The sequence below is a fragment of the Anomalospiza imberbis genome, chromosome 2 (assembly GCF_031753505.1).
Source record: "Anomalospiza imberbis isolate Cuckoo-Finch-1a 21T00152 chromosome 2, ASM3175350v1, whole genome shotgun sequence".
Taxonomy (NCBI): domain Eukaryota; kingdom Metazoa; phylum Chordata; class Aves; order Passeriformes; family Viduidae; genus Anomalospiza; species Anomalospiza imberbis.
This window is the reverse complement of record NC_089682.1, coordinates 59,407,676-59,671,273: the sequence shown is the minus strand read 5'-3', so window position 1 is coordinate 59,671,273 and position 263,598 is coordinate 59,407,676. Positions and strand designations below refer to the sequence as shown.

Here is a 263,598-nt window from a genome sequence, read left to right as displayed (position 1 = left end):
GTTCTGGCGGGAGAGGGGTGGCACTGCCTCCACTTGTTGAGGGAAAATGGGCCGGGGTAGAATCATGGAATAGCTTGGGTTGGAAGGGACCTTAAAAGGCCATCTAGTTTCAACCCTCTGCCCATGGAGGGCACCTTCCACTCAACCAGGTTGCTTACAGCCCCATCCAACCTGGCCTTGGACACTTCCAGGCATGAGGCATCCACAGCTTCTCTGGGAAACATAGGTGGCTTGGGAATGCTCTTCCACTCACCCCATGCTCCAAATTCATTTAGATTGAAAGGTCTGTGCTGATAACCATTATTTCTACCAGTATCCAATCCATGCTGGATGAACCAGGCACATAAAGTGGCAGCACTATCAATGCCTGCTTGGAGTTTCCTTTTGGTTTCTGGTTTGCTTTGGGATTTTTTGGGGGTTTTTTTTGTTTGCTTGTTTGTTTTTGTTGTTTTGTTTTTTTCTGATGAGTGGTTACTTGTTTTTCATGTTGTTTCATAATGGTGAGGAGACAAGGGAGCTATGAGGTATCAGAGGACAGACAGTGAATTCACATCTGGAACAAAAATGCAGAATGAAGCTGCAAAGGATATTTGGATGCAAAGTTCGTATTTGACCTTGCTATGGATGGAGGTACCTGGAACCAGATTCATAGACTCACTAAGACTGGAAAAGATCTCTGAGATCATCGAGTCCAACCATTAACCCGGCACCAATGTGTTCACCACTAAATCACATCCCCAAATGCCACATCCATGTACCTTTTGAACACTTCCAGGAGTTGTGACCTCCCCACTTCCCTGGACAGCCTGTTCCAATGCCCCAACCACCCTTTCAAAGAAGATCTTTTTCCTAAGATACAATCTAAACCTCCCCTGGCACTACTTAAGGCCATTTCCTCTTGTCCTGCTGCTTGTTACCTGGGAGAAGAGACAGACTCCCACCTCACTAAACTCCCTTTCAGGCAGTTTTAGAGAGTGATGATGTCCCCCTATGAACCTGTTTTTCATGAAAGCAGGAATAATATAATTTTAGATATCTCTCTGGTCTTTAATAAAGACAATTCACAATGAGAAATAATCCCCACACTCCCAAATACAGTAATGTTTGGATCTGGGAGGCTGGCTTTGACCCCCCAGCATGACAGATACGCATGCTAGTCATAACCAGGGGGTATTCATACAGAGTAAAAACCATAAGAAAATAAACTTTCTTATATATAGGCATATATCTTTAGATCATTAACATGGAAGAAGCCTGCAGTCCTGAAATTCTTCAAAATTCTTAAAATCCTGTTGCACAGCTGAGAGGTGCTCATTGTAGGGTTGCTCTGTTTGGCAGGGAAAATGTCAGACTTGCAGACTGTTAAGACATGTTTAATCATGCGACGAGCCCCAGTGTCTTCCACTGGACTGCAAGCACGTATAAAGAGAAGCCTGTGCATAACTCTCTTTCCAGGATGGGAGCTATATTTACAGCCTTTTCCAAGCCAGGGAGACTATTTTTGTAAGTAATATACTTATGGACAGTCCTATCTCAGGATATTTCTCTGAGCTTGTTTATCGTAATTTTTTTTTAATGCCTTCCATGCAAAACTGTCAATAGTGCCTATATGAATGAATAATGCTCATTAAAAAAATAATGCTTATAAAAGTGCTGGTTTAGGAGAAGAATAGAGTGCTGCATTTCATGAGAAAAATGCAGCCTGGTGCATAGAAATTGTTTAGCATCTCATCTGAAGGCAGTTACTGTATATAAATTGCTGTCGGAATTTCAATAGTGTCATTGACTGGAATATATTGTAGGGGAGGGTCAGGGCAGGGAAAGAGGAAGCCTCTCACTCTGGAAAGCTGGAAATCCATTAGGTTCAGACCAGATTCCAGTGTTGGCAGAATATTGCAGGAAAATGTGGGTCATTTTGCAATCTTCAAATACCTGCAAAACTGAAGTAAATTTTAAATGATATGACAGATGCAGCATGGCTTCATTTTCTGAATTACTGCTGTGCTTATCCGATGAAGCATAGCAACATGATTGCCCAAACCAGACATTGCTCAATGGCTTGAGACCTTTTCCCAACAAAGTTCAGGCTGGTTTAAAGGAACAGCATCAAGATAAAAATTGCTTACTCTGTGCTATAATACTTTTTTGTAAGATCTGCTTATTAACTGCTTTCTTAAATCTAAGTAAAACAGATCTTTGAATTTACTTTTCTCCTTTGGAATTGTTTGTTTTCCTATTGCATTCTGATCCATCTGGGAATGAGACTCAGCTGCACTATTTTGCTTCCTGGGTCCAGCCAGCTGCACTTTCTGAACTTAATGCATTTGCACAGAGTTGGGTATAGAATTCCCCACCAGGAGAGCAGCAAGTACAGGTGAGATGGGTTGCATCCATCCTCTAGAAGGTGACCATATTCAGCAGGTGCACCACAGATGTAAATACTCTGTAGACTGTTTCTGTTTTTACCCTTTTAGAAACCCAAACTAATGGAAATCACGTTCCTCAGAAATACCAGGGAAATTGAAGTCAGCTAGGTTGATACAACAACTTGGTTAAAACATGATTTGATCTTTGTAAGGTTTTTGGAGATTACCATGAAAGTAATCTCTTTGGAAATTACTGTCAAGTCTTTCTTTCCAGCTATCTTCTCCCCAGTAAGGCACCTCCAGAAGGAAAGACACTCCACAAAAAGAACAATACAACTTGGGCTGTGCAGAGCAGCAAGTCTGTTCCCAGACTAGAATATGAGATAATAATCGACCATGAGTAAGGGTCACTGTGTTTATTCATGGCTTTGCTTCAGGGAGTGATGCTGCTGGGTCTGTGGTGATTACAGCACTCACCTGCTGACTTGCATGAGCAGCTGTCTTGCCGTGTGGGCAAGTGGGAAGGACCACAGATCCACTATTTCACATTCTTTCTCCTTCCACCCACCTGCAACAACGAGGGTGGTGGGAGCTCTACGCAGCTGTGTGTTGCCTCATCCCCTCCTTGTACTCTTGTTTCACTGTTTGCTGGGCCACAGTGTCTCTTTCTAAACTATTGTATTTGGAACCAATTACCAAATCGTGCTGCTAAAAATACTCCTAACAACGAAGTAATTATGATGTGGGTGGATGAACTTTTTCTTTACACAGTACTAATCGCCAATAAAAGCTTGAACCCGTTCAGAAAACTTGAAAAAGTAAAGCAGGAATATTATCAGCAATGCCTAGTTCTCTGCTAGTTTTTTCCTAAAAGAGAAACACACACATGTGAAATAATAGTGAACATGTGAACACGTGTGAGCATACATACACAAGGAATTTGCTGACAGTGACATCCTGTTTAGAATAACCGTGACATATTTAGAAAAAACCAGTGTGACGTAACATGAATGATGTGCAAGGAAAAAAGACTTTACAATGTCACTGAAATGTTCTTGTTTCAACACATTGATTCTCTTTGCAGAGTGATACTGGGGAATCATTCTTCCCAAATCACCAATGCAAAACCAGTTTGAAACAGCAGTTCTGAGTTCTCCAGCACAGTACAGACTATACAACCTATATGTGAATATAATATACATGTTTAACCCTGATGCAAAATTGCATTTCTGGTGGTCAAAGTTAGGCTCATTGCTTCAATAATTGAGTAGGTGAAAAAAATAAACTGTAACCAAATTCTTAGTATGGTTTAGGTATGCTTTTTTTTCCCCCCTTAAGAGTATGCCTATGGGATCTATCACAGCACTCTTTTGGAGTGGCAAAGATGCAGTGAACGTGAGACCTGGTATTTCAGAAATTCATTTTATGTCAGCACAAAGTAGTGAAATAGGACAAATCTAACTGAGAAACTGTCTCAGCTTGCACACAGACTGGTTAACTGGGTAAGGCATTCTGGATGCTCAGACTGCCTTTCCAGCACTCATAGGTTCAAAAGGTTCAAAACTCTGAATTTCACAAGGACCCAATGTTCCTATGTACTCTGCTCCCAGCCCCAGACTTTGTATCAATTATTGACTGCAGCTGGAGCCCAGCAGAGCCCAAGAGGACTGTAAGAATGTCGGGACTTTGTGTGGAATTTCACCAGTGTGAGCCAGTTGTGCTCTCCATTTGGAACTGAATTGCTGAGCCAGTTGCGCCCTCCATTTGGAAATGAATTGCTGAAGTGTTCAAGTCCCTGCAATCAGCTTGATAGCATCACTTTGTTCAGATGTAACACAGATGGCTTTTGAGCAACACTGCCACCCAATCTGGAAATTTTAGAAGTTTTAGGCTGTGCCCTTCTGATCCTGGAGAAAAAGAGAAGGGTAATGCAGGACGTGAAGTCCTGGTGACAGGTCTGGGCATCCAGCAACCATCAATCTAGCCAGCAATTATCTTTTCATCAAAGGCCTGGCACAGCAGCATCTCCCAGAAAACAATACCCCCACCACAGCTTTGTCCTTCCTGCCACATGCTCTGAATGATTCACACTCCGGACAGAAGGAAAAGGTGTGGGAGGAACACATGCGTATTCAAAGCCCTTGGCTTGCTGCAGAAAATGAGGGACTGGTGAGGACAAGGGTAGTTTCCCAAAATGTCTGTGTGGAGGAAAAAATAATGAAGGAGTTGTGAGGAACCCCTATCCTGAGGGAACAAATGAGGCACTTTTGAATTCCCAGAGCAACTGGTACGAAGGTAAGGATTTGGGACTAGGATACTCCTAAAGGAGCACAGCATGCAAAGGCAGCACCAGAGCACATGGGGAGGAATGAGCCACATGTGTAGCCTGTGGAGTGCCCCACACATGCACACCCTCTCCCCCCCCCCTCCCCCCCAATGAAAGGGCATTTTGCAACTATAAGGGACCATCCAAAGCTTCAGAAGGCTGATACACCACCAAAATGTTTCATGGTGATCTGGGTGAGGAGGTGGTAACCAGGTCTGTAGAGCCAAAGATAACACAGATCAGTATTGCTGGCTGGGGGTCTATTTTAAAGATTCTAATTTTAAAGATTCCCACAATCAGCTTTTTTCCACTTCTTGTCCCTTTTGGGACTGACTGTAAGCTGTTTCACTTCTCCACCTGAATTTCCCTGCCTGTAAGGAGAGAGTAGTAATTCCAAAGTTTTGGAAAGGCTAAGAAATCTCTGGATAAATAGCTCTTTCTGTGACCTATCATTATGTTAAATTGATGTCTCAAAGCCCAGCGTTAGAATTCAGCATTAATGTAAAGGAAAGCTGTGTTCATTTCTCTGATCATTTACTGTATCTGTTTAGAAGGTCTCATACTAAAGCCCTGTGCAGCTCTATCCATGAGTAACTCATACACAGGGAAAGATCCAAGACTTGTTTAAAGATCTGATCCCATTAGATAAGACCCTGGAATTAGACAGAAATTACTCATGTGACAGACTGCAATTTAGTCATATGAAGCCAAAAATAGCATTTAACAAAACTTTACTGAAAATGGGTATTTTCAGTTAATTACTTGCTTGCAATTAATGCCTGATCACTAAAGCTAAATGTCACATTCCCCAAAAGCACCTTCTAGGAAGGCACCTTCTCGACATCTCACCAAAGGAATCTGATGGATAATTGTCAAGTGGGAGACAAAATGTAGTAGTCACAGCAGGGAATGCACACAGCTCACATTCTCAGGGTTAGTTAGGAACCCAATGTCCATTTGCTTGCCAACCAGACTAAGTCAACGGCATTTTACCACAATCACTCCTAACCCTTCCCAGAGCAAAAAACCAAAACCATCTCAGGAAGCCTTAAGGTGTATAATTCTTAGAAACTTATCAAGATCCTTCTTGTCCTAAGGAAGGACAAATGGCTAGAGAGAATAAATACGTTAACAAAGAGTTCAGCAGTGAGGGCTAGCAGTCCATGCCCTTGGAAGATAACACTAGATGGATTATAACCATCTCACCTTAGAAACACAGAAATGGTTCTCCCAGCTAAAGGCTTGAATGGAGTCACAAGTTAGCACATTTAATAGACTGCCTTATCAAAAGCTTTACAAGGAAAAGTAGTACTTCAGACAAGGACGAGGAAGTGCCAGATTAGATATCAATCAAACACCTTTTGGGTTCCCAGCGCAATGAGTGGTTTGGACTACATGTGGGTCTCGGAGGAAACCATTCCTCTTCTGAGATGTTGCTGGATCAGACAGAGTCAGAGGAAAAGGAAGGAAATATAACTGGAAGATTATAAAAAAAATAGTGACCATGGTAATGAGCCTTGGATCAGATGTTTGAACAAGACTTGGATCTTTCCCTGTAAGCCTTGTTATTATGACTAAGCCAGCTCTAAAGGGAAAAAAATAACAGCAATGAATTTCAGCTGATTAAATGCTGAGAGAAACTGGACATGGAACAGGGTAAAGGAAGGAATGGAATAGAAAAAGCGGCAGTGGCATATGTTAAGAAGCACTATTAATGTGCATTCAAAGACAATTAAAATAATAGTACAGATGGGTAAGGAAGTACATGGATAAGAAAGACACACTGCAGAAGAAGAGAACTAGACAGATTGCAGACTGATATCAGTAATGCACAAGGAAAAAGGAGTGAGTCGATATCAAACATGGAAGTTGAATTGTAAGAGATTGAACTATGTGCACTCAAATACTCCAGAAACACCGAATAAGACTTCAGTGGAAACAGAGGTAGAGGTAGATGTCAGCTATAGAAGTAGAAAACACTTATTTCTACCTCTATTTTTAAAAAATCTGCTTTTGCATCAAAGAGTGAGAGAAGTAACCATAAATTTGAAAAGAAACAGAAAGAAGACTGCTGATGCAAGGCAATCACATGTGTGGAACAGCTACTTAATGAGAATATTACAGAGAGCCATAGGGAAAATATCAGTTAGTCTTGCTATATGTGATGGTGCACCAGAAGACTGCAATTGCTACCAAAAACTCCAAACCCATAGTAAGGGACCACCTCTTCAGAGCAGAGATTACATCTCTGCAGATAAGATGGATAGAGGAGTTGAAGAGAGAAGCACGGCTAGGCTGCATGAACATTCACAAGGAACACAGCAATTCAGTGGCAAAGCCAGGACGAATCCTCATCTACCAAACAACGATCAACAACTACATCATACTGTCGCTAAAAAAGAAACAAAATTACAAAAAGATGCAAAATACAAAGAGTCAGAGGGAATGTCCAATTTCTCAGTTCCTTTGTATTGCCCAGATACAAAGCTCTAAGGCAAACCTGTAAGATTTAGGTCTTGCCCTAGTCACTCTGCAGAAATTCAGATCCTCATTGCTTAGCCTTTCTTTGACACAGTAATTTTCCAGTGGTGCTGTAAGCCTGTTGCTTCATCTCATTTTCCTAAGTAAACTGGCTTTTCACAGTGACTGTGCCAATGGAGCTGGCCTTACATCGGCATACCTGCCACATCTGCAGGACAGCATGGAGCTGCCCAGGGCTTGCCGCTGGCTCACGACATCTCCTGGGCTCGGCACAGCGGGGTTACAGAACTCTCCTGTTCAGGCTCTGCCCTCAGCAGTGGCAGGGTCCCAGATCTCCTGCTGAGCCCAGCACTGAGCCACCACGTTTCTTGTGCTTTAAGAGAGGGCCTGAGAGCTGAGCAGTTGTGTGATGCAGTTGTGAGGGGCAGGGCTCCTGTGGAAGCCTCCACTGTTTGGATTGCCTGCAGGAAGGAAGTGGGATAGCATACAATTTGGCAAGGCATCTCAAAGCAGCATAAGAAGCTCCAGTCAACAAACCTTGCATATTTTCTTGAGGGAGAAAGAATGATACTAAGTAGAGGGAAAAAATACAGTCACACCTCTGTGTACTCTGGGAGTCAAAATCCTGTGTGCTTTGCACTTGTTTACACAGCTTTATCAGCAAAGAAGGATACCAGAAAACTGAGAGAAGTATTTGCTATTGTCTGTGAGGTGAGTGACTTGCACAAATAATATAACTTGGCCTGACCCCTTGGAAATATGGGGATTAAGTATCACATGGCCTTGGCAATAGAAACCTAAAATTGTACATTGGGACTTGTCATCCATATGTGCTATACATCCATATAAAAGAGAAAGTTTTATTGAAATTGGGTTCAGGATTACAGTCCCTAAAAAGTTGTTGGGGAAAATTCTGAGCAGACCCCTGTGTAGGTCTATTGGGTTTGCACGGCAAGGCTTTGGTAGTAGGGGACTACAGGGGTGGCTTCTCTGAGAAGCTTCTAGAAGCTGCCCCCATGTTGACAGAGCCAATGCCAGATGGACTCGCCCACTGCTGGCTAAGGCTGAGCCCATCAGGGTTATCAGTAATGCCTCTGGGATAACAGACTTAAAACGAGGTGGAAAAAAGCTGCACAGCAGCAGCCAGAAAGAGTGAGAAAACATGAGAGCAACAACACTGCAGGCACACAGTTCAGTGAAGGAGGGGCAGGAGGTGCTCCAGGCACTGGAGCTGACATTCCCCTACAGCCTCTGGTGCAGACCTTGGGGAGGCAGCTATGCCCCTGGAGATTCAGAGAGAAGCAGACATCGACCTGCAGCCATGGAAGAACCCAGACTAGAACAGAGGGAATGCATGAAGAAGGCTGTGACCCCATGAGAAGCCCATGCTGGAGCAGGCTCCTGGCAGGACTGGTGAATCTGTGGAGAGAGGCGCTCATGCTGGAGTAGGTTTGCTGACAGGACTTGTGACACCGTGAGGAACCCATGTTGGAGAACCTAGTGCTAAGAACTGCAGCCTGTGGGAAGGACTGATGTTGAAGAAGTTCATGGAGAATTGTCTCCTGTGGGAGTGACCCCACACTGGAGCAGGGGAGCAGTGTGACAAGTCTCCTCCTGAGGAGGAAGAAGCAGCAGAGACACATGTGATCGACTGACTGCAGCCCCCATTCCATGTCCTCCTGCACCACTGTGGCAGAGGAGGTAGAGAATTCAGGAGTGAATTCAGGAAGGGAGGGGTGGGAGAAAGGTATTTTAAGAATTAGTTTTTATTTCTTATTATACTACTCTGATTTGATTGATAATAAATCAATTTTCCCCAAGTTGAGTCTGTTTTGCTCATGACTGTAATTGGTGAGTCCTTTGTCTCCCTGTCATTAACTCAACCTGTGAACTTTTTGTTTTGTTTTCTTTCCCCTGTCCAGCTGAGAAGGGCAGCAATAAAAGTGGTTTTGGTGGGCACCAGGCATCCAGTCAGGGTCAATCCACCATAGCAGGATACTGAAAAATCGTCAGCTCTCCATAATGCTTCACTAGAGTATCATCACAGAATAATAAACATGAAAACAGCACAGACACTGAAAGTTTCCCCTCCAAAAATGCTTCACCACGTGTTCCTGTTTGATGACTATCATTATCACCGTGTGTCTCCTAGTCTTCCGCACAGTCTCTCAGCCCACATCTATTTTGAATTAACTTCCCACACCAGTCACTGCTTTTAGCTCACTTCAGGAATACAAAGTTCCACGTTTAAAAAGCATCACAGCAATCCTAAACATGCTTTCAACTTTCTAGCTACTTTCTTCTTCTTTCTTTCTTCTAGCTACTTTCTTTCTTCATTCTTCTTCTCTATATTACATTTTCATACTCTGCTAGAGCTCATAAAAACTCCAGGATTAATGAAGAAAGGCTCTGAATGTTAGGGGGTAACTTTTATTCATCACCAGTAAGCAAACTGTAGGTTGGATAATATGTGATTTGCAAATAATTAAAATACAGATTTTGATTATAATGAATCTGTAACTTAAATGAGTAAAGTTTTATTTAAGTCTTGGAATGTGATGAACACATGAATAGGAATATTGTTATACTGTAAATCAAAGTGAATAGAGACTTCTTCACAACCAATTGTCTTAAAGCAGCATCTTATGACAGCATGCAAAACAACTTGAGTGGCCCATGCTTTTCTCTCCCCATGATTACAAATCATAGAATAATAGAATGGTTTGGGTTGCAAGGGACCTTAAAGATCATCTAGTTCCACCACCCTGCCATTGAGACAGGGACACCTTCCACTAGACCATGTTGCTCCAAGCCTCATCCAACCTGGCCTTTAACACTCCCAGGGATGGAGCATCCACAGCTTCTCTGAGCAACCTGTGGCAGTGCCTCACCACTATCACAGGGAAGAACTTCTTCCTTATATCTAAGCTAAACTTGACCTCTGTCAGTTGAAAGCTACTCCCCATTGTCCTGTCACTACATGCCTTCATAAAACTCTCTCCAGCTCTCATGTGGTCCCCTTCAGGTACTGGAAGCCTGCTCTAAGGTCTCTCCAGAGCCCTCTCTTCTCCAGGCTGAAAAATTCCAACTTTCACAAGCTGTCTTAACAGGAGAGGTGCTACAGCACTCTGATTATCTTCTTCATGGTCCTCCAATGGACCCACTCCATTGTTACATCGGGGACCCCAGTGCTGGATGCAGCACTGCAGGTGGGGTCTCAGAACAGCAGAACTGAGGGGCAGAATCCCATCCCTGCCACTGCTGCCCGCGCTGCTTTGGATGCAGCCCCGGATGCAGCTGGCTTTCTGGGATATGAGAGCACACTGCCAAAACACACCCAGGGGTGCTGCTTGTCAACCAGCACCCCTAAGTCCTGCTCAGTGCTGCTCTTAATCCATCCTGCATCCAGCCTGTATTTGGGCTTGGGATTGCCCTGACGCAGGTGCAGGGCAAGTGCAGGTACACTTGGCCTTTTTGAACCTCATGCGGTTCACATGGGCCCACCTCTCAAGCCTGTCAAGGTTTCTCTGGGTAACATCCCTTCTCTCCAGCATGTCAATCGCACTACACAACTTGATGTCACTGGCAAACTTGTTGAGGGTGCACTCTATGCCACATCACTGACAAAGCTGTTAAACAGCACCAGTCAACAATTCCTGAGGGATGCCACTTGTCATTTGTCTCCCCTTGGACATTAAGCTGTTGACCACAACTCTTTGAGTGTGATCATCCAGCCAATTCCCAATCTATTAAGTGGTCCACCCATCAAATCCATGTCTCTCCATTTTAGAAATGAGGATGTCATATGGGACAATGTCAAATGTCTTGCACAAATCCAGGTAGATTAGGTCTGTTGCTTTTCCTTTATCCACTACTGTTGTAAACCCTCTTGTAGAAGGCCACCAAATTTGTCAGGTATGATTTGCCCTTAGTGAAACCATGCTAGCTGCCACCAGTCACCTCATTTTCCATGTGCCTTAGCATAGTTCCCAGGAGGATCTGCTCTGTGATCTTGCTGGGCATAGAGATGAGACTGAGATGCATGTAGTTCTCTGGGTCTTCCTTTTTTTCCCTTTTTAAAAGTCTTCTCTGTGCTCTGGCCATTTTTTGCTTCAAGTACTGCAATTACTGCACAGTTTTTCACCATGCTCCCCTTAGCCTAACAAGAGCAGTCTAATTGCTCTTTTGTTTATTTTCCACTTCTCAAAGATTCACATATAAGTCCAGATACTCAAATGCTCTCTGACATGCCAAGCCCTTGGTGCGTATGGAGCAAGAGGGCAGGCTCTGGCTATGACAAGAATTTCAATGCACACCAGGTCTGCTTAGCCTTCTCTGTGTACACAGTGATATGGGTGTGCAAATTTGGAGATTACTTTTTAAGCCTTGTGCAATGTTGTGAAATGCAAGCAAAGACTGTTCGTACACAACAAGTGTTTTCTTGGCCACATGAAATTTCAGTCACTGCTGCTCCTCATGACCATTTGAAACATCAGGCTGAATCCTCATCTTGACAAACGAGGGGAGGTGTGTGCCCAGAGTGGGTGACACAAAATGTGTAGGTGGAGATTTTTGTCTGGTGGCCCCTGAAACATGGCACTGCTGATTGTTCCATGCTCCTCCCCTGATTGCACCTGATTATTTCTGCCTGCACCTTTCTAGAGGGTAAATTATTTTCTATTATGTTCATGACTATCCAGTTGTAGATCCCTGTGGCTTTTAAAATTTCTTCTCCTGAAGCTCTTGCTGCTATTACATCTTAATTCTTCTAATTGTTTTTGTTTGATATAAAAGTATCAGTTCTATCAAATCTGATTTCTGTAATTCCTCTATTATTTTTTTTTTCTGGGTTCAGAGAGGTTTTTTTTTAAACTTCATTCCTTCTATTTCACATTACTGGTCTCTCATGAAAGGCCTACTCTGAAGCATTTAGTTTCTGTCTCAGTACTTCTTCTTGAAGTGGTCCTTGCTTTTCTATCACCATGACTACAGTTCTTCTCTATGCTCTGGCCATTACCTGTTTTAGCTACTGTAATTCACTGAGAGCTTCTCTTTCAGGTTTTTGTACTCCCTTGAGCCTAACCAAAAATTTGTTAATCTACCTTCTCCTCCCCTACACTTGAAGGATCCCATCTCATTTCTTATTCTTGCCATTGGCTCCCTGCCTCCTCACCCTTCAAAGGTTTTCCTTTGCCCCTGTTCCCTCTCTTGCTTCCTGAGTGCCTTCTGATATTATCTTCCCTCAGTACCTCTTGTCTTCTCCCAGTCTCTGTTTCGTAGCCTGTCTTTATTTTGGAAACTGAATGAGTTGAAGCAATGCTAGTTTTACAGGGAAAACTCATGCACAGAACCCTTGACTCCTGAAGGTCAACTATGAGATCCATGGCAGATTAGGAAAGAAACCATGCAGTGTTTGTTTCTGAGTGACATCCAATCATTCAGCTCAGGAGTTTCCTTTTCCATTCAGACCGGCTGCCCTGGTGATTCTTCATCTCTGCAGGAACCATTTTTCCCTGGACAATTGCCTTGTGTTTTTTCTTGATCACATTCAGAGTTTGACTCTGAATTCTTTGGGAATGACTTTAATGTTTTTGTACTTGCAAAGCAGTTCACCTTTATAGTGCCACATAAATGTTTTCCCCATCCTAATTATAGTAGCCAGTGGCTCAGACATGCTGTACTGTACGTGGGGAGGAAGCAGAGAGATTTCTGTGCATTGCACAGAGGAAATTGACAGACTGTGTTTGCTCATTAATTGAATGAAACATTTCACTGACTTCAGCTTGAGCAATATAAAACTGTCTTGAATAGCCTAAATGTGCCTCTGTTAAATTTCAGATAAGATCTCCTGCCAGAACTGTGATGCTGCCTTGGTAACAGTGATGGTCAGGGTAAAGTGTTGGCTCCAAAGCATGGGAACATAAAGCATGACCCTATCTGTTCCCTCATCTTCTGGAATTTAAGGGACAAATATTCTTAGAAAACTCTTTGTCTTTTAAAGGATGAAAAATCTTCATTGTTTTTCTGGATTTATTGTTGTAACAGGTTCAGAGACCCTTGGTCCTCCTTCCACTATATTAGCACAGCACTGACTGGAGGAATGGCTGCTCCTGTCTTGAACTGGGAGAGTTCCCATGGGACCACAGTGTGTTAATCCCGTGTAGTACCCAACTGTCTCTTTGACTGTCTTTTTCCCAGAAATATGCAGCTGGGTTAAATATGGATCAGCCTTGGTCCACATAATTTTATACCCAGTCTCAGGAGAACCAGAGTCAGTGAGTGAATATCAAGTACATTTATTCAGGTTGTACTTTAATAATTTACCATAAAGGTGAAAAGTGTCAAAATTATCTGTACTGACATCAGGTCTTTGGTCATTGCCTGTCTGTTCAGCTGCCCAGAGATTCTGCAAAGCCTCCATAAGTGGAGATTTGTACAGTCTGACTGGACATGGTCCTGAGAAACCTGCTGTAGGTGATGCTGCTTGTGTAGAGGTTTGCACTAGATCACATCAACAGCCCCAGGTATTCTGTTACTCGGTGAGCTTCCAGGTTTGTATCATCAACAATCCATATGTTCCTTCCAGGCAGCAAAGAGAACTCCTGCACAGGATGCAAAGTCCTTTGTCTGAAATCAGACAAAGGGTGGGGGAGGAGGAGCCCTGTTCATCCTGTAAAGAAAGTTTAGCTGGAGAACTGCTCTTTTCCTAACCTTATTCTCCTTATTCACATATTTTATGAGGAACACTTGGGAACCCAGAGTACAACAGGCTGAATTTATTCATAGTCTGAGCATTATGAAAGCATCCTCTGAGGCAGTTTCCTCTCATGCTGCCACACCATTGAAGGCAGCCCTGACCTTTGGGGACCACCCTCTTCAGGAATGGAGGGTTATTCAGCCTGCATCCTGTTTAAGAACCACACGCCCCTCCTGAGTACCGGCTCACTGCTGAAGCACAGGCCTTGCCATCTGTTTCAGTGTTCCCACCATGAAGCAGCATTCCTGAGGTGACCAGCTGTGAGAGTGTGACCCACTCTTCCTGGTGCTGGGTCAGAACTGAGCTCCCTCTGGGTGTGCACAGCTAAAGCAAGACTGAGCCCACAAACCTGCAGGTAGAGGTGTCAGCAACTTGGATGGCATCAGCAGGAAAACACACCCTTGGGATATAGCCTTGCATATCATTTAACCTCAGCTGAATACATGTAGGAAACAGTGATCTGGTTCCCTCAATTCTTATTCAAGATAAGCCCTTTGAAGTCCTTGTATTCTGCAGGCAGGGCCAGCTTGGCATTTTTGCCAAGTTAGTGAAACATTTTGAATTCAACTACTTTCCTCTTCCCCAGAACAACAACTGGCTCTTGTTCTGCTTATTTTAATCCTGAAAAAAAAAACTTCATTGCATTTCCGTCTTGCTCTGCATTACTATGAGGGAACACCATTGCTGCCACAGTTTCTCTCATGCATGAATACACAGACTCACTGCATACAAATCTCCCTTTTCTCAGTGTCCAGCCCCAAGTTTCTGTACTGGGCTTCACACTGATTCCAGCAAGAGGCTGGAGAAGGAGAGAGCAGGTTGCAGAGCAGAGAACAGACTGTGCTTGCCATTCTTCATGCTGCAGAGAGTCAAACTAATAGTTTCTTACAGAAAATAAGGCAGTGAGGGATCTAGTTTAGGCTGACTTCACTATAGCAGATACGTGTCTAGTCTTAAAAACTCCAGTGCGAAGATTCCTCATATTTGTCTTTGGAAGCTTGGTCCAGTGTTTCAGGATGTGTTGGAGGCTCTGACTTGGGGCTATCCTCTGTCCAGATTTACTAGATATTCTCGTTTTCTGCCCAGAAAATTCACCTGCACAGATGTTTGAGGATTGTCTGTACTGCAGCTTGGATAGGAAGGCTACACATGTGGAAAACCTGAACATATCCCCAGGACCTGTACTGACCTATTGTACAATCTGTGAACAGGAAACCAAACCAGGAAGCACTGATCTTATTCTATGAATGGCATGTGGTTGCTTGGTGAATACACAGTACATTCAATGTCCCAAAAGTGTGGGATTTACTACATATAAGCAACATATCTGATTACAGAATCAGAGAGCAGTACTGGATTCACTGCATCCGCGCTGCAGAGCATGACAGAAACATACTGAAACGGGGATCCTGAAGACACACAACAATTGTGTGATGCTGAGATTATTAGACACCAACACTTCTGCAGTATCTTGGTTCCTGCTTTGAGTTGTAGTTATCCTTTGTGGCCTGGCCCAGCCCTCCTAGGCCTCTACCATCCCATTCTTACCCAACTATTATTTTCGCCCCATATTAGGTTTAGTAAGTACCAAGTACATTTTGGGAGGACACCCTAAACAGAAGCACAGCAGTCCTGTGCTGGTTGCAAGACATGACACAGTCACACTTAACCTTAATCATCTGGAGGTGCTGCAGCCCTGGCATGCACTGCAGGTGGGGGGTGGCAAAGCACTGGGGTGAAGAGCAGGGGGAAATCAAAAGGTACTGGGTAGCAGTGCTTCCCTTCTTGTCTTCCACCACTCCTCACTATCATGCTTTTATACTGACACAGCTGTTTGCATGACCACAAGATGATCTAGAAAAAGGGAAATTCCACACTAAATAATGTTTTGGGTTTTGCTTGGGCTGTTTTCACTTCAGCCAACAAGCAATTGTGCTGGTCTCATTGAAGCTGTCACTTGACTGTCTCTGAGCAGAAGAGTGCAGCAGGGCCAAAAGTCCCTTAGACCAGTGCTGTGTAGAAGATCAAAAATTAGGTGGTACAGTAGCAGTGCCTGTCCAGCTTCTTCTTTCCCCCTCTGCCATGTCCCCTTACTCTTGTCATCTCCTCCACTGACACTTGGGTATACTGTGCAGTGCCAAGGGTGGCTGCTTGGCAAACCAGCCCAGGCAACCAATCCAGCTGCAAAAGAGTCCATTAGAATAAAACTAAAAGGGACCATTTTCAGTGCCACCCCTTCCTCAGTGTGGTCCACTGCACAGGTGGAGAGGAGCAACGAGGGCATGGCTTGGTTCATCCTGTGCTCCTGCCTAAGAAGCCCCACCATGACCCTCAGCCTTTGCTGTGTGAAACAACAACCTGAACACAGGCACTTTCCTCGCACCTAAATGAACTGTATTCTCATATTTTGTTTCCCAGCACAATCTTCCATTCTGAAGGGAGGGTGGTAATTTTTCATGAAAATTCACATTGTTTTGTTAGCAAATAAACTCATGTTTGACACAACATCCACCATGTCGGCCAGATTGGCAGGGGTTTTCTTTCTCTGCTTTGGCTCTTTTCCTCCTTGTTTTATTTTTCCTTTCCAGTAATCTCTTAATTTAGACTGGACCCTCTTGTAACAGCAAGTCAGCGACTTGCTTTGGGCAAAACAATTTGTACACTAGATTTGTTGTCTTCCTGCTTGGATGTCCATCTTGTAACGTCTTCCACATCGAAGCCCATCCAAGTTTCTTTCTCTCTTTTTTTCTCTGTATTTTGAGCTTAGTGATTTGAAGGAAGTTGATCAAACTGAGCATTCTTGTGAATTTAAGCTTGGTTGCCAAGAATGTAAGTGATTCATCCCCCTGTAAGGAAAAGTGCTGGCAATAAAACATTCACCATTCCCCCCTTTTTACATGCAAAATACAGTTACTGCTCAAAACAGCAGATCTTTTTACTTAGAACAAAGTGTTACCCTATTAATTGCACAACAACTAGAATTCTTAAAATACCTTTAAGCTCTATTCTTAGAAGGAAATATTGCCAGCAAAGGCCTTGAAAGTGATGAGATGTAAATTACAAGCACTAGTAAAGCACAACAAAATGGTACCTTGCCTCATATCCTTCACGTTGTTATCTTACCCTCAGCAGGACCAAATTCTAGCAGTTTTTCCTTTATGCTTTGTGTCGTGGATATTTTAAGAACCCTTCAGGGAAATACAAAATAATTTCAGGGGAGAAATGTGTTATTTCCTTGCATGAGGACAGTGCAGGAGCTGAATCAGCTGTGCAGTGAGAGGAGTTTAACATCCTAGTTTGTTCCCGATGCGGTTCTGGTGTGGCTGGGCAGGTGCACACCGTGGCTCAAACTCCCCAGGGATCTGCCATAGCCACATTTCCTGTGCAAGGACACCCTGCCTGAGCCATGCCTGTCTCATTCCTCTTCTGCTACAGCACTGCAGCGAGTGAAGGTTTGCACATGTTCTCAAATATTGAGCCTGGTGCTCTGCACATTCCTTCCCCAGAAGACAGAGGGCTTTGTTTACAAATTGGCAGCAAAAGAAAAGGTATTGGTAATTGGGATTAGGTACTCATTGGTACAGTCAGGAAAGCAGGATTCATCTTTTCTGCAAGTCTTTTAAAAGCACAAAACATTATCAAAAGACTCCATTGCTATTTGTCATAGTTTTGGCTTTGCTCCTGGCTGGGCCAGGAAATGGTGTGCACAAAGTATAATTCCCACGTTTCAGCAATGCCCCTGCAGCCTTGCTCCAACAGTGACACACAGGTAGGGCCAATAACTGTTGCACCTGATGTTTTTCAATCTTGCCAAGGACCAGCTGCTTTCAACTGCATTTTCCCATCTATTATCTCTGCCAGCTAGCCAGTGATGAAGCCACTCGCAATCCTGGTGGCTGGAATCATAGGATTGCTGTCCCAGCAAGGAGCTAAGACTTATTCAGGCAGCCTGAAGAAACTGTAAACTCCCCTGCAGTTCAGCTGTCAGCATGTGTACAGAGCTAACGGAGTTGTATAGCTCAGAGCCTACAAGACAGCAGGAGGAAGATGAATTTTGGAGCTCCCAGGAGCAGGTGCACAGCCCATTTTTGGTGGCCTTCCATCACTAACACCACCAAAAATTACCAGCTTAAGACAAGAGGCTCAAAGAATGTGAGATAAAAAAGCATTCACCAAAATCCAGGCATCCCTGAGTGCAAATTCAGCAGGAACTACCCTGTGACTGACCAAAAATGTCATCTGCCATCTAAAAATAAAAAGAAAAACGTGTAATGCCTCCACCGGCCAAATCATTTGCATCAGCTGGCCACAGCTCAAAGAACAACTACAGCTATGCTAGCACAAATACAGAAATCTTCCCAATTCATTTGCAGCCCGAGATGGACAGACACTCATCAATCTCTCATTCTGACTGGTCTTCATGGTTTCTAATCAGAAACCAATTAATAACTTTGACAGTATATTACTTCATCTTTGGCCATGGCTAAAATCCTTTCTGAATTGCATTCATGTGACTGTTTGAAGCAGGTTTGAGCATCAGCTCTATATTTTTTTGGGTGAAGCCAGATTCAAGTCTGAGAGAAGCAGCCAGACTGCTGAACTTCATTTTAAGATCTAGCCCATACATCAGAATCTGTGTGCAATAATTTAGCAATAACTGTGCCCTGAATTCTTAATATTTCACTTTGAAATTTTCAAATCTGTATGCTTAGCAATTGCTCACCTCTAACAGGCAGGGGAATCTATCCATGTCTCTGGGAACAGAATTAGTGTACTTTTCGTATTCAAGAGTTTCAATTCCTTTCATATAATGGGGCTTTGTTTTTCCAGTATTTGTGTTTTTTGAATTTGAAAATTCAGAGATCTCTTTTTAAAGGTAACTCTGAGTTATTATCACTCTTTAAGAACTCTGAACACCTGCATTAAATTGGTGTATCAGCTGGTAATTATTATGCCTTTACATTCCTTAAGCCCAAATAAAACAGAGTTTTTTATCTTGCTTCACATTGAAGAAATCTAATCTAAGAAGTGCCATTTCTCCTGCTCTTCTATGCCCTGAAGTTTTATAGAAATGATTCTGAATTATTCTTAGATTTGTAACAGGCATAACAAAACATGAAGCTAACTGTAAAGAAGTGTTAACCCAAGATTTTTTTTCCTATCCACTTATTTTGAAATAGTTTCTTTCCTCCCCCTTTCTTAATTTGCAAGAATTTTCCCTTTAGCAAGTCTGTGAGGCACTTATTTATTTTTTTGAATGCTGTGCTTTCTTACACAACTTGTGAACACAAACAGAGCGCTGCTCACAGCAATCTGAAATGTCACAGTCTGTCATGCTGTCACATAACCTGTCACATTGTACAGCCTGTCATTGGAAAGCACCAGGTTATGGACAGATGTCATCTTCTGACTCCAACTGAACCACAGCAAGAAGGATGCCTTTTATCACCATCCCCTCTGGCCCACTGATGTGCCAGCACAGCTGCTTGTGTGAACCCTTTCTCACCCAGTCCAGGCAAGAGCAGCAGGATTTTTGTAAACTCTTTAAGTATGAAGCCTTTGCTAAGCTGCTTCATTGCAACAACTCTTTGGAGAGCTCATCATGACCAGCTCTGCCAAGAGAGCTGATAGGGAAGGAACAGCAAGAAATGTAAAAGCAGTGATTTCTTCTGCCAGCACCCTGCGCACTGTGTGTACTTCTTCCCATGCCCTTACGATCACTCATCTACAACCCCAGCCTTAATTGCTCTGCAGCAAGACTTCCTACATTTGCAATTTCACCAGCACCTCCTGTCACGTGCAAAATGGAATATAATACAGCTGATAACCATTGCTGTGAGAGGTTATTCTTTCTTGGTCTAAGGAATAGGTGTGCACAAATTTTCTAGGAACTTTTGAAGTTACTGTGTGCGGGCGCCAAAGCAATTCTGCCTTGCATCGTGCCTGCAGCACATTCTGTTTTACTGGTGCTATTCTGCCACTACCATTAGGATTATTTCAGTCTTTCCACTAAGTACTGTGTCTCTGAACAGCTTATGGTAACCAAGCTATCAGAATTCATTCTGGACTCAATCATCACATATTGTAAACTCCCAGTGACGGACAGTTCCTTTCTTTTAAAAAGATTGTTAGAGTTAATTGATATTGCATAGCATTCAGTAAAGAATTTGGCTTTTATTGAATTATTCAAAATGTTGTGGATAATTTATGGCAGCCAGAACATTTTCGTCATAAGTGGCCATTCAGAAAAAACAAAATAAACCAAAAAGAGAAAGAGAATTGTGTTTTCTGACCTTCTTGTTGAGCCACAAAAGATAATTCTGCAAGGCAGCTGAGCTGTCTTGGGGTGCTGAGGCTTTGCTTTGTGCTTGACAAGGCTGGCCACATGGAACTACTTATTTTGGAGAAAAGTTTTGCTTGACTCTTTATGACAATGCTTCTGGAGGCAGGACACACGTAATGGCTTGCACAATATTATCCTTTCTTATGAAGGATACACAGTGCTCTCATAAACCTTCCATGGGGCTCTGTGAGCCCCAGAAGGAAGCCAGAAAAAACATGCCTCCTACTGGGGCTGCCCAGAGAGGATTTACTTGTCAACCGTTCCCCCATCATTGCAGAATCAGTGTGAAATGCCACAGACACAGGAGGCTCTTTCTGATAGGATCCATCATACTGGGGTAGAAAACAGAGAGGGAAATACCTGTTGTCGGCATGTGGGATGCATCTTTATCCATTTACTATTTTCAAGAGGAACAGTGTGTGCCACAGACTGGAAACTTCTAGGAGTGTATGGCAAGATGAAGAGAAGCGTAGCCAGGGAGCTGCATATAAAATATGTGTATGTTGGTACACTCAATTGGAGTTTTCTTCTTCAGGAAAAAAAGCTTAAGTACTTTAATATGATTCTTCCATGGGAAGGGAAAATAACAAATATTTGGGGGAAGATACTTAAATAACTATCAACCTAATCTGTTAACACTTACCCATGGAAATGTTCCCACCAAACCATGAACAGGAATGTGTCTTTGATGGAGACTTTCAACCCCTTCTCAGACTTTTGTGTTGTGTTCAAGGATAGGATCACATTAATCCAGGAAGCAGGCAGGGAAGGGATTTGTCTGCACAGGAAATGTGGAAGACAATATAAAGAACATCTCTTCCAGCTGCTGATGTTGTGAGGGAACTCACTGGCTTTGCCATGCAGGGCATTTGGAAGACGGTGCTGTTATCTCAGAGCAGCCAGCACAGGAGCAGTGGGTCAGGCAGCCTCTGTGTCCCCAGGGAAAATCGATTCACTCAGTGGGCGGCAGCAGCATCTGCAACTGGGGAAAGCACCAGCAATGAAAGTAACCTTCACACTGCCTTGGTTTCTCACCACTGCTTCCAGTAGTGGAGCTGACCCAGTGAAGGCAAACCAGGAAACACAGCTCCCAGGAAGTGCAGGCAGGGATCTACACTGCTGACCTAACTATCTGCAGTGAATTACAAGCTGACCAACTTCCAGTGTTGATTGTCCTCTCTATAAAACACATTTCATACACAATTTAAAAAATTTCCACTGATTGAAATGACAACCCATTTGTTCCTCCCTCACAGGGTATGAACGTTTTTGTACTGAGGTAATTTCAGACAAACAGTAGGGGGGAAATCAGGAATCTATGGTAGAGTATTACCCAAGCTATAAAAGCAGTTTATTACTCTATTGTGTGTCTAAAATTTCTGGGATATTGTAGCAGATGTATTTTATAGAGAAATGACAACACGTTTTAATGAAATCCAGGTTTAGATTCTGGCAACATTTTTTCCTTAAATTTATATTTTGTAACCAAGTCCATAACTCCACCAGGAAAAACCAATAGAATATTTAGAACACCTCACCATCTCACCTTAATGGGTATTTGTATAGAGAAGAAAATATCTCTATGTGACAGACCAGGAGTTACTTTTTCTTTACTTGAAACTGAAGTCTGTTTTCCTCTGCTGACAACTACAAGCTCCAGTTTGTTCTGATCTGCTCCAGGTGTAACTCAAGCCGTCATTAGAATTTTTTGCTGGATCTCTCTTACATAAGCTGTACTCTGTAGCTGATTTAGATTGTGAGCAGTTTTGCACTCGATCAGCTGTGGCTCTCCAGCTCCCTCCTCACACAGATCAGGGGATGCAGGCAGGGTCACACCCTGCATCCTTTATCACTGCCCACTGTGGGGAGCAGCACCCTAAGGAAAACAAGATAGATCCCCACTATTCCCAGCTCCTGTGTTCAGGCCTGTGGCAGAGCTCAGGAGCAGTGTGGACATCCTTCTAAATCCCTCACATGCCCAGGTGTCCAATATTAGTCTCAGCAGACTTCAGATAAATTGCAGTGTTTTTTTGGTTTGTTTTTTTTTTTTTTAATATTACTGTTCAATCCAGTGAATTTGCTTTCTGAGAATATTTCTAACAGGAGTAAGCATAACTGACAAATTTTATTTCTTTCTCAAAAGTATGTGGATGCTGCAGGTTTCTGGCAAACTGGTATTGGTATCTAAAATGAAGAGAAGTAACAGAAATGTGAGTGATAATGCTTATCTGCCTAATACATTATTCTTTGAATATTTTTTTCTGAAACTGAAAAAAAGTATCCTGAAAATACTCTTTTAGGAAACACCTGATGTAGAATAGTTCCAGCAGAATGCCAGAATTATAACATTTGGCAACATCACAAACCACTTTCAACTTTAATCAAGGTCTTACACTGGCAGGTATGAGGCAGCTTGTTTACAAGGCACAGCAGTGGCTCTGCCCGCGTACGCTGCCTGTGTGCCTGGAGCAAGCACAAACCTGCACAGCCTGACTGGTGCTACTGTCACATTAGCAGTTAAACCATTTTGCAATATTGTAGAACAGTAAATCACCTTCTAAGTATTTTTATTAACTTTTGGTCCTTCTGGTGACTTTGCAGAAAAAAAAAAAAGATAAAAACAAATATGTAATTTATACACAAATACAGATTCCTCCCAGGTAGCTAAGTCTTGGTGCTCCTGAATCAGGATGCTGCCTCAGGGGTCTCTGTAGGCTTTACACATCCAGTGCCAGAGTCCTTTTCTACACCCGAGCCCCACCAGTCTGTCCTGCACCGACTCATTCACCTGCTGCCTCTCAGGCAGGTTGAATAGGACCACGGAAGCCCAAGAGTTATAGTGGATTTTCTGAGCCCAAACCATCTAAATTCAAAACAGGGAACAGAAACTGAAGCTTATATAAAACCAGTGTAATTGTCTAGCAGCACTACAGGCTTTTTCAAATTCACACTAACTTTGGTACAAAACACAGGAAATTAAAACACTGAAGTGAAATCTACTGCACATGGAGCATTCTGAACATAAAAATACACCCATGATATCACCATGACACAAAATGTAGGAAATACCAGTGATTACATTTGCAAAAAAGTTGTTCTTGTGTTCTTCCTCCACCAGTTAAAGCTGGTTTGCAGTAGAAGCTCTGTCAAATTTGAGACTTTGCTCTCTCAATTGATTGTAAAGATATTTGAAAGTTGACTGTGCTGTTGCCAGAATAGGGTAGTTGAAGTTTCCACAATCAAGTTAAAGACCAAGTCCTCTATCAAACAGACTTTATGAGATACACATACAACTAAGAAAAATTAAGGGGCTGTATGTAGTCCTGGTTAGAAAGAACTCAGAAACACAGCCAATAAGCCAGAAGTCCTGGGAGCCTTGGGAACCTGGAAGTAGTATGCTGCTGAGGCTAACTCAGCTTCCTTGAACTCATATTTGATACACTCACGGGTCTGAAATGTGTGGAGTTCTTTATTCTGGTCATGCTATAATTTTTCTAGTTTCTGGGAGGTTTGCCTCCACAGCTGATATCCCAGGTTCAGCTACACCTTTACTTCCTGTATCTTCCCAAGGACATTTGTTATTTGCTACAATCCTTCTGTTCTGCCTAGAAAGTTTTACTACACCATCCCAACTGCTCCTTTTGTTTTTCCCTCTCAGTCACAAGTTACAGTGTTTTGTAGGCCAATGGGCTCCTTGACCCACAGTGCTCCTCTCTAAATGGCTGTGGCAGCTTTGCCCAGTCCCAAATCCCAATGGCACCAACTCCTCATCTCATTAATGCCTGTCTCAGATGCCCCAACAAACAACTCACAGTTTGCTATTTAAATAACCACTTCCTTAAGAACACGTGTTAACAATAAATAAAGGGGCAATTCACGCTTCCAAACCACTTGTCTCCTGCTCTACAGGCATTCACAGCTGGAAAAGTTCTAGTCATATTTTGGGTCTTTCCACAACAAGGCTGTAGACTTGCTGCTATGCACAGTCTTACCCTGCCTCACTACCTCGGCGAGGATCTTTCCTTTTCCTTACAGCGTACCCTATATATATATATACGTGTTTGCATGTACAGACATTTTTTGCATAGCACACAGTGACCCTGGACAAGCAGAAGAGACCTCTCGGCCCCCAAAACCAAAGGAAATGTGAAGAGAGGGTGAAGCAATCCAGCATCCCGCTACCGCACACTCTCTCTCCAGGCCTATTCTCTCCCTCTGTCCCCCAGCTGCTCCTGGACATGCACTTCCCACCACTCGCCTTGCACCAGGTCTAGCAATCGTGGAATCACTTTAGAAAGTATCAAGTGAAATTAACTGACAGAGAACCAGCCCCCACTAGATAGTTTTCTCTTAAATTGGGGAACTTAACTTGTATTAGGAAGCATCTAGTGAGAGCCATGCCTGGCAGAAGGGAGGGGGAAATCCATCACGCGACTAAAAACAAGCAGCGGGAGCGAAATCCCCCTCTGATAAAAGCAAGGAGTTGGACCAACTCCAGTACACGTGAGACCTCAGCCTAGACCTGAGGGAATCCTGTTTATGGTGTTATGCCTTGTTGAACCACACAGCCCCATCCCGAGTAAAACCCACACCCTGCAGCCACACCACTGCATTTTCATTTCCAAATAAATTTCAACCTTTGCTTCCAAACACATGACATAAGAATCTAAGATTTTAGACTGAATATAAATTGTGTTCATGCATAAAAAATCTATGCTTTAATTTACTTAAAACTCAGGCCCACTAGGGTCATTTTTCACACAAATAATGTACTCCAAAAGTTCTAGCAAAAGGAACTACTCAGATTCATAACAGAATTGTGCTTTATTTGTTACAGCTGTTCCCCTACAATACTTGACATAAATACCTTTGTTTCAGAAATGGTAGTTCACACACTGAGCCCAAAGTGTGTATTATCATGGCAGAGATAATTAATTTTAGCAGAGTAATAGACTGAATTGTTGCCTGGGAAATCAAATTCCACAAATTGTGGCAAGGCTGACTCATTGCCTAAGATAACAAAATGATAATATGCTGTAACTTAATGTAGATCAAAACCTGTACAACTCTATCCAGACTACTACAAAAGGAAGTTAATAAAAATTAAGGGTGAACTGTAGAAGGTTGCTGGCTCTCTTATCTTGTATTTGGTGAGCCATAAATCAATATTTTAAACCAAGTACTGTTGATTATATTAGAGTGAAATGCAAGAGCTTTTTTTTTTTTGTAGTATGGACTCATAACCCTTTTTATTCTTTATGATATACACATAAAAATAATATGTGATTATATTTTTATAATATTTATCTCCCTTTATATTTTTATAATATTTTTCTCCTCTAAATATTTTTTCAATAAATAATACCATTGAAACGTGTTCAGAAGAGTGAAATCAAACCACATTACCCTCAGAGCACAGATACTTCAACACTTACAACACCTTAACAAGCACCTGTTTTTTGCATGGTGCAGAACTTACAATACTTCCTTCTGGTGCTAGATTTAACTTGGGACAGCAGCCCAAACACACCCTGAGCCTCCTGTGTCAGGGATGTGCACTGCACAACGGGGACCTGAGACACAGCTCCGGCGGCGCACGGGCTGTTCTCTGCTGTGAGCCCCAGCAGAGCATCGTGTGAGGAGCGCAGGCACACCGCAATAATATGGCATCAAATACGGCTTAACGGGGTGCTTAAGGGATGGGAGGATGTGCGGTATGAGGACAGGCTGAGGGAGCTGGGACTGCTCACAGAGACGGCTCACTGTGCGGGAATACCTGGCGGGCAGGAGCAAAGACTGACAGCCAGGCTTCTCAGCGATGTCCCGCCACACAACCAGAGGCGAAGGGCACAAACTGACATAACAAGAGAATTTATTTTTTTTTTTAACTGCAAAGGCCACTGAGCACTGGAGCAGGCTGCCCAGAGATCTCCATCCTCGGGCATACTCAGAACCCACGCAGCCCTTGCAGATCCTGCTTTGCGCAGGGCTTTGGAGTGGGCAGCCTCATCCAGAGCTCCCCTCCAGCCTCAGCAAACCTTTGAGTCCTTGATATGTGATTATTTTGCACCTGCAAGCGCGCTTCTGCTTAATTTTACAGAGAAACTTAACTTTGTTTTACTCTCAAAATGAGAAATAAATTCAGATGAAATAATCCAAGCGTAAACTCAGTGAAAACAACTGAGCCCCTCTGGCCCCACCGCTTTGAGTAACAAGCAACTCTCGACATTTTAAAAAAGCTATCACAAAACCACATCTTTTGTATTCTTTTATAGATATTATACGGTCCCGCTTATTTTGTAAGACACAACCACAGACACAAATTTAACCCAACAAAAGATTCCACTTGTGGGGGAAAAAAAAGAAAAAAAAGAACGTAACGGGAGGCGTATGCATTTGACCTTTCCCTGAATGCAAGGGAAATTAGATTCTAAGTAGACTTCCCGCCAGTTTATTTCACCCTGCTGCTACTTACAGCGGCGGAGCGCGCACCTTCCGCGCCCGGGAGACCCGCGGCTCCCGCGGCCCAGCGCGGCGCCTCACGCCTGGGGCGGCGCCTCACGCCTGGGGCGGCGCCTCCCGCCTGGGGCGGCGCCTCACGCCTGGGGCGGCGCCTCCCGCCTGGGGCGGCGCCTCACGCCTGGGGCGGCGCCTCACGCCTGGGGCGGCGCCTCACGCCTGGGGCGGCGCCTCACGCCTGGGGCGGCGCCTCACGCCTGGGGAGGAGCCCCGCCGGGGCCGCCCCGCCCCCGCCCCTGCTCTCGCGAGATGGGCGGTGCGCGGCGCGACATCCGGGAGCGGCGCGGCAAGATGGCGGTGGAGTCGCGGGTGACGCAGGAGGAGATCAAGAAGGAGCCAGAGAAGCCGATCGACCGCGAGAAGGTGTCCAGAGTGCGGGTGCTGGTGCTGCGCCGCTTCGCCGGCCACTCCAGGGCGGACAGCGGGGGTGGGGGGAGTGGTGAGCGTCTAGCGACGACGTGAGGCCTCCGGCGGAGGGGGGGAGGGCTCCTCATCCTAATCCCCACCCCTGCGGCTCCTCGCTCCCATCCCCATCCTCATTCTCACCCCCGCCTCGCCCCGCAGACGTGCCCGCTGCTGCTTCGCGTCTTCACCACCAACAATGGGCGGCACCACCGCATGGACGAGTTCTCCCGCGGGAACGTGCCCTCCAGCGAGCTGCAGATCTACACCTGGTGAGTGACACCGCCTGTAGCCTGGCCGTGGCGCGGGGCCTCGCCTGGGCCCCGGCAGCCAGATGGAGTTGTGCAGGCTCCGGTCGGAGCAGGGCACGCCGGGGAGGTTTCGCCGCCGCTGGTGTGGGGCGGTTCTGGCTGTGCCCTGGCAGCTGAGAGGGGGCATCTCCGGGAGAACAACTTTGCGCTGCGGTGAGCGCTCAGAGACTTAGTGCGGCTGAAGTGCCCAGTTACTGCTGCGTGTAATCGGTGGCTTCTGCTGTGGCCATGGTTATCGCAACGCATCTATCTACTCAATGCAGAGGTTTTCCTTTAATGTTTATATGTTGTTCCAACAGCCCCGTTTATCCAGTAGAAGCAGCTGTCCCAGAAGGCTTGAAATGCTATGTAAATGGTTTGTGGGTTTAACTCAGACCCTTCTGAGAGTGGAGTAATGAGTATGCTTTTTGCATCGATAGGTAGCAGTGCTTTAACAGAGATCTGCCTTTTATCACTGTCAGATTTATTCTGGAGATCTGCCTTAGTCTCCATTGCAAACATAATAGGTTTTGTTTGTATTATTTTGAAGAATGCCTTTGAAAAGGAATTACGCTGCTTTAAAAACCATTAATGATGTTTGCCAGAGTTGTAACTTGTATGTTATGTAGTTGAATAAATCCATTTTTGTGGCTACTAAAATAGGCAGTTCTAATGTACTTCTGTGTGGGATTTATGGACTCTGTCCAGGCTGTTGGTGGTGTCTGCATTGTTTCCCATCTGCAGAAGTCAGAATGGGCATTGTCTGTCAACACACTGCTCCTTGGTTGCCTAGAGCTCGGAGCGAGTGCACAGTCTGTATAATTGGAGACACTTCACTTGTGATGACTGAGTACTTTTGTTCTTGAAATTCTAGACATGAGCTTTAGCCCTGCTTTTGCTGAAGGCCAGGTAAAGGAGTGCGGCCTACTAGGGCAAAAACGGAAAGCTATTTTACTTTCCTGCTTTTCTTACATTTCCTCTAATAGTTAATAAACTTATTTTAATACAGATTAGGTCAGTTTAGGTGAGGAAACTTACACCGTGTCTTGTATGAATGTATTAAAAAAAAATGCTCCTGCTGTTTAAATGGTAACTCTTCAGAGAGACCTGGAAATGCAGGTGTTGAAATGTAGACAGAGATGAAGAGATTCATCTGAACATCGCAGTGAATCAGACACATTTGCACTAGAGCAAGTTGCCTCCAGTGTGCAGTAAGTGGTGAATTCTCCCAGGTGTTGCAGTCAATAACTGTAGACATAGGGTATGCTAAGTCAAAGAAATATGATTAGGTTGTAGCAATATATTGATTCCATCTTAAATGTTTTGGGAAGCTTTTTTTACTGTTCCTTTGAGAGTGTGAAGTGCTTTGGTTTGTTTGTTTAATCTAGGATGGATGCAACTCTCAAAGAGCTGACCAGCTTGGTGAAAGAAGTTTACCCAGAAGCACGGAAGAAGGGCACACATTTCAACTTTGCAATTGTTTTTACAGATCTCAAGAGGCCCGGCTATAGGTAAATGGCATTTCTTCTCTGAGTTAATAGAATACTTTGGACACCAGAACAGTAAATTACTCTTCACTAACACTGATTTGAAGTTTAGAACCCGCATATCAAACGTCTGAAGTTCTGTGTAATGACCTCTACAAACTTCTAAATTGTGCTTGGTGACCATCCCTGTCATTGTGTTCCCAAAACTATGAACCCGTGTGCTTGAAGGCTATGGTTTGTATTGGCAACTGGAACATGGCCCTCCAACCTGAGATAATGCTTTGTTCCTGGTAGGTCTTTCACCTGAGTTGCAGCAATGATCTTGTAGCAGGTGTTTCTCTTCCGAAATGGCATGAGCTGATCTTTGTCAGCATCCAGTGGATGTACCCTGCTTTGGAATCTGGTGGGGTGTCTTGTGCATTGTCTATATGGCAGGGGGTAAGGGGTTCTCACTAGTATTTAACATAATAGGGTAGAAGGCTTCTCTGTGCTGTCAGAAAGACCATTTGGCATAGCTTTTCTTGATGCACCCAGGATTGCAGAGAAAAACCCCAGTGTTTTGAGTACACAGCCACATGTGTGCAGTGGAGGGAATGGCGTGGGAAGGGAGTTATGAGCCACTGCAGTTCCTGTTTTGGACATCTGGAGAGATCGGCCACTGATAACTAACTTGCCTTTCCTCTGCTACTCACAGGGTGAAGGAGATTGGCAGCACCATGTCGGGCAGGAAGGGCACAGATGATTCCATGACATTGCAGTCTCAAAAATTCCAGATAGGAGACTACTTGGATATAGCAATTACTCCTCCGAATCGTGCACCACCCCCATCAAGCCGCATGAGACCGTACTAAAGTCTTGATTCTCTTTGTATGATTATGTATTCTGTTTACTCCTACTTGCTGTTCTAAAGCAGGCTTATTTTTTTGCTTTTGTTGCTAAGCACCTGAAGACAAAGCTGAGCATTGTAGAAGAAAGTTAACTCTTAAACATTTAGTTTGTTTAGATGAAACCCCTTCAGCAGTGCCATCATCCTATCCCTGATTGTTATAGTTTGAATAGTAAAGTTAGTGTTTCCAGTGTTCTAAAGACTTCCATGAATTATGACCAGGAGGATTACAGGTATTCCGTAGTTCTGTCTTGTTTGGAATAAAAATTGATGTTATTAATCCTTTGTTTAGTGGTGTATCAGTGCTCAAGGCTGCTCTGTGTTAGAAGTTACTAATGGTGCTGGGGCGTGTTGAGAGTGTTCAGCAGTCAGCTTCTAGAATCTGAAAATGGAGGAAGGGGTAGCTCAGGGATCTCAGTTGTCTGTGGGGCAATTGGAAGACTGGTGTGTGTGGTGTTGCCTGGTACCCTAAAGAGTGGGATGAAGGGGTGACCTGTGTCACAGCAAAGTGGTGCTCAGTGCTTGCCAGCTTGACTCCCTCTGTCACTGCAGGGGGAGATGCTGAGATGTGCAGGTGCCTCTGGTCTTCCACTAGGGTCCAGCTGTCCTTGGCTGACTGGGAGCATCCAGCTGGTCTGGGCAGGACCAGGTGCTTGGTCTGCACCTTGAGGCCCTGTGTGCTAAGAGCAAGGCAAGGGCAGGAGTAGAAGCAGTAACTCATTAGAATCTCCACCTCTGTTGCCTAAGGCCTGAGCAGAAGCTAGGACTGAAATAAATGTTCCTGTCTGCTGAGAACAAGGTGTCATGAACTGGGATCTATATAGGTTTGTTTTTTTCCCTCTCAGGAGTCCCTTGGTTCAGTATAGCCTGAGGGAGTTCTGCCCTTGGCTTAACCCTCTTCTGTCCCCCTTCTCTGGGTTCTAAATTAGGGAGTTGCAATTTCAGCCTTCATGAATGTGTCTCATTTGCAGAATCACCTACATCTGAGTCACTTCTCCCCTAAGAGTGAAAAGTGCTCCCCACCTTTTTTTAAAGAGAGCTCAAGAAAAGACACTTATAAATGCTGCTTATTAAGGACTGAGCCTGGAAGTGGCAGTGGAGCCGATTTATTGTTGCCAGAGTTGGCATGGGCGGGATGTCTTTTTGTGGTGCAGTCACCTCTGGTGTGAGGCAGTAGTGCTTCAAATACTGATGCTGTGAGAAACCCACATGTTGGAACCACTCAGGGACTTGTGTTACCAGGGACAGGCTTGTTCAGGTTGGGGACACGTGACAGACCTGGACAGACAGAAAAGCAAAGGCCACTGTGAAGTGGTCTCACTGATTGCCCCAGGGCATCATCGGTCCTGCAATGTGAGTACAGTGAGTAACCAGCATATAATTACAGACTTGCACCAAAGGGAAGGACAAACCTGCCATTAGAGGTACACAGGAATATGAACATTTCTTCAGATTTGTGTCCTCGTTTTTGCTTCAATTGCATTTAAGGATAATTCTTAAATGTAGTCACTATAAAAGGCAACAGTGGCAACTGAGCCTGTGTCTGTGACTCAGCTGCTCTGGGTGGCGACTTGACTTTGCTGCTGGAATGGGAGCCATGGCCAGGGAATGCTGGTGCCTGCCCAGCTGGCAGAGAAAAAGAACATCTACTGGCTTTATATGTGGTGGCCCATGAAGCAAAATTTTCAGGAAATAAAAGTGCAGAACTGCCTTCAGTAGCAAATACTTCATTCAGCTTGTTTGGTTGAGGAGTTTACCTTCCCTTGACTGCTATGAATGTATAAATGCCAGCTGATCTCTTCCCCAGCTGTTTCAGGATAAACATCTTTTGGGATCTCTTGCTGTTAAATCACACAGAAAGGTAATGTGGATGTGCAACGTGCAGAGCTTATTATTATGGGAAAAGACACTTGAGAGAAGAATGTAGTTCAGGTTAGGGGTTTCCTATATCAATATATATCAGCTGGCAGTCCAAGCTGATGACAGCAGCTGTGGAAGCAGACACAGCACCAGGCTACAACCATCCAGATACGGCAAGAGGTGAAAGGGAAGTGAAAGCTGTCACCAGCTGAGCTCCTAGTGCACAGGAGAGGATTCAGTCACAGTAACCTGGTTGTGTTTGTCTCTGAAAGCTGCTGTAAAAATTGAGGAGGGATGTCAGTCCCTAAAAAGAGCAAAATATGTAGAGCACTGTGGTTTGGGGGAAATTAAAACATGGGCACCAGCAGTGAACAATCCCATATGCTCAGGAAGTGGTGTAGACAGCACTGCATCCAAATCTGTCAATCCTCAGGATTTGCTTTGTAGGCAGCAATTTGATGACGAATTTTTGTCCCTCATCAAGGCAGCTGGATAAGGTGCTTTCCTTTTTTTTTTGGATCCTTAAAGGCCTAAGAAACACAGCTCTATTATATACCTACAGTGTCAATAGCACCACTCCTCCAAAGCTTTTTGTCTCCCAGCTGAGTAACGCAAAGAACTAGGATGACAGCTCTCCAGTAAAGGTTTCCTGACTTTGATACTTCTCAGAGGTAATCCCTTCTCTGCCCAGCAGTCCAGACAGCTCTCACTTCCTGCCAATGCGCTGCCAGGGATACCACACCTATCCCCACCTCCCTTGCAGGTGTCTCTCCAGGCCTCCTCTTCTTCCTGTCCTTTCTCAGAGGGCCATTTTTCTCTGCCTCTAAGCACTGACAAACATCCAGATCACTCCTGCAGGTCTCCAGCCTGTGTTCCCTGGCTTCTGGCTGCAGCAGCAAGCCTGGTGAGCTGTGCTCCCTGGCAGGGCCAGAAGCATTCCACATCCTGCCTGTGGGGTGCAGCACAGTCAAATAGACCCAGCTACAGAACCAGGGTAACTTCCCTGAATTTCTTTTTTACCCTCAGTAGCACATACTGAAGGCTGTCCTGCTCCCATAGATGGGACTTCTTCCTCTTTCTGTGTCCCTTCTGGTGTGTATTTCCTGCCTGCCTAGGTTTGGCTTGTCATGAAGGACTCTCTGCTGTGCTTCCCCAAACAAACTTGACTATTAGTTCTAATTTTCCCCCCTCATTTTGTGCACCTAAACCAATGGGGTTATTTTCAATCTAATAAACAGAAAAGAAAGTATATAAAAATAGTATTTTTTTTCCTCACCAAGAATACCCACACCATCACCTTGTTACACCTTACATAAATACTGATGTTACTGTTGATCATTAGCCAGGCTTTCAGTTAACACAGGGAGAAAAAAAGATTATTTTCCACATGCTTGGGCCTTAATTAAGTTTTCACAGTCACCTTCTGATTTCATCACCCCTCCAGAACAGGCACATACAAGTGTGTATACACACATATGTGTGCACATCCATGAACAGGGACTACAGCATCAGAAAGCCAGTTCCTTTCTCGTAGTGGCAGCACAACCCTGATATAAGTTCTGCAACATTTTTGGGAGAGGTCCTGGTTTGGAGGTTAATTCCCTCCTTAGTTTGAAGAGTGAGGACAGCTCACACACTTTTTCAATAACCTGGGCAGCACCAGACATAGTCCTCCCTCTGTGTTTGCTATCTGACTGGAGCAGATGTGGAAAATTAAATTTTACTTTAAAGCTCTAGTCAAAAGCAGGAACAGCTGCTATGCAGTAGGAACATATTAAGCATTATCAGTAAGTTCTCACTTTTGCAATGGAAAGCAGGAAAAATGAGGTCTCTGAAATCCTGTTGTGTCAGAGCAGGTGAATGGTGATGGCTAGGGTAGTATTCAAAGAACAGCACTATAAGTAAAGCAACAGCTAAGGTTCAACCTGCCAAAACCAAAACAATTATCTGCTGTTGCCTAAGCCCTCATGTCTGGACTTTGTGCAACTCAGATGGGTTAAAAACAGGAGTATCCATTCCCCCCGAGGAACGTGCCTTGCAAAACAACCATGTAGTGTTGTGCACCTGGCCACAAACACCTGTTTGTGGTGAGGAGGTCCCTGGCTCACACACTGGGGCAAGGTCCTAACTGCCTAAGGGCTGGGTTCAGAGGGGCTGCGGTGTTTGGGACCCTCCCTGGGATGTTTCCAGTTTCACAGACAGGCTTAAATAGAGACAACCTGACCCAAAAACTCATTTGACTTCCTCAACACTCAGCAAGAAAATCCAGTGCAAATGACAGCTTAAAGGGCTCCTCTGGGTGAGCTCTTCCAAGTGCTGGCTGAGCTGTCAATTCCCAAAGCCGTGCTTCAGGCAAACACAAGGTAGTGTTTTCAGACTTAAAAAGACTTGGGGGTCTTTAACAGGGGCCTGCACTTGGCCCAGGCTTTAGAGGACAGGAGGAAAAACCACAACAATGGTTTTAGGGTTTCAGGGAGGGCATTTGAGGAAGAGCACCAGGCACACAGCAGTCCCCGACCCCCAAGTGTCTGCTCAGCTGGGGCTGTGTAGTGTCCAGGTTGGGGTCTGCTGGCAAAACATGCCCCACTTCTGCTGTGTTTGCCTTAACAACTGCTCTGGAGAGCAGGAGGCTTCTGCTAGAAAAGGGAGAAGGGAAGCACGTGCTTATAGAAGTACTAAAGGTTTGAAATAGGTCCCACCAACCAGAGCAGCCTACACGGCCAGGAGCAAACCACACCACTCTGCACCTATGCATTGGGCCCTCTTCCAAGTGTCAGGTTGATCCCAGCAGCTCTGTTCTCTCCAGCCCGATTCATGCACAGCCACCAAAGCAGTTGTCCCAGGGAGGGGGAAGGGGATTTTGTGAGGAGTGCAGTGGTGAAGAGGAGGAGTTTCTTCAGCTGCCACTGAAGTGATTATGGAGGAACAGCCTCAGGCAACCTTCCCAAAGCAGCTGGACAGACAGGATAGGATTCACCCAGCCAGGGAAGGAGGACGTCCTGGCTCCCACGCCTGTCCTTTCCCTTCTCATGCCTCAACAACCATCAATGCCTTTGCAGGCAGGCAGTGATTTGGGTCAGTGCACAGTCCCTGAACAATTTAATCCTGGAAAACAGTAATTAGCTCCTGGTGGTTGGGCAAGCAGGAATGGATTTCCCTGCAGTCACAACTGCTGTGATGCAACCAACAATCTACTGCGTGGGACCTGCAGCTGGGGGAGGAAAGGTGGGAACGTGCAGAAGGCCCTAGATTGGCTTACAACAATTTCATAAGCAGTCATTAGAGAATGTAACCCCAGGGCTTTAAGCCAGGAATACAATATGCCAAAAATTATGGAAGCATCTGAACACCTTCCTGCTGGGTATTGTGCAAACTATGATTTCTTTGGCCCCTCCCCAGGATAAATGCCTGTGTGACAGAGCATCTTATTCCATGGATCGTTTCCCATGCAGACACGTTTGTGCTACTTTTTTAAAAACTCTTCAACTTGAGTAAGGCAAGATAAGTTCAAAGAAATTCCTGGATCTGGTCAGCTCCTACTATGATGCCAACTGCCTCTTTATAAAAGTAGGTGTTACTGTAAGAAAAGCATAAGGTTTTATATTTAAGTTGATATAGGCAGCATCAGCCAATGTCTTCCTGGCAGAAAATTGCGTTCCTTTGGACTAAGACACATGTGATTCCATAGTGTGGCCACTGGATATTGTCTTTGCTCCTTGTAAATGCCACAATATCTGTATTATTGTCCCATGGGGGAACAATAAGGTACTCCCAAAACAGAAGGCAGATCCAACACCAGCTACAGCTGTTGATGGAGCACGTGCAACCACCATGAGTGCTAGAACATTTGAATAGTGACAAGTGACAACAAAGCAAATATAACATTTTACAGGATATTTAAAGCAGCCATGGTGCTTTAAAAAAACAAGGAAGCCCAGACTCCAATTATTTGCTCCAGTGGTTAATAAAAACTTCAATAAAAGCACAATGGGAGTCACTAGAAGTAATCCTTGTCAATTATCCCTTTGACAACCATCTGGGAAGTTTCATTTCACTGAGACCTATAATTGTGTTCAACCTCAGGCAAAGTATTTCCCAGATAAGAAAGCACTGACCACCTTATAACGGGGCTTCCTGGGCAGAACAGTTGAGATGCTCCTTTGACAACAAATGGGATTAGGGGGAGAAGTTTCTGTTAGCTGACACATTTGATATAATTAAAAAAAATTAAGAACCACAGCAAATTAAGGAAAAGTAAAGGCTATGCTTTTTTGGTCACTTCCCAGATGTTTTTAAATACTGAAGAGCAATTTTGTGCTGGGTTCAATCTTTTCTGAGAACAGGCACTGCTACGAGAAGTGATCTCCCTTCTTACCCTTCCCTTACATCTGATCCAGCACTCACATAGGCAAAAGCTGAGCTTGAGATTACAGTTGGGAAGGACACACTAGATGAGAAAACAAAAATAATTAGCCTTTCAGTGTCTTGGCAAATGAAAAAATCTATTGTAAAACTGTACAACTCCTAAATTCTGTGCAAGGGAATTGGTGAAACAGCCTCTAGTGGAAGCAGCCCCCAGTTAAACTAAATAAAGCACAACACAAAACTGTACTCTGGCAGTTTTGCTTGTTTTCAGGTGATGACTATCTCTTACAGAACCACTGTATTTGCTACTTATGAAGCTACTGTTTATCCAAACTGCACTTCCCACAGGCCAGTGCTGTTAAAGAGATTTACCCCACAGCAAACCAACTTGAAAATTTAAGTTCCTTTGCATCATTCCCACTTTGACATGTTAATAACTTTAGAGTGCAGCTGGATGAGTCTTTCTGCAGCAACAACACTGGCTTAAGAGGCGCTTTACCCTCCTCCAGCCCCATGGCTGCACCCTTGGTTGTTCCAGTATATCAGACAGCCACACACCCACCTGTCCCACCTGCCATGCTATAGCAGATCGCACAGGATTGCATCCAGGTGGGTTTTGAATATTTCCAGAGGAGGAGACTCCACTGCCTCTCCAGGCAGCCAGTTCCAATGCTTACACTTCCACTGCTGTCATTCCTCCCCTGTCCCCACCCCCCACATTACTCAGACTACTGTTTAGGACATCCTGAAACCTAAAAGAATTTCAAAGGTGAAGTACAGCAAACTAAAACTAGTTTTTCTTTTGCTGTCATGATTTTATCTCAGAGCAATGATTTGCCTATAAAAAAGAATACAAATACAAACAACAATATTACGTGTATTAGAGTAATATTGAGGGCAAGAAAAACAAAACTGATGCATACAACTTCATTTCTTCATTCCAAAAAGTCTCATCCCTGTATGTCACAACAGCTTGAGTAGACCAGAAGATTTTAACATTTAAATTGTCATATTGAAGATAATTATTAGTTAATAATATGTAGCAGAAAATATTAATAGGCAGGCAAAATTATGCAAGTGCCTTGCAGTGAGAAACCCAGCACTGCAAGGTACAGCTCCACAGTTCCCTAATGGAGGAAAGCACAGTGGAGTGCTGTGTTGTTCTCAAGTTAAGGGAAAAGACTTCCCTAAGCCCTTTTGTGAATTTCATTAGTTGAAGGCAGGGGGAATACAGCAAGGTGTGTAGCAGTGCTGCTTGTTCCATTTCATGTTACAAGGGTATCTGGCTTGCTGCAGGGCAAGAAAGAGAATGCAGGCTGTGGAATTCCTCCTGTTTAGTGCTGGTAAATCTGTCTAGTTGAAACCTTCTTGCTCTGCAGCAAGAATACTTTGTACTTTTCCAAGGCCACAAAATGCCAGAACCAGCACTCACCCCACCAGGTTTTAATCTACAAAAAAGCTGAAAGCAGATGTGGACTTCACTCTTTGAAGAGGATGGGTAGAACAAATAAGTGCTCTTATAGCAGACACCACGCATTTGAGACAGATTTATTTAGTATCCAAAAATGTTAATTAAGCTCACAGACTGACACACTAATACATACATAATTTTAAAACTAGCATTTTCAACGACTTCAGGTCAGAGCCAGTAGAAAATTACCTTCTCCAATTAATTTGATGTACACTTATCCTAGAAAATGACTGTAATAACTAGTAAAGGTGCCTTTTTCCTGCTAAGTTTTAACCAGCACAAGTCTAAGCAAATGAAGAAATACTTGTGGGGTTCTCTAGTTTTTTGCATATCCTGAAGACTTAAAAAATGTGGAGCTGAGTTCAGAAAAACATCCACTTATCCCCATCTCCTGGCACAGTCTCTCCCTTCTCATGTGTTGCATGTCTGCCCTCACATAAATTACAGAATTTCAGTCATTGACTGGAAGACAAATACTAAGAACAGTCCTGGAGTCACTTAGAGGAATAGCTGACACTGGAAATAGCAAACTGGCTCTAAACAAGGATATGGAGCTGGGTTTTCTGGTGGAAAACAATAAAAGTGCTGGTAGAAAAAAAAAATCCTAATTACTATGACTACCAAAAGAGTGCCAAACAACTCTGGGAACTTCAGCTTGGTGAGCTACTACAGGGTTAGATGTGCACATTTAGAAGTGACACCAGCACTGAAGAGAATACACACAGCAGCAGCAGGAGAGGAAGCAATCATCTACAGGCCTGCCAGCAAGTTCTTCCAAGCAGCTGAAGATACATATAACCAGTAAAAATTGCACATTTTCAAATAATTTACAGTAGAGCTGGAGTCACCTTCTAGGGCCACAAAGAAACCAGATGCATAGCACCTGATATTATGTTGATGTATAAAGAAAGAAGCTGCACGGGAAATGCCTGTCTGCTAGAGAGGTAACAGTCAGCCTGATGCAAGAATGTGTCAGACAGATCTTAGCACTGTAGAAAGGACTAAAAGCACAGAACTGCTTTAAACAGTAAAGCAGGAGTTACTCTTCCAATACAAAAAAATTTACTTGTTTCTGTTGAAGATACCAAATACTGTTGAAGCACCAGTCTTCAGCCTCAAGCCCTGAAAGGATGTAGAATCAGCAGAATAGCCACAGATAGCCACTTTTTAAAGCAATATACTGGACTTCTTTTTATTACAACCTAACTGCACTCTACAGCCTACTGCAAATGCAGTCCTACACACAAACAACTGAAGTACCACCTTGTACATGGACCTTCATTCCTTTTTGAAATGCAATATATTTAAAACCCCTCAATACATTTTGCCAACAATGTCAATAGAAAATTAAGCACAAGATGTTAGTTCAAACAAGTTTGTCCACGTTATGGATAAAGAATTTTTCTCCATTAAAAAAGCCTTTTCTCAGTATGGCTCTTTCTTCCCACAAGTATTTCCTTTTGCTTTTTGAACTTGTGATGATTTGGTCATAAGATCCATGAATGTGAAAGTTTCAACATGGTCTTCAGTTTCATTTCAGATGTTTGTCTTGAAAACTCCATGACATCCTCTGAAAATATACCCAGATGTGTTCATGAGCTTATTTAAATAATATTTTGAATTAGCAGAAGACAGAAATATTGAAACTTTATCCTTTTTCTCTTGACAACAAAAAATAAAGGGTCAGCTAAAGTGAGATTACTCAAATGCATTCTAATTTCCAAGTATAGTAATTTTTTATCAGTCTCACTCTGGGTTGTTGTTCCTTACATGTTCCTTGTACCTCCTATTTAAATAATCTTTATAGACCCTAAATTTAACAGATAATCAACAAGCATATATTACATTGAATCAGGATTATGTATGCTTTGATAAAGTTGTCATAAAAACTTCTTTATATTCAAACTGATGGTGTTCTTTATAAAACTATAATTCAATTGTTCTAAGATTACTTATTATAGTTTTCATTTAAAGAATTTTGTCTTTACTAAAACAAGTGTGAAATCAATTCTCACTTAGATACTTATCACCAAATTCTTTCATTTTATTGCCTAAATTCACCCAGAAAGCATCCACTGGTGCTTTGATTGCCACAAAACAAAGTATACATACAAATAAACCTACAGTAAAATTCTGCCTTCTGTGGGGTTTTTTTTGTTTGGGTTTTTTTTTTTTTTTTTAATTTGGGAGGATCCAAACACACCATCAGCTATACTATTTGTTCTTTACAAACAGGTAGTCATATACCATGCCAAAACCCCAGTTATTTAGTCATAGAAACAAGAGCTGTTTGGCTAGTTGAAGAGCAAGCAACTATATGAATTTCTAAGTGTATTAAAGCTTCTTTGTACCTCCTACAAATTAAATTACTTAATCAAATTTGTAAAGTGTAATCATACCTGGTCTCTTTGCTGCTGTAATCAGTGGAACAACTTTCATATCTTGTAGTATTTCCTGTCTTGGGCTCCATTTTCATGGCTTTAGAAGAGTCTACCTTATGATTATATTGGGAAAGCATCTATAGGAAACATTAAACAGGAATAAAAAAGAATTACCCAAGAACTCAAAACAGATGTATTACAGATAGAACTAGACCCTTTTAATTCTAGTATTTTGATATTAAAATTAGGGAAAAAAGCGTATAAGCTAACCTTTAGAACATTTTCTGGTATCCTTGTTATTTCTGGAGGTGGAGGAGTATTGAGTAAATGGTCATAGTGTTCCAGTTTGGGAGGGGAAGGGTCCCCAGTATGTTTAAGATACTCATCAGAGCTCTCAGCAAAAAGAATTCTTTTTTCTTTGTATGGTGTATCTTTTGCATCATTCTTTGTCACTGACTCAAGCTTTCCCCCTGGTGTCACCTGCTGCTGCAAAAGAAGTATTAAACGCCTTCTGTTAATTTACTTATGTTAGGTAAAGTATTTAGTAAATGTTCTTACAGAATTACTATTAGAAAGAGCTTTTATATTGACATAAGAAAAAATAGTATTGGAAAAGAACCCCAAACTGACATTTTAAAATCTGCTTTTGGCAAAGTGTGTGAAAATGTACATAATTGCTATTTGCTACCTTAGCTTCTGCTTTTAGCCATCTTGTTTGAAAATCGGGACACTGTGGTGTTGCTGCATGACTGGGAAGAGGTAGTTCCTTTGTCTCTGGTGACCTTGATAATACTGTGTTATTTATTTTGGAAGATTCCTTCACACCAGGAGTACAGAACACAAATACCATAGGAGAAGCCATCCAGTCAGCTGCTGCTATCAAGCGTGAGCAAAATAAAATTAAAAATATATATGTACACACACACACACATACATAACTATTACCAGTTCTAGTTTCATTTTCTAAAACGTGTGTATCATTTTAGTTCATATTTTGCTTGATCCATCCAAATTACAGTACTCCTTAAAGGCAGCAAATGCAAAGTAGCCATTCTAGTCCCACTACTGAATATAACTGAAGAAGTCCAACTTAAATCAGCATTGCTTTACCTTCTCATTTACCCAATTGTCACTATGTTTGTCTCAAGATTTAAAAAATAACCTATTTCTCCTCTCAAAGAAGTTTTAGCATTACTCTTGAAAGTCTTAAATTACTGTCATGCTAGCCTCTTTCTTTCCTGTCTTTAAACAGATCCAATGGGTATTCTCAGGAAAAAAAAAGGCTAAGTTGGCAAAACAGTATTTTTATTTCAAATATGGATAAGCTGCAGTTACAAAAGTATTAATTCCTCTGCATAATTCCAATTGGATATGAGTACAAGAATGAGAAAAAAATTTATAGGGAGTAAAACTTTCCCATAGAAGCCATCAACATTTTTTAGACATGACTACTCATATGACGACTTGCCCTCAATTAACCATATTTAATCAGAAACACAATTTAAGTTAACCATGTGTTTACAATGCACTTGCACACGCATTCTGTAAAAATGCATATGTATATTAATTTCACAGATTTTTAACTTACCATCTTCAGCTCTCTTACTGGATTTTGATGCAGGAGTAACCATGATTTCCTTGACTGTCATTTCTGGCAAATTCCCTCCATTATCATCTCCTCTTTTAACCAACCTGAAAAAAAAATCTCCCCTTAGCTCTCAAGTATTGTGAAGAAGTCACAATTAAAGGAATACTGCCAACCTAGTCACTTTTCTAGTATTAACTTATGAATATGCAAGAAAAAAAAATTTTCTCAAATATGATTTTTTTAATAGATTTTTTAAGTCTGTGATTCTACTGCAATTTGTGGTATGCAAATGTTCAGTCCAGCCACAAATGATCAAATACACTGAGATTTCAGTCTAAGGCATTAAGAAAAAGCCAAACCCAAACCAGATGTCCAGGGTAGGACAGATGCCAGAGATGATCAATTCTGTGTTAGGGATTTCACTTTGCAACTGCCTGTAGCCTATGAAATTATATAGAACAAGAGGAACTCTTTTCTGCTTTTAAACTAATAAGGGTCTTGTTATTAGGAACAGGAAAAGATATTTTAATTGAATTTTTAAGTTTAAGTAAGATTGTTTATCTTAATCAAATACTATAGAGCTTTCAAGCAATTTTAGTAATTACATAACTATTTTAAAGGAGAGATCCCAAAATTATTTTAAAAGAAAATTTAGTGATTTCAAAGTGACAAGCTATTTAATATGATTTCCATAACACTGGAAAGAGAAATTTTAAAAATTATTTTTTCGTATTCAATATTTTCTAGTGAAAAAATGGCATATACAGTTAAGAGAATACTAAGCAAAAGGTGGAAACTTACCTAACCTACACACAAATCTGTGTCTTTAATGAAAATTATTTTAAATGTTTAAAAAGTAATCTTAACTATCATAACCAGATTTAAATTGTCTCTACAAAATGTCTAAGCTGAAAAAATCCCCCAATAAACAGTATAGGCAGTATATTTTACTTAGATGAACACATCTCAAACTTTGGGTTAAATAAAAAAGTAACTTTTCAAGTCAGTTTTGTCTTCGAAGTCTTATAGGTAGTTGAAACCATATGATTTTTAGTTTTTACAATGAGTAGAACCAGTAGAATTTTTAAAGTGGTTTTCATGCACGCGATCCTTGTTTTCAAAACAATTTCTCTAAATATCAAATATTTAGGTACTGTCAGCTTTTAAAATGGAACATACTGCTAATACTAACTAGAAAACATGATCTATTAACTACATGCATGACCTCACTGCTGCAATTACTTTAGTTTATAATTAGAACAGTGAAAATCTAGATGAGTCCTTTCAAGAGAAGACTGGAGCAAAAGGAATAAACTATAAGGTGGGGTTTATGTTAGAGACAATAGAGTGCTTCTACAAATTTACTGAATGCTTTACAAACTGTTTTCTGTTTATATTAATAAAGCTTCTGCAACCTTTACACTGACTGTGTAATAGCTATGGCAGACAAGCCCAGGCTCAAGCCTTTGGTTAAGGAAAACAACAGATCACATTGTGTTTTTCTCTTTGTAAATACATTGTATATAGATGATTCTTATGGTGCAGTCAAGGCAAGGAGCACAGCAGATGTATTTCAAGTCAGCATCTAGCACTGCAATGGGTATGTGAAAAGATGTGTAGGGAGTTAAATGACACAGGACCCAGCACCCGAGAGATAGCAATCACCCATCTCAAGACAAAGAGGAGGGCAATAGGAGCAAGAAATTAGTACAGCAAGAAGAAAATACAGAAAATTCAGTAGAGAAACAATCTGAACTCCAGTAACTTACTTTTTGATTGTCTGAGAAGTTTTATGAATAAGTGACATCGTATAATCTTCATTCATACACATGGTATGTTCACTAATGCCGAAGTGTTCAAGTTTTGGTGTTACACACTCATAGTCATCCATCTTTAGCTTACATTTCGGAGTTTTGGGCAGAGCCTGTGGCGTTCGCAATCTTAGTGGAGTCTCATTCTTTGCCTTCAGCTGACGCGCACTCGTTGTGTGCTGTGCTTCCAGTGCACTCCAAGGCTTGGAGAACGTGTATTGTGAAAGACCAAAATCAGAGAGCCGGGGGTTACACAGGGGGTCTTTGGGCAACGGTGGCTTCTCTGTAGAAGCAGATAGCTGAGGTACATCATTTGCTTTTGCTTTTTCTTCATCAGATTTATTCTGGACAGACATTGCTGATTCAATGTTAGCTTTATCCTCCTCTTCTTTTTAAGAAAAGAAATGAAAAAAATATTATGTCAGAAGTTTCTGTTTTAGGAATTTTTAAAATAAATTGTGACACTTCCCCAGTATTCAATTTTTTAACTTGTTGTTGTAAAAAATAGATTCCTTCTCTCACTTTAAGTACTGAACCTGAAGCTACAACAGGTATCAAAAGCTCATATGGCTAAGCTATATTTATAAGTCATACATTTGCTGAGTTTCACTCTATTGGTAAATATTATTTCTAGGGAAAATGAAATTCAAAGATTTTTACATAAGTGTATTTTTCTCCCTGCATGGAGATGAAAAGGTTTTTGGGGAAAGAGCAAAGGCTGCATACAGTACTAAAATGTTCATTCTTCAGAAAAACAATATTGAGGAAAGGTTATGAAACAGTAACTTAAAGCTTGTGAAAGGAGAGAGCTTTTTTGGTAACAACAGTTCACTGCAAAAATATGTAAATGTGTAATTTGTACATTTTTTGAGTTAGATAAAGCAAAACACCCCAAAATGTTTGTGAATTTCTGCATGATGTAGTAAGTAAAGGACGATGAATATGGTGAAGGATCTGGAGCACAAGTCCTGTGAGGAGCAGCTGAGGGAGCTGGGGGTATTTAGCCTGGAAAAAAGGAAGCTCAGGGGAGACCTCATCACTGTCTACAATTGCCTGACAGGAGGGTGTAGCCGGGTGGGGGTCAGGCTCTTCTCCCAGGTAACAAGTGATAGGACCAGAAGACACAGTCTTAAGCTGTACTAGGGAAGATTCAGGTTGGACATTAGCAAGAGTTTTTTCACAGAAAGGATAATTGGACATTGGAATGACTTCCCAGGGAGGTGGTGGAGTCCCTGTCCCTAGAGATGTTTAAGGAAAGACTGGACATGGCACTCAGTGCCGTGGTCTGGTTGACTTGTGGTGTTCATCCACAGGTTGGACTTGACTCAGAGGTCTTTTCCAACTTCATTGATTCTGTAAGGTGGGTAGGTGGAGGGAGGCTTTTTAAAGTAATATACCTTCTGGTGTGCAGTGATATGTCTTTAGATACACTTAGCTTAAAAATACAACGTAAAAAATAATTTAACCTTGTAGCTCTGTTTGGAGACTTCTTTAAAAGCAAAGACGGTGTAGGAAGAAAGGTACTATAAAAAAAATCAGTTTTCTGCTCTATCTGTGTAAAACAGCTATAGGAGCTTAACTTGGACATCAATATGGTTCACAACCATAATTTTGTTTTGTGTAATGACTGGATAATGATCAGAGAAAGTTAAGACCACATCAAAAGCTTTTTGAAGCCTGATTGGGCCCTTGATACCAAAAGGAGTATGTGTAGTATTGATAAGTGTAGTACTTTAAGTCATTTGGCACGTCTGGATTTTTCAGAGTTCTATGTACATTTTCTGACTGGATTAAGGACCTCCTTCCCCTCCAATGATCAAGGTGCTACTGCTTGTCACATGCCACCTAATACATGAGCATTCTTCTCTTGTCCCATTTGTGCTGTGAAACAGACATTTTAAGATTTTCTCTAGGGTGATTTAAGTTAATGAAACCATCACATGTGAATATGAACCAACTGAGATGCATCTACAATAGTTCCTCATGCATGAGAAGTTGAAGCAGTGTAATTCTCTGGGTTATGAAAACATGTTTGCTAACATGTTTTCTGAATACATTTATTACTGAAAAAAACCCCAAAACCCAACACACACTAACCTAAAGGCAAGCCAGATCTAATTTCAAGTGTTTGTGTTTTAGTTAATTCCTACAGCACTAATCACAACAAAATCTTTTACCCTCTGGATATTATTAAAAAGCAAATTACATGAATGTACTTGATCTCCTAATTAATAGAAATATACACATAGCTAAAGAGAAAGATTTTATAAAAATGATATTTTTCTGCACATAGTGTACTGACAAAAAATATTACCTGTAGAGTCTTTGACTTGTGGTTTGTAGCCATATTTCTGGAACAGCTCTCTTATTTTTCCAAAATCTGCTGCATTTCTTTGTATCAAGATTTCACTTGCCTTCATAAACTCATTAACTGCTTTTTTTTCAGAGCAAATCTTACCAAGACTGGTACTAATATCTTCCTTTGGGGACAGAGAAAGGAACATAGAAATACTGGTTTTCAAATAATCACATGGTAGTTGTTTCCACATGAAGCATTTTGGAACTAAGTATTTAATTGCAATTCAGATGAAGATAAGCAGCGATTTTAGGTCTTTTCTATACCTGAAAACTATCATGTACATATATACCTTTGGAATACCAGGAATATATAGAGCCTAAGTGTATGGAAACTTATAAAAGTAACCATAATGATAGTTCACAATATGATAACTACTTACTGGTAACCTTGCCAAGGAAACTATGTGCTTTTACTCCAGAAAAATATGAGGTAACAGCAATTAGCATAGACTCTTACTCCATATGTACAAAGAATTAGTGCAGAGAAGAAAATAAACCTCATTTTTATATCACTCAATTATTTCTATATTGCTCATTTCTATAACCCATTTTTTCTACTTATGTATAAGGAATAGACAACATTTTTCACAAATTTAACTGAATGGCTGAAGGTACTGAAACTTCTGTGAAGACTGATTTTATTCTAAAGGCTGGTCATTGAAAACAAGCAAGCTTGTCTCTTTTGTTGGGAACTGCTGTTCCTGAATCATTCTCCTCATACCTTGGCACCACTCCAACTTCCTTGTAACCTTTGTTCCCTGCTTACCTGAGTGACAGTAGTGACTGCAAACTAAGAAACATTGCTAAACCTACTTTGGGTCACCCACAAGTTTTTGGGCATTACCCCAGTATCCATGGCCATTATGAGGACTTAGATGTAAGTGAGTAAAAATAAGGGTTATAACTACTGACTAACAAAGTTGAATTGTGGCTTAATGATCAAAACAGAGCCATAAGTTTGTGGAACATGCACACACATGTAATTTTTCAAGAAGGAAGCAGGTTAAGATGTTACCTTCTGAGTCTTGATTTCGCAGTGGAGGTCATGCAAGACTGCTAGTGGAGATTCATCTTCACAGTCTTCAAGATGAACGTTCACATAAAAGAGTTTAGAAAGTAAAAGAGGTGTCTTAGTGTCTTAGCATGAAAATAACATTCTATATGGGAATGCAATCCCCTGTATTAGCAGAAGAGAGGCTGGCCATGAGCTATCAAGTGTGCTCGCACACCCACAGAAAGCAAAACGTGTCCTGGGCTGCATCCACTGGTGGGCAGCAGGGCCAGGGAGGGGATTCTGCCCCTCTGCTCTGCTCAGCCCCCACCTGCAGGGCTGCATCAGCTCTGGGGTCCCAGCACAGGGAGGACAGGGACCTGCTGGAGCGAGTCCAGAGGAGGGACACCAGGATGCTTAGAGGGATGGAGCTCCTCTCCTGCAAGGAAAAGCTGAGAGAATTGGGATTGTTCAGCCTGGAAGAGAGGCTGCTTCAGGATGAACTAATTGCAGCCTTCCAGTACCTGAAAGATGAAGAAGGACTTTTTTTACAAAGGCATGTAGTGACAGGGCAAGGGGGAATTGATTCACACAAAGAGAGAGAAGATTTAGATTAGATATTAGGAAAAAGTTCTTTGTGGTGAGAATGATGAGGCTCTGGAACAGGTTGCTCAGAGAAGTTGTTGATGCCCCATCTCTGGAACAGGTTGCTCAGAGGAGTTGTTGATGCCCCATCTCTGGAAGTGTCCAAGCTCAGGTTGGATGGGGCTCTGAGCAGCCTAGTCTAGTGGAAGGTGTCCCTGCTCATGGCAGGGGATTGGAACTAGGTGATCTTTAAGGTCTATTCCAATTCAAACCATTTTATGCTTCTATAATATTAGAGATGTTGGAAGCATACATTAGAGAAAGAGAGTCAATATAGACAAAACCAAAGAGAACTAGTTCCTGTCAGGTACTTCACACAGCAAAAAGCTGCTCTTTGTACAGTGTGTTAAACTCCACAGAGAAACTGCCTGGGCTTTCACTTTAACGTTGCAGCTAACACCGTATATGACAGATATGGATAAAACAAGTACGACTCTGGGCTGTCAAGAATTACTTGTGTTAAAATTTTATCCTTAAAGAGGTTGGATGAAATCAGAAAAAAGTGATATGGAGACCAGTGAAAAACAAATCTCAGCAGAAAATTAGATTCTTCCATTGTGTTTGTACGCGGGCAGATGCACTGCTCACTTACACAAGGCAGCAGACATTACATTTTTTCACTGGAAACCAAGGCTAATGCAAATAGTATAAGAGAGGGCACCTGCTAAGTGACAAGACATAGCATAGAGATAAACACAATTAGAAGCCAGAGCTATCTGCCCAGAGAGAGAACATGCCCGGCAAATGTTTTCCTATATCGATCGACGAAAAGAAGAAAAAGAAGCAAGAACGTGATTCCCATTTCATCCCAGTCATTCTGTTTTTCTCCGTGATAAAGAAACAGCCACACACCCACAAAGGAGCTCAGAAAGACAACGAGACGAGGAGGAGCCCAAACAATTCCCAGCCGAGCAATTCCCAGGCTGACCTCCCACCAAAGGCGCTCCCAGAGGAGCGCGGGGGACGGTGGCAGGCAGGAACGCAAATCGAGCAAGGAGCCCCGAGGAACAACTGCGAAGCCACCGGGCTCAGGCGTGCGGCCCACGGCCGCGGGCTGCTCTTACCCACGTCCTCGCGGTGCATGGCCCGCTCCAGCTGCTTCACCTCCGTCTCCACCGTGAGGGCCAGCTCCCGCAGCTTGCCGAAGAAGCTCCCGGCCGCGTCCATGGCTCCGAGCGGGGGACGCGGGGCGCGGAGGCGGCGGCACCACCGAGGCGGCCCGGAGCGAAACCGGGCCGGGCCGCGCGCGCCGCTGAGGGGCTTCAAACTGCCGCCGGCGCGAGCCCCATTGGCGCCGCCGGGCCCCGCCCGCCGCCGCCGCCTCTCGCGAGAGCCGCGCTCCCCGCCCGCCCGCAGCCGCCCGCCCGCCGCCATCTCGGCGCCTCCGCGGGGCCCGCCGCCGCCGCCGGAGCTTCCCGGTGAGTGAGGCCGGGAGGGGGACTGGCGTCTGGGGCAGCGGTGCCCCCGCGGATCCCCGCGGCTTCGCTTCTAAATCGGGCCAGAGTGTGGGACGCCGGCGTGCAGCCGCACCGTGGGAACGGGGTGGGTTGGCTTCTGTTAGCGGCAGTGCCGGTTTGTGCCGTGCCGGAAGTGCTTGGGTGACTTACTTGGTCACGGCAGCAAAGCTGACAGAGTTCATCAAGGGTTTGGACAGCTCTCTCAGGTACGTGGTGTGGTTCCTGACGATGTCGTGTGCAGGGCCAGGTGGACTCGATGATTCTTGTGGGTCCCTTCCAACTCCGCGTATTGTGTGATTCTCTAAAGCTGATGAAATTCCGTGTAATGTGAAACTTGGGCAGTAACGGGTGTGGGACTAATGAACAGGTTAACAAAGAGCATTTGTGTAAAGTTTAAACGTCATTCGGTCTGCCCCTTACCCTCAGCGTCTTGTGTCAGGGTCTGTTGGTGCTTTCCCCTCACGCCGCTTGGTCCAATTCAGGATATTGCTTCTCCCTACCAACCAGATTTCCCTCGGTCAGGATACAAGACTAGGTAATTACATACTAATAAGCTTACGGAGAGAATGTAGTCCAAAACCTCGTGCCGAGGAAAGGCCAGATTTGGATCGAGAAGACAGAGCTGGAAATACTCTGTTTTGACAACACAGCTATTGAAGAAGGCATGAGCGGAGTGAACCCTTCATTCTTGAATATCTGTGACTGAATTTTTCTTAAATAACTTATGGAGGATATGCTTTAATTGCAGTGTAAGGATAACTGAATAAATTCTTAAGTTACATAGATTTCAATTCCCTTTTTCTGATTGTTACGTTTCCAGTGTATCTGGCCTTGTGCTGCCTGCTGTGTGTGATGGTTTGTGAGTACCCGGCTCTGAGCTTAAACCTTCAAACCAGCCAGCTGAAAGGCAGTGGCATGAGTGCAGAGCTTTTCATCTTTCTTGTCAAAATTTTATTTTTGTCCCTAAGGTAATGAGTATTTTATATTTCTGTTTTATGTTTTAAGGCAAAATGTTTTTAACAACAGTATTACTGCGGAAGAGAATTCCTGGAAAACAATGGATTGGGAAGTACAGGCGACCAAGACAGGTTACCATTTCGATGAAGCAAGCAATGATCCGAAGGCTGGAAATTGAAGCAGAGAATGAATACTGGCTCAGCCAACCTTACCTGACACAGGAACAAGAATACAAACACAACACGGAAGAGAGACGTGCCAAGTGGGAAGCTTTCAAAAGCCTGAAACAAGCCAAGTTTCCTGAGCACAGATACATCAGCGATCATTTAAACCACTTAAATGTGACAAAGAAGTGGACATGTTGAATAATACAGCATATTTATATTTGGCACGTGTTGTGCACTACCCTGGAATCTGCTCTAATACCTGTTATGATATTTCACTGTAATTAGGGTGGGTGACAAATAAGATGTTGCTGTGGAGTACAAAATACTATATTAAAAGTAGTCCTCTGGAACAGCGTATGTTTTTTTATTATTGCTTTGTTAGAGAAGTTCTTTGTGTGCCTCTCTACTATCTGCCCACCCTCTGTTCTTCAGGGCTTAAACAGCAAGTTACCAGGTGCAGAGGTGGTGATTTATAGATAACCTAGTTTATAGCTCCAGTGATTTCCTTCTGAAAGCCTGGAGAACACTCCTGCTGTGTTGAAAGGGCTCATCTGCTGGTATTGGCCACATGGCTTGGGCTGGTCACTCTCCCTTCCTCAGGGATTGTTCTGTGTACACCAGGTACTTGAGACAGGACTATGACACTTGCCATCAGGCATGCAAGGACCAGGGGGAACTAGAACTGCAGAGACGGGGAGGATGAGGCTGGGATTCATGGAATGTTATAAAATGTTCACTTTTAAAAACTTTCTGGAAAGAATTGTTGATCTTAACTGCCAGTGTCATTGTCATGTCTCAACTTGGGTGTTACAGCTCTCTTACACAGATTGTTCCTGATCTAAAAGGAACACGGCTGATTCCTGTTTGAGCAGTTGACTTCTAAGTCAGGTTTGATGTCCTGGAGAAATAAGATTTAGCCACAAGTCAGGCTTTTTATTTCCTTACAAGACCCAGTGACCTGGAAGATGTGTCAAGAGTGAGTGTAATCTTAGGTTTAGGTGTAATCTTGCAGCTGGAGTGTAAAAACCAGAGCACTGGTGCAGTGTTTCCCAGGCAGGCAGTTTTCCTAGGTGATCTAATAACACAGATGCTACAGCTGAGCACTTTCCAGATTCTTTCACATACCTTTATTAAGTTGATGTTGCATTCACTGATGAATTCAAGTGTCAAGTCCATTCATATCACTTTGGAAAAGAGGCTTAAAATGGTACTTTTTTATTAAACATGAATTATACTTCAGAGAAGTATGAACAGGTCTGAACACTGATGTACAAAATCTTGAATGCACTTTCATTGGTTATAAATGGCTTAAGAGAACTTTATGGAAAAGTATACATATGGGGAAATTGCAAATACAATTAAAACATGAAGGAACTTACAGGCAAAGCAATGTGATTTTGTATTTAATTCATTTATAAAAGCCCATTTCAAAAAGTTACTTCAAGTATTAAACTATAAATGGCAACATTTTCTCTGTGCATAGGATGAGTCCTATCTGTAACATACAAAAAAATACAATAAGTGTGTCGTTATTACAGGTATCTTTTACAAGTCATCCCAAACTTAAATACAGTTCATTCCAAGTTTAGGCAGCACAATTAAAAATAACTTTGTGGGACACTGTGATTAGTGCAAATGTTGATGACCCTTGCTGGCAAATACAAAAGGAACTGCAGAGATAACCCAAGGATGTTTCATTCTTCTAAGTTAAAAGCGGAACAGACTTAACAGCAGGAATGCTGCCTCTCTCTGGGATAGCTTCATGATTGTAAATTATCATTTAGGAAGATTTAAGTTTCCCACAATAAAGCTGATAACAGGATAAGGGACAGGAGACATCACAGAGGACCATGCTAAGCATCTTTAAGTTGTCAGCTAAGCAGTGTAAACGGAAGGGAATCAGCATGTCACTACCAATGCTTTGGCGACAAAGTAATACAAATTCTTTATCTCTGACACATCTACTTGGCTGCTGAGCATGAGCTCTCTGTTTCTTAGGACAGGGGGTAGGAAGAAAGATGGGGAAAGCTCCCAAAACCAAAGAAAGCAATCTGTAAACATTATCAGACTTCACTACCTGATGGAAACAAATTCAAGTAATGGCTTCAGAAAACAAATGACCAAACACCTGTTTTAACCCACATTAAAACAAACTACTCGTAGCTTCATGACGTTTCACGACAGTTACGTAATTAAGAAAAATGTGTATAAAAAGCTCTATATACAAAATAAATTGATAGAAATGAGTGTAACAAATGTGTTCAGTACTAAATCACTTCATGTGCAGCTGCTCTCTTTGGTGCCATTTAGGGATAGAAGAGCCTCTGCAGTTGCATGCATCGCTGTTTTTAGGTACTGCAAAAAGACATGTTTGTGAGCTAAAAGTAACTGCTCTTTGGAGCCTCTCTAAATGCACACCCAAATCCCCCAGTCAGAACATACAATCTCCCCCTTGGAGAATATATGCTATGAAACTCAAAGCTGTTGTGGTTTTGCTGTTATTTAACTTTTAAATAAAAATCTGGTCAGTTGGCACTCCAGATCCAGGCAGATTTGGTCAATCTGTGTTGGAACCAGCGCATCTTGGTAAATCTACCAGACGTTAATACTGCTGCGACCGCTGCAGTTTTCGTCCTCTTGGGGCTCTGCTTAGCTACAACTGGACCATACTTCAGTTAGATCATGAAGTTTTTGTGTGCATACTCAATGGTACTGAAATTCATCCCAACCCAAAAGATGATTTATAATTAATAGAGAAGAACCACACAAGACTAGAGGAAAGAAACAGTACCTGAAAACCATGAGTATTCAGCACTCTGGAGAACAGGACCAGTTTGTACGAACAGCATACCAAAAGTAGCTTGGTACTTGCAAATTCCACACTTGAGAGGCAGCTTTAACAAAAATATTACCGTGATTTCTACTCAAATCACTAAAAATAGAAGTGCCCAAACTTCCTCTGAAGTAACCCTCTGATTATTTTAAATGGAGGTTTTTAGTCACATCTGACTTGTATCATACAGTCTTAAAATAATACCGTAAGAAGTCAATTAATGACAGAAACCTACTCCTCTTCTTGCCCTCCTCCCATAATACGCCTTTGGTAGGCACAGCAAAGATGTGTGTGTTGTACACTCTGTGAATAAAAAGAAAAAAACCAGTATTGTGTAGCTTTAATTTCTATTTGTGGATTTTACTGCCTCACATTCACAGGGACAGGTTTGTTTCAAGACATTTCAGAAAAATGAAATCCTCCCCTACATCAGGCTTCTGTTCTCACAAGGGGAATTTAAAGCCATTTTTTTTTTTGAGTGTATGTAGATTTTTTTTAAAGAGAAAAGCAGAAAGAAACAAGAAAGCAGTTTCTAATTGGAGCCAATGTCAACTATCCTACAATAACTACTACGTATGGCTTGTAGTAGTCATTAATGGATTTAAAAGTTTAAGGGCTGCTATTTTTAATGATAACCTAGGTATTTTCAATACTCCCTGATAAAGAGTAGGCTAAAGCACAAAACCAACATTTACAATACGGCCCAATACCCTAAACAGTTGTTTTCTCAGGATCCATCCCCATTCTGATCTCCTAACCATGGGGCAAAAGTACCCGCTTCCTGCAGCCCCTGCCTCTGCTGGCAGGGACACGTACGGCTGCTTGCAGCCCAGCAGCCAAAGAGCCATCCTGCTCCCTCATGGACCTGCTGGCACAGCACAGCCTAGGGAGCGCTCAGGACAGAATCCAAAGGCAGAGGATGTCATCCTGGCTGCCTTAGCCATACTTCCCCCAAAGTCCAGGCCTTGCCAGGAAAACCTAACCCATCCATCCAACTTGCTGGCATGCCCTTAGAGTTCAGCAGTACAATTCCCTCAGAGAACTTAATTCCTTTAAATCAGCCTGGGGTTTCTCTTAGTCCCCAGTTCCCCAGGGAGAAAAAACCAAAAGGGATTAGGGGTGGTGAATGTGGGAGAATCATCTTTCAATCATTTTACTATGTTTCGTGGTTGTCAAAGTGTCTTTCAGTAATGCCTGCTTTTACACCAACAGTAACTCTGGCCTCAGGATTATCCTAAAACCACTGCTCCTTTTCTCACCTCAAATATGAAGAAAAATCTAGGACAAAATATTCCTGTGATCTGTGTAAACATGTCAGAAATGTCAGTTCTTCATGAAAAGCCATAAAAATGTCCATCAGATATACAAATAAGTGGTTTCAGAAGAGCAGCACTTGTTAGAAAATGTACATGGAGATAGCACAGTCTGTTTACTTGCAGTTTTTCCTGTAGATTCACTATCCTGACTAAAGAAATCAAACAAGTTCTCCTGAAGTTGGCCTACAGGATACATACATTCATGGGGGGGTGGTATATGAAGCACTTTGGGGAGCAGGTGGGAGGAGCAGAGACCATATTGCTGAATTCAGTGATACTTAGGATTCTGACATACGTTTTGCTTATAGTTCCGCTAGATGATGTCTGTGCATGGATGTGTTATTTCAGCTATAATACATGGATGAAGTAAAAGCCAGATGATATTCCAGGCCCTCCATGACAGTTCCACCAGTGTTTGGGGCTGCACATTTTGGTATTCAGAACAAGTAATTTGAACATGCAGTCTTCCTTCTCTGTTACCTTCCTCAAGAAATTTTGCTGGTGCGATACTGCTGAGAGCTTATGTTAAGATGGGCACTTCTCACTTAACATTTAGAGAAGAAAAAGCTAAACCTTGCAGATCAATGTGTAGCAAATGCTTTTGTAAGTTTTGGAATTAGCAAATGCAAAATTTCTTGTACAAAGTTTGAAGAAACATTCTGCAACTTCTATAAAACATGCAAGTTTGGACCATTGCTTCTGTCTTAAGAATATCCAACAGTGAAATCATAAGTTCTCAAAGAGTTCTTGTTCCAGAAGATTAATATTTAAGAAAAATTTATTATATCCAAAGACAAAAAATATTTATAATAAACCTTACAGTATACTTGATACCTTAGTATTTCCATCATAAACATATTTAACTCAAGTAGCAATCAGTCTGGGAGACAAACCAAACAGGTTCTTTTGGATTAGATCATCAATTTGACTACTACCTTCAGTCTGTATCAAAAGGGCTCATGTCTATTCGTAATCAGCAGCAGCTGAACATCAGAAATCTTACAGACAGAAAAATAGTATTTGTCACTTTTTCCAGGTGCAAAATTCCAATACCGCCCAAGGATGAATTAGAAGTCTTCTCTGTAGAGAAGTGAGGAAAAAAAACCCGTGTTGTTTGCTGTAGGTCTTGAGCTAAGGATGGGATGGATTTGAATCCTCACACAGGAAACACATTTTGGCTTTTGTAAGCAGGTACATTGCTGCACAAAGCCATCAGTCTTTAGCAATTTCTGCATCACTTAAACTGGACTTGAAAGTGGGAGACTAAAGGATGCAATTTTTCAGTGTGCTAACACAGATCTATGATCTAACACTAATCTTCTTGTAAGTACCTGATATTTGTACTTTAGAACCAATAAAACCTTGTGCCTTTATTAAAAAAGATAAAACAAAAGTATAAAACAGTATTTATAAACCATCAAGAGTCCCATGGAAAAAGCAGTACTCTGCTGGTTCTGTTTTCCAGCAACACACAATTGCAATAGGATTTTTCTCAGGGGTACTTTACTATTTTGTTGCTGCCTTACACAGAACACGGCAAACAGTAACAGAAAATGTAAGAACTGTTAATTCCTTTTTGGACTGCCTTTTCCTTGTATGCTGACTGACAATTGTTGGAAAGTAATAATCCATGTTTCTTTCAACTAAAATACAAGTTTTCTTTTTTGAGGTCTGTCCTTGGTATGGTTAAATAAATCAAGTTAAAATGATGAGGAAGCTCAATCCTATAGCAAAAAAGCAACACCCAAGTTAAAGGTTTTTATGCTGTTGGCATTGCCTTGCTCTAAAGCACAGCTAGTAGAAGGAGCCCTCAGTCCCAAAAGACTTGGAGAGCTGTGATCATGGGGTAGACTGGTTAACAGGGAGAGAGAAGACATCATCCAGTCCCTTCCCCATCACCTGGCATCTGAACTATGTATATTCCCACTTCAGACTTGCTGACCATGCTCTAGGCTGACTTTTTTTTTCTTCCTTTTCTTCTGCACTCTGGAGACCTGCTATGGAAGTGACTTCTGCAGTGCCTAAAGTATGAAGTTTGCCCGTGAGGAGGTAAGAGTCTCTGCAATATACCCCCACCACTGCAGCATAAAAGAAATGCATAATTCCCACTCTGGACCTTGTGCATCCAAGCAGGGCACTTCTGGATCTGGCCCTTTGGTAGCAGTATATAATTCAGTGTTGCATAAATGCACATTAAGCATCTTAAGGCATCTGTCTTAACTTCCCTGCTCTGCAATAGTGCTTACAAGAATCCATTGTACTGTGCAGAAACTTGAATTTCTTGTCTCTTCCTAAAATGTTCATGTTCCATTTTTTCCTGCTCAACTTCTTCCAAACAAAATTAAGTAATATTCAAGCTCAAAATGTGTTGCAGAAACCTAGTGAAACAAAAAAAGGTAATTAATGGAATTATTCAATTGGCTTTGATGAAACACATCATAGTGCATTACACAAATGCACCTGGGTAATGTGATTTACAGACTTCTGATTAAGGTGAGTAGTTAAGGCAACTTCGACTCAGAAATAGCCTTCTGGGAGGTGTGAGTTTTTGTTTCACACTTCTTATGTTTTAGAAGCTTATCAGTGCTAAGAACATCAATCCATCACCACTGATCTGCATCTAAAGTATACTGGATCTCTGACTGGCAATTCAATTTTTGAATTAAATTGATAGATGTGAGGACACAAATGGTATTCACCTAGGTGAGGCTGGAAGACTGGCCTTCTTCTGCAAATCGAGCTCTGTACACTAGAATAAGCCATGACTTTGCTTCTGCTGTGTGTTATGGGCCCAAAATTCAAAAATACAACTACTGGCTTGTTACAGGGTTTTATGGAAGTGCATTGAACAGATCCTGGGTCTCACAGCTACCGTACAGTTTCTTAGAAATGTAGGATTGGAATTAACCATCTTGGCCTAAACCGTGATCAAATCCAACTGAACTCAGAATGGTTCAAACATTGTGTTAATGAGTTGATTTAAGGTAATGCATACCCAAATGCTTTTGCATTGGGTGCAATTATGCACTTTTATTTATACAACTTTTAAAACTAGTGTAGTTTGGGCAAGTGTTACACAAAGTACAAATTCTTCCTTTATTAAAACTGGTTTCATTTTAGGAAGAGAGGAAAGATAGAAAAGAAATTAATTTCAAACTATTACTAATTAACTGTCTAGCTTAAAACAGTCATCTATGCTCCCTCTCTAGGTCAGTGGAAAGAAAGATTAAGACCTTTCTATAATACCCTATCAAAAGCTGCTGGGATGAGCTGCTTACAGAAACTTCTATTCCGCTCCATGAAGAACAGAAAAGCCTTTGTAACCTATTTAGATCAGATTAGGTTTTATACAGCTGGAGGCTGAAAGGAAGCCCTTACTTAGGATATTCTTTTGCATATTTATACAGCATTAAGAAAAGTTGAAAAGGGGAAACCTACCATTGGTGAGTTCTCATAGTTGAGTAGGTTTTTCAGAAGTCATAACTAACTAGTCTAATCTTGGTCTTGTACGATTTTACACTGAGCAGTCTGACCAACATGAGCCCAAGCATCACACCATCACCCACAAAGACCTTTTAGAAAGATTTTTTTTTCCTTGAAAACAAACAAACCACCTCCCAAAACTATAATTTCAGGTCAGAAGGCTCCTTAAAAAAAATAAAAGGAAAGGAAATAAAAGTAATCCTAAAATTACTGAGCTTACCAAATTCAAATGTAGTGTTTTATTTCTGATAAAAATGTGAATTACTTGCAAAAACATCGCTCCCACCAAAAAACCCACAACAACTGAAAAAAAAGCAGAGGCTAATCATTCAGCTATAGCTTCTACAGCTGTTAGTTGACCAAATAAAATTTGTTTCTCTTCCAGACAGAAAAACTTAATGGTAACTTATAAGCTCACTACAGTAGAAAGTCAATATAAAAGAAGTCTAATTTAGTCACTGGAAATACACCAAGAGAACTTCCATATATGCATCAGAATGCACTGTATTTCCTAAATGCAAAGTGCACACAGGGCACTTTAATGCAAGAAGCATTCCAGAAGATGACTGTCAATTCCAAATGTGCCAGAGCAGTCTGTATGCAGAGACCCGTATTCACTTCCTGGCCTTCCTTCCTCATGTGCATGCACCTTCCTAAAGAGCAGAACATGGCCCACCAATATATGTTTAAGAAAAAGACATTTAAGGAGCTCTTCCTCAAGACAGTGTTTCATCTCAGAATTGCATTTAGCATCAGATTCTTTTCCCTGGTTAGGTAACAAATCCAGCACTTCCCACTTTAATCTAAATTACAGGATTAATCTGATTCATACCAGGCCTAGCCAACCCATGTTTCCTGCATTACAGCATTACTCCCATTCTTGTCTTCTCAACAGCCATTCTGAATTTTGTTTAGACTTTGCTATTACTCATCCAGCAGAGGACTCCTCTGCATTCTGTGACTAGTTGATTTTTGACTTTGAGATGTCAATTTTATTCATACATGTACAGAAACAGCAATCAATTATGTTAGTCTTACCTGTTTCTCATTGAGATGGTTGGTTAGTAATTAGCTGAGATCAGCTTTCCAATGAAACTATAATATGCTTTTTTGCACCTAGAATGTGAGAGAATCTCAATTATGTGTTTTTGTAGATTTGCATAACAAATAGCAAAGATTTCAAACCAGAAAGCACATTGACCGTGTTGTGCCTACTTTTACAAAAAATATTTTCCTCCCCCTTACCAAACATAAAATATCCCAAGTCTCAGAATTGAAGTGCAAAAGTGGAATTATCTATCCCTCTACCATCTACTCACTACCTTAACACAATAACAAATTTTGGAGCAGAACATGGGATGCAAGTTATCCTTGAGTTCTAAACATCCTGACTTGATTCCATGAAACACATTTTCGTCTATATCATTCCAGCCAATTCCTAAGGACTTTCTAGGTGCCAAAAATGAATAAAATAAAAAAAAAAAAAAAAAAAAAAGGAAAACTGAACCACAAACAAAACCACTACCTGATTTCACATTTTCCTCTTCAGGGCCAGTTTCCACCCACTGACAATCACCAGATAGCAACCGATTTTGTGATTCACTGAGTGGTCGAGTAGGAAAGGACTGATTGGCTACAGAGCTGAAACGTAAGCAAAGTCAACAGGAATTCTGTAATACCAGTAGCTGCTTCAGACATTTCTAGAATAGTGAAGTCACTTAAAAGCAAAGCTAATAACAAAAAACCCTACAGTGCCAACTGGAAATGGCCGCCTGCCCTGAACCCTAATTCCTCTAGAGGCTTGTTCCAGTCATCAGTCTAAAATAAACCCCGACCTGACACAGGCCATTCACATCTAATGGAAAAAACCCATGGACTGATACACAAGAAATGGCACCCTGACAATAACACTGCCACACAGCTAAAAAGAAAGCCTAGGCAGTTCCATCTGGAAGAGCAACCAAATGCCATCTTATCCCATGCAAATGCCAGGGCCTTCTTCCGAACAATCTTCTGAATGTAAAAAGATACTTTGCTGTTTGCACAACGGTCCTGTTGTGTAAATTTCACAGGTTATGTTGCACGGGAAGCAACTTCTTCTCTGTATTGCCTTTGAATCCTCTAATGTCTGGTAATTCAGGTGACTGCTGTTGGCAACAGCCTTCAGCTTGCAAATTCATTAAACTATGCAGAAAACTTCTAAAGTGGCAAATGTAAACACCCCCAGAAACTGCACACAGAGACTCTTGTTGCTTTGAAAGTACATTGAAAATACAAAACAAGCAAATTTGGGAGGGATAAAAAGTAATGAGCTAAAAATCCCAGCATGAGAGATCTACTTCTCTTGCAAACTGTCTCAGCATTACTTGTTTAAGCATGATTGAGGAGATGAAATACAAATAATACCTTGTCTTTCACAAAAAAAAAAAAAAACCCAAACCAAGCAAATAAAACATTTTTTTCCCCGTGGACAATTATTCAGTCTTCCCTATGGCTTTTTGATTGCTGTTAAGAGCCAGTAAGCTCCCTTACTTTCTATATTAGAGCCTTCCTTAGAGCCTTATCCTCTGTTACAACAAAACCAAGACACAGTCAAATTTTTAGTCTTAATCCATTCTGTCCTTCACTGAAGACTTACAAACTTACTCTCAAGATGATAAGAAGCCTAAAGAATTCAAAAACTAACTTTGAAACATTTTTTTTTCTCTAGGTAAGTACAAAACAGTGCAAAATCAGTATTTAAGTCCTATAGTTACCTTTTGGCAGGTTCATTTTGGCTTGAGACTGTAAGTTGCTCTGGATCCATAATCACCAAACGAGTTGGGAAATTACATCCATCACCCAAACTAAATGAAAAACAAAGACTCAAATCACTGTTGGTAGCTCACTTAAGTGAACTGAAACAAGGACCCATAGAAGAGGCAAAGGCTACAGGGTCAAATAAATTAGCTGAGCACAGTGCTGAAGTCCAGCAAGACAGTTCTACCACTAAATCAGATGATCAGTTAATTAAATCTTGGAGCTCAATTGATTCCCACTCTATCACTGAGTATTGATTGCTGTGCACAAGCACAGGTCTGTGGATTTCAGAAACACAGATGTATTTCAGTAGACTGTAGCCCTAACCTTCCCCCAAACCAGCATGCACACATGGTAAGACTCTCTGGTATTTACAACTTCAGAAGCTGTATAATAACATTCTGGTGGCCATGCTTTCCCCTGCACCCATAATTTTGACATCAGCTAAGCCTTCTTTTAAAGTTTATCAGGATAAAATATGGTAGCAAAACAGATTGAGCCATCTATAGTGGAGCTTCTGTCTTTAATCACATGGTAGTTGAGCAAACAGTTGAATCAGCTTAAGCTGCTGGTATTACCTCTGCTGTTTGATACCAGACCTCAGCTTCACAAACGGGTTCAGAAACATTTTTACCTGATACATAGTCCCACAGGAGCAGTGTTGAAACACAGTTTCATTCTGCTGAAATCTGGTAGTGGTGGGAGTGGGCAGCACATCAGTCTTGCTTCATCAGGCTTGTCTGCAACTCCCTAATGCTGGCTCAGCTGACATTTTAATTCCAGCATTTTTCATCATATCAGATTTTTTTTCCTCCTCTGTTTCTTATTTACATGCATTTTCTTAGATGGCTTTTGATTCCTAAAGTGTCATCTACAGCAAAAGGAAAGCGGTCAAGTTTTTCCAGGGGCAAAAGAGGGTGTTTTTAAGCTGATGTTGTGATGCAGCTGTTTGATCTCCTCTGAGTTGCTGATTTCTGCTCTATAACCACTGAGACTACCACCAAAAGGTGTACAATTTTTGCAATACACTTCTCAAAGCTTTTCAAATTTCTGCATTTAAAAGGCTCTTGTCAACAAGCTCCCTGTCTTTGAATGAAAACCCTGTGTGGAGTTTGATCATTTTCTCTTGCACATTTTCTCTGCACCAATATTTATTGTACTGGATATACAAGTTGGCTTTTCAGCTGTGCTTTATTTTTTAGTAGAAAGGGAAGCAAGGTGGAAGTCATAGAATCAATTAATTCCCTAATTAATTACTGTTCAGACTGAATACCTGGTAAAGATAGGAAGTAACCAATACTTCTTTTCATCTCCAAAAACCTCCCTTAGATTTTTGCTGCATCCAAGAGAAAAGCCATTTTTATCAGGACCATTTCGAAATGTGGGTGCACGGAATGTTTCTGTAAAATAAAAACATGCAATTCCTTAAAACCAGTAAGAAATCAGGGAACATGAAGAAACAAACACAAACTTCTCTGCTGTGGAGCCAGTTTTGGGCAAGGTGGGGTGATCTTGATGTATATATTATGGAGGGAAAAAAAATTAAAAATCTCAAGTAAACAGAGAAAAAAAATCACAGGGTTAGAAAAATAAGAAAATCCGGTAAGGAGAACTGTCACCTCATCAACTTTCTCTCTTTATATTTAACAAAGACTGAGATAAAGCTAAGTACCATCAGCATGCCAAAGATAACCACATACATCCCTTATTCCTTGGTGACCTGCTCTCTCTTCAGCCTTCTTTGAGCAGACGACTTTCTCTTTTAGGAGTAATTTACCATAAGCACTGCTGGACATAAGCTGATACAGAAGAGGTTTTTCCATATCTGCCAAGTTAGGAAGCTGAATTATGAGCATTCCATGCTATCAGAGGAAGATGAAATCTATTACATTAGAAACAGACACACCATGAACTATAGCAAACACCATAATTTTTCCATTCAGTCCAGTTACACCCTTGGCCAAGAACTGAGAGGACTCATTGCTCTCCCTCCATCCCAATATCTTGTCCTTTAAGATCATGATCCAGAAAGCAGATAAAGAACCGTGTTGCCAGTTATGACCACTGACTTTTGGGTAAGGAATATATTGAAGTTTTCTTCAAAGCTAAAAAGAAACTGTGACTATTCCTTACCTGTACATATGTCAAAAGAAAAATAATATAAAAAACTCTCCTATTAACAAATCAAAAAATTCTAGCAAAAAAAATAGCTGAAAATTATTTTACTTTTAATCAACCCACTTATTTTTGAGATTAGAAATTTAAATTCCAATGAAAGATATAAGATTTTGACTTACTCAGTTGTAGAAATACTCATCAGTCTTTGTCCCCCCACACACTGCAAAAACCACTCTCAAGTGTTTCCTAGCCAGAACTTCAAATACTTTAATTAAATGCACATAGCTTGTTTATGCTGATCAATACCATTTAAAATGTTTAGGCATAAAATTATGGGAATCTCTTATTATCTAGGAAATGCACTTCAGTGTTTTCATTTTTACAAGCCACTTTGTAATAATAAGGTCAGTTTTCTTTCACAGGATTTAAGAATACTCATTTGCATCTAGTTCAAAATGTAGTACATGTTCATGTACAGCAGATCCTCCGACTTGGTAGGGGATACCCAGCTATGCAAAGTGTTAGAACAATGGAGTGGCAAGTAGCAATTGGGTTATATCACACTTTAAAATCACAACAAAAACCCATGATGCCGCAGAGGTCTCAAAAATACAAACAAAAAAAATGAACAGTCATCATTAATCTGAATGCTTGGCTCCAGCAGAGGACCCCCCACAGGCTTCATGTTCCCATTTGTTTCACCTTTAATTACTTCCACCACATATGCTTTTTATTGCACAGTAATGAAAAAATCAATTTATATGTGATGACATATCATGTAGGCCTCACATTCTCACTGAATTGTCATTTTTCTGGACCAGGAAAAGTTTTATATCACAATGAACTGACCTATAGTTGATCTGTTTTTGCCAACTAGCCAGCAGTGGTAGCTGAAGAGTGACAGTATGCTGATGAAGAACATGGCTGCCACAAAGAAAAGGAATAGTACGTGGAACTTTGCATGAGTATCTGGCAATTCATTCTGGGGAGAAAGAGAGAAAGAGATTAATATGTTAACACTTCCCAGCAACTAAGGCACTATTGTTGCTGAACATTTCCTGCCACACCCAGACTACTATAGGTCATTCACCTCTGTTTTCACCAAGAAAGAAAAGCAGCAGCTATCCCTTTCACATTATGATAAACTGGAAAACTACAGCATTTAAATCTCATGGGTACCCCTTCTCCCATGTTTACTACTGTGAGTACACTTGTTCATTCGTGGTTTTCAAATGCACAGTAGGGGGCAAGGCAAAATATTTTCTATACCAGAAAATGTTAACTGTGCAGCCACAGCCAAAGAGACATGGGGAAAATATGTCCAAAGTCACTTCCTCTGAAGGGGAAAAAAGTGCAATTCCTGCCACAAGGTAGTAATACTGAACCTAATTCTTAACTGGTATAATGAACATAAAAGGTAAATGGCTGTCATGAACAAGTCCTAAACAAGAAGACATAGGATAGATCTTCAATTTTTGATCACCTCTAATGTTTAAGCAACAACAAGCATGTACCTAGCAAAACAAATTTGCCATGTCTGACCAGGTAGAAGTGAATCACTGGAAATCTATGTGGAAAACAACAATTTCAGTATAACCACCATAAAGAAACCAATTCCCACCCATATCAGATTGTCAATTTCACCCCAAACTATTTTTAGACTTTCAAAAGGCCAATGGGATTTGTAACAATACTATTCCAGCTCTATATCCTCAAAATCACAGCACTTTCAAGCAGTTGACCTTTAACAACATTATGAAAGCAGAGAGGCTATTTTTACTCAGCTATTTACTTAGCATTACTGCCATTACTTTTTCCATTAGCGTCTTCAGTACACCCATTTATCTACGGCTGACTTTCTTTTTAAAGCTAAAACACATTTCAATTAAGATCAAGTGCACATAGGTATATCCATTTCCCTGTACATGGCTTATATTTATAGGCAACAGATTAGTAGTCTCCTTCCTTCTGTGGTGATGTAAATACCTGCCATGAATGACTGGACTAGAAAAATTGTAGTAGGAACCACATTTAAATAATGACAGCAATATTGGATTTTACCTTTGGACAATTCTCTGCAGCTTTCCTGCGGCAAAGCTTTGCGCAAAGAAAGACAATTTATTAAACACTAGTATTATGTTAATACAGGGTGGTTGAAAACAGCACAGGCTTTGCTAAGAACAAAATGGCTGGTGTGCAAATGTGCTCTTGGATGTGCCAATTTCCAAAGCACATCAGCAGCTTTAGCCCGTTCTCCAAGAAAATGAAGACGTATGCAAGAGCACACTACTAACTTCCAAGGCATGAAATCTTCTACTGAAGCATAGATGTATTGGAATTCAGATTGTGACTGGATCACTTTCAAGTGGTTGCTCAGCTTGGTCAGCATGACTATACCAATTTCCTTCTTTGCTAGTTGTTTCTGTCACAAATAAGATTTATGTGAATAGTCTGTATGATGAAACCATTCACAAAGGTCTGAGAAGCTCAGAATACTCCTGAGGTATAAAGTAATGGTTTATTAATTAAAAATCTTTCTGACTTCAGAACATATCCATTACCATTAGATGTAGTTTCAGCCAAAACCATAAAAAATAAATTGCCATTCTTTGCACAATTTTCTTCATTTAAAAGAGATCCGATAACAAATCAGTACAGTTTTTCTTCTTCCTAATTTCCTTCATTACAGAGCAGTTTGTAGGGTGTATCTTTAGTATAACACCTGAAATTGAACCAGTGCTTGAGAAAAAAAAGGAAGAAACAGGAAAGCTGGGTTCAAATTAGCTTTTAAATTCTAAACTTTATACCTAAAGAGTGGTATCTTGGCTAAGATGCTAGCACTTAACTGATCTGTTGTAGGCAAGATGTATGGCTTTTAAATTCCATTAATATGTGCAAAAAGCTTAGGGACAGCCCAAGCATCTACATTAAAGTCAGGCAGATATACACAGCATTTTCAAAAGTGCTAGCTGCCATCAGATAATTCTACAGTAAGCAAGTGACAAGCAGAGTCCAGGTCTCTAAACTGCCATTTAAGTTCAGCTTCCTTTTTACTGTCCATTTTATTACTTATTTACTGACAATTCGTGCAACAGTCCCTCTTCCACCTGCAGTAGGGATATGTTGTGTTTTGTGATCCACTGAAATCCAGCCTAGCAAAATACTCCAGTTGCTGCTTATTCCTAAGCTTCATGTTGAAGCAATAGTCACTCTTTCTACCTCAGAGCACACTGCAGTGTTCCCCACCTGCCCAACTGATTTTTGTAACTTAAATTCCTATGACTTTCTTGAAATTACATATTTAAACAAAATAATTCTCTACAAGGAATTCACAGGAGCTTATTCTGATGCTAAAAGACCAGCAGCAGCTTAGTCCTCATGTGTTCTCTGGGTCAGAAAATCTATGTTTATTTCACTTGCATCTTCCTAAACCAGCACCTCTAAAACCTGGAGGATTTTTTGAATTATGCATGATTACTCTGCATGATCCCCAGGGAGCATTTACCTCTTCTGACTATCCCGTTTCAGCCACTGGTTGTAACTTCCTGAACGCCTGTTGCAGAACTGAAGCATCTTTCAAAAAAGGCCAATTCTTTACTGGAGAGAAGCATGCAGTCTTTGAGTGTGTATAACAAGCTTATTCACAGTGGTGTTCTAGCAGCAGTCCACATGCCCTCCACATGTGAAAAGAACTTCAGACACTGGTTATTTAAGATCATTATGCTCAGCAGCAGCACAGAAGCAGAGACTTGCAGGTGAGAGAGCTGCAGAGTTTACAAAAGGAAGCAATTTGCCCAACACAATCTGGACTAGTAGCACACAATAGGCTGAAGCCAGTCACTATTCATGAGTCCCCTACAAACTCTTTCACAAACAGAGTAATTTGATTGGTATCAGGTCATTAAACCCCTCAAACAAAAAAGTGCTGTCTGAGCTTGATTTGTTCCTCATTTTTCAGTATACAGGTCTAGCTTAATCTTTGAAAAAAACTCAGATCTGTTTTACATCCTTAGTATAGGCAAGAGGAATGAGTTCTAACTAATGATGTGGAATCACTCCTTTTTTTTACCCCCCTATTATTAATACAACCAAAGTTTTGCAGAAGCACATGCTATCCACCCAGGACATGTATCACATCCTTTATTTAGCTATACTCGGGATTGAAAATTAATCTGGAGGACAGTGAAAGACACTGAAAATGACTGGAAAATATAATGGTTTCAAGGAGGTGGCATTGCAGCAAAATAAGAGTAGACACAAATATAAGTTGGGAAGCATCACCATGCACTGTGTAAACAAGGCATCAAACACTGGGTGTCCGGCCAGTGCTGGTGTTTGTGTCAAAAACATTTGGTAAAACTGGCATTTTATCTTTAACAACCTCTGAGGTAGAAATAAAAATGACACGGATATAGAAAAAGCAGTTATAGGTATAAATAAAGAAATCAGTCACATTCCCTTGATCTACAAAACAGATTTTAACATCAGCATCAGGATGCAAGCCTGTGGTAAACATTTCCAGTCAGTGTAGTTGTTCCACTACTGTATGCACAAAACCAAGACCTTTCTTCAGCACTTCTGCATAGAGCATGAAATGTCCTGTGGAAAAGTCCTGCACGTGCAAGTGAGAAATACAAAGGCTTTCTTCAAAAGAACAATTTGGTAGGTGTGCAAGTCTCACAATGTTTCCAAGTATCTGCGTAGGAGCATCACATCTCTATGCAAGTTTTATCAACAACGCAAAACAATGGATCGCTACGTTTGTGTAGTTAGCACGTACACCTCCACAACCTCATTACAAGTTCTTCCCCCAGGCTACATTCCCCAAGAAGCAGTCCATACTTCTTTCAAACACTGGATATATCCAGCAGTTTGTTGAACAGTCTCTGTAAAACATCTGTGAGGAAGCAAAGGATAAGCACTATTTTCTGAAGCTATACTGTAACATTTCCTATAGTCAAGCTTTGTGGGGAAAAAACAACCTTGATTTGCTCAGTTTTAGAGCATGGTACTAATAACATCAAGCTTGTGGGTTTTTAATCCCCATATGGGCCGTTTGCTGAAGATTCGGACTCGATGATCCTTGAGGGTCCCTTCCAACTCAAAATATTCAGTGGTTCTGTGCATCTAGACAGCCTCAACAGAAAATGTCCAAACAGCAATCTGTCTGATGCTGTAGCAGACAAAGCTGAGGATTAGCAATATATTGAAGCAGTCTACAGACAGCATGTGTCAGCAGCATTCTGCTTTCGTTTGCATACAGATGTAGAGAGAACCTTCCAAGAGAACACTTGCCTAAAAGCTTATGCACAAGAGACATATAAAAATTTGCAAGCCTACATGATTATGGAGCTGCCACCTCTTTCTGGAAATGTACTTTAATAAGTCAGTTATAAGCTCAGAAGAGTCTTAGCTTTGTGAAGTGGGTGACTTAATATGAGTAAAGTGAGTCAGAGACCTATTCTACTGATAAGATCAGGGCATCACCAGATTCTGTCTTGGAAGTATCTGGAACTGAAAGCAAATACACAACTACATTGTCTATTGTTACATTTCAGAAGTAGCCCATTCTTGCAGGAAGGATTTTTAACAACTGAATCAATAATAAAAAAATAATCCCTCTTAAATTTACTTCCTCTGCTTGAGAGTCCACTTCAACATTGTGTCCAATGAGCTTTGGAAGAGTCCTGCTGCAAATGTTGGTATTAAATGTTTGTTCATTGTAGACAGTTGTCCTGTGGCCTTTTTCATTGCACTAACAATTATAAAGTAATACAACAAAGCAAATTCTTTTTTTCGCTCAAGCACTGACTGGTAAATACGTAAGAGCGTATCTACGGTTTAGAAATTGCGTACAAAGCACTGGAAAGCAGCCAGGCAGATGTTTGGAAAAGGCACATTCAGGGATTGAAAATTTAACTATTTACAGCCAAGCAAGACTGAACAGCAGAATCAGACCATTTAATTTGAAATATCTTTTAAGACCCAGCTGTGACTGATAAACACGTTTATGGCTTTCATCTCACAGTACTGACAGCTCAATTCCCACATGGCTCCTTGCTCTCCAGTGACAGGCTGCTATACAGAATTCACAGGTTAAGAGAAACACAGTACTTTGGCAGATCAGACCCACAAGTTTGAGTGAACACAAACTTTTTTGCACAGTTTATCTTACCTAATGCCAACTGTCTCAAAGTACAGCTATTTTGAATACACGATCAAGCTTCTCTTACTTGCTGACATGGCAGCAACCTTTTGCTCCAATAAAGCAAATATCAATATCTACTACTGCAGATAATTACTACTTTTCCCAGTTACTCTGACAGCAGCCAGCATTTAAGAAATATGTGGTGTTATTTACCCAAAGATGTGATTGAGACCCTTCCACTTGTGGTAACTTTTTGCGTGCTCATTAAGGGAAACAGATTAAGGGAATTCTGCCACTAACACTTCAGCCTAAAGATAGGAAGGCACACTACAAGTTTTTGTAGATGAAAGGGAACAACTACAGAAGGCACTGTGTTCAGGCTGGAATGTGATTGGAACAAAACTGATAGGAGCAATATAACACTGACATACAAGGATGGTTGCCTTCACATAAATGTTATTAAACATATGAAGATGCTATGGGTATTAACCATTTGACAGCCAATAACAGTTGCAAGGAAGATGTATAGCATTCATACTGTACATATTTTAGCATTCTATTCATACCAGATCATAAAAGCCACTAATATGAAGTTCAAACATGCCTATGTAGGGACTCCAAAACAGAGCTCAGACAGTTCCCAACAAATTAATCTGCCTTATCTGGCAGCAGATTATCCACAGACAAGTCTGGGAAGATACAAAATCATTATTTATATTTCACATTTGTCAGTATCTTTATATATACATATATATAATTGTTTGATATGGTCTATTCCTTCTTTATCTACATATCTGCATCCCATAGTCTCATAAAAACCTGAGCTGTGCCACTCAGTTTTGATGGAGCAGTGAAATTGCACAGTGTCCTCATCAAAACTCCTTCCCCCAGTTCCTCATCCTGGGCAGTGTAATGCATTTACTTCATCAAAATTCATAAGGTTCTCCTGCTTCAGTCACTTTGATTGATGTCACTAATGATAGTGAACCACAGAACAGAGTAAATGGTGAGTGACAACATGCTGATGCAGCCTCCAATAACACATGCAAGATTAAACAAATGAAAAACAACCAAAAAAAGCCTTAGAACTTACTGTCCAAAACTTTATGAAGTACTGCAAGACTGTAGCAGCAACAAACAAACAGTACAGTAAGGAATACATTAAAAACAGGAGGAAGAATTTGTAGTTAGAAAATCCCACACAATTATTCACCCTAGAAGGAGGGGAAAGAGAAAGAGGTTACTAAGGTATACAAAAAATAAAACAAACAAAAACCCACAATACATTGCAGAGCAAAATGTGTATGATGTCAGTGGTATGTCCAAAACATTCTGGCACCAGTGTTTCAGAAGCATTTTAAGCCACTATTTTGAAGGAAATTTCTCAGGCTGAATGATCTAGGCCTCTCACATGAATTTTGCCCCCCATGATTCTGTAGGACAGGACATGAGCTGGCAAAGCGTTACAATACAGACAGTCCATACAGGAAGCAATTCCCACTATGATCTAACTGCAGTCAACACAGAAACTAACAGGAACCTCACCATCAATTTCAGTGCATGCTGCTTTAGTTACAAAACCACCTCTAAGTCAACTACTGGTAGTATTGTTTTTCACAGTGACAGCAGATAATATGTTTACTGACTACCAGTGAATACAAACTGCAGAAGAGTCTGTCTGAGTGCATCACACATATCATCTAGAATCCAGAAATTACTCTCCCATTGCAGTGGGTATCTCCTCTCCTGCTAACACCAACAGAGTAAACAAAAGAAAGAAATGGATTTTCTCACAGCTCTTGTTAATGCCAAGGTTTCTCTGTACAAGGAGAAACGGCATTATTTGGACTACTGGGCTTACAACTTTACACAGCATCACATATTTATGCTCACATATTGAAGACCTTCTGTGGAAATAAAGGTTTACTCCAGAAGTGCATTTTTGAAGCAACATCTAATTCACCATTCTTATACTGATTTTTTTTTAAAATAAACTTACCATGGACAGTGGTGGTCCATTTTTAATACACATCTGAAAGAGAATTTTCAGCAAGTTAAGAAAAAAAAAAAAAACATTTTCTTTCCAAGATACGTAACTTTAGCTTCTACAGTTTCAGGTGTTGTTTTTTATTGATTGATTTTTTCCAAGTATTTTGCCTTAGTGTATCTTTTTCAAGCCCTTCTCAATTCATACCAATTCTCTTGATTAGAGCAGCTGTTCTTTCACCCAAAAGGACCAATTGAGATTCAGAAGACTTATGAGGAGAGCTTCTTAAATTAGCATGGGGAGCAATACTGAGCAACACCACGTAGCAGTTCATTAAGCTACACTAGTTTTATGTGCGCGCAGAGAAAACAAATCCAAATAATCTGTCAGGGTTGTGTGGATAAGGTATGTTAGCCTGGCATTCACTTCAACTAAGTCTACCTTAGAGCTATTTTTTCTACTATTTTGTTTGCTGCTTGTCTTTTTTTTTTTTTTTTTTTTTTAAGTTAATGGAGGAAAAGATCAGCACAAAGGGCAATTTGAGTAGTTCACATGCCACTTTAATCCCATTTTAAAGTAAAGACAGATACTGGACATTTCAGACACAGAGACATTCATTGTATTTGCTAACAAATTTGATTTTAGTCAAAAGATGAGTATTAGGTTCTCCAGTTAATGAGATTTCCTCAAGCTCAGCCTACTGAAGTCTCATGCATGGCCTCAGCCTTCAGTGCCTGTGCAGACCCCTCTGATGATTCACAATGAAAACAGGGAATAGCAGTGATGTTTTTGAAATGTTAAAGGCATATGATTTTACTGTCAATTTTTGAGATAAACATTTTTAGCAGAACACATCTGTTTCAAAGCTACAGAAACAAGATACAGTGAAAGAGTTCAATAATAAGCTTTTGCTGGTGCTGGTATCTCAGACCTACCTTTCTTTACTTTCAATCTATATGATCTGTTTAATTAATTAATTTTTTAATATAAGCTTTGTTTTACAAAGCTACAAGCAGGTTTCCTAAAAAGTTCTGCCACTTTAGACAATAGGGCTGTACCATAATATTGCACCAACAGAAGGAACTGACCCACTGAAGACATGAACACACTAAAGTGATGATTGCAGGAAAGAGAAAATCTGTAATTCCAGATTCAGACACTTACACGTCACATGCAGAACAGTGGTGGCAGCGGTCAGGTTTGATCAGCTGGCATCGATCACAGTATCTGATTGCTGTATTTAAGTGCAAGGGTCAGGTCAGTAGAACTCATTTGATTTTATGAAAGCTTTCCCCCTTAACGTGAACTGAATCTTAAAAGAGCTTCCTGCCCTCCCCTGCCACACCTGTTCTCACAGACTGTCACACACTTAATCTGATATGTAGTTTTGATTTTTTAAAGAAACGTAACATATGAAAGTATTCAAAAGTATCTATTACTACTCTACTGAATCCATTTTCATTTTTTCTTTGACTCCCAAGTCTTCCCATCCTTCATCCTCTGGCACTGCTCCCCCTTTCACCTCTGCACAAGGTACTAAGGCATCCCATTGTGAAAGTACATTCTTTCGGCAAGTCAACCTTCTGCACTAGCTTTCTCTATCCACTTCACCAAACAATGATCTAGCAAGACTGTCCAGTAAATCAGTTCTTCCTCATCTTTCCTGGATATTTTTAAACAGACCTTTAGGTTTTTCTCAATGGAAATAAGACACCAGCACAGGCAGTTTGAAAGCAGGAGGAAAGCCAACACCTACAGCTAAACAAAACTCATAAGAGCTGGCAACAGCTTCCCAGACCACTCTAGGAACTGAAGACTGGGATTCTCTTAAATGGAGGCTTGTATTCAAAAGAGCCAGGTGTCCTTAGACCTTCATTGGAAAAGTCACAGTAAACTTCAGCAATGGTTATTCTGAGAAGTTTTTACATTTTTGGAAACTCTACAGGGTTGCTAGTTTCAAGAAAGAGAAAAAAGATATATACCCGTATAAAAGCTACAGATTTTAAAAGAATATACATATGCATAAGACAGCACTTTCACAGATCATTCATCTATAAATTGGAATAAATTGCCTACATATATTAAAAGCAAATCCAGAAACAGTCCATAACTAGATTTGTACTGAATTGCAGATGGGAATGAAACAACACTTATTTGTTTTTAAATTGTAAAAGTATGTTAAGATCTTAAGTATGTTTCTCCTCATGCTGAACCAAAACAGCTCAAAAAAGAAAAAGAAAAGATGAAGTTTAAGTGGGGATAAAAGTGATTATAAAATAGAGCAACACATTTAATTTCCCTTTTTCAAGCTATCTTAGCTATATTTGTTTGCTATGTTTATTTTTAATTGCCACAAATGGAGATAACTGCTGTCATCTCTCTTCTTGCTAGAAGATAATTTTTTTTTTAAATTTCAAGTCGTGGCTTTATGTTGAGAACCCCAGAAAAAGGACTGCTCTTTCTCTCAGGGGGATTAAACACCAGGACAAACAAATAACAAAACATCATAGCATTTGCAATATGTGCTTAATATATTGTTCATTCAGTGGCAACAAATGAATAAACAGCAACTTCAGGAGCATACAATTATCTTTATATCTTACCTCTCGATGCTGTTGTCGTATAGATAGGCAAGTCTTTGGCAGCTCTTCTTAAAATCTCCTGCTGGGATTCTGGTCTCTCTTCTTTTTCATATTGCTCTTTATCAGCTTTTGACAAGCAGAACTAAGAGGGATGTAGAAAATGGACAGGAGGGGAAAGATTAATTATTACTTTGCTTTCCAAGGAAAAGACCCTTTGGGTGTTCCCATTCACTGACCCAAAAGCACCACATAAACAAAAAAAAGAATGCTACAGAAATTAGAGGAGATCCTTAGAACGCCTAAGTTTCTGGATGCATTTTGGATGTATTTAATCTCTGGATGTATTTTCAAGAAAATAATCTTTATCTCTGTTCCATTATCTATAATATTTTCTCTTCAACACAAGGGAACACAGAGACTCAGAGTGAATTTTAAGGTACAAACTTTCCTTTAATTAATGATAAGCATAATTTAAGTGAACTGTGAACAAGAGGAAGGTGCAACAGTCCTTTGCTGCTACAAGGCACTGAAGTTCCCTTATCCCACTTCCTCTCTAACAGAGAGGCATACAAACCAGATGGGGGAAAAAAAAGACAGGCGAGGGGTGTGGTGAGCTTCACAGCTCCAGCAGAGAAGCTGGAAGAGTTTAACTGGATTTTTAACTCAGGAGTAGTCAACACTAGTCTCAAAATTCTTAAACTGTATTGAAAGCAACTTCAGCAAAACCCGTACAGTTTGAGAGTGTGCTACAATTCTGAGTAAAGCCTGACTAGCATTCCTGTTGAAACCTCACTGAAATGTAAGCCTTTACCAGAAAATCCTGGAGAGCTTTTACTCATTTGTGAAACACTTAGTTTGGTATCCGCTGAAACAGTATTTCCCAGCAAGCCCCACAAAACCCAGTGTGCTGACAAGGCTCTGTGCAGCAGGGGCTGAAATGACGATTTTCTTTGGTATTTTTCTGTTCCGAAGCACTTCTAAACTCTGCGCTTCCTGCATGGACTACAAAAGCCCTCTTTATGAGCACACATAGACAAAGCATTCATGATGGAGAGTGGAAAATGCTATGTGTGCAGCTGGAACAAAAACTGACTTAGTGTGGTTTAGTATGATCGCATTTTCCTACCAAAAACATGTGCATGATTAGTTCACATAGATTTTCCTCACATCCTGTACTTTTTCCTCTTTTGGATTACAGTCAGTTGGCAAGCTACAAGGAAGACTCCACTTAGAGCAAGGAGGAAGCAGTAAGACATTGCTGCAATTTCTGCTGCTATTTCCTAACCCAGAATGCAAGCAAGATGCCTCACAGCTCACAGGATCTAGTTAAGCCTCCTGTCACACATAGTACCATCCCAGTTATTGCGCCTACACACCCTTCAAGTATGAAACATGAAACACCCTTTTAAATAACCAGACACTAGAATTAATCTATGCAAAGGGTGAAATTAAAGTTTAACATTTCAGCCATCACCAAGAGTTTGACCTAATTATTTAAATTTAACCACTCAGATCGATATTTATTCAAGCATGAAAACTGGAGACGCTCACATCAAAAGTTTAAGACAGATGTGAACCATCATTCCAGCAAACAGTAGTGCAATACACCTTAATCCCTACTACCCTTGTGAGTCTGCTAGGCGACCCAGGTCTCTGTGACCTGCAATCAAGCAAAGGTTGCAGGAAACATGAGTACTACCTCTACATGACATTTCAAGGCAAACTATTAGTGCACAGAAAAGGAACCCAACAAAAAGATTTAAAACTTTTAAAATTTGTCCATGTAACAACATGGTATTGCTCCAAAAATCCTGGATACGATTTTGGTTTTCCAAAAAGCTACATTTCTGTTCTAATTTCAGAACTTAATAGGGCTATGAGACGAGACCACAGTCTCTCAGTACAATAGCAGGATATGTTCAAAGGCATCAAAGGTTGTCTGTTACCACACAGCAAAGAGAATTCCCAATGAGGTTCCAGCAGTTCTTATTGAAAACAGAAAGAATCCCTTTGTTTCCTTCCTCTTTCTGGATCTTGTATAATGCTGATTGTTCTTTCTTAGACAAATGCACAGGGAATGCACAAATGCACTAAGACAACAGCAGCTGCAGAATCTTTTTTTTAGTTCAATAGTAAGATCACAGGATGCTATTTGTTTTGCAAGAATGGCCAATTTGAATGATTAAAAATATATACATTTACACTCTCACACAGTGGAGAGATACTGAAGTCAGGTATGTCTTTAAGTATAAACAACATAAATTACTCACTAGTACATGAAAAGAAGGGATTTGCCCAGAAACAGAAAAAGTGGTGCTGGGTTTTAAATTTGGTTGGTTTTTTGCTTTTTAAAATTTTTTTGAGTGCGTTTTTTTGTTGTCCTGATGGGAGAAGTTTTTTGTCCTTTTTCATTTAAAGCTAGCTGTAGAAGAAAATTTTATTAAATCTGATCTCTCTCCACAGTCAATATACAAAAAATTCATTACACGCCATATGCCTTTCACTTGCTGAATACAAAAAGCCTGCTACATCATCACTGTAACTACAGGAAAAGTACTGTCAGAATAAGCTTGCTATTAATGAAGAATTCAAGAAGACAGTAAAAGTTACTAGGCATTAGCATTAACAGCAGCTCTAGCTCATATAGCTTTATAAAACCTAGAATAACACCATTTTGACCACGTTTTAACTAGTTAACCTGCTTAACTCAACCATTTTCCTGCAAAAACATCCCAGAAAAAGCAAAACCAAATTACTCTGAAGACAAGCCCCTTTGAATTTTTAGGTTTAGCAATTCATAGAATCATTTAGGTTGGAAAACATCTAAGGTCATCAAGCCCTGCCATAAACCCAGCACTGCCAAGTCCACCACTAAAGCAGATTCCCAAATGCCACATCTATAAATGTTTTAAAACCTCCAGGGATGGGGATACAACCTGTCTGGTCAGCCTTTTCCAGTGCTTGTGACAACAAGCCTTTCAGTGAAGAAATTTTTCCTAATATCCAGTCTAGACCTCCCCTAGTGCAACTTGAGTCCATTTTCTCTTGTCCTATTGCTTGTTACCTGGGAGAAGAGACAGACCCCCACCTGGCTACACTCTCCTTTCAGACAGTTACAGAGAGCAGTAAGGTCTCCCTTGAGCCTCCTTTTCTCTAGGCTAAACACCCCCAGGTCTCTCAGCTGCTCCTCACAGGACTTGTGCTCCAGACCAACAGCTTGTGCTCCAGCTTCAACAACTGCATTTAGACTTTTTGCTTAGCTGAACAGCAGAACAGTGTTTCACTTTTTACACTTCATATTTTATAGCTTTAACATACAGATCTCTAAGTCATAATTAAGCATTACAGAGCAGCGTTTGCTTTTTCTTCAAAACATGGGAATAACTTGTCTCAAGAATGTTTAAGGTTGACATTAGCACTGGATGTCACTCTTGCTGAAACAGAATAAAAATTCAACCCCCACAGAGCAACCAACATCCCAAACAGTTTGGGCAGTTTAAAAGCTTTGTAAAAACAAGGAAGAGAAGTGCAATATTTTAAATTCAGTGCCTGTATTTAATCCTTACATACACACACATTAGAGAAAATGGAAAACAAGGTAATCCATCTCAGGCTTATTGGAATTAATATGGTTCTTTTTCAAAACAAAACTTCATCATGCATTCTTCCGCTACTATATAAAGCTTCTTTGTGTAGTCACATCTCAGTGTTCCTAAACCTTAACACTTGACTAATAAGTGAGTTCAGTCCTCCAGGTCATAAGTATACATTGCATTACTACCCTTTCTTAGTCAAACAATAATCAAACTGCCTAAAAAGGAAACATAAAAATGCTGTCACTGTATTTCATTTATCAGTTTTAAAAATTCCAGGTTTCAAGCAAGCTACTTCATAGCATAGCACTGTACAGGACTGCTAAGCTTGTGATGTTTTAAGCACACATTTCATATAAGGAAATGTCATTACACAAAGCATATGGTATTTTAAGATTAACTTGATCATTTTCATTCATGATACACTGTCATGCTGTTCTATTTTAGACAATGAGAAGGGAAAGGTGAATCATGCAGTACTGCAAACAAATTTCATCACCGAAAACAGTTCAGCTATTTATAAAAAAGGCATTCACATTTTCATAACATTATACTTACCTCATTAGAGGGGGTTGCAGGAGATGTGAAAATTGTCTTCCCATAGGACCATACAAACATGACAAATGACAGATGAAAAACTACAAGGTAGACAACTGCAATAAAATACAAATAAGAATTTGGTGAATATAGCTGAAAAGAACAAAAAATAAACCCCTTGACCTTTGAGGAGGGCTAAACAACTACATTTAGCACTCTAGGACTGTTCACTTAAAAACATTTAAATAAACACCCACCCTCACTCCCCAAATGTTATAGCTGCTCTTCCTCAAGGAAATAATGTTTTTATTATAGATTACAAAGTGACCTTGAATGCTTCCAGGGATGGAGCATCCATAACTTCTCTGGGCAACATTTGCTGCTGCCTCACCACTCCCACAATAAAGAATTTCTTTCTAATACCTAATTTATACCTGCCCTCTTTCAGTATGAAGTCATTCTCCCTTTGTCTTATCATTCCATGTCCCTGTAACATATCTTTCCCCAGGACTCCCATAGTCCCCCCTTCAGGTACTGGAAGGTGCTATTAGGTCTCCCTGGAGACTTTCCTTCTCCAGGATAATAAGCCTCAGCTCCCTTAGGCTGTCTTCAGTTGGAGAGGTGCTCCATTCCTCTGATCTTCTTTGTATCCTCCTCTGGACTTGCTCCAATAGGTCCATGCTCTTCCTGTGCTGGGACCCCAGAGCTGATGCAGCCCTGCAGGTGGGGTCTGAGCAGAGCAGAGGGGCAGAATCCCCTCCCTGGCCCTGCTGCCCACACTGCTTTGGATGCAGCCCAGGACACCACTTGCTTTCTGGGCTGCAAGCACACTCTGCTGAGCCACGTGGGCTTTCTCATCAACCAGCACCCCCATGTCTTTCTGCCCAGATTGGATTACTTCTCAATCCATTCTCTGCTCAGCCTGTACTCATGCTTGGGATTGTCCTGACACATGTGCAGTACCTTGCTGAACTTTCCAAAGCAGATTTTGCAGGAGAAAACAAATCTACAAAAGCCACCCCCCAAAAACCAACCAAACAAAATACACTGCCAAAAAAGGCCCCAGCAAAACAAAACCACACGCTCTCCCCCCAAACAAACCAACCAATCAAAAAATCCCCAAACACAAAAACTCCAAACCCCAGAACTGAACACAGCCTCACTTCTGGCATGTAAGTGACTAACCTTTTTGTATAAAGATGATGCTGTAATTCTGTTCTAGATTATCACAAAGTAATTGATTACTTACTGACCTACATAATTCAATTCAATTTCTACTTCTAACAGAAACAGCACAGTACTGTGCCATTACAAAAGGCACTGGTCATGAATAACAGTTAAAATCCTCAAATAGGGATTTGGAGAGTACTGCACTCCAGTCATGTCAGATGTGAGTTAAAGATTTTCTTACTATCTTCTTTCAGATCATCTGAGAAATACAAGATGTAAAAGTCCTATTACAGTCACAGTGGCAAAAAAATGTAGCTGGGTTTAGGCAGGAGCGCAATAAATTTTCTAATGAGTATGCATGATATTGCTGTCTTAAAGACCAGAAATGCAGACCTTATGACCCAGGAAGCTCCTTCCAATCTTGTTTCCTCTAATGGTTTATTTTATCACTTGTCAAGAGGAAACAGATCAGTTGTGCCAGAACAGCAAATCTTAGAAAAGTCACATTAAATATTTATATTATCTTCATTTATATTATCTTCAGTTGCAGTAAAGTAGGAAATTTGACCTACTTTTCTGTACAGATAGAGTACTTTCAGAAGCTGTATGAGGTACTTAATGGATGGCAAAAAAGGTTCAAAATTTTGGGAACCTCCAACAGCTCAGAAAATGCTTGTGCACCATGACAGAAGACATGGCTTAATTTATCATCTTTCAGGATTTTCACTGTTTATTGCAATGAAAACAAACAAATTTCATTTGAGCTTTTGTCAGAGAATTACTGTTTTTACCTTTGCCTCTGATTCCTCCAACCTCATAGGCAGACTTGGCAAATTTTCAGCTGTGGAGCTGACAGAAAATGCCAGAAACAAAACCCTTTTCTAAAGCCATCCTAAATCTGTTGTCTGATAGGAAAGAACTTGTGTATTACTGTAGTAGGCTCTGCATTATTAGAAGTTGTCCGTTATGAAAAACATATTCTACATTCAAACACTATGTGGTTAAGCAATTAAAGAATGAGAAAATGGTTTGGAAGTGAGGAGAAAAGGACATAAAACTGGAGTGGAATCAGTGGCACAGATCAGAACTTTGGTGGAGAAGAGGGCAAGAAAAATTGAATAGAAGGAAAGAGGAAATGAGATACAGGGCAGGGCAAGGTACAGCAAAACTAACTTACAGAGCAAACAGTTCTACTTTGTCCATAAAAATCACACCAGAATTCAGATGCTTTTGAAGGATTATTTTTAGTGTACATACAATGTGTCAAACAGCAGAACCTCAAAGCTTTGTTACAGACTGTAAATGCCCCTAAAACCCACAGAATAACAGGGACCACAGCCGGCTGCGTCAGGGTACAGATCTGTGCCAGTGCTACCAGTATTTATTAGACAGAGGAAGCCATTAAAGTGCTCTTCATGTAACTGAGCTCTTGCAATCTGTCACCATCACTAAAACCAAGGGCCAATAGTCAGTAGCCAGTGATGGGCACCACCTAGGGAAAGACCCTGCAACTGGCAGTCCATAGTGGCTTCACTTTGAATAAATTCTTGCTTCTTTTCCTACACCCATGCTGCCTTTCCTACTGTGATTACCCATAACTGTCCTGTCAGTGCTCCCCAGGAAATGAGAGGGAGGGAAGATACCATTTTTAACAGCTTTACTTTAGCAGTCCATCTACCCACCACTCTGGGTATCAATAGCTCCTCTGCAGACTATTCCCTGAAGCATCTTGCATCTGTTTCCAGAACAAACGTAAACCAGATTCATTCCTAGTCAGCTCATTTTTTTTTGTAATTACAAGCTAGATGGAAAATACAACAAAAACCTCAAACCCCAGTATCTGCCAGTTTAGCCAGATTCAGAGTCACAAGGAAGTCCTGGCTAAACTAAGGCAACCCAGGATTCTCGATGCCATGCAGCAATCTAGTGAAGTCAGTTCTCTTTAAAAGGCACTGATGCATACTATACCAAATTTATGGCCTCAAGAAGACAATGTCTTAAGACATGCTCTCAGAAGCCTCCTAAAATATGCTACACTCTCCTAAGATTTGCCCTTAACATTCTTTTCTGAATCATTCTTAATACTACTTTCAAGACAGAGTCAGATTACAGAGAGGCAATAATATATAACATTAGTATAATACACTGTTAACAGAGATTCAGAGCTGACTTTATTCCTCTGTCCTGATGGACATAAAAGTAGACAAGAATGTAAAATTACAAAATAAAAATGAGTCTTAATAGGGTGAAGAAATTGCCACTAATTTAATCAAAAGTTGCCAATACATTCAAATCATTTTACTGCAGTACTTATTACTCTGAAATATGGAGCAAAACACACTTGCTAAGATTCACATTATTGATTTACATAGTAATGTTTCTGGTACTTTGGTCTTTCAACTCTTCTGACGGTGATTCCTGGTTACCATGAGCTGGCTTATAAGAACTTTAGAAAACTTATGCCAGCTTTCTTTTCAAATGAAAAAAGACTTGACATGTCATTTTAAAATCAACTTTCATGGTTGATAAATTCATGCATACAGGATGCCTATGACATGATTCAGAATGGGAGGTGCAAGCAGCATGTAGGTGACAGCTAATAAGAGCCTAACAGGTTCCAGTGATACTGTCACTCTCATTAATTAATCTCACATTTTCCTTCTCTGGTAGATTTAGAAGAACCTGTTCCAGTCAGATAGGCACTGCATTTGAAATAGAGATCTGACTGTGTGACACAAACATTGCTCTGCCAGAGTTCCTTAACTGATACATGAATCTTGCCTTTCCAGAAGAAATTGGAAAGTAAAACTTATCTACAGGTCAACAGTAAGTAGAGCAGCCACCGGCAGAATTTTTTGAAGTCAAGGTAAAGACCGGCTGTAAAATGGGATGAAAAACTCCAGTGTAACACAAACTCGCATCTTGAATAGCTTACAGTTTATTTTGAAGAATTTCCTACTCTTTCAGCTCTCTAGTAGAAGTTAAAAACAACAAATTCCATCAAGATTCCTTCTTTTTACAGTGTTCTGGTAGCCATTCACCAGGAAGAAAACTGCTAGATTAGCTTCCAGTTCTGTGCTCTTTTGCAAAATATTTAAGAGACTAGAGCTTTTACCAGTCTGAAACAGCCCTCTGTGGATAACTGAAGTGCAAATCTGTGCTTAATCTACCACTCGTGTTCCCCCATAAACTGGAATGAACTCCCAAACAAATACCCCAGCAACAATATGCTAGAAATTTTTTTGTTAGTTTTTATCTCTATCACTGTTCCCACTGTGCTAAAACCAATATGAAGATTAAAATGTCTCAAAATAAGGCCTCAAACATTTGACCTGGAAATTTTAAATTATAATGTGTAGCCATTTTTGAAATGGTTGTGTTTTGCACAATTCTAACTACTCCTTAAGAATGGAGTTCTGAGGAATTTGGTGGGCTGTTTGGAAAATATTAAGCAGTACAACAACAATTCATCCTCTTCCAGAAATCTTTTAGGTCACAGGCCTAAACTGAAAATGGAATTGTGGATGAGCTGCAGTTCCTTCTCTCTTCTCCTTTTTCTGTTCTTAGTAGGTAGCCATTTAAAAATAAATGCAAACTTAAATCATAAGTTGCATTACTTGCATTAGTCACAGGTCTTGTCATCATCCCAGGTTTGTGGTATTAGAAACAAAACAGATTCAGCTTACAATATTTACCTTGTTTCTTAGTGCTAACCTACTCACCACACAGAGCTCACACATTAAGGAGTACATTTAAACTCTATGTCCCTTAGGATTTACATGCAAAGCAGCTATTCACATCTTCATAAAAACTTTAAAAAATTACCTTTTTCGGCAGTTGAAGAAATAGTAACTGGAAGAGAAAAAAAAAAAAGTTAGGTAAATTTGTACAGAATTAAATAATTGGCTAAAAGTGAGATATACAAGGATGTTGACTTGTTCCAAAGCATATTTCAGGTGTTAGCAGAGCCTCTCCACCCAATAATGGGGTAAAACAAGAATCAGTATTCCTCCTGCCAGCCCTTGATGCTTGGCGAGTTACTGGAAGAGCTGAAGGGATGCAGTTCCCCAGGCTAATGAAGCAAGCACATTCCACAGACAATAACTGGACAGAATTTATGTATATTCCCCTTCCTATATGCACCTAACTAATTTTTCTGAGTCAACAGCTAGGCCAACAGCTGTACCACTGGAAATCAGAAAAGGAAATTAAAAGTTCTTACAGAAATTCCTGTGAAACTGTTACATGTAACCTTCTTCCTTAAGCTTTCCTCCTCTCCCCACTTGTCTCTTCCTGTCACATACTAGTTTTTGCTTTCCTTCCACCATCACGTAAATTCTTCACGCATAGTTAAAATCTCTCCACCTCCTTATCTCCTTTTACGCCAACAGCAAATTCCATTGTTCAAATCTACCTTGTACACTGCCTGACTAGTACATCTTCCTGCCTTCAGGCTTCTCCAAAACCTTTACACTCAGTTTATCGGTTCAAGGATGATGCTGAAGAGAGAGCTGCTGTACTTGTTGGTTGCTGTGTTCATATCATTTTCCTTGCTGGATTTCTTCCTTGGACACTGAATTACTGAAACTCAGTGAGGAAGGGATCCTTCCTGACTCCATCTTACACAGTAAATTTAAGCTTCTGGTCACCAGCATGAGCAAAATCTTAACAGGGCACACCATACCTCCTGCAGTTTAGCTCACTACACACTGCTTCCCCTCTCCCAGCTCTGACATTTCTACTGTCATTAACCTGTGCAATAATTCAAAGGAGCTTTTTCCAAATGCACATTAGACTGTTAAATCTGCAGGGCTTGAGTGAGCATTGCAGATTTCCTTCTGAAGGGCAGCTTTGTTACAGAGGTGGAATTTGTCACTTATCTGTAGATATCTACAGGGAAAGGGTCTACAACGACATTATGCACCTGTGTCTCTTTTCATGGGCAACAAGAGGCATAATGAGATGATACCTCAATGTATAGATGACCTCTTTTTGTTCAGACATATATTAGGGTTTTTTCCTTCTTTCTTGCCCCAATTCCTTTCCATTAAATATCCACCCTCTGTCTGTACACAGAATCCTCTGCAAAGTTAATGGAAAAGGCTCCGATTCCTTCCACCTAAAGGAGGAAGAAATTACCATTTGGGATAGAATAATGTTGCCTTCACCTCAAGGAGGTCAGTCCTAAAGAACAGTTTCATTTCACATTAGTTATGCATACTTGCACAGCCTGCTCCCATGTTTCTGCCTGAAAATCCAATGCATGCTTCATAAGTCAAATTATTTTTAAAGCAAATCCTGTGAGTGTCTTTGCTTAAAATTTTACTAATGTGTTATTTCTCCAGTTAAGATCTTTTCAACAATGCAAGGAGAAGATAAAAATTATTTTAAAAGTGAGAAGTAAAATAAACTTGCAAAGTATGTTTGTTTAACTAAAAAAAAATACTAAAAGTACTTTAGATTTAGCTTTGCCTTTAGCTCCTTCATATCTTAAGTAAACACCTTTGCACACTTTCATTCATACACATATATTTCCTTGGACAAGAAATATAAAAAAGTTCTTACTTATCCTCTGTTGGGGGTGGGAGAACATAGTTATCTATAAAACTTCAGGATATCTGGATGTAATTGTTGTTAAAGTACTCCTTAATCTGTAGCCTAATTTCTGCTCTCAGCACAAAACAAAGCTGTGAGCCAAACCTGATGTTTGAAGACTCAAAACAATGAACAGGTTTTGCACCCAAAAACAAGGAAAAAAAAAGTATTTTATCACATGTGGGACTTGATAAAAAAGATCCCTAAATAACCTTCAAAATATTAATTAAGCTTCACAGCACCAGGAAGATAATTTATCTTTCATACATAGGTCCCTTAGGTTAGAATGCAGTTATTAGACTGTGTAGAACAATTTTAATTCGAGAAACTCCTGCAGTTTGAGGTAAAAGCCAACATAGAAATGCTTATGATTTTCATCCTGTCTTAACACCTTCAGATGAAATAAAAGATGTCCTCTCCTCTTCTGTCTCAGAGGCTCATGCAAGTTATGTTACTGTTTCTATCCTTTTCGCAGTTCTAATGCCCATTGTCAAGTGGATTAAAAGAACAGCAACCCTACTAGTCCAAATCCACTCAGCAAATGGCACATGAACAGTTTTACAGGATCTTTGTACTACAAAGCAAAGTCTTTCTTCACATAAGTTAATAGTCAATCTTTACGTAAAAAAGACTTTTAAGTATTTGCTAGGCCGGCCATCTAACAAGAAGCTTTGTACCATCAAGAAATCAATTGCTTTTGAACACTACATCAGGGGAAAAAAACCTCACAGAACATGACATTGCCATTGTGGGCCCCATCCCTGGCCTGTAGTTACAAGTTTGCTCCCTATCACTTTCCTCCTCTACTGCTCATGATGTTTAGATGGCTGCCAGCTTCTGCTAAATTAGTGCCATTTTCACTTCAAGCATTTTTGAAATATGGTTTCTTGTTCCGGGAAAAATCCCAAGGCAGCACTGCCTTTTTGCCTATTGATTTTTTTAAACAAAATAAACATTGCTTATGATTTAAATGTTAACCTCAGGATGCAACAGCACTATACACTAGATAGATGCATCAGCAAAAGTTAGTGCCTTAAGCACTGCAATCAACACAAACTGTCCATGATTCACAAACATAAGTGGTGTAAAACAGCTGCTCCTTTAAGAATTTTAAAATATATTGCAATATCAGTTTATTGATCAGCTACATAAGGAAAAATATTCTTTGGATTTGTTTCTTAATATTAAGTTCCTGGTTTTTAAGAAGACGTATGAAGCTCTAGAAAGATATTGCAAGGGAAGGATAAAATGTGACCAGATAGTGAAAGCTGCAGTTTACTTCAATGCAAAGAGCTCAGAAACAGGCACTTGCATGCTCAGGCACATGGAGTTTTTACTGTGGCCTCAGAATTTTCAGCCTCTCAGTGCTATAGCACCAGAGGAGTTGAACAAAGTGAACAAGTCCTGTCTGTCTGACTGCAGTGCAGAGCTTTATCTTGGCTACCTCAGGGCTTCCAAAATCAGTCCAAGGAAGGAGTGCAGCAAACCTTCCTGTAAAGAGAGGCAGACAGGCCTACACTGAACTTCACGCTGCAGCACCTTGCCCAGAAACATACAGGTGCAACACACTGTCAGCTGGTCCATTGAGCAGCTTACACACTGGACCTCCCAACATTTTGGGGTCCCTCCAAGATGAAGCACACAATCTGAAGTATGTGGAATCCCTTTCTACAGAATACTATCTCTAAAATACACCATACAGCCTATATTAAGCTAGATTCAAATGTACTTTATAACTCTGTCCACTTAGGGGACAAGCCCAAATTGCACATTTGACTTTCACAGAGGAAAAAGTTGTCCTAGTTTTGATTTAGACACCTAGCATCACCCCTGGCAACAAAGACACTCTTTCCTTTATGACCCCAGCTGTTGGTTACACTTTCCTAGATACTCTTCCTCACATTGTTGTCTGTTATCTTTCATCTCACCTATGTCACAAGAATGAAAGAGGCAGGAGCCCACAGCTTTATCACAGGAAACAATCCTGGAGACACAGGGACATCATTAGCTGTGTAACAAATGAAACTGGGGGAAAATGTCACTTGTTGGAAGCATTCCTCTTGGAGTGTGAAGTGATAGAAATGTCAACTTCAGAAAGCTTTGGAGCATTTTTAAGCTGTTTCAAGGAAACACTCTCAGAATATCTCATCTCTAAAAGAAAAATATGTTAGGGAGCTGGTTTGCTTTTAGTTTCAGACTTATTTTCAGGGTTGCTATGACGTGTTCAAGCATCTTCCAACTTACTGTGTAATAGGAAAAAACCAAGTCTCTCTATTCTGAGGCAAAGAGGTGCTATGATCTCCCAAGACCTTGCAAGAGGCATGCTAAAAGACATTTGTCTTCAAGCTTGGAATAAACTCCTCGCTCCCCAGTCACATCTTCCTACTCCCCTAAAAGGCATGTTCCAACCACAGCTAGATATGCTTCTTGCAGAGGAAGAAATTCAACTCCACCTAATATAGAAGTGTAGCAAAGGACAAGAACTGAACTTGTTACTGAAGTGCTATGCTTATTTCCCCATCCACGCCCACAATGGCTCTTAGCAGGAGTCATACTTTGGTTATTCCAGTCATTCCACAGATTTCAAAGTAACATTCACATTTTGGCTGACATTCCTTAAGGGTGGGAAGGAGTGATAAAAGTGCAATTGCATCCCTTCACCAGTTTCACAGCCTTAACTTCTCAGCTTTTCATTAAAAGGGTACAAATAAATAAATAAATAAACAAGTAAATAAACATAAAGACATACATACATGTATACATACCTATACATACACACACACTATCTCATATTTCCAGAAGTTACCAGTACTGAAATTCAACAGAAACCCCCTACAGGCACTGCCCTGTCTGCAAAGGCAAGCACCACTAACATAATCTCACTGTTAAATTTGTTCAGAAAATAGCATTTTATTAAAAGTGTAACTTAGATTTATGGTAACATAATTTCCATTTGAAAAAGCAGACCTTAATCAGTCACAAGAAGCTGATAGAAACACTATTTACTGATACAAGCAGGACAATGAGTAAACTTCCGTGAGCAGATACTCATTTCTATTACAGGGCAGCAACAGAACATGAAGACCTTAGCACTTCTCCACTGTTCTCTAAAAGCCTTAATTCTGTGACCTTCCCACACTGAGATATTTCTTATTTCTCAACTGGCAGGCACTCACTAGGTGCTCTCCTCCCCTAACAGCTGGGAGTTGTTTTAGAGAAATGATTCAAGATGACTAAGTTGACAGCATCATGTAGCCAAAAGCCAAAGCAGGAAGATCCTGCCAGGTCCCTGCTAAAAGGCTATGGGAGTCCAGGAATCACACACCTAATTACCACCATGAATGTTCTTTGCAGAATTTTGAGCCATATGAGCTTAGAATTGTATTACCTTCCTATGGTACTAGTCTGATGTATTTCAAGTTCAGATATTCAGGAATAGGACACAGGTTTCTCCACTCCCAGCGCACTGCCAGGGGATTCAGAAAGCAACATTTTATAGAATGGTGCTGCAGGAGATGTGGCTCCACAGACCTTTGTGCTGAGCCAGCATGAAGAGTCACATTGCCACACCATGTGCCTCAGCAGCAGCACTGCCTGGGGCTAGTGTGCAGCATGGCTGCACCATCAGCCAGGTCTGACATGATGCTCGTCTCAGAGGTGTGGCCTGTGGTGGACAACTCTTGCTGCAAGAGTTGCATGCTCTTCACCATGTATCCACTCTCCTATGGCAGACAAACAGAGCAAAAGTGAGAGCTCACACTTGAGCTACCAATGAAGTTGGTAGCTACTTCTCTCCAAGTTTGCATGATCACAAACAGCAAGGCATTGCAGGGGTGAAGGGGGGATGGCAGCGAGTGGCCTCTCACTGTCCCGGGTCATACACAGTCATGAGAGGGGAAAGAAATGCTCTCAGGGCCACGGATGCCTTAAACACCAGCCAGAGACCAAACTACTCACACATTCTGTGCTCAGCAGGAGCACTAGAGAGAGTTGCCTTGTGACTTCAAATAGTCACAAGATGATGCCTTCTAAGGCACTGCAGGTAGTGTGTATGTGTGAGAAATCTGGGGTGGGGGAAAAAGGAGGAAGAAAATCCAGCCAGGGAAGAGACACGGGTACAAAGGGGGATGCTCTGTTCTATGACCACATTTCCTATACTCATGATCGCCATGCCCATTGGTACAGGATTCAGAGAAGCATTATCACAGCGACAGGCAAAATGAATTAATATTTCAAACAAGACAGTTCAAGCTGCACTGCAGAGTGTTTCTGTTACTCGTTACCAGCTATCATTATGATTTGTTTCATGGTTTAAACAATATGAACATGATTCTTTCACTAGAACAAGTAATTGAGAGCAGCTGGAGGCTTGCTGCTTAGAAAATACTCTCTTATCACAATAATAAAGCAACTTTTTATTTAACCAAGGTCTTTTCAGCCTCAATACAGAGAGTACATGCATAAATACAACCAGTCTACAGCAGAAATTAGCATAAGCAATGTAAGCTACTTCTTGGGTACTGAGTTACATTTAGCAATGAATTTAGCTATGACAACTGGGAAGATTTCTGCCATGTATTGTGGGAAGAGTAAATTCTGTGCTATCACTTACACAGTTCAAAAACATAGCTACAAAGGCAGCTTCTGGAACCCACAAAATCCTACAGATGGCTCCTTACCTCTGCATCTAAAAAATATTCTTGAAAGTTATACCAAAGGTCTCCTAATGGTCTTCTCAACAAGAGTGCCGTCACTTTTTAAATGATTTCAAAACCAAGAGTTACACTTGGTCAGCATGCAGAAAGAAGTGTGGCTAGGTCTTAACCTCAGTCTCACACTTGCGTCCGCACCAACTACTGTGTATTAAGCGATGTATCAGCCCAAATAACTAAAGGATTTTTCTAAATATGAAGTTAGCATTCAGCTCCAGCAATGCACCCAGTCTGCTGTCCCTGAAAAGCCCCATTCCCCAAGAAGCACTACTCACTTTCAATTTACGATAATTGCTCAAAACGCCCCTAATGTAACTTGATTTTCTTTGGCTATTTAATCACTATTGACACTGCTCATTCTATTTGCATTTTGATGGGTTTTAAACCCTAGAATTATTTCTACACATTTTCTTCAGCTGGTTACTCCTATTACTGGACTTCATTTAATTTTTTTACCAAAAATTCTGCTTTATCATAACAGTAACAGCTTTATTGCTCAGTAGCATGGAAGTGCTGTGCATAAATTGCTTCCAATATTGTCTTTAAGCTATCAGACAGAGCCAAAAGAAAGCCTGATTTCTTCTTGAAAGACAAAGAGAGCTCTTACTTGCATCAGTCAGTGAGCCATGCTCTCTCTGGCACATCAGCAAATAGGAAAAAGCAGAATTGACAGAAAGGCATGGAAACTCAGAAGCATCTAAGTGCAGCTAGCTAATGTCCACACCACTAATTAATTACATTTGCATTTGAGGGAAGGTATTTATCCCCAGGCTGGCCAGATCAAGCTCATAGTAACACTGCACTCAAATACCTACACATGTGAAAATGCTTTTTGTGTTAGGAATAACTCCAGTAGTTCTGTAGCTGACACTACTAGGACATTTGCAAGAGAGTGGAGTGACAAACAGGATAATCAGCTGGTGTTGACAAACATTGTGCTGTACTGAGCTGTCTTACACATCCTGCACAAGATCAGGTGTTCTGCAGGTAATACCAGAAACTGTCAGCATATTTAAAGTAAAAACCAAAGCAAGCAAAAATTCCACCCAACCAACATACATTTTCATAACAGTATTTTTCAAGTAATTAACAATTTACCAATTCTTTTTGATTAAAAGAACACCAATTTGCAGTTTGTGACTGCCAGTCAATACCTGCCTTGAATATAAAGGTCACTTAAAGATGACTGTCTTATGGCTGAGGACCTTACTAGTAAACCCATTTACTTCTACACCAGACAGATGAAAATAAGCATTTCTTAATCCATTCCACACAGCTGGCAGGAGAGCAGAGGTGTCAGTTCATGGAGAACAAAAATTCCAGACACAGCTGCTGTGACCTGCAGACCTGAACTCTCACCCAGCAGTGAGAATGGTCAGCAGTTGGGAAGGACCTGCTTTGCTAATCATGCACCTTTTTCATGTTTGGCTTCAGACTCTTCCAAAATCAGTTTCCTTGCTTACTTACTGGCCCAGCTTGCAACAAGTGTTTCCTGAAATGTGAGGATAAAATCTCCTTGCAAAACTCTGTGGATAAAGATCTCCTTGTAAATCTCCTTACAAAGTATTAGGCACTCTGTTTTCTGAGAGGAGGATTTTGCTGTCACCAAGTTCACTGAGTAATGGAAGAAATCAAACTGCCTGTCAAGCCGACCTCCTCTCATGCATTATGTCACTGGATTCCCTAAGTGAAGTTTTAAGTTTGCAATGTTGGTCAGGTTTGACTGGTATTTGCCACCTGAGGTTAAATATGGAACTGCCTATGATAAGAACTAATTTTCAGCCAGCAGCACATTGACAGCAGAGCAGCCAGTAATGTAATCTACATGGATTCCCATCAAGATATTAATAAGCCAAGCTCCTGGATTCAGCCCTTTAAGGAAGCTTTGTATTGAAAAACATGTCATTTAAAAACAAGTATGTTAGTTGTGGGAGAGTACTGATGGGGAACTCCTGTCTTCAACAAACTGGACTTGTAGATACTAATAAATATTTAGTAATTTTTTAATTATAAAACTATTTATGGAATAAATAAAGGTTTAGAGACTTCTCATGGTGATTTAGGGAATTAGTTCATATATGACTTATCAAGTTGATTGATAACAAATGCTGCCATCTTTTGATGCTGGAGGCTTTGCTGCTTGTTCTTTTCATAAAACAAAATGTTATACATTAAACCTTACTTAGATTGAGACATCCTGAGACAAAGCTTGACTAGCTAAATCTAAACCCTCTAGTTTATTTGCAAAAAGGAAGAAATAACAGCAGCTCCCCAGGAACATAAAAAAATATCCAGGTGCTGCAGAGGGAAAAAACCACCGGTAATAAAAGGACAGAAGGTTTTGGATAGAAGGCAAGGTCAGAAGGACACCATTTTGTTGCACCAAGTCTCATTTAAGTACCAGATTGCTTAGGAATATGAAAAAGTGACAGCACAAAGATTGTATGAGCCACTGCAAAGGGATTTTTGGATACTCTAGAACATCTAGACTGAATCTTTGATGGTAGTCCAGAGCTAACAGAGAGAGGGAAGCATACAAAAGAGCAGAGTCTATCATCCAAGAGCTCTCATTCAGTAACTATTGCTTCCAGCAAATAAATAAACAAAAAAAAAAAAATCCTCAGAGCTCACCTGCCTGCTGACAGTTCACCACATATTCTTGGAAAGCATAAAGTCAGGACTCTAAGAATGTTAACTGAAATACTGTTAATCCTAATGGAATGTGTGCCAAGGGGAGAACAGTTCTGCCTACTGCTCCTCAGAGATGCATTATGGCTCCCAGGGAAAAGCACTGGATGTAACATAGCAGGGCTGGCAGGCTGCCTCACAAGAAACAAGCAGGGCTTGATGCATGCATGGCTCCTACCGAGAGAAATAACTTCTGTCACCTTTCTAGGCTACTGCCCACCGTAGTCACACAGCTGCAAGAACATCCTTGGTTGCAGGTGAAGTACTCGGAGTGGGGCACTCTGGTGGGAACTAGTGTTTGTGATGTCCAAGAAACGACTGCTGCTGGTTTAACACAAAAGTCAGTGACCACAGTGAGTTGGAGGAAGTTAGACCAGGAGAGTGGTTGCTTCTAAAGACCTACAACTGGGTGTGAGTTGGCCCAGATCCTTAAACCTGTTGTCTCCTGAGAGGGTACACAGACATCATTTGGGAGGGGGGCAGGGTGTGCATCTGCTTGCCTAAAGACTCCAGAGAAGGCGTGCAGCAAGAGGAGAGCACTGTCACCTGGTAGGAGACTACCACAAATCCTGAGGCATGGAAGTGCAGCTCCTGAGGCCCTGCATGTGCCTAAAAGCCCTCCCAGATCATTGTTTCTGCTCACAAACAGATTCCCACTTCCACTCTTAACTTGGCAATAAGGGAAGTAGTGAGAAACATAGGATATTTACAACTTTGAGCATGTTAACAGAAAATAGCCACACAAAAGAGAAAACAGAACTGAACCTAGTACTCAATGGTCTTTAAGCTTTCCATTGCCAAAATTTATGATTTGTCTAAATTATTAATTATTACAAAAGTTCAAGCTTACTCTCTGCACCGCTTGCTGCTTTAGCTTCATCTCAGCAGGTATATACCACAGAACACAGCCATAATATCTCTGTAGGCAGTTACAAAGCTGAAGTCAAACTTTTAAAAAATGCAATTAATTAAACCCCCCAACATGAAACTTAAGGAGCAGCAGATTAAATAGATAAAAATATACACACATAAAACATTCCCACAAAAATTCTATGCATACCTTGCATCCTTTTTCAGATACTGTAAAAAAACCCACTTGAGTATTAGTCACATAGGATTTTTCAAAACAGAACAGAAATCAAACTGCTCCAAGAGCTCTCCTCCAAGTTTTGGGCTCCTTTGCAATGTTCAGGGTAAATCTGCAGGTCGCAAAACAACAGATGTGAAATCCTTCTGTCAATCTCAAAGCAATATGTGGAAATACACTTCCTTTGTCTCTTTTTTTAAATCCAAACTTGACAAAGCTAAAAGCAATGACTACTTGTCATGAAGAATGATACAGTAACAGGTTCTCTGCATTCACACCCATGACACGGCAGTAGATCAGGCACTTGACATAAGTTTTAAGTCCATCACACGCAACTACAAACCAGCTTATACAATAACTATGTATTTAGGTCTCCTCAAACAAATAATGTCTGTTTCTTTCAAGGTTGTTTATATTTAATCTAAACCTTGTTTCATTGTTTCTGCATTGGCAGCTTGCCTAATTCTAGGTTAATTTCTTTAACCTCTAAATTTTTTTTTGTCACAAAAAAATTTTAAAAAGGAAAAAAAAAACCCAAACCCCAAACAGCTATCTCTGAGCTTAGTACTTCACAAGAGATGCTTAAAAATCCCCCACACTGGAGACAAACACACATTGAGATGCACAAGTGAAACACCACAACCAAAATAATTGTGTTCTGAAACTCTCTCTCTGTAGCTCATATGATTGAAATGGCTCCATGCTTCACATTTAAGACAATGCTGCACCATCTACAGCACCAGAGAGACTGCTGCAGAAACTGCAAAGGCAAAGCATGCTGCTCTTGTGATCTGCTTCCCTTTGACAATCTCACAAGACAATTTTAAGAGTCAGAAGAAAAGATGAAAAAGGAATGGATGAGCCATTTGGTCTTTTGAGAAAAAAGGAAAAGCAGGGGCTTGGAATGCTGCAGAGGGGGAACTTGACTTCTAGCACAGATAAGGGAAGTCAGTCAAAGATTAGGTATTCCACTGAAGATTGTGGGGAGGAAGGAAAGTAGAAGAGTCTGAAAAATCTGGCTTGCTTGTTTCGTGATGTGGGACAGAAGAAGTTAAGCACATCCCACAGAAAACAGGTTAGTGACAGCAGAAGGAGGTAATATTGGGGAAGTGGCTAAAAGAACAAATGAATTTGTTGCAATCTCATTATCTCTTTTATACCTGAATCACACCTGGAGATTCAGCTTACACAAAAAAAAGCGGTCTGTGCTTACTTCCCAAATGCTTGTGTTACATTTTATACATGCTAATGATACTTGTCCTATTACAGGAAGATTGTGCACCACCCGGAAGAAGTTAATGACTGAGATCAAAACTCCATAAAAGCTGTTTCAGGAACCTACAGTTTGTAACACTTGTACAAAAAGTACACGTTAAACCAGCATAAACTCTTACAGTTGTAGGAAACTGTTTAATGAAGTGATGCACTGAATGGGTGAAAAATGAATGGCACAAACTCTCAGCATTTACAGGCACAATTTTAGGCAGACAATTAGAATCTATCTTGCTCCTATTTTCCATCAGTCTCAAGTTCCAAGAGTAAAAGCAGGTCCAGTGCCATCCAAGCATTTCAACTATCACAGGTATACGAGAACTCAGCTCTGAAACCCATCTTTTAACACTGTAAAATCTTTGATTATGAAAAGCATATTACATTAACTCATACAAATATAAGTCAGTAGAGAACAAAGTTTTAATTATTGAAATTTCAACAGACAGAAGAACCTGAAATACACTGTATATAGAGGGTCAATGACCTCAAAGTAATGTCTACTGAAAATATATGCTTGAAATTCTGGTCCTTTTATCCATAGCATCTTGTAGGAAAACAGAGACTCATAAGTGATGAAGAAATATAAAACCCCTGATTAAAAATGAAAGTGACATTTAGATCACTTCTAACTCTAGAGGCATACAGAAATCTCCTACTGCTGTTACCAGAGAAAAATTTGAGAGAATTTATTTTCCATAATATTAAATACTCATGCTATCCACACCCTTTCAAAAGCAAGGAGAAAAGCTTTGTAGTCCACATCTAGAAGGCAATCAGGAAGCACTGCAGCAATGAGTGATCATGGCTACAAGAAAGTAAAACCACAGGAAGAGCCCCTGCTTTAGCTCAGCCACTTACTCAGCTCCTTGCTTTCCTTAAATCCCTTCTCTACCCTACTCCAAAACCATCCTGCCCACAGACCAGTTTCAGACAGGTGCTGAGGCTCAGGGTAGGTCTCACACAAAGTATGGACCACTAAGTTTCATCAAAGCTGTTGGACAGCAGAAGAGACAAGCCCAAATTCCCTGTTGGCAGAGAGCTGCTCTGAGCTCAGCTGCTCATTTTCTGCCTAGTCCCCTGAGAAAGCTAAGCAACACCAAACTGGTCACTGCACCACACTTCTTTTTGACCAAATGGTAATTAGGGATCAAGGAAAGATGCCAACTGCTGCAGAGCTGTCAAGAATGGTTAGCGGATGCAGGGGCTGGGGCAGGCACTGCAGATAGAGAGCTGTGAGGGAGAAGAGGGATGGAGTCCTTCTGATGACAGAAGAGAGAGCAGATACAAAATAACTCCTCAAGAAATCAGACTGTTGCACTTGGAACAACTTTTTCATTAGAGAACTGCCAAGAGAGCAGATTGCATTTTCATATAAAAGGCACATATCCACCTGTCCCTATAAACTAGTGCAAGGCACCATAGAAGATAATCTTTCTCCTCAGCTGAGCACTTAGTTTTCCAATAATCTGTATCCAGTCTGAGCACCTCAACAGGAATTCTAATTATTTATAGTAACAGAAAAGGTTCTCATTTAAGATGATAATATGCATGCTTATGCTGAGAGATTACAACAAAATTAAGTGTATGCAGAGTGGTTCAATTTCTGTATTTTTAAATTCACGAGAGGCACGTAAACATAGTTAACTAACTAATGATCTAACCTGTTTAATTTGCTTTCCTTTTCTTGACAGGTAACCCTCTTTTCCTACAGGAATGCCTTTTACATGTTTAACATGCAAATGTTGTACCTCAGTGCTGATACTTCAGCTTTTTCTGTAGTTTGAAATCAGAACTGCTGTTGGTATCACCTTGCCATTGCTTGAGAGATATTGCATTAGCATTTTCAGTAGACATTTCTTTTGGAGGAGGCAGATGGAATTACCTTCTCTCTGTTTATGCAACAGACTCTTGAGATAGAGAGTGTTACAAGGGATCACCTTGTGCTTCTCATACAGGCCATGCTTTGGGGAAATCAGAGCTAGCTCCCCACTGACAAGAGACATTGCAGTCTCCTGGAACAGCAAGGAGTATAATTTGTACTACTAACACAAAGTTATGCATTCTAAATTACAAACTGCTTCATTTGCCAGGATTTTAGACACCCTAGACATTACACTGTACCAAAAAAAAAGCAAACCTTCTGCAACCAGATGCTATGGAAAGAATACACGACTAGTTTCTCCCATAGCTTTCAAAATCAGAGTTTTCCATACCTTGCAGACCCTGAGGCATGAAAACACTCATTCATTCACAAGCCAACTAAATATTTTTAAAAGTCATTGTCCTGAAAACTCCTGGCTCAGAAAAGTCAGGACTGTGATTTTCAGAAAATGTAGTCTTCCATATAGAAATAAAAAGCTAACCTGATCACGATTTTTAGGTTTTTTTCCTTTTTTTTTTTCTTTCTTTTTAAAAACACCAGTCACAACACATTAGTTAGGGGTTGAAGACAACTCAAAGTTAACTTACTCCTCTTTTTCTCAGTGCAAGACTGCACTACAAAAGTCTTCAAGTGTTTCAGCAAAAGGGTTGACTGTAAGAAATGAGCTGACTTCACCCACAAACTACATGTGGAAAAACAGTGTCTTGTGACTACCCTCTAACCAGTCTGCACTACAGCCCACCACCTACAAAAATGTTTGTGATAGATAATAAGATCCAAGCCAGCCATAAATGAAAGCGAACCATGAGAGAAGTGCTTCACTCTTTCTGAGCATCTGAGGGATGTGGTAAGCAAACACAATCAGTCCAATTCAGCAGCGGCATAATATAGCCATTGTTTATAAAAGCAATGTTAAAAGCAAAACATGTTTTGATAACACAAAGGAACACATGAAATGGTTTCAAACTAGCAAAAAGCTATTTCACAACATCCTTTATGTATTGCTAGGTGTGTTTTCTTGCAAACAGAGCTCTGGGCAAGTTATGTGTGAACAGAAGAAATAATCTAGTAAGAAAGTGTTCAGTCAGATTTTTCTACTTCAAAACACTTAAAAAAGCCCTCTGAGACCTGCCTTGAGTCTTTTGTAGTTCCTTCAGTTACACATATTCACTGTATTTTTACACTATGCTGACATTCCCTCAACTTACATTTGGCTGTTTTCACCTTTCCAATTAGCTTAAAAGCCAATTTACTTGATGGATCACAACTACACAGCAATAGTGGTCTAAACAAGCCAGCGACAGAATGATCCTGGCAGTTCCCATGGGAGGAAAACAACAGACAAGCTCATGAGTCTCCTTTCATCTCATCCACACCAGTCTCCTTGGTGCTCACAGCCAGTGTGTAAGTAATATAATTTAGGGTTATAGAAGAGGCATAACCCAGTAAATACATACTAGGAGTGAATTACAGAGAAGCCTGAGTCCATCAGACACCCAAAGACATTGAGCAATATGTGAGCACCCCACCAGAAGACTGTGGGGCCACAAAGCACAGAGAAGCAAAACTGAAAGGAAAAGGGTGAGGCGACAAAAGCAGCAGCCCCAACTTTACCATCTTGTCCTTTATGATACTACACTAAGCCTGGCTTCCCACTTGTCTACTAACTGAATATATGTTCAACCTTGAATAAATGACCTAGGAATACAAGGAAAGAAAACCAAACCAGGAAAAAGTAATAATTGGAGGAATACAGGCTTTTCCTCTTCCTGTTTCCTTGATAGCATCACATCTGAACTGCTATTGATTTTTTTAAGAATAAACTTTGAAAAAACACTGATGCCTGTGGGGTTTCAGTTTCTCTTTTACCAAGTATTTACTCGAATTTTTCTATTGTGTCTCATCTTTTCTAAAGCTTCCCTTCCTCCATCTCTCTTTCCTTTACAAGGCACAGATCAGCCTCTCAGCAAAGCCATAAGCCCTGCTTCTGCACCTGCCCCATGTGAGCATCGGCAAAGGCCAGCGTGGCCCTCATTCATTAGCTGTGTGCTGGAGGCACATCCTTGCTCCTCTTCGTAGTACACAGTGCCGTCCTTCCCAAAACAAACAGAACACAGGGAGCACCAGCAGAAAGAAAACATACCTGCCAAGACAAACAGAAAATCCTGTATTTTGCTCTAAGTCCTCTCAATCCTGGTTGGAACTCAACCACAGAATTGAAAACAAGCAAAGGAAAAAAACCACAATGTCAAAAAGACCCAAACACAAAATCTCTTTCCTCTCCCTTGTTGAGATGACTTCTTCTCGAGAGTGTAAACAAAATTCAACAGATTAAAAATAAACAACAAAAGCCAAAAACCTCCAAACTCACAACAGAAAAAACTCACAAGACAAATAAAATCCTTGGTCATTGAGCATGATTTAGACAAGTAACAACTGAAAAATTCAGTGATAGCAACAGAAATCAGTAAATATTTTGCTTATTAAATGATGCTTTTTCTTAAAAGCCCGTATGCACAGACATTAATAGAGCTGATTCGTGAGCAAAAAGTGCCAGTCTTCTAGAAACCAGACTTAGAGATGCAGAAGCTTTTGCATCAACAGGAGCCAATCTTCTCAATAATTTTCACACAAAGAAAACCTTAATGAACTCAGAAGAGCTCTTTGCAGCTTCTCTATGATCATGATAGACAAATCATTCACCAGCACCTAGTCCTGACCCACTCTGTGATCAAGACACAAAGCTGGGACTCAGAGCTTGAGGCTCTGTTCCCAATTCAAGCAGAGACCACCTGTTCTACCCTAGGCAAGCCTCTTAATCCCTGAGTTTTTGTTCTTTGTTTAAAAATAGCCCTAATCTGCCTTTTGTCATACTAATTAGACTGTAGTGGATACAGAAAACTTGTAAAACGTGATTCTATAACCTCACACAGCCCCTTTCAGGACTACTGTTACAGCTACCCATGTCACAGACCTCCAGCAGAATGACCCAAATTTGTTTTCAAATGTTTCATTTTAAGCATGATTTCCCAGAAAACCTCTTTATTCACATAGACAACTGAACGATAGTAATTTGGCAAGTCTGGATACACGGATATATTTGCAATTATCTCATGTCAACATTTCACGTAGTACCTCAACAAGCATTATTTTACAGCTGTGTCTCTACTATTTAAAGTTTAAATAACATTTGTGCCAGTGGTTCATGTTCCGGTCTAGATCTCCAAATACAGAAGGCTGTGAAGCAACATCAGCAAACAGAAAAGTTATCCAAAATACTAAGTCACCACAGAAAAAAATGAACTGAATATTGCCAATAGAAGGCTGTCTATACCAGTTTACCCAGATACAAAGTACATGTAAACATTTATTTTCTAGCTAGGGATATCAAAGCATGTAGTTTACACAAATAAGAAGTAGTACCAGGACCTACAGATACTAGACAGACTTATATGTAGCTCAGAGTAGTTCTTAGTACTTTCGAGGTTCTTCCTCATTTCAGCTTCCTTACACGCCAAATGCTCAATAACCCATTCTTTAGTTTTCCTATGCTGCTTACAAGTTTCAGCAATTCTGACGAATACTGCACATCACAGTTCCCCTCCATTTACCCTGCCCAGGGAAAGCCAACATTCCTCGGAACGGAACTTTCCTCCTAAAGACAGCAAAGGGTAAATATCTGACCGACATCGGCTGCAAGTCAGATTTATAAAAAGACGAGTCCTCGTCCAGAAAGCCTGGATACGGCCTGACAAAACCCCGTAAGTCTTAAATCCTTTCCCCAGCCCGCTTAAGTTGGATGTTTCCAGCCTCATAATGCTTCAATGGCACCGGGCTTCTGAATGAAAAGGAGGAAAAGGAACCCCCTGTACACCCTTAAGGAGTTATTCGATACATCAGATGGATGAACAACAGTAAAACAGAGGGGAAACTCCTCACGAGGAGACACGAGGGGCTGAGCTCTCGACAAGTCCCTGTCCCCAGACGAAGCACCCAGGGCCTCCTTCTCTCCCCTGAATCCGTTCCTCGCGTCTCCACAGGCGGCCCCAGGCCGGGACCCCGCCACCATGAGGCACCTGAGGGCGGAGGACAACAGGTAAACCCGGCCCGGAGGGAGGGAGCCCGAGGCAGGGTCTCCTTCCACCGTCTGAGCGAAAGCCTGAGGCGGGCGCAGGGAGAAGCGAGCCCGCCGGGGCGCAGGGGAGGAGGCGGCCGGCGGAGGGTCCTGCCCGCCCGGCCGGCAGCTCCCGGCGCCCGCGACCCTCCCGGTCCACTCACACACACACAGCTCCACCACGTAGGCGTAGTAGGACCAGGCCACGACCAGGGCGATGAAGGCCACGGGCACCCAGGCCAGCACCTTCTGGCAGCACTTGAGGACGTGGGACGGCGCCATCTTCCCTAACGGGCACCGCGGCAGCGCCGGCGCTGCGACGGGCGGGCGGCGGCTGCAGCTCCGGCCGCCGCTGCGGAGCCGGCCCCGGGCGGGCCCTGGGCGGGCCGCAGTGGGCGGGAGAGGGGCGGCCCCAGCGCCCGCCACCGCCCCCTTCTCGGGGTGCCGGAACGCCTCACTGGGTCACAGAATGGTTAGGGGTGGAAGGGATCTCTGCAGATTATCCGGTCCAAGCCCCCTTGCCAAAGCACAGTCACCTAAAGCAGGTGACACAGGAACGCGTCCAGGTGGATTTGGAATATCTCCAGAGAGGAAGACTCTATGAACTGCCAGGGCAGCCTGTTCCTGTGCTCTGCCCACCCTCCAAGGAAAGGTCTTCCTCATGTTGAGGTGAAACTTGTGTTTTAGTTTATGGCTATTGCTCCTCGTCCTGTCACTGGGCACCTCTGAAAAGAGCCTGGCACCACCCCCTTGGCACCTGCCTTGGAGATATTTACATGCATTGAAGAGATTGCCACTCAGTCTTCTCTCCCCTAGACTAAACAGGCCCAGCTCTTGGAGTCTCTCCTCATAAGAGAGGTGCTCCAGATCCTTAATCATCCTTGTGGTCCTCCACTGGACCCTCTCCAGTAGCAACTTGTCTTTCTTGTACTGAGGAGCCCAGAACGGGACACAGCAGTCCAGATGTGGCCTCAAAGGGGCTGAGTCGTGGGGGAGGACCCTCTCCCTCGACCTGCTGGCCACATTCTTCCCGATGCATCCTTCGCCATTGCGCCTGGGGGCCCGCCGCACTCCGCCTCTGTCCGGCGAGATCCAGGGTTTGCTCTTTTCCGCCGTGCTGGCCGGGCGGGTCGGTGTCGGGCAGGAAGGCGGTGGGACAGCTCCGGTAGTCGTCCCCGGGCTCTGCCGGGCTGCTGCCTGCCCCTGCTGGCCGAGCACTTACACCGCTCACACAGCCTGTTGGGTGCCGCAAAGGGAACTTACAAATGTCTTGCTGCTCTTTGTTTCATCGCCTTTTCCTGAACGGCGGTGAGCGCCTGACAGCTGCGGCCACACCGCGGCCTCGGGCGGGCACCGCCGCCGGCGCTGCCTTGCGAGGCTCAGCCTCCGGAGCGCTTGAAATCTTTAGCCTTACTCCGGCATTGCTGTGGGTGGGATGCCGGGGTCGGAACAGCCCGCGCCACGGCAAAAATCCCCATCTCCCTGCCGAACCAGAGGGTGCTCGCGCCAGGAGCGCGTCCCCGGCCCCAGGCGGCTCCCGCGGCGCTCTGGAGCCACCTGGCGGCATCCATAGGGAACAGACAGCATCTCACCCATAGGGTACAGACAGCATCCCATCCGTAGGAAACAGACAGCATCCCATCCATAGGGAACAGACAGCATCCCACCCATAGGGTACAGACAGCATCCCATCCATAGGGTACAGACAGCATCCCACCCATAGGGTACAGACAGCATCCCATCCATAGGAAACAGACAGCATCCCATCCATAGGGAACAGACAGCATCCCACCCATAGGGTACAGACAGCATCCCATCCATAGGGAACAGACAGCATCCCATCCATAGTGAACAGACAGCATCCCACCCATAGGGTACAGACAGCATCCCATCCATAGTGAACAGACAGCATCCCACTCATAGGGAACAGACAGCATCTCACCCTTAGGGTACAGGCAGCATCCCATCCATAGTGAACAGACAGCATCCCACCCATAGGGAACAGACAGCATCTCACCCTTAGGGTACAGGCAGCATCCCATCCATAGGGAACAGGCAGCATCTCACCCATAGGGTACAGGCAGCATCCATGAGGGGTGAGGCTGGAACTGCTCAGAAGAGTGCCCTGAAAGAAGGCTTGGACAGAACAGGACTGGGGGGCTGGTACCACGTAGTGTCTGGGAGCCCCTGGAGCTGGTGTGGTAGGCAGCAGCAGTGAGATTGCCTTGGCAGGACAGGGGCAGTTGCTGTGGTCTTGCCTGTTCACCGAATCACAGAATCATCGAGGTTGCAAGAGACCTTCAACACAACAACTGTCAACCCAGCACCACCATAATCACCTGTAAACCATATCCCCAAGTGCCACATCCAGACTCCCACTGAACACTTCCAGAGACAGTGACCCCACCACCTCCCTGGGCAACTTATTCCAATGCCCGATTACTCTTTGAGTAAAAAAAAAAAAAAAAAAAAAAAATTGTTCTCATATCTAATCTGAACCTTCCCTGGTGCAACTTAAGGCCATTTCCTCTCACCTGCTGTTGAGATAACAAATACTCAGGAGAGTGATCAGGAATTCAGAAGCTTGTGAGCAATTTACAGCCCCATTCCTGGACAAGTTCAAGGCCAGACTGGGTGGGGCCATGAGCAGCCTGATCTAGTGGAAGGTATCCCTGCCCATGGCAGAGGGGTTGAAATGAAATTATCTTTAAGGTCCCTTCCAACCCAAACCACTCTGTGATCCTCTGGCTAACAGTGAGGGGACACCCTGGCCAAATGCCCAAGACACAGCCTCTGCATGTGTGGGTGTGTGGGTGTGTGTTCATGTGGGTATCTGAGCAGAGGAATGCAGCAGAGACTTGTGGCCCTCATGTACAGAGTAACTATGGAGCAGGGACATGTGCCCAGGGATCAGGGAAAGATGATCAGTCTGGGATCTGAACTCTGGGTATGGTTATACTTGTGCACGCTGTGTATGGGAGCACGTTCAGGAGTGTAGGGAAGTGGATTGCAAGACTGTATGCAATAATGTAATGTAAAGTAATGCAAGGGCTGCAAAAGAAAGGGACTGCAGGAGAGGGAGAGGTGTAAGAATTTGTTGTGGCCCATTCCTAACAGAGAGCTCTACAGCAAGGGAGGAGTGACTGGCTACATGGACAGCATGTTGGTTACGGCATCTAGTCACTCTGACAAGAAGTACTGAGAAGGATGGAACAGTTTGGATTTAAGGTAAACTAGGACAGTTTTGGTCTGATGTATGCTGGTTAACACATCAGGGATATAGCTAAAGTATTCCAGTTCCTCTAACCTTCACTAATTGTGGCACTTGGGGACAGGCTTGAGTGGTGAAGATGGCAGTGCTGGGTTAGCAATTGGATTTGGTGGACTTACAGGTCTTTTCCAACCCTAACGATTCCATGATTCTGTTTCTTAAGGCTGTCAAAACATGCCACAACTGCTGGCATGTGCTTTACCTCAAGATCTCATGGGACTTTTAACACTTGGCCTCAAGAAAATGTGAAAGGATTTAAATTCTTGGTGTCAAAATAATATTTGTTAATCATGCTTTTAGAAATGCCTGATTTTACCTTAGTTTGATACTTCTATGTGCTTTTAATAATTTAATTGCTGTGTTAGTTTCTTAGTAGTGTATTCAGTGAAGAGACATTTTACTTCCCAGCCTTCAGGAATCTAAGGAGAAGGGACTTGGACCTGGGAAGCAAAGTTACAAACAACTTTTACCAAGCATGTCCTGCGTGTAACTGTGGCTGTAACTGTCCCCTGGCTGTTACTGTGCATTGACCATCCTTTTGGCTGTGCTTCCACTAACTTTTCTGACAAAATCCCATTCACAATAAGCACAATTCCTAACATGAAGACTAAGGAGCACAGCCATGAACAAAAAGGCTTAGCCAGCAAACAGTTCACTATGCTAGGGAAGATGTGAGGGGATCCAACATGATCCTCCCTATCCCAGTCTTCCCTGCTAATGCTGACTGCAGTTTCACCCACAGAGGTATCAGTGGAGCCACGTGTGTGTTGACATTCCCCTCTTTTAGCAGGTCCATACTGAGCTGCAGGAACAGCCACTGCGTGTGGTCTGGATGGAGTCTGACACTGGCAAGGCTGGAAGCTGTGACACTGCCGGTATTTCAGTTCTGGGTCAGACAAATGCCTCAGGCAGGATGGAAGGTCAGTGGCTGCAGCATAAACCTTGGACAGGACAAACTATATCAGCTACAATCCAGCAGCATTTCTGTGCAGCATTTCCAGAATTACAGGAATTGAAGTGAGACTGAATTAAACAAGGACAACACCAAGGTTGTGAGGTGGCAAAGAGGGATTATTTATCCCCAGATAGTGTCCCCCACTGAGGAGTTTTGCTGCACAAGAAGCCCCTTGGCACAGCTGGCAGGAACTATCACCTTCCACTCCTGAAAGCCACCTGGGATGTCTCTACAAGGACCTCTTGAGAAGAAATCAGCTCCTTGAATAGAAGTCACACAGGATGGAAGGAAGCTCTGCTAGGAATCGCTGAACACCTGTTGGGCTTCAAATGGCTGCAGTGCAGCTTGTGCAAACATTGTTGCCTCATTTGTGGGGAAGGACAAGAACTAACACTTGGAGCAAACTCTGGGAAGGTGAAGAGCAACACAGAATGCCATGTTGTGGGAACAGCTGCATACCACACTCTCACTGGATCCCATGACTGTCAAATATTGAAAAACAAAAGGCATCTCCTGTCCATTTTCACATCACACCACTTCTGGCTGCCCACCTGCTTTAGCCACATTAAAAATGTGTAAGAGAAGTGAAACATTTCCCTTTGCAGCCTCAGCACCAGTGAGAGTCTGTTGCAGTCTTCCAGATATTTGTTGGTCCCAGAGCAAGGCCCTGCAAATACTCCTGTTACTCAGAATTTCTCTCTTTACTATTTAGAGGTTATAATCTACACCAATTTCATCTCCATTTTGCTTCTGTATTTTTTCCCTCTCAAAGTAGCTCATCTTAAATTCCAGGAGCATGCAATCCCCACACAGAAGCAACAAAACCTCTTTGATGAAGATTGATGCACAATCATAATTTGTCTCATTTATTCCTTGTAATATGAGACAAATCAAATTTTTGGAGGCTTTGAATTTCTGATGTACACATAAAACCAACAGAGATTATATAAAGTATTTGCTCTTCACATTCCAGTACAGATCCTGTAATCTTGTACTACCAGTGATTACTAGCCCTTTTTTGTATTGGATCAAATTTATAAATTGTGAGGATGCATTTTTGGTCAAACAGCATTTTAAAAAGGCTATTGATTCAGTTCTTGCTTACCTAGCATCATTTTGTTCAATGATATTCATGTTTGCTAAATTTGTAATTTATTCTAATAGCTCTTCTGTTTCTTCTTTTGACTTTAAGACATTTAATTAGTCTCATTTTCTAAAGATTAGTGGCAAAGCATTGTGTTTTGGTATCCTTTCTTTTCAATAGCAAATGTAATCTTCTACCCGGTGACTCATCTGCCATTGCTCTAGGAATTACCTTCTGTGCACTATTTAAGTGATGTACACAATGTTTTCAGTACTGTTTGCTCGTTCCAATAGTATCGATTTCAAAGTAGGTTAAAATATAGTAAGAGGCCACATAATTGAAGACAAAGAATCTGTATCCTGAAAAAAGAACACTTTAAAACACTTTATTGTAAAGTCTTAAAATAAAACAATTGGTTTTCTTTGGAGTGATTCAGAGCTACCAGTTGCTCCATGGTAATGCTGACATTAAAGCTGACAATTCCAACATAAACCCAGTCATAAACAGTGTTCTGCAAGGTGTTGTGTCCGTTCTCCCACAGCCCGTTGCCATCCATGTTACTTCCACCACTCGGTGGAAAAGTAATCTGGCAGGCCAGCCTTCTGACAGAGGCAGAAGAGAATCACAGAACCATTTAAGAAAGACTTCCAAGATCACCAACTCCAGCCATTTACCCAGCACTGCCATGTCTACCACCACTAAATCATGTCCCCAAGTGCCACATTTACACATCTTTTCACCCTCCATCCCCTCCAGGGATGGTGACACAACTGCCTCCCTGGGCAGCCTATTCCAGTGCTTTACAACCTTTTATCTGAAGTATTTTTCCCTAGCATCCAATCTAAACTCACAATGGGCACAAAGGTGAGGAAAATTGCTTTTTACTTCTCAGGGCACTAAGTGCTGTGGCTAAGCCCACGCAGGTGAGAGCAGTGCTGAGCAGGCTCCCTGCGGTGTCGGTGCGCAGGAGCAGCAGCCCAGGCCAGCAAGCAGAGCTCTGCACTAGGGCACTCCAGTTAATGAACTGGAAACATTATTAACTAAGCCAACATCAACCTAAAGGGAAATCTGTCTCCACATATGTTGTACGATTTTTTTTAAAATTACTGAATCAACTAGGAATTGTTTAATAAACAAAGCCTACGGGAAACATTCAAATAAATGAGTGAAGAGACACACTTGTTTGCTGATTAATTTTGTGCATATTCAAGTCTCTCAGGTTTTCTGTTCTGCAAAGAGCTTTTGACTTCTTGTTGGATGACATCTTCAGCTTCTGTAGGAGGAGCTTCTGTGGTCAGCTGGGCACTAGAAGAGTGTGTCTACATCTGCCATGTTCATCTTCATGCTTCCCTTTTGACCAACTACATTACAGGAGCTGTTTGTGGGGGCAACTTGGATCTCACTAATAATGACCAACATCATTTGGGCACGTATTTTCTGTTTAGAATGGATGAAGGTTTTTTCTGCATTGGAGTAGTTTCCTGACCCAGCTGTGACTATTTTAGAGGAAAAATTAAATCTGAAGGTATGAGGCATGCTTGCCCTCTCCTGTGAGAACTCCAGCATGAGAAGAAAGCTGTATTTTTAAATTTTGATGTACACTTACCAATCTATTTCTATGTTTTAGTCAAAGTATGGTCAATATACCTGAGTTTTATACTTCCTCTAAGCAACAGGGTTGTTCCCATTCTTGCCCTTTATTTGGCAGTGATCCTTTTTATGTTAGATGCACTGAACATGTGAAGTGCCATGAAACCACAGTCCATGGCCTGGCTGTTTGTCTGCTATGCAGAACATGAACTCCTCATTGTTGCCTGTTTTGTTAAAACCTGCCAACTTGGTTTGAATCCAGAGGGACCTTTGCTTTTAGAAAGAAGCTTGTACAAATTGAGACACCAGAATTAATTTCTAGAAACCACCAATGAGTTTCTAGTACTTCTAGTATATCACATTCCATTTTTGCCTTTGCTTCCTTTGGAAATGAAGAATAAATGGTTCTTAGGCATTATCTTGAAGTAAACAAACAAAGAAATGTAAGAAGTGTTATGGGGATACAACAATTAAAATTCTGTAAAGCAGTTATATGCTGTAGGTGACTGCACTTGTTTTTGTGTATCCTTTTATTTATGTTATATAAATTTTTGAGACTTTTGCAATGTGCAATGTGTCCATCTTTATTCCATGTAAAATTCAGATGCAATGTGGTAGATTTAAAAAAAAACAATTTTATTTAGCTTTTCTATACTTTTCTGTTCAGAGGAAGAGTTCCTCATGTTAAAACAAGTCACAATTGATATATTTAGATTGGTAGCTGGCATAAGCCTTAACTAAATTGTGCTCTCAGACAGGCTGCAAATACCATAGAGTGACTAAAAGGAACTAAAGCATCAAACACTTAAAATATAATGACTTTCTTAAAAAACAGTGTTTATCTAAATATATAAATATACCTTTTAATCTACATTATTAAAAATGAGAGATTATTTTAAGACTGTTTTATAAAGCATTTTAGTTGACAAATAACAATAAACTTACAAATTAAACACACAATCTGATTCTTCAAGCCTGGTGGACAAATCATCCCTGGCCTTTAAAGGAGCTCCTTCCTGGCTGCACTTTCAGGATAACTTCTGAAAATGATTCATAATTCTAGTTTAATTTCCAATTTTTTTTTTTAATGATAGACATAAAATTCATATAAAACACAAGCATATCCCTTTGCTTTTCCTCTGAACTTGAAATCAAAGCTTTTGCTGAAAAATAAAACTTGAAATCCCTGAAAGCAGATACTGCTGATTGCACAAACCCAGATAGAAATGAGCACTGAGGAATTAAACTTCTAGATACACTAAAGCTAAATGAGCTGATTTTTCCAAAAGAAAATCAAACAGCTTATAAGAAGGAAGTAATTAGTAAACAAAAAACCACAAAAGCAATAAAAACATCATAAACCTATTAACTTCACACTGAATAAAATACCAGGGAATAATTTCCACTCCAAAGTAAAAATGATTTGCCAAAATATTAACTGCAACAAATAAAAAGCAGCCTTGTGTTAAAGCCAGAGCTGGCACAAAGCACACTTTGGGTGAATACATACACACTTCTGTGCCATGGAAGCTCTTCTTCAATAGTATCATTTTTTGGATAATTCGGTGAAGTGCAGCTGGCTGTGGTATGGTGGTGCCAGTCCCACTGCCCCACCTTTGCTCCCACCACGAGAAGCAACAAACAATTTCCAAACACACAAAGTAAACCAGCCACCTGCTATCCTGTTGCCCACATGGCACTGCATCAGCTTAGTTTGAGGGGAGGAGGTTGAGGTGTTTACTGCATTTGGATTCTTTCCACATGGTTAATTTAATTCAGATTTTTTCCTGGGGGAAAAGGGATCCTTGATGGTCACTGGTGCCTGATCCTCCAGACAGTCTGGGGACATTGCCACAGGCATGGTCTTTTTCTGGATGCATGTCCATGACAGGACTACCAGCATTTTCTCTTTAACACTTTAGATTAAAGCTCCAAGCTAAGGCCATGAGGGAAGAGTTGCTTTGCTGGCCCCTCACTGTGTTCCCTAGGAGAGATCACTATGCCAAGGCTCAGGCACTAGGACTTGTCCTCAGCACAAACATGACAGCTACCAACACATCAAACACATTCTCAGTAATCTCAGTGTTCCTTAAGTGGGACCTTTAGGGTTTCCCAATGCATTCTCTCCTGTCCCTGCACCAAGTGAGAGCTGCCCCCATGTCTTACCTATCATGGAAATTGCCCCTCTTCTCACAAAACCCAAATAAATGACAACCAGGCTCCACATGTTGAGCTCATTTACAGCTTTGAGGCAAACATAGCTGATGCCACACAAAAAACAGATGGATATTACCTCACTGAGTGGTTTCTTAGTTATTTTTCTTGAGACATTTCCCTAGTCCATGTTTTGAGTCTATTATCTCTGTTACCACAAACCTGTCCTGAAAGGTTAAGCTTTCACCCCAGCCAAGACAAAGTCAGACAACCGAGAGGGGAAAAGAGGAAGAACCTTGACAGCTTTACAGGTAAGTCTATATCCTATATATAGTGGCCAACCAGGAAGAGTGATCTGGACCTAGCTATTGGCTCCTGGGATTGTAAGAAAGGCAAAACATGTAACGTGCACACCTACATACACAGAGATGCACCTTATGTTATTGCTAAAAAATGTTCATCTGTAATTTCTAAGTGTTAGTCTTGATTTGGTCCTCCTTTTAGTCTTTAAGATCTTAGGTCTAACTTTGCATTTGGAGTAAATAAACATTTGAATTTGTTTTTTTTTTTTAATTGGACATGTTATTTCAACAATGGCTTATTATAACTTTGAATTCCTGAGATACTTCAGGTTTTCCTGTCACAACCTTTAGTGAGATAAAACAACTACTTGTGATGCATTCACCTTCTGCAATACAACTAAAGCAAAATAGTCATGAGTCAAATTGTAGCTACCACTGTGTTTGATTGAATAAGGATTTTTTTCTTCTCATTTATACTACGTGGAAGAGGTCTGAGACACTCAATACACACTCATTGATCAGTGTACAACTTTTAAACCCTGCATCAAGCCTATCAGTCTTGTATTTCCAGTTTAATATTAACACCATGAAGGCAGACAAACCTGAAGGACATTCACACAGGAACTGGTGGAATCAAGCACCAGGAACCAGCACATGAGCAGATCATAACGAGGTGTGAATTTTCCTTTTTGATGTAGAATAATTTGGTTTAAAATGTGTTGTGCAAGTGATTTTGCCTTGTGGACCTCTGCCCTTGCTGGAGAAGGAGAGCTGCTGTGTTGGTGGCTGAGATGATGTCTATTTCTTCAAAGGGAGATGATACTGCTGTGATGTTCATGCCTGGGGCCATTATTCAATCCTATGCATCCTACAGTGCAGGGTCAGACTCCACAGAGCAGTAAACAACACTATTTCAGGACAAGAGTACTTCTGTATGGAGGTCAAAAGCGATACCAGTTTCTGTAAACCAAACTGATTGCACTGGAACAATTATAAAATTATTGCATTAGAGTCTGGGTCAATTAAACTTTAACTATAGCCAAAAAAAGAGAACAATTTTTGATTTAGTTATTATGTAAACAGGACAGACAAACTCCCCTAAAGAAAAAACACTTAAGCAAAAGAAAAATGGACTGCTTAAAAAGGACTTTTCCCAGTTTGCTTCCACATTTCTTTGACTTCTTTAATGCTTTCCTTTTTCACACACTTCCAGAAACCTTGAATGCCTTGCTGCTGTGGTACCTGTTAATAAAGATAAAGTATGTTTAGCATTTACACAAAAAAGACTCCTACTCCCAGACTGTGTAAATACAATATATAATGTTGTGCTGCTGCTTCCGTAGTTCACATGTGTAATAGCAAGTTCTTAGCGGCAGCACTCATCCCAGATTCATATGAAGTAAGGACTACCCAGTTTAAAATATATATCTTTTTCTATTCATTAACTCTACTTGTGTTTCTACAAGCATTTACACGAGAGTTGTAGCAATCTACAACGAGAGTTTACAACGAGAGTTGTAGCAATCATCTGTGGTATTTACAAACAATTGTGTCAGCTTGTTACCCTCAAACCTCGATGAATTCGGTTCCTCAGGACTCCAAGAAACTCGCTGTGGCTGAGGCAGTCATCTCCATCCAGATCAAAAATCTTGAAGATGGTATCCAAAACATTATCTGACAGATCCTGTCCTGTTGCCACCTTCACTGCTCTCTTGAATTCAGCTAATAAAGACATAATATTACATCACAGGTAACTGAATTTGCTAAGAAAATGGAAAGCTTATAAATAGCAGGATTCTGTCCAATTTACAATGGCTTGTGGGTGTCCTAACTGGAGAATTTGGGATGTGTAAACTAGTAAACTATTAGGAGGCCTCAGTTCATGTGTTCTTGAGCTTGCTTCTTCTTTTGTAACACTATTAATTTTATCATAAGCTTTAGCAATGCACTACTTCTCAAGAACAGTACAAGTGATAATTTTTGCTAGAAACAGATGAAAACTTACATACTTTTGGCTGTTTCCTGTTCATACGAATGGTGTTTGTCTCACTATCCTCATAAAAAACCTTACCATTTTATATCAAGCCAGCTTCATAACAATTCATTCTACAAGAAAACTCTTCTCCTCAGAGAACGGTAGGTTATGATATGCTCCACCTCAACTAAAATCCCCTCAGCAACTCTGCAGAAAAACAGACCATCAAATGGTCAATGCACTGCTTACAGCACATGGCTTTATATACCTGCACTTCTGGTTTTGAGAGAAGCTGGCTACCTCCTCTTAAATTATGTTGATGAGTTACTGAGGATTTGCAGCAGAAAAAGCTGCCATACCTCTCTGGAGATGTACTTTAATCTTCAGCTCTTTTTCCTTCTCTCTTTACACCACCATGTGCCGTATAGAAACACCCACCATCCCCTTTTTTGGTCCTGTGGTGCATAGAATTCAGAGTTTTGGCTCCAGGAAGATGAGGAAGTGTGTGGGGCTGCCACAAAACAGCAGCTCGTAAGAGTGGAAGGATTACTGTTTATTGTAGCAAGCACAATCACAACACATGAATTGGACGCATTTTTGAAGGCATCATAGAAGTGTGAATTTCAAAAAGGAACTGGAGGTTATTGAAGTACAGAAGTATTGTAGATTATTACAGCAAGTTGTCCAATGAAGTCATAAATGCAATATTAACATGGTTCTGCTTTCATAAACAAGTGCTGTTTATAAATAGTGCTATAAATATGAATAGTTCTGAAGCATACTAGAGGGAATAGCATTCCTGACATAGCTCTCATCTTTGCCTCTTTCAACAATTCCTGTATAAATGCAGTTGATTATTTCACAGTTGGTTTAAATAGAATTAAGTTAAAAGTTCTTCTGTAAAAGGATGTATTACAACTTTAAAAAGACATAAAACATGGGATGTTTATAGTAGTCTTAATTTTGTCTTTGAAAAGCTGTTAAATGTTTCATCTCTTGAAGCTGAATTTAAATCCAGACATGGCACTGTTGTTTCTTTGAATGCAACATGAATAAAAAAAGATCTTCTACAACAGTGGGCCATAACAATATTCAAGCAAAGAAGGGCCACCTTATCAGAGAGAAAGATGAGTTGTGAACTTAGAAGAAAAAAAAGTCTAGAATAAAAGGAAGGACTAAAAGACTGTCTTATATTTAGATAAATGTTCATATGTGTGTGAATACACACATGTACACACATGCAAACACCAAGACAAAGAACTCAGCCAGATTCAGGAGAGAATTAGACATATAGGCATGTAACATCTGTGAGTTACCTCAGCAGCTGACTGATTTTGATTACAGTGGGGTTCAGTGCATAAACAGACTAGTAATGAAAGTCACAAGCTGCAAATTCCCCAGTTTTCTTTGGTTCAAATCCCATCCAAACATTTATCTTTCAAGAATATGAATTTCTCTTTCCATCTTCTCACATCTCTCATCTTTTTTTCACTTGATCCCATCAAATATTAATTTCAATGAATGTTAATACCTCCTTACATTTCCTTAGGAACTTTTTAATAATGTTGCTATTTTGAAATACCTTATGAGACTTGTCCTTCAAGAGTAACAACTAAGTAACAACCTCAGGATTAAAACAAAAAGCATTTGTATGTCCATAAAACTCTTGATGCATTGCTCCTCTTTCTCCTATGTGGGAAGGAAGCAACTCCCCTCCTTGAAATCTTTATTTTAAACCCCACTGTATGACATTGTTTCTTTTTGGTAGACATAAATGCATAACACATCCTCGTCAGCACAGGAAGGACATGGAGTGAGTGCAGAGGAGGGCCACAAGAATTATGTGATAATTTTTGGGATGGAGCACCTCTTCAGTGAAGAAAGGCCAAGAGAGTTGTAGCTGTTCAGCCTGGAGAAGAGATACCTCAGGGCAGACTTTATTGTGGACTTTCACTATATCAAGGGGGCTTAAGAAAGAGAGTTTTTATCAAGGCCTGTAGTGACAGAAAAAGCAAAACACTTTCAAAGTGAAAAAGGGTAGATCTAGACTGGACAAAAGGAAGAAACTTACAAAGTTGTGGCTGTCCCATCATTGAAAGTGTTCAAGGTCTGGTTGGGTGGTGATTTCAGCAACCTAATCCAGTGACAGAGTTCCCTGCCTATGGCAGAAGGTTTGGAAAAACGACCTTTAAAGGTCCCTTCCAACTAAAACAATTTTATGATTTATTAGTCTGCTGTCATTAATCCACATATGACAGCACATTAGAACTTTGAAATGAAAAGATTTTGAAAAATTTATATTATTATTTTTTCATGAAACAGAACTAAGTCCAAATACAGAGCCGTATAATATTTTTGGACCTCACCGTGGTACTTTGGGATAACTCATTTACATTAATTCTATAACTAAAATGATTTTTTTTCCTTAAAAATCCCCACACAAAAGGTGTACAGCACTTACCCCGCTTAACAGGACGATTGGCTACAGTAAACATCTGCATGGCGATAGAAAAGTCTTCCAGATTATTTGTAAACTTGCAAAAAGTCTTGAATTCTTCCAAACTGATGTTCTAGAGTATCACAGAATTCAGATGATATATAATAAATATACATTCAAATCCCAATTATTCTATGTCATTAAATCTGGTGGACTTAGATGTGACTGCCTACTCATTGCGGATATTTGTATTTCTCAGTTGGACAATTATCATTGCTCTTACTTGTATACAATTCAAGGGCTGCAATACTTCATTCAGCAACTGGTTACTTCATTAGATACCCACATTCAAATGAAAACCTGTGCATATAAAGGAGGAAGCAAAACAAAGTATACTCTGGGTACCAACCTCTCCTGCTTCGATTCTGTCTTTCACATTCTGCCAGTAAATTTCATTGTTTTCCTCATCAGTGAAGTACAGCAACCATGCCGCAAAGTCTTCTTTTCTCATGAAGCTCAAACCCTTTGAAAACTTTATGAATTCCATTTCTTGGACTTCCGTTTGCAGATTTTCCATGAATCTAAGTGTAAACAGATATTATCCACCACTTCATACTTTCATCCCTGTATCTCCACTACTACCTTAGCCACCAAGTGCCGCAGACACCAGCTCTGAGCTACAGACACTTTCGGCATCGTTGTTTAAAATTCCCCCACTGTTTCTTTCATTTTCCCCGCGCTCGCAGATGCTCCAGGGCTGCATTTCCACAAGGACACCAGCAGGACGCGCTCTCGGCCTGCACAGGCGGCGGCTGCCGGCAGAACTTAGGGACGCATTGGACATCTCGGTTTTACTCGTGTTTAAAAACACGCAGAGAAGGAGATAAAAAAATCGGTAAGGCAGCAGCAGAATGAATGAATGAATGAATGAATGCATGAATGAATGAATGAACAAGGACCTGGTAACTGAAGGCCTGACACATGATTTATGAGGTTTCATATTAATAAGAGAGGAATGACAAGATTGCAAAGTGCCTAAAAGATGAGGCCATAGTAATCACAAAGGTGAAAGAGGAAACTTGAAATCATTGCTGCAGGAGACGATGGCTGAAAGTATCAGAGATTATAACTACATACAGAGCTTTGGTGAATCAGTTCTGTGCTCACAGGAGGATAGATCAGAAAGGATTACAATTGACTTGTATGGGGTTAAGAAGAGCACAGAAAATGTTGCAGGGGTTTGGGAAGGTAAGAGAGCTGTCTGAAAAAGGAAAGAGTCAACATCAAGGTTTTTAGGAGGCACCCATTATTTTGGGAAAGAAAGAAAGAAGTATTACAAGAAGCAAGTAATAACCAGTGGGCACAGAGATGTAAATGTGAGCTCATTTTTGTAGCTTCAAGTTTTTTCAGTTTGGCCTATATGGCTAGTATTAATTTTGAAAAAGTTAATGCAGACAATAAATATGGTGTGATACATTTGATACTTTCCAGTTCAGAAATGGGGCAATCCAAAAACAAGAGGTGATTTTTAAATAAAACCTAAAACCAGTGGTGCTTACCAGAATCCCCTCCATATTGCTAAAAAACCCTGCTTTGTTGAGTTGCAGAAATTATTGACAGCTGGGAATGAAATACTCCTATACTGGGACAAAGCAATTAATTGGAGAAGAGGATAGCTAAGGATCTGGTGTAGCCAACAGAAGAGGCTCATTTGCTCATCCATGTTTGCCTGGCCTCACTGGGTTTGAATTCTTTCCCTTGAAATTACAGCATTTGAGTCCACACAGCTATCTTTAGCTCTTTAATGAGATCACTTGGACAATTAGTAGCTTGAAGCTCTGTGAAATCTATAAGGGCTTAGCTAAAGACTGCTCTTGCAGCATAAGCTCTCTCTTGTATTTTTCCCTCTAACAGGTAGAGCTGCACATGCAAATAAAGGGACAACAAATGCTTCACAGCTCAGGACATGCAGGTAAATGAAAGCCTGATAGTGGAGGTGAATTTAAGTTTCAGGCTAGGGCTGAATTAGGGTAATAACGAGGAGGGGTACAAAATGTTGTCACATTTTATACGTGCCTTTTTCTGGTCTAGTAAAGGGGATTTTCAGTATAGCCAAACACTAAGATGTTCCTCCACAGTCCACCTTAAGACCTGACACACTTTCAATTCCCCTGGCTCTCCCTCTCAGAAGTGGATGAAACACCAAAGGACCAGGTAGTGCAACCAGTGTGACTGGGCAGCCCTTTGTCTTGCAGAGTAGAGAGAGCAGCCTTGCACAGCTTGCAGAGCACTCTTCTGTTTGCAGGCCCAGCTCCTGTCTTTGTAACCCACAAGGAGACTCCTGCCTCTGGCTAGCACCACAGCCAGCATGTGCCAGGGAAACCAGCTCCATGGGCTGGCACAAGCAGCCCTGCTGCACTCACAGCCCCCAACAGAGTCCCCACGTCTTGGGAAGGCAGGTCAAGGTGCAGAGGGAGAAAACAGCATGGATCTGGCATGTAGACCAGGCATGGAGACAGTCCAGCAGAGACTGAGTAGGGTCACCTGGCTGCATTTTGAGAGTGGCTATCACAGGCAATGAGGAGATGGTATCTGGTATATGTGGTTTGTGGCTGGCTCGAAGGCACAGCCAAGACCGTGCAGAACAATTTCTTTGACTGTAGTTTCTAACTCATGTAACGTCTGGTCCGGAGGAGGAGAAGTTGCTGAAAATGAGGTCACTTACAGAAATATGCCTAAAACTTGGATGCAAGAAAATGAGACAACATGTGTTTTGTTTTCTTGGATTTTTATCTATGAAAGGTGGACATATTTTGCAACAGACTTAAGGTCTTGAGAATTGAGCTATTTATCTTGGGAAGAAAGCTTTCAGTCATTTACTTTACTGGTTGCTAGCCACAGGCAACGGCACAGAAACAGATTCTTCCACCTTTTCTGAATATTGCATTTCCTTAAACAGACAAGCCTTGGTGACCTGCCCTCTAGCCACACCCAATAAAGGCAGGAAAGCTAAAAGATCAGTCATTCCTACATGATGAAGAAGGAGCCCACCAAGCTGCACACATAAGCCTGCTGAAAGGGGCAGCAAAGCTAGAGCACACAGTGAAGGGTTTGGCTGCGGCATTTTCAGTGTGCTCTTGCTTCTGCACCCTTTTCTAATTGAAGTTCATTTCAACTTGCAGGCTTGCTCCTGGCAAGCCAGAGTGGGAAGATTTCCTGCCATATCAAATCCTACTTGGAGCAGTAGCTGAAATGTGCAATTTAAAATTTATGTGATAGTTTCCCATATTACAAAAATTAAAATACTGTGAATCATCACAACAGCATTCTAGGTCACTCTTATTCCCAGATGTGAGAGTTAAAAATCCTAATGAGGTTTTTTTTTTTCAGTGAAAGTTATTAAAAATTATTAAAAATAACTTTCTGGTTAGGAAGTAAAACTTGATACATAAATGTCAAGACACCACTAGGGATACTTGCTTTTGTATCTTCTGGATCACAGTGCAATGAGTTTCAGCTGTGAAGTCCTCAAAATGTATCCAGATATTAGGAAAAACAAGCACAGGAATGAAATTTCTGCTCTCCCAAAGTCAGTGGGATCTGGGCTGTGGACTTTGTAGGGAGTCAGAATTCAAGTACAGGAACAGGATTCTGATTGTAGATATGCTCTACAATTAAGAAATGATTACACTGGGAATACTCTTATGCTATAGTAGGTTGAAAATAAAAGAAAACTCTAAACTTCCAAGTAACAAAAAGGAGAGGTAAACCATAAATTTATAAGATGGGGAACAGGCCAGGAACAGAGAGCACTTTCTTTAAGACAGCCCTCTTTATCCACACTCTCTAAAACACCCACGTTGAAGGCCAATGGCCAAATTTGTTATCGTGTTACAACAGCATCCAGAAACCTTATCAGGATTTATCCCTCATTTTGTAATGGGTTCTAGTATAGAAAGAGGGAGTCTCCCAAGGCTTTTGGCAACTCAGCTTTAATAGTGCTAATCCACCACAAATAGAAGTGAAAATGTAATAAAAGAGGGGAGACCTCAGGAGTGCAGCTTCTCCCCCTCCAGTGGAGAAGAGCTGGCATTGTATTCTTTATGGCACACAAAGAAGTAGATTGAAACACTAAAGGAAATGTTAGCAAAAGTTTTTTTTCTACCTCTTGACCTGAACTGTCTGTGCAGAGCTTCAACACTCTTTATACAGAACTGACCAGTTCATGTCACACTGATTTATAGGAAGGGAATCTAACAACAAAGATAGTGGTGGATATACCACCCCAGTATTTGCACCATGCTTTGGCTCCTCTTTGGACACCGAAGTCCTTTTGAAGAATTGATAACCCTCTCTGCACCAAAAGAGTGTGGCAAACCAGCTGCAGCTTGCCTTTTTGCAATCTGACTTTCAAACCAGAATATAGAAAATTTAATAAAGGCTTGACCAATTAATCTTTAGAGAACATTTAGATCTATGCTTGTAAATTGAAGCTTGCAAGCATTAAGACAATCAATCTTACAATTTTCAGAATTGCAAGAAAACCCTCTTTGATTTACTGTCCTTAGCATTTCCAAACAAAAAAAAACCTCACTCTCATTTTTAAGTGTTCTGTAGAAACTAACCAAGCTACTCTTTTGCTAAGCTCATGCAAAAGGAAGAATTTTTTTTTTTGAGAAATATTCAGATTGAGTTATGACAGGAATATCACAGGAAGCCAGATTTTGTTGCTGTTCTCCCCTTCCTCACTGCCTGATCTTGGCTGTAACTGATGTAATCTCTATGTATTATGGCTCTCTCTATATGCACACACATAGATAAAAGTGTAGGAACAGAGACAAGCAATCATACTCTATTTCTGCAAGGCAATTCCAAATCCCCAGATGAAAATCACTGAAAATGAACAAGCTGTCATCACAGCAAAAGCACAGCATGCTGGCTGATGATGACACCTGAAAGAGGTCCTGCATCCATGCACTGGCACACATATACACACCACAGCCCCCCCAAAAATGTCAGCATTAGCACTGGGGTCCAGCTTAGATCATTTTGGCTTCTTAAACGAAAGCTTCCAAATAAAATGTATCAAGGAATCCAAAATACTGAAGCAAAGAAAGAGAATAAGTAGGGAAAAGGCATGATCTCTGTATGGTTAGACAATTTGTCACCTTCAATCTAAAGCAGGAATTAAAAAAGAACCCAAAATACTGAAGCAAAGAAAGAGAATAAGTAGGGAAAAGGCATGATCTCTGTATGGTTAGACAATTTGTCACCTTCAATCTAAAGCAGGAATTAAAAAAGAACCATAACTAAAGAGTATTTCTGTCACAAAATTCTATTAACTGATGAAACAAGATGCAAGAAATCAGGTAAGAGAATGACATAAACTGGATTGAAACATTAATTTTGCTCATACTATTAAAAGATGCCCATTGTTTAACCATACTGGGAAGTATTTTTTTGTAAGACATTCCAGAAAAAAATACTACAATCAGAGTTTTTTGAATATCCTTTCCATACTCTCTGCACTTTCTTTTTTCCTTCAAGGAGAATGTAAGCGATTTAAGCTTGCTTGGGGACAGATTACAGAAAGAATCACAGCAGTCGTAAACTGTTTAGGGAGTGAAATACTGTCTCCTCTTTTATTTGGGATTAGACATACTTAAACAAGATCAGTAAGGGACTTTTTTCAGGGAAAAAAAAACACCCCAGTGTCTGTAAGGAAGAAATATTTCCTACACCTAGAAAACAAAATAGTATTCTACTCAGAAAAAAAAGACAGTACATTTGATATAGTTGGAGATTAAAGCACAAGTTAGATTTTTTTTTTTTGGAAGGAAAAGACCAAAAATTATTTCTGTATTAAAAACCAGGAGAAATCCATACAAAAGAATAAAAAAGCCTTTAATTCTGGGGAGATTCTCTAAGACAGGACACATTAGTAGAAGATGACACTATTGTTGAGGTGTAAAACTGAGTGGTGTCATCTGAAACAAAAACTTGTTTAGATCTTCTGAGAAGAAAGATGACTTCCTGTATTAAAACTACCCTTTTTGTTACATGATTTTAGGCTTACTGCATATTCTTCTATATTTTCTTAAAATGTTACAGGAGAATACTGTTCCTGCTGTATTTGACAAAGAGGCCACACCTTTAGTAGTGATATACATAAACATACTCCAGAAATTTTTATTTCCTAACATTTTCCAGGGAAACATTTGCTTTTGAAATTGTAAATTCTTATTAATAATTACTATAATGACCCTACGTTAAGGACAATACAACTAATAAGAACTTATCTAGCAGTCTGGAGCTGGACATATGTTCCCTGAGTCCTACCCTAAGAAGCCTGAAGATCTCTGAAAGTACCTTTACATTTGATGAAAACACTGCCTGAGGATTGTCTGTGTGTATATTAATACCTGGGATTTCCCAAGAAGCAAGCACCAGCTGGAGACAGATGCCTGACCATTTTTCCTCCCTATTCTCAGCATGCCTCCTGTGTTCAGGGCAGTAGGAAAAGAGGCACAAGAACTGGTTTACATCAGCCTCACAGTGGCCCAAGAGATGTGGAGAGTTTCCATTTGCTTTGTACCATCTGAATGCAAAGAAAGGAGAACAGGGTAAATTAATTGCCGTGGTATATCGACTGTGGCTGCCTGGCATTTTTAAAATGTTTGGACTGTGGGCTAAAAGGCTTGGACAATGCTGGTGTACATGTAGATACAGATGGTTGCACACTTACAAAAGGATTTTTTAATGCCAGACAAACTGAAAAGAGGGAGCTTGAGGAAAATATAAGTAAGTAATGAGATAAGAACAGTGGTCTCAGCTTTCAGAATTCCTATATATGTACAGTGAAATTTCAGAATTAAAGCATTCCTGTTTTTTGAAGTGAATTTTTTTTATATTTTTTGTGGTTTTTCTTTTTTTTTTCTTTTGGGTGGTTTGGGTTTATTATTTTTTTTTAGTTTTAAGGACTCTGCAGCACAGCAATATCTGTGTATTTAACTAATGTGACAAGTTTTAGTTCGTCCTAATCAAACATAATCACCTCTATTTTCTACTAGGTACTACACTGATCAATGGAAAAGCTTTCTAGGCAAGAACTTGGAAAATGATAAAAGCACTTACCATCATTATTTTTTGCTTTTGAGAATGATCTATGTCTGTACAGCTCATCAGTCATCTCTTGTAAAAACAATGTGGCACTTTGATCAAACAGCCAACAATAGCTTCCCGCAGAAGGTAAAGTGTTATGAGAGGCCATCAGATAGAAATCACATTTTCTCTGAACAATAGGAACCCAGAAATGATGTGCTTGATTTACTTGCAAATAAAATCATGTGAAAGGTGATATCCTCGCAGAGGTTAAAAAGACAGCGATCCTTTTATTCACCTTTCTGCGTGTTAAACAAACTCCCCTGTCACGTTGCAGCTGAGATGGAGTGTCTACGCAGTGATAAAGAGGCACATTCCAGCCCTACGAAACATAACTGCCACTGTTGAAAAATTACCTGCATTAAACCTTACACTTATCCCACAAATTTTAAGAGCAAGATGTGGGAGTTTGATTTTGATTACAGGCCTCTATCTGTGTGGCAGGCAAAGGTCTTTAACCTATGTGTTCAGAATGTACAAGGTACATAGTTTCATCAATGTCATGCCTCATTGGGTCAATGCAGGATTTTATCTAAAACCTGAGGCTTTTCAGTTTACACTGTATATGCAAACACAACCTTTTACTGGTGCTCTCTGCCTTTTGTTTCATTGAGAGGATCTATGGTATTTATAGAAAAGGGAGCTGGAGACATCTTAAACTTATTTTACTCACTTAGATTCCTATTGAGCTGAGGTCTTCAAAAGGGAAAGGTTGTTTATTTGAAGACTGGTATGTACCAGAGCCACTGGAGCCAAACACTTTTAAGTCTACTGATTGCAAAAACATTCATTTTTAAGAGGGCTGCCACACATTCTCCACTTCTGAATACAAACTGAAGCAAAACACATTGTTCTACTTTATTTTTGCAGTTTGTAAATGACTGACTATTTTCATAGAAAAGGTAACACTGATGCAAATAATCTTCTCTTGATGCCATGCTACAATATCCATGTAAAGATTCAAACAGGTATCTGCACAGTCTCGTTGCAAAAGTTGTTCAAATGGTAGAGGAAAAGGCACTGGGAAAGTTTCAACAGAAGCTAAAATTTGAAGCAAGTGGAGAAGTTGCCTGTAGCTTACCATGACAGCTGTAATGGGAAAGGAAGTATCTCAATGCAGAAAATAATTTTTAATTGATTAGAAGTCACTTTTTCTGTGATTTGGTCACCAAAAATACTCAGGAATCACATTGTTTTAAGGTATGCCACCACACAGCTGCCAAGAATGGGAGTCTCAACCCTCCTGGCCCACTGCTGCTAGGAGTTATCACAGTGCTCAGCTCCTGCAGACAGCAGACTCTAGGAGCTAAATGGGGAATTCAATCATGCAACATCTCAAATAATCTCCACTTCATTGCTTAATTTTCTGAATCAGCTCAGTGTGATGTCAGATAAATGCCTGAGTTGGGGTAAAGCACAGGGGGTAGGAACAAGACTGGCTCCTGTTAGGCTTTCCTAGGTGAAAAAATACCTGAAAAACTCGGAAAAGCGAAGTTTTTCCTTTCCCTGTTTTCCAAAGAAATGTACCAGCAAGACAGTATTAACACCACAGCTGTCCAGTTCTGTTTCCTATAAAACAAAAAAACTAATATGATTGTTATGCATTGCATGATCTCTAATATTCACCATTAATCTAAAAATATTTATTTGAACTAGAATTTCCCAAGAGATACTTGAAATTTAACTACTGTTCCCAAAGCTATCAAACAGGATCTCAGAATTGAACAACACTTCCACATTCACTGCTAACAGAGTATTACAAGTTCTGCTTCTAAAGACTCTGTATGAAAGGTAAGAACAATTTCCAACCACCATCAGTGCATTTTATTATAATATTTTATTATTTTTATTATTAAAACAGAGAAGGTTGCAAGTTAAATCTTTAAGAAACTTTATTCCTAGGTGAATAGAAGCCTTAAATAAAGTTAATATCTGTAAGGAACTTTCTAGTTAGGTATTTCTAACATGTTACAGCCATTTTAAAACATTCATGATAATCTAATAAATGAAGCTAGGAAAATACCAACACTGATAATGCTCTGTTATATTGTGGTATTACATGGCTTCTGGGAAATTTTCAGGGTTAGTGACTTTTCTATAAGTATTTTTAAAATCTGAAGAAGAAATTTCTGCAGAGAAGGGATACACACTATTTCAATTTAATCTTCAACAAGACTAAACCCACAAATAATGCTGGATTTCTGCTCTATGCTTCTTTCAGCACCAGCATACTGGCCTTTCTTTGAACACAACAAAACACTAAGCAACATGAAGAGAGAAAATTTTTTAAGCCTGTAGGGATTTCAGCATACTATTCTTATGACATCTAAATAGCCTCTGTGTCTTTTATCTGGTTGAAGAGGTAAGATGAAAGACAAGAGTCTATTCATAAGATTTAATACTAATGGTTATTTAGCTTTCAGCATCATCAATAACAAGTCCCATTAGTCCCCCATGTTTCATGCTTACTGCATACATGACACAGTTATTTTATAGCTAAAGCAGAAACATTCCTCATTTCTACTACAAGCTACAGTTCACCAAATGCCAGTGATATGAGTTATGTGTGAGTGAACCTAGAAAAAAATACTTTTCAAGCCCTATGCAAACTGTACTTACTGAACTTTTATCATTTAATTGCAGGCAAAAAACATTTAAATACCCACAGGACCCATCCTTCTTAAGTTTAAACACTTGAGATTATTGTGAAGACTGATGCATAAACATTGGTATATACTTTTTTGAAAGCCAAAAGACAAACATTCATGTATGCTTATTTGAAATTCAAACCCAAACTATTTATATCAGAATGCGAAGTTTTCTAAAAGAGAAACAGAGAAGAATCCACATATCCCTCACTGCAGCGAGAGTGTAATCTGCTTTCTGTGGGTTTTGCTTATATGTTTAAAGGAGACTTGAAAAATGCAAGGAATAAATTTGCTAATGTAATTTTAAAAACTGAACTCATGATTACATAAATTAATGCTTCTAATTTAATTACTCCATATTATAATCAGTGTTGTATGAAAACAAACTGAAAAATGAGGTTTAAAATAACCTTTTCAAAACTAAGTCTGTGACAGCGAAAGTTTTTTTCTTCTATAATGTTTCTCTAGTTACAAGCTAGAAGAAGTCATACAAACAATACCTACCTCATCTTATCTAAGATGACAAAGCCTATCCCAGGATTTATAACAAATATGCACCTACTTGTTGGCTACCTTCTTTATCAGTTGAAATTCCACAGTGAAACTGGCAGATGTCCAAACACTATGTTAGTGAGAGTTAAATATATTTTAAAACTACAAAACAGTACATTCCTTTAAAGCATAAAATGCAACAGGAGCCCACAGAGACTACACCTTAAGGGTGATATTTCAAAAAATTGCTTTTTCTAGAGTTAATGCTATTAAATTAAAGTACATGTTAGTACATAATTCCTTTTTGTCCACAGAATCATTAGGAGCTTTTGCTGCTGATCTGTATAAATTAGTACCGACATGACAAATCCTTGTTAGAAGATAATGAGAATTCTATTAATATTTCCAACACCTCGCCCTCGTGAGCTTGGGTGAAAGAATAACTTACACTTGCAATTCTCTCTTGGCAATAAGAATGAAATAGTAACCTAATCCCAGGCCGTAAAGCAGACCAGACTGGTAGATTTGAGTCACTATCTACACTGAGTGAAAGTTTGTATTCTGGTGTATAGGGCTGCTTCAGGCCCTGGGATGGCGCACCATAGGATTCTGTCAATCAGTGCATTTTACAGAAAGCTAAGGCACAGAGTGAAAAAGGATCCCAGTGGTCTGAGTTTCATCTTGATACAAGCACAGGATGGGGCAGAGACATGTATCACAACTGGGAAACTCAGACATGTTCCAGAATCCCAAAGACCACACAATCTGATGCCACACAAGTCTATGAACTAATGAATATATGTGTACATATTACATACATAGGATAATTTTCCTAGAGTAATGTTAACGCCGCCTACATTTTTCAAAAGTATCATGAATTGCTGAATTATGCAATTATTCCTTTTTAAGCAAGATCAGATAACACAAGTTATTTCCTTATTACATTACATAGTCTGTTAACACAAGAGGCCTGATGCTGCAAAAACTGAGTCCTGGGCAAAGACCTATCTAATCCTGTAGCTCCCCACTGAGCTTTTGACATTTAGGACCTGATACTGCAGCAAGTACCAACAAGTGTCACTGAGAAGAAACTTTATCGCACAGTGAGATGGGATTTTCAGAATAATGTACCTAACTGATTTTCAAAACTCATCTGAAATGTTAATAGACTTACTGTCTCTAGATTCTTACCACCTTTCCTTGCAGAATTTGCCTGAGGCATGACTGGAAAGCATTCATCATGATTAAAATCTGCAATTCGTTTCTTGTTCTCTTGCTTGCTTCCTGAGAGATGGTATTTGCTGTGCAATGTCTTACTTCACTAGAAATTGTAAAAATAATATGTATTTTGGATTGAATATTTTTTTTATTTAAGACAGGAGACTGAGTAGATGGAAGAATGGGCAGAGAAGTGAGGTTGGGCAAGGAGGACAATACCTTAGTTTTTGTCTGCTAGTGATGTCCCAAATCTTTCCAAAGGTAAGACTAAATCTTTGCAAATTTTTCTGAGTCCACTTCTCTGCAATCCTCTTTGTTTTTAAGCTGCTAGCTCAGTCAGTTCACCATGCCAGGCTTTTATCCCAGCCTAGTTTGACACACTGCTAAAGAGAATTCAAGCTTTCTGTGATTTTGAGAGTCTCCCAGATGCTGGGATATATCCTATGACTCAGTTCTGGTAAGGAGGTTTAAAAGATGTGTCCATTACGAAATTAACAGTTACAGTCAGTCAAAAGAACTGTAAGCAGGCCAGCTAGCGGGACTAGGAGATATAGATGTCCAAAAGCAGTCCTTTTTGGCAAAGCTCAGTCAGCCTCAAGTGGGCCCCAGAAGGAAACAATGTCTTTTATGGTAAATCAACTTTCATCTTAATGTGAATCCATACTGAAGTTTTTCACATTTTGCAATGCATTTTCTTACTAGGTAGGATTCAAGAATACCTCAGGTCTGATGCAGAAGGGCTGAATTGTTCACAGATGATTCTACAGAGGATATAACAGACAATATTTGAGAAGTCTGACAGAACATCTTCTAAACAATGAACAGCATCCAATAACCCCTGTAATTCCTATTACTGAGAGGATCAGTCCTTTTCTTAATGACAACTAATGCCATGGAATCACTCTGCTGTACACTTAGGGCCTTTAGTAACGAAGAACATGTAACTTCACAGACATCCTCAGGTTTCAGTGCATCACCCACAGTTCTGCATCAATTCATAAGCAGATACAGAATAAAAATGGTTTCCAGCCGATGGAGCTAAAACTAATCTGGGAGTACATGCTGCAGGAGATACTTTAAGCCCCAAACAGAAACAGGTTGAACCATGTCTTCTTCTGAGCAGGATGACTGCACCAAGCAGTCGGGGAATGGCACTGCTGCACTGCAAAGCTCTGCTGGCAGCCTGAGAAAGCAGCTCCTACACACAGCTGGGGACAGCTCCTCACAGGAACCCACGCCCTGCCTCTCTGTTGTGGCATACTTTAAAAATGTGACTTTGCACCAAACAAATAGGTTCCATTATGAGGACCCCACTCAGGAGGTGTGATGTGCTATGAAGCCCACTCTTTTGATCAAGGCAGACTTGGCCTCAAAGGCCGAGCACATCCATCCTCAGCGCGCACAAACCCTCTTGCTCTCGGTGCTGAAAATGGCTCAGGTGGCCTGCCACCAGCTCCCTAGCCAGCCCCTGCTCAAATATGTTTCCTTCTCTCTCGAGGTTACAATGTCATGAGACCATATGGAAAAATAAAATAATATCCTTGCCCATGAGGTAAAAAATGACCCAGCGCTTTTTCAATAATCTAATATTTTGATGTCAGACAGTTTGGTTCTTTAGGGGGTTTACCTGTCTGGAGAACTTTCTTTAAAGCACAACATCACACTGCTCCTTGGTTTAAAATATCTAAAAGCTTTTTAACAGAATTCAGTGTTAAATTGCTGACACAAAACATACATATTTATGTTGGAGAAGATAGGTCAAGAAAAAATGTGCATTTCATCTGAACTGAGAGGTTACAAGATTAATGACAGACTCTTCGGGGAGGGATATTAATTTTAGTCTTGGACTAGATTCTTGTAAAATTTGATGTGCTGCACCCCGGTACTGCTGCACTAGAAGAGCAGCCCTCCTCCCAGCCACCACCTTCCTTCAGTTTTAAGCAGTCTTTAGTTACACTGAGTTACGCAGACTTAGAAGCACTGAGTAGAAAACTTTAAACCAGGCTGAGATTCTAGGGAGCAGATGGGCAAGTTATGATGACTTGCACAGTTCCTGTGGTTGAGGAGATACATCACAATTCTGCAGTGTCCTAAGGTCCAAGTGTAAAACCTTATCTTGACCAGGTAAGCAGAGAGAAACGTGTGAATGACTAATGTAATTTACTTCTTTTAGAACCACAGGACCGAAAAAAAAAAAAAAAGAAAAAAAAAAAAAGAGAAGTAGACAGGCTAAAACAACTTAAATAATATGAAATTGTTCATGTGTGAGTCTAAAAGTACACTGCATATAGTCAGACAATTTCAGTTCCTAGTTCCTATGCTTAAAAGAGATGAGTAGCTGTGTCCCCAACTACTAGTTACATATAAAAAAAATGCCTAGTCATACTCTCACACTTTGTATGAAAATGTATTCACTAGGGAATCCAGAAGCGTATCTTTAATCATTTGGAAATGAGATAATTCATTTATTTCACAACACTAATTTCATTTCAAGAACAAATACAGAACACTCCGTATTGTCATTCCTTTTCTAACAGTAGCTAAAAGTAATTTATAAGTTTACTCATTACATAAAGCATATTAGATGACAGATATTGAAAGTACTTGATAACTCATTAATATAAATTGAAGGGCCTGAGAGCAAAGTTCCTGATCAAGACAACTGGTCTGTCCAGTGGATATTTGCCACCACTAGCATTGTTTTCATGGCCAGGACACTAAAGCACCTTACCCTGTTAGAGTATCCTTTTAAGGAACTCAGGGCAGGAACACAAAAGCAACTCGTGCTGCTTGCCGGCCAACAACTTTTCAAAACAAACCAAATCTTCTAGTTCATGCACTTTCCTACTGGAATCTAGATCACTTCCAGGCAGGGATTCAGGCTCTCCTTGTCCATGAACCATGGTCATGTGTTCAGCTGGATGTTCCATATGAAGAACAGTTCTGCCAGGAAGCCAGATGGACAATTTCTTCTGGCCTGTGGGGAGGGTGCTTGAGCTGAGGCAGTCACTGCCTCTGTTGACTTCTGCACCATTTTCTCCAGTCTGATTAGAAAGAAGCAGACTCCAGTGTTTTAAGTCTGCCTGCAGCTCTCCTTCACTGTGTGCACCTCTGCTACGAGACTGCTAGACTGCCTGCTCTGCATAATTCAGCATGGAACTTCCTAAAAGATGAAGCCAGATAAGGCAGGGCAGATTTTTTTTTTTTTGCTTTTCTTCAGGCATAAATTATAATATTGGAAAAAGAAAAGCCCTCAATTGAAATATATGTATCTGGATAATTAATTCCACTGTAATCCCATTCAAGGGCCAAAACTAAGTGGTGAAAATTTGAATTTAGGTGTGTAAGTCAAAGTGTCTGTAAAAAGGCAGAGATACAAGCACCCCAGGAGAAGAGCAAACTGATTGTTCTTTTTCTTATACAGTAACTCGATGAGTATAAATTGGTATCATCATAAAGTAAATAAATGACTGGGACCTTTGTCTACACAGGGAATACACCTGCATATACCTGCTAGTTAAACAAACATGCAGACTACCATTTAAACTGTATTCTCCTAGGTTGGTGACATTTGCCATCTGGTATCAGAGACTGGGTTCACTTTGAAAAAACAGCAAACTCATATGCAAATTGAGAAAGTGTTGTGGAAATAAAGAACCATTCCAAACACCAAAATTCTAATGCAGTATCTCAACTTTCAAAAAACATAGTCAACTTAAATGCCATATTTTTTTGCTTCATCTGTTTTGCTTAAAGGCAATACTATGACTTACCATAATTATAAAAAATAAAGGGTAAAACCATGTCCAATGACTACACTGTATAGTCAGATTCACTGCTTACAAAGATAATAAATTTCTTTGGTGAAAAGCCGAGACAGGAAGAAAATAAAAATTAAGAGAAATATGATAATTTGGATTTTGCCATGTAGAAATATAGAGACCATAATAATTTCAAGTTAGCTGTATTGCCCAAAGCTATTTAATTCTTCCATACTAGAATTCCATTTATAATCTTCTACGAAACTGTATTAAATAACATTTTCTGGGTACAATAACTTCAGATTTTTCTCAATGGAGAACTTTGAAGACAAATTTTGAAGCAAGACAAAACCAAAATAGAGACATTCCAGCTCAGGTATTTAATTAGCTCACAATAAGCTTATGTGTTTATAACTAATCTGTCCAACTGTATCAAAGTTTCTCTGGAAATTTTATACTATAGCTGTGCATTCATGCAGAATAAAGATCCTTTTTCTTTCACTGTCATGACATTTAAGTCTCAATTGAAATAGGTTTTGAGGAGCAGACAACCATATTAATCCTAGCTATTTTAATCTGGTGATTGATGAAAAGATTCAAGAAAGGAGATGGTTGTTTGTGGATCAAACAATTTTTAACTCAAGTTTGAATATACACTGAGGGAGGAAAAATTTTGTGAATCAGAAGACAGTTTATGCCTAATAAATTTTAAGGGTGTCAGCAACAGCCATTTCCGCTTTTTCCTCAGGCATGTGAAAAAGTAAAGAACATGAGCAACTCTTTGTAGGAACTGTTGATGCATGATTTACAAAGCAGAGCCCTCTATAAATTCCTTATTGAATGCTTCTAATATGAGCAGCTGCTGCCTCATGCCCAGTGTAAACCGAAAGTTTACAGCCAACAGCAAGTTGTTGATGTAAGCAGCGTCTTTTAGTAATGGAGACAATCCAGCTATACTCTCCCCTTCTTTAGAATCACAGAATAATTTAGATTGGAGAAGATCTCTAAGATTATTGAGTCCAGCTATTAACCCAGTACTGCCAAGTCCCTCACTAAACCATGTCTCTATGCACCACATCCACATGTATTTTGAATGCTTTCAGGGATGGTGATTCCACCATTTCCCTGGGCATCCTGTTACAGTGCTTGACCAATGTCAGTGAAAGTATTTTCCCAATATCCAATCTAAACCTCCCCTGGTGCAACTTGAGACCATTTTCACTTGTCCCATCAGTTGTAACATGGTTCACTAGCTTCTTCTGAGGTGTTTCAGTATGTTCAAGATTCCCCCTCTCTGTTTTCAGTCTCACTCAACCTACAGAATATCTTGTCTCTGTGCTGACTACAGACTCAAGAAGAGACTCTACCTGAGAAGAAGGGAGGCTGCAGGTGGCTGGATTCAGGGGAAAACAGAAGAGACCAGGAACTTACTTGTCCCTTTCACTGATGAGATATATTTACCATTTGCTAGTGGTCTCCAAAGCAGTGCAACTTCTTTCCCAGGTGGACAATCATACTCTAGGATTGCTTCTTCTGGTCTGCATCTATGCTGCCTTTTTCAGGAAATGGACTTAACTAAAATAATCCTTGCCTTTGTCACCTCAGTGACAATAACCACATTTCAAACCAACTCAGTATAAGCTGATATCACTGCAACAGCAACACTTAGGTAACCTGAAGCTACAGATTTCCGTTTGGAGAGCCTTCTATTCTCATACGACAATATGGAGCTCTTCCTGAGATTTTCATAAATAGAAGTGAGTTACTTTGAAAGAGAGGCTCACAGAAACCAACCAACCAAGTGAATACACAGTCATGAAATACTCTGCATCCATTTCATCATAAGGCTCAGAAATTACAAACATTTTTCTTCCCCAGATAGAAAGCAGTTGACAAATCATGGCCTTTCATTTAATTAAAGCACTAATACTTAGGCTTATATATGTATCTAAAAACTCTGAAAAAATAACAAAGTTCATGGGAAACACGACAATGTTTTTGTGAGGAACATGTATCTCTATTTCATACCCGAAGTACAGTTTCGTCTCCAGATGCTTTCAAGTCATCTTCCTTCCCAATGATTCTCTGGAGCTGTATTTGTTGAAATGGGAGAAAAGAACAGGAAAATTACAAATTTGATAAGAGCCTTCTTTTTCTGAACCTTGACTTAATTGCACCTTTTCTTAATTATATATTTCTGCAAGGTTCTCTAGTCATGACAAAATATTTGCATACGTGAATATTTTGCTATTCAGACACACTTCTTCCTAGGAATGTCTTATCTACTGTGGTTAATATAACCAAACATGAATATATCTCTTGCAGCCCAGTGCTTGCTCTATTTTTAGAGGGTAGATTTCCAGCACTAGAAGCTTAGTTTTCACTTCAGAAGATTTTGGAAGTCTGGGGTATAACATCAAGGATAATTCCAGAAATAAAAATTATCCTGACTTTCATGCTGTCCTTCTAGATAGTTTTACACAGTTCTGTAATAAACATGATCTTCTGGACATGAAAAACATACCTGTTCAAATGAGGTACTGTACAACTAATAATAAAGAATAATTTAATTCAATAAGAAAACATTTTTTTCAGAATTGGCATTAGGCAGAATGTGGTTTGAGTTTTCCCCTCCACCCTTGGAAAAAATTAATCTTGAATGTATTAGCTAAGAAGATTTTTAGAATTACTGAAATGACTCACATTTAAAAACATAACTTCCACTGTCCCAAATAAAGCTTTAAGGTAATATAAACAGTGCATTAATTTGCAGTACCTCAAGTATATCAGAGCTGCAAGGTTTCTTTGACTGTATTTCAGCTTCAGAGATGAACACTAACACAGGAATGAGTGATTTAATATAGCACAAAGTACACCTACCTTTCAGACATTTGCATGAATCCTCAGAAGGACAGCAGAAATGAAAGAACAAAAGACTTAATACATTTCAGGTAGAGATATGGAATTACACTGATCACTCTGGATTTGGAGATTTTAAAAGATGCTTTTAAAGCTCAAGGATTTAAAAACTGCTGGTTTGCTTCTCAAACATTTCTGAGTGATTCCTCAACCTGCTCATTAAAACTGGGAAAAAGTTCATTACCGAATTTCCACAGTCAGTATTCTGTGGAGTTTTTAAATCTCCCTTTTGTTGTTATTTTTGTTTTTCCTTTTTTTTTTTGTCTTCAGAGAAGCAGTATGGGCTTGTAAACAGTAAGAAAGAAAAGCTATCGATTTGTGCTGCCAAAGGTCATCCATTGACCTCAAATTTTGAGTAATTAACCTGTTCTGGGTTTGTTTGGGTTTTTTATCCTCATTTTTTTAGTTTCTCAGGATGCTTACTTTATATTATTAGTTTTAAATTGCATGTCTTGATAGTATTCACCAAAAGAAATGCTGTAAAACAAGGCAATTAAACACCACTTGTTCCTCCAAATTATCTTAATTTTTGATCATTTACAAAACAAGCTACTAGTACAGTAAAAGCATTATGAATTTCTTCACAGCAAAATAGCATTATAGAGATGTGGGTAAAACCACAACTGCTTGTCCATATTCTCAATGAGAAATCACATCTTTTCTTACCTGAAAAATCAATAATTTGACCACACATAAGGAATAAAACTGCAAATACTTTCCAAACAGGAGAAAAATTATATTTTTCTCTTTTGGATTTTATTTCTAAAGGACTCTTAAAAAAATCTGCAGAGTAGATTTCAGTAGCAGAGGCTACTGAAGAGCACAGACACACAGTATAATTATTTTCACAAGTATTCTAAAAGATTTCACTTATTGTTTTCTTACACTGTATGTAAATTCTTAGAGTGCTTTAAACTATTTCCAGAAGTCTGTTGATTTTTTTTCAGCATAGTGCAGCAACTATTCACAGAGGGAGAAGAATTCTGCCCTCAAGAAATGGACTCCTCCATGGAACATTTATTTGTATTTAATATTTATACCTGCTCACCACTCACTATAGTAATGGCTAATTGAAAGATAATGAGACCTATTATGCACAAGTGAAGCCTTTACTGAAGACAGAAGTAATCTGTTGTGAACAAGCCTTTCTGGCAGAAAGACTATGTCTGTCTCTAAAAAAAAATGTGTTTTTGCATCTTCCAGTTGCTTGAGAGAGATCAGTGCTTGTGGATGCTCTCAGATCACACAAGTGCTCTGTGCCACAGCTGCTGAGTGTTGGGTGCTGGCTCATTCAGCCCTAGATGAAGCTCTACAAGTATTTTGTGGTATCTGCTCTCCAGCAGAAGTGTATAAGACACTCTACTTAGAAAGTCTAAGTCATACAGCTCTTGCATGTGCCATCAGAGCTACTCTGCCTTTATTCCCAATAGTTTTGAACTGTCATTAATTTTACTTAGACATCTTTAATCAGGACAGATTTAGAGAGTCAGGGAAATTCCTTACTTGCTGGGGATTTTGGGAACTTTGGTAGCCTTATTCTTGGTGGGAGGTCTCAGATTAATGTGCATGGGTTATTATGTGTCTGGAAATCCCCCTCACCAAGTCTCAAGTAAATGTCTTGGAAGTGCAGAGTTCACAGAAGTATCTTACTGTCCTCACAGAGATGCAGATAACATGGCACTGAGAAATGATTCTGCATTCTGGCAGGGGCTGATTAAAGGGTGGCAACTAACATCGGTGAGCATGCCATTTCTACCTCATCTTCTTCACCCTGGAGTTCCAGGGCAAAGCAACAAAACCCTATTGGCCCTAATACTGAAATGTCTCTTGTACTGTGACTGTTTACCACTGAAATGTGGATTAAACAGAATTACACTGGCTTCAATACAAAGAAATAGGGAGGAGAGAGAGCAAGAGCATCCCTGTGAAGGGAGAGACTTTTACTGGAAATCAGGAAAATGTGCACTGAAATGGAAAGGCTGCAGAGGACAAGATAAACTCCCTTGTTGAAAACATGGGATTGCATTCAAGATCTCCTTTCCCAAACATCCAATTTTGTGAGCAGAGAACACTGGGAAATTCTGCATCTCCCACTCCTGAAGTGCCTGATCCATACAGGTTTGAACAGCCCATAGCCCATCACATAATGCAGGCACTGAGGACTGACTGGGGTTGGAGTTTCTCTTGTCAAGGTCTCCCTTTCCTGAATGACCCGCTTGACACATCTTATGCCTGTTCATCCAGGAACACATGAAAATTGAGATATACACAATCCAAAGAATTATGGACATTTTGCAAACCATAAGGGAAGTTCTTACCTCAAAGACTCTACAGTCTAGATCAGCAACTCTACAGTCAGACAACACAGACATTCATAGAAGTCTAATCAGTAGTTAACGGTGGGAAAAGGGGAGCACAAGAAGTGACAAAGCAAGAGAGTGAACCAGCAATGAAATTTCTTTTCCCACTGTGCCCTGCCTACAGACACTGCCTCCTGATTACTCCTTCTTAACTATTCTTTTCCACTGTGTTTTCCTTATATACATTTCCTGATGTTAATGTCAAATATAGTGTGGAAATCACAATAGAATAGTTCAGATATATTTTCCTAGGATGCCAACTGGGACAAGACAAATGACAGATCAGCCACATAATTTACTGATTTATTAGCTATCTAGAAACTTTCTATGATGCATATAGAACTAGAGGAGTATACAGATTAACATACACTTATTTCCACATTCTTACATTAAAAAAAAATTATTTTTAAACCTAATCTATAAAGTTTTGCTTGAAAATAGTCTCCTCTGTGAATATTAACAGAACAGTCATAAGAGAAAACTCATCCTCTGACTGACTTGCATCCTGTGGGACCTCTTTGAATTTAACGATTTTGTGAGTTGAAAAAGTAATTTATATGGGTTTTTTTTTACCACTCTACATTATTTTATCAATACAGCCCAAAAAGGAAATGCAAAGTAACAATTGTTACTAACTAGAATAATTTTAATTTAGCTTGATTGCCTCTACAGAAATCAAATTATTTTAATGATTTATGTAATGTTTTCACCTCTACATTTAATGACTTTCTGTTGTTTATACTGGTTGATTCAATTAGAATACCTGAATTGGGTGATGATATTAAATATATAACATATTTCACATCTCCCCAAAAGAGCAGTGTAAGAATCTCCTTATTTGCTTAACTGATAGTACCTTTTTAAAGAAAGCACTGCTAATGTGTTATTTTGGAGTAGAGGCACTACAAGCTGAACATGTTCACTCGTGTTCATGGAGTTACTTTCACTTGTAACATAATGTTTTGCAGCTGAATAATACAGCCATAACAGACTTATTTTGGTAATCAGGGCACTGCTAGTCTGATAACAATTCACTATGATTGCACCTGGTTTAGTAGGTTAAGAATACAGGCTTTACTAGAATTGGATTTCTTTTTAATCAGCAGAATAATTAACACTTTAACAGAACAAATTCTTCAAAATGAAAAGATCTTGTGTAGCAACAAATGGGTGTAGGGCTGTGCTGCTTTTGGCTGGGGTAGAGTTAATTTCCTTCACAGTGGCTGGTGTGGGAGTATGTTTTGGATTTGTGCTGAGCAGAGGGCTGATAACACAGAGATGTTTTTGTTATTGCTGAGCAGGGCTTACACAGAGTCAAGGCCTTTTCTGCTTTTGTACTGCCATGCTGGGGAGGGAGCTGGGCGTGCTTGTGAGGCTGGGAGGGGACACAGCCAGGACAGGTGACCTCAACTGACCAAAGGGACATTCCAGACCATCTGACATCATGCTCTGTGCATAAAGTGGGGGGAAGAAAGAGGAAGAGGTGGGGGGGTGTTTGTCTTCCCAAGTCGCCATCACATGTGATGGGTCCCTGCTCTGGTGGGGATGGCTGAACAGGGCCTGCCCATGGGAAGTAGTGAATTCCTTGTTTTGCTTTGCTTGTGCACATGGCTTTTGCTTTGCCTATTAAAATATCTTTATCTCAACCCATTGTCCTACCCTTCTGATTCTCTCCCTGATCTAGCTGGTGGGGAAAAGAACATGCAGCACAACAAAGGTATCTGCAGGTTCAGTTAGGGGCTTCTGGTAACACCGTCTTGGAAAATTATCTAATTTGAAGAATTATTTTCAAATAGTACTACTAAGTCTAGAAGTATTTTTGCAACATTTTAGAATAGATTTAAAGTATGACTCATCAATCATAACCTTGCTAAGAGACAATTCACTGAAAAAAAGGTGCTAAGTGCAAAACACGTGAACAGCTATTCTGTTATTAATCAACAGGTCCATCTTTAAAAGTTTTAGATTTTAAGGTTCTCTAGAGACATGAGTTCATGATCAGCTTTAATGTCACCCTAGTGACAGAAAGTAATTTGAATTATAGTAGCTATGTCAGCTTCTTATAAAATTGTGTTTCCACTTACCTCCAGTACGAATTAAGGATCTGAAATAAGTTGAGGGATTCTATTAAAAATTATGATTATTAATTCTGCATTCCACTTTTGACAAGAAGTTCATAGTTAGTCTCCTGTTAAATATTTAGAAGTTGAATAAGCTATAAAATCCAACCTATTCTTCTTAAAAACATCAGAAAAAGATTTTTTTAGTTTTTAAAGTATCTACCTTTCTCCCCCATAGTTTAGACATAATACGGGAAAAAAACCTGCTGTTTCTCTTCAAAGTGTGAATTGATAAAAACCTTTCTGCAACAGCAAGCAAACTTAATAAAGACCAAAAGAGGATGGAGAATAAAAGAAATTATTCAACATATTAAGAAAACAAGAAACTCTTCCAGATCATTATTTAAATTAGCTCATGGGATTAATGGATATACACTAATTCCTACCTTCCCAGTAGCAGATATTTACTTACAGTTCGAAGGTACCATTTATACATGTGTGTTCTATTATGGTAAGTACTTCTATCACAATACTTCAATATGTGCTCCTTTCATATAAAATATTTTAGTAAGCATGTGATCATAGACTGGACTAAAAATTAGCCTTGATTTTAATGAATCTTTATTGAGCAAATATAACCCATGGATCTATTTAAAATTAAAACGTATGTAAATACACCTACCTTAAAGAACTCTTTCTTTTCAACTTGTTCATTGCCATCTGCATCCAACATTTTAAAGGCAATCTGAAGTCCAGTCTGGGGTTCTGCAACAAATTGCAAAAGAACTTTATTGAAAATATCACACACGTACACTAGAACTCAAATACCAAATGTAAAATGAGTATTGGCTCTGGTTCAGTTCTCCATTGTTATGTACATACATGGTATTTCCAGTGAACCACACACACCTCTTCCAATACAAGCAAACTGTTTAAACACCTTTTTACTATCATGTCAAGGGATAATTAATGCAATGGCAAAGTAAGAACTGCCAGCAGTGCCTAAGTACAAGCCATGAACGTCCATCTGACTCCAACGAAAATACTGTATCTCTTACTGGCCAGGTCTTAAGATATTCCCAAAGGATGTCTCTATAATCCCATGTTGCTTCTGCAGTCTAGCTCTGCCTTGTTTATAAGAGCTCCTTTTTAGGTGAGAAGAGTGGAAAACTATTTCTGGCCATTTTTGACAAAAGCATGTTTTGTATGACTCCCACCAAGATTATTTTTTTCAGGAATTCTACACAATTTTACCCTGCATTTCCTTCACCGAGTGGATGTTTCTTTTCAAGACAAAATGTAATGAGTTCTGAATCTTGAAGACACTATAAAAGCATGGTGTGTTTCAAGCTTCTTCCTACAATTTCCTGATCTTAATTTGTTTACAGGAGGTGGCCTTGAACATTGGCAAGCCCACACAGGAGCAGCATGCTGCTGAAATGTAGCTACAGTAGCTACATTTAAGTAGCCCTTATCCCAGTAGCCTCTGGAGCAGGTGAATTAATGCCACAATCTAGTCATGGCATATGAAAGCCATGGACTTATTGTCTCTGGAATACATTGATGCTTCCAAGAACAATGCTGGGCTCACGAGGGCAGCAAAGTAGTATCTCTAAAAAACTCCAATGTCTTCAGAGATTTTCTTCTGGAAATATATTCTTCTAGCCACATTCTGTAAAGTTTTAAGCCTTGCTTTTGTTTAAAGAGAATCTTTCTGCAAGGGGAACAAGTTAAAGAAATATCCCATTTCTTTTAAGTCATAACAAGATGGTTAAAGAAAGTACTATTTTTACATTTTAAAAATAACTACATCTTCAGCAGTCAACTAATATTCTGTGTGAAGCAATCTTGTGATGCAGGGGTATTTTATAAATACCACTGCAATTTGCACAGCAGTGCTGTCCCCAGCAACTGGGTTGATTTAATACTCAAAACTGGTTTCCTTTCCATGGAAATGCCACATGCTAAATTTGTGTTACTAGTACAAAAGCAAGAAAAGGCTATCCAATAACATATTTAGAGAATAAAAGTAATTGATGCATTTAATAGCAATTCATACCATCTGTGTTCCAATTTTCAGATAAGAGAGCTGTTAGTGAAAATATAGACCTAAAGCTGCTTATACTGTTCAGAGATGACATACTTATCTGATATGATGTAACCCCAAAGGTATGTGTTTGTAAAATAAGCATAGTTCAAAGACTACCACAGATATATTTGTATTTAATTAGAATCAGGCAAAATTCCAAAATCTGAACAGAGAGCTTCATCCTGGCTGTGAGTGCAGGTTAGACCTAGGTGCTTCCTCTCCTAATATTCCTGCATTGACCAAGCTGTCAACTTGTGTGACTGGATAATTGAAACAAAGCTCTAAGTAAAGGTGACAACTTCAGTTCCTTGGCTTCTTCACCAGGCAGGGCTCCATTAACCTATTGCTAGAAATGAAATTCAATATAACACTGGAAGAAAAAAGACAGTGATGACACAAGGCACACAGGAAAGAGAAAAGAAGGTCATGGGGGAAAAAATAAAACCTTTGTCTATCACAAAATTATATTTTCAAGTTCAGTGTTTTTACAGACTCTGATTTTGTATGACAGACAGCATGGTCTCATCAGCAGTGTGGAACCAGGAGTCTGATGACTCTTTTTCCATTTCCCTATTGCTCAGTTGGTGACTTGGAAGCAATTTAAATATTGATGCCTGCTTTAAGAAATCTCACATTAATTCTCACTAGTGAGAGAGACAGGTTGTGTAACTCAGGGCTGACTGACAGGGGATCCTTGTTAGGCAAAGATAGAGGCACTAATGCTTGTTGACATTTGCTTTCAAACTGATCAGTATGATAACCCTCTGTGTAACCAAAGCAGCAACATTACCACTGCATTTTTATCCTGCATTAAAAGGTGCCTTTGTTTTTGAGGTTCAATACATTCTTATATAAATTCTGTGAAAAACAATGTTACCTGATTGTCTGGAGAAGTGTAACAACTTTCTCTGGTACTGCTTCAATTTTCTAAATGTTTCAGCCAATAAGTCAGCATGAATTCACTTTCAGCTGCCATAAATTTCTAAAGAAATAGAATCTTTGGCACTTATTCCTGCAACTTTAAGGTATTCTTCTGAAGTCACAATTTGGCTGTCATAGTTGTCCTTTTTTAACATAAATTTGTCTTTTTCGAGTTGCAACAAATACTTTGAAATCAGAATCCTACCTGGGCTAAACTCCTGTCTCTGATTTTAAAAGCCACTTGAACATAAGGTATAATTCATGTTCAAGCAGTGTGTAGCACGGGACAGTCAACACAGCTGAAGCAGTGTATTTGTATGTTAAAGCTTAATGCATATCTATAGATATGTAATTTAATACTGTGTACTAGCTAAAGTTGCCAAAGAGATTATCCACCCTTCATGCTGTGCAACAGGAACTAATGGAGTTCTGCTGAGAAATGAGGTAAGCTGCAGAAAGGCCACTTGAATTGTGCAAGAGATGCATAATAATGGAAGGCTGGACATACTCTCTCCACTCTGTGGAGACCAACATTACTTGTTCATACTACACCATGAGAGGGTGGATTTCCAGAGCAAGGAAAATTTATCAATTTATTTAAGGCCAGCCATGGACCTTGCAGCCATGGAAGTGATGGGGGTCACATGAGAGTGATGCCTCTACAGTCTGTCAGGAAAGAAGAGACTGCTTCTTTCTCTCCTTTCACCATGCACTGATACAATAAATCTATTATGCCTGGCTTTGTCCCTTGCTGAAAATGTTAGACTTGTACAAATCAGTCAAACAAGACAGCATGCGGACTGTTCTGTGAACTATTTCATGGACATGCATATGGACTACTTCACTACAGCTCTAGGGGTCTCGCCTTTAATGCTCATTGACACATTTCAAATCTCGGCGTTTTTAAGCATCACCTACACATCAGAACAAAACAGGGGGGTAGCAAGCATGACACAGAGAAAGTACCAGACAATCCCAGATCACTTCCATGCAAAAAACAAAAAAATGACTGTTGCTTGTAGATGAAGCAAGTACCAAACAAAAGTTGTTTTTAAAAAAAGTGCTTCACAGAAAAAGGAAGGAAGTAAAGGAGGGGGGCTGAAATACATGTACAATACTTGGAGGAAATAAAGTCAAAAGGAATAGAGGATAAAAAAAATGGACTTTAAAGTCAGACAAAAAGACACTGAAAAAATCTGCTGTTTATGTATTGCATCCATTGCAAATCTGAACACAATAAAAACAGGCAATTACCTCTAAGACACTACAACAGTTTTTCACACCCCTGCATAAGCTCAATGTCTCAATGTCCAAAATTACTACAACTACTAGCCAGAAGAAAAATTATCTTCCCATCCAGTTTTTCTCCTTATTATGTGATGGTGTATCCAATGTCTCCCCCCTCTCAAAGGATTTCAAAGACTTTTCTGATCCCACGGTGCAGGAAGTACCATAATTTTTAAAGTATTGCTATGAGCCAATGATGACACTGACATCCATTTATATTAATGCATTGTCACTCTATATACAGTAGTTTTTTATGTTTTACTATAATGCAGAAATTTAGAAGCTAAAAAATACTAGAAGAAAAGTTCCTGGTAAACTGTTAGTAGCTGAGTATTTGTGCCTATATATTTTAAATATATAATACTTACTTGTAAGAATTGTCAGCAAAAACAGATACTCTGCATAAGATATCAACCCTGAAAAAAAAAGTTTAAAAATTACTTGTGGAAAAACCCAAAAACTGACAGCAAAATTTGGAAGATTAAATCTTACAAATATAAAAATAATGTAATTTGACATTGTATTAAAGTAAGCCAAGTTACTATTTAATAAAATTTTCACTTTTGTTTTTAGTACTTTGAAGATAAAATTCCCTAACCCCAGACTCATCAATGTTCATGTCTAACCAAGAAAGTAAGGTTTATTTGATATTAACAAAAGGCCTACACTAAATCTTTGGATTCTCACTGAAAACATTCAATGTTTATATAAAAGACAAATAAATTAAATGTGCTTTGTCACATTTAGTACCTGGGAGGAGAACTACTCGAACATTACCCTGAAGGATCAAAGTCCTCCATCCTTTGGCAGGCTCGCAAAAGGCGGAGAATAGCTTCCCTCTAATTCTCAAGGGAACATGGCAACACGCAAAGCTGCCAAGCTGCTAGATTGTGCTGATAGTACTGCTGGGCCCTGTGCCAAGAGAAGGCTTTTTTTTTTTTTTTTTTTTTTAAATAGGAACATGTCCTTTCTACAAGGTGAAAGTATTTTCCCCCCTTTTGAAGGAAAATTCCAGTGTTTTCTTTTGAAATACCGCCTTAAGTGAAAAGCCTGAACAAACACAAAGATGTGATAGCGTCAAAATAGAGTGTGCAAGCTAAAGATAGAGAGTGCAGAATGAGGGTGGCTAAACAACAGAATCTGAACCATCTGCCCTGCAATAATGTTTGGGGAAAAAAATGTAAAGGGCTTTTTTATAAATCACTTTTCAAAATAACTGAGCTACTTTTAACTTGTGAGCTAAACATTGTATAATGCTGAAGCTGCTTAAAATAATGAAGTTCAAACATGCCTATCTGTGCAAAGATAAACTATTTTTGTAATTTATATTTAGTTAATTGATAGATAAGGAGCCCACTTAAGCTTCAGTGATAAACAATTAACTTTTGTTAAACTACTATGCAGAAGAAACAGCATTTGTATTTGACCTCAGATAGTAACTTAACACTTCTAAGTACCAGAGCTCAGAAATATTAAATTGCTAAATGCAAGAGTCTGAAAATACGAGAACAAGTCTTAGCTAAAGGGAAGTCTAATGCTGATCCTGTTGCCAACACACTCTGGTTCCATATCTCAGCTTTCCTCTCCATCAAAATAAGACGATTTACCCTATCATCCTACAAGAATCGTGTTAATCAGCACAATACCACAATCATACAATACACTGTGGAAATAAAAAATACTTGCATCTCAAAGACTTAGTCCTGCTTACAAGTTTTAGCATTTCTGTCATTGCAAGAATGCAAATTATTATTTTCATTGCTGTAAAACTTGGAATTGTATTCTTAGATGAAACATCTAGGTTTTCTACAAGTTCGAAATCAAATAAACAGAAAAAGAACTCCTGTCCCATTTTTTTAGCTTATATGCCTAAGACAAGATTAAAAAAAAAGATAGAAACAAATAGGTGGCAAAAAGAATCAAGCAAATAGTGTGAAAAGCAGTGATTAAGATTCCTAATTTTGTTTTGTTTGTGACATAGCAAAAGAACGTTTAAGGGAAGAATATCAAGGAAGACAAGGAGGCAACTTCTCAGGTCTGTATAGAAAACACCTCCCAGTCAAGGACTGCAGTGGTGTCAGCACAAAGACCCCTGACTGAAAATGTAACCACCAAGCAATGAAGGACAGCATTGCTGGGCAAGGAGAAGTGGGAGGCTGCCCCTCAGCTGTCTTGAGATGTTCTGCATGGCATAGTCTAAGGAAAACCTGGAAGCTGAAGACAAGTGGTTTATGCTAGGTAAAACAGAACACGGAGAGCCCAGTGTAGGGATGCAAGATAAGAGATGAGACACTCAAAGAAGTTGTGGAAAAAAAAAGTGTTTATCAAAGTTTTTGAAAGGATATTAACACAGCAGATTACGGTTGTAAAAGTCTGAGGAAAAAAAAGTTGTAATAATTGAGATACAAAATACTGAGCCCCTGGAGAGTTTTAGCTTTACAGGTAGACAGGGTTCATTGTACTATATAAAATTTTGCAGAAAGCATCTGCAAAATTTTTACGGAGATGGTGAGATGTGAAGAAAAGATCAATTTGAAGACAACACCCTGCTATCTGGCTCAAGGGAGAAGCACCTGAATTGAAGAGGACTGGAAAGAGCAGCTTTGCAAGAAATGGCAGGAGTTTTCATCATCTTACTGTAATCTAACTGAAAAGTTGCTATAGTGAAATTGGTAAATATAATAAGAATATGTAGAAATATTCTGGATTATTCTTTAAAACTTGACTCAATGCTTTACAGAAAATTCATGGCTTGCCTGATATTTTCTGGAAGACTGATTGTACTAAAATAATTTATCATAAGATTTTTAAATTTGTGGACTAATTTCCATTTAAAAACTTATTTTAATTTTATTGTCCTTTTGCTACATGCAGTGAGTGGCCAACTTACCTCATCCATAAAGTAAATGAAATATTTTGGTAATTTTCTTTTTTATTCTACAGTAATCATTACAAAGACGCTCAAATTAAAAGATGTAACATAGCAAATTAAAAAACCCAAAATAAGACAACCCACTGAAAATTAAATTCATATCCAAGCAAAATTTAAAAGATAAAAGCTTCACACACTGTTGAATGACTCAGCATACTTGCAGCCAAGAAAATGAAGTTTGCATTGGCAAAATACTGTCATTTTCTAAAGCTAAAGGAACCTTCCCCAACCCTCCCTAGAAATATCTGTCCTCAAACTTACTAACAACTGCTGACAGTACAATATTCTTATTACTGAATAAATCATAAGTGTACTTACAAAATATGACACAAATTTTAAAACTGCCCACTAGAAGGCAGAATCCTCTAGCATTACATTTTACAAACCAGACTGATGGCAGTTTTCTGTCTTCTTGACATTTAAAGAACAATTTGAAGGTAGTTAAATAACCTCAGCCAAACAGTTGGACAGGGGTAGATGCATTATTCTGGTACTTGCAAAAGCATAAATATTTTCATTTTTAAACTGTGATAATAATGCATCTCACATTTTTAAACTGTGATAATAATGCAAAGCAAAAGCATCAAAGTCACTAAACAGGCATCATGACCAAAAATTGTAAAAACTCTGAGTGTTGTGAGGACATATGGATGACAGCACTGAATGTTTCTGCATCATCTCAAACTCCTACCTGGCGTTTGAAGGACAGAGATTCAAACACACAGTGTTAAGCAAGGGCAGATCTTTGCCAGAATGCAGAAGACACCAACTCTGAGTGTATCACTGAGCCCACTTTGTGCCAAACACTCAGCTGGGAGAGGTGCAGTAAGAGAAAGCTGCATTGATTTGCTGTTTTCCATTTCTCTTTGTGGATTCCTGGTTTTCCCAGGCAGCATGCTCTGGGGATTTGCAGTGTCCATCACGAGAAAAAGAAAGGCTCTAAACATGCAGTTAAAGAGAGAGAATATCCAAAAATTCAAGACTGAGAATGCTTTAAGCTAAATCCTGGGAAAGCATGTGATGATTGGAAAAGGCAGGGAATGACTGTTTAGTACAAAATCCAGCTTCTCCCAGGATAGGAAAAAATTGTTAATTTGTTCAGAGATGTTTCAGGGCTTTTGGGGTATGCTGGGGCTTTCAGAAGCAGACTGACAAGCAAGGCACCCAGCTGAAGACCCTTGCAGGTCTGCACAAGAATGCAAGAAATGAACTGCAGACAGAAGAGGCTGTGAGACCAAAGGGTAGTGAAATGCTGAGATTGAGGACTGCTCTCTTGGCACAAGCTTCCAGCCGTGTCTGAGGATCTGCTGTGCATGGAGAGAGCATGGCTCATGCCTGCCAAGGAACTTCAGCAGTGCAACAGCAGCTTTATTTTCCAGAAACATCCACAGGATAAGGGATTCAGGCTGAACTGTATGATACACAAAGTTTGTGAATAGGCGCTGTCGGTCTTTCTCATTAGTTTGGGAATTTTGTTCTTTTGTTACTGTGAAATGGTTAATTGCTCATCTATTTGGTTTTCTTGATCCTCTTGTTTGTTTTCTCTCTTCAATTAATTTATGTTAATGAGATGTTTATTTGGTGTTCTTTAATCCCCTGCTGTTACACTAACAATATCCCCACTCTTAGTTTGCTCTTTATGTAGTCCAATATAAAGTGGAAATGCTGGGTGAAAAGAAAACAAAGCACATCGACACTGTGAAGGGTCACAGAGCTCCCAAAGAGGGAGAAATAAGTTCAACTGCTCTTGGAATCAGGGATGCCACTTAATGTAACTAGGTACAATTTTTACTTTTATTCATAGTTTCCATGCATTTAAGTTACATAGAGGAACAGTCAGGTCATTAACAAAAAGTCTTAAAAGTCCATTTTGTGTTCAAGCCATCCCTTTAGCTCTTTCCTCTTCCAAGTAGGCTTTTCAGTTTCTTTCATGTCTCCTCCTACACCTAAGAAGGCTTTCAATTCCCAGCCTCTTTACTCTCTCTTGTATAACTGAGAGATTTGCCAAGGAGGCAGCTACTGGCTAGATGAAGATGAAATAAAATCCATGAAAACCTCTTTAAAAATACATTCAGCTCACACCATATAATGAGATAAAAAGCAAGACGTATTTTTCAGTATCAAAAGTGCTCATTACCTTTATCACCAAGCTCTCTAAAAAAGGTTGGTCCTGGTTTAGCTTTGGCAACATACAGCAGTGCAGCATCTACCTCCTTTAAAGACATAAACAAGAAAATATAAAGCCAGTTTTGAAAGAGACTTAATCACTTCAGTAACAGAAAGAATGCAAGTTCTTTTGAAGAAGGAAAGGAACATTTTGCTTACCTTTTTTGTCAGTTTCTTGGCTGAAGCTTTGCCTATAATAAAAAAAATCATCATCATTCAATAACAAACTGACTTTGAACTTTGATCAGGTTTTGTGGCATTTCTTCTGATTTTTTTTGAGAAAATGCTAAGTAATATGAAACAGAATATTTCGCAACAGACAGTTTGTTTCTAATTCCCATAATGATCACGAGAGGACAAGATTTAAAAATAATATGAGCAGTCTGTTCAAATGTTCTCTCAGCCTAGATTAAAGCACAGCCTACTTTCATATCGATGACCAACTTACTAGTATGACTTTGCATACTGTGAGCTACAAATGTCGCACAGATTCCACGGCTACACTATACAGCAAGAAACAGCTGTAGTATTTACAAAGGGATTTCCATGCACACATGATAGTCCTTGAAGTGTGGGTTGAGTATGTGAAAGCTAAGAAATACCAAAAAAAAAAATTAAAATGTGATGTTTCTATTAAGCAGAAGTAAATTGAACAACTCTGCTTTCCGAAGGAGCATCAGATGAAACTCATGCAAACTCCTAAATGTTTCTCAGCAGGTTCAAGTGTATACACTCAAACAGGGGAGTCACTAGCAGTATAGGTTATGATCCTGTGTAAATCACATGTTTGGGGAGCTGCAATGTGTCTGTACATATGTATGTAGCTGCAATGTATCAAGAGTGGAACATTCCAGCTGGTTAGGCAGGGATCACAGAAACCCTATGGTCATGGACCTGCAGGAGCTGTGCATGTCCCTTCTCAGTCTACCTCCTCAGCGCTTCTCATACAGTTCTCCAAACCCTGTTGTCCTTCACTCTTACCTCTCTCAGCCCATCATGCTCTTCCTTCATCTCTGTTTCCTCTGGATTCCAGCCAGCCATTCCCTCCTATTTATTCACATTGAGTAAGCACAAACTGAGCCACTTGGATGTGCTCTGTGGACTGGTGCCCCTGTGTGCAGCAGCCTGCTTTGCTCCACGCTTGGTCTCCAAGGCTACTTTGCTGCTTCACAGGCATTTTGCATCCAAAGGGTCACCAGTGCAGCACCACTATCTGGAAATGGGCATGATGGAAGCAGCCTGGTGGGCAGCTGTCAAAAAACATCTACCAAGCATTTTCACAGGCCCATAATTTGGCCAGACAGCGGTGCTTTGTCAGTAAAATAGTGAATTTCCACAGTGCTGGCAAATGGCATGCCCAGCTGCAAGGGGTTTCCACTGGCAACTTTTGGCTTGGAACATCTCAACCAGCAATAGCTCATTTTTCAGCACAGGCAAAACAGTACCCTGGCCTCTGCTCCCTCAACTAGCAGTAACAGTTTTGCTGATAAATTCCACTCCTCACATCCCCTCCCCCAAATCAGCCTAAGGCAGACACCTGGCACATAACATTTCAACACAAATGTTTAAGTTTGACAAAAGTTATAAGCAACTAAAATTAGGGCTTTAATACTGGAGTGTTGAGTGACCCCAGCAACAGGTGTTGCCAGTACCACCTGTTACTGTGGATGAATACATTTTTGTGCAATGCCTATACATATATTTAAACCCATATACACACATATATATAAAGCTCCATAGGTAGATACCTTTTAAGTATAACAATGCATGAAATCCTCTACTTTGCCTCATTTGAGACAAAAGAAGTCAGACTGATAACAGACTGGGAGAAGCAGCAACAACAGCTACATCCACTAAGGCTGAGTCCTGAGCAGTGTGATGTAACACCACAGTTACATGTAACAGCAGTCCCTGCTGCAGAGCATTTTCATGAATGGCTGCTTAGGAAATTAAGTGATTTCGATCTCATCTTTGAAATGTCACTGCTTCGTACAGCATGTTTCAATGTGAAACTGAACTTAAGCTGGTTTTTTGGCCCTGGCAGACCCACCAATAGAGCAGCCTTACAGAAGGGAATGAGTCAGGCTGTAGGTCTGCAAAACACAGTATCTGAAAGAAAAACGGGAAAACCACCCTGCAGTTTCTCACTGTACATGCTCCTTGCACTTGCTGTCTGCACTGAAGCCAGCCATATATCCTTATTTGGTTAACAGCAACTCCATTCATTTGATTCTCCTGGTGATCCCAAGAACATCACATCTGGATCAGCACCTGCTACCACAGCAGTGTAGTGGGGAGTAACCTTTTGCCAGCATCCAGGAGGATGATGAAAGGAGACAGGCTGAACTCTGCAAGCTGGAACAGCCAAGGCATGGATAAGTGATGCAAGGTAAGAAGAAAACACTTGGAGCTACAGCTGAGACAACAGTTGGCCAAGTTTGTGAGGCTGTACACTTGAGTCTGTGTTTCTCTTTGTGTTGCATTCAGCACAATGCTGAAACTCTTCAGTTACATGGTTTTGGGAACAACATATCCTCACTGAGAATTACCAGATATTGATAAAAATTAAGAAAAGGAAGGGAAGTCTATTGTAGACGTACAGACTCTTCACCAGCCAGCACTTACAACTGCAACTGCCTAGAGCTCACAGAAATGGCTGTGGCAGCCATCAACATCTGCCCTCTTACATCCAGCCACTGTCACGCTCCAGAGGATATTTAAGATGCTGATATGTTGACCTCTTTCAGAGGTGAAAAGACAGTAACAACAATGATGCAGAGATGCTCATGCTACCCTCGCATGGGGGAAAGGACTGGTAGAGCAAAAGAAGAGCAAAAGAAGCCTTCACTGAGTGGCAGAAGAGGGAGAGAAGAGTCATAATCACCCCAGGACGTGGTGAGACGCAGCACCAGGTGGGTCAGAATCGGTCCTTGCAGCAACTGGACGAGAGGCAGCTGCCACAGTAAGACAGGAAAAAAGGCAGGAGAGAAAGGAACTGATTCAGAGAGAAACAAAGAGATTTCTACTTTTCAAAGCAGTAAACACAGCAAAGTACTAAATATGGAGTCTTTTAATGGTGCTCTTCTCACATGGGCAGATGTCACCAAGCACGTGTACTGGAGGGTAGGAATCTTTTGGAAAAAACACCCTGACACTAGGGAGAGTAGTGTTATCTTTCATACTGGGATTTGTGTAAGATATTAGACTACAGTCTTATAATAATATAATAATTTAAACTGTAGAATAAGTTTCCTCCAATAATTATTTTAATGTTTTCTAAGAATTACATCCAGTTATATTTTATTGGTATTGTCATTATATAAAATCATGTGTGAAGACTCAAATCTCTGTTTACACTAGGAAACATACTTCTTGAATGCTAATTTAGCTCTTGGTGCTTATTTTCTCAATTTATTTACTTCTTAACAGTGAGCACCCTTTAAATACCAACAAGGAAAGCTCTATTAATATAAAATGTACAGCCCTCCGAGGAATCAGATCTTTTAAGACCTTGTCTAAAATAATTAGGAGAAGGTTAACTCTTCTCTGCAGAAGATGCACTGCAAAGGTTTGAACAGTTTCTTACCCGGCTTGTACACTGAAGAAAAAAAGTGCCTCTTTTTTCCCATGAATTAAATATTGATGCTATCATTCCTCACACATGACTACAAATATATCAGGATCTAAGTCTCTCTCTGAGGACTACAGGCAATAGATGTAATTATTAGGGACTATTTAATCTATTAAGTAAAAGATCTGCATGATTCAATTTTCTTTAGTTTTACTCTTTTACTTTAATAGATTCTTACTACTTGGAAAATTAATGACACAGTACCAAACTTGTTTGTAGTAGTTAGAGTCTTTCATATGAAAAAAGAAACTTGTAATTTTAATTGTTTTTAACTTGATTAAATGAGAACAACTTTTTTTTTCCTACGGACCTGCCACAATTATGATGGAATACTGGTTTAAAGGACAGTATTTTCAAGGGTCTCTACATATTTTACATATGCAATCATCTAATTTTCACCACCTACAGCATATCCATGAAACAATGGCATACAGAGGCACTTTTCATGGACAAAAAGGCATTTTAGCTTTTTTAGTAGTATGAATACCAAGTCTACTTATTAACACACAAGTTCTGTGCTGTTAGCCAAGAAAGTTAGTTGATAACTATAATTAAGAAAACACTGCCAAGAGCAGCTCCATCAGTCTTTATTTGCCCTCGGCAAACCTGGGTATTTTGTCACCTACGTTTCTGGAAACAGAAGTGTTTCCATCATCTATCGTTTTTTTACACTAAGATGTAGAACGGACCTGACATCAATGTTAGGATTACTGTTAGGAAAGGGCTGAATTAAACAAGGCTGGACTTGCACACACAGTAACACCCTTTTATACCTGTAGAGCTAAGGAATGGCTTAGATCTGACAAAAGGTGTTTAGATTCAAAGAATTTGTAAAATCACGAATATAAGCAACTCTAACAACAATAATCGAAGGACAAAGTAAAAGTAGTTACTACTATGTATAAGAAAACATAATTTTACATGTCTTCAAGATTGCTTTATTTTTGTAATAAGGATATTTAATTTAAATTTTGAATCAATCTTTCTCCACAGCCTGAAATTCAAATGTGAACAGTATAAAATAGGTATCTTTTCCTAGAAGAACAAACTCCTGTCCTTTTCATCAGTGAAGTCACTAAGATGGTTTGACCCAAATCTCTTTTTAGCTCCATTTCAAACAGACAAAATTACAAAAATAAAATAAAAATTGACCTCCCAGCTTTTTAATTTCAGATGGCATTCATTGCTATCTTTGCTGAATATTGACCTTGCAGGTTCAAGGTCATACTGAGGTACTATAAAACCATTTGGTTTTTTATGAAAAATTAGGATGAGAATAGCATTAAGTACATTCACAATTGAAACAAACTCTCATTGTGCAAAATGATGAGTGAAACAAACCTTTTAAATGGGATGGGTTTTCAGCACAATCCTAATTTGAGGATCAGGGCATTTTAAAAGCCACACCCACTGTATGAAGCTCATGCTGTGGCCTTTAGAGCAGAGCCCACCCTGCAGCCTTGCCTGCCATGGGAACGAGGATTTGCATTTCTTATAACTGGCTGCCAGCTTTCACGCAAGCTGAACTCTGAGAATCCTGCACCAGCGAGCTGGGTTAGATAAGAATTGTGTATGTTGATTTCCTTGGGGAGATGCTGTTAAAATTTCTGTTTAAATTAGCCTGAAATAGAAGATCTTTGACATGCAATAGCTTGTATTTAATTCTCAGCCCTCTTAGATAATTTTAATGATACTGGACAAGTATGTTATATTAACAAAGTGTGCCTTTTTTAACTTACCAAAGTGTGCCTTATTTTTTGTTCTCATTCCTTAAAGCTCTTCTATGCATTTATAAAGTACTTACTGCTAATGAAACCAATAAAGGACAAAAATTCAAGCTAGTAATTATTTCTTTAAGGCCTTCTTTTGAAATACTGGTGATACTAGAGATAAATGAAGGATAGCAAAAAAACTTTAGGCTTTTTGAAAGCATGACAAACCAAGTGGTCAGATTTCTATGCTAGCTCCTGGCAAACCAATATCTGAATAATAAATGAGCATGCAATTTAAATGAATTAAGAATTTACTTCAGCCAGAAAGCTTTTACTGAACTACTGCATTGCTCCATTGAAAGATAATTGATAAAAGTAATTTCAATCACATGAATTAGTAAAATGAACCACCGGAATTGAATTCAAGTATGCCCAGTGGAAAAGGCAATTTGCAGTAATAAAAGCTTCTGCTATGCTTTACAAAACAAGCTTTGCATCTGTCCTTATTTATTTAAAGCAATCGTTCCTCTGAGGAAACAAGAAATACAGAGCGCTGGGATGGGGCCAGCACTGGCAAATCTCCATTTCAGAAGAGCACTTGCATCAGAGCAAGTCAATACCAGGAGGTTTCTCAGTGAGTCAGGCAGCCTGGGGTAAAAAGGGTGGGATGCTGATGCAGGGAGGAAACATCAAAGGATATTTAGGAAACTGAAAGAGACAGAAGAATTAAGATAAGCAAGTTTCCAAAACCTCTTAAAGAGACCATGGCACTGAGTCACCAGGAGTTCCAAAATAACCAAAGGCACCAGGGTAAAAGCAGATGCTGTGGTGCCCACTACAGTGCTTGCAAACAGCTTAGTCCTCACTGGGACTGCAGCAAGAGTCTGTGGGAAAGGCAAGGAGAGCAGGGGAACACCTTCTCCTTAGATCCAGGGAAAGTGACATACTCCCAGATCCCCTCTCTTTCTAATAATGTATCCGAGCTGCAGTTAAGGAAAAGATGAGAATATGTTCAAACTTCCAAGCTTATCCCAAGACTTGTACTGCAAGGACATACAGGATACAGTCACTTCTCCCAAACAACTGCAGCAGTCTCACAGGCCTGTACGGGCAGCCCTGCAAAGGGAGCACGTGAAGCCAGCTAAGACTTCATGTGAAACACACAAGCAGCAAGAAGCCAAGCAGAGAGCACAATTTCAGCTGAGCATTTCCCCAGCAGGAGAGGCTGCCAGTCCTCTGGACAGGCAGAGGTCAGCCCTGGAGGACCATCTGGGAAAAAAAAAGTGTCATGTGAAATGCAAGTTCTCAAACTCCCAAATAAGCACTTCATACTTGGCTCCTCTGGCCTCATTAAGATGTCTAAAAATTAGGTGCCTAAATCTGAGTTGGTGATCTCTGTGGTGCTTTGCTGTAACTATGATGGTGTGAGGACATACACAGAAAAAGGTTTATAATTAACTCTGAAATCAGCTGCTCCTATTTCAGATCTGAGGAAAAGCTCATATGCCCAAAAGCTTCTCTAATTTTTCCAACTTAGAGCAACTGGTCTAATAAAAGATATTATCTCTTTCTGCAAACTTCATCCTGACTAATGACTTTAGGCTGCCTTTATAGTCAAGGGAGAGAAACAGACAGAGAAAGGACAATTTATTCCAGGTTGAGACAGGTGTCCAATCCAGGTCTTGCACTTATCTGTTCCCTTCTTTTAAAGAAATGCTACAATTACTTCCTCTGACCTGACATTCAGCTTTTATATATGTGAGTTGAGCAAGTGGGTTCTTCTGCATGCAACCAGATAACTCACACTGTGACTGCTTTCTGTATTTGTTACATCTATAATCTGTTTTTTCCAACCTCCTATATAGTAGACTGATGTTAGCAGTGCTAAGGGCATGTATTCTCTGTTTTAATAAGAACTTAATCAGATGCAAGGATAAAGTTAACTACAGCTCAAGAGATGGAATGGCTGCATAATTGGAGCAATAAAGTCTTATAAAGGACAACTAAGATTACCTGGAAGGAGCTGTATCCATAATACATATTTCTGAGACCAGAAGGGTGGAGAACAATTCCTGCAACTTACAGAGAACACTATGGAGTTCAGACTTTTGGGATTGATGGCATTTCCTGACTCTGCACAAAACCATGGTCCTTCCCACAAAGAGCAGGCAAGCAGAGCCACAACCCCCAAAAATTCCTGTTACAATGTTTAAGATTGTAGTCAGTCTTATCTAGCAAAGAGAACAGTATAAGCTAGACTACGCCTTCAAGAAAACTCAATTAAGCAACTTTGATCCAACTCTGAAATAAAGAAGATATAATTTGTGAATCATCACTCTCCTTACGTCATCATCTCCTATTGTTAACAACACCTAACTTTTAAATACTACAGGGTCAGAGCACATTCTAGATTACTCAGATCAGACGAAGGTAAACTATTAAGACAGCCTCCTAGCACTAGAGGTTTAATTCTGTTCCTTTCCTAGGCAGTGTTAGAAGTCAGGATCTCTGGCCTTAGGGTTCTGCAATCTACTTTATGGCTAGAGAAGATTATTAGAGAAGAACAAATAAATAGGGGTATAGACAACAACAGTGAAATGACACTGTTAAAAATCTGCATACACAACGAGCAAATTGCATCTTAATTATAAGCAGACATTAATTTGGATTCAGAATGAAAAAGTGTGCAAATCATCCCACAATCAAAATGAAGGAAGAAAAGGTCAACATCTTAACAAAGCCAGAAACTGATTCTTATCTCACTATGCAAAACTTGATTTAAGCTTATGTGTTCAATATAAAGGCCCCATTACCACAATAGCAACCACTCCTTTTGTCTCATTCAGCTACTTCCTTTACAATATGTATTCTGAAGATTTTCCCTGTCATGTCAGAGAGGACCACCTTTTCCACCTATTTGCTCTGATGCAATTTATCCCCTAAGCACGAACTGCGAATCATTTCAAATTGTGTCAAATTATATGAAGTAACTGAATGGTTTATTACTCTTTGATATGTACTGAATACTCCAACAAGAAAGAATTACAGATAACAATGCCAGAAATAACCACGTGGGTCAACCACTTTGTTCTATTGCTCCCAACAGACTTTGGCTCATGCATTATCTCATCAGTTTAGGTGCACACAAATACATGTTCACACATTTGAAAGATAGTATAAATACAAAAATTAGGTTGGAATATGGCCTCAAGTTGCACAAGGGGAGGTTCAGACTGGAATTTTTTTTTTACTGAAAGGGTTGTCAAGCATTGGAACAGATTGCCCAGGAAAGTTGTGGAGACAGTATCCCTGGAAATACTTAAAAGACATGTGAATGTGTTGCTTAGGGACATGGTTTAGTGGTGGACTCCACTGGGTTAGGTTAATGGTTGGACTTGACGATTTTAAAAATTTTTAACCTTAGTGATTCTATAATTCCATTATTTGGCTTCAAAAGACAATAGAATCATTAAGGTTGGTAAAGATGTCTAAGATCATTGAATCCAGCCACTAATGCAGCACTGCCAGACCCACCAGTAAACTGTGTCCCCAAGTGCCACATTCACAAGTCTTGTGATCACTTTCAGGGTTGGTGATTTCACTGGTTTTCTGGGCAGCCTGTTCCAATGTTTGACCACCCATTCACTGAAGAATTTTTCCCTAGTACCCAGCCTAAACCTTCCTTGGTACAATTTGAGGCCATTTCCTCTTGTTCTGTCACTTGTTGCCTGGCAGAAGAGGCCCAGCCCCACCTGGCTGCGCCCTCCTTTCAGGCAGTTGTAGAGAGTAATGAGGTCCCCCCGAGCCTCCTTTTCTCCAGGCTGAACACCCCCAGCTCCCTTAGCTGCTCCTCAAAGGACTTGTGCTCCAGACCCTTCCCCAGCTCCGCTGCCCTTCTCTGGACACGCTCCAGTCCCTCAATGTCTTTCTTGCAGTGAGGGGCCCAGAACTGCACACAGGATTGGAGCTGTGGCCTCACCAGTGCTGAGTACAGGGGGACAGTCACTGCCCTGCTCCTGCTGGCCACACCAGTGCTGATCCAGGCCAGGATGCCATCGGCCTTCTTGGCCACCTGGGCACACACACTGGCTCACGTTCAGCTGCTGTTTGCCAGCACCCCCAGGTCCTTTTCCGCCAGGCAGCTTCCCAGCCACTGTCCCCAGCCTGCAGCGCTGCCTGGGGTTGTTGTGACCCCAGTGCAGGACCTGGCACTTGGCCTTGCTGAACCTCATACAATTGGTCCTGGCCCTTTGATCCAGCCTGTCCAGATCCCTCTGCAGGCCCTTCCTGCCACCCAGCAGATCAACACTCCCACCCAAATTGGTGTCATCTGTGAACTGACTGAGAGAGTACTCGATCCCCTCATCCAGATCATCAACAAAGATGTTAAACAGGACTGGCCCAAATACTGTTCCCAGGGAACACCACTTTGTGACCAGCCCCCAGTGGGATGTAACTCCATTCAGCATCACTCCCTGGGCTTGGCCATCCAGACAGCTTTTTACCCAGTGAACAGTGCACCCACCCAAGCCATGAGCAGCCAGCTTCTCCAGGATAATGCTGAGGGAAACAGTGTAAAGGCTTTTTCAAAGTCTAGGTAGACAACATCCATAGCATTTCCCTCATCCACTGGGCAGGTCAAAAACTGTGAAATGAATTCAACTCCTTTGTTTATGAAATAGTTTGCTTCTTAAACTTATTCATCCAAGCACAAACTTCAGGATACTGTTGATATTGCTTATTCCTAGTGGAACAGAAAGAAAAAATCTAATGATTTACTAATGAAGTAATTAAAATTTTTTAAATTAAAACTGGAAATATTAAGTGAAATATTTGTATTTATTAATTATATCAGCATGAAAAATGCACTGGTTACTGTAATTCTCTTCAGATATAGGACATCTATCGTGCTTGTGTCCAAGCAGTAAATAGCTAACATATCAGTGATCTAGGCAATTTAAATTACTGCAGTGGGTAAGCAACCAGGAGCATTGACATTTCACATAAATTACATGGGTTCTCAAGAGTACTGTAAATAGAAATATCTACTTAGATTCAGTTTATGTAGAAGCTCACTCTTTTTTAAATGGTTTTCCTGTTTCACCCTATCACATATCAAAATTATTTACATCACCATTAATGTTTTCTCTTTTGTTATGTTTTGTATTTTTAAAAAAAGATTTACTTCCACTACAGCAACATGCAGTAAAAGGTCTTAGAAATATTGCCAAAAATATTCAAAGAGGTGACAGCTGATTAGAAAAGTATAATGGAATTTTACTAGAAATATCAGTTTGGGAAACTGTAATTCATCATAATACAGTTCTCGCTAGTCAGATCTTTAGAAGAAAAAAAAAAAAAAAACAAAAACAGAGAAAGAGGTGGCTGATGTTTTTCTATACTGCTATTGCAAAATCTGGAAATCTCAACAGCAGGATGTCTGATTTCTATTGCTGCACTATTCTAATGATGGTGGTATTCGTGTTTCATTCTCCTAGTACCTTGTCCTTCCATCAAATGTCTAGAAATTGAGGCCTTCAGGGCTGCCTTACATCCCCCACAGAGCAAACACATCCTTTCAAACATCTTATTGTTCTTATTTCCTTCCCAATGGTAACATTCTAGGGAATACATTAAAAACAGCATCTTTTTGGTGACTGTGAAAGATGGTCACAGGACTTTCTGAGAAGCTTGTGGGAAAACCCATGAAGTGGGGCTCCCCCATGGGGTTCCACCTCTTTCACAGAATAGCTGAAATTGGAAGGGAGCTCTGAAGGTTATTGCAGTAACTAGAATGTCCTTATCTTCTCATGATGACAACAGGAAAAAGCTCAAAGTAAGGTCAGTCTGGATCTGTTGCCCAAGACCATGTTCAATTTGATCTAGCACATGCTTGCAGACATTTGTTTCTAGAAGGGTATGAATACAAGACATCTCTCTAATTTAATACAGTCACCTGACCAATCCTTCCAAAAAGAAAATATCTATTTATAGGCTTTTGTAACATACACTAACACCAAAAACATACAATAGTTGGTAGGTTTCATAGGCAGTTTTTGGCTTTTGCCCCCTTGCATATACTAAGGGCAGCAACATTCTCATGCAGTGAAGGCTGTAGCCTGGTTTCAATTCTCACTGACAACCGACAATATAGCATTTATGCCTTATTTGTTGAGGCATGAGAGTAGTAAGCACTGGATTTAACAGTGAATTGGGGCATTTTACTGAAAGGAAACAATTCTATATTGGTAATTTCATTAATGTGAAATGTATGTTTAAACTCAAGGCCTGGGACATTTAGTCTTACTGTCCAGAGCACAATAAACACCTAAAATTCAAACCCTTATTATGCTTCTCTTCCAGAACAAAAGCCCCTTTCATGAACATGCAATTCACAGTGACTAGCTGTCCGAGAGTGTTGCTTTTGAGTTTAGAGAACAATTACTTTGTAATTTATAATTGTAAATTATAATTTTATAGATTCTGTTTAGGAATGAAAGGATTAAGCAAACACCCACTAGATGGTGTTCAGTTACTGCATAGAGGGACTGGGCTAGTTACACCTCCTATTCACCTCTGCAGCAGACTCTTCTGGAAGAAACATCAAATACATTTGTATTAGAGGACAAAAAGAGGATGAAATAATTCTCTTAACTGAAAATTTGGAAAGGCTTTAGTAAATTATTTACCATCTGTGTTGAATGTCAATAAGAGGAATTTCAAAAAGATATGGCAAATATAAGCAAAAGAAAGCACACAAGGTTGTTTTGGGTCCACTTGCTACTAGTCAACAGTTTTACACCAAAAACCTTGTATTTTTGCAATTGATGATATTATCTGTGTGTTCTCCACCTTCCCAAATTCTGCTGACATCATCCATTGAAAGACAAGGGTTCATAAACACCAAAGAAACAAATCCATTTTGCAATTAGTATTAATTAAAAGGATGAACCGAATTATTGGATGCCTACTCTAGGATAACCTAATGCATCACTTTCCTTTTCAACAGAAGCTTAATAATTGCAACTAATCCCTATTAATGTTAGTGAATCAGCTTAAGGAAGGAAAGGGAAAAAAAAAAAAAGAAAATAATAAAACTGCTATTTTAAGGGAAGAGACTTTGGGCATAGGTCAGTATGGTAGCACTTCGGATGTTTTAGATTCCTGGGGATGAAAAGGATGATAGTGATAAAGGGAATTGCTATTCAGAACTGAATTAAGATTATACTGTCACTGCAGATTTTCCAGAAGAAACTTTTTCCTTTAGGGTTCCTTAGGGTTTCCTAAGGCTCTGAAGTGCAACCTTACATGAAAATTTTAGGAAGGCCATTTTAGTGTAGATGACACTATTTTTTCCAACAGATATTTTGGAAAGATAAGGACATTCTATTAACCATGTTTAGGAATTTTCATATAGAAGACACTGTCTACTGCTTTGAGCATTTACTGATCCTGCACAGACCTACTTCACTATTTCCATAGGTCTGCAGGTTCAAGCATTATTGCAATCTCTACTTTTTCTCGCCTTCTTCCTTCTCTTGTTAAATTGGAGTTCCTTTCAGTGGCTGACTTGCTTTCCTTCAGTTGATGGTCCACATCATTCTCACCTTTATCTTTAAATGAGCCTGGAGTTTCTTTCCACTTCTAAGATTAGCTCATTCTGTTATTAGCACACAGAAAATCTCCAAGCAAACCAGTAACAGCCCCTGCTGAGTCTGACTTGTTTATACACCATTAACATCTGCCACATAGCAATTAACAGATGTTTGGAAAGCTTTCCTACAGCAGGGGCTCAGAGGGTATGTAAATGATAACAGGATGCTCCTGTTTTTTAAGCTATGAAAGGTTTAACCTATTTTTGCCATGTAAAAAGCTCAGTGAAGAGATTCTGTTAGGTTTTATAAGTTTCTCAGAACAGTAGAGTGAAGACAGTTACATAAAACTAATTTGAAACATTGCCTTTATTCAATAGACAAGGTGGTAATGGAAAGAGGAGCAGGATCATGAAACGTCTGAGAACTCCCCTAAGACTGGAAAGAACTAAAGTTAAAAGAAATCATAGAAGAGCTTAAAAACAGGTGTTAATCATATCTTATTACACTGGTTTAAACAGCTTGGTAAATTTGCAACTTAGAAAAAAATTAATACTGCTAATAGTATGCTTAGAAATTATTGACATGATGTTCATTAGCCTTCTATAGCAGTAGAAACAAAAAGTCTTGTGCATCAACGAGAGTACCTCCAGTACACTAAAGAATGAACTTTTCAGACTGAATAAGAGAAGAAAAGATAAGGCACCACTTGACCCTTTGACTTCAAACTCCTCACAAAATAAAGAAAAAAAAATCTAGACAAAGAAGATCATGACTTTATTTCAAAAAATAAGTTGTTATTTTCTAGAATTGTCTTATTTCCTCAGAAAAAAACTTACCTCCCCCTGAATTCAAATAATCTGATGAAGTAAACCTCTGAAACACATTTGGCTTTACCCTGGCTTTTATTTTACAGTCAGATTTTCTGAAGAATTCTGACCATATTAAACACCAGAGGAAACATTGTAATAGATCGGGACAGAAATAGAACAGAAATATTTATTCAGTACATATAATTAAGAAGCCAAATCTAAATGCAGAAGTATACTTTATATCAAAATTCCCACTAATGTCTTATTTAACTTGCAGCAGCCCTCAGTATACTGGGCTTCTGTGTCCACCAATTCCAATTATCCTTGTGTTGTCTCTTTCCTGCCATTCTAAGTTTCTCTGACAACACTAATTTCTCCTCCAAGAGCAATTGTGGACTGAAAAAATGAACAATTTTTTCCTTTCCCTGAGCAAAATTGTACCTTACCTGGGGGCATTAAGCCCTTGACCGTACATGACTCCCTAAGAGGCTGTTCTTTGACAGATCTCTCTTTTTCTGTTTTAATCACTATACAATGATTATGTCAAAAAATTCCTCACCTAAGGATGCAGAAAATAATTTGCTCTACCCCAGTATACTCAGCTTGGCAGACACATGGAGGTACAAATGAGGACCAAAGCACCTTTGGTGTTGGAAGCTGTTCTGCACGTAATGACTGCAATTGGAGGACGGGCTACACGCATTTCAGCATCTTGCACAAGTGAGCATTGCTTTGAACCATTTTTCTCCTTAACTAAAGCTGCAATCTGACATTCAGAAGTTTCAGCAACAATCTTCATTTAATAAGTTCCTGACTTCCATCCTTGTTCCATCCCTTAGACCACAGTGATTGCCAGTGGATTGTGCTGTGAGCCAGGAAACGATGCTGGCTTTACACAGATAAATCAGACTCAGAAAAGCATGGAATAAAGATACCCACACGAAGGTGTGGAATGGATGGCCTCATCCAGACAAAGGAGATAAAAATAAACTCAGGTTTGCTAACCTAACAAGACCAGTGCTGAGTGGTAGCTTAATTATCCATAATGTATCACAGAGCTAAGGTTCAAAAGAAGAAAATTCACTATTTTAGGAAATGGGAAATGTGAGCATAAGAGCAAGATGGTTTATAGAGACAGTGACTACTTTTAGGGTAGGGATATCAGCACAGTTTTTAAGCAACAGAGATATTGTGTCACTGTTTTCCAATATAACCAGTGGTTAAAAATTATGTTAAATTGAGTATGAAAAAATGTATGAGGTCTATATTTAAAGTTTGTTTTATTTTAAACTGCTGAAATAGGAGCTGACTTATAGAATATATATGATAAATTTTGAAACGCTTAGCTATGAAATGTTAGACAAGTACTAAGCCATGAAGTATTCCACTAATAGAGGATATAAATCCATAAAAATACATTACAAGATATTACATGTTAACTTAGGTTAGCAGTGGCAATAAATATGGGTGTTCTAACAATGGTTTGGCTAAGCAGATATCCTTTCTCCCCTTTACAAAAATACTGGACATAAAGAATAGCAACTGTCCTCTTGAAACAAGCATTTATTTTAGCTGCAGAGGAGAGAGATTGAAATGACAAATGAATCAATTTTTAAATGGGCTTTTTATAATTCTCACAGTTGGTACAAATGAAAAGCAAACAATGGACAGCTTTCTTCTAGTGAAAGTGTAGAGTAATTTATGATGCTCAGTGTACTTTTAAAATGACCATACTGGTTTAAAAGACCCTCTCACTTTTTCAGCAGTAGAGACTACCTTTACCACCATACAGCTGGCAAAAAAATGTTTCTCCTTAGTGAATTCAAAGAAAGCCAGAGAAGCAGATGAAATTTTAGAGCATTAGATTTTACAGTTTCTCCCAGGAAACTGACAGTGAAACAGAAGGAAGCTCTCACATTCTATGTTACCAACAAAACCACAGAAAATAAATAAATGTTATTGTCAGGGTGTGAGTGACACACAAACACATGTACACCCCTTCCCCAGAAGAAACAAAAATGAAAAAAAAAACCCAACATTTCGAGTGGAACAGAAAAGGAGAAAAGTCCTCTGTGTACTGCAACTGGCAGTTTCCCTAGCAGGATATGTGACTTACTATGAGCTTGCCAATAGCAATGCAACAGCAAAATTTCACTGTCTCAGTAGTTCCAGAAGTATTGGCACAAAGAACATGCATTCAAGACTTGAAAAGAAGGCTGGCGCCTGGGAAAATGAGCTGCATCATTCTGAAGACTTCAAACATCAGTCCTGAAAGACAACTGGAATAAACTGAAAAACATCAAAAGGTAGCTGTCTTGGCCATGTCTTCTATTTAAATTCCATGCAAGGAGCCCATTTTAAAATTTTTATTAAGCCAAGTATGATTGCAGTTCTTGGTAAACAAAGTTGCTGGACACTGGCATTTTATGTATACTAATCAGCAGAAAAAAGCAGCTAGAAAAACCAAGAATGGCCAGGTAGGATGGATTTGGACCTACTAGTGATGCTGAACTACTTTTTGTCTGGGAACAACCAAGAGAGGATTTGTTACAAAATGTAGCATTTTTTTTTTGTTAGCTGTGTCTGTAAAATCCTTTCACTTTCAGGCTTTTCCAGGTCTGAGAGGAAACATATTTAAAAAAAGATGTAGCCAGCAGAATGACCAGGTGCTTGCCAGCAGTATGGATGATGGTGTGAGGACCTTAGCTCTCTGAGGGACTGGATGACAGTGGATGACTGATTTGATTACTAAGAATTGTCTCTTGTCTGCATTCTCCTTTGCAGTAACGAAGCTGGTAACCCAAGGGAGGCACTGCCATACAAGCAGGTGGCTCTAACAAGAGGAACCTGTGTGATTTACACACGGAAAAATGTCTTTGAACTCAGTATTTGCTTTTGGTTCACAGCAGATGAGGAAGGCTACTGAGCACAACTGGTGCTATAACCCACTGCAGGTGCAAGGCTGGGGAGTGAAAAACAGAGCATAACCTGGCCAGTTTCTCATTTAGGGAATCAGTGCCAGTGTTTTCCAAACAGGGAGCAATGGAACTCCTCAACGGTGCCTCTGGAGACGCCAGCTGTTTGGCAAGTAAGGACAGCTCCTCTCACCTATCAAAGCAGGTTGCACACCTTGTCTGCTGCTACTGCCTAGAAGCAAAGTGATTGATACTCTGTGGTTCTACCCTAGGCATTTTTAAAAAACTCATCATGTAACATTTCTTAGTAGAACAAGCAAAGGAAAAATAGTAGTCTGTATCAAGGTTACTCAAAAAAGAATAAATCATATGACTAATACAATAAAAATTCAGCATTGGCCTAAGGAAAAGCACGGAACCATCAGTACCAAAAGAGTTGCAAACAACTGAAAATATGAGGCTAGAACGTGTGCTAGATTTTGGCAGGAGTCTGACCTGCACTCCTGGCACCTGCTATCATCCATCAGTGGTCTGTAGATCCTCATCAGTTCTTAAATAACTGAATGCAAGCCAAGGAATTTTAAAACCAGACTGTACTTCTTAGGTATAAACCAATACCTGTCTGCGTTGAGGACATATGTTGCAAGAAATTAAAATACACTTAAAAGTGAAAAAATTCATTGAATCTGTTTTCACGCTACATCTGTTAAGACTTAATTGTCAGTTAAGCAGGATGTTTCAGAACTAATTAAGTTCCACTGAATTATTAAAAAAAAATACTGAAGTAATCTATCAAAAACTATTTAGAACCTGTGGGAGAACAAATCCCAAAGATATTTTCTGTGGTATGTTGACAGTATGTTATAAAAGTAGTTGAAACAGTGTGTGGTGTTCTAAAAAAATAAAAAAATCTTCAAAGATAGGAAAAATATTCAGAGACCAAGAATGATTGTATGAGCTCTTGAAATATGCCCATATGTATTAAAAAAAGTGACTTCTCTGTTAGGTACTTCAAATATCACATTAGCATGTCACAAAACTGGAATACTTGACTAAACAGAAACTGTTGCAAGACTCCTGAAATTCTAAGGCAGATGATGTTTATACAACAAGCAGACTCCTGTTATTAATAACCAGATCTTTCCATTACTTCCACTACAAGTATTCTGTACGCGCACAATATATTTTCATTCGTTTCAGGGAATCTGTTTCCCATTCAGATGCCATTAAATAACCAATAACTTTCACACTTTAAATAACCAAATCCTTCAAGATGTGCATTGAGACCACTTGCCTCTTTCTCACAACTCTGCTGAAGCCTGATTGCTTTTATTTACAGTACTATTTTTGTGCTGAGTTTTGTGCTGCGTTTCTATAACTTGCTGTCATTCATTGAGAAGCTGTAATTTATCTTCTCATTGAACTATTTTTCTGAAAGCTAAATAGCTATTAATGTATTTTCAAATCATCTTGCCCAAGTTTTTACCTAATCAGTAAGCATTGCAGTCAACTGAGGTAAGAACTCTCAATTTGCATCTCTCTTCAGCCAGTCATTAATGCCACAAAGGGAATCAATCACAACAGAGACATAAGCTCAGTATAACCTTACTGCCATTTCACACAGACATGCCTGAAACATACAAATGTGGTTAATACAATGTCAGTATAAATTTAAGGATCAAAAATATATTTTCCTACTTAACTGTACAAGGAATGTATCTCAGGTACTTTCAACATGGCTGAAGACAGGAAAATAGAACTGGAGGGAAAAAAAAGACCTATTTTCCCTGTGTAATGATATGCTAAAACATGCTTGTTTTTAAGTGATTTTGCTTCATTGTTCTCTTTCCTCCTGCTCTCCCATCTGACCGTGCACACTTCCTTGTTGCTGCAGCCACAGGGCTACAGTGCTGGAAGCCAGCATTCACCAAACACTTCTGCTCTTAGCACTGCTCCCCTTCAGCTCTTTTTCGGACTCTCAATCAAATAACTTTTCTGAAATATGGGAGCAAACAAACAAGTTGGTGCAGAGGCTAGTGGTTAATAGACCAAAAAAGAAGCCTGACCAGCAGAGCAGATTTGAATGCTGCAGGAGGGAACACTGCATTTCTCCTCAAGAATCCCATCTTTGATTCTGTTGTGTAGTAGCTTGTGATGCAACCATTATGAAAGTGGATTAGTGTTTATTTTGAGTTCACAACAAAACATATAGACATAATAGACATAAATACACATTATCAAGATCATAGGAATTTCTGCCATATTTCTAAACAAAGAACTGTTTACTGTCAAATTAGTTTTTAGAAAAACATACAGCCTATGTACATTAGTTATCAGAGTTAACATCTAATTGTTGAGGACAAAAGAAAAAACAAAAAAACTCTCTTATTTAGTTTAATTAATTGCCAATAATTGGCTGAGGCACAACATCAGATCTAAACCAATATAGTATTTTATGCACAACACCTATTTTAATGTTCTACTTGGACACTTAAGAGAAAGTGAAAGTAAGTTACTTTGAAGACTTTGACAGGGTTGTGGTAGGATTTCCTAATGCTTTTTGGGTGATGAAAGATAGCTGAGGATAAAAAATCCACAGTATGGAAGACATTTTCAACAATCAATGTTTATCTTTGTTTTTCTGTTCAGTTCCTTAACAGGAATAGTATTTTCATTTACTTACAATGCCACTTTAAGAAATGAGTAAGCAATGATGACTAAGAAACTTTGGCTAGAAATGGCTGATTTTGTTTCATTTTCTAAAATTCAGAAGAGATTGATGACCTTAAACCATCACGTTATTTCTTTGGATTTATCTTCACTTTAGCTTCCATCTACCACTGGGCAAGGGGTCATCTTTGCTGTGCATATTCAGCTTGCAGAGTTCTCTACTGTGTTTGGGGGATTTGAGCAATGACATATCTGTACTAAAAAACCACTAAATGCAGAGATAGAGCAAAAACAATTTCTTTGTTAACACATTAGAAATTTGAGAGAATTGAATTCAGTTCCCAGCTGTTTCAACGGCTCCCCATACAACATTTCAATCCCTACTTCTCATATAAAGCTTCTCCATTTAGACAAGCTTCAATCTTATTCTTTGACTCTGAATCCTAGATTTTAGATCTGACACTGATGCATGACTCACATCAGTCTGATTAGCTATCATGTATGAAATTCAGGTCAAAATGAAGACACTGAAGTACAGGCATCTGAACTCCCGCCAAAAGCAAAAAACTCAAGACCCAAAAATAAAAAGATTGACTCAGCTCATTCCGAAGTGCTCATCTACTGCCTGGTCCCTCTTAGCCCTCCTAACACCACTGACTGCATCAGCATTGACCTCAACTAAGGACAACAGAGAACTCAATTTTTTAGCCACCACAGCCTCGCAATGTGTCCTTTCCTCAGATTCCCTCAGAGCCATGACCATACTGATGCTGTGAAAGGAAGCCACACGTATCAAGCCTGCAAACACAAAACAACTTTGCAGCAACTATGTTCCCACAGAAAGCTTAACCAACTTGAACAGCTTCTCCAAGGGAACTTACAACACACTAGTCCTCACTGACAGATAGGACTCTGCCATGGAAATACTGCCTCTGGTACCTTGGTACTGTAGAACACAGGAAAATCTCTTATCATAGTTGAATGAATGAAGATGCTATAACACATTAAATCTGGACTGAGCAGATACAGGAGGATCAAGATCTTTATTTAGCAAGTGTCAATTGTTATCAGACAAGGTAACCTGAAGGTTTGTCTTCTACTTGGAAGAGGAATAGAATAATCTTCTCCAGAAAAAAATGAACATAAGCATAGTTCAGATTCAATGCATCGCAACATCTTCATTTCCTGAAGGACTCTTGCAGTCCTTTTCAAAAACTAATACAGATTTTCTTGTATGTTCTGCAACAGCACATCAGTGATGGTATTTCCATGGAGCTCTAACACAGTATTAGTTGTCTAATCTGGGATATGAGCCTAAGTATGCACAACTGTTTAAGACACAAATTTTACATGAAAGGTCTTTCAAATATGCTCCTGCACTGCAACGAAAATTCAGTGTCAATCAGCAGAATTTTATCCTTCCCATACCAGTGATCTTAAAAATGCTAGAATTTCTGATGCAACACAGCAAGTTTATATTATTTGCATTAGATATTACTAGACATTGTGAAGTAGTTTTACAACACAGTAAGAACAGTAACAGGGAACATTTTTTCACTAAACTATCATTGCATCAGATTTACATGAACATCCCACAGATTACCCAGAAGAACTTGGCTGGTTTTGCAATGGTTTGCCACACATCCCTCTGTTAACATAGCTTTAACACAAGATTACATGGCATATAGCCATGAATCCAAAATCCCCAATGGTGCATTTAGAATGCACTGAACTAACTGGTAGAAAAAAATGCTGTCATATTAGTTTTGCACTGGCACAAATGCTGTGCCACACTACTACATCTCATTTACTGTTTGTCACTGTTTATAAAGAGGTGGCTGCTTCCTTTTATAAAAGAACTAACAGCAATAGAACAAGGCACATATTTACAGAGTTACTTGGTGCTAGTAGCACTGCCTCTAAAAGTATGCAAAATGTTTTGGACGGTGTCTTTATTCCTTTATAGAACTCTTTGCTTTGTCAATATGCAGAACAAAAAGTCTGTCAGGAAATTCTGCATTCGTTATCAGCTCATTCTCCTTACATGGCAGTACCGTAAATATTTTTCTTCATTATCACCTGACAGTAAATAACTTTGAAGGTGTGATTTAATTAACAGGAATGCCAATATTTCACAACTTTTGCCTATTTTAAAGAAAATGAATAAGAGAGAAACCCATGCACCAGGAAACAAATGACCAGAGGTAGTGAACTAAGGTCTACCAGGCAGGGTTCAAGATCACTTAGGCTGGATGACAGTTGATATATTTGTAGTACAGTTCATCTGTCTTCTTATCTGGTAAAGTGTTCCATAATAAATCATAATTTATTGCATCTTTTGCAACCTTGTCAAAGGCCACACCTAAGATTTTTCTTCAGTAATAAATTACACCCAACTGTGAACAGGAATTCACTTGACAATCTGCACATAGCTAAAATATTTCGGTATTTTTCAATGCTAGCACCAACAATTCATCTGGTTTACACAACACCACATTTACTTTCTACTAAATTGACTATGTTTAAAAACTAACAGGAGATTTCAAAGTAATTTTCCAGTGACAACCACTCATGAGCAAAAAACCCTAAGGCTGGCTGGCCAACGTCTCCTATTCTCAATTCGTAACTGTTTCTCATCCCTCTTTTTGCTTGTCTTTTTCCCTTGTGGGAGTATTTATCTCTGAACAGGGACAGATCAACCCCAGCAGTATTTCTTGATGTACACAACCAAACTGCTCATGAGGCTGGTCATGTGTTTCTGCATATTGTCTGTAAAAAGTACAGCAGAAACAGAACTTTAGAATAGTCCTAAGTCTTCCATATTACTATAAACAGCATCCAATTGGAAAACTTCAAGCAAATATTTATGAAGATGAATGGTTACCACTAGGGTGCTTGAGATTTTGCTGAAAGGTTTGAGTTTTTTTACTTATTACCAATTAATCAAAAATTGGTAGAGAATAACCAAATCATTACAGCTTGAAGTTGTAAGCTAAGCATTCTAAGACTCACCATATGTATGCAGGATCTCATGTTAAAATTGCATCTAAGTATGCAGTAAGTGAAGGGCTTTCTAGAGTAAGTGGTGTCATACCATTCTCCTTTCTAAAGGCACTGCTCAGGGTGAAAGAGAATTATTTTATTATATAAGCAGAAAGCATCCAAAATAATTGCTGCTTTGCTATTAAGTTCACTACCTTGACCTACTCTGAATATACCATGAGAGACACTTGAGATAGGTCTGTTTATTTCCCTCATATGAAATTCTTTGAAACACAATGAATAAAACCACTGCTTTTAAAATACTTCAAGTGCTATATTTCTCTGCTATCAAATTCTGTGTCTGTTTGCAGTCACATAAAATGCAAAATTCCAAGCAAGAGAAATCAATAAAATTACTTACCACTCTGTTTATGCTACTGGCCAAAAAATCCATACCAATGATGGTTAAAAAATATTTAGGAACATTAGATTTGAGTGTCTACATTTTTCTATCAAGCATCTATGATGGTACCGCTGCAAGGCTGACCTCAATTTGAAATGATAAATATGCATTAGAGCAAAGGTTTTTTTCTTTTCATTATTTATTCACTTCTGTTTAATGGTATTTCTTACTCATATTAGCAAAGCAACTGAAATTAACTTGGCTGCATTACAAACAAATATCACCACATACCACTTCATTAAAAATCTGCATGTATACTATTATACTTGGAGTAACCAATTAATATGGACGAATGGCTAGAACTGAAAGACACTTATCTCTCTAACCTTGTCTTCAGACACAACTGTCTGAAAACGACACCTTCAAAACTAAAAGTTTCTGTACTCACTGTCTTTCAGCCTGGAAAACTCAAAGTAAGTTCCCTTTCACGTTTTTAACTTAATGACTCAAGTTTTGAGGGGGAATGAAGTCTAATACCCATACATTAAAAAACAGTATTTTAAAAATCTCCATGAGTCTCAAGGTCATAAAGTTCTTCTAAGGATTTATATTCAGCTTTGTGTAATATTAGAAGCTGTGTGTCAGCAGTGAATTCATGTATACTTATCACCTATAGATTTTTGACAGATACTGTAAAAGTTATTTTATTATCCCTAATTCCATCTAATAATAATTGTCCTATTCTTTGACCACTTGCAACTCTTTTAAACTGCTTTCTGCCCTAGGTTTTTGACAGGCTTCAATCAAAGTGCATTCTGGTCTCCTTCTTCCTCCCTGTCTCTCAAACCCTTCCACAGGGCCTTGAATTCCCTTCTGGATTTCCAGTTCAATACTCCCAAGTCACTACAGCATTTGCTGGTAGGTGGGCAGAGCATCCCAGGCTTTGAACAGCTTTTGCCAGACAACATGATCTTCTGGTCAGCATGTGCAGATTGCAGCAAACAACTGCTAAAGCTGGGATTTCTCCCTCTTTCCCTTAGCAGATGAACTAACAGAGTATTTGTCCTCTAAGTGACAATCCTCTCTGGAAACTGGAAAACTAAACCTTTCAAAAGCAAAAAAAAAAAAAAAAATCTTGAGAAAACTGCAAAACCCAATTTTTTGAGGAAAAAAGAATATATCATTAAAAACATAACTGTATCATGGAAATAACAGAAGAAGATACAAAGATGAAAGAAGCTTAAGGAATGAGACAGAATTAATGAAGCCAGAAAACCTGCAGAAAAGGACAACAACCTGTGCAGTTCTTATTTGTGTGCTGTTCCTATCTTCTCCTCAGAACATACACTTTTAAAAGTACTTCTTGAAAAGACACTTGTGATTTTGATTTGTTCTTAACTAGGTTATGCAAAAATCAAAGGAGATTTAAAACCAAAAATGTAGAACTGAACTCTAAGCTCTATTATTCTCATTCAACTCACTCCCATCACTGCCTCCTCTAAGAAAAAAGGTCACAGAACTACTTGCTGGTGAAGTGGATAGAAGATAACAGGACCAGGAATGGTATGAACACCATTATAATACACTCATTCTATTTTCTGTGGCATGTAAGCAATTGAGGAACTACATATTGATCAGTCATGTAAATTATGCAGAGATGTCATCAGCAAGTCACCAGATTTCTAAATCATCAGCCTCACTTCACTTGTGTAAAGGGTAGCGGTGTCTGTGAGAATCCATATGGGCAACATTTAAAAATCAGCTTCTGCTGATTTATGCAACATAAAGGATCTTATCCCAGTGATTTGCAAATGACATCTCTAAGGGGACCAGCAAGCTCCTTTTCCTTCACAAATACAATGACAAGAAAACAACTCACGTTCAACTTGATCAAACATTACTGAGAACAAGAAATCTCTTGGTGTCATGTAATGTTCTCCTTCATATTCCAACGATGCAAAATGCATGAATCGGTGCTTTCGAAGAGACAGTCTTTCATCCACATCTGCATGAATGACATCTTCCTTCTGAAAAAGAAAAAAAGTCCACCGAATTTGCAGACCAAAGATGTAATTAGAAAAAAAACCTATACCCAGTCTTGACCAACCTCAGTATTTTGTGGGTAGCCACAACAAAAAGGTACCAGCAATTAAAGCTTTTATAGCACAGTCTTAAACAATGACATGCTTATATGATAGTCAAAGTATTTTTTGGCTTCACTGAGCGCATGCTTTAACAACAGAGGTGAGCCAAATTAATGGCTGGATGTCACCAAAGGCTGATCCTGCTTCCCACTCTCCTCCTCTCAGCCATGTTGTCCTGCACCTCCTTGTTTGCCAGCTCTGCTACTTGGGCTCTTGGTGAGCCAAATTCAGCTTACTAACTCAACAAAAACCTAAACCCACCAAACAGTAAATAGTATTTTGCCAGGTTAGTGGTTGGCTCAGCAAAGGCTGAAATGTGCTGGGTATCCATGCAAATGAGCCATTCCTGAAGTTAATTTTTGAAGTCTGAAGCAACTCCTAATATAGAAGAATAATGATGTTCTAATTTAAATATGGGCCTGTCTTTCAGAGAAGTCAAAAAATGGGAAAAGCAATGAAAACATCACAAAAGAGTCAGAGATCATACCACCAAACTCAAAGATTCAACTAGTTAAGCAAATAAAAAAATCTCCAACTTCACCCTCTCCTCATTAATATTGAGAGACTCGGGATCAAAACCATACGAGTTGACAATACTCTGATGAATAACACCAGCACTTACTGGTAGCAAAAGAGGACACAGACCCAGTGAAACAGAGATATTTACACTTTAGGATTTCAGAGATGGTAAGTGACAATAGGAAAACAAGAAACTCTAAGATTCAGAACACACACTGTGTGTATTTGAACATTAATCATGTAACAATTACCATCACATATTATATTATACATTATTGTATTTCTAAATGGAAGGCTTCAACTTGCCATTTAATCCCATGCCTCGCAGCTCTGTGTTAGCATTAAGGACTTGTTAAAGTATTTCACTGAATGACAGGCTACAAGCACCTGCTACAGTCCATCTTAAGTTTTTCCTTGTAGCATGTTTGTTTGCCTCAAACCTCAGGTTTCAATGAAGGGTAGGAGGGAACCAACAACAAGAAAAAAATTACAGATAATTTAGATTTAAACCAGTCATATTCTGATATGTAAGGAAAATATGGGCTACCTCTAAGCATCTGAAGCCAAGATTGCTTTGGTTTAGACAGCACTGCTTTAAGCTTCTTACAGTATAGAGCTCTATCGTGGCCCTACAACCCAAGAGCACTGCTGCTGTTCAGACCTGCATGTTCTGGAAAATACTGCTTAAAACCAAATCAAATGTAGCAACAAATGTATTTATTATTTTTAAAACTTTAGGGGACAAGTGACTCCATAATTGCTTAGTTAACAAGACTCAACAAATGCTGCAAATCTCAAATGAATATTTCATGGTTGCTGGGTAGTAACATGCTGCATTCTTATTAAAATCACATCCTTCTCAGAGTAACAAAAGCAATTTTTCCCCAATGGCAAATTTTAAAAAAAAGTGCAAAATGGTTTCACAGTTGTCCTTCAACCAAAATTATGTAATGAAAAACAATCTTTCTGCATAAATACAAAAATAAAAAAGTTTAGACAAGTAGTAAAAAGCAAATTCTACGTGCTCAAACCAACTGGATTTTAAAGTTTCTTAAGTCTTGCAGTATTTATCTGAATTCTGTCTAAAGCAAAATTTGTTACTGATAACAGAACACTGAATTTCAGCAGTCCACAATTTTAACTGAAATACATAGGTACCAGTTTTGGTCACCATCATATAAGAAAGGTATTAAACTGTTAAGAGAATGTCCAAAGGAGGGAAAAAAAGATGGAGAAGGGCCTTACGGAAAAGTCATACGTTGGAGTGGCTTAGGTCACTTGGTGTGTTCAGCCAGGAGAGGAGGAGACTGAGGAGAGAACTCATGGCAGTCTGCAGCTTCCTTGTGAGTGGAAGAGGAGGGGCAGGCACTGACCTCTTTCCTGCGGTGAGCAGTGACAGGACCCAAGGGAACGGCCTGAACCTGTGTGAGGGGAGGTTCAGGTTGGACATTAGAAAAAGGTTCTTCACCCAGAGGGTGGTTGGGCACTGGAACAGCTCCCCAGGGAAGTGGTCACAGCACCAGCCTGGCAGAGTTCAAGGAACATTTGGACAGTGTGCTCAGGCATATGGTGTGACTCTTGAGGTATCCTGTGGAGGGCCAAGAGTTGGACTCGATGATCCTGATGGATCCCTTCAAGCTCCGCATATTCTGTGATTCTGTATTCACATGTTCACATATTAACTCTGAAGGGTGCCTTGTATTTGGAAAGGAACCTATTCCCATCAGAATTACAATAAAATGTGATTATGGACTCGTCAAACCCCTTTCTTTTTGTGAAACTAGCATCCCTGATCTGCAAAACAGCCTTGGCTAACTTCTTATGAACGTCAGCTTCAAAGCCAGCACAAATTAGGATGAAACAGGATGAAATAAATCAGCTGTGCCATCTCCTACTTTTTTTTCTAAGCTTTAGCAAAATTCCTGACATCCTGTCACTATTAAAGAAATTTGTCATCAGCAAAGAACACCCTTCAGGACATGAGCATGAGCTCAGCTAGAGCAGCTACCACCTCATTTAAAAGCTGTATCCCTTCCTCTCATTCAGTATTATTTTCTTCACCAGTACGTATCTCTCCAAGTCTTCAATAAGCAGGGATGCCAGATCCACCAAAGACAGCTGGTAAGGGATAGAAATACATGGGAAGTAGTAGGAAGCTCCTGTTTTTCGGAAAAAAAAAAATTCCAACTTATAAGCGTAACTTCCATTTGTTCTTAGAAGAGAGAAGTGTTTGAATAACTATTCTAATCATTATTCCAAGTGCCTAATCAAAGATTAAATAAAAATTATGTTTTGAAGAAAAGGCTGATTCAATCACTTAAGATTGATCTTCTTTTGAAGTACCAATCTAATGAGTGCAGAGGGGAGCAAGCTCTCTCTTCACAATTCAGTATCCTTCCCACTTCAATTAAATCCTGACTAATTTCTAAGTAGCTTTTCCTGAGTCATCCAATGAGTTCTGCAGATAAAAAAGATTTGACATTCTTGACATTTTAAAAACACTGTGAAAGCTAATTCTGCTCATAAAAATGCATGTATTGGGCAAAAAGCAGAGTTTTACTTTTATTCCAAAAAATGAGTTTCAAGTAAAGACAGGTATACTGTAAGAAATAATTTTGTATTTAAGGCTGAACCTCAGATATTAAGGTATCTGTAATCTAACACCTCAGCAGTTTCCAACAATGCAAGTTCAAGGCAAGCTGGATATAAAAATTTAAATTTTTGAGGCACAATGGGTGAGAAGAATCTATTACTACTACCACAAGATTCTTGTAAGCATAGTTTAAAATAACTCTGGGTTTGACATGGGCTTATTTCTGCCTCTAACAATGCCATACAGGAGAAATCCAACCACAAAGAGCTACGTGGCTTTAACAGTAGGGCTTGGGCTGAAATTCCACTCTCAGCTTGTTCTTCTGTGTGTGGGTCCAGCTGGGGCTTCAAACACTGGGTGTTCCCAGTGCTCCACAGCACCCCCACAACCAAGAGAATTGAGAATGAAATTTCAGCTTTAACTTGGAATTTAGTTGCCTTTGTGGTTTTATGTCAAGCCTCCAGTGCCAATTTCAGAATGTGCATGGTAAAGCTATGATAGCCGACGGTAAATTAGAATTGAATGACATGAAAAGGGTTCCAGGAGCATGCTGTGCGGTGACATGGCAATGGATCAGGAGCTGACCAGCCAATGGCATCTATAAGCATTACCAAAGACTCTGGTTTCCTTCCTGGCTTCCTGGACAGAGAAATGCCTAAGGGCAACAACATTCCTTCAAACAATTAATTTTCATGTTGATATAATTAATCTGTTTACCAGTCAGTCTCCTAAATTTAAGATGCAATTAAAGAATTCATGATGTTCAATCTTTGCCTTGTGGTTTCGTGGTTTTTTTTTGTTTTGTTTTTGGTTTTTTTTAAATTAAATTAAATAAAAATGAAGGGTTACATAAACAAAACTTTGATAACCCTTACCTGTGTTTTTAGTAACACTGCTGATCACTGTGATGTAATTTTTGGTAACACTAATTTTGTATCTATTAAAAATCTAAGTCATTTTTAAGTACAAATGCAAATAAATGCTGCTGATTTTTAGAGAGAAATTATTTTAAAATATCATATGCACTTATCTCTGACTTCAATTTAAAATTATATCTTCCCCTTTCATTCATTTTAGTTTTTGTCCCTTTGCACAGCATTTGGTGTTTTAATGCGTCTGTGCCTTTCAAGTTTTTTATCTTAATCTTTTCTGCTTATAAAATAGAATACACTTTCCAATTAATTTTTTCCAACATGATTTTTCTTTCTTTACTCCTTTCCATACAATCTACTTATTTGGTCTCTTTGTATCCTTTCACTGCCTTTCTTTCCTCTATTATCTACATACCTTCCTTCATTTTTCCTTTGGAATAAATAAAATTAATATTTCCCTTTTTTCCCCCTCATCTGAAAAGAGGATCAATATTTTTTTCTTCTTCTAATCTGAAAGAATTAGCTTGTTACACTAATTTTACCTGCTACAAGAATAACTAAACCAATGTGTGGGATGCAATTAAAATCGAGTTGGTGCCGGCCGGATTTCTGGGAGCCTCAGGTCTGGAGCCATTAATTCACACTAGATCTACAGAAGGATTTAGCAACTCTGTATCAAATTTCTGTACAACCGATGAAAACCTTGCAGTTAACTAGTGTCATTATTGTATCTCAATTTCAACCCAGTCCATTTTGCAATGATCAAAATAACAAAAAATGTAACTTGACCTCCAACTCTGCTGCACATGTTAACATACCCAGCATGCATGCTGAATGCACAGAGGAATGATGCTCAGAGCTGAATGTTTCAGTTTCATGTGATGCAATAATTGATAGATGAAAAAGAGTTTTGACAAGAAATCCATTTGACAGAAAAATGTGACTTACAGAAAGCTCAAAATCATAATATTTAAGAAAGCTTGTATAACTATGTGTAAAAGCAGTTGGTACTTTTACAATAAAGAATGTGAGCTATGTCTTGATCAAATGCACCAGTTACCAAAATTAACATCAAGCTAAAGAAATAAGATCGGAACCAAAATGTTCTGATGATGAGAATTGATCTGTATTACTTTTTAAACATTATGTTTTCTGAGCTTGCAAATCAAACTTAGCCTGGACACAAAGTAAGCTGGGGAGGTGGGGGGTGGGGGAGGGAAGCACAGACCCCATACAGAGAACATATTTCTCTGGAAATCAGTTCCAAATATCTGAGTGACTGAGACTGAACAAGCAACTATATTTCTAAAAGCTTTAACAGTCTTGAAATCCCTAAATATGAAAAGGGCAAGAGATTAAAAATACCTTCTCAGGACCTACTTCTGAGACAGAGAACAGACTGCTAAAATAAGGGCAAGAGAAGAATGAGAATGCAAAAGTCTCGTGTCTGGCTGCTCTTAACAGCTGAATATAAACACTTGAAAATTAGATGAAGCCCTTTCTATGTATTAACAGGTGTCACTCTCCTCCTTTCTTTCAAATAGCTGCTCAGTCAGTTCTGCTGTGCTGGTACTAATTAGTGACGGTTACATTTGAAGCAGCAGCTGAGGAGTTTATTTGCATCTAAACCCCTGCCATTTCTGGTTTTAATTTTTTTCTCCCTCCCTTTGCATTTCACTGAGTTCAGATTAAAGTGTGCACACAGAGCAGACCTACTGTTACGAGCACCCATACCAAATGGAGAATTAACTCAAGCATGAGGATAATACAGAAAACAGTCTCAGTTTATAAGGGTTTTTAATTTCAGTATTTAATTCTAGAATTTCTATCTTACCAGAGCTCATTTTTTAAAAAAAGCTTAAAACAAAGTAGGAAACGAACATATTTCCCCTAACAGAATATAAGAAAGGCAGATAAGGTACCCAAGCTCTAACAAGCCAGGGAACCAGTTAATTAATTTAACAAACCATACATTTTCACCTCTACTTGCAAGTTATCACACCAGCCTACTTACACATTCCCCTACTGAGGCTGACACACCACTCAAACACACTGGTGTAAAAGTACTAAATACATACAGAGTGGCAGGGGGACCACACTGATGCCTCAAAGACAGCACACGCAGTTGTCCATACAACTTTCTGGGAGAGCTCATTACATTGTATTTGACAGTCAGTAGATTTGGGTGAAAAATGTGTCACATCTACTTCTCACTGATCTTTCTCAGACAATCACATTAAAGAGCAGTTAAAATATGAAGACACAAATACATTTATCTTTAAAAGTAAGAGGAGCTAAATATTTTTGAAAGATACTATGTGAGGAGCTAGATATTTTTTAAAGATACTATGTGTGGATGTGTAAACAATACACGGTGCTTAATTGTGTGGCTTTAAAATCATAGAAACATAGAACAGACTGAGTGGGAAGGGATCTTATAATCCTCTAGTTCCAATCCCCAGCCATAGGCAGAAACACCTCCCACTAGACCAGGTTGCTCTAAGCCTCATCCAGCCCAGCCATGAACACTTCCAGGGAAGGAGCATCCACAAATTCTCTGCACAACCTGTGCCGCTGCTTCATCATCCTCATAGTAAAGAATTTCCTCCTAATAGCTCATCTAAATCTGCCCTCTTTCATCTTAGAACCACCACCCCTTGTCACATGCCCTTGTAAAAAGTCCCTCTCCAGCTGCTTCATAGGAGAAGTGCTCCAGTGCTTCTATCTTTGTACCCCTCCACTGGAGTCAGTCCAGCAGGTCCATGTCCTTCTTACACTGGAGGCCCCAGAGCTGGATGCAACACTTCAAATGGGGTCTCACGAGAGAGTGAAGGGGCAGAAATCCTTGACTTGCTGATCAAGATTGTTTTGAAATGCCATAATCTTTATTTTATTTAATCTTTATTTTATCTCCTCCTTCTCAATTCAAATGATTTATGGAGTGTCTCTCCGCACGCCTTCTCAGAAGGAGCTGGGAAAGCCTCTAAGCCATCTGATTTTGCTTACCCAGAGCTCGCAGATCTTTAGGATTTTCAAGTTGATAGGACTTTACTTCTTGTGCAGAAGGAAACCATATGCCCTTTCAAATAACTGCTCACTTTGATTGGGTAACTCAGATAGAGGCTGTACTTCATCTGTTCTGAACTACACCAAGAGATAATCCATTTATTACATGAGATTCAGTTTTAACTGCACACCCTTGAGAATGGGACTATATCTGCCTGAGTTTGAAAAGTGCAGTGTCAAACTGTTGGAAGTTTGGCAGTCCAACTCATGCTAGCTGCATGGTGCCATATATTTACCTGGTGATTTACAGCTTTAAAAGATTTTTGCTGTCATAGTGCTTGGTCCTGCAACAACTGTACAGACAGGAAAAAAAGTTAACTGCTTTAATAGTAGGTGGTTGAATGCTAGACAACTTTTGTTCTTAACAAGACAAATTCTGGACTCAGTGCCCACATGGAAGAATTTAAAAGAGTAAATATTTAATGCTGGACGTAGTGACCTAAGCAGAAGAACCGAAGGGAAAGCATGTTTAAAACCTAGACTGGGAGAAGATGACAAAAAGAGGAAGCAACTTTCCAATAGACAAAATAAGTAGTACAGACTCAAGTTAAAAGAGATGAAACTCTGAGAATAAGAGAGCTAGATTTGATGCAGCAGACAGGCAAGTTACATAGTAAAAAGCAAAGTGGTTACATTTTCAAGTGGGTTTTTTTTTGTTTTTTTGGTTTTTTTTTTTGGTAATCAAACAAATGCATTGCATTAGCATGTAATGGTTGTGCATGTTTAAATATATCCACGTTCATGTATGAATAAAGAGGACTAGAAACAAGACTACTCTAATGTGTGTAATGGCTGAGCAAGAAGTAGTAAATACAATAGAATGGGAACTAAGATAGTAGGAAGTTTAGTGATAATTGGAGGAAAAAAGAACAGAAACATACCAGAATTTGTCTCACAAGCTTTTAAAAACAACTTCAAAGTGCCTCTGTCAGTGGTTACATACACTTTCAAGAGTTCTGTACACCCTAGGTTTGCAGCAGTGTGCCAAAAGTATTCCCTCAAAGCTGTTATACCAGCATGATGTTTTACACACAATGTATGCGCTTCAAGGGAAACACGGTAAAAGAAACTACCTCTCTGTCATCAGAGAACACTGTCACTTGTGTGTTTTCAAAACACATTTCAGAATACCCATCTTGTTTAAGCACTATTCTTAACATGCTTGCACATCCAAAAGGCTTTGAACAGTGGCTGATGGCACAGTGCCTCCCACAAGAGTAGATGTAGAAGAGCCTTGGATGGCTGTATCACTCCCTGAAACACACCGTGTACCAATATAATCACGCAAATCCCATTAATTTTTAACCTATGTACTTCGTACTTGCTCTGCCAGGGAATTTTCCTCATGACACCGAGACAGCATTACAAGAAATACACCCAGTGCTGCAATTGCCAACCAGGCTACCACAGCACTGATCAAAACCAACCCTGCAGCAGCAGAACCTGTGGATTTAAAACCACTTCTCTAACCAAAGACAAGCTCCCCTCAAGTGGAAATACCCTGTGACTTCATCTTCCTGGACTAAGAACTATTTTTCTGTAGAGAAGAGTAAACAGAACTCAAACCAAACCAAACAGAAGAAATACATAAGGCCTAAAAATGTTTAGATGACACCATCAAAGAATGAAAAAAAAATTAAATATCCAACTATCATATACGCTAGCTGTCATCAGTTTCTGTAAATTAGTGCCTCTATTTAGCCAATCTGCAAAGACTTTAAAAGAAACTTGTAGCTGCTATGAATTTATCCAAATTTCAGTGTTTCCCTTTTGGAAGGGTCTGACATAAAGAAAATTCAGTTTAAAAATGTGATTCTTGGAACAAAGTTCTGATGCCTCAGCTGAGACAGGAGCCTTTAGTTTATTCTTCATGCAAAGCATGATCTACAGGGTTGTGCTTTAAGGCTCTTGTTTTGATCCACACATGTATTTAACAGTGTTACAAGTCACTGTACATTATACCAGTGAACATACAAGTTGCACATACTCTTAGGATAGCTTTCTACAGCAAAGCCACATAAAACTCAGTAAATACTGGTAAAAGAATTACAAGTTTTACAGTTTGTGGTTTGTGGGTTTTTTTAAAATAAAAACAAGCAAAAAATACCCAACCTCCCAATAAAATGAAAACACAACAAAACAGAAGAGGCCACTGTAACTACACAAGCATTTGTTACAAATATTCTGAAATTTAGAAAAAAAATCACTGTCTAAAATAAGGAAGACTCCAAATAGTAGGTTATATTCAAAACATACGATGCCCTGAAGAACAAATATTTCCAGCAGATTGCTGGAAAGACAGGAAAACTGTGTTCAGAAAGTGTCAGAATTCCCTTCTGTGATAATGTGAACATTACAGAGATCATCACATTACTCCTTCTCCCAGAAGTCTGAAAACTCTCTGGAAGTGTGTGAGGGGGAAGTTAAGTTTTCTAAGGTTTTCTCCAGCCCTTTTATAAAAAATCTTTCAAGAAAAAGACACACACAAATTCAAGGGAAAAAAAAAAAAACAAAATGAAAGAAGGACAGATCCAAATGCTCCAGGTTCTTCTGCATAAAGAACCAAATTGAAAACAAAAGGAATCCCTAACTGAACGTCACAATGCACTTTTTACTCTTCAAGAATTCTATCCAATTTTACTACCATTATTAGCTATGTTATACCAAGATATTTTCTCAGTTCTCAGAGAGTCTGGTACTTAAAAAGGTGCCGTAAGTGAAGGGGAGTTAACTGATTAGGTTGCCATAGAAAAGACTACCACCACCAACCCTCCTAAAGCATTCAACAACAGCTGGGAAGTGTGAAATTCTTCACTTTATTTCAGTGAACTAACTGTTAGATAAAACTTCCAGAGTAACAAATTAATCAGAGAATAACAACTTGTAGAGAAAAGAAAATAGAATATCTTTAAAGCTTTTCTTTCTGTCATTTTTCCCCTTTCTCCCCCTTTATTTATTAAACATTTAGTCACACAAATGAAAAATGGTTAACAAGTTAAACTCTTTAGAAGAGTGGTCAGAGCTATGCTCAGAGGATTTAGCAGGTCCCAGGAGGTACCAAAACAAATATCCATATGTCCTGTAAGATTAATACAACAATAACAACAAAGTCATTGCAACCACAAGAAATGTTTATCTTGTAATTAAGTTGTAAAATTATATTTATTTCTTCATAAAGCTGCTGACTTCCCTTCTAAACAAATGATTTGTTTTCTGTAGGAGTCACTGATCTTGGGACAATGTCATGTGTAAAACCTGAATGTCTTAAAACACACTATATTTTCCAATGGCTAGGCATATTTGTCATAGACTTGCTTATTTTTTTAAACTTTCTACCTATGCAGAATTCTTCTTCCACAGCATTTGCATTTGACGTAGAAATTACATATGGAAAGACTGGATAAAGAGAGACAGCTAAAACAGTTCTGCTGTGCCACTTGTTCAGAAAAACAGAAGCCACAGTGAAAGTTTTATCTAAATTCTGGTATTCCCATTTACTAATGAAATATTTTCATCAACATTAGTTTGTAAAAACTTCACAATAAATTCAAAATATTTGAAAAAATGATTCAGAAATTTAGAATTTCCCCCATTCAAAAGAACATACTTACTGTGATCTAAGCACACATTATTTAATCAAAGAATTTGTGAAATAGTTTACGTTTTTAATAAGTTGCAAAATGCATCACACACAAAACTGACAAGGATAATCTCCAAAGTTCCAGCACATTGCTGTGTAGATCAGAATGTTTAAATTAAATTTTTGACAGCCCCTAATAGAAAATCTACAGAGAACTGAACAGGTGAGATATAGTTAAGGGCACCAGCAGAAGGTAACAGAAATTTGCATTCATTAAATCAATTAAATTTATACACAGACTGTATTTGCAAAGAGGTCTTACTACCTTTAAACTGGATATCAAGGAGAAGATGGTTCAGAATACTAGATTTACATCAGAGAAATTCAAAAGGTCACTTTTCCATTTAGAATTTTCAAGAGTTATCTTAAAAGTTGAATTCAGTATCAAACTCTGTGAATAGAGTAACACTGACAAATATTTATTTTAATTGGAGCTATTAGAGAGTGTAAAACCAGTGTATTCCTGATAACAGCAGAGTTGTATTGACCCTTCATTTTTTTACCAGTGTTTATAAATTCCATTCTCTAATTTTGTACTTTTCTTCTATAATGAAAGTTCAAGTATGTTTCCTCAATCCTCCCTTCAAAGTCCATCACTGTTGCACCCTCAGTGAGATTGCAAGGTCACAACCAGAACCAAAATTTTCTTCTCTGCAGCATCTGAATCTAGGAAAACCCTGTACCTAGTAGGTCATCCACTTCTCTGTGCTGCATTCCTCTGTACCAAAGATAAAGTTGTTTTCAGCCATCCTGGCTGCACCTTAAACAGCTTTTGCAGAGGTTGTAGTACCATTTAAGCAGGTCATCAAGCATGTGCTGATTTTCTTTCTCAAAACCTCTGTAGTTATCAGTGTTGCTTCATTTATAAAATCTGCCATTTTCTTGGAAGCAGACTGTGCTATTAGCACAAACGTTACATTTCTTTGGGAGGTCCAAAACCCTATCTGATGCAATTCTCTCTTCTCCTCTTCATAATTTTTAATTTATCTTTATCTCAGACTTCTCTAGTGAAATAGTTTGACTATGACATTTAATTCAAGAAGGATGAAATTATGTAAAACTCAGACTAAGCCAAATAAATGCTTTGTCCAAACTCCTTTCTCTCAACAAAAAATGACTTCTCAGACATCCTAAGACCTCAGGCATGTGTACATTTTTTTCAAGAGAGACTGTCCATTTGTAAATGTTTACAGCACTATCTAAAAGTAATGCATGTTAGTTTTCTCCTGCTCTGCTGGAGAAGGTTCACCAGCCATCAGAATAATTTAAGGTTTCAAATCACAAATGGATGACTTGATTTCTAGCTGATACTAATCATCAACGATAAACCCCAGGTTCATTCTGGGGGTAACACTGAAGGCAGTGGAGAGATGGGCAGAAACCAGTTAGAGGATGGTTCTCACTGTGCTTAGGAAACATCTTGTTCATTTTGAAAGACAATGAAAGAGAAATCTGTATTTCTTAGGCCTCCACTGCATCTAGGGCATGAGCTCTGTCAAGTTCAAACTCTCCTTGCCATCATGCCCATTCAGGCACACAGCCTTTGGGGAATCCCTGCAGTGAAAAACGGGGCCACTGGGCACCCCTTACTGCAAAGAGACATATTCATGTAAGGCAATTACACTGATAACCTGCTTCTAACTGCAGAAAAAGTGCCTTAGCACCCCTTTGCCCAGGGCTCCATAGTCTTGACTTGGCAGTCAATTTTGTGACCTGTTAGCAGATCTACAGATTTCAAAAGCACTTTTATTCAGAAAAGCAAGTAAATGCACACATACACTGTAAGACTTATGCGCATGTTCAGAACTGAACTCATGCACATGTCTAGTCCTATCTTGAAAGTATTTAGAAAACATTTAAGGTTGAATTAGGTCATAGATGATCTCAGAAGAAAGGAGGAATGATGTGCTGGGTCAGACCAAAGGTCCACCTCATCCAACATGATTTTTCCTTCCTTATGGTGCGTGGCCGCAAGGTTAAAGCATCTCAGTGAGTTGGATATAGTACTAAAAATCCAATTGCAGTGTGTATGCATCAATTCAAGCATTGGTCAGAAGCAAATGCTTAGGAAGGAATAAAAATATTCTCTCAGTATTAATTTATTTTGAGCTTGGGGACATCCTGAGCTGGATGTGGTTTCTATGTATTTAACAACGCTTGGCTATATAAGTGGCCTTGGCACTTACCCAACATCTCCTTGAGTCCATGCGAACTTATAGTGCTTTAATGACTTTTGGCATGGAGTTTCACACATCTATTGCCTATTCTGAAGAACTGCATAATGGATAAAAGACCCTGGGAATATTAAGGTCATGTCAAATTGTATGTTAGTTTCGTGACTGAGGCAAACTTAAATATAATTGATTATTTCTCTCTCTGGTATAGATGTTTAACACACTTCAGTCTCACAGTAGAGGTGAAAAAATATCCTAAGTACAGTTTCCATATCAGCCCATAAACTGAATTAAATGATAATATGATATCACTACAATCTTTTTCATTAATGACTTTTCCAGGGATATAAAACTTTGCTTCTAGGAGAAAATGCTATTTCTTTATTTCACTAACCAGCCCTTTAAAAATTCTTTTACAGGCCACCTCTTAAGTCCTTTCTTATCCATTTTAATAAACATTACTTAATAGCTCTGCACACTGCCAAAATCCATTATCTTAAGCTGTAAATTGATAGCTGGAAAAAAATGCTTTAACTTCAGGCTGAATATAAGCATTGTGCCTGCTATATATTTTGTTTTCTGCAAAACTGCAGCTGCACATTTCAAATTAAACTATACATAGTTTTACTCAAAACTGATCTAGTTTCGCACACTTCACTGATCTCATCAATCCAGCTAGAACAGTTTTATTATTGCCAAACTATAACATCTGAAGCTCCTCATACCTAGGTCTAATGAATATGCATATCACTCTTTAGATCCTGGAAACAATCTGAAATGATGTTACCAAAAGCAGGTCAAAATAATATGGTTGAAAATCAGATTGTATTTAATCAGTAAAGATTAACATTTAAAAATACATCTTTGAGATATATTTTTCCAGAATTCAAGCACTAACTGGGAGGAGTGCTAATAACAGAACACATTTCTGGTATCTGAACTGCAGAGATTCCACTGACTCCAGAGTGACTTAAAGATCAGGCTCTTCAGTGAGGTGACTTTGATGATGGAAACAAAAAGGGAAGTAAAACTGAATGTATGTCTAGAAGCCACAATCTATGAGGAAAAACTGAAGAAAGGTGCAGATATCAAGGCTGATATTTAATTTTGAAGTCCTTCAAGTTCTGCTTCTGAATGCTGTCAGGAGCCACCTAAATTAACAAGAGGCTACTTTCCAACTTGCACTAAATTGCCATTCAGAGTTACCAGCAGAAGCAGACTGCCACTCACACTGGTTTCATTTTGCTGTCTACAAAGCTCCCAGGCCTTATAACTCCGCTTTGGAGCTCCTCCACTCCCTTGGTAATGTATATGCAATGCATATGGAATTTGGGTGCCTGCCTCAGAGGCAGTCTGTTGCAGTCTCATGAATATCTACCTAACAAAGTAAAATCACAACTGGGCTCTGTTGCATACCTCCTCATAAGTCCTGAGAGAGAAAAGGCCCCAGCACATCAAATACAAATTCTACAGGAGAACTGTCCTCATTGTCACAACTATGTGACAACAGAGAAGAAGCAGCTGGGACCCAGTAACTCCAAAATTTTCAAAGCAGAGTATCAAAATGGAAAAGGTTTCACAGAGAAGTCAGCAATTTGCACCAAGTTTGATAAATTGCTTTCCCAAACTTCGGTCCAGTGACCCACTGCATTTGGTTTAGATCCAAGAATGCAGCTAATTTTCTCCAGAGAACTGAAGTCCACAGAGTTATCTCTCATTTATTCACATGCTGTCTTACTGCTCTTGCAGGAGCTATCTAGATATTAAGAGCTAAGCATCCCACCCAGCCAAGTGCTGGATCCTAAGAAAAGGGAGTTTTATTACTGAAAACAGTTTAATTGCCTTAGCATATTTTTCATCTTGACTAAAATTTTGCTACTTACACAAACTCTAAATGCCATATTCTTTAATATGCTTTGCCTTTCTCTCTCCAGATTTTTAATGGAAGAACCAGGATTGACCAAACAGCAAATGCTCTAAAACATTTCTAAACCTGTGGAAAACTGTGTATGTGCATCATTATCCTGACATGGCACTAGACAGGCAGCCTTATATTCTAGTTGCAGGTCTCTGAAATTCAGGAAAGTGCTAGTAAAATGAACTGTTATTATTCCTAATACACAACATGAAGAATCTGGGTGCTCCCCAATGTACTTAAAACTAGTCTTAGTAGACAAAACCCCCATAATTCATAGATAAAAAGTATGTGCCTGCCTCACTACAAGCTGTAATAAGTCTGAAAACTATGATCATTCAAGTTGCAAACCTTTAAGAGGGGTGGAAAGGGAAACAGCTTAATCTGCCTGCCTTAAAATTTAAAAACCTCAATCACAAGTTTATCTCATTTGTCATTCCTTTTAATTTTTTTATGAAGTCTATAGAATTTATGTATATTTTGTATTCCAACAGACTTTCTGAAATAATAATTTAATCCAGATCCTTACATCTTTTTATATGCAGTTCTATTTCCTCATTTTTAAGATTACTCACAATTTTCAATCTTGGAAAAAGAGAAGGACATATATATATATATATATATATATATGTTTTCCTAGATCATCTTCCCTAATCTTTACACATAAAATATTTATCTCTGTTACTGCTTTTTCACTCTTTCTCAGACATTGCATTTCTTGTGTGGCACTTTGACCAATACTCTATACAGTATTCCAGATGGAGCCTAACACTCCTGTAACCGTATCGCCTCTTATTTTATATTTTATCCCTCTGATACAACCTAGTAACTTACTTTCTTGCAGCTGTGCATAAGCCCCATGGTTTCAATGATTTTTCCACAATAACCTTCAAATCCTTTTCCTAGTCAGTGTGCTGAATGATTGTTCCATTGCAGCACACACTGTGTTTCCTTTGGTTTCTTGCTCCCAGACTAATTATTTTACATTTTTCCACAGTGAACCACGTTTGCCAGCTGCTGGCCCAGTCACCTAAACAGTTCTAAATCCTTTTATATCTGATTGTATCGTTCCTAATTCACTGCTCTGAATTTTACTACAGAAAGGGTGGTGGGGAGGATAAATCTCTGCACACAAATATACATTAGTTATATGGGGGCCATATGCATGTGATCAGTATAATTAATCATATGGTTTTGCAATCTATCAGACGGCTTTGCCCACCTCACTTGCATTTTTCCAATAATCCATCTCTGCTGGGACTACTTCGATCACTCCACACTTCTGAGCAGCTTCATACAGCTGCCATAAAAAAAAAACCTGCCACAAAACCCCCTTTTACTTTCCCAAATGTAATTCTGCCACTTCAAATCACACTTACCTGAAGTTCAATATTCAACCTTGAATAAACAGCAATATTCTGTCTAGGATCTGGGAGAAGTTGATGGCTTCTTTTTGTGAGCCCTTGAAGATGGAGGGCTCATTGGGAACCAGGTTCATCAAACATGCACAAACTCTACCTATCTAAGCATGCAGCCAACAGATATTTCCAGATTCTATTTGCAAGAAAACTACCAGAACTTCAAATAATAGCACTGTGTTTTGCAAGACAATTTTTAGTAATTTTTCAAATATTTTAATTTTCCTTTCTAATTATTGATGCAATATTAAAGGAGTCTCTGCTCATCTCATGCCAACAGCAAATCAAGGACATAGACCACTCAGTGTGCATATGAAGGGGGGGTAGATAAATCACGTAAGTTGCTACCACTCATACAGCCTGGTCTTTATGTACAGAAGCTGCTCCTTCTTCAAAGAAGTCCTAAATTTCCACTTCCTTGTGAATTTTTAAACTCTGAAAGCGTGATGCAGAGTTTTTCACTGCAAGAAATATTGCCATTTCCAAGCTTGGGGGAGTTACAACTCATAATTTACATGATACCCTACCACCTTCTACCTCAACAGACAAGTTACTGAACTCATCTAGTAGCTGAAAGCCTCCCGCATCCCTATATAATCACGCTTTTCTTTCATTGTAAAAGAACAAAGTTGAAGGGTTTGCTCCTCTTCAGGTTATTCATGTTAGTCATGCTATTGGGTCAGAAAACATTCTAGCACTGGCGAACAGTGCTACGGCACTGGCTACTCTCTGTGCTGTCAGCTCAGAGAACGCTTTAACAGAACTTGCAGGTTTCCATGATTTCTTCCATCCAATCCTTATTCTCTGCCTTTAATTCCTCTTTCATAAAACAATATCACTGTGGAGACTATCAAAGACATATTTTACAGAACCATAGATTGTATGTTTGCAATGCCATTCCTGTGGCATTACAAGAAAATTACTCATCAAACCTAAAACATGACATAAACTTGTACTGATATGCTGACAAAAATAGTGTGAGACATGGATTAGCTTTGAAGACTGCATGCACTGGAAAATCAGCATTTGGCAACACAATATTTCTACCTACAGTACATAAATGCTGCAGAATAATCACCAACTCCCAAATTAAATATGCTCTGCTTTTTATTTACAACAGTTTGAAATGGTAGGCTGTGCTTAAACATACCAAAATAAAGCGACTTCCAGGTTTTAGTTTAATTATTACTTCTAGCTTCTGCCAGAAATCCATTAAGGTACAGAATCTTACTCTAATTCTTGTCAATTTGTCTGATATCTGATGAAACAATTTTCTGTCACATTTTTATTAATTTCAGGTAGATTTTGGTTAGTTGTTTTTTCAGTTTTTCTTTTTTAACGCAGGAAAACATGAACCTACATTTCAATGTTTTATTAGAAACCACTAAGTATGAGTTATCTTCAAACAGAAAAATTCAACCAATGAACAGAGCTGTTCATTGACTCGTTGACTTCCCCATTACACTCTCTGTTTACAGACTGCAAAAACCATTTCCTATGGTAGGAGCACTGAAGTGTGACATTGGTGCCACTTTTTAAAGTACTTAGGGTATTAAATAAAGTACAATAATTTCCCAAAAGAAGTTGAAAGCCATCCTGAGGCAAAAGTCACACTAGAGAAAGATAAATAAAAATTAATTTCTCAGAAGATGAAGTATAAGGAAAGGAGATAGAGTCACTAACTTTTGGCCACTGCAGTGAACAAGAAAAAATGAGCTCATCTGAAATTAACTTAAATTTCTCTCTGCATGTCAAACAGCAGTTAAGCAAGGTCACCTCAGATGATGGACAGGTCATTAGCTCAAAGCCCACAGAGTATCGTTCACTGCTCACTGTCTATGTGCTGGTGACAAATTCCCAGATCCAGAACAAAAGGTAAGAACTCAGTTACCCCTGACTCCTCCTGGCTGCAATAGAGAATGATGCGTGTCTCACTCCTCATAGTATGTGGATACCTGAAAATTGATTTATCCTCTGACAAATCTATGTCTGCCTTAGCTCTTTCTTAGCCAAGTGTTGTAAGAAACGAGGCACAGCACGGCAGTTGGCAGCAATAGTAATACATAAACTATGGCTCACATTAATAACTCAAACTGCCTGGGAAAGGCAGACAACCTTTGTTGATGAAAATGAAAATACCAAGCTTTATCACTTTCTTGCCATCACCCAGGAAAAAGAATAGACAACAGCTATTACCCAAACCACAGCAACCACAGCAGCTGTAGCCCTGCAGACAGAGAAGAAAATGGGAATGCCTATTCCAACTTGCTCTTGCATTAAAAACTAGTTTTGTTACTCTTTATGGAAGTGTGAGAATACATCCTAGAAGCAAGCACTACTCAGTTTTAGATAAGCTTGGTCAAAACCCAAAGGAATTGCATCAAGAACTAATATTGTCCTTTACCTTTCTAATCCCAAAGTCAGAAGAAACACCAGAAAATCCTGCATTAACTCCTACTTTTAGTATCCAGAGAAAAAGATTTTTGATGCTTCTGAATTTTTATTTTTACTTATTTTTAAGGACATATACATGCTATATTTTCTAAAAGTCTAAATATATAAAACCCATGTGTTGATCACTATGGTTATTTTGGTTAAAATTAAATAGTACGTCATACTTTCTTTTGTAAATCAGATACTTGATCATAAATATAACCTATGTCTCTGACTAGAAGGCTGCCTTCATTTTCATTATTTGACACAATTATTCTGGAACTCAGTGTAAATACCACTCTATAATGGCAATCAGCTGTGACTCCAAGCAATGTGCTGGATGACTCAATGTTCCATTTTTACTGTATTGCTGGAAGAGTGAACATGACCAATCACACCACTGCAAAAACACACCTCAGCAGAACACACAGATGATGATTGTCCTTCCAAACATGGAGATGTCAGTGGACCGACACAACGACACAACTGCAGCCTGCCATTGCACACAAAAGCACTGCATCCTGCTGAGCAACCCCAGAGATGTGGGCAATGAAAGGAAGAGAGACACACTGACAGATGTGTGGTGCCACTACTCTCTGTCCCATGGGAGAGACCCCTGTCTTAGCTGCAGGAGAATGCATGCACACTGGAAGACACTGGGTTGCACCAGACCACAGTCATTTTGTAACTAGGAACAAAGGAGCTGTACAGACTTCAAGCTTCATGTATGACTGACTTATAGGAATTTTTTTACTACTGGGCAAGAGCACTCCCATGATACCTACAAATGCAGTGACAATATTTTGCTCTTATACCTATGTCAATATCAAAAAAGATGCACTTAAAGGTTATTTGGTAAGGGAACTTGGAAGTGCTTTAAACAGGATGCGGTTGAAAGCAAGAAAACTGGCTTTGAAACGCCTCACTTGCCAGAACACTAAGGTAGCTTCTAACAAGCCCCTAAAAGTACACCCAGCTCCATCACAGCATGGAAGCACATATGAGGATGTACCATAATCATTACTGTGAATAGCATATTTTACCTTTTTAGCTCATCTTAGACAATGACAACATATTTTCAAATTTCAGAATCTGACAGAAAGCATGCCTTCCTCCAAGGTCCCAAGAGGCAAAGCTAAGATTGACGTGCTCATTGTCTTTAAATTCCTTTCTGTAGCCAGAAATTGGTGAAAAACTGAACAGGAACTCATTCTGCATAGTACATTGCAAGCACATCTCTGTCTTAAAAAACTCCACACGGTACAAAAAATTTCACACAGAACCAAATGAGAACAGTTATAGTAGATCATGGAGGTGGTGGGGGAAGGGGCGAAGAGGAGATATCTCCATATATCTCCATTCTACCTCCTGAAGCATTTGTAGCAAAAAGAGAAAAAGAAGAAAAGTTAAACAGTGCATAGCAATAGAAAAATTAGAAACATTAACTAATAGGATTGGAAAGGACCTCCAAGACCTTTGCTTATCTTTTTCATGAGCTACTAGGTGCATCTGAAGAAAACACGGACAACGGGGTGAGTTTACATGTGTTCAAAGCACAATTATCTTGTCTGATCAAGCCTAGGGCTCCTGGGGACTTCATAACGAAAAATCATCGGAGTCATTATTGGACTTGCACTCTCCTTAGTTCCTTTGATCAGCAAGCACATACTTATCACCCACACTTACATGCTCAGCATTCAGCACTTCATTTAAATGACTAAAAGAGACCAACCATTCTTGGGGGTATATGCTTTCAGAAAATCTAGAAAAATGAAAGATAAGCATAGCACTGCTTATGTTTATATTTTGATACTTTCTTCACAGTCATAGAAGACACAAATGAATTGCACAGTGTTTCTGCATTACCTGTGGAAAAAATGCTGACTCTTCAGCTGCAAAGACAGACATGGTGTTATACCACATCTTTTGCAATAAATTACTACAAAAATGCAATAAACATTTCATTATTTGAACACATTAACAAGCCATGACACGGTAGCTTTCAAACTTCATTTAAAAGAACCTTATCTGGAGGAGTAAACAATACTTTACAAACTCTAACAAGTATTGGAACTTGAAAATGAATCTCAGATAACCTTCCCAAGAGGTGATGTAAGAAGCTACTAGGCTAAAGGAAACATGCTGAGGAGGAAAGAAAGATCAGCTACCAGAAGTGGTATCAGGACATTTTCAGAAAGAGGTGTGCTACAAGCCTGTCTGTGTCAACACACAACTTACAGCAATGCTAGGGAGTGAGACGTTTTAACACAAAGTGATAAGCTGTATATTTTCAATTTGTTGGCATCCAGGTGGAACATTTAAATGCTGAATTAATTTCATAAACATAATATTGAAGGGCCCAACCTGACACATGTAGACCATTTGGACCATTTGAAGCGTATAGCCAAAGCTTTTTTTACACTGGCAGCTAGAAGCCACCAACAAGTCAGGGTAAGTACAGGTGTGTGAGCTTGTAGTTCTGAATTTGAAGTATAGGATGCTGATGGGATGGAGTAACAAGCCCCTCCTGCAGACGTCCACAGAGCAGTGCAAAGACAGAGATGACTCCTAAATCCACTAGTACCTGTGTTTTCATTGACATGGATTTTGGGAACCTTTCATGTAGTGAAGTATATATCTTATAGGATGCTGGCAGGTCACTACTTGAATATTTTCATGCAGCAAAAAGGAAAGTAAACATTTCTCATACATTGCAACAAAGAATTTAACTCTGTGATAGGAAAAGTAACAGTAGACTTGTTTGTGAGAGATACAACTCGAGGAGTGAGTGCTGAGAATGTGAAAACCAATTTTGCTGAGTTTTACCACCAGTAGTTTGAGAACAGACATAAAATATGTCAGACACTGGAGAGATTCTGCTACGATCCCAGTTATATACTGCGTTTATCTAAGAATGGTTACTTTATTAAATTGTTACGCAACCAAAGAAAACCACATAAATTCTATGCTAGCAAAGAGTTAAGTCTTCAAATACAAAACTGACAATGCAGTAACAATGCAGGAAGTCTCAAACAATCAAGCACAATCTGGAAGCAAATTTGAAGCTAATTCCTTCTCTGAGCATCTGTTAGCTGGAAGAGCTGAGATCCTGCCTCAAAAGGTGGTCCACTCTGGAATGCCGAGAAGATCAAAGTCCCTTTTGTCCCAATTACACCTGATGGCTATCATGATGCTATACTGTGTGCAAGCAAAACTTCAAAGCAGTCTTAAAGGCTTTTACTATCCCTCCCTACCCCTCCCAAATAAATTTAACAAAATTCATTGTGTTAGCTAGTTTTGATTACCTCTGGACTTGTCTGAGAATACAAATGAAACAGCTTCATGTTAAACATTATCTGCACAAACCTTTACAATGCCCAGATTGCACTATGCTGATTTTTTTCTCATCCATCTCCCTGCTTAGGAAATGAAGGGAACTATTCTGTCATCTAATTTCTTGAAGTAGGGTTTCCCTGTGATGTTTTCTAAAGCTTTACCACAACTTTCCTATTAGAGAAAACCTTATCTGTGTAATATTTTGAAATATCAGAATCCAACACAAGTTGCCATTTTTTTAAACAAAGCACATACAGCCAATGTGCTTCATTTTTCCTTTTTAGTTGCAAACAATCAAGCTAAGAGAATATCAATAGTTATTTTCTTGTTTGGCCAAGTGAACAAGCTGAAGTGTAAAGAACCAAACATCTACTTACTAGCTGATTTTAATTTTTTAACATGAAAACAAGAATGTATTCCATTTCATCACAATAAACTTACAGGTATGTTCAAAACTATGTTCAAACTGGATCAGGTGTTTTATTTATGAGTAGAAAATAGCTAGAGAGAGAAGAAAATTTGGGAGGGAGGAGACGAAATCCTGGAAGAATGACAGGATGAGAAGAAAAAAGTGCATGCTAAACACAATAGCATAGCTTAATCAGCACTAGAAAAGCATATTGCATGGATTTCACAAATATAAGTAGATGAACTGATAATATCAGACTGAAATATATCAGATAATATCAGATAATATCAGACATCAGACTGAAATGATATTCAGTTTAACAATTTATTAATCTTCCATTTATCACAAAATCATTTGGGAAAATCTTTTTTTGAAAATCTTTAGAAATATTGTTTCTGTGTCTAAAAAGATTCAAGATTTGTGCCTTCCTTGTGAAGCATTGCTCCATTCAACTTCAAGGGAAGCTCAAGCTGAACCAAGGCAAGGTCAGTTCAGTGCTGTTTATCCTGAAAGATCTGAAATTTCCAGTAGTTCAAAGTGGCAAGTAATTTACATTAACTATGGAAAAGGTGCTGTACCTTTTTTTTTTTGACCTGCAATAAAAACAGGAACGTACTGTCTTTGGATACTAAAACCAGTTCCCTTTACTCAAGAGAAAAGAAAATAATGTTGTAAACACCTACTATATTGAATATAGAATATTCGCATTTGTCTTATGTGTTAAATATAATGAAAAATGAAAATCCATTTTTTTCCAGATTAATTGAGTTTTTATTCCTAGCAGTTACATTATAAAAAAGCCAGCATGTTTTACCAGCTTCTAAGGGCCCAGTCACCAACTGTGAGTTACTATCCAAATGACTGCTGGATAATTTAGCTAATTCAAATTTGAGTGTTTAAGAAAACCCTTACCAAACCAGCATAATATTCTGCCTGAAGAATATAGGAAGCTAAGCATGAGTGAAGAAAAATACCTATTTTTCAAACACACTACAAAAGGAAAATTGATAGGCAGATGAAGACCTAGCTTGGATAATTAAAAAAAAAAAAAGAAAAGAAGTCAGACCTACGTGCCTGATAGACACCACTGTGCTCCAAGCAATTAATATCCCTTCCCCTCTTCCTGGCAAATAATTTTCTACCTGGGAATTGTTAGCACTGTTTTCACACATTACCATTACTTAAAAGAACAACGTGAACATTGTGCTCTAGCATGGCAAAAATCTAACCAAACTACAAAACCTGGCAATTAATCAACTGCATATGTGATATATTCTTTGGTAAAGCAGACAAAAATATTTTGCTGATCATCAACAGTTAAGTGTATTTCCACACTGATGAATCATTTCACACCTTCAATATTAAAAGCTGGCTTTCTGAATGTCTGATAGGAGGTATTTAATTTAAATATGAAGTGTAAACTTGGCACAGCATTAACTTGAAAAAGAGAATATGCTAACATTAATGATATGGTACAATTCAAGAAATTTAAAATTTCTAAGAATTGGGACGAAATACACCTTACCACAGCAGAAGCTATTTTGTAATTTGACATTTCAGAACATCAGCCTGTAAAAAGCAGATGGAAGCTTTCTACAAACAGAGCATGTCATTTAAAATTAACTAAAATGGGACACTGATTAAAGTCTACATCCAGAAGTAGATTTGTGATTTAGCTCATCTTAGCAGGAGACATCTAAAGACCAGAAGCCAGTTGTGCAAGCCCACACAACTTGTTCTCAAAAGACAAATTTCAAGCAAAAGATGCAGATCTATTTTTATAACTCACTCAAACTGCTAACGGGATACTACAGCTTTCCTTATTTTCAGCACCCTAAAGTAACACAGTTACTTGAGTTACATGGCAAGTTAAAAACATAAAGATCCCTCTGCTAACAGTAATTTTTAATACATCAAAGCACATTTTTAACCATAGACACTTTATTTCTTCACAGAGGCAATGAATCTGCATGTGGCAGATCACCTACCTCCCTCAAAGCACTGTTCTTTAGAGAACAAACTAAAACCACAACATTAGTTTTTGGGACTATGAAGGTGTGCAAGGCTTCTTTCTCTGGCTAAGACAAGGAGAACCAATTTTAATCTACAACATAAAATATCTAAAATGTATGCTATAAAAGCCTTTAACTTATACTAGCATTTATGTCTGTATCATGTTTTATTTTAAAATAAAATTGTGTCAGTGAAGTCCTTTGATCATTCTGTTATTAAGATCCTTCTGTTATGACTACCGTGCTATTTAACTACACAGGGATTATATGGGAATTATTAGAGGAAGTTTGATCTTTAAAGAAAAAGCAAATACTCAATCACTGATTTTCAAAGTTAATGTGGATTTCTTTTCTTTAGACAATTTTCAATGTACTGATTGCGTGGGATTCACACTAGTGATCTGGCAGAACTAACTTATATTAAAGTCAGTTAAGACTGAGGTACAGTGAAAATAGCATTGTAGACTTTTGTCTAAAACTAAACTAAAAATTATGATACATTACTATAGGGAGCATCAAGATACAAATCTGTAAAATGAAATATTTTATATTTCACCTTACAGTTACAATTACACTAGAAAATAGTCCTCTTTTTTGTTTATGGTGGAAGAGCAAATGCATCACACTATTTAAAGTACTATTTATTGTGATTTTACAGTATGTGGATGGTTCAGTTTCTGCTAACCAGTTGCAAAAATTAGTGGAAGGAACATGAACACTATTTATTTCACCTTTAAGTAATGTTTGGCTAACTGTCATCTGTAACCAAAAAAAAGTAAACAATAATTAAAAAAAGGAGAAGTGCATTTAAATTTGCCAATAACAAAGCTCATCAAAAACAACTTCTTGTATACTACAGTCCAGTTTACGAGGAATTGGTTTATCATAAATTTTTTTTGCAACCATTGGTCACTTACTCCCTCCATTGCATTAACAAAGTGTAAGAATGATGGGATTATGTAAAAGGAACCCTTGGCCCCAGCTAGAGATTAAGTAGTCAAGTCACACTCTTTCTATCCTGCCACCTTGAAAAATATTTCAAAACCATTGTAAATCCATACTAGGGTTTTAAATACAGAGAGCTTTCAAAAGCCAACTGCAAAAGAAACCGTGCTAGAAATAAGACAGCTAGCCATTAAAAAAAATTCTGTGATTAATAATCTTTAGACATTCACAAAAAGCTTCAGAAAAACTCAACTTTATCAGCTATTTACAAAATGATTTTAACAAAAAAAACAGTACTTAATCTAACACCACAAGCACGAATCCAATTTGATAGATGAAAAAAGTAAAGTAACAGTTAACAATGTTCACAAAATCATTAAAACACCAGTAAATAGTTATTGGCAAGTGGTAATACAGCACTTTCACAAACTAACGTGCTTCAGCAAAACACAATTTAGGGAGGCAAACATTTCTTTCTAGTGGAGAGATTCAAACATTATGGTGAATATTTCAGGATGTGTTAAGAGTTGTTCACAAGGACTCAAACTCTAATGTCTGCCAATACACAAACAAGTGGTTGCAACCATCTCCTTCACAAATCCCTGAAGAGCACTGAAATATAATGATCTGAAAGTCCATGTAACACTGCTTGCTTGTCTTAGCTACCTTACTCCATCAGTTGATAGTACAAGTATTGCTAACAGTGACTTTATGAAATAACTTGGAGGGTTTATGACAAAACAAAGCTCAGTGAAGGTCATGCCTTCCAGAAGTATTTTCTTGTCCTTGCCATTCTCCTTGCTGCTTCTTGGACTGCTGCTGGGCACACAGACAGACATATGGCTGTTTCAGACACATCAGTGATAAAGAGGCAGTTTCAAACTGAAACTGTCAAAACACAGCATGTCTGCTTGGTCCAGCAAATACATTTACTTGTAAAATGCAGTATGCTGCAAATAAGCATGACTTCTACTCCTGCCTCTGAGGGGAGTGTCTCTTCTGGGAGACCAAAAGTCATCTGCAGTCACTCTAGTTTTGACAAGTGAAGGCTACACCATAAAAGGGTGTCCAAAATACCTCTTTTGTGGTGTACATAATACGCAATGGCTCACCACTGCCACAGGGTGTCACAAGTTTAATAAAGTTTAACAGAATTCAAAATGTTGCAAGGGAGGATGCAGGGAGAGTCCAATTACAGCTTAACAGAGGCTATTACTTTGGTTAACAGCATCACCAGCTGGGAAATTTGTTATAAATTTTAATGATCAACAGCAGCTACAAGCAGGTCTGGGGGCAGTGAAGTGACTACACTACAACAGCTATCCGCTTGAACCAGTTACTTCTAAGAAAACATTCTAAATGTCTTGCTCCTAACTCAACTTTTGTGCCTATTTAGTCTGGAAATTGTTACCATTAAAATAGTAAGAAATCCTTCTTCAGAGGTCAAAAGTGAATGAATAACTCATGTATTCATCAAATTGTTAATACTTTTGACAGTTATGTTACTTCTACAAAGCGATCATCATTGCTTTTAATACTGCTCCTTTCTTGGAACAGATACATTTCATTTGGTAACACAGGAGCAAGAAAATATCAGGAGGAGGATGGTGGGAGGACAAGGAGGAGATGAAATGTGCTCAAATGGGTGAATTTTAACTTGGAAGAAAACACCCCACATACCCAGTTTGGTATTTTCATAGATATGTGTGTGTGTACACAAACACACACACACACACACTCTACTCCGTGTGTACTGCATTTTATGTATGCACATATACACAAACACACAGCAGGAACATTCAATATAGAGTATAATTAATTTTATCACTTTTATATTTAAAGGAATAGTACGATTACTTATCAAATTATTATAGTTTTTCAAGTTTCTTGTAACATGCTCCCAACTCCATGGCAACCCTTCACCCCACTTTTCCAAAAAATTCAGTGGGAATGCGTGCTTACATCGAGCCTCACCAACTACTCTAATGCTTGTGTACAATTACAGCTCCCTAAATTTTAGAAAAGTATTTAAATGTCAAAGAGGCTGAAAATGGATTTTAAATTCTTCTATTTTCACTCATTAACTTATTTTGTACTTAGCTTTGTAAACATTGATGTTTCATGCTGACATTTCAGTTGAGAAGTCTTGAGGGCAGCAGTTTATAGGAATACCACACACTTTGCCGGGATTCCATTTCTGCTTTTTAATACTGCGAAGGCAGCCTATTGCTACAGAATGTGAAGAGAACATAAGAACTCAAAGCCAAATGCCTTTGACCCTGCATCTCTAACCTAACAGACTGATTTTTACTAGACTCAGAATACAGGTACTCAGTAGTCATGGCAGATCAGAACATTTAAACACATGTAAAATTGTTTAAGTGTTTCCATTTGACAAAACACTTAAGTCTGTGCTCAGCCCTACAGACACACTTATGCTCACTTAGTTTAACCAGAATTTAAGCAGATTGGGATTAAGTATAATTTAAAGATCTCTTTTTCAAAAAAGCCTTTTAGCATGCTTTCTTAACTGAGTTGTTTCACCACATTTGAAAATAAAGTATAAAAATGATGTGCTGTGTATGCACACAGATTGGTCTCTCTCAATGAGATAGCACAGAGAAATTCCTAGGCCATTTTTGCATTTTTCCCATATTCTGAATTCCAAAGTTAGGTCAGGGAGCATAGCTTCCTGATTTGGCTTTCTGCTTTTTCAAATTTGATCTTCAAAGTTGCTGTAGAACATTTAAATTTTGTCCCACCTGCCTTATCCCATTTTTTGCTAGCTAGTCTCTGCTAAATTTTTCTCTTTCATAGACTAGGTGAAGCTAGTATAATTCAGAAAACTCAGATGAAGTCAGTGGATTTATCCTGGTTATAGATCAGTGAATATTTTTATTAATGTATAAAAAAATTATAAGCCTGGCTGATTTTGAAGTAGTGCTCTGAGAATACAAAGCACCAGTCTTAGCTACAACATACACATTTGGACAAGCAGCAATGCTTTAATTTTTAAATATATATACACATATACACACATCGGTACAGAAGACAGAAGAAATAGCCCTAATATTCTTAAAAATTGAACACATGGTAAACTGATGGAGGATTTTTAAATAAATACTGTAAGCCACTATTTGATTCAAGGAAAGGGTTTTTACTTATACAATTACATTAATGAATTACCATTCTTAATTATAAACCTGTTTCTTATTAATGTCAAAAATATGTAAGTAAGAATGTCAAGATTTTTCATAGCTGCAAGACATAGTTTTTTGTCACTCTATGACAGCTTTATGCTGAGCAAGCTATTTTACTCTGAGAAGTTACAACTAAATCCTCTTCCTCTGGTGCAGTTTTGAACAAGCCAGTGATGTGATCACACTTGTGTCACTAAGCTTTTCCTATGAAATACATGATGGCTTTCTTTTTTTTTTTTTTTTTTTTTTTTTTTAAACAGATTTAGGACAAGTATTGTACATTCTTGGAACAAGAAAAACACTTGTTACCCTGCAGTAAAACACTGCACTGTCCTTCACTATCCTAGGTCTAAGAAAAGCAACATAAGGAAAAACTCCCTGAATGGCCAGAAATGTACCAAAGCTATGTGTAACACAGACTTCATATCTCTGATTTCAGAAATACCAGATCACTGTCTTTTTGTTTTAGTTCTCCAGAGAGGTTGAAAAATCATGACAGGAAAATGCTGTAACAAAAGATGTTTGCAGCATGGCCAGAAGAGAATAGATTCCCTACCCCCCAACAATAAATAATGTCTTCCTCCAAATCATAACCTTAATTCAGCTTCCACAAAGAAGGAAGAACAGATATGCAATAACGAATTTCTAATCTCCCTAAGGGAGCACAACACAACTGAAGAATGCCAAAAATAGAAAGTCAGGCCATCAAGGTATCACCAGAGGTGGTGATTGTTCACATTTACAGTGATCTTTCCCCAGATTCTGTAAAGACCATAAGCTAATAGAACATAAGCAATGGCCTATTAGAAATACCTGAGTGAGAAAGGATCTAGTGATTTGCAAGAACAATATAAAGGCATCGTTTAGGGAAATTTATTTTACTTCAGATTTACACTTCCTAGAGAGAGCTTATCTTCTATATTTCTAATTTTTTCTCAACTTTAAGGCTGTAATTTTTCATACCCTTTTTTGAAAAGCTCCTGTAATTTGAACCACCAAAAGGCAGACATCAGAAGGCATATATTGGACTTCTGTTCCTTCACTGAGAACTGCCACTTTACCACGATGAGGAGAATGCAATTACATTATTATTATTATTATTTTCTAATTAGCATTATGGTATCTGAAACTTTTAATAATAAAACTGATACAGGAATGCTCACAGAAAGGAAATAAATAGCATATAAGAAACAGTAATATAATCATAAGTTCTACTTCAATCAGAAGAAAAGCTTTGGCATTCACTTAAAGGGAAAACATAATAAATCAAAAAGCCCTCTTACTCCATTAGTTCATCTAAACAAAATATGTGAAATTAAGAATGTGTATTAACTGTTCTCTTCAATTCAACATTTACTTCAAAATGGAACAACATCCATGAAATGGCACAAACAATGCAATAATTGTTTACATTACATTTGTAATAGAGAAAGCCAAGGTATTAAGTCTTTTATGACAGCAAAGATTTCATGAAGTTCCTTTTAAGAACTATTTTTAAAAATAAAATAAAAGCATAAATAAGAAAACCCTCACAAATTAACCACTGAAGAGATTTCAGCTTCCCACCCCAAAACATTCTTGCTGTCGAGTCAGACAGCATTTTACAGGGAAGATACAGAGCTTCCCTCTGAGGAAAAAAGGAAAGAATGCCAATAATTAGCCACCCAGGAGGCATTTGTTTCACAATATTTTTGTTACTCCATGGATTCCATTGTGATAGGATTTGTGAAGACTTACAAGCAGCCTTGGAATATAGCTTCTAATTCAACAATACTGGCTTGCCATAAGTATCCCTCATTTGTTTGTCAGAAATCATCAAGGTTGTTATGTTTTGCTTGACGCTTTCAATGGGCACAGAAAAGCTAGGATTTTATTTGTGGTGCAGTCTGAGAATTTGAGCTAAACCCAGCAATTATATAATGCTCTTCCCACCTCCATTTAAAGGGACAAATTTGTTATTGTTTTAAAAAGCAAATAGAATACTTATACCCGATTTAAAACTTGCAGATACAAGTAACTGAGTAAAACAAGAATTCTGAAAGTTGATTTTTAAAATACCTAAATATATAAGCCCAGATGTAAAAATGTCATAAGAATTCATCAGGATTCTATCTGAGGACACTATCAAATGTAAATAAAAGAATTACAGAATAGTTGCAATTACAGAGATTAATAGAGGTGCTTTCTTTTTGGAACAATAAAAAATATCTTCTCATAACCAAAACAAGTAAAAGGTGCTCTGAAAAGACTATTATCAGTACATTTTTACAGTATCTAGAATCACAGTCTGAAAACAAAACACCGACATCAAAGCATGAGAAAGACAAGTTAGAGCCTACTGGAAAAAACACTGAGCAATTTTCATACAAAAGTTTATGCTTCTGGAACAGGAGAGGATTTTAATTTAAACAAAGAAAACCTAACCCATTTCTTAATGATCTCAACAGGAAAGACAGATACAGAGCAGGTGAGACAACCACACCAAATCATCCATAATTAGTTAGGTGTTTCCAAAACATGCATATTACTGGGACAATGCACAGCAGCCATGGGAAGCTTCCTGTCTTTTTTCCCAGCAGGTTCCAGCAGGAAAGTGCCAACAATAGATTGTACCTATATTTAACTTTCTTGATTTTGCTGGATTATCTATATAGTATTCTAACACTTCAGCATAGGAAGGTTCTGAAATAAATCACATTGTGGTTTTGCATAATTTATTTCAAATTTTAAATTTAAATATAAAAATTTAAAACTGTGACACATTTTAGAAGAATCCTTCATATAACCCAAAATTCTCCATTGTATATTCCAGATAGTTTCAACTTACCTGCTTATAACTTATAACTTAATCCAGAACAAGTATTTTGACCTTTTTAGAAATCAGTACACTCAAGAGAAACCGAACTATATAACAACTGTAAAATTTCATACCTAGAACTTTAAGAGGATCAAATGAATCCTTACTCAAATCAACTTTTATTGCACTTTCTCTATTACTTCATCAGCATCTGTAATACAAATACACACGTATCGTTACAGAAAATACACTAAAAAGAAAAAGCACAAAATTTGAACTAGAGTACATTTATTTTACTCATCAAATCCACAACTATCTGAAGCAATAGAAATGGATTACTACTGAGTCACAGTTGGTAAGTAAGCCACACTTCTTCAGCTCCTGCTAGTCCCCTAAATACACACCTTCTGTTCTTGGCCTAAAACAATTAAGGCAAAGAATTCTTTCCCTGGCAAATAATAACTTTATTAACTTTATAATAGAATAACTTTTTTGTAATAGAATAACTTTTTTAACTTTATCCTTCCACTGGTCCAGGGACTGTAGCAGTCTTCGTCCAACTGATATGGTGTTCTAAGCTGGTCTAATTTAAGAGCAATCATTATCTTTTGGAGGGAATTGATCTACTACAACTGCAGCCACTGGCCTAACCATACTCTCAAAGTACCAGTTAGAACAAAAGTCATCATTTGAAGTAAAAGTGCTTTTAAGAACACAAATACTCTGTCATTTCCAGATGAAAACATCCCCATCTCAAATAAAGATGTTATTACACTTTAAACAAACACAGGGCTTTGACATCCATCATGTTAATGACTCAAAAAACCACACTAACAAAAAGAGGTAAAGAACTCCAGAATTAGTATAGGCTCTGAAAGAGAGCAAGCAGAAAGAAAATTTCTCCCATCTGTAAATCTAACATAATTGCAGTTAAATATTTGAAAAAACCATAATTTATTGCACTATTCTAGTTCCAGTCTACATACACTTCTTCCAATTATTATTAAAAAATCCTTGTAAACACTTATCTAGATCAGTGTTACAATTACCAAAAATGAAAATTAAGTCTCTAAGCAAAGTAACAATTCTGCACACAGGAATTCCATTTTTGCCTTGACCTCCAGGTATCTTCCCAGTTATTAACAAGTAGCAGCACCTCAACAGAGTCAGAGGACAATGGAAATAATAAGTTTTAATAGAGAACATTAATATCATACTGTGTATAAACAAATTTAAGAAGAAACCATACAAAATTTCATGGCTGTCAAACACTTCAGATTTACAGGGTAGCATTTCTTCCAAACACTGGAAATCTTATTAATGTATACTTCTCAATTTCTACTCCACACTCTTTATTCAGAATTAACTATGCTTTAATTTGAAATGGTTCCGCTCAAAAACAAGAAAAAAGTTTTGGTTTACACACTGAATTTACAAAGAAATTCCACAAGCTCATTCACTTCAGACTAAAAAAGAACTTTCAGATGTTTTTGCCACAACATAGTGATTTCAGGGAATTGACAGGCAAATCAAATTCTCTACAGCAAGACTACTTGGAAGTCCCAAATCAATTATTAACCATTTCCAAAGCACTCCTTGCTGAGTCTGAGCTGAAGAATTGCAGTGGTATGGTGTCTGGCTAGGAAGCCACACTGTGCACTTCTGTCCTGCAAATCACACCACCTCAGCACAAAAGTGGCAGCTGGCACAACTGGAAGGGTCATGGTTTTGCTCAGCCCCAGAGGAGGTCCAAGAACTGTGTGCCTCGTATTCCCACCTCTGCTGGGTGGTGTGGAAGATGGTTCAGGTGAAAACTGAACCTGGCTTAGAACAGTCAGAGAGAGCGAGAACCTCCCTTCTGACACATCTGGAGCATTGAGAGTCTCAAAAGAAGTTTATAATTACCTGAGGGGAAAGGGTAAGCAAAAGAGGAAAGCAAATAAACATCAGAAACAAAAAGGGAAATACTGAGCTTAAGCAAGGGTATAATTTTATGGCTATAGACTGTGGGCTTAAGAAAACATCCATTGTCATCTGGTTAGTAGTGAAAACTGCCAGTGGGACTGAAATGGTGATAATTTACAGCAAGCACCAGCTCTTCAAGAATAGCAGTGATTTTGAGCAGACATCTGGGCCCAAGAAACAGATTAAAATCAATCTGTCCAGGAGACCTTAACTCACAACGTTAGCTGGAGAAAAGACAATGCATTGAGCCATTTGAAGCATCGTTCTACCACTTATGAGAGAAGAACAGGCCACATCTTTTCATTCCACTGCAGTTAGAAAATGCCATTTAAAAGCTACCACATAAAATTCAAAGGTGGAGCTCAATGGTGTGGAAAGAAGGGAAACAAAAAGTCTTTAAGTAACTGATAAACATGAAACATAGTTAGAGAACCCTACCAGAGATGAGCATTTCCTCACTTCTGAGACTGTAAGAGAAATATTCATTCATGTGTCACTAATAATGTCACATTTACTTGAAAATAAAAACCAAGTAATGATCAGCACATATTTAAGAGACAGAGTGGTTTTACAGGTAAGGTAGAAAAATGTGCACCTTTGGAACTTGTCGAACACACAGAGTATGCAATGTTTTCTGACTTTTTCCTGAAGTTTTAAGGCTGCAGAAATCCTACGGTGCTGGGAAAAATTAGTTTAAAACCTACAGGTGTCTACTTTTATAACTACTAAATCACAGGACTGTTATTCAATTTCTATCATAAGTTCTGCTTTCATCACAGCCCACAGGGGTTTGAAATTCTACTGAATTGCACTTCTTGACAGAAAAGATGAAATTACTTCAGTAGCATCTTGTTTCTACACTATGACTTTTCACTTAAATCTTCTGAAGATATTTTAAAGTATTGGTAGCATGGGCAGAACTTGAAACACTCTTTGAGGATTTGCACTTTTAAAATTTTATTTAAATAATATCCCATGTAGGCGTTTAGAAATTTTAGCCAACCTTTTTAGCTCACCAAAATGTGACCTCTGAAATGAAACACTTACATAACTGGTTTTATAACAATGAGATTATTCCTTTAATAGCAGAAGAAAATACAGCCTTGCCAAATCCTTTTCCCCAATATAGCCATAGCAGTTCTAGAGCAAGGCATGACATCAGTAGAAAGAGGGGCATATAACAGGTCAGGAGTGACACCAGCGTGGGAGGAGAGAATCCCTCAGCCATGAATTGGCACAGACCCCCAAAAAGAGAATTTGCAGCCCCTCCAGCCCAAACAGAAAGGAAATGTCTGAATCATCAGAGAGTCCTCCCACAAGGGAGTTTGTCCTTGAGGGCAGAATCAATGAAAAAGACTTCATGAACTGGAAAGACAATTAGAAAAACAGTGGTAGATTTGTGCACTGCAGGACAAGCAAACGCCCCTTCAGAATTCAGAAGAATACCCACAAGAGGCAGAGGGCCACCTCATGTCACCAGCAAACACTGCCATGGAACCATGCTGCAGCATTTACAGAAATCATTTAAGAACTTCTGAAAGTCAGACTCTAATTTCAAATTAAAAAGGAGACAAAAAATGAAAGAAAATATATATTTATGTCAAGATAAAAAGGAATCATACTAATTTTTTTCATTTTGTTTCATGCATCTTTATGTCTCAGAGAACGACAAGCTTCACCAGTTGGCTTTGCAGTGTAGCAGCAGCCAATTCTTGCACTGCAAAAGACATGTAATGCAGCTCAGTAAAAGGTGCTCTGCAAGGGTATTTCACATCCCATCAAATGAGAGCTGTGAACTTCACATCAGAGATCAAAACCACACATCTCCATCAAACCTTATTTTCATAAAGACTCAGAGAATGCAGCATGTCTAAAAGAACACTAATTATTTCTAAACTGAAACTTTTAAAACTTGATACCTGTACAGAAATATAGCCTTTAGTAAAATCTGTTGTTTTCTCCCTGAATCAAGACTTTTTCTGTTTCTTTGCAACGCAGAAAGTCAAAAGAAAGATTTGTTATAAATTTTCACAGTACATGGCACAGTACAAGAGATGATTGTAAAAGAGGTTTCAGAACTGAAAGTTTGATGTCTTATGTAGAGACACCATAAAACAAAGAGAGGAATCAATTAAATTAAATTATTTAATTAACAGCAATTTCTTCTACAGCAGTTTAAAATATGGATGAGACAACCAGCTGCTAAACAGAACAACTCATTAAATAATTTAACTGGATTAATTATTTTCTAGTTTTGATGTAATTTACTTGTATGACACATAAGTCTGTGATGTATACTCAAAGTAGAAATTAATTTTGTCATTTGGTTCCATTTTTTCTAAAATTATGACTTTGTTTCTAGCTGAAAGTGTTTTATAAACACTCAGCTTATGATTATTTTCAAGTACTAGGAAAGGCAAACTGGCTGCAGTGCTTCCAGAAGGGGATCGGTATGTACAGTGCGATCAAATACTCATTAAAAAAAAAATCCTAAGGAGGTTTTAAGTGGGATGTGCCCATACTGCAATTCTATTATACAGGGACAAGAAAACATAAGACAACCTCTCATTCATGCAGGACAAATAGTGCACCAAAAGCACAAATTACACCTAATTACAGGGTATAACTCTGTCATCTTTTTTTTTATAACCTAGCCATTTACACGCTTTGATTTTTACTTCCATTTGGGTTTATTAACATCAAAGCTTTGTCATCACTTATCTGTTTCTAAAGACTTTTTTACCTGAGGCAATAAATAAAAACTTCTTTGCATTTCAGCTCTTCGGATGCAAGGAAGGTTTAGTCTACATTGTTCTTATGATGTTTCATGCTTATTAAACTTTTGTATGTTGTTATAAAGTTTATTGCCCTTGGCATACCAGTCTTAAATGTACTGTAATTAAACTGACTCTTATTGCACATAAATGCATTAGCACTATCCTATGATAAATTTTATTCTTACTGTTAAGGCTTTTTTTCATGTAATTACACTGTCTTGCATAAAAGTGTAACAGACAATTTAGTCTAATGCATTGTTTAGCTTTTTGTCAAATATAAAATGGCAATGAATTTTTAATTTAGCTAAATTTGGCTTCTTCTCTATAGAGATTACAGCAAAAAACCCCACACAGATGACCATCCTTGAAGAAAAGGAGAAAGTAAAGTTTGTATAAAAAGCTAAAATAGTTTGGACAGTCATGTTGAAGAGATATCGCTCAAATTAAAATCAGAGAAAGATGAGGGAAAGCTATGATTATACAAACGTAAATATATTGTTTAAAACTCATCTGAACATAACAACTGCTAGGATTCAAATTCTTTCTCAAACATTAAAGGGATATTTCAAAACAAATGTCTCTTGAATCAAATATATTATATTTGAATCAAGAGTTTATCACTTTCACCATCCAATATGAATAAGATCTCTAATCTAGAGCAATCTTTTAATGTTATTTTTACTCTTCCCCCTTCTCCGCATTACAGTGAAGAAAAGGTTTCCTCACTTTTCTTCTCAAAGGTGAATTCAAGTAAGGGGTAAATGTAACTGCTGATATTATCTCACTTCAACTAGTATACTTCTGTTATGGGCAGTCATTCAATCAGAAACTTCTCGAAAAATAAAGGTTAAAGAAAAAAAAAAAATTTCCACCTTACTCTCCTAAGTGGGGAAATCTATAGCTATGTATCTTTAACCAGGTCTTCAAAGCCGTCTCATGCAATCTACCTAATTATTTCATTAATTGCAATTCAGAAAAGTTTCCCTGACATCTCCTTTGAGTTCTTCTTGGTAGAGTTTTGACTCTTGTTACTTATCAAAGGCTACCATCAATAACAATTTCTTTATTTCTTCTGCAACAGTCATTTACATATTAGAAAACCACACCCTTTTCTTCACTGTTTTTCCTTCCACAGGCTAAACAAATGAAACATCCTCTAAGGGATTCCTCCCATCTTCTGATCACCTGTGATGCCTCTGTTCAGCCTCAAAGTGGTTGAAGTTTGCCTTGCAACATCTCTCCCCAAGAAGAAAACAGTGTTCCAGCAGAGACTTTGATAATAGTTTAACTTAGCTCATTTAATTGGCAGAACTTCTACCCGTACATCCCGGTGACAGGATTCTCTTAATACAGTATAGTGCTATCAAATGAAAAATCCTATCAAATCCTTTTCTGAAGGACTGCTATGATTTATTCATGGGTAACTGTCACATCTTCTCATCTTCATTGGATTTCACCTACTCATGTGCAGATTACTTTTCCAGTTTTGCAAGATCTTTCTAAAATATGGTCTTGTTCTCCAGTCTTTCTCGTTTTGTGTCATCCGAAGAGTGATTCCAGCTACCATTAAGTACATCAGGTAAAAAAACAGAAGGGAACCAGCCTCCAGGCAGGTCTGTAGAAAACTGCTCAATATACCTTTTCATTCTGAGAGCAATCCATTGACAATAATCAACAGAAATACGAATCAAATAAATTTTGCACTTACTCTACACTGATTTCTCCTAGATCACGTTTTCCTGCATTAGTTATAAAAATGTTACAAAAAACAAACTTATGAAAGGCTTTAAACAAAGTAAAAATATATGACAAAAATAGAAACAAAGCTACTGCTTTCTTTATATTGACAGGTTCAATTGTTTGATCGTACAGAAAGATTAAACTAATTTAAGCTTATTTATTCTTTGTAAACCCACGCTAGCAATTGTTCATCTCTTCATTATCTTGCACATAAATAAAAACTGTTTAACAAGTTTTTTTTTAGGACATTTTTATTTTTTTAGCTGAACCCTCCCTCCTTGACTCCTCTTCCCCTTTGACAACTGGTACATTTATCCTTCCCAGTCCTCCAGTACTTAATCCACTCTGCACCATATTTCAGAGATAAGGCTGCTATAAGATAGTTTAGGAGGTGATCTGTTAATGCAAATAGCAAAGGTTGGCAGAACTGTCCCCAGACAAGTTAGAGGATATGGTTTTACCCTCCCTTCTCATATTTCCTACATAGGCACCAACTGGAAAAAAAATCACAAGAAATGCAACTTGGAAGCCAGAACTTTTCCAAGAAGCGGTCTATTTGCCTCCAATACCGGCAAGAAAACCACTGTAAAAGTACTGCACTAATTTAAAATCATCTAAACTTGGTAATCTCCTTGTCTTTTGTCGTGTGTCTCACCTGCATCTATATTATTAACGATTTTTTTTCCACTGAAGTATGGAAATCATATGAAGTATGGAAATCATAAACTGGTGAGGTAAATCCAAAGGGATTATAACCACCTGCACCAGTTCCAGCACCAGTCACATACCAGGGGCACTGGGATACACACAATTTTGGAAGGAGCGTATCAATACCTGAACTTTGTTTCCACTTTGAGAGTATTTAAACATATAGAAACCTTCTGCCTTTTCTATTGTCTTATTGTACTTTCCTAGTCTAAAATTGAGACAAAAAATTTCATTTCCATTTTGAGGTGCGCATTTTTCCTTTATATTTGGAGTCATAGAATAGTTTGAGTTGGAAGAGATCTTTTAAAGGTCACCTCCTAGTCCACCTCCCCCGCCGTGAGCAGGGACATCTTTAACTACATCATCTTCCTCAGAGCCCCACCCAACCTGACCTTGATCAAATGTTTCCGGAGACGGGCCATCTTCAGACCTCTCTGGGCAACCTCTTCCAGTGCTTAACCACTCTCATTGTAAATAACTTCTTATATATAAAATAATTCAAACCTTGTCCAGTTTAAAACCATAAGCCCTTGTTCTGTTGCTACACGCCGTGCTAAAAATATTTGTTCCCAGTACTCTTAGAAGCCTCTAAAAGGCTCTATCAGCCTTCCTGGGAAGTTTCTCTTTTTAGTTTGCTGTTGAAACTTTGATTATTTTCTATGCTTAATAACTGAGATCCTGTGCTCTTAAATCATGTTATTTAATTTTTCAAAGTTTCTGCTTGAATTTGAAACCAAATCAAACCAAAACTCCTATGCATTTTTAATTTTTTTTCTTTTTTCACACATTCAAATTGATTTTTACACATATATACCACTAGCCAAGCTTCTACATCATTCTCACTGAAGAAGATGAAGTCTACAAGCAGCATATTGAAGGCACACGGCTATGCTGTGAAAAAACATGGCTGCTGCTACAACCAGGAACACACAGGCTTTGCCACTGCTATTAGCATTTGTTCGCCAGTTATTAATTGGGGAAATGATTCCACGATGAATCAATTTTGCACGAAGCTGGATGGGGAATGCTCACACAGCTTGGCTGCAGGGCTAGCAGCAGCTCCTCATGATGCTGAGAAAAATAATAGAGGTGGTCACATTTTCAGCAAACTTAGTACAGAAGAGAAACCCTGTCCATAAAGTAAATCCCACCTAATTACTGCTTTCTGCCATTTGTGTCGTACTCTCATCTCTTCCTTTACAGCTACATTCTCATGTGATTAACTTTTTCCTCGATGGTAAAAATGACAGGCAGAGAAACTTCAATGTCATTATTTCAAACTTTTAACTTATTCCTTGCTCTTAGTTTACATACTTTATATTGGACTTTCTGTCCCAGAATCCAGAAGCAATTTGTCTCAGGCATTTAGCTGGGATACCTCACTGTCATCTTTTTTCAACTGCTTTCCAGTAACTGAAGAGCCTCAAATGTGCATCTCTATTACCAATGACTTCCTGATTATGTTGCATCTTGATCTTCCTTCTCTAAGGTATAGGACAGAAAGTCACCAGAACATCAACACCTGGCTCCAACCATTGTCCACAACTTGCACTAAATTGCTTCATGACTTCAGCAGAAAATTGGCAATGTCATCTGTTGCCACAAAAAGCAACTCAGAGACTTTCACCCCACACACACAGCACAATGCTTTTCTTTCAGCTTGCGTCCACATGTATGATTCTCATTCTGCAAAAATCCTATCCCTTTATGATTTGAAGTTTTAGATCCATTAACTTCTTCATGTTACACATCAAAAATTTATTGGCCAGGAGCTGACATTTTGATTCAGGGCTTATTATAGGCATTTTGCTAAATATTATAAATTTAATATTTCTGTCATTGGGAATTAAACAAGAAGAATCCTAGCGTATGGGTATCATGCTGTCTTCCCACATGAGCTCATGACACTACAAATACTTAAGCTTAATTTTGGAACTCATTAAGAAAAAACAAACAAGGCAGTAGACAAGGTTCAAAGATGAGCTACAATAATGACTCAATCTTGTAAAACACATCTAGAGCTGAGAGCAATTTATTTTAATGCTGTTCTTAGCTAGAAAAATAATAATGTTTCTTTGTTTTGATGTGTATAATCTACAGTCCTAACAAGGTTAAACAACAAGAAGATGCAAGTTTCAGATTGGGGAGGGAGCATAAACAACAACAGTAAAGTGGTGAGATGGCTTTCTTAAGACATACAACAAGCCAGCAAAAAAACAACTAAGTGTTTAAGTTGGAAATATATACCTTGCTCTTTCATGCCTTGTAAAAATAATTTAAGACAGTTAGCACTGGAAAAGACTATCTCTACAACTGGTTGAAGTACTAAAATTCTTATAAATCTAAAGGCTAATACACACTATCTGCCCAGGGCTGGGAGCTCAGAACATCAAGCTTCATGCACATGAGCCCCCTGCCACACATGCACACACACAGCTGGAACCACACCAGCTGCCTTAAGCCATGAACTACCTTACCTGGAAGCATGCCTCTCTCCCTCTCACATACAGTGCACAAGAGATGTTTTTTTGTGATAAAAATCACAGTTGTCTTATTTCTGAGGACTTAAATACAGTGAGACACTGTCTTTGTGTGTACATGCACAAACACACAAAGAGCTGTATATTAACAGGTGTACTCAGCATCCTATTAACTGGAAAATAATGGCACTGGTATAAACAACTTATGAAGTACACAGAATTAAATATTTTTTGTGTGTGTTTTTTCTCAATATTATTGAAAACTTAAAAACCCGATCTTCAAAAATATCTACCTGCTTTCTTATTATCGTTGAAACAGAGCAGTAAAATTTTATTAGAAATAAAAACTCTAGAGTAAAGTTCAGAAACTTTAGAGGTCATGTTGATACTATGTCTTTAAATATTTGGCAAAATATTATTAGACTTTAAAGTGGGTTCTATATATATTTCTTTGGCATGCATAGACAGGTGAATTGCATAACTTTTTTAAAGGAAACCAGCAATTTCTTACTCTCAGACAATCTGTGTTTCAGAATATTTCAAACTTAGAGCAACAACATATCTACAAGCACCATCAAACACACAAACCCACAGAAACCACTAACCTGGGGATCTTCTTATAGAATTTATCTATACTGTCTTCTCCACTTCACTAAGGACCAGGCAACTGTGAGAGACTGGCAAGTTAATGGCTCAGACAATCCACTTCTTCCAAAAGCGGCGGGTGCTTTGCTGACAACACCCAAAATACCAGCCCAGGTGCAGAAGGGGTGCACACCCATCACTGGAGGCTATATAGTTGCATTTCTATAGATAACAGTAACCCAAACAGCTACATTTTAAAATTTGCCAAGTACATTATTCTACCTTAACACCCTAAAGCTTGCAGGTAAACATTTGTTATTGACCCTCCTGAGAATTTTGTTGTTTCTCCCTCGCACTGCCCAGAGTAAATAAACCAACCTTCCGCTAAAGGCCACAAGAACAACACTCTTGTGATTTCAACTGCTACAAAACTGCTATTACCTTACATGCTAAACCAGATGTAATTTTCTCCAAAGATACATACATTATAAAGAGTAAATGCACTAGAAAAGGCATTACTTTTGTTGAGTCATTTGTTCTCAACTGATGAGGGTCTGGGAAACAATCACAGGTAGAATGACAGATGAAATGTAGTTAAGAATAAAATAGTAAATTTTAGACATGAAGATGACAGATGAAATGTAGTTAAGAATAAAATAGTAAATTTTAGACATGAAGATGTCTACCTTCTTTGATTTCTAACAATGGGAGTGCACCTCCCATTAAACTTATCCACTCTAATTCGATTAAACCATTGTCATTGTTGAGAGAGAACTGCTGAAGCACAGAATTAACAACAGCAGTTTCTGTTCCAAAAGCTATAAAGACAGGCAGTAAATCAGACAATATTAGAAAGGGAAAACAACTGGAAAAAACAGAAGTAATTCAGAACCAAAATATACCTAAATATGAGAACAGATCTTCAGAAATGTTAGGACAGTTTCACAGGGAAATTAAAGGAGGAAATTAATTAATTAGACATCTAAAGTAATGCAAGAAATACAAATAAGTGAACAGTAAGATTCCACACAGACAGAAAACTAGCAAAGAAATGTGTGAACATGAACACACATTTTTTCTACAAAAATTGTAAACAGAAGTTCAATATGATAAATAGAAACCACAACTACAACAAAACATTGTATGGCACAAGTAGGATATCAGAAGAAGAGAATAAGGTAGATGACAGTCATGGTTAAAAAATGTCACCAGAGATGTAAATGGCTGACATTTCCCAGGTCACAGTGCTTATCAGCAATGTTAAGGTTCAGTCATGTTGTTCAAGTCAGTTTTGGCAAAAATTGTGCTCCACAGCAGCCAGCAGTAAGGACAGGAGAGTTTGAGACACACATTTTTTTAATGCTCCTACAAGGCAGAGATAACTGCACATTAAGCAAAAAAAAAAAAAAAGAAAGGAGTTTTAACAGCAGAAATTCAATGTATATAAGCTGAATGTAAATTAATGAAGGACAATAGAGGGACATAATGCATAAAACCAGACAGAAATACATAAAAATTAGCAAAGGAAAAGAAGTGTTAAGTGATGTGAAAGAATGAAGAGAACATGCACTAATTGTCACAAAAAACACAAATTGCTAAACAATGTACCTAAGAACAGGTAGAAAATGCAATTACTTTGCTTAAGAATAAAAAGTGATATATTATTTAAGTTGTACACTACCAACTAATCAGGATCCACAAGGCAGACAATTCTCAAACTGACTACAACTACTGCAGAACAGCCAAGAAGACTTCAAGAGCTGATGAAAAGATCTCCTGGTTGCAACAAAACAATCATCCCAAGACATATCTGGTTTTGAAGAGTTTCAGGTTTTATTCGCCAACAAACTGTAGCACAGCAGCAGCCACATAACTTTGATATTCAACAAAAAGGTGCAAGCTATGGCCTGCCTTTAAATACCACTGTCAAAAGAAAAAGAAAAAAACTCCAATCAAATTAAAGGGAAGAAGAAACTGTACAGAACCATGCACAGTCCTAGAGTGGTATGTTTGAGCATATTTCCTTCCCTTCACAAGTTATGCCTTGGAAAGTGACTTGATAATCAGCAAATGCCACTCCAAGGAATGCCATTCAAAGGGGAAATGAGCAGTGTAAAAAACTTCCCTGTGTGCACAGAAGAGATGCTTTACAAAATGAAAGTAATTATGCATGGGCTAAAAATAAAATTACTCTGCGGAAGTACTAATGTTGGGTATTGAAGTAAGGGCAGTTAAGTTTCCTCATGAGTCTACAATCAATGACAAATAAGTTCTTTAAGCAGAAAAACTGTTTAAAGGCAGGGACATTTTTTCATTAGTATTGTAGTTTTCTTGCATACTGGTGACCCTAAACCCTGTGACTTGGGGTTTTTAAACAGAGATGGTTACAAAATGGGAACAAGGGGAAATCCTAGCAGCAGAATATCACTTTTAACATAAATGACCATTAATTTCTTAAAAGAGAAATTTGTTTACAAGAACTTACAGAGAAAGACCATTTATGCAATAAAATAAATCTATTACTGACATAAGAACTGGCAGCCACTACCAACACAAGAACATTATATCCAACAGAGAAAGCTCAAATTCTAAGACACTCTTAAGAACATATTACCTAAAGTGCAGCACAGTTTGACAGACTAAATCACTGCACTCACTGCAGCATGCTCACTGCTATTCCTCTTCCTATGGATCCCTCAAAGGCAGTAAGGCACCAAATCCTAGGCCACATATGCATTCTAAATAGGATTAGAATTTATAATATATCCTTGTTCACCTGACGACACAGGAATTGTATTTTTTGCTTTCCTTATAGATGCAGATGTATTAGCAAGGCTTTAGCTTAGCTGAGAAAGCTTACTTCAGGTTTGGTTCAGCTGACTTTAACAAAGGACTATGCAAAACGCGCTGTTCTGCAGGTAACTGCAGTCCTTCCAGGCTTTGAAATCTCTACCAAATGTAACAATTAATTGAGCATTTCTGTTGAAATTGCAACAGAAATTAAGCACAATACTTACACTCATAGAACCTACCAAATTGCTGGTTAGGTAAAACCTAACTTAAACCTATTGCCTGCTTTTAAAAAGGTAACAAGTTGGCTATTTCACTTTTGATATTTATGGCTGGATCCAGATTTGGCAACTGCTGCCTGCAACTCACAGATGGACAAATAAACTTTTAAACCATATAAAGAAAGAGAAAAAAAGTTTTTCAGTACAGCACACAGTACTCCCTAACTCCAATGCAGCTGTTTCTTCATTTGATAAATGCAATTGAAGACAATTCAGACTTTCCCCAAGTTTCTCTTCTGCTGAAAGCTTTCAGTGGGACAAAACAGTCATGCTGTGGTTACAAACAAGCTACTGGTTCTGGGCCATCAGCTGCCAGATAAAACACCACTTCTGCATCTCTTGAGTAGTTTACAACTTTGGGATCACAATGTAGACCAACCTCCAGAAATCTGTAATTTTCTCTACGATGTTTAAAGAACATATTGCCCTTATCTCGTGAAGGCAATTTGTGTTATTTCTCTCCCTAAGAGAACTTCTGAAGACTGGATGAAGAAATGATCAAGTACATCATTATGTTCATCCAACCTGGATGGAACAAGTATATTCACAAGCAGAAAGGAATACTGCATAAGTATCCGCTGCTGCATATTTCTGGAATCAGATATGCTAGATTTTTGCAAGATTTCTGTATTGACAATTTCATTATTTATTACAAATAAGATTCATTATGAAAGAGAACGTTCTTGTTAAAAAGAAACTTTTAATTTAACTTTATACCTGTTAATTATACACTTGAGATACTTTGCACTGTATTCAACTGCAAATAACAGACTTTGAAGAAAAGATTACAGTCCATTTCTAGCCACCTGAGACATAAAAAAAAGATAGTTGTCTTGGACACCAAATACTCAAAACCAAAAGGGGATGCCTCATGGCATAATCAGCTGTTAGCTGCTGCCATTTTATGCTGCAGGCACTAAAACCTTTTGCGTTTAAGTGAAATCTGGAAATGTTCACTGAAAAGAGAAAAAACCCAAAAAACCTAAAAAACAGTAAATCCTGAGTAAAAGACAGTTCCTCCTTATGCTGTCCAATTTCAAATGGCCAGCACACTACAGAAACTGCCATATGTAATGAACAAAGTCCCTGATACTCCTGGGCAGGGCCTTCCTAGTTCCCATGGCAACACTGAAACAACTACTAACTCTAGCTGAGTACCGATATTGAAATGTTAATTAGCTAATTGCTCTGTTTGTTTTCTCTAAACTACCTGGAGATAACCTGCCTCCCACCCCCACACGTTGCCATTCTGGGACTAACATGCAAATTAAAAAACCCTTGGAATCATGGGAGGGTTTTAGGGGACAAAGACACACCTAAATAAAGAACTAAACACAGTAGAGGGGGCTAGACAAATGCCCTAGCTGAGGAAGAGGGAAACACATCCCCTGATTGACTTTTGCCCATCACTATCACCTCAAAAGACTAGACTAGACTAGGCTATGGGAAGCGGAGACAGAGAGACAGAATTTCCTGGTGTTGCCACAAGGAAAGGCGAGGGGACAGCTGTTGTTCTGGACTTCAGCAACAGACTCTGCACACTTCCTCACCCTTCGACTACCAGTGTGCCACAAGGAAAGAAGAGGGGAACGGCTGCTGCTCTGGACTTCAGTGACAGACTCTGCATGCCTCCTTCCCTTTTGGCTACCTGGGAAAGCTGCAACCACCCATATAAACTTGCCCAGTTTCTCAGTTCTTCCTTGGCTGAACCTGGATGGCTGTTCTTATGTTTTTCTGAGAAAAGAATCACTTCTCAACTGTGAAATGAGACATATGAGGGAGCAGTTAGCAGAGCACAAACTACAAAACCTTGAGCTACATGAGTCACTTTCTTAAAATTTATTTTGAAACTGTCTCACAGAGAATATCAAGTGATATACTTTTCTTAAGGCAAGCAAGAGTAACAGTGAAACCCATCTTTTTTATTCCAAGTTCAGTAAATGAGGGCTACAATCTTGTGCAACTATCATCAGAGGTTAGGAAAGCTTCCTCAGGAGGCTCAATCATATAGCACTGAATTCCAACTGAAAAAAATATGTTTGAGGATAACAGAAAAATAATACTACTGGTACAAGTTAAGACATTTCAGACAACAAGTTTCACTAAGTCTGAATAAAGTTTCTGTATTAAATGAAAGACTAAATAATATGTGATTTTCCACAACAAATAAAGGTAGGGCTTCTGTATATTTGACTTCTCCAAGCTACTTACTGAGATTTAATGATATTTTCCATCTCTCCATTTATGCTTACACTTTTGCAAGTCTGGAAGTGCCTGAAAGGAATTGTTTTTAGGTATACATATTTTCTGTTAAGATTGTTTTCATGTCTGTATTCATAACTCTCTCTTTATAAATCTGTTTTGTGAATAGCTGGACCATTAACATTGAAATAATGACTATCTGTGGATTCCATAATCCTAAAGGTTATTACTTGCAATCAAGACAGGTAAGTTGCAAAAACCAAACCCAAAAACCACAGAGCCAGATACAGTCCAACAATACTATCAGACTGCACATCATGAACACCATTCTTACTCAGCTTCTGTGGAATGCAAATACCATCTAATTGGAACAGCAACAGCCCAAAACATTCCTAACTTACCCCAGTACCCATTCCTTTTATTTAGGAAATACAGCGTTAAAAGAATTTTAGAATTACCATGTCAATCAGTTCAAAGTTAAAGAGGCCAAAAATTCAACATTAATACAAGAGCCATAAAATCCTACTGTGCACCTCCACCAAACCTCTTTTTAAATCCATCTCGATCTTCTTTATTTCAATTTATACCCATTGTGTCTTATCATCTCCACCATTCACCACTGTGAAGCATCTGGCTCTGTCTTCTTGATGACCTTCTCCTAGGCACTGAAAGGATGCTGTGAGCTCCTCTTGAAACTGCTTCTTCTCCAGGTTTAGTAAGAACAGACACCTCAATCTTTCTTCACTCAGCAAGTGTTTCAGTTCCCAAATACCTTGGTGGCTTTCTACTGAACTCAGTCCAGCCTGTCAATAATTTTCTTGTACTTGGGAGTCTAAGACTGGAAGTATCTTGGACTATGTATGTCTAAAAAATGCCAATTTAAGAAGGATAATCCTTTTCCTTCCCTCAATATACTACTGATACAACCCATTTTAGACAGCAAAATTATTCCTTCTGTAAGCTGTCATAAAAATGATAAACCTCTTTTGATGCAGGAACACACAGTTCACAATGTCAATTACATCCTGAATCAAAGAGCCACTAATCATAACTGTAATACACTCGTATTAAACCTGTTTGGAATAAAATTTATTATAAAGTTAAATTTCAATGAAGTAAGCTACATAAAAATGAAGAGGCTATTTAAAATAAGTGCCTCAAAGTGCAAATGCTTGCACGTGAGAGGGATTATCCATCAAAACCACCAAAATGGTTAAACACACACCACTTATTAAAAACAAGCAAGCAAGAATAACAGAAAAAGCCCTGGAAAAACCAGCTTGATTAAAACCAACAGTGCAGAATGTTATTTTAGGTAGAAAAGCATCTTTTTAAAAACGGATGTTGCTCCTTAACAATGAGAACAGTATGAGGGAGGATTTCCCATAAACATAAGCTGGTTAACTAGAAATTGGAAAAAAGGAAAACAAAACAAGTTTTAAAACCATCTTACTAATAACTTTCTCAATTCACATTAAAACCAATTGCTCCAAGAACAAGCATGAAGATAAGAAAGAATCAGTAAGGAAAATATGTAATCAAAACATGAAAGGAGAGCTCAAACATAAACACTTAAAAAACTAATTTGATATTTTTTCTCACTGATGCTCACTATAGAAAAGCAGATGAAATTTGCCACAACAATCTTTCTCCAGAGAGCTAGAAGAGAGACAACCTTTTATGCAATCAGCATAAGTTAATCTAGATAAAACCATTAACAAGTTATCAAGATCAGACAGTATTCACCCACAACTTCCAGACAAAGTAAAATATTAAACAGTTGTTCTAGCAACTGTGGTGTGAAATTTATTTCCTAAAAGTGCTCTATAAGACTGCAACGATACTCAAATAGTGTACCATTTAAATTAAGAAATCAGCTCTCTGGGAGCAGCAAGGGAGGTTTGATACAGCTAAGCCAGGCCTGCACCAAAGAAAACAATTTAAACAGTAGCAAAACCAGCAAGACTAAGCATATGGATAAATAAATGGGAAAACCCAGCAGTTTTTGTAGTGGGAAGTCATTACTACTAGTAGCAGCTAAGAATTGATAAGCAGCTACATAAGTGTAATTTCAGTATCAGGACATATCTGAACTTCTTTTCAAGAAGTTTGGACAAGCTACCTAACAAAAGGTAAAAAACCTCCCAAACAAACCATGCTAACATGAGACAAATGGAAAGATCCTAACAGAATTAAATAACCAGCTAAAACAATTGCAAGCAAGAGTGAAAATAAAGCACTCTTTATGTGAAAGATTTTGCCAGCTGAGCTCCTAAAGCCAATGTGATTCAGCATATCTGAGGTCTAGAAAGCCAGTTTAAAAAAAAGTCAAAATTCAGTAAAAAGTCAGTAATTATTCCAAATTATTTGTCATGAAAAAAAAATCTGATCAAAAGGTATAAATGACTGAAGAATAAAATTTCATGTAAATGAAAGAGAAAGCACACGAAAAAAGAAATTACACATGATGATAGAATAGAATCATTGGTTGGTAAAGACCTCCAAGACCATCAAGTCCAACCTTTGACCAAATACCACCATGCCCACTAAACCAACCATATAATGGAGTGCCACTTCTACTTGTATTTTGAACACTTCCAGGGACAGTGCCTTCACTACTTCTCTGGACAGCCTCTCCAGTGCTTAACCAATCTTTCAGTGAATACATTTCTCCTGATATGAAACCTGAATTTCTCTTGGTGCAACTTGAGGCCATTTCCCCTTGTTCTATCTATCATTTGTTATGTGGAAGAAGACCTCCATGAATGACAAAACTGTAGAATGTTTATTTTCATGTTACTGACAAGAAAGTTTAACATACAAAAGGTGCTAAACACAGGGGACTGTTAAGCAGGACCATTTCCTAACACAGATAACCTGAAAAAAGTAATTTGAATACTGATATTTAATAAAGATATACAAAGAAAAATAACAATTCTAATGAAAACAGCATCATCAGGCAGGCAAACAACTACAAGAAATTAAGTGTATTTGCACACTTCTGCTCAAAGTGCAAGTCTTTCACATTTTCTACTGTTTATATATTAATACATCTGAAAAACAGTTCTTGCAGCTGGTATGTCGATATCTTGATTGCTACACAGTAAGGTACCAGTCTCTTGCAAAGGCAGACTTCTAGTAAATAGCTGTCAGCAAGTCTATGCGTGACTGAAGTCAAATTACAAATAGTAAAGGAACAGGTTTTTGAACTTAATGCCAGCAAAATATCATATATCTAATCCATGAAAGAATTAGAGACCTTAAGTCAGCTATTATTTTACTATCCATACCACTTACTTTTTGGTCTCCTCCACAGCTTTGTTTAAACTTACTAATCAATGAGACTTACCACTGGTACCTTACCAATAACAGTTTCTACATTTATACAACAGGAAATATTTATATTTTTAATTATCTATTATAATATTACATCCGCAAAATTTATAAATATCTAACAACGTTGCTAGTAAAATTAAATATGCCTTTAGTAACGAGCAATTTAGTTAAGTCCCCTGAAATCTTCACATCTAACTTTTACATTTACTTATCAAATGCAGGTCCTTCTTGTCAATAAGAAAAGATTTGAATGACTAGAACTGCTTCTTAAGGGAAAAAGTGAAGAAAAGCCACTACATTTAAAACACAGTAGAAGAAACCCAACTGACACACCACACAAACACTAACACATCTTCCACTCAAATTCCAGAACACAAGTACAACCCCTTCTAATTTTCTATAAGAAAGATCTTGCCCAAGATCTTTGTTCCCCAAGCACACACAACACAACATGACAGCATCAATGCTTCTGCTTGTTTTTTGCAATGACATGGCACACCAATTTTGGCCATCTTTCTGACAGACCAGTTAAAAGCACTGTAATTTTACACATATTTAAAATAAAAGCACTTATCTATTAATCTTTATTTAAATTATATAAGTCACTAACAGCTTAAGAAAACAATCTACACTGTTATTGAAAGGTACTGAAAGAGGCATGTGCTACAATGAAAACTAATCTTTTCATAAATGAATTATTACAAAGAAAATAGTTTCTTGTCTTCTAACACAGTAAGAGCACAGATATTTATTACAAAGCACTTCACAGATTCCAGTTAAATTCACTGATTATTGCTAGGAGAGTGAAGCAGAACAAATTATTGCAAAAACAACATAGGTTTGGGAATTTTAAATACACAAAAACCTGATAAGAACCACTACATTTTGATGTATAATTTTAGAGGTGATGTCAGGAAAGTCTGCAATTATTAGTGAATTCATGTGAAAAACTAGGATGCAGAATTTGACAGTCTGGTCTAAAAAGTGAATCAACTACTAAGATGAAGATCCAGATCAAGGAGAACCAAAACTGCTGTGTTAATCCTTCCTGGGCATCACATTACTCACAAATTCCACATTCTGTATATTTAAATATGGATTTAAAGAATGACCACAGGCAGAAGATCTGACACAGAAGATTAATGATAAGTAAGGAAGACTATGTGAATGGTCTGTGAGTGGCCCAGCATAACACAGGATTAGCATGTCAGAGAACAGTATCTTCTCTCACAACTGCTACATGCCATCACATCACATAAAAATGCTAATAAAATGTTAGTCATCATCAAGCCTTATCCTTTTTAAGATGCAGGCATCAAGTACAGACACATATGGACACAGTAATTCAAGAAAAGCAAGAAGTTTTATTTTATTCCTGAAGTAAAACCATGCATGACATAGTAAAAACTCACCTGTTTTTTTAGAAGCAAGACAATATTTAAAAGATTAAAAAAAAACCCCTTGTCATTCAATACTTTTATACATAGAAACTAAAAATATTCTACAAATTAAGCAACTTCAAATGATCAATACATCTTTAGGGCTGGGAAAGAGGGGTCCCAAATAAATACTCAAGACCCTGCCATATCCAACAATATTCACGCCTCACAACCAAAGCACCTCATTCAGACAGGCAGCACAAAACTCACTTCTCTGGTGAAACACCAGTGTGTGATAGCTCCTGTTACACAATGTTGGCCTTCACTGGGTCATAGTTTTGTTTCCTCTTTGATTAGAAGAAAGTATAGAACGGAAGGCAATTAGATGGGCTGAGCAATAACCGGAGCAATTTACTGATAAAATACAGATTCTTATGGTCGCTACCTGGGCTTTAGATTAAATAGTCATTTTGATTACAATCTCTATGTATGACAGCATCTGAAAGCAATATTTAAATAAAGCATTGCCTAGTCATTTCACTGTAGTGTTGCTGTCTGACATCTCTTAAGTTTATAGGTCACACATCAATTTAGCAACTAAATATTAAATCCATTTTTCTTTAAGTAATCTTCAATCAAGTTTTTCTGAGCTATTATTTTTTCAAAGTATTTAACACCAGCGATCAGAAGCTTTGGGATGCTACTCCCACATCAGCTAGCAATGTCCATTTCTAATAAAGATTTCGAAGACCTGAAAAGAGGTTCCCAAAAACAATTACGAATTTGGAGGAATACCGAACAAGTTTGGTACAATGAGCATTCTTATAATATGTGTTGTGCTTCTAGTTTTTCTCAGCTATCAATGTTATCAACTTAGTTTAATTTGAATATCAATGAAGTGTGCCAACCAAGACACAATCATAAAATATGCTGTGTCTCAGTTAAAGAGTTTTTTCCTACCCTTGATAAACTGGTTTTGGCACAAAACCGAACTCAAAAGCCCATCTCTCTCTCTCTACTTCCTCTTTTTTCCATCAGTACACACTATAAAGTATTTATTTCTTATAAAACCAAGCAAATTAATAAAAAAACAATGAAATTTCAGAGGTTTTAAAATAAGCAATACCAAATTATATTTTTTGAGTGTCTAGTGTGTCTGCTTAGTTAATCCAGGATTGATTTCAATGAAGAGGCAAGTCTAATGGAGCCTACAAAGAAATTACAACAATTTTTTCCATACCCTGTTCATGAAATAAAATCAATTTAGCATTTTAATTAGGGAAAGCCTTTAAAGAAGCCTTTAACAGTTGATATTAGGCAATGAAATTTACAGTTCTTGAAATTTTATTAATTAATTATTCTAAACCTGTTAATTACCCTCATAGCTAATGTTATGTGTAAATATTAATTCCTTGAAAGAAAATGGCTTCAAGCTAGTCACTAAAGCTTCTACTGAGGGAAGTACAAGTTATCTTTAACTCATGAGCTTAAAAGCCCTAATGAATTACAGAAGGCAACTAAACAGAATGTATGTAATTACTTTCAGTGTTAAAAAATAACATTCCTTTCCAAATTATATCTTGTGCGTTTTTCATTACTTACATTTAACACTTTGCACCTTTCTGCTATGACATATGTGCTCACTATTCATTACAACATGAAAGATGTTTGCAATTTAGGGATCTGTATATTTTACTATGTAAATCACAAAATGCTATGTTCTGGTTGGTACAGCATTAGCTGTACAAATTAGGTGCAAGAATTTTTAAAAAGTTGATTCCTTTAATTAGTTGTGCATGGACACCTTGAAGCATATATTTTGGCTCTTTAAGCTATACTACTTACTGCAGAAAGAAAACAATTCCATTGTCTCTAACTCATTTTTCACAGATATTTTTTAGTTTCAAAATAATATACAGCTTTCCATTCTTCCTCAAACAGATGCTTGTGTAATTCAAAATGCACCAAGAAAGACTGAAAGTTCAAAGTAGGAATAAGGTGGCTGAGAATACTCTTTAGAAGCAAGAAGAAGATGACATAAAGGTGAACTGGAAGAATCAGAAAATTCTTATCTGGGAAGACAGAATCACAGAATAAGCTCAGTTGAAAGGGACCTTCAAGATTCATCATCTCCAGCTCCTGGCCCCGCACAGCACCATCCCCAGGAGTTACACTCTGTGCCTGAGAGGGTTGCCCAACAGTGGGTCAGAAGTACCAGTGGGCCAGTTTCCCATGCTACTCTACACAGGAGCATCAACATAAGAGGTGGATATTTATTTTATTATCTTTATTTTGATAGAATTATGAATGATCAGATAACAGAGCTGAGAAAGAGATTATAAGCTATTTCTCAGTGCTACATTTTTTTTTCTTTTAATGTAAACGCTACTGCCTTTGGTTCAGCTTCATATTAAATTCTCTTTAGACACCCAACACACTAAATGCTTGGGAAAGTTCAGTAAAATTTACTAAAAAAGGACAGCTACACAGCTTAGACAAAGTAGTTCAACTACAATTTTAAGAAATGCCTCTTTTTAGAATGAGAGAAATTTGCCAAAAATGAAGCACAACTCTCCTGACTATCTATTCTAAGGCCTATTTGATACCATTTCACACTAGTATTGCTCAATTACATCTAATTGTTCTTAAAGACTCTTTGTCTTCTCAAGTACTTATGGTTCCCTATATTTAACACAGATGATCTTAATTCCAGTTCTTCTAAATGTGTGAAACATGAACAGGGTTAGACAAGGGCTCTAACCAAGAAACACAGTGCTCTTCAAATATTGTATCTAAAAGAAGTCTTTCCAGTGTGAGGATGAGGAGCTATAAAGATCACCAGGATATAAGCTGGCAGCAGCTGTGAATGACTATTTAGGTCCCACGCATAAATAGCTTTGTTCCAGAACCACACAGAATGTTAAATGACAGCATCAAATTAAACACAAGTTTTTTGAACCTTGGCTTCTTTTTAAGAAAGGCTGTGGTATTGGAGGAGGACAGACATCAGTGCACTATGCTCCCAGTGCTAGAGAAGGAAAGTGCCATCCCTTCCATTATACTATCCACTGTCCAATATTTCTAGTTCTTTGCATCCACAATTATAAACAATATTACGCAGCACTCAAAGTAGGACGATTTTCTAAGAAGGCAGGAGAGGTGAAAGCCAGACCAGTTTAATTTAAGAAGCTTAATTAGAGTGCATCTTCAAATAAGGATTAATTGCTATCAACACATCAGAAAAACAAGTTATTTTTAAAATAGATTTTGGTCACTAAGCTTTTAAAAAGTGAATATAAATAGTCATGCTGGAAATGCAGGTAATTTTCTATTTTCAAGGCTTGGCAACTCAACAAAGTGTAGGTCACAGTTACCTTGGGTATAATGATATCCTTAGATAATCTCAACCCAGCTTGACATAAAGTATTTATCTGAAAGGTCTTCTTACAAAAGAACTTTTCAAAAACAATGAAAAGTAATCATAGCTGTTAGCATGAAAAGTCAAAATTAAAACCTATAACATTATAAATATTTATATTTTGTTAGATGCTTTTATAACATACCTTTTTTATAAAGAGGTTGCACACAATCAAACATACAAAGCTATAGTCTATACTTTCAGGCTCTCTCTGGTCATTCCATAAAACAAATGGCCAAATAATCACCATAGTCAAAGACAACCCTGGAGGAATAAACTTTACAAAATGGTGTATGCTTGTCATTGGGAGATCTGAGCACAGGAAGGAGAAGGAGGCCAACTCTGCAAACATTTCTGAGTGTTTTTAAAGTTTATACTTTAGGAGACATAACACAAAGTTTTTTGGGCTAATTCATCATCATCTTGCTTTTAACTGGCCAAGAAAATGGGAAAAGGTGGAAAACTAGGTTGCTGGAGAAAATGGGAATGATAAGACTCAAAGGTTGGAGGATGTAAACTCCCATTGTGGACATCTTTAGGGTTTGAGTTTTACTGTGTTGCTTTATTACTTGTTAAAATAAACAGGTGCCTTGCACTGACAGATAATGCCTTTTTCCTTCTGTTCTTCCTCTTTGTGTTCAGAAAAAATTCATCCTACAGTTTTTCCTCTAGTGTCACAGCTTTTAGTATCAGAGTAAGTTGGTAACATGACAGAAAGGTTAAAAGGCAATCCCACCACCACTTAATTTTGCAACTAACTCCAACAGCACTTACAAGACATTGATTAAAAAGCCATCTTCTTAAGATGACTTGCTTATAACCAGAAACTGAGACCAGAGACAAGATCCAACACCCCGTTCAAAGCAACAGCAGGATGAAAAATAGTGCCTGCACAGGAGATTCAAATGGAGCTCTTCATCCATGTCCAAGTGTTTGGAAGACAAACACTGCCCTGAACTGAAAAAGTGACTACCAACAAGTTGCACTGGTACTGAAATTACCTCCACTGAGTGCCTGGCCCCTTGCAGAGTGGACCATGGGGAAGATGAATTATGCAGAGGGCTCAGCACACTCAGGGATTGCTCTTAATGCCCCGGAATGTGCCTCAGCAGAATGCCAGTGTCCAGCACCAGTGGCTGGAATCCAAGCAGATCCATTACCTTCCCTTTATACAACAGCTTACCACATGCCTCTCTGACACCAGAGATACGCCTTTCCTCCTCCTCTTTATTTTTACTTTAATATCTTTAACACAACTGAGATGCATACTTTAGGCTATACCACTAAGGAGGATTTTAAGTCCAGTTTAGCACTTGGTAAATTATTGTGCTATCTTCCCGATGATAATCTAATACTGTTTTAAAAATAGCAAATTAAACTAACAATACAGTTCACACAGATGCTTATATGAGTTACACTGAATTACCTGTACTTTGAATATCAAGCTATCTGCATAAGAATCCTCTAAATGGCCCTGAAAACAATTTTTTTGACTCAAAAATAGTTATTTTGACTGTCTCAGGAAAAAATAGTACTTCTCAAGAAGTTCTTAGTAAACAGGGGATAGAGAAAAGAAATTATACATTTCCTTTCAAAACTGATTTGCTTTTTTCTTCAGTTGTGTTTATTTGCTGTACCCAGTTGTACCTAAATCTGGTTGAGAAATAGTGTACCTTTGAAATTCCATGTCTCTCTTTTACTCTGGTCCCCAAAGAATCATATTTCTATCCAAGACTAGCAGTACCACAAGAACCTAAATATTTTTACTTGGGAAAAAAATAGACAACTCTCCAGAAAGTGCCTTTTTTTTTTTAAATGAATCAACACACACAGTAAGTTGGTTGATGACATGCTTATCTGATCTGAAAGATGAAGACTGAATTTTGTGTGTTTTGTTGTATCCAGATCATGGATTTGAGACAAAATAGTTAATATTCCAACTTTCAGACTCTCTTTATTCTGAAAAAACACTTCTCCTCTTGATTCCTGTTGTATGCAGTAGAAATCTTCCTAATATTGTCAAAACAACCATATTCCTACTTGGCAGACTACAACCACCTGTTTTGTTTTCAGTGGGAAAAAAACTAACTGGAAAAAAACTCCTGCCCATTCTGCAGCAAACTTACTACTACAGAAGAGTCTGAGGCTTTCTGTACAGAAATGCAGGTGCCCAGGACTTAATAGCATTTATCATTATGCTAAGGTGCAGCCTTGTGGCTTTTAAAAAGGCCACTAAAACTCCATGCCAAGCCTGGCATTATGAACACAGCTGCTCACTCCTATGCTAATAAGGAGACGAATTAGGAAAACAACAAATTGCAACACTACACTCCCACACCACCACAAAAAAAAACCAAAAGACAAAGAAACAAACAAACAAAAACAAAACAAAAAAACTCCACAAAAAAAACCACAAAAAAAACCCCAAGGGGGAACTTTTATTCTGAGAGCAAAATCTCAATTCATAGATTCATAGCTCAGGTATCATAAGCTTATATATGTTTTGCTGCAGAACATGAGAACCCCGTTATTTGCAATTATTTCAACATACAAGACACTACAAAACCAACTTACATAAAGACAATCTAAGTTTATATAGCTAAACTATTTCCACGTAGCAAAAATTCCCTCTCACTTTTTTTTTTCAAACTTAAGAACTTCTCAAGCTGCTTCTGCATGGGAAGCGATCCTCTCCCCTTTTCTCTCTGAAGGTCACAAGCCCTCAACAAATCAAGAAAATAAGTCACATGGAGTAAACCCACACTATTAGGAAAGGAGCAGGATATTAAATGGATAGCCAGCTAGGAATTCTACAAAATTACAGCAGTTGTCAATTTTTACAGACTTTCTTCCATTACTACAGACTTGTTTTTCACAATTAAGAAGTGCACCTTCAGTTAAGTTTCTCCCCTTGTGACATAACAAGTGCCACGAAAGAACTCATCAAGGCTCTTTCGACACTTGACTCTAAGTCTAAACACTGAAGTAAAGCGTATTTATACAACAATACTTCCATTTAGCTTCATCATGAATTCCAGCAAAGCATTTGATACCAATGAAGTATTAAAGGGCATCATTAAAAACAGCCCTGTGGAGAAGGACTTGAGGTATGGTTGATGAAAAACTCAACATGAGCTGTTAATGTGCATTTGCATCCCAAGAAGCCAACTGCATCCTGCATCCTAAGCAGAATGGCCAGAAGGATGAGGGAGGGGAGTGTGCCCCTCTGCTCTGCTCTGGTGAGTCCAGCACAGTAATGGTGCTCCCAGCATAAGGAGACATGGAATTGATGGAAAGTCCAGAGGAGGCCACGTAATTGATAGGAGACTGGAGCACCTGCCCTATGAAGACAGTCTGAGAAAGCTGGGGCTGTTGAGCCTGCAGAAAAGAAGGTTGTGTGGAGACCTCATAGAAAGCTTCTGGTGTCTGAAGGGGGCCTACAGGGAAGCTGGAGAGTGATTCCTTCTCAGGAACAGCAGTGAGTAATGGGCACAGACTTAGAGGAAATTTAGGCTGGATATTAGGAAGAAATTCTTTACTGTGAGGGTGGTGAGATACTGGAACTGGTTGCCCAGAGAAGCTGTGGATGCCCCATCCCTGGTAGTGTCCAAGGCCAGGCTGGATAAGGCCTTGAGCAACCTGGTCTAGCACGAGGTGTCCCTGCCCATGGCATGGATACCTATTTTATGAATAACAAAAATTATTCAACTGATGCATAGGCATGCTAGGCATAGTGTTGCTATGTTACCTCCAAATTCTTATGAAAACTATTAATGGTCTCTGCTCTTTGCAAATTATGGCCTGAAGGACCATCACCCTATCCACAATAAAAAGTGCATAATTTATTGTCTCATGGCTATGTCCACATAACCTGATCCCCATCAGAAACTCATCATCTGTCTATTCAAAGTTTACCAACAGAAAAGACATGTTCTACTGCTTGGTGTTGTGATCAAAAGCTTGTGCAATCTTCCCAGTTACAGAAGCTGCTCAAATAAAGGATGTTGTGTCCACCATCTTTGTTTTGCCAAACACTCACAGGGACGCTCAATGGGCCAGAAACACCTCATGAGCATGCACTGATGGGAAACTTACAATCTCCAGGTCTGACAGAGCAGGTAACAGCTTGGCCGTGACCTCCAGAATGGCAAGGAACACCATATGCATGAAGTTTTACACACTTTGAAGAACTGCAAGCAACTTCTAAATCCACTTACAGTGGTCTAGTCAGATCAGCTGGGCACTTCCAATGGTCAGAACTGGATGTGTGTAACATTAATTCATTGAGGTGATATGCAGCCATACACACACAGAGAGAGCTGAACTGTATGGAAGGGTCTCATTCCATCCTATTAATACCACATCCAGAATTTAATCCCCATGCAGCCTGGCCCAGAGCCACCGCGTCTGCTTTCTATTACTCATCACCTTCTAACTCTGCATTCAAAGCTGAGCCCAGAACAGCCCATTTGCTTTAGCAATGAAAGCAGTCTTGCCTCCTGCTGGCAGAGCAGTCCCTCAATGGAGTCTGCTGCTCCTGGAAGTTATGGAGGGAGAGTGACCTAACCCACAGGCTACAGGGGATGAAGAAGGAATAAAGATGCCCCATTACTCCCACACTACAGTCTCACAAATCCTACCCACAAAGGACTCAGACTTGTGATGAATCCCGGGATAATCACTCCATGTTTGCTGTCAATACCAGTACTCTTCGATACTGGAAGTGGTACCTCCTACCACTGCCAGAGAGAGTAAGTGTACACTGCAAGGAAAAATCCATCAGTACTGGAACACCATATAATCCTTTAAAAGTTTTACACCAAGGAATGTGACTACAATTCAATGAATTCTGACAATGCATCTTGATTGCACTGTTGTCATTTCAAGAAACAGTACTGTTGAGGGTCTCAGCACTGCAGATTATAAAGTGAGGCACCCATGAAAAACATTCAGTAAACAAATGGTGTATTATCAGTGCAAGTACATTATTTTTGATAGGGCTGTTAATATAAATAATACAGTATTTATTGCTGCATGAAATCTGCTCAATTAACACATCCAACACTTCTGGTGCACCTAAATATTTAGATTTTTCTTTATTTTTTCATTTTTCAGGCTGAAGAGAAATAAGAACACAAATGTTAAAATTAAAGAATAACAATGCAACCCCATTTGGCAATATGATATTGTCAATTTTCCAAATTTAACAGCAGTTGGGAAAAAAGTACATCAGCAATTTCCCAATGTAGTTTTCTGGAAGACTGAGTAGGAACATTACATACAATTGGTATATTCAGAAAAAACACTCTGTTCTAGAAACAGTAATTTTATACCCTTTACATTGTCTACCATTCATGATGGTTCTCCGGCTAAATTAAAATTTAAAGTTTTAATGGATTTTTTTTTTAAATCCAGAAACAGAAGACTTTCTTTAGTTTTTGCCATTTTTGTTTTCCATATTGAGTCCTTCAATAGGTCACAGCCTAAATGCTGCTACTTATGACTTTTTAGATCTTTAGTACTCTTATGCAAGAAACTTCCTGACAAGAGCTCAAAAAGACAAGCATAAATTTCTTTACAGAAGTGCTGACTACTGCTATATGCGAAAAAATTAACAACTGGGTTTTTTCTCTGAAGGAGAAATACTGCAACAGTAACACACAAATACAATAACAACCAAGCTATAAAAACAAACTCCAGCTCTGATATAATACAGAAGTTGATTTAATTGGAATGACAAATTACAATACATATTTTAACTGTACATGACAAAATGGAGCATGTTTCACTATTATATATTAATCCCAACATATTTTAAGTTGAGAAGTTTCCATATGGCAATGTCTGGCTACATCCAGTTCAAACAAAAAGAGTTCACAGAGCTCAAAAAATTCTCACTTAAGTAAAGAAAATATAGCAGTATGCACTGCAGATAGTCTGGTGGAAGGTTAGAAGAAGGTAATGGCAGACAAAATAAGTCAAAGAGTAGAAAAAACATCTACACATTGCACTGTCTGTATTGTAACCTACAAGTTTTCTCCTCTTTATTTTTCTGACTCTCTCCCACAAGGAGAGAGGGAATGAGAGAATCTGAGATGCATAGTTGCCAACTGGGGTTAAACCATGACAACAAAAAGTAGAAAAGCTTCTCTTAAGTGGAGATGGATCTCGTGAAGAACATCTAAGAACCACAGCACCAAGCCTTTATGAGTTCAAGAAGTGTTTGGACGGTACTTTGAGGCACATGGTGTGACTCTTGGGGGGTCCTGTGCAGGGCCAGGGGTTGAATTTGATGATCCTTCAGGGTCCCTTTCAACAGAACTTATTCTGTGACTGTAATGTGAACAACTAAGTCAAGCATCAGTTCTCCTCATTTGTTCTATATTGAACAGTACAGATTTAATATTAATGCTTTACATTAGATAAAATCATCTAAATTGATCTGAGAAGGGCTGGTTTTAAATTGATGTATGTTGTGTATTGTGCTTTTCATCTTTTGGAGATGACAATGTTTATTCCTGCTGTTTCCCATCTTCAGCAGAAACCTGTAATTGTTTGCTTGTTCCCAAAGACAGCAGTGATACTATTGTATTCCCTGATGCCTAAGATCATCAAGTGTATTTTTCAATAAAAAAGGTGCCAGATGTTTTACCCATCAGCTTTACCGCATTTCAAAGTAAGAACTATAACCCAAGAGAAAGTCATTAGAGTGTAATGAGCAAGGGAAAACATTTCATTGTGACAATCCCTGAGACCACTGTCTCTATGCATTTAAACAATATAAGGTTAAAAATAAAGAGCACTTTCTTAGTCTCCATGCCAAGTATAATTTTGATTTTGCATTGCCATTAAAAACACCAAATTACTAGACAAATCCATAGTTGCTTCAAAAACAAGCCTAGAGAGGACTGGTACAGAAGCTGTACTATATTTCCAAACAAATTATTCTGTCAGCTATGCTGTTAAGGTTTGTTATCTTCTAATTTTCAAAGTTTTATAAAAGGAGAAGCAGATTGAAAGATAATGTGGTCAATAAGTAACCATTAAGACTTTTCTCTACTGAAAAATAAAGTTCATTTTGGCAAATTTGTGAGATCATAAAATATAATTTCAAAGTCCATTTCACCACAGTGAGCAATACAACACAAGAGAACTTCGTGCTTTTCTCCTTGGCAAGACCTCACATCACCAAGCCCATGCAGTCAAGTTCAAAGCCCAGCCTGATCTGGCAGCACATAGATCTCTGCCTCTTATAGGGCCACCAGAAGAAGTTTTTGGTATAACTTCAGGCAGAGTTCATCCTTTAAATTCTAAGAATATCTGGCCATTTAGACTAGAAACTTCCAAAATAAATCCCAACATTTCTCCATTAGCACATTCTTATATTTATATTTTACTATTGTGGTCACACAGTCTGTATTTTAAGTATATTTTATACATATGCATACATATCCTTACTAATATATATAAAGTATAAATTTACATTATAGATATGTACATAGCTTTATATGCAGCTCAGTATATGTTGTTTTAATATTACAGCATTATTTCTTAATAGATTATTGCAATATGGCAGTATTGCCAATAAAAGGCATTATCAAAGAAAATGCCTACTTTAAAAAAAAAGAAAGAGCTAGAAAAAGTATTTGGAAATACCTATTTTCTTCATTTCATATAACTGTGCTAGAGTTTGTGCCGTTTTTGGAGGCAGAGGAAGGAGTTTCTCTGATGATTTGGCAAAGGAGCAGGGAAACTATCACTACCTATAATATTTATTAGCTACATCTGCTATAAATGCTTTTCATAGAATACACGAGTGCAAGACAATCATTCTTGAAATTTCTCCTGTGCTGAAGGGGACACAAACCTTGAGGAACTACTTGAAATGACATCTGGTGTTTGAAGCTGACAAGACTCCCTTCTCTTGTCTTTCAGCTGTATGTGTAATAAAAAGCTCGGTGAGAAGCAGCAAGGAGCTATAGCCTACTACACATGTTCTGAATGAGCATTTCACATAGTTCCATCTGTCATTTATCCTGGATAATTATTTAAACTAGATTCTGAGTTATTTGTTCTTTCTGGCTAGATTATGTTTCCAAAATGCTGAGCCACTTGCCAGGAATAACCATATTCAGTCAGCCACAATGTTACACAAAAGTCTACAAATAAATGCAATACAGAGCTCTCATGCTAACCCAGCAAATGCATTTGGAAAACAGTACAAAACAGCAGCAATGGGGAAAACAGTCGCTACTGCTTGCACAGAACAGAGCATTTCTTACAGAAAAAAAAAAAAAAGGGTAATTATCAATAAGCTCAAAGTTTCTAGGAAAAAAAAAAGACAGAGCTTCCATCTGAGAAACCAAATAAAAAAGAACCTTTATAGTATCTATGTTGAAACCATCTACGGTATTTACTGGAGAAAAAGTCTTGTATCACCAGTAAACAAATGCTAGTTTCTTCTTTACGTTCTTTGTTAAAAATCAGAATATTATTTTGTGCAATTCTTTCTAATCCATCTTTTTTTTTTTGTTTTCAGGCAAGCTATTTTCTTATCTGTTTATGTTTGTCCATTAACATAAACAGCCAAAGACTCTCAAGCACTAACCTTTTACTACGTTAGCTAAAAGCACAAAACCATGCAGCTTAACTCACCCCATCTGTCCACATGTATCAAAGTGCCTAGAAGGAATGTCAGTTAGATTTTATTTAATTATTCTAGTCATATAGCGAGAGTGAATTCAAGGAAAAGGTGACAGATCAGATGAAAGATAGATAAAATTTTAACCTTGACCTCTAAGATTACATTTTACATCATGTTGTTTTAGTATCAATGAAGACACCTGCACAAAGAATCTCTGTGCACAAAGAGAAGGGAATAAATGTAAATATTTTCAAAGCCGGGAACTTAAGGATATAAATATTCACGTTCAAAAAGCTGAAAAGGATACTGTATATTTAAAGTTGTAAAACAAATGCACATATATAAGTAATATTTAAGGGTATAATTAATTATAACATCATGGTCCTAGAGATTCCAAACTCTCTATACCACATTCTATTTTAGGCACATAACATGACAATGACTGTATGTCACTAATGCTGAGAATGATGTTTGTGATATATTTAATATCCCAGTTATTGATTTAGACTACTTGATGGATACCTGATACATCCAGTATTTCCATAACACAGTGAAATACAGAATAAAACAAGAGGTAGCTAAGGTTACCCTCACTGGTTGCACAAAGGAACAGTTTCAGAAATCCTGAAGAACATTTAAGAAAAATAAAAAAGATTGGGATAGGCTGAACTAGCAATCTAATTGCATATTTATCAATGCTTAAAAAAGGTTTTGAGCTCACACTATTTTCAGAATATCTTGAGACTAGTACCCAAAACTCAATCATTAAAGATGAATTCAGAGGCAACAATGTTACAAGTAATTTAAACTCAGAACCAAACCAATTGTAGTACTTCATCTACTTCTAGATGCACAGTAGAGGAAAAAAATTAATAGGAATATATTCACATGATGTACCCGGGTTAGAAGGCACATGCATAAATTATGTTAAACTGTCTCTTTCATAGCCATAGATGACAGGTATCTGAATAATTTAATAAAAAAATGACTACCTATTTCCTGTTCAGTAAGAGGCAGTATTGAATGCATTTACCTACTGAGTTGACTGCCTTGTCATGATCTATGACAACTTTTTATTTGGTAATATTTATTGAAATAGTAAATAAAACAATGAAGATACAGTGGAAAATAAACCATGAAGCTGGCAGAGGGATGGATGCTGCCACATGCCAGCAAGAGCACTGCCTGCAGCTTGCCACAGCTGAAAAAGGAACCTCTCTAGTTCTGGGCACTGCTGGAAAGGAACACCAGGGGTTCAAAGCACCTTGAATCCAGCTGGGGCCTCCTCCACAGGCTGCAAGTCTTGCACATCCTTCACCAGGAAAATTTAAAGGCTCCATCTTGTAGATGGTTCAAGGACATAACCTGAAGATGCAGTAAGAATACTCTAAGACTTCTCCAACCATGCTACAAGCAGAACAGAAATCTAAGGCTGTGCAGGGAACCACTGCCTAGCTGTGTGCTGTGTACTGCCACTCAGAACAGCGTAAGACAGCAAGAAGAACAATAATCAGCAGCAAGGTAAGATGCAAAAAGACAGAAGGACAACATTTTGAGGAATTCCCTTCCTTTAAGGAAGTTGTAAAGCAGGAGATTTAAAACCAAGAAGAAATAAACAAAGAATCCTTGCTTTAAGATGCCCCAATCCACAAAAGCAATGGTAATTTTCATTATTTTTACATGGCATTGTTTTACTACATAGATTTTAAGAATTAATAATGTAACCATGTGGTCAGATGCACACAAATTGAATTCCACTGTAAGGCTTCTCTGTGGCCTGTGAGCCATCACTGAGCAGCTTGCTTGATGTGGATTACAAACATTTGCATTGTTTCAAAAGCATGTTAAAATTATGATGCAGACTTATGCATGTTTAATTTTACTTAGTGAGCATCCTAGTAATCGTCTATGTGCATCTGCATTCTCCATTAAATTCTAATAGAATAAAGACTTTAAGATAAACACTTCAAAATATTACTTAGGAGAAAAGAACCTATCCTGGGATTTCTGCTCCAACAAAAGCAGGCAGCCTTTTCCTTTTGATGACAGAGTAAACACAAGAATCTTTTTGTATGTTTCTTAGATTAGACTGCACATATCCTTTCTGGTTTTATTTTAGAACCACATTCCTCCCTCCAGGCGATTCTATACATCATTACAAATCCTTATGCAATTTTATCCCAGGTTCTATATTTATCAAGATATCTCATCTTAACAGCAATGTTCTTTCCCCAGCATGAACCAGGCAAATATACTCTTACAAAAATTCCCATTCTAACACAATATATCAGTGTCTCACAATTCAAAGCACTAATGTGTAACTTTGTAGGAATCATTATTAATGTACAAGAAATACACTCTTTTTTTTTTCTATTTGGTGACTGAATTCAAACACCACATGTATATTTTTATCTGGCCAAAAATCCTTCACATGCACTTATTATGCATAGATTCCTAAATAACACTATCTATTACAAAACAAAACAAAAAAAAACAACCAACCAAAAAATCTTAAATATAGTGAGTGAGAAAGTGTGACCTACAAGCAGTGTAAGCATAACTTAGGTCACAAAATGATCCTGGTTACTAAGGATGTGTGAAAAACCAATTACAATCCCAGAGCTATGCACTTTTTCCTTCCACTGCTCTGTAGAAAATAATTCAAATTATTTAAACAAAATGCTGTTTTGATCTGCATGCAACTGATAACAATTGTTTCGGAATCACATGTAGTTTACACGTTTTTGCCAGAAGTTGCCAATCAAGCAAATATACATCAGACAGGTAACACGCTTACAGCAGACATTATTTTGATAATTTTCTATTGATCTGGGTTGGAAATTTTACCTGAGGAAAAATACCATGCACAAAATACCGGAACTTGCCTAAACCAACTATGTTTCAGCACTCAATCTCTTTGGAGACACAGCGCACAGCTCAAAGTGTCACCAAAAAACATAGGTAGGATTACAAAACTTTTGAAATCTTTTTTTTTTTAATCAGCTTCCAAGTCTGGGAGTCCAGAGACTTCTATTAAACCCCTGCTAAATATAAGTTATTCGTATTTAATGCATTTAATACATGCACTCTCCCTAGATTATCCTATGAGCTGTGGTACTAAGTTCTGCATAGCCCTAGGATTTGTTTATATACTATTTTACCTTTCCACAGGTGAACCAAGAGGGTGTCCCCTGAACGAACTAGTATTTGGAGAATCTTTTACAGTATTCTGGTTTCTTTAAAAAGTGTAAGGCAATAGTTCCAAAATAAATTTTCATGGTGGGTACACATATAGACCTGGAAAACAAATCTAAGCTCTAGTTTTAATCGCTCAAAGCTTTCTACTCCCAGTTGCTCAGAGTAACAGTTTTCAAATTGTGACATAAAAAGTTGCCACTCCATTGTGTTCTACATGGGAGTTACCACTCCCATGCAGTGTGTGGGTAGTCTCACATACAAAGTCACCACTCCCATCTTTGCTTCTCTTAAGAATCATTGACACCCAAAAAATTATGAAACATTCAATCCAGTTTAAACTGAGATTAAAAAAAAATTGCAGTCCAAAATAGAATTGTTTCAATAAATGCATTTTAAATAAAATTAGATTTTCAGACACTTAAAATATTTACAAATTATCACAAATTGTTTGTTAATTGTTTTATGCACTATCTTAATATTTTCAGTATGCTCATATACAACATATGTATTTAAGACCTCCTGGATACAAATTGAGTCTCCTCTGATCTGGAATAATTGAAGAAGATTGCTGATGCAAGACAGCAGTAGTAGAAAAGGTAAGATAAAGAGAACAAATTAGACTATGACCATGTAACAGACCCCAAAAATTTCTGTTAGTAGGTTATGATTTCCTCTTTACCTTAGGTAAGCAGTATCAAATATTTAAGTACCAGCTAATGCTCCCACAACCCTAAAAAAGAGTGCTTGAACATGATAATGTTTATCAGCAGACAAGACTTTGCACACACAAAGCTTTATATATATGTGCTAGTAACAACACTAGCCAGTCTCATTTAGAAAACAGTGACTTAGACTCTGCACAAATTGTGATACGCTGCAGGGATCACAACTTTTCAAGGGCAAATCAAATTATATTCTTTCAGAAGCTAGTGACCTAAACATGGCCATAAAAAACTCAGCAGGGGCAGGATATACTGCCTCTGGCAGCCTGCTGCTTCTCAGAATTTTCTTATCATTTGCAGTTTGTGCACATCCAAGATCGAACCTTCTGTCCATTGGAAAGGTCCTAATTTAGTTGGAATGGGCAATGTTAGTATTGCAAACTGGGTGCTCTGGGAGAATAAAGGCACAAGAGACAATACTCCAAGTCTGATCAAGGTTACAAACCATATACCATTGTGCCATTTGAATTCCATTACTAAAAAAGAAAAGCAGCCTGTGAACATTTTTGACCCGCCGGTGTTGGTTAGGATAATAGAAGAAACACTTTTAGTGAATTCAACATAAATTCCCATTCTGAGTTACACTGGTAGAACAAAAGCCTTTACCCCCCCCCTTCTTTTTTCTCCTCTTGATACAAGCTGATGGGATAATTTCATTAAAAAACAAAAATTGATCTAGTTTTTTCCAGCAAAGGCTATTATCTGGTTTGGGTACTGTCAGTGTAGCTTCACAGGTAAATAACTTATGTTGATAGAACCAAAACCTGGTATCTATAAAGAAAAAAATTCAAAAATAATGTGTTCATTTTGCTATATCAATCTTTGCAGAGTTTTACAATCAACACTAAGGACTTACTCCAACATATTATTAGTTATATGTTTCTAAAAAGTAGGTCAGCAAATGAAGACAGAGAATGAAAACAACTTCATAAATCATCAAAGATTATATCTGAGGTATTATTACATTAAATATAGAATGTTTTATTACTGAGATGTTAACCACATAATGTACATCATAAGAGCAGGTAAGTGGCACTGAAAATGGTGACAAAAAACCTGGGCCAAAATTAAAAAAAAAACCCCGAACTGAAAAGCCATTGTCAGAATAAACAATTCTATTAAAATACAGTAACCAAACATATGTCACTACAAAATAAAACAAAAGCTATCCATACAACTCAAAAAAAGAAAACAGATTATCTGACCCTGAAAGACCTTTGATTCTGCAAAGACTCATACAGGATTATGCTGTGTTAGGCTGGATTTCATTTAATCTGAGCAGAAATCAGAAGTGCCCCTAACCAATATAAGCAGGATTAAAGCTATTACAGCAGGAAGAAAGGACAAGAATTAAAAATAGATTTAAGAAACTAGGTGCCAAAGGTATCAGTCTTTGATTTTAGAATATTCAAAAGCTTTAGAAGAAAGAAAAAAAAAGAGTAAATACTATATTTATAGAACTTTACCTTTGGCATACTGCTTGCCAGCTTCACTAGAAATTGTATGTCTGAAATTGCCTGGAACAAGGAAAAACTGGAAAATGTCTGACTACTTTGACAGAGATTAGTTTTAGTGAGAAAAAGGGAAAATCTAAGTAGAGTTATCAACTTCAAACTACTTAACCTAAACAAACAGGAAGTATTTTCAGTGAAGTCTGTGTGCAAAGAAGTTACTGATGGTAACTCAGGACAAAAATAAAATTACTCAGTGGCTCAAATTATGCTTACACACTGACATGACATTGGTCTTAATGACAGAACTTTTTAGACATAATGTAATGCTGATGAAAAGCATAAAATCTTATTATATTGGTTCTTTACAGCATGGAGATACATTGTCACTTTGTCAACTTCACTTTGTCAAATATTTTAAATAATTACAACCTATTTTGCAGCAATTCAACAGTCAAGACTATATTACCAAGGAAAATTGGGAAGCACTGTACTATAATCTCACTGCATTCTCAAGAGCAACCAGTAAGCCTTGTTGATGATACAGAAGTATAAACATTTCCATTACATATTCCTTTAAAACAAAGATAATGAAAATTACATTGTTTAATTTCAAATACTTGCCTTGACCGGTAATACTCACACACCATGCTATCAACATTCCCACTACATAGCATACTACAACAGGAACAAACAGTTCAATATTGTTTGTCAGCACAAGCTCAAGCAAGGCTGGTTAAGATTAGTTATAATGAAAAGGAATAATAACAGAAAATAAGGTATCCACCATGAGAATGCGCAAAGCATTTTCATATCTCATGATTGCACAATCTCTGAACTGAGAAAAAGATGGCTTCAAAATAAGTTATAAAGGTGACTACTTGTTTCAACACTGTTGCACTTTGGGCTATTTTCTATCAATCAGAGGTCACAAGTAGCATCTAAACTGCTCAAAAGACTTGCAGCGCGCCTCTTTGGCTCTATCACTGCTGCTCATAGCTTTCACAATCCACTTGCAGCATTATGCTCTGCAAGGTAATTTCTTAGATATTTTTTAAATCTCAGTACATTACCTGCAGCATTATGGAGTACAACACATATGGAGAATAAGCTTCTCCAACAATCATTCTATGGGAAAACTGAAAAGTTCAAATTGAATGAACATTTAAAGAGTACATCAATTTGCTGTCACCAAAACCAAATCAGTTAAATAAGTCCTAGGCTTTTAGACTGCCTCCTGAGAATTATTATATTATACACTTTATTATTAAAAGTGTACTCATAGGACTGTCCATGCATTACACAGAAGCTACTCCACAAGAACACATCAGCACCAGAATGAGACCTCTTCATTCAACACCCTTTAAAACTGATTACTTCCCACTTTTAATATATATCTACATACACATCTACTTAAGCAAGAGTTCCATGCATTAATGAAATTGGTCTCAAAGACAGGGCTTTCAAAAAATAATGCAATGCGGCTTAAAAACCTCACATAATTAAACAAAGGAACAAATAGGAGATACATTTTCAGTAGGATATCTGTTGAGTAATGGATGCTTTCCTCACTAGGAGATGGATACAGAAAATTAAAGTTTTAACACGTGTCGTCCAAGGAACCAGGACTACTAGATAATCTGTTTAGAAAAAATGCCTATCTAATAACAAGTGAGTTTTCTAAGAAGATGTAGCTTAGGTATTTTCCACAATGAAGAATACAATATTAAAAAAAAGTATTAAAAAAGTAATTATTTGTTCTTGACTCAGGAATAAAGGTTGTCCTCAGGAATAAAGGCTGCTATTTATCTGCTTGTAGTTCAGACTGTTTAATCACTGTTAAGAGATAAGACATCAAAGCATACAAAGTGTTGAATACTTCCAAAAATTCTTAGATATAAGTAGATGAATGGCACTGCAAGCATAGACTGACCTCTTCCCCCATCTCACCTAAACCCTCTGGCCTACAAAGCATTTAGGTCTTCGAGCTTTGAAATAACAAACCAACTCTAATTGACAGTAACTTCTTATCTGAATGAAGAACGGGAAAAAGCTCACTGCCTCCATGAAAAGAATAAAGTTGGGTAATCATGTACAAAGATTATGTTATAAACAATAACAATCTGTCCTTGAGCACCCAGGACAAATTCAAGACAAACCACATTTTAGCATCCAGGACACACATTTTGGACATGGTAAGAGGAAATCATTTTGTGTGATGCATTTCACACAAATGATGAACTACAAAAGTACTACTTCTGTGAAATATAAATATATATATATATATTTTTTTTTTTTTTTAACAGGTAAGAATGTGCATGACTGTCTAACAGCATCTGACGTGCAGACTGGGCATCGTGGAAGTTTCCCCTGAAAGTTACCAGCAAAACGCGGAGCTCACTACAGGCCGTGTGTTTGTGCAAAACACACAGGTCCATCGTTCTGCGCGACCAGGGCTGTCAAGGGGAGAGGGGAAAGGCTCCGTGCTAAGGCAAACCCTGCCTTCTCCCGCTGCGGAGAACGGCGGAGCCCCCCGGCGAGGCGAGGCTGCTCAGCGTAAGTGACACGCTGCTGATGCCAAGGGGGCCGGGGACGCGCATTACCTGCCACACCACCGGGGCCAGGTGGGCTCCCGCAGCCAAGTCCCGCCTCACGACGGGGTCTGACCACCGCGGACCCCGACCCGTCTGCGGGCCGCCGACAGCCACCCCCGCCCCCCGGCTCCCTGCGCGCCCGCCCAGCCCTGCCCGCCGCCGGGAGCGGGGATGCTGCTGCCTTACCTGAGCCAGGACCGTCGGGAACGCGCGCGGTCGCCCGCTGTAACACGCCGCCAGGCAACCTCCCCCGACCAGAGCAGCGGCGGCGGCGGCCCCCCATGCGGACGGGCGGCGCTGGCTGCGCGGGGGCCGCATCGCGGCGAGCCGCCCCCGCAGCGGGGCTCGGGCGGCCGCCGCCACCGCCGCTCTCCACGCCGCCGACATCTTCCCGGAAAGCGCCGCGGCGGCCGCGCCGCGCATGCGCAGTGCCGGGCCCGAGGCCGCGGGGCGGGGGCAGCTCCGGCCCGGTCCCGCCGGGATCGCGCTGGCCCCGCTCCGCCGGCGGGAGCGACTCCACTCGCGCAACCGGAGGGGACGGAGCTGGCAGAGAGGTAACCTGAAAGGAGGGTGTAGACAGGCAGGGGTTGGCGTCTTCTCCCAGGCAACAAAGGACAGCACGAGAGGACATAGTCTCAAGCTGCGCCAGAGGAGGTTTAAGGTGGGCATTCGGAGGAATTTCTTCGCAGCAAGGGTGGTTAGACGTCGGAATGGGCTGCCCAGGGAGGTGGCGGTGTCAGCATCCCTGGACGTGTTTAAGGAAAGACTAGATGTGGCACTCAGTGCCATAGTCGTGTTGACATGGCAATGTTGGGGCACAGGTTGGATTCGATGATGCCAGAGGTCTTTTCCAACCTAACTGATGCCCTGTTTCTGTAACGCAGGCAGAGTGCGCCCGCTCCCCCCGTCCGGGCCGGGGAGCCCCCCAGGTGAGGGCAGGCGGGCAGGGCAGGGACCAGGTGTTGGGCTGCGTCAGGGGAGGGGGCACAGAAGGCCTCTGCGGTAGGGAGTGAAAAGTGGCGACGCTTGCAGCGCTCCTGCGGCCCCAGGGATGCCCCGGCCACCCCCATGTGTCTGTCACAGAGCTCAAGTTCACCTCGTTCCCTGATGTGACTCTCGTCCCAGAGCAGACTCCCACAGCTGAGAGCATGAGGAGCAATGGATCACGAGCGGGGCTGGAGGTACTGCGGGAATCCCAGAGTACTGAGCAAAGCAGGTTAGCCGAGCTTCCACAAGTGGGGCAGACCCGGCGCTGATGATTTCCTAGGCTTTGATGGCCCATATGGATGTGTTGCTCAATGTGTGATCCTATTTGTTGCATCCCAGGTTTATTCAGAAACAACAAAAGCATGAGCAAGTTTAGAATATCCTTCTCAAGGGCAGAGTAGAGTTTCTCGTGAAATACAGATGACAGAAGATGAGTTTACAGAAATTGTTGTGGCAGAGGTGTTAGCTGAGAAGCATTACAGAATGACTTGGTTGGCAGTAACACTTGTGCCAAAAGACTACTACTCACCATGAATGCTTCAGAGTGCTTGTTTTTCCTCACTGCCATAGTTTTAACAAAGCTGTCTGGGTCTTGGTTGGTTACATTCAAATATTAGTTAGTTGATCACATTCAAAAATTGGGCCATCTGGGAATTAATGATAAGGTCATATGAAGTAAAGCAGAGAGTAAGTTAAATGTCATTTGTATGTTGGCAGTACCGGTATCCTTGTTATGAGAGTAGTTCACCTAGTGACTCTATGTGAATGTGAAGAAAGAAAGACTACTGAGAGAACAGCTGTATGCAATTTTCTATTACTTTGGTCTTTGGTTGAGGGCCTTCAGAAGGTACTCAGTCTGTTTTAGCAAACTATATCTTCCACCTCTTTTTGGTATGACAGCCAGTGCTGTGTTGTCAACATTACAAATGTTCTGGTATGGGCTCTGAAATATGGAAATGCTTTTTTGCATTCTATCCACTGACAAAAGGTGATCATCCATCACTGCCTTCAAAGTAATTTTAGTTCGCTCTCCTTCCCTGACCTGAATTCAGAGTCATGAATTCAGTTTCATAGAACATAATTTCAGTCATTTAACTAATGGCATTTCAGAATTTATCCAGTTTGCTTTTAGCATATGTTGTTCACTGAGTGTCATTCTGTGAAGTACTTGAGACATCTTCAAGAATCTCAGGACTCAAGTTCTTAGCGGGATACAAACCCTTCAAAAACACCTTCTCTGGGGAACACAAATGACTGCTCATTGCAAAATCACCCAGGAGTGCAACATGCAGGGTGAATGGTTTCCATCTCTACATGCTAATGTACATTGCAAAAGCTTTTTCCTATTCCCAGAAACAAACTCACATGGGAAAAGCCTTTTTAATCCCAATATAAAACATAGGGGCAAAATCTGCCGATTGTTAAACACGCTGCAAAATCCCACTTCTTCTGTAAAATTTGCAGGAAATTCCTGTTGCCTATTTCTATTTCCCTCTAGACAGACAAAATATTTTCCATCCCAAACTTACAGTTTGATACATAGTATTTGTGCAAACACCTTAAAAGGACTTTATTTTCTCTGGAAGCCAATAGCAAGCACTTCATGAGTGCTGACAACATCTTAGAAACATCTTGTAAAGGATGGCTGAGAGATTTGATTTCTAAATGCCAGATACCTTGATGTTGAATACATGACCACAGCACAGGCAAGGAAGTTTAATTCCTTGCTCTGACAGGCATTTTCAGGTTTTCTTTAAGTAAAAACAAATAAGTAGGTCATTTGTCTTTCCTCAGATGACATTCCTGCCTGGAACAGTTACAGCTGCAGTGTGAATGGAGAGCTATCCTCGTATGGCTGCGAGCACGCAATGCTGCTGGGCGAGTTAAGTGTCCTCAGCCACCCCTTCTCTCTCGGCGGTAAATTCACCTCATGGGCGAAGGCTCCGAGAGTACGAAGCCGCCGCTGTGCTCGTGCTGTTCACAGCTGTGCTGCGGTCACTGTGCTGGTACAGTTGTGAGTGCTAGAACACACGCCTTGAACAGCTGGAAAACTCCTGGTGAGTCAGACAGAGTCCTGTTGCACCCCATGCGGTATCACTGCAGGGTGGTTTATGACAGAAAGCAAAGATCTTTGTCGTCTATAGAAATGATGCTGGCAGTCTGGTAGATATAATAAAAGTTTCACCAGACAAATTGAGTTCTACGGTAAAAAATGTCATCAGCTACTGTATGCTGCAGCCCTAAAATGTTACCTCCCTTTGCTGTCCTGCTCAATTTGCTCTTCCATGCTCTTGTAAGCAGAAATCATTACATTTAGCAAGATGTCATACCTGCTTTCTTAAAAAATGTTTTCTGTGTGGTGACATCAGACTTTGTACTAGAGGTGTTTGCATTGATGAAAATGTGAAAAAGCAAATGAAAATACTAATAAAATATTTTCTGAAATGTTTAAAATGTAATTTTTCTTTAACAGTCAATGTCCCACTGAATAGTTATGTAACAATGCTTAAATGCAGTCTTTTCTTAGTCTTTCATTAGGCATAATGAATATAATATAAAATCACATCAAAAGACAAAAACACACTACCGTGAAAGAAAACCCTTGTGAGTCCTGTCATTCTTAGGAAATCATGTTTGGCAGAAACTTATTTCTTTTAAGTTTCGTTACAAAGTACAAAAAAAAAAAAGCCAAGTAAACATACATCTCCTCATGCCTGAAGGTTCACTTCCACATCTCAGTGTCTTTTAAGAGCGTTAGGCCAAGTTCCAAGTGAGATTCACTCTCTACTAGAACTCCAATCCCCTCAAGAGCATTAGGCTTAGTGCCAGCATTCATTTACTCTTGAGGCAGCTTAAATTAACTCCTGTTACATTCTATCTAAACCCTTTCTTACAGAGTAAGAGTTGAGAGCTGGATTCAGTCGGTTAGTCTGAAGGCCACCCATCATGCTTGTCTGTCTTCCCGGACATAAAATACTGCATGAACTGGACTGGGGAAGGCAGTGATCAGCTGTTTGTAAGTTGAGGGGGAAGGCTGGCAAGCCATCTTTTGTATACATGTCCCCATTTCACGAGAAATAGCATGGGGGTTGGTCTGACTTATTTAACATAAGTACATATGACAGTAAGCTCCAACCAAATGTGAGATTTTAGTAGGCTGTACAGTGTGCTAACAGTATTTTGATACTTTCCTGGCAGAGCTGAACAGACAAGCTAATCAAAAGACAGCAAATATCACTGCTTGGTTTTGTAAGTCAAGAACTGGATTGTAAGATTATATTTTGCCCAGTGTCAGACAGAAGATGGAAAGGTCTCACAAAGCCAGAGCTTCTTTAGCCCCTTCAAACTTATATGGTCTCTTAAGAGTATCACTTCTGTTTTACTTTAGCAAACATGAGAACAGTCTGTTTGTCTATGAGCACTAGGCAAACACTCTGAATCAGGTAAGGATGTAAGCACAGGGAAGACAAGTTTTCCGAAAAGCGATAACACAAAATGTTCTTAGCACACTTAGAAAAGTAAAGGGTAATTGACAGAACTGGACAGTCATTAATGTTGGTCAGCTGATACCTTGGTCTCTATCCAGAGGCTCAAAAGTCCTGTACCAAGGTCTTCATGGTGAAGGCTAGAAGTTGGCTTCAGAGATTTCCAAAGCTGCTTTGTATGACTGTTATTCATAGAATAGTTATAACCTTTCAAGGTCATCTAGTCCACCTCCCTCCAATGAGCAGAAACATCTCCAGCTAGGTCAGGTTGCTTAGAGCCCTGTTCAGCTTTGACCATTTTCATAATTTCTACCCATCCCTGCTCCACAAGAAAAAAACCAAAACCAAACAACAAATAGAAGAGAGATTACTTTCAAGGAATCTGAATTGCCTTCCTCCAATGAAGAATCTTTTAAGCTGTTAGTTTACAAAGTGTCCAGTTCTTTTGTATGCTTTGGAGATGATGGAAATAGAACTAATTACCAGACAGTCAACATTCATCCACTAGTAGGTCTGAAAATAAATGTGAGCATTTTGTGCTAGATAGCACCATTCAGCTCATAAATAAGACTTCAGCGCAATCTTTGCAGTTAGGAGCTACACTATAAATATCGTTTATCTTCAAATATTTTCAACTTGCTAAAGTTACTTGAAAGCTTATCATGATAGAGTCCATTTAAAAGGAAAAGAATTAAAATTTATCTAAGATATGTGTCCCCAGATACCTCTCATAGTGTTCATTTATACTGACCTTTGTAACACACTGTCTTCCCACACTCTTTGTATGTAGTTAGGTGAAAAACATTGCTGGTGTATGTAACAAGTTCCCTCAGTCTTCAGAATTCCTTTTTTAAAGTGAAGTTGAAAATCAGAGAAAAAAAGTCGAAAGCAAAATTCTTACTTAAAAAAGTTTGAGAATAGAAGATAACAGTAATGGAATTGGAAAGATTTTAAAATGCAGTTTCTAAGTTGGCAGTGACCTTTTTGCAATAAATATTTGATTTATTCAAGAAATGGTACACAGACTGTTTAAGCACTAATGTGAATACAAAAGGCAGATCAAAACTGATACTCTTTGGTGAAGGAATATTCATTTTTTTAATTTGAAAAGTTTATTTGCTATTACTTTCCAAGTAAGGCTATAGGTCTCACTTCTGAGACAAGTTTCATATATTATGCCTAATTTTAAGCTCTTTGAAAAATTCTGTGCTCTGAAGCAAGACTACTTCAACTGCATAAAAATAACTGTGTACATAAATCTTTGAAGATTTGAGACTTTTTTGCTATTAGATGAGAACTGTAGTTCAACTGCTGTTTTTAATTATAAGATCCCATGACACTTTTGCAACAATTATAGAGGTCCCCTGAAAATGTTTTAAGTAATGGAATTACATTGTGTGTTTTAGTGGTTATATTTTCCTCATGTTTTCAGCTGAATAAGTTATCCTTCATTTTTCTTCCCTTGAAAACATTCTTCTGCAGTGCCGCTAGCACTGATTAAAAAGAGAGACCTAAGTGAAATCCTATAATTTTGACCTTTAACCTGTCTTTTTATATACATACAAATAGATGCAAATTTATATATGTATTTTGCCTTTAGTATATTACTCATAGGATTTCCCGAAATCTTATTATCAGTGCTTCCTCTGTAAATACAGAATTGTGTTACTGGGACCTTGCTATATTTCAGGGAGTGTTTCTTCTCTTTTCTTTCATTCTCTGAAATCAGTGTGAGCATTGCAATTAATTTTAATTATACCAGTATTTCACCCTGAGTTTTATAGGAAGAGTTGGCAGCAATAACTATAGTTAAGATTGCTTAAGACTTTCTGCTGTATAGATTCTGTACTTAAAAAGAGAGAGGGATAGAAATTGTACAGAAGGGTACAATAAAACATGTCAAGATTAGCAAAGTTAATTTTATCTGTGTTACCAGAAAAACCAGAAGGATTTATTAGGGACTCTGACTTTATGTTTTTAAATGCAATGTGACTGAGACTGATACAATTTGAAATAACTATTATTATGTAGTTCAAAAAATACTATAAAGATGGCAAGGCATTACTTCACAGTATTACTAAAGAAACAATTATAGAATTATCAGTATTTTAACCTGTAAAATATTTTTAAAATATGTGTTTTCTGGAAATGTTGAAGTAGAAGCAGCATCATATATTTATTTCTTGTTTCTTTTCACAGACCACAGTCTAAAGCAACTATTAATAACATGTTGCACTGCTACTTTGATTTATTAATGAAAGTTACTTTAATTATCACATCCTTAATACTACTGAAGATGGTGAAGTATATATAATTATTTCTGTGAAGGATAAAGGAGTAATGAAACTCTAAATTACTGTTTTCTGTAATGTATTCCATTATTTCAAATGGTGTTTTCTTCTTTTGCTCAGAATACTATTTATGAGCTGTGATTGCACCTATTTTTGTATAAGCACCTATTTTTGTATAAGCAGAGGGAAGGCATGATTATTTTCCATGTATGTGTTTAGTTGGTTAGTATTATCTAACCTAATAGAATGTGTGTGTAGTAGACACACAGCTTTGCTATAAAATATTCTGCGATCTTTTAATAAAAAACTTGGAAGTCCTAATACGAAGTTCATTGTAGTCAGCAGTATCTTTTTCCATAGGTGTCTGCATTTGGCACTTGCAGAGCTGAAAAACAGTTTCACCATTTGTGTGGATATTGTGGACAGTCGTGATATATTTGCTGGTAAGGGATCCTCAGTCTAGCTGCATCAAAGCTGCTGTTGGATCCACTCACAAAGGCACAGTAATAATGGCACTAATAAAAATCCCTGACAAAGCTATGGATAAAGTTGACAGTCCCCATTTGGCAGTAGTCAGGCAGGAGCTGTTTTACTGAGTACACCCAGAGAGGATTTCCAAGCCATTACATAACCTTTTTCTAGGGAACTGAAAGGTCTTGAGGGGACTTGAAGGGGTTGGTATTCTGGAATATCTGAATTGCTGTGTCCAAGAAGGCATAAGCTATACCAAGAGCAAAAAGTTGATATACACAGATTGTCTCATGTTCACAAGGCTTAGAGAATCTCCTGCTCACATGGCATTTCTATTGCTTATGGGTCTCATGTTCCTGCTGCTTAGGTGTAGACTCTCTGTGGCTGGTGTATAATGGAGAGATTTAGTTGAAGTAGTCCAGAGGATCCACAGCAAATCAGCTGTAACCTAATTTCTGAGGAGCAGAAGATACTGGTGGGACTAAAGCATGCACAAGGAGGTTTGTGTAAAAGGGCAGAGTTGTGTAAGACATGGGTAAGGTTCATCCCACTAAAAAGAAATGTCTACGTATAGGTGTCTGTATCTGAATTTATCACCTATGATCTTGTTAATGGGGTAAGTGTTCATCTCTAGAATGAGTTGTTTCATCCCAAGATAATTGTTGAAGTGGCTTAGTTGAATCTCAAGCAAAGAAATACCCATATCAGTCTCTCTAACTGTAAGGGGAACAGAGATAATTTTTGTGCAGCTGTAAATGTCTACACTGTAAACTGCTTTTCTTTACTCTGTCTAGTTGCTGCATTGATTTTTGGAAAGGAACTCTTGCAAATCTGGATATCAAACTTGCTGGGCACATGTGCTGTCAGAGTTGGCAACAAAGGAGATAGACAGAGTTTGATTATGGGGTGCCACCCTAATGACAGATGAAAGCAGAGATGTGTTACTTCAAGGTGCAACTGAAGGAAGAATGTTGCATGGGAGAAGTTGTGATATCCTCACTCCCTCCCTGTGTACTAACTTGTTACTAGGTTTATGAACATCTGTATTTGGGAGCACTGGAATTTATGTCTTTTTTATGTCTTGACTTACATTAAAAAAAATATATCCTCTGTCAGTTCAGACATTACTGCAATCATTTGCTGCAGAGGGAGTTTGGATAGAGCTCATAAAGGTAGATTATGCAGTGTTCCAGATGATGCCTGCCTACTTGCCTGTGGTAGTTGAAGGCATTTAGGAGTGCTCAGCATACCATGCTAGATTGCCTCTGAGCTTAGGTGGGTGGGGTTCTATGACAAGGGAGGGGTTGACTGATGACAGCAGCTATTTATTGTTCTTCACAGCAGCAAGAGAAGCTGCCATTTTCACTCAGAGGACCTTAGGTCAGTCAGGAGCCTCCCACTCCCATAAGCCCTGAGAAGCTCCAAGAAGCTGACACCAGTGAAGCATTGAGGAACAGAAGAGTCTGTGGGTAACCTGCTGGAAACCAGGGACTATCGGTGGTGTGACCTTCCCCCAGATCTACCCATAACAGCGGTCTGTCAGTGCTGGTAACATCTCAGCACCCAAAGAGCCCACTGCTCTTATCACACCTGGATGGACAAAGTGGAAGGCAAGTTTGAGGAATAAGTATTGAATTATTATATTGAATAAATTGTAGGCTAGCCATTTTTGTTACAGGTTAAGTAGGATCTAAATTACTTAACACCCATGGAATCTCTTTTGTCTTCCCCTTTTTAGTGTACTCTCCTCCTCAATCTCTTTTTATATAATCTCAGTTTTATTATATGTAATACTGGTGTATTCAGCAGCTAGGTTTACTTGCTGATTGCCAGAAACTCAGCTGCCACTGGTAGTTGGGATGGCACCAGAGTCCCTGCAGGGAGAACAATAGAGGACCCTGCTGCTCTGAAAGGTCAGGGTACCTTATCAATAACTGGGTATTACAGCATCCGTGGAGGGTCACTAGAGGTTGATTACCTTCTTTTTTTGTAACATGGAACACATTAGGCTGGAATGACTCATCTAAAATATTAAAACAAGGCAATGACAGAGCTGGAAATAATCCCCAGAGGCAGGTGCTATTTGTAACACAGTTTCTGCAATTATGACTTTATTTGGACAGTTTTTGGTCCAAATTTTGCAAATTAAAAAAAATAAAAATTTCTGCATTACCAAACTTTTGGTGTCCACATTTGATTTTAAATCCAAGGATATCTGTCAGTCTGATGCTACTACTCATCACTTTCTTACATCCACCTTAGTAATTTTTACATTTTCCTATTTATAACTCCACTGATTCTAATTTGTTGTAACTTGCATTCTGAAGAGGTAGGACAGACTATGGTCCAATAAAAGCAAGTAACAAGAAGATGTAAGAAAAAATGTCTAAAGCATGGTGGGAACCACTACCATTAACTTTATGCCTTATTTAGTGCACCTCATTGTAATTCCTTTGTATATAATGTTACAAGTTTAAAATCCCTTACATTCCCTAAGACTGAGACAATCTCTAAGATTTTAAGATACTTGAAGTAACTAGCAAAACTATTCCAGACTTAGTCCAGAAGTTAGTCCAGAACTTATCTTTTGTACTTCTACTTACACTTGATGGCCTAGAACATAATCTGCCTTATTTATCACCTTCATCCCCTACCCTTAGAAACAGCATAGCCAGAACAGATAGTGAATGTTCTACAGAAGTGGGTTTAGACATTAAAGTCGGCTGTCCTGCCTTCTCCTGTGCATCCTGGAGTTACAGTACTGATACTGTACAAAACACAACTCTATTGTCACAGGGGTAATAAATAATACTGTGCGTTAAGCTTGTGAGTACAAAGTAAGGGTTATACTGTGCTCTAGCAAATCAGAGAATGGTAAGATGTTTACTCACAAAAGGTGTCTTGTCTTGTTTCTCCATACCTGATCTTACATCAGCAGTTATGAAAGTAAAAATTACTGCTGTGGTTTTACACAAAAAGAGAAATTCTGCAAGAGCAAATTTAATGGAATTTTGACCACTTTGTAATCCTTGAAATCTGCCACATTTTCCTCACCACTCAAATGATTTTAAATTATAAGTAGTTTTGCAAAGCTGTTAGTATTATTTTCTCAGCTCACCCAAAGTTTTTGCAAGACTTATTATCTATGATGAATCACATCTTTTATTCATATAGTTATAAAGGCATAAAAGCTGTCAGGTATAATTTGCTGCTTTTTCTCCTTTAGATTCAGCATGGTTTCTGAAAATAAGCTAATTTAATAAGTAGGGAAACTAAGTTATAATCAAATTTATTATATCTACCAGACTTGAATTTCAGATTGGATAACATTAAAAATGTGCTTGAAGAGAAAAGAGCAGAATTGCCAGTGGGCATTGAATTAGCAGCCTGAAAAATATCTAAGAATGTTGTGATCCAGGGTGTTATGATGATGAGAGGAGGAAGAGGAGTTCTGTTTATCTGTTGCTTTTACATGTTGCAAACTGAAATGAAGGTTAGAACCCCAGGCCAAAGCTTCAATTCAGGGGAAAGTGCTTTCTTTTTAGATTTTTCAGTGACCTAGAGTGTGCCTTTATAACCTAGCACTACAACTCTGCCTACAAATCTCCAAATTTCTGTTAGAAAGGACGTGCTGCTCTTCATGTGCTTGTATGAGCACTTGCCACTGTACATGGTGTACCAGACATAATCCCGTGAGTTCTGCATCCACCAAATTTCTGATGAATTCTGGATGAGATTTGTGCTTGGAAGGCTTCTGGATCAAGGTTTCATGTCAGGAAATGTTGAGTAAAAGGCCTGTTCAAAACCAATCCAACAGAAACACAAAAAATGAAGTCTTCTCCTTTTCTTGTAGCTCATCTTAGTCACCTCTGAGTCTTGGTCCCCCAGTCCTCTTAACCAAGTTTGTGGCACAGATTGTGTTTTATTTATTGATATATGTTAAGACAGCCTCTTATTTTGGGATTACATCAGTTGCATTTGTATTGCAGAGATTTTTTATTCCCAAAGGTGCTGCCTTTTGTCTTTGTGTATGCAATTTAAACTGAAGCAGAGTTTTTGTTTTTCTCAGGGACTTCTACAGACTTTCAGATATTTACAATCTGAAGGTACGTTTCTTTTTGGTTCATCATCTGTTAAAGACTGCTAGCTGTACTAAAACTGGCAAAAGAGTTAAACAAGGATAAAAAAAAAGTGTTCCAGAGAACCAATATATCATGGGGTATTCCTCTCCTGAAAGTACATTGCCACTTAGAAATCACTGGGGATAATGGTCACACAAATACAAAGAAAGACAACTTTAAAAAATGACTGAAATTTTGCTTAATATTGAAAAGCTTAATTAAAGGAAGAGCTTAAGATTTGAGCATTTCTAGTGAGCACTTTGTGCAAAGGGGATTGTCTCTGTGTGGATGTGGCACACCATTGGCAGGACACCGTAAGTCAGCTGTTCATCTGGCTCTGCTGTAGTTCTAACCCTCCACAGCTGAGAATGCTTATGTCACGAGTGGGAAGAGGAGGAGGATATTAGCGCCTGGCTAATTCAGAAGATGTCTGTGCTACAGTGCAGAGCCCTTGGTGCTGAAGGTAGTTTTGACAAAGAGGTTATGGCACAGGGGCCATAGCTGGTATGAAGATACAGGGTCTCGCTCTAGAATTCCAAATTCTTTTAGTCTCTGTTTTACAGACATAGTTCTTTGAGGAGTCTCACAGTTTGAAGATGACACATTTAGTAAAAAAAGTTGAAGAGGATCTTATTGTTGCAGAAGAAGAACTAAATGAACTTCTAATAGAAAGGCAGGAACACGATGAAATGTCATAATACCCACTGCAAAGTCTCCAGGTATTATCCTTAAGAGCAAAATGCTAGAATTTTGTGCTAAATGCTCAGTGATTCAGAGCTTGAGGACAGTACATGAGTAAGTATTTCTTACTTTAGTCATCAAACAGTCACATTAAAGCATGACTAAGAAGAAAGGCAAGGCAGCAGTGAAATGTGGAGCTGACGAGATAGCTCCATACTGAGAGCAAAACTGGAGATGAGATCAAAGGTGATTGAATTGAGTTGATTGCACCTTGCTCAAAAAGTAAAGAAACAGGGAAGGGAAAGAACCTTTCAATAATTATAAGCACTCAGAGAGAAAAAACAATCCCCAGAAGACAAGACGTAAAAACAGCTCACATGACACTGTAATCTCATAGCTTATGCTGTCAGCAAAAAGAGGTTGGATGAGTTTCTGCAGACTCAACAGTAATTGCCATGCAGAGGCAGTCAGTACTATTGAAATGCTGAAACTGATGGGAACCAGCTAGGCTGTCGTGACTGGGAACAGACATCCTCCAAAGAGCATGAGACAGCATTCTGCACTGTGAGAAATCCTTGCCTGTCAGTCTAAACTGCTGGTTTGCTTGGTGGACTGGGACCTGCATCTTTAATGAGATAGGAATTTTGCCTTTTTCTTCATTAGTGTCTGTAGATACCAAGTTTGGTTCTCAGTGAAGATGGAACAGTCTTTTTCTTTATACAGTCTTTTTCTTTTTTTGTAAATACAGTCTAATGGATATTAATTTTTAGCACATGTATTTACATGTATTCTAAATATCAGCATTAGGAGGAGCCTGCATTTGTGAATATATTCAAGAAGAAGTACAATATTGGGAGCTTTTCCTCTCCAGCTTAGTGTGAATTAATGTTTTGTAAAGTTCTGGGCATAATTGACCTCAAGTTGAGCTGTTTCTATTCCCCCTTGGAGCAAGAATACTTAAGTTCATGCAGTTCTATACCATCAAGCAGTTAAAACCGGAGCCACTTGTGTGGATCTTGCCTCAGGAGGTTTGAGGTTGCTGCTGAATATTTTTGGCCTGTGGACAGAGGCAGAATTTGCATTAGCAGCCTGTTAAGGGTGGCTGAAGTCTTGAGGGTCAAAGTAGCCACAGTTAGCTCTAAGTCCCTGAACACACAATAGCTGCGAGCTGTATGCCTGTACTGCCCACCTAAAAAGTGTAGGGGAGGAGTCAGACTGCTCTGTGTTTAATGAGAAAAAGAGTAAAGACTGTGATCTCTGTTCTTAAATGCTGTTTAAAGATGTAAAAACTATCCAATTTTACCTTTTCTCAAGAATAGCTTATCTAAGGACTACTCTTGAAAGGAATTGCTGGGAAGGCCAGTTACAGGCAGAATTTAGTATTGAACTTTGAAATGTTCTTTGTCTCATGGTGTATGTTGCATGCTGTCAAGTTGTCTGCACCAGCTTTTCTTCTCAGTTTGCTTAAGAATCGTGAATGAAAAGGTACTATGAATTAAAAAGTACTATGCTTATTAGCCATCTTGGCAGCTCATGTCTGTTCTCTATAACATGGCAGGACTTACCCCTGTGACTACCCAAATACTCTAGAGCAAAGATCATAGCTGTATATCCATGAAATAGGAAATCCTTAGTGATGCCTGTGTATCCTATGAAATAGGAAACCTGTAGTGATTAGTCTGGGTTGACATAATTTTCAGAAGGGCTGAGGAGGTATGAAGCGGTATAAAGTGAGTAAATTTTTATATGAAAAAAGTGCCACAAATTAATGGAAATGTGATCTCACTACAAAAAAAAAAATGAGGCCAGGAATTTTAAACAGTGGGAACTTAACCTCAGGGACTGAAATCCTTATCCTTGCTTAGGACATATGTAATTAAATAGTTAAAGACGTTGAGGAGTAGCAACAACCTCATGCAACACTATAGACTTGGGGCAGAGTGCCTGGAAAGCTGCCTGGTGGAAAAGGACCTGCTGGTCAGCAGCAGCTGAGCATGAGCCAGTGTGTGTCCAGGTGGCCAAGAAGGCTGATGGCATCCTGGCCTGGATCAGCACTGGTGTGGCCAGCAGGAGCAGGGCAGTGACCGTCCCCCTGTACTCAGCACTGGTGAGGCCACAGCTCCAATCCTGTGTGCAGTTCTGGGCCCCTCACTGCAAGAAAGACATTGAGGGGCTGGAGCGTGTCCAGAGAAGGGCAGCGGAGCTGGGGAAGGGTCTGGAGCACAAGTCCTGTGAGGAGCAGCTGGGGTTTTTTCACCTGGAGAAAAGGAGGCTCAGGGGGGACCTCATTACTCTCTACAACTGCCTGAAAGGAGGCTGTAGCCAGGTGGGGGTTGGCCTCTTCTCCCAGGTAACAAGTCATAGGGTGAAAGAGAATGGCCTCAAGTTGTTCTGGAGTAGGTTTAGCGTGGATATTAGGTAAAATTTCCTCTTGGAAAGGCTTCTCAATTATTGGAACAGGCTGCCCTGGGAAGTTGTTGAGTCACCATCCCTGGAGGTATTTAAAAGTCATGTAGATGTGGTGCTTAGGGTTGTGGTTTAGTGTCATGGTTTAGGTGGACATGGCAGTGCTGGGTTAATGGTTGGAGTCAATGATCTTAGGGTTCTTTTCCAATCTAAACAACTCTATGATTCTATGAAGAGATCTTAATGGACCTAATTTTCTCCAAGTATTTCCTGCAGTATTTCTCTTACTAAGCACTCGTATAAGGCATCTTCAGAGGTTTTGAATGTAAATGGCCAAAATGAGGTACCAAGGAACAGTTCTGAGAATCTTAGCCTTTCAGTCTTAATTTTGGCTCTATTTTTTGAGCATTTGCTCTTATAAATGCATAATTTATAGTTATTTCAGTAATGGAAGTTTTTTGATCCTCTGCTCTTAAAGAGAGACTCCACTTGTAAAACATCCTTATTAAAAGGCTGACTTTTTTCAAAGCATGTTACCAGTATAGTTATTTTTTGCGTGTGACATTTTGTGTGTTATGAATGAGTGTTTGAGATCACTTAAAAATTGCTTAAAAGGCTTACAGATTTATTTTTACCTTTCAGAAATGTTAACAAATGAGGTTCATTCTCACTGTTCATAGACAACTCTAATGCCTCAACTTTTCAGTAGCATTGAAGTAAAGTTTCAAAGTGAATTTGAAGTGTTTCATAGACTCTGCAATACATAGACTTTGCTTAAACCCAAGGAAAATGGAAAATATAATAATAATAATAATCCCCAAGATTTTCTCTTGTCTGAATACTGAGCAAAGATGCTTTTAATGACTAGACAAAAAATTATGAAAGCAGCATATGACCTAAATTATAAATAAAATATGGGGACTACTGGACCAAAATCTGCATGCGGGAAAAATTTAGTGACAATCAAATCTACAGAGAGGACTGTTCAAGAACGTTTACTAAGCCCTCAGTCCTCACACTTTTACAGTTGAGAGTCACATATTTTGAGCACCTGGACTGCAAATAGTCTTCCCAGAAATTCACTGCGTGACTCTGCAAATGTTTAAGCAGTTCTTGGATCTTTGACTCATCTTCCTGTTCTTGGTGTACCTGGATTTTGCTTTCATCTGTCCTTCTATGATGACTTCCACAGCTTCCTAATTATGTAAACTGTGACTGAGAATGGCCCACAAAATCTGAGTGTTTGCAGTGGTGAACTATAAAAGGATTTTTTACCTGAAGGAATAAAATACTCAAATTTGCTTGTTTTGCATTTGTATCAATTGTTAAAGCTCCAGCAACAGAGTGGTACTATGGTAGCTTACCTAAGGTGGGAGTTTGCTCCATTTTTTTTTTGAAGACTGGGGTTTGCAGTGGCATCACCATCACTCCACTGGAAGACACAGTCAGAGAACATCTAGTCTAGAGAAGGGAGCAAGCTTACAAACTTGGTATATCAGAGCTCTCCTTAGCAGCCCCCAGCAGGGCAGCAGAACCAGGTTCCCATGTACAGAGCTGGAACACTCAGATCATTACAAGAATACAAGGTATGAATTCCAGGAAGTTCAAGCAAATTCCTTCTGCTTGTTCATATCAAGATTTATACAAATATGTGAGGCTTGGCAAGATAATTTTCCTTCAGTTTTGCCATGTGTTTCTTCACAAGCCTGTGCCCCATTAAAAAAAGCAGAATACTTAATACTAGATGTCTGCCTGATGTCTCAACATTTGCATACTTAGTTCTGTTGGCTGCAGTGCTACTGCAGTAAAGACAAAGTATTCACAGCCAATTTGTTCGTATCTGCAGAAGTGAGTTCTCAGTGCTTAGTTGTGTGATAAAGTCAGTCCCTGCATATCCCTGACAGTAATTGTCATTCTCCTCCTCAAACCTAGAGCAAAATTTAAAGCAGAGGAAGCATAGGAACCTCCTGAACATTTATTTCCCTGTTGCCTGTCAGTGATTTCACTGCAATGCCTAGAAAAAGCAAAGTAGTTCAGGCGGCACCTATTTCTGGCATGAAATCCTAGTTGTGGATTCCCAGTGCTGATGTGTTTTTCAGATCTTCTGATGAATTTCTAAGCTTTTTTTGGATTAACAGCTTCTGGGAGGGGACTAAAATTTCTATGGTGGACTTCAGGTTTGCAAACTTTGATGAAATCTAAACAACAGGGTGGGAAAGCTGTTTTTTGTCAAGAGCAGCCATGAAGGCAGAGAAGCAAATTCTTGTTATTAGAGAGATTTTCATCTCCTTGAAAATTTTTTTCTGAGAAATGAAGGGTAGGATGTGGAAACCTGTATGAATTTTGAGGAGTGGGGGACAAAGGAATGGAGACTCTTTTTTGTTTTGCTCCTCTGCAGGGAGGAGATATTCCAGCTATGGATAAAGATATAGCCTGGTACTCAGAAGTGTTTTGGTGACCCTCATAAAAGCAGTGCCTTGAGATCCAGAGAGAGGCAGGGAGAGTCACATTGAGGGCTGTGTATTAGCTGAGAACCACTGTTAGTTTCTTTATCCTTCTCTGGTAGGCCTGAATTCACTTATTTTAAACCTAGAAGAGGCAGCTATTACCATTAACTCCCTCCCTGTGTAACAGCAAACATGGGTTGTAGCTGTTCATGGTAAAGATCTGGAGTAGAAAAACTCCTTATCTGAAATATCTTAGATACACATCACAGACATTTCCAATTCTTCACCAGCAAATAGGACACTATATAAAATATTTTTGGTAGCTCACAACAGTGTATGAAAAGATTACACTGATGGCACTTTGTACAGTGTGGTCCCTTCTCTTCCCCCTTCATCTTTTACCCAGTTTTTTATAAACTTAGGCTGGGCAAACAGAAATGGCTTAAACAGAAGATGGCAGTCCTCTCTGGGGAATGGCATAGGAATCTTGCAGCTTTACTCCCCACACCTACTAACTTCTCCAGAGCTTCTCCCCCTTTCCTCCCTGTACAAGAGGGAAGGGTCTCCAGTCTTGCTGTCAAAGCAGTAAATTCAGGAGAAACAAGCAAGATACTAATCAGAGATACTTTTATCTTGGCCAACCAAAAAGAAAGCATTAGTATATATCCAGGAGAGTTATTTAAAGCAAATGGTTATATTCTGTTCCTTCACATTACTGAATCAGAGTGCAGTTACATACTGTTGATTTATTGGTGAAATAGCAACAGAATGATTAAGAAAATCACCAGGCAAAACCATGCAAAATATGTTAGTTATCAACAAAGTAATTGGATAGCATTTAAGCAAATGAAACAGACATAGGCATGCAAAGGATTATAATAACTGTAGCAGAGAGTGGAGGTTTCCAAGTCACTGCATTCCAAGTGACCCAACTATATTTACTACCAGCAAACAGAGGACTTTCTCATCACTGCCCTACCTCAAGAAATCACAAGAGGGGATGATGACCCCAGAGGTATCAGTGACTCCCCAAAAATGGGAAGTTATAAATGAGAGTGAGAATAGGAAAGCTTTAGAGAGGAAGAAAATTCTGCTAGATGGCTAATAAGCTATATTTCATGCAAAAGAGAACTTTTAAGCCTGTTGTGGTTCAGTGATTACAACAACAGTCAGAGTAAAAATGCAATATATAATGCTGAAAATAATTTTTAAATTGAGGAGGGAGAAAAAGTATAAAATTTATTTGCAAAATGGGAAAAGTGATAAAGTCAAGCTGAAGTCTAGAGGAAGAAAGTCAATCACTGCCAGTTTTTTAAAAAATATGTGAATTTTCTAAAACATTTGTAAAACAAGCATTCCTAGTGATAATGTATTAACTTCTGTTAGATGGAGATAGTACGTTTAAAATAATGTAGGAAAGGACTAAGTTTTTTATTGATTTGGAACCAGGAAGGAAGAAGATGATGGAGATGGTGATACTGAAATATTTTCTAAACCATTACCAGAAAAGGAGAATTCTTAGTAAACACAGGCTATACAACTTAAAGAACTGAAATAACGATGTGTCAGAGCACTCCACATGAGCAGAGATGTCCTTCCTTTCCCAAACACGGCCTTCAGCATCACTTCTACCCCACTCAGCTGTGGGCTGATGCAGAGTTGCCTCCAGGTCTCTGCGTGGCCCGTGCCCGGCACTCCCTTGTCCGCAGTGACTGCTCCCTTCTTCAGCAGCAGCGGGCACACGATGCTTGCCCAGCAGCTGGGGTGCACAGCCCCGTGCTCCCCTTTGGCTCCCCACCCGCAGCTACGGGGTCATGGTCAGCCACCAAACCGGCTGAAGGAATCGCAAAGACGAATGGTATCTCTGACTGCTCCATTATGGTCTTGCTCGTCAGCTCTTCGTGCTGCTGGTTGGGGCCGTGGCGCTGGTCGCTCTCCCCGCAGTTGGCTGAGCGGTGCTGGCGGCATGCTGGACAGGCGCTCTGCTCGGAGCGCTGCTCCTGCCGCGCTGCCCAGCCCGGCTGCCCGGCGCCCGCAGCACAGCCCGGCCCCAGGGCAAGGCTCCGGCCCGTCCGCCCGCGCTGCCGGCGCCGGGCGGCGGGGCTGTTCCGGGCGGGGAGCCGGGCTCCGGCACAGCGGGCCGCGGGCTCCGGCCTGGCACGGCAGCGCTGGCCGGGGGCACGGCGGGGCCGCCCCGCTGGCTTCGCCCGCTAGAGGGCAAGAGAGCCCCGCACAAGCGCGGCTGCCCCTGCCCCGCAGCCCCCGGCCCGCCGCGCCCGGCACCCCCTGCCCCGGCGGGGTCAGCGGCGCGGCCCCGCGGGGAGCAGCGCCGAGTGGCCGCTGCAGGCCTGGGCTCGGGGCCATTCGGCGTGAAATGTCCCGGGTGGCCACGGTGCCGTGGAGGAAGACGTAATCCCTTCCATCGGGAAAGCTCTCGAGGCCTTTGGCCGTTCCAGAAGCGGGCATAGAGCCATCACGGAGCTGGCACGGACCTAAACCGTCGGGGGACGGCACACCGGGCTGCTGTCGTGCCTGCCGCAGCGCACATGGAGCGGTAAGTGGGGTACGCACCCAGCTCCTGCCGGGCTGGGCAGGTGCTGAGAGGCGCCTTCTCCTTGCCCAGCAAGGCGGCGAGGACCTGGCTGCTGTCTGCAGCTCCAGTCTAGGCACTGGTAAGTAGCATCCAGCTGATGGTCAAGCATTGTGCCTTGAAGGCCGCCTCATCTTTCAGGCAGTGAACTATCTACAGAGGAAAAATATCAGCCAAAAGAGCCTCCGGGATGCCTTGCAGCCTGCTAGCAAACCCTGCCGAGACTGCAGCTACAACAGAGCACCGACAGTATGGGAGCATGAAGAAGGCAGAAACTTCTGATGAGGCACCGCATGTGCTTGGGCAGGGAAGGTGCATGAAGCAAAGCACTGGCCGTGGCAAAGTTCTCAAAACGAGCAGTTCTGCAAGCCTTGCTACACAAATTGCTTGCCATGTGGAGGCCTTTGTGGTCACCTGCACACATGGCAACCCTGATTTCCTCCCTTTTTCTCCTTTCAATCAGTGGCACTTTGGCTCTTGAGCTGGACGGACTTGCAACACAGTGGACAATCAATTCATTACTAAAATCAGCAGATACAAGCTATGTACAAATAAACACATCACAGAAAGTTCAAACATATTTGGCAGCTTTCACACTTACATCACCCTATCTATCTTCAAGTATCACTAACAAGGACATGCATTCAAAAAGACTGTGTTGACACATGTGTCAATGCACTTGACTTTATCCTAATAACTCCCTCCCTAGGATGATCACAAAGATCATGTTCTGCCAGTATTTGTTTATGTGATTCACTAATTCCTGTACACTGCAAAATATCATAACACCATGAAAAGTCCATGTCAGATATCCCACTGTTGCTGTGTATTTTATGGTGACACTGACACTGGTGTTTTCTTGGAATTTTCCATCTAAACTGCATGTTTTACGCTACTCTAGTGCAAAATTTTGATGAACTGGCCTTTTCCTGCTTAATTCTGGAATTTTTTATAGGACTCTTTTTGGTCATAAATACTGCTATTTTTTTCTACAGTCTCTACAATGAGAAAGCAGATACATTCCTCCAGTTTAAATTTTCTGAATTTGTAGACATTTCTTTTATTAACCCAGTTAACCTGAATCCCATGGCTTTTTGTTTTGTTTTGTTTTGATTAATGTTTTCTTTATTTCCAGTCAATCTAATGTTTGATAATCATGACTTTCAGTCATTTTTCATTGCTGAGATCACATGAGTTTTCTTTGGAGTGTTAATTTGTGTAGCTGTATTAATAGTTCAGTGCCCTCACCAGCCATTCTGGGGAAATGCTCAATCACATGTATAAGGCAGCAGGTGGGATCCATGCAGTCCTATCTAGTCCTTCTGTCATGTAGAAGTCTTCATCTAATATAGGCTCCCTCCATACACGAGGAAGAATTAAGCATCTTTAACGCATGAGTCATGTCATCCTAAAGTAGATGCCTAGAATAGGTCAGATGATTTGTGCCCTAAAATTGCTCCTATTTCTCTATGTTAAAGAATATGTCATTTATATCTTGATGTTTCAATTCTAGCAGCCTCAAGTGAGATGAGATTAATTAATAGTCTTATATCCAGGTTTATGTCATGCTTTGAAATACCCTAAAAATTCTTATTTGTTGAGAAAGCTGAAAATAGCATTACTTTTTATAATATTATCTATTTATATATATATATATAAAGCTTTAAAAGTTTTCTCTCTCAAGACATTTTAGTAAAAATGGCAAATGCCATGTGTTTCATGGGAAAGTCATAGCACCTCTCTTTTTAATAACTAAGTCTTTCAGTTCTCTGTCTGCAAGGTTGGAAAATAAATGAGTTAGATACATTAAAGGTCCAGAATAAGAACCTGCTCCTGGTGAACTTATACAATATGGGGAGAGTTAAAAAAAAAACCAAAACCCAAGAAAAAAAACTGTTTTGGCAGGCTGAATTATTTTTTATATGACACTCAAAAAATGATATGTGAAAAGATCTTTTAAAACTAAACTAGGTGGCAGAGTACAGGTAAAACAGTTTTCTTTTAAAAGTGTCATAATATATAAAACCTGACAGAAGTGTCACATTCGTGTGGT

General features: G+C 39.2%; 5 protein-coding genes and 1 long non-coding RNA gene across 19 annotated transcripts; 2 read left to right on the top strand and 4 right to left on the bottom strand.

Annotated features, from left to right (window-relative positions):
- Positions 1 to 4,831: 4,831 nt before the first annotated feature.
- LOC137468997 (uncharacterized) lies at positions 4,832 to 19,622 on the bottom strand. Its single transcript, XR_010996300.1, has 3 exons — positions 15,601 to 19,622; positions 14,280 to 14,551; positions 4,832 to 5,345 (listed from the first exon to the last, which is right to left on the bottom strand). It is a non-coding gene; the product is annotated as an uncharacterized lncRNA (long non-coding RNA).
- A 7,374-nt stretch (positions 19,623 to 26,996) lies between these two features.
- Positions 26,997 to 30,137, top strand: SAP18 (Sin3A associated protein 18). Its single transcript, XM_068181311.1, has 4 exons — positions 26,997 to 27,155; positions 27,357 to 27,466; positions 28,873 to 28,995; positions 29,666 to 30,137. The coding sequence occupies exons 1-4, from the start codon at positions 27,042 to 27,044 to the stop codon at positions 29,820 to 29,822; spliced, it is 504 nt and encodes a 167-aa protein (XP_068037412.1). The 5' UTR covers positions 26,997 to 27,041; the 3' UTR covers positions 29,823 to 30,137.
- A 538-nt stretch (positions 30,138 to 30,675) lies between these two features.
- Positions 30,676 to 48,544, bottom strand: SKA3 (spindle and kinetochore associated complex subunit 3). 10 transcript variants are annotated; one of them, XM_068181305.1, is made up of 9 exons: positions 48,392 to 48,544; positions 46,707 to 46,771; positions 45,648 to 45,813; positions 43,292 to 43,721; positions 41,523 to 41,626; positions 40,623 to 40,807; positions 40,205 to 40,417; positions 39,953 to 40,071; positions 30,676 to 31,135 (listed from the first exon to the last, which is right to left on the bottom strand). In XM_068181305.1, the coding sequence occupies exons 1-9, from the start codon at positions 48,492 to 48,494 to the stop codon at positions 31,093 to 31,095; spliced, it is 1,428 nt and encodes a 475-aa protein (XP_068037406.1). In that variant the 5' UTR covers positions 48,495 to 48,544; the 3' UTR covers positions 30,676 to 31,092. The 10 variants fall into 10 exon arrangements, with proteins under 10 accessions (XP_068037406.1, XP_068037404.1, XP_068037408.1 ...); XM_068181303.1 differs by having other exon boundaries at positions 30,678 to 31,135; positions 40,623 to 40,810; positions 48,392 to 48,543; XM_068181307.1 differs by having other exon boundaries at positions 30,678 to 31,135; positions 40,205 to 40,420; positions 40,623 to 40,810; positions 41,541 to 41,626; positions 48,392 to 48,543.
- A 145-nt stretch (positions 48,545 to 48,689) lies between these two features.
- Positions 48,690 to 50,258, top strand: MRPL57 (mitochondrial ribosomal protein L57). Of its 3 annotated transcripts, none has more exons than XM_068181298.1 (2): positions 48,690 to 48,745; positions 49,790 to 50,258. In XM_068181298.1, the coding sequence occupies exon 2, from the start codon at positions 49,795 to 49,797 to the stop codon at positions 50,104 to 50,106; it is 312 nt and encodes a 103-aa protein (XP_068037399.1). In that variant the 5' UTR covers positions 48,690 to 48,745; positions 49,790 to 49,794; the 3' UTR covers positions 50,107 to 50,258. The 3 variants fall into 3 exon arrangements, with proteins under 3 accessions (XP_068037399.1, XP_068037400.1, XP_068037398.1); XM_068181299.1 differs by lacking the exon at positions 48,690 to 48,745 and adding an exon at positions 48,756 to 48,869; XM_068181297.1 differs by lacking the exon at positions 48,690 to 48,745 and adding an exon at positions 49,188 to 49,319.
- Positions 50,259 to 51,020: 762 nt separating this feature from the next.
- ZDHHC20 (zinc finger DHHC-type palmitoyltransferase 20) lies at positions 51,021 to 100,195 on the bottom strand. 3 transcript variants are annotated; one of them, XM_068181294.1, is made up of 13 exons: positions 99,989 to 100,195; positions 82,300 to 82,326; positions 77,326 to 77,420; positions 73,196 to 73,316; positions 71,757 to 71,826; positions 70,605 to 70,637; positions 69,699 to 69,819; positions 63,307 to 63,439; positions 61,613 to 61,739; positions 60,297 to 60,386; positions 59,066 to 59,181; positions 58,579 to 58,656; positions 51,021 to 56,435 (listed from the first exon to the last, which is right to left on the bottom strand). In XM_068181294.1, the coding sequence occupies exons 1-12, from the start codon at positions 100,104 to 100,106 to the stop codon at positions 58,619 to 58,621; spliced, it is 1,089 nt and encodes a 362-aa protein (XP_068037395.1). In that variant the 5' UTR covers positions 100,107 to 100,195; the 3' UTR covers positions 51,021 to 56,435; positions 58,579 to 58,618. The 3 variants fall into 3 exon arrangements, with proteins under 3 accessions (XP_068037395.1, XP_068037397.1, XP_068037396.1); XM_068181296.1 differs by having other exon boundaries at positions 100,071 to 100,173; XM_068181295.1 differs by lacking the exons at positions 58,579 to 58,656; positions 99,989 to 100,195.
- A 7,149-nt stretch (positions 100,196 to 107,344) lies between these two features.
- Positions 107,345 to 242,611, bottom strand: MICU2 (mitochondrial calcium uptake 2). The gene is made up of 12 exons (XM_068181342.1): positions 242,253 to 242,611; positions 170,203 to 170,350; positions 145,766 to 145,797; positions 145,578 to 145,653; positions 140,877 to 140,924; positions 136,894 to 136,976; positions 130,901 to 130,963; positions 122,225 to 122,322; positions 114,002 to 114,173; positions 113,617 to 113,725; positions 110,745 to 110,902; positions 107,345 to 110,422 (listed from the first exon to the last, which is right to left on the bottom strand). The coding sequence occupies exons 1-12, from the start codon at positions 242,487 to 242,489 to the stop codon at positions 110,318 to 110,320; spliced, it is 1,329 nt and encodes a 442-aa protein (XP_068037443.1). The 5' UTR covers positions 242,490 to 242,611; the 3' UTR covers positions 107,345 to 110,317.
- Positions 242,612 to 263,598: the final 20,987 nt, after the last annotated feature.

Excerpts from the sequence above, each read along its gene's own strand:
- SAP18 (XM_068181311.1), top strand. The coding sequence starts at position 27,042 with ATGGGCGGTGCGCGGCGCGACATCCGGGAGCGGCGCGGCAAGATGGCG. Across the intron at positions 27,156-27,356 it reads AGCCGATCGACCGCGAGAAG|ACGTGCCCGCTGCTGCTTCG; the intron begins GTGTCCAGAGTG and ends CTCGCCCCGCAG. Across the intron at positions 28,996-29,665 it reads CTCAAGAGGCCCGGCTATAG|GGTGAAGGAGATTGGCAGCA; the intron begins GTAAATGGCATT and ends TGCTACTCACAG.
- MRPL57 (XM_068181298.1), top strand. The coding sequence starts at position 49,795 with ATGTTTTTAACAACAGTATTACTGCGGAAGAGAATTCCTGGAAAACAA.
- ZDHHC20 (XM_068181294.1), bottom strand. The coding sequence starts at position 100,106 with ATGGCGCCGTCCCACGTCCTCAAGTGCTGCCAGAAGGTGCTGGCCTGG. Across the intron at positions 77,421-82,299 it reads TTCTTCAACTGCCGAAAAAG|TTGTCTACCTTGTAGTTTTT; the intron begins GTAATTTTTTAA and ends ATTTTATTGCAG. Across the intron at positions 59,182-60,296 it reads CAAAATGAACCTGCCAAAAG|CTCTGTAGCCAATCAGTCCT; the intron begins GTAACTATAGGA and ends CTTACGTTTCAG.
- MICU2 (XM_068181342.1), bottom strand. The coding sequence starts at position 242,489 with ATGCGCGGCGCGGCCGCCGCGGCGCTTTCCGGGAAGATGTCGGCGGCG. Across the intron at positions 114,174-122,224 it reads CGCTTTTCCGAGTTTTTCAG|ATTCATGGAAAATCTGCAAA; the intron begins GTATTTTTTCAC and ends GTTTACACTTAG. Across the intron at positions 110,423-110,744 it reads GAATTCATCGAGGTTTGAGG|GTACCACAGCAGCAAGGCAT; the intron begins GTAACAAGCTGA and ends CTTTATTAACAG.
- SKA3 (XM_068181301.1), bottom strand. The coding sequence starts at position 48,494 with ATGGACGCGGCCGGGAGCTTCTTCGGCAAGCTGCGGGAGCTGGCCCTC. Across the intron at positions 46,772-48,391 it reads CATGCACCGCGAGGACGTGG|ACTGTGAAGATGAATCTCCA; the intron begins GTAAGAGCAGCC and ends TTCATCTTGAAG. Across the intron at positions 41,627-43,291 it reads ACTTCTCAGACAATCAAAAA|GTTGGTTAAAAGAGGAGATG; the intron begins GTAAGTTACTGG and ends TTTTTTTTTCAG.